Source organism: Camarhynchus parvulus, chromosome 1A (assembly GCF_901933205.1).
Source record: "Camarhynchus parvulus chromosome 1A, STF_HiC, whole genome shotgun sequence".
In the NCBI taxonomy this organism is placed as follows: domain Eukaryota; kingdom Metazoa; phylum Chordata; class Aves; order Passeriformes; family Thraupidae; genus Camarhynchus; species Camarhynchus parvulus.
Window position 1 is genome coordinate 58,108,746 of NC_044586.1, and position 273,906 is coordinate 58,382,651.

A 273,906-nucleotide genomic window follows, 5' to 3' on the forward strand; every position below is an offset into this window, starting at 1 on the left:
CAGATAGTCTTAGATTTCATATCACACCTAGATAATATGGGGTGTTTTTCACATCACACCTGCATAGCTTTGCTCTTTGCTGTCCACTGTCCTTAAGGAAGTAAGGAAATATTTTAAATGAGAACCCAATTCCTCTGGGTTGGGTGCCTCAAAATACCTCAGTTCTCAGCCCATAGCCTGGAAACTTCTGTCAGACGTGAGCAGGGAGTGAGGGGATAGTTGTAACGCAGCATGTGAATTGACTTGGCCACGAGTTTTACCTTCCCAGGGCCGAAGGGATACAGATGCATATAGGCGCCTGGAGGAAGGGCTGTTCTGCCCGGACAACGCAGCCCCCGCGAGTGCCGGCTGCCCGGGGATGGCGGCACTGCCCCGGGCTGCCGAGACAACCCAGCCCAGGAAACTTTTCACCCCCGCACCTGCTGGTGGGAGCATGTTCGTGCTCCCAAGCGGGACTGCAGGCAGCGCTTACCGCCCATCGGAGCCGGCCAGGAGCAAAGCTGAGTTCTTCCCTTGTGCCGGCGCCGAGGAGCAGCCCGGCCTCCAGGGGCAGAACGTGCCGGCAGCTCTGACACTGTCCCGCCATGGCTCTGGGACCCCCTGTCCCAAAGACACGGCGCCCCGCCGCCATCTTGCTAACGGCGCCGCTCCGCGGTGCGGGGCCGGGCTGTGTGGTGCCCTCTGCCCGCCACGGTGAGGGGCCGGGCTGTGTGGTGCCCTCTGCCCGCCACGGTGAGGGGCCGGGCTGTGTGGTGCCCTCTGCCCGCCACGGTGAGGGGCCGGGCGTCGCGGAGCCCCGGCTCGCCATGGCGGGGCGCCGGACGCTGTGGAGCTGGTCCGTGCAGCTCGTGGCGCTGCCCTCAGCGGCTGGCTGGTCAGGTGGAACGCTGCAGCCGTTCAACAGCCCCTACAGGAGACCTACAGAGCCGCCGCCGTGGAAGGGGTGGAGCGGCACCATGGAGGAGGAGGAGAAGGAGGAGAAGGGGACGAGACTCTTCACGGGCGGCAGCAGCAGCCTGGGAGGTGAGCGGCGCTCCAGCGGCAGCAGCGCTCTGGGGCCGGGGGGTCTCTGCCCCCGCGCCTTCCTGTGAGCAGGGGGGAACGGGACCGAGCCGGGCGACGGCTCCCGCCCCATACCCGTCCGGAGGGCAGGCACTGCCCGGGCTGCCGCCGTCAGAGCCCGGCTGGCGGCCGGAGGAGCGGAGCACCTGCTCCGAGCGCGGCAGCGGGGCTCTCCAGACACACGCACGGTACCGGGGCCCCGCCGGTGAGTGTGGGGGGACCGAGCCGAGCCGCTGCGGGAGCGGTGGGAGCGGGGTAGAGCAGGCGCGGGCATCCGCTCGGAAAAGTTCGCGGGTGGGCGGGCGAGGTGTGTGGGGCCGGCTCCCGGCCGGGGAGAGCGGCACAGCCCGGCTGCCCACAGAGCTCGGCAGCTCCCGGCCGGGGAGAGCGGCACAGCCCGGCTGCCCACAGAGCTCGGCGTGGGCCCCTGCCCCGCTCCCTGCCTGCCGCCCCGGCTGGGCACAGACCCCGGCGGGCGCCAGCTCCAAAACCAGCTGCGACCGGGGGATCCTTTCGCACCGGCGAAAGAAACCCTGCAAGGAATAAAGTCCTGCTTTCGCTCCCAGCGCAAGGCTTCCGTTCCCGTCAATTCACAGTAAAACACGCTGCAGCAGCGCTGGGAAAGAAACAAGTTATATAATCGCAAAAAAAAAAAAAAAAAAGAATCCGCTTCATAGTGTCGGCAGCTTGGAGAATGTTTCCTTTTGAAGAGGAGGCACGAACAGATGTTTCTGTTCCAATTGTATAGTGCGAAGTGGAGGATATTAAGGAGGTCATTTAATGTAATTAGTGCAGTCAAATAATCTCAATGATCGTCAATTATCTCTAGCTAGCAAGGGTTTGGGGAAAGTGTTTGTTGACTGCATGCAGTAAAATTCATGAACTTATGCAGAAATGTTTTTTCTGGTGACGATTATGATTTCTTCCATTTGCTAAATGGCGATTATGAAGCAAGTTTTTAGTTTTAAAGGCAAGTACTATTTGTACTTAAGTATTTTTTTCTTTAATTCTCAAACTGCCCCGACTAAAGTGGCATCAAAATTAAAGATAATAACAGGAAAACCACTTCCGTTTTCATGCAAAAAAACCTTTGAAAAGAGTATTTTTTATTCATAGTAGAGGCTGTATCAGTTAAGAAAGTAGGAAGCTTATCTTACTTTGTAGATAACGTTTTGAGGAAGACAAGAATATTATTCTTTTTACTTATTAATTCAATAATTATTGCAACAGTGGCTTTCAAAATACCTCTAGTTATGTCAAACTGAAATGCCTATTATAAAAAACAGTGGGAATTTTTAGTACCTGGAGGTTGGAAAGCCCTGTTTGATTTAGTTATGGATGATGGAGAGTTGTTATTGGGAGAGGAGGGAAGTAAGGGATGACAGTGAAACTGTTCAAATATAAATAACAGTTATTCAGCTTCTGCTTGGCCTCAAATCAAAAGAGATGTGAAGCCTTTTTAAGAGGAAGCAATCCACTATTATAATTTTATTCACTTGCATTATCTAAGTAGATTTGAGGAATAACCAGGAGAAAAATGCTATTTCCTCAGCCTTTATAAGCTCAAGATTGAACCAAAACTGTTAATTCTTCATTCAGAAATAGCTTTTAGATTCTTTCCAGCAAAAAAGAAAGCAATTATTTTGTCTACGATGAGAAAAACAGAAATATTGCTATATTAATTAGTGTCTTTATATGGAACACCTGCAGTGAAATGAGTTTTGCTTTTTGTCACATCTATGAATCCTTTCCTGATCTCCCTTTAATTTTTTTCAGTCTATTGCTTGAACTTTATAGGTTGCAGTGTGAGCCCTACTTCGAATACATTCAGAGCCAGGACCATGGAAAATCACTTGATTGCCTTGTACCTAAAGATTTGAGCAAAAAGGATTTTTCTGTAAACTAAATGTTGCACTTAGTTTAAATATTCTTAGAAAATCTAGGAAAGAAGTTATGTGTTATATACACTTGGCATGTAACTTCTTGGTGTTTAGCAGCTGTGCAAGGAATGGATGGTTTGGGTTTTAATAGCCTACAACTGTGCCCAAGCAGATAAACCTGGCAAAGCTGTTCAGGAAAGAGAGCTGGGCATTGCCAGCTGACACTGTGAAAACACTGCTGCCATCATACTCCTGCTGTGAAAAACAAAGTTTCATAAGATGTGTGAGTGAAAAATTGGGTGTTAAAGAATTTCTGCCAGGAGTTTCTTCTTCTGTAAGACCTGTTCACTGTGGTTGGAGCTGGAAGTCCTACTGCCTGGTGAGTAAGGCTTATGATATGACAACAGGTTTTATTGCTCAAAATATTTGGAAATGTTTTTGTCGTGCTTTGGACTGGTCTTTGTAGGAAGGTGTCAGTGATATTCAGCTGTTTCTGATAAGAATGTGGCAGTAGCAAGGTGTTTGTGTGTCTGCTTGGATGTGTTTACATGAAACACTTTGTCTCCTTAAAACACCTAGGTATTTAGGATGGTGCCTTGAAAATTAGTAGATGGCTCATGTTTGTGTTGGAATTATGCCTTGGCTCTTTCATAAGAAGAAAAACCCAAACCACACAACTTCTAGTATTAACACTTCTGTTGTTGACTAACAATCAAAGCACTTTGCATTTCGTTTAGAGTAGTGAAGACATTGTAATCTAGAGTTGTGGGGATGGAATCAAAGGCCCTTTATATATGGGGAAAAAGGGTGTAATGAAAAACACTTATGTATCATGATGTTTCCATTTTCCTTCTGGATTGATGTTTTGCTGTGTCTCTGCACTGTTTCTTGGAATTTCTCCTTAAAATGGGTGTGTTCCAGTTAAAGAACTATAAGGATGCTGTATTGGATGTGTTTTCTAACTTTCTGGTATCAAGTTTGGATGTTCAAAACTTTTGTTATTTGGAAAGGCTGGTGACCTTTTGGCTTAATTTGTTTTAAAGTTGGCCTTTGAACAGATGCATTGAAGAAAAGCATCTATTTCAATTTTAAAAAATCACTTCCTTATCTTACCCAACCTGGTAATTATTCAATTGGATTTCAATAAATTTGAATTCAAATGTTATAAATAGTTCTGTAAAATCCATATATGTATGGGGTGTATGTAAATACATAGAGGGAGAGGAAGAATGTTGTTAGGACAAGCAAAAGTTGATTTTATATTGAAAATCAAGAATAGAAATAATTTAGGGAAGTATTTTCATGTTGCAGAGAAATTACACTGGCCCAAATGTACCTGGACCTTGAACTGAAAAGAGGGAATCAAAATAGACAAGCCTTTAACAATGAATATAAACAAAATTTTATGACTGTCTATTAACTTAAAAATAAAATGGAGTTCTTGGGTGTTGCTGCACTTCCTGGACAACAGAGGTTTTATGGAGTTGTAAAGGATTATTCTTGGTGTGAGTCTAGAGGAAGTTTGCATAGGTGTTTGTTCCTTTCTGGCATGGGGAGACAAGGAAAAAGAAAATTAATAGGCTTAGTAAATGAGGCGGAGATAGCAATTGCACACATAAAAGTTCTGGAGTGGATGATAAATGAACTTTAGATCCTACTTTGCCGTGTGGATCCTATGCATCAAAGCTTTAACGTGATTTCTGTTCGTTTTTATAGAAACACTTCTTACATTGCCTCTCTAACCACATGCTACAAAGGACATCAGTTTTCTCCCACAGCATGTTGAAGTGGAGCCTTAATTTCATTACATGTAATAGCATTTGGGTTTAGTCATATCTAATTGACATTAAGATGGTAGATAGAAAACCTTTACCCTTAGGAGGGAGTGTGAGCTTGTAATACTTTAAAACTTTTTTTTAGTTAAGAAAAACATATACTAACAGCTTCAATGGCATCTTAACTTAAAATGCAAACTCCATGATGTAGAGGCTGTTAACACACAGGGGTGGCTAAAGTGTGTTTTTAAATGCTCAACTTCAAAGTTTGACAATCTTTTCTAACAGTAAACCCCATCCTGGCAAGGTGTGCCTCTGTCATTAACTGGGGTCACATCAGTAACCAGCTGAAACTCATGAACTGCTCGTTTGCATAAATAGTTACACCAGTGCAGCTGGTGCCAGAACGTTAAAGTTGAGCTCTGGATCCTATAGCTGGCTTGGTACAAGTTTTATGTTTGCTCTTTTGGAAAAGCTTGATGGAGATCTAAGTATGAAGGGCCATCCGTGGACATTGTAGTTGCTGTTGGAATTCATGACCTACCTGTACAGCTGTGTGCATATGCCATCTACATTTATTTTTCTGTTGATTTAAAAATTGTCTGTATCTGATTTGTGACCTGGGTATTGTCTTGTGTAGCATAACACAGCTGTAATGCACAAACCTTGCTGCTGTGTGTCAGCCTCAGTCCTGCAGAGCAGGTAAGAAAACTTTGATTCCAGCTCTTGTTCTTTCAACATTCTTGCCTATAAATTAACTAGTCTTATGAAACTAGTTGTTTAGGGAGAGCAAAGGAAAGCAATTTCCTTTCTGGTGTAGGGAGATTTGACTCCAGCTTCCCTTTGGTGACTGCTTCAGCAATAGCACAGAATTACACTGCTCTTGTGCTTAATCATAATGATAGTCTAGGCTGCTCTTTCAGATGTGATGGCCACAAGCCAACTCTTGGGTTCTTTTATTCAAGACTGCAGTAAAAGATGAGGGTAGAGAGGAAAAGAATTTCTTTTAACGGCCTATATCGCTAAAGAAATGAGCTCTTGAGTCTGTCATCTCTGTTCTGCTGCATGTCCCCTGTGGACAGCTACTGTCATATCAGGGATCACAACCTAAACAGGATAGACATGTAACAAAAATCTTCTCTCATATTATCTACAGATCATAGACATGTTTGGGGACTACAGAATGCTCATATTGGACGGGGACAGTCAGCTGGGGCACCTGGAAACAAAGGGGAAATATTTATGTATTGTCCCAGATCCAGGATCTTTATTCAGTTGACACAGTGCCCGCAGCTGGTCAGATTGAACCCAGCCTTTAGAAATGGTTGGCTCCAGGGACTGCTGATGGGCCTGACTCTAAAGCCCATTTGCATTTGTATCCAGAGGCATGTAAAGGTGTAGCTGATAGGCATGAATAACTTTCTGTTGGTTTAGTTCCCCTAATGAATACCAGCAAAATAGAGGTGGGATGTGTAGTAATGGGAGTGGGCTGCCTTGTGGGTGGTAGGTTGCTATTGAATGTGCTTGGTTATAATATGAAACATTACTGTCTAAGCAGGTAAATGGAGAGTTGCAGCATCATCAGTACTAAGTGTAAATGAAACCTTGGAAGAGAATAGATTGAAAATGAAAGGGTAGGAGGAATTGTTCAACCTAACTTGGTGGTATGTGTAACTGAGCCACACAGTGAATTCTAAATGGAGGGTATTTAATTAATTATTTTTTCTAGGCCAGTGCTGACATAAGTAGTTTTTGTTTACAATATATTCCTGTTCTCACCCTTCCCTGTCCTAACCAGTTTGTTGGTATAAACACTTGCATGGTTGCTCCATGATGCAGGTGAAAATTAAGTGCTTCTCTAGGGATGGTAAGGTAAGAAGTGACTATCAGCTAGATTAGTTTCTTAAACAAGTTCACCATGTGGACAAAACTATTTGTTTTGGCAAGTGAGTAGTGGGAACAGAAATGGATTGGCTCATGGTAGTAGCTGCTTAAGTAATACAGCTGCTAAAGAATAAGCCTAACAACAGATGACCGTGGGTGGATGTCTCACCTTTTTTTTATTTGTAATCTTATTTTTCTCCATGATGTCTAAATAAAACTTTGCTTTGTTTTACTGCTGATCCTCAAAGGTAGATAAGAATGATAAAGGACTTATTCTAATTCCATGAGGCTGTTTATGGAGAGAGCTATTCCTTTTTCTGTTATCAACTCCTTTATTCATCTTTCTTGAATAGTACACAAGGACAGTGTAGAGATTTGTTGAATGAAAATTTTGGCAACACTTTTTGTTGCTAAGGATTTTTAATGTGATTCAAACAATATAAGTATTCACAGATCAGCTGATGCAAGCTTGAGGGATCTTTGTGTGAAATCCTAATAACAAGAGCATCTGGAATAATTGCTGGTGCAACTGCTGTGCAGTGATAAAATAGGTATAGTGAAAGAAAACTTCAAGATGTGTAGGAGTATACAGTTCACAGAAAGCTCAGGTTCTTGTTCTGGTGAGTCTACAATTGTAAGATGGAACAACTTGAAGTACTGCACAATAAAAGTTTAAATGCATTCAGAATTTTCCAGTCTCAAACTGTTCGTTAATTAAAGCAGCCAATTTCAGAGCTGAAGGGAAAATAAAAGCAGAGCCAAAACTTAGCTGGCAGTCATTTGATAGTAAAGCTTGTGGGAGCCAATTACTTACATGGTCCCTAGCGTTTGCAAATACCTTTCCCTCTAACTGAAACAATTTTTTGGTTTTTTTTGTTTCAAGCCAAAATGCCTGGATTTTTGCAGTCATTTCATGTATAATGAAAGAAAACTTCAGAGTTGTGTAGCTGTATATGGAGAAAGCTCAGAGTCTTGTTTTGGTAAGGCTGCAGTGGTGTGAGTTTGCTGGGAATTATGTGCTATCTCTCCTAGGTGATCATTAGTGCAGCCTAGTTCTGGATGTAGTTTACACAGAGAGACAGTGATTAAAAATGAACCAAACCCTTTACTTCAAAAAAGCAGAGAAATTCAAGGTATTTAGGAGGCTATGGAATGTTTACCAGGCAATTGTAAAGTTTTGGGGAAGTTGTTGTGTTCTGGTAAACCATAGCCTCATAGTAATTCTTAAACTGTCAGGCCTGTGGATTTGTTACATAAGGACCACATTTCTGTGTAGCAAAGAAGGGTAAGTCTGTTTGGCTTTGTAGCATGTTGTGCTTGGCTCTGTGATTAGTAGGGGAACTACATCCATTGCTTTATGGAGCAGCAGATCTTAGCAGAGACTGAGTGGAAAAGGTGAAGACAAGAAATTTTATGGCCACGTTCAAGTAATTTGTTTAAAAGACCTTTAAAAAGAAAAACTATAATGGCAGAGTTCTTCTTGTAATGTTGTTGTATCCTTTTGCAAACCTTATTTTGAAACAGAGCATTAAAATATTTAGCTAAATTTTTGTTATTTTCCTAAATAAACACAAGGCTCAAAGCCAAAATATTTGTATCCAAGTCTTCAGTTATATAAGCAATGCTAAAATAAACCATTTACCCAAAGCTTGTTCTCCTAAGGGCCATATCCTGTTGTAAGCCAATGTAAGCCAGTTTAGTGGGATGTCAGACATGGATCTTCCATGCCATGTCTTGCCAGATCTACAACTTCACTCTTCCTTTGTGGATTACGAGGAATGCCTTAGTATTTGATGTTGGAAAACCTGATCTGTGAGCTCAGCATTTTGATTCATGTTAAACTTTGTCTTATTCATCAGCCTGCTCTGTGTTCTTTCCCTCTGTCTAGAACACCTTCTGGCCTTGTGGATTTGGATGACTAATGGTCTTCTTTAGGAGTTTGTATGTTCCTGGTTCATTTCCTCTTCTGAATTCAGTTGAAAGAGCAAAGCACGTCTGAGGACAGAGAGAGGGGGGTGATTGCCTTGTGTCTCTCCTGAGCCCCTCTTACAAATATTGTCGATGCACTTGCCCTCTCTTGGGGTAAGTTGCCTCATCCTGAAGGAAGGGTTCCATTTGCCAGGAAGGCTGTTTAATGGTTTTAAGTGGAATAGTAGTTTTTCTTTATGCTTAAAAGTATAAAAAGATTTTGTGTAGAACTTTACATAACAATAAACATTCACCAGGGATGTGATCCCTTCCCTCTGTCCCTCCTAAGTGACCAGAACTCTGTTCCAGTTTGATTTTTGCATCTCTACGAGCTATGAGCTATGGCAGCTCATAATTTTTGCTGCGATTAAAGTAGTTTTTCAAGTGCCAAACTATTATTTTTGGGTAGAAAGAATTTAAGGAAGCTGGCAGAAAAACCAACTGATTTCTGATTGGGTATTTGCTAGTATTTAAAGTATACCTGCTAAATCTCCTTATCTGTAGAGACTTTCTTTTGCAAAAGCATAAGAATCTCCTTGGGCTTATAATTGGTTGCGTTTTATTTTAAGCTAATGATTTCTGGCTTTCAAGAAATTATCATCTTGCTCTTCTGTATAACAAAACTACGTCATGAATATTGTAGGATATATTTAATAAATTTAAGTGGAACAGAAACTATCTGGCAAGACTGATACTTCAAAGGAACCTACAGTTCATCAAGAATACTTTAACTGATTGTAAATCTGTCCCCTTCTTATGCATGTAAAAGGTTTAAAGTATTCTCTGAGCACTGAGGTCTTTTATCCCTTCAGTTGCTTATGGAATACTAATGAAAGTAATGTATGTGCATCATGTGGAAAATATGTTGGCAGACAGACAGATACCTGCAGTGCCTTAAATGCTTTGGCATTGTCTTTGTTTAATCAGCATAGTTGATCCCTGCTTCCCTTAGGGGTTTATACTTTCAGAAAAAGATCAAAGGTTTATATGAAGGTTTAAGCAAAAGTAAAATTCACCTATTTTAGAGATGAATGAATAGATAAAGAGAAGCTTAAAAATAAAACTTTAGGCACCCTAGTCTCTAATATAAAATGTCTTGTAGGAACAATAATTATGGTAGTTATATGTATTTTAAAAATCAGATGTCTGAGATGTTAAGAGAATCATTTCCTGGAATTAAGTACCTATCTGATTAAACTTTGGTGATCTGTTTTCATGATTCTTTCTAAAAGAGTAGCTGTCTTATGCTGTGTCTGTGTGCTTTGCTAAATTAATAAACTGACTTGGCATTGAAAATGCTCTTTGAGGAATGTAAAAGACAACCCAAACCCAACTCTTAAGTTAAAGTAACAGTTAAAATATTCAGTGCCATCTTTTGGGTATTCTGTCTGCCTTTTTGTGGCACTGATTCCTTGTGTTACCATTTACGTCTGCTTAAAATGCTATAGAGCAAGTTGAGTGTTTCATTGAAGGCTGATTCTGGGAAATGTGTAGTGGAATAGAGGAAAAAAAGCCTAGAAATAGCAACAGTTAAATTAAAATTATAATGGTAATGCTAAACAGGAAATATGTTAGAGGAGTGGTTTCAGTAAAACTGCAGGGAAATGGGAGTACAAAGCAATTACATAAAATAAGATTGTAACCGGGGTAAAAAAAATTCTATCAGCCATGTTTTCTGCCTGCTGTTCATGCTTTTTTATTAGAAATGAATTTTGATGTGTTAGTATTTTATCTCTACTATATAGCACAATAATGGTTATTTTGTTAAGAAAATGTCACAATATTTATCAATTGTCATATTATTTGCAGCTGATACCATACTTAGTATTTAGTTGTCAGCTGCTATTGAAATAGCAGAAATGGACTCTGCATTTGAAGTTGGAGCATCATCAGCAGATGCATTTGGGTTCAGTTTGCTGACACGTGTGTAATATCTTCACTGAAATGTTGCAGTGAACAATATATTTAATTTTCCCTGTAACTGAGCTTATGGGGGCAGAGTGAGTTATGTGATTTCTAGGAAAACTGAGCTTTAATTCTGTTCTCTCACAATGTTGTTTGCATGGACTGCCTTGCCTACATCAGCCCAGGGCTTCTGAGTGTACAGCTGGAGTCTGAGTATTTGAGTTAGTGAAACAGTGGATAGGACAAAACTCTGTCTATCTACTAGATGTGGTGGAGAATTTTCCACAGGATGAACTTTACAATTTGTTATTAAAAATTATTCCTGCAGCTAAGCTGTAAATAGTGCTGTGTGTTCATTACTAGTTGTCTTCCAGTTTTAATTAGGTAGAATTTGTAAATGCCAGAAAGTTGCGCACTCATTAAAACAGTCACCATTTTTTTGAAGCTAACAGAGCAGTGTATTTACTTTCAACATTTCAGTTGAAAGTAAACATAGAAATTGAAGCATTTAGATTCAATTTAATTGCTTTGGCAACTCTGAAATAAAATAGGGCTATTTGGTTTTTCTGCCTTGGGTGTAATTCGATTATATTTGTAAAGTCTGCAACACCAAAGTGCAGTTTGGAATAAGAGACTCTGACTACTGAGTTGGTAGTTTTATAAGAATTGTACCAGAATCATGACTTCATAGAAATAAGTTTTTCTCAGTTATTTTCTCACTTTTCTAAATTTCACGATGGAATTAAGAGTGAATGTTGCAGCTGTGATTTAAAATATTTCAATTTCCTGTGGCCTTTCACCAGTCAGTTCAGTTCAATGTGTATCAAAATTGTATTTGAAAGAGTTATTTACCTTTATAGTAATAAACTTCTTGTTTGTTTTAGACAAAATAGGAACAGTGCCAAATATCTTTTGTGTTCTGAGTTTCCTGCATGTGTGTTGGTATAAGTGTTAGTAATTCTACACAAGACTGCAGTTTTTACCACAAAACCAAGTCACTATATAGGCAAATCCTAAGGTATGGTATAGTTCCAGTGCCTCTTGCACAGACTTGCAGGATTGTGTTACATCAGGCACCAAATGTCATAAGTTTCAGGAGGAATGACTATTCTTCCAAAATGTAAATTAAGGAACCCTTCCCCCTCACTTTTGCAGCTGGTAGATAATAGTGTTAGTATCTGAAGCTGTGCATTCCAGGGAGTAAAATTCAGCCTGAACTACAAAGAGCCCTCATGTCTGCTTGTCACAGCATGTTTTGGAAGTCTTTTGTGTAACAGTGACTGTTTTAAAAGCATATTTTGTTGATTAAAAAAAATACAGTAGATCATTAAACAGGAAAGGCGGGCTTGTTCCTAATGTGTGTGAGAACGTTCAGTCTTATGAATGTTGATGCTAGACCAAGAAAATACTGATTAATATCAAATTTGGTTTAGCTCTCCTGAAAAAGGTATGGATAAGAACACAGATGAAGAGCAGCCTTCAACTGCCTGTAACCAGTACCCTAAGGAAGCAGTGAAGAAACGTCAGAATTCGGGTCGAGGCTCCGGGGGCAATGATTCTTCCAGAACCTTCAGAAAAAGCTTCAGGCTGGACTACAGATTAGAAGAGGATGTAACTAAATCAAAGAGGGGCAAAGATGGGAGATTTGTCAACCCATGGCCAACATGGAAATCACCAACCTTACCCAACATTTTGAAATGGTCCTTCATGGAAAAAAATAACAGCAATGTGCCACGTTCAAAGCAGGTGAATACTTCCATGTTTTACTTTTGTGATTACGACTGCTTTTACCTCTGCTCTAATCAATAAAATAGGACAGTTTCTAACTAATTCTCATTAGGCATCTTCTGGAGACTTTTTTAAGTCTTACTTTTCGGATTTTGTTGACATTTTATTCTTTTCAGTTGGTAGGTTAGTACTTTCTACCTCTTGAATTTTTGTCTCCTTGTTAGTTCCACATGCTTTAATTTATACAGCTCTGTTTATATTTATAAAAACAAAAAAAATTGCCCCCCTAGCTCAGTCATAAACCACTTACAGCCATTCCTTTTTAATAGGTGTTGCCTTATGAAGCATACTATTAACTTAATTTGTGTTGCATGAAATAGCTTATTTCATGACATATCCAGTTTTTAAAATTTTGCTTTTTTACCTGATGGCAATTTAATGCATATGTTGCATCTCTTGCATGAAAATGTAATAGTTTCTGTCACCTACTTATGAAAATACTTACAAATTTGTTTTTTTCATGTTTCAGTACACCAGGAGAAAAAATTGCATATGTTAAAACTAACCTGAGCAAGTATTTGTATTGAAACACTTAAAGTGCAGTGCCAGTTTACTGGGTAGCACTGTTGTCTCTTGTTGGTGAAATGCTTTTGTCAGGTATTGTATGTAAAGAAGGAGACAGGAGAAGCTTCTTTCCCATGAAGAGTAATGGGCACTAGAAAGCCATGGGTTATCTTTATGGTCACAGTAGGTATGAAGATGAGTAGTTTTTGGCAGAATTACTTCTCAGTGCATTTCTGATGTTGACTGTACTTCAGAAAAGCTGTGCTGAAGGGTGCACAACCAAGGACAGTATTTGTGAACAAGCAGGTGTTAATAATGCTTTTAAGCATGCAGGAAGGTATGCACAAGCTATAAATCTCACAGCCAGTATTTAGCAAAGAGCTTTCCATTTTGTCTTACCTGATCTACCTGTGAAGGAAGGAATTCTATCAGTTTTATGGACAGGAAAGCCATGTTAGGCATTAATGCATGATGGTTTGGGGATGTTTAAGGAACAAATAATTATTGGCTGTAATTTAATAATAAATAATTTGACTTTAAAAGAACAACAGCAAACTTGTGTCAGTCTTGAGATCCTGTCCAGCAAATTTGGGGTCTTCCTTGTGATGACAATGGTTGCATTAGTGTGTACAGCTTTCTGGACAGTGTGCTGGCCACATTTCCATGAAATGCACACCTGTAAGTTTTCAGTTGCCTTTGACAGCTGCCCTCCTTGGTTTGTGTAGAACATGCTTCGTGTCTTCCCAGTGCCAGTGAGAAACCTGGGTAGTGACTGAGGTCCCTTGAAGGCAATGCTGAGGTGCACTGTGGAGTGCAGAGCATGCAGCACTCTGATGGGGTGCAGAACTGCAGCACTCCCCTTTAATTTACACTTTGTCCCTACAATAAAGGATGATCACAAAGAAATCTACAAGGCACCAGTTGAAAAGCCAAAAAGCCATCTCTCTGACCCAGCTGGGATTAATCATGGGCTAATTTTATTTTTTGCATAGGAGATCTTTTAATTAGGTGCTTGCAATTATTCACAAGTTTGGTGAAGTAAATCAGAAACATAAAAACCTAGATAAGGATCAATTAAATGCTCTTCTGGAGTCCTCAGCCATTTTGATGCTTGTTTCAACCAGTTTTCTTCCACCTCTACATCAGCCTGTGAAGTGCATCTGAGCTTGTTTAAAATTCAAACTAAGGACTCCATACTTTATTTATTGCTGCTAGATGTCACATCCTCTGAGCCAGATTCCTGCTTCAGTTTCCACACTGAGTGAGCCTAGTGATGCCCTGCTATGCTGGGCAGGTTCAGTTTATCTGTACCAAGTGCTTTGGGTATGTAAAAATGAGCATATTATCCAGGATATGTGCTTGTGCTTCACTGTGGAAAAGCTGTATGTATTATAATCATGCCTACACAATGAGCCTATATCATCATCCAGAATGCATGGATTTCTTGTATTTTCATTACCGGCTTTATTAATAACTTTGTTCGGTGCTGTTGGAGGATCTTTCATTATTAGTTGTTGGATCAGCAGTTTAGATTGTTCTCATTTCTGTAAATCCTGTGGTATTCCAGTATGCACTAAGCACCAAAAATCCCAAGCTAATCAGTTAGTCTTACCAAAGCCTGTCATGTGTTTTTTCTTGCTTTGCATTAGGAGGGCAAGAGGAACGGGGAGGGGGAGGGGACACAGCAGGAGGAATTTTTTGTATTATTTGAGTAATGAAGACAAGACAGTATTAAGCACATTTTACTTCTGTTGGTAGCTGATTTGACATAATTGCTGTATTTAAAAAAATCTGTTATAATTCTTCTAGTTTCAATATTTTTCTGGTTAATCTGACAGAACAAAATGTATTATAGCAGGATAAAAGTTCCATAAGATACATATTTCTTTCATTATGTTGCTTTATCCTGTTGTGTGAGTTTTAAGTATTTCATGTGAAGTATACTACTTATAGAACTTGTGTTTTAGTTTGAAATCTTATGAGTTGAGTATTTCTTATTGCTTTAAGGGGATTTTAGTGTGCTTTTGTAAAATACTAAAAAAAAACCCAACTAAACAGCCCCAAACACAAATCATATGCACTGAGAAATAATGTTTTGGTGTGATTTACCATGATAGCTCAACAACATGCCTGGTTTCTGATCTCATCCTCTGAGGAATCATTGCTTGGATCAGAAGCCTGTGTATCACAAACCTGGAGAGCACAAGGTCTGTACAGATTACACTGCCTTTGTGCTCTTGGTTTGTCTTGAACTTTTGTTCATGGAATTTCATTTAAAGAGGTCAGGACAGCAGTTGTTTGGACTGTGCTCTTCTCTATCCATTTTCCTGTCTGTGTGACTTTTACAAATGCCTTTTATAGTGATTAGTTGTACCTTTAAATCAACTATTCTAAGTACTTGATGGCATCAATCCCACTGACATCCCTGTAAAGCCTTTATTAATAGTGCAGATGTGTTGCGGCTTTAGGCAGCCAAGTTCCAGTCAGCTGCTTGCTTCCACCCTCCACTGCTTGCACCCCAGGGGATTGAAAGGGGAAAAATCAGGTAACTTGTGGGTTGAGATAAGGACAGTTCAATAGGTAAAGCAAAAACTGCATGCACAAGCCAACAAAAAAATTTATTTGCATGGGCAGGCAGGTGTTCAGCCATCCCCAGGAAAGCAGGGCTGCCTCCCATATGACAGTTACCTGGGAAGATGAACACCATCCACTCTGAATGTCCCCACCTCCTCCTCTTACCCCAGATATTACTGCTGGGTGCAATGTCATATGATATGGGATATCTCTCTGATGGATTGGGGTCAGCTGTCCCAAATGTGTCCCTCCCAGCTTCTTGTGTGTCCCAGCAGCAGGCTGAGATGCTGTGGAAGCACTGCTCAGCAGTAGCTAAAACATCAGTCTGCCATCAGCACTGTTTTCAGCACAAATCCAAAACATAGCGCTGTAGGTCCTGCTGGGAAGAAAATTAACTGTACCCCACATAAAACTTCATAGAATATGTCCGAGTCCCACTTAAGGACTGATTTTTCACATCTGCCAATTGGTCAGTTCCTCATCTATTTAATATTGTTTATTAATATTGCATAATGCTAATTTAAAAAACTAATTTGTGCCAAATGTCAGCAAAAATAAGTGAATTAATTTAGTTCTGAGAAAATTCGGAGTCTGTCTCTAAAACCAGCTACTTAAAAAGAACATTTTCCATAAAAAATGTACTAATTGACCTAAATTGCATTGTGACAATTCATTAAGTTCTATATCTGAGTTTTATTTCTTTGATATAATCTGATTTGTTGACTTAACCATATGAAATTTGTTGGTTTGTCCTAATTTCCATTTTTTAGTACTATGTTAGTTTTGTGTATTTTTTTAAGTTGAAATATCACAGTATAACACTTATGTGGTTCAGATTTCTGTGGCCAATGTTGTTCCCATGCACTTAGAATGAAATAGAGGTTAGAAAAGGATGGCTTCTTTCTTGGTGAAGCAGCCATTTATCTCAGTCTAAGATTCCTACTTTTCTTGAATGAACTAAGGGGACAAATTGTACTAACCTTATATTCAGCTTTATAGAAGGTTATCTATTTCTCATTCCTGGAGACAGTAATGAAACTTCTTCAGTAAACATGTCTTGTCCATTAGCTCTCAGAAAAAGCAATTTCATGAATATTTTATTATTTACAGCAGAATTGCAGGGGGATGGAGATGTGCATGCTTTGTTTTTCCCAACATATGCCTTCCAAATCAATAAAATATTGTGGAGAAAGTAACTTCCCTGAAGCTGTCAGGACTGGTTTAGCAAGGCAACTCCTGGAGTCCTGAACTGTCACAGCATCAGCTGGACTTCTAAAGGAGCACAAGGTCAGCTCTTTATAAACTCACTAATAGTGCTAATCTGTGCTAGGCTGAGAGAATGAGAGCAGCAACCATGGCAGGCAGAGCTTGACTTGGAACCCAAAGTGCTGGGACATTTGTGATTACGAGAGAGAGGAATGTCAGGAGTCTAGAAGCTGCCCTAGCACATGAAAATTCTTCTAAAGCAAAGTGAGGAGTTCAGACCATAAATGTTTGGGAGGAGAGCCTTAGCCACATTGTGGAGATGGTCAGGAATTCTAAGACTCTTTGGTTGTTTGGTTTTCTTTAATAGTAAAACTCTTATTTATTACATATAACACTTCTGCATTAGCACTTCAACCAAACTGCAGTGAAGACCATAACTCTGGTTCAAAATGAAAGAATGAGTGGTGGTTGGGCAGTGAGTTTCAGTAGGTAATGTACAGCCATGACCTCCTCCGTGCCAGCTTGAGGATACTCACAGAGTCAAATTGGAGCCAATCAAAATGAGAGCTGGGTATTTTTTACCTCTGCATAAAGTTCAGCCAGATCAGTTTTCTGACCTGTCGTACTCAAATAGGGACTGCAAAACTTGTCAAGCTGGAATAAGAGAGGAGGTGGTGGAACCTTTTCATAACCAAGCATATCTATGTACCTTAAGGTTTATCTTAAAAGTTATTTTGTTTTTTATGAATGCTCATTAAATTCTTGGCAGGATGGGAAGGCAGAATTGTAATAGCTAACATTAGCCAAGTGAAGTTAACCTTTGTGTGCTACTTCTAGATGTAATGAGGATGGACAGAGAGAGGGCCTGATAAAAGCTAGCAGAGCTTTTGTGGAGTCTGGCTGGGGGACATGGCATTTTCTTTCATCTGTGACTTACTTGTGCTAGGACTTAAGAGGATGCATCATTGAGTTGCATAAGCTAAACTTGAGTATTTGTTAAATAACACTCTGTGTGTGTGTATGTATACATATTCTTTTTCAGGTGGAGGAATCCCTTTCTGGGATGCTGTTAGTGCCTTGCAGTGCTTTCATTGCAATGCCCTCAGACTCTATCAGGTCTCCTGGCCTGAAGGGATACTCTCTTCTCTTTCTTGACAGAGAAGTGTAAATGTTGCAAAAACCTAAAATTAAATTAGGAGGAAGTAGCTGATAAAATGGACATTAAAAAGGCATCTGGTGTGTGCTGCAGTTTTCTGCATAAAAGCATAAACAAAGTACAAGTCTTGACTGTATAGATTTGTGCCTTGTATGCAGTTTTTGTTCCGTGGCCAAGTACATTCTGAAATCTCTCATGCATATTGTGTTCTTTTTTGCCAGGAACTCGACAAAGAACTCCCAGTGTTACAACCTTACTTTGTTCAAACTCCGGAAGATGCTGGGAAGACAGGAGCTGGTATGCGAGTCACGTGGCTGGGACACGCCACCGTTCTGGTGGAAATGGATGAACTTGTATTTCTCACTGACCCAATCTTCAGCCAGAGAGCTTCCCCCACTCAGCTCTTGGGTCCCAAGCGCTTCCGAGGGCCTCCGTGCACGGTGGCGCAGCTGCCCAGGATAGACGCGGTGCTGATCAGCCACACCCACTACGATCACCTGGACTACAACAGCGTGGCCAGCCTGAACGAGCGCTTCGGGAGCGAGCTGCGCTGGTTCGTGCCCCTGGGGCTCCTGCCCTGGATGCAGAGGTGTGGCTGTGAGAATGTCATCGAACTGGATTGGTGGGAGGAGAACTGTGTCCCTGGTCACGATGCGGTAACTTTTGTCTTCACTCCTTCCCAGCATTGGTGCAAAAGGACTGTGACAGATGATAACAAGGTTCTCTGGGGCAGCTGGTCTGTCTTGGGACCTTGGAATAGGTTTTTCTTTGCAGGAGATACTGGATATTGTTTTGCTTTTGAACAAATAGGTAAAAGATTTGGACCTTTTGATCTTGCAGCCATCCCCATTGGAGCTTATGAGCCAAGGTAAGAAAATCAGAGTTTGAGCAATATATGTAAATGAAATTATGTACTGATGACAAAAAATACACCCAGAAGTTAGAACTATAGCTGTACTTTTAATAAAGTTTTTGGAGAGTTTTTTCTTCAGACTTATGGACAGCAAGGATGAATCAGCAGTCTTTCTTCCCTTAAAAGTGTAGAGTAAAAATCTGGAATTACTCTGTGCCTTTTTTTCTGAAACAGCACCATTTAATCCAGCCCATTCCAGTGTATGTCATTTGCTGCATTTTTCTCTTGCTTCAGTATTTACCCTGGTTTTGTAACTTATCTGGAGACAAGGATGACTTGCTTATAAAGTATGAAAAATCTGTTTGCTCAGGAGAGATAACTTTTCTCCTTTTGGAGAAAACATTTAGAGGATAGTACTCATATGATGCTGGAAGGAAAGAATGTATGGACAGAGAAAAAAGGATGGGAATCCAAATAGCATGGTAAAAAATTTGGTATCTCTCAAGAATTGCTAAGTTCTCTCTTCTGTTTTGCCAGTTCCTGTGGGCTATCTCTGAAGCACACACTTTTTGGTGTGTACTGCTAGCACCAAATTTTTTCAGGGATGGATTTAAAGTTTTGGCCCTAATGCCTCAGGCCACCAGTAATATGTCCTTAACCTATTGAAAATAGTGATAAGAAAATATCCTTCAAAAAGAGAGTGCAATAAATGAACTCCTGTTTCATGGGTATGTTAGTATGTGTTAGTTTCCTGATCTTGAGTGTTCTGTATGTTGTCCAGGTGTACATGCTTATGATTTTTTTGATTAGGTGAGCACATATTTCTTTTTGTACTTTGCAATGGCAGTGAAGGAGAAATCTTGCACTGGATTAGGTGACACAAAAAAGTGCTTCTTTTTCTTGGTAGGTGGTTTATGAAATACCAGCATGTGGATCCTGAAGAAGCAGTAAGAATCCATATTGATGTTCAAGCGAAGAAGTCTGTAGCAATTCATTGGGGGACCTTTGCTTTAGCAAATGAGGTAAATTGCAACACTAAGCATGAGTTCAGATTTTCAAGGACTAGACAGTCATTAGTGAAGCTTTGCTTGTGCAGTTTAGCCTGCATATCTGTAAATGTAAACTTAAAATGTGAACTTTGTAAGAGTGAAAATTGTTACTCTATATACTGCTGTTCAAAACAATGCTTAACTTTTCATAACCAATTACATAAAATATTTCTATGGTTAAGAAAGTACAGAGTTGTTGAAGGAAATGTGGAGGATTTCTGATATTCAAATGCTGAGGAACATAACAGATGAGGACACATGCAGTATTATGCAGTGTTGTGCATTACATTATGCAGTAATACAAACAAACTGAGTGATACTACCTGCATCACTTGCAGGTAGTAAGAACTGCATGCCTGTAGGTCAAACAGTATTTATTAATTATGTCTGTCTAGCAAATATATAAACAGTATTTTTAATAGTTAATTCAAAGTTAAAACCAGAAAGGATATGAAAAAAATTGAGTTATTCTGAATTTTTGATTTTTAAAAAAATGTTTTATTCCCCTCTTCACCCCCCAAGTCCACAGATCTAGTAAGAAGGTTACCCAGATACTTCACAGCAACTGAAAGCGCAGTGAATAGGAAGTTTCTACATTTGTTTTGATATTGTCTGGTAGCTGTTTTTCAACTTTGTTTTTGCATCAGTTGCACCACTTTATCTCATCATTCATTCCCGATAGTGTGATCACCTTATCTGTCAAATGTTGTGTCCCCTCTCTGCTCCCTCCCGGCTGCTCGTGCACCTCCGTGGCAGAGCATGGAGGGAACACAGGATAGAACATTTCCTGTCCGCAGCGTTTCCAATACATTGTGTTACCATGCTCGCGGTACAAAAGTTACTGCGTATTTCGGAGCACAAAAACAGATGATTGCTCCTTGGCGGTGCCTTTGGGCAATGTAACAAAGACACCGCGGTAACTTGATGGGGAAAGCGTTCGGACGGGACGGCTGCCAGCGCGGGTTGCAGAGCAGGGAAAGCGCCGGCTGCTGGCGGCAGCGCTTCCAACGGAGGGATCTATTGCTGCCTTAAGGCACCGAGTTGGGGCTCACAAGTTGAGCCTTGCTACTTACTCTGCAGCTTAAATCAGCGTTCTTATCGTTCAAAAACTTCATTTGAAAAATATCCTCCTCCTCCCCCCGTTTTTCAGAGATTTTTTTTTCCCTTCAAAAAATGTTGTAGTGGTATATTTTCCCTCATATTATTCTCATTTCTTTCAGTATTACTTGGATCCTCCAGTTAAATTGAATGAAGCTCTTGAAAGATATGGCTTGAAAAAAGATGACTTCTTTATCTTACGCCATGGAGAATCACGGAATTTGAATACAAATGACCGGTTTGAAAACTGAAAGAGTGTCAGTTCCTTGGAAGCCCTGTTTGATCTGAACTAATGTAACAATACTAACATAATGTACACAATAGATTTTTGAGATTGGATTTCTAAATGCCAGGTTTGTCAGTTTCAGAACTAAAGCTTGCATACCGATTTCATGACAAATTTTACTAGTTACATTGTTTATGGGAAAACTTGCTCTGACGTACACCACTGATAAAAAAAAATATTTTTAAACTCTTCATCTCACCTGCTGCAGCAATAATAACTTCAGCACAGAACATATTCTTAGGATTAATGGCTGACTTGAATGATTCCATGTTAGACTATCATCTCTCACTTGTTAGTCTTCAGATTATGCCCTGTACCTTTATGTACAAGCTTCATACAGCTTCACTGTATGTTTTGTGGGGTGAAGTCTTCCAATACAGCTGTGTTGTTTAAGCACAAGCATGGTAAAATTGTTTCACTCTTCATTTTCATGTATTAATGAACCACAAAAGCTGAATTTTACATCAAAGAAATGTGCCTTTTAAAGAAAGAGATAATAGTGCATCATGGATGTGTAAAACTAACTGCTGGCCAGAATACCTGCACACTTTTATTGTTTTGTCTATGTTTTAATTTAGGTCTGAATGTGTCATTTGCAGCACATGAAGTGGAAAAACCTCTTAATGTCGCCTGTCCTTGCATTAACTCAGCCTTTTTCTAAGTACCTTTTTTTTCCCCAGTAGAAAATCTTAAGCAAGGGCTGTGGTATTTTTTCTAATAGCTTCCCTATAATTTTAAAGTTGAATGAGATTACAACATTGTTCAGTGTTATAAAATTCAGCCAAATGTGTCTGTATCAAATTGTCTTGCTCATTTACAGAATTAAAGCCTATTGTTGCCAATAAAAAGGGTTGTTATTCTCCTTCATAATTTCATTGGAAAATCATGTTTTGTTTATGATTTCTTTTGGTCTGTGGGATATTTGGTTGGGTTGGTTTGGTTTTTTTGGTTTTTTTGCTATTGCTGTACATTTTATTTTCATATCCCACAAAGATAAATATATATAAAAAGGACATATTATTTAAAGGCATGAACTTCTGGCAACTAATTACAACCAGTTACTGAGACTTCATGGTAGGAACAACTGAGGTAATCTTTTAACTATAGACAGTTATCAAAACTGGTTTAAAACTACCCTGTTATTCAGTGTTGGGGGTGTTTCAGATGAAGTCTCTTGTATTTACACAACAGCTTCAATCACAACTTGGGTGATACAATGTATATTACCTGTTTGTAATTTTGTGGAGGACACCAAGCTGCAAGAAGTTTTGAGTGCTTTGAACGACAAGTTTAGGATTAAGGTTGTTAAGAAAACAATGTGGGTTGTTTTCGTTTCCTGTTTTTATAATCATCAATAGGTTATTCTGTAAAATTATGTACTTCAGAAAGAGTGGAACTAAAATATGGAACACCTAGCTAAGCAGCCATAGAGCAGAGATACACTGAGTTACATGCATCAGAAACTAAATGTCAGTAATGACATGTTTTGTTGTGCATCTGTTAATTCACAACATTTATACCTAGAATGGTGACTGTTATGTTCTGCTTGGTGCTGATAAGATTCCACCAAGGGCGTGAGGTAGGTGATAAAAAAATGAGACATCTTTGCATAAAGGCACATTGGAAAGTCTTGCATGATTTCAAACATCTCATCAGCATTGTTCTATGAAGAAAGCATTTAAAAATAGTTCTTTCTAGACCAGAAAAAGAAAACTGAGACAACACTGTAGCAAGTTCTTGTATTTTTAGAAAAGGTCACTTGTTTATGTCACCTGTTAAAGCAACGGCTAAGAGATCAATTCTATCAAAAAGATGATACTGGAAAAACTTATTTTTAGGTTAGAGAACATGGAAAGGGACATCCAGACATCTCTGTTGTTGAGCTTAAGAAACCATATATCAGCTATACCTAGAACAGACTGGTCCTAATGTCTTGTCAGGAGAGGAGAGTGCATAAATTCTTAGTGTCTGGCCTAGTCTTTACTTAGTCAAATTCAGTAGCAGAAAACACTAAATCTACAAAAAGTTGCAAAGCATTAAGTGATAATAATGTAACTTGCTTATTACAAACTGTACAGTGTTTTAGGAGCAGTGGGAAGGAGAAAAGGAAGCTCACTGTCAATGCAGCAATTGTCAAGTTTCTGACTGGGAATCGTGCCAACTTCTATTTCTGCCTTAACTCTATTCCTGGTGAGTTAAAACTACCTACATGGATGAATTAGATATATGTAGCTTTACCCCTGTATTGATCAGAGCATGGGTGTGTCACAGTTTCAAGGTCATCTTTTTCTTGCAGTTATAGCTATTTGCAAAGTGAGCTTCTGAAAACAAGTATCTATTGCATTACAGACAGAGAAGATAGTAATGTTTTCTAAGAGCAGTGAGTGTGCTAAATTAGAAAGATGAAGCACTTGGTAACAGTTTAGGTGATACAGTTCTCTTAAAAATGAAACAAAGTGGAAAACTTTCCTAGCCTTTACATCTGACACCTTTTTTTGTTTCTCTGTAGTGGAAGTTTTTTAATAGTTTGGTTTTAGAAGTATTTTCCAGTATGTTTTCTGTTCATCAATGAAATTCTGTGTTAGGTTCTTTTACAGTTATGTTTGTATGGATTCTACTTCATTTTGAAGTAGTGCTGGTTGATGACTAAAAGTTTATGGGGGAGAATTCTACAGAAGCACTCATTCCAGTGATGCTCCAGATGCAGAAAAAAAAAAGGAGTAAAGATATCCAAGGAAAGGAAGTCCAAGGGCTGCTACAGAATTGGAAGCTTTTGTAAAAATGTGTATGATACTGCTCCTGTAGACTTTTTTTTAATAAGAATGAGAATGCTGAATTACAGTTACAGATAATCCTTGGCTCCTAATAAAATACTTTTTAAAAATATGTCTGCTTTCCCTAAAGTGACAATTTTAAAGCAATATAAAATCCTTTCAATTTTTGTTCAAGTGTAGAAACCTTTCACAGTTGTGGTTAATTGCACTGCAGTTTGGCTAAACAGATTGGATATACTAAGCATACAAAAATGGGAGTTTAAGAGTAAATTCCATACAGGTATGACGAAAAAACCTAGGTTTGGCAATTTTAGTATGCAGCTTTCATTGAAGATACTAATTCTGTAGGAAGCCAGTGATAGTTTGGTATTGTTTTTATTTAATATTATTTTGTAAGATTCAGCAGTACCATTTTCATAGTTAGACTAATAAAATATAATGCCTAATCTCCAATTACTAAATCTTTAATGCACAATTCTAATGAGGTATTTATTCAACAGCTGTAAGTACTTAAAGTAAAAAAAAAAGGTCTTTGACATTGCAAAGGATACTTTCATTCACTTCACTCATCCATTTAAAATGTTTATTTTACATACAAATGTTTTCATGTTTTAAACTGTTTGCCTCCATTGCATAAATGTAGCAACTGTGCAGTAGTTTATCAGCAATAATTCAGCTATTGCTTTTCTCTTGCTTGTAAAAAATATCTGATAGTATTTACGACTTTTTTTTCTCCATCATTGTTGTATTGTTTACTTGTTGCAGGCTTTCTTAGCCCAGCATTGCCAAGATTAAATATTTTCATCAGGTCAGTCTGTATAAGAAAACAACACTATTGTGTTAATATTCTCACAACTTGTTCTTTCACTTCTGTGTCAGGGTGATGCAGCAAAGATGCCAGTCTCTGAGTGAATGGGGCAGAGTCCCTGCCGAGTGTGAAGAAAATTGAGTCTTCACTGTATTCCTCAATCTTGGTGCGTTCTTCATCCTTCACGTTCTTTTTCAAGTTTGCTGCAAACGCCAGGGCTCGAACCAGAATATCTCTGTTTACACAGTCGTCAAAAACTAATACCAGTGATGGCACCTAGGATGTTGAAGAAATAGTCCATACTTAATCACCAGCAGTAAGTACATGTAACCAAATCAAACTTAAGAAAATGGAAAAAAAAGTGCACCTAAACCATCTAAAGCAGAAATTGTATGAAATCCCAGTATGCAGTGAGCTCCTGACAGAAACTTGCACAGTGTGCATATTCTCTCTCTAGAAAAGACTGGCCTGTGCATCAATGAGCTAATAAATGCTTTGTATTTTCAATCTCCAAAATGGGCTGTCTGGAAAATTCCCATTTGGAAGAGAGGGTCTCCTTTCCTTCTCAGCCACGTTGATTTTGCCCTGTATGTTTTTGTTAGCATATCTGATAAATGAAAAATTATACACTTAACAAAGAATAGAATATTTAGCTACTCTAACCTTGTTTGAATAATGAAAAGACAGCTTTATCTAGACTAGCTTTGCTCATGGCAGATAGTTCACAAATAAAAGCCACTGCATGTTTTAAGAAAGTTATTTTGGGGATGGGGATGAGGATGCAGCACTATTCCAGCCCCTGACTTTGTTTGTGAAGAATTGAAACTGAAAGAAACCTGCGTGCCAAGGCCAACACAGCAAATGTCACACAAATTTCTCCATGAAGAAATAAGTAAATGCACAGGGAAAGAGCACTTAGAGGCAACAGTTTTATGGCTGCATTTGAACAAAGGGTGGGGATTCCAGTGGAATTTGTTGGGTTTGGCCCAGTACATTGGCTATAGAAACAGCAGTTGAAAAGGATCACTTACTGTACCGGTTCTATTTGATGTTGATAGTTTTCAATCTGTATACTGACCATGTGTCTGGAAAGGAAGTTTTGGGTTCCTTTTACATAATACAAACTGAAGCTGATGGTATTACCCCTTTGGTGGAAAGGGAAGGTTAGATCAGGCTTCTGCAAGTTATTGATTATTTGGAATGGTACACAGGAAGTAAAACCAACTGTCTCCAAGGCCCTGTGCCTCACCCTCTCCTAAGTACAGTAATCTGTATTACACTACCCTTTGGAATAAAGCCTGACCATGAAAGAATGTGCACTTAGCTCCTGATCTTAACCAAGCAGTATCTAGAATTGATTCTGGAATTGCATATATATTTCTAATACATTAAAATTCTTCTAGTGCATGCAATATTTTAACTGGTACACATGTATATATGCCAAAAATAAAATGAAGCAGCAAGAATCTTACTTGAGCTCTGAGAAGATGTCTTGTCGTGGCTGGGTTTGCAGATAAGTTCACAAGTACTTTCAAAACTTGAATCTGAAGTGAGGAATGTTCAAGTTCATTAAAAGCTCCAAAACAGTAAGTAAAGCTGTAATGGGTATCAATTATGTCAAAGTTGACTTGGGGAGGAAAAGGTAAAATGGGTTAACCAATACCTCGAGTATTTTGGTATAGGGAAAACCAAGGTATAGACATGTTAGAAGCAAATTCAGATTGACTTAAATATCAAAATAAGGCAAGACCCATAAACGAATCCTAGGCCAAATGCAGAATATGTTTTAAATACAAAGAAGATGGTTAAGTACTGCATTTAAAATGATCCAAAGCATAAACAAATACACCTTTGTGCTTTCTTGGACCTTGTGATGCTAGTCTTTAAACACTAGGAAAAGGCCATATTACTTTCTATACTTAAGTACAATAGATGTGTTTAGTGGAAATGTGTTTTTTGGAAAACTGGTTTTGATCTGATAAAGCAACCACATACACTGATGGTACCACAACATGTTGAATAAAAGCTGAGTTTGGTCCCTGACTGAAGCTCATTTCAGTATTACAAGTCACAAATAGGCATGATTTGCACTTGCAGTCACTAAAGTTGCCAGAGGTGTCATAAGCATAACAGAATTAAAGTCCGTAACTTAGGATCACTGTTTGGCATGTTTCCCTGCAGAGATTCATGCACCAGTGAAGCCTTTCCCATGCAGATTCTCCTTGGTCTGGGATGCAGTAGCAATGCTTAGAGCAGAAGAGAATTCTGGAGCTGCAACGGCGAAGGCACAGGGCAATCACAGTGCACCCTGCACTGCTTTGGTAGAGCTGTAGCCTGATGGTTCCACTACCAAGATTGCCTTCCCTCCCATTTTTCAATTTATATTGTGAAACTAATACAGATCCATATTTTAGTGCATAAAATCTGTTATCATTAAGGAATATTTGGTTTTTTCTTAGCACAGTCTAAACCATTTTACCAAAATGTTAAGAACAAGGCAAAACAGCTTCACAAATGGCTTGTAAAAATAACTGCACCCAGTACCTGTGTCCTTTCAGTCCCTTCTGAAAGCAAATGGAGAAAGCATGGAATGGAGTTTATCATCTTTTGGTGGTAGTCATTGGTAACAGACATATTTGTCAACAGCCTGAGTCCAGCTAGCTGCACATCAGAGTTCAGGGGAGCTGACTCAACAGTCCTACAAACTTGTGTAATAAATACCTGGGGAAAGGGGGGAAGAAATAAAGAGAGAATAGTTTTTAATAAAAGCGTATTTTCTGTCACAAATAGTATCAATGGCCTAGCTACAGTAACATAAATGCTTCCTGAACATTGCTGGCTGAATGGCGAAGGTTCTTGGAAATAAGTACATTTTTTTTGAATATTTCAAACATTCTAGTGGCATGACAGAAGCAGACCATACAGCATTATGCTCACTAATCTTCCTTTCAGAGCATAACTTGCTCTGAAAACTTAAATTGCTTTGCCTCCATCTCAGAAGTGACACAGCTGCTTTAAGGAGTTGTTTAAAAAATCACCTCTAAGTAACTAACACCCTAAATACTGAGAACAAGCTAAGGACAAGCTTTGAAATGAAATCCTTTCTCCCAGCCATGTGGCACATTTACTGGAGCACACTGTAGGAACAGCAATGTGACAACTGACATTAACTACTATTTTTACCAATTTTTCTTCTGGATGACAGTATGCAATGAATCTTGGAGTCCTAACTGAAGAAAAAAAAATACCCTTACCAAAGGAGTTATTTTCTACTTATACACCTAGGCAAATATGGACAAGCACTACTTAATAAAAATTGCCTATTGCTAAAGATGCTGCAAACTACCACATGCAGTCACACTACCTTTTTATCAAGCTACTGAAAAAAAACTAGTAAAAGTCTTCAAATCTGCCTCAGCTCACCACTTGGACACTTCTTGATCTATTGATTAATCAGATAGATTTCTTTCTTCTTCATGTTTAGTCCTTACATATCCATAGCATGTACTGTATTTACCTGTGGAACTTGTTATAATTTATACACACTTTTCTTTTAAGATGGAAATATCACCTGAAAAATTGGTCTAGTACAATCCCAGGGGCTCAATTACTCTTTTCTTCTCCCTCACTGAAGGAGTTCTGGCAAGTTCAACCTGCAATCCATTCTGTTAAACAGCCACTGGTGATGTTCTAGGCATGTTTGGAAATCATCTTACCTCACATAATTTTGCTACAATTTTGGCAGCACAATCTCTGTTTAATAGTATTTTGTGAAAGCTGAACACAAACTGCATAGGTTCCTGTCTTTTATTTTAAAAGTAAATTCCAGTGAAGCAATGCATTTCTAAGTTATCCTTTCAGTCATCCACATCTGCTGACTTGTATGTCTATCATCAAAGCATTTTGGCATCCTGGCATGTATTTAACAAATATGCTGAAGAACCTATACTATGTCTTTGCCTTGGTTATTTTGTTTTTCCCATTAGAAAAGAATCTTACCTGTATCTCTTCCTGATTTTTAATATTCATACTCAAATTATTAAGTGCATTCAGTGCTTTTTCTTTAACTTTGGGAACACAGTTGGAGAGCATCCCTCCAATAACAGACAGACCATCCAAATTTCGGATTATATCCTGAAATATAGAAGATATTTAATAGGATTTTTAAAAATTCAATTTAAATGCTGAAGCATTCCCTCAATGTCTCCATATTGACAAAAATGAATGTATGTGAATGAAGAATTCAGAATTGACTGCTCTGTTTAAACAGAATGTTAGCAGATACTGCTTTATTGCTTTACTGAAACTAAGAAGGGTTCTGCTTAGGAACAAAAGTATTAGTTGCTATTATTTGACAACAGTACATCACCTTTGCTTTTAAAATCTGGTCTGCAAAGCATGCTTAAAGCATTTTACATTATAAAGAATAAAAGGAAATTACTTGATAATGAGTTAATAGAACAACTGAGCCAGATTGCAGTACCTAAAAGTCCTGCTTGAACAGGACAGAATTTCAAGATGTAGCTTCATATTATTAGAAGTTCTGAAACTTTTTCCATTACACTTGTTTTTATTACTGTTTTTAATCTTTCTCACTGAGACTGTAACTGTCTTTAAAAAAAATACTGCTCTTAAAAAAAATTAAATGGACCAATAAGCTTTATGCTCCAGTTGCATTCTAATAGATTTATATTAAGAAAGCCATGTTGAGAAGCCAGAATAGATGGCAATCATAAGTAGCAAAAAGGGTGAGACCTTGGAGGTTAAACTGTTAAAAAGGCATCAAAATTGGCATCCAGCTCAAAGTTTTTCTGCATTCCATGTCCAAATGATTTGGAGATGCCTCGATAGTTGTAAAACTGCTAATTTTCAAACAGCACACAACTTTGTGAGGGACCAAAAAATATGGTTTATCTCATTAAAGTTTAGATCTGAACCAGAAAGTATTTAACCTAGTATTCAACACTTTCATTAACATTACATAATTGTAAGTAACAAAAGATACATTTACAACACTTCTGAACTACAGGACTCTGTATGGACTTCAGGTGGTCCAAACATTATAGTTCAATAAATTCTGTGAAGCTGATGAATTACATTATTTGAGCCAGCAGAAATTCAGGCAAGACATTAAATGGATTTTAGAGCACAAGCTGTCCTAGCTTTCAGTCCTGTGTCACTCTTTAGCAAAACAGCAGCTCTCCTCTGCCAGACTGGCTGGCATTGGACACTGTTGTTTTCTACAGAACAATACTCACTTGATTTACAGAGAAGGCAGCACTGTTACTGAGAGTGATTAAAGCTTGCTCTTGAATTAATGGATCATCTGTGGCCTGGAGCAAATGAATAAGTTTCTGTAGAGCATCCACATCCATGCTATGGGTTGACACTGGAGGACTGCTGTCTGTCAACATTTAAAAATTAAATACTTGATACTAAGTTTGAGACATTTCACTTAGTTGCTACTTAATGTTTTTTACAAAGCTGAAATTTAGCTCTCAGTTGTAGGACATATTGTTCTAATGTTGTGCCCAATCATCATGTCATGGTAAAAAGACTGTTTTATGACACTAAGATTTCCATCCTTTTCCTGAGTCCTCTAATTACCTCTTTTGAAGGTGGAGAATAAAAGGAACACACAATTAGAGGTTGAGGTGCATTACTTCCTGGTTAACCAATAGCAAATTTCCTCTGCAAAATTATTAGGAATATTCACTAAACATGGTTTGGGGGTTTTCTTTGTTTCCCCAAAATGAAATGTGAAAATTTGTCTGGGCACTGTAGGAAACAAAACTTCCAGTTTACAGAGTACTGCGTCCAGAAATTACAATAATGACACTTTGTTAGTATGCTGAGGTCCTTTGACAAAGTAACAGCCACGATGTTAGGAACTCTGCTGATCATGGCATCACTCAAAACAAGGAGGAAGGCTGCTTCTGAGTCAGGATGATGTAATGGAGTACCGGACCTTTATAAAACGGCAACAAATGTTATCAAAGGACATTTCAGCCAGGCTGGAAGCAGAACTATTTAGCCAGCTGAAGAGCCATGAAACCTGATCTGTGACTGCTGGACTAGTCATAGCCTACTTGGCTAACAGTGCTTTAAATTCCACAGCTTTACATCAGCATTTGACCAGGCAAACACCATAGTATTCTTTCAGGGTTAAAAAAAAAAAGAGGTCAAAGTTAATTATGATGATTCAAGAGCTCACTTCAAACATAAAATCGTTTTTCATCCTAGTCTAAACACCTTCCACTTAGCTTTGAATTATAGGGGGAACACAAATAACTGCAATAACATAAGTAAACATATTGATCATATGTACGCTTTGGGGAACTAATAAAAAGAAAAACAATAGGCTTTTCTAAAAATAAACCACACTCGAGAGCGCCCCAAATTGCCCAATGGCTATGAGGGCCGGGACTCAGGGCTGTGGCACCGCCTCTGTCAGGGCGCAGAGCCACCTCCGGGCCCCGAGCCGCGCTGCAGGGCCGCGGGCTGGGAACCCCCGGGCCCCGCGGAGCCTCCCCCGGCCCCGCCGCACACCGCAGGGGCGAAGCCCGCCCTGCCCTGCCCTGCCTTGCCCCGGCCCTCACCTGCCGGCGGGCCCCGCTCGGCCGCTGCTCGCCGCCCCCGCCGCCCGCCCGCCGCCAGCCGCCACAGGCAGTAGCAGGCGCCGGCCCCGAGCAGCAGGGCGGCCGCCGCCGCCCTCACCGCCGCGCCCCGCGGCTCCCACATCGGCCCGGCCGCGGCAGCGTGGCCCGCGGAAGCCACCGCCCCATCCGGCGCGGCTCGGCCTCGGCTTTGCCCTTCCCTCGGGGCACGGGCGCCGGGGCTGCGCCCGAGGTGCCGCAGGGATGCTGAGCCCACAGCTCCGTGTGCGGGCGCGGGAGAGGCTCCGCCGCTGCGTGACAGCGACGCGCTGCGGTTTCTGTTCCACAGGAAGGAATCACCCGCGCTCCGGGCCGGCCTGGTCCCGCAGCGCGTTCCCAAACACGCGGCCCGCCAGCTAGGGGAGGCGGCCCGCCGGCGGGAAGGGCGCTCCTGCGCCATGGCCGCCCTGGCGGGGGCGCATCATCCCCAAAGTGCGGGACCGCCGTCTCCGCTGCCCCTGGCCCTCCGCCACCCCTGGGTATCCAGGCGGTCGGCAGCCTGGTCCCACTGGAGCCGGTGGGACCACAAACTCCCCGGGAACATCCGTGGCAGGGAGCCACCGCCACCCTCCTCACCAAGCGTCCCCCTCGGCCCTCAGCAGAGCCCGGGGCGCGGCTCGTTGCGCCCCTCAGCGCTGGCCGGGGCATCTCGCATCCCCCCCGCTGCTCTCTGCTGCCTGGAGCGTGATTCTGTTCTGCTCCTTTTGTCACTAGCACGCTTCAAACGATTTATGAAAACTTTTGGAGCCGTAACAAGATGGAACAAAGCAATTCTGCTTTATAATCTATGTTAAAACGAGGATTTAAATGAAGACGAACCCGGCGAACTGCACTGGCACTTTCCCTGTTACGTTTAACTTCTTCTATGTTAATTAAAGAACCTCTAGATTCCAGCCAGGTAATTCCTTCCTCATGAGTGCAGTGGCTGCAATCCATGTTTTCTAATAGTCTGTCAGTCATAAAGATGACACTGGATGCTTCAGATATGCTGGTGGATTAGGTATTCTTGTTGGCGTAGCAGAAATAGACTTAAAAATATCAGAGAGTAAAACTGGCGCAGCGTGAAGGACTGTGGGGGAAGCAGGGTTGGTAGGTTTGCCCTTAGAATTTGCAAGAATTTTGTGATTCTCTGTGTTTCTATATTTTCCTCCCTGTTTGTCATGTTCACCTCTGCTTGTTACCAAATCTGCAGCGGCTGTTTTTCAGTTTCCTTCAAAAAAAAAAAAAAGGCACAATGCACAAATGTAACTTTAAGAGATAGCCTGATATATTTAAGCTGCCAAAATAGACCTCATTTGCAATCAGCTATTACAGCCAGGATTTCCATGGAAATACTAATAAAGAAAACTTAAGCCAATCACAATAATTACAGAGCAATGCTGCCATGTAGAGTACTTATCCTGGGAGTCTGTCTCTAGGTCATTCTTTGCTTTCTAAGCACAAAAACCCAAAATATAAGATGTACCACCATGAGGTGTCTTTCTTGATTCATCACTTTAAAAAACAGCTCATATCTACATTTCCAAGCAAAAATTATAGCATTATAGCTATAACAGCATTATAGCAGCAGTGAAATTAAGTTAATGGACTAAAAATGAAAGAATTAAAGATAAGATTAAAGAAAGACTGTTTTAAAAAGAACCAGTGAAAAATTACCCTGTGTGAGATATTTTTATCCTTGTTTTTCTTGTTTCTTAGATGTTGCTTGCTGATATCTAGCCATATTTCTTATTTAATTTTCTTATATTTTAATTTCTTTATGAAGTTACAGGATGCTTGGTGTGACGATAAATGAGATGATACTGGTCCTTTTATTAAGGAACATCAAAGCTGAGACCTTTGAACATTTATACTCATAGTCTCAAAGTTAACTATTTAGAGTTCTAAAATGGACATTTACTTAAGTCTTTTAATGATGAGGTTGTGGTTTGAACATGATCCAAACAAGCTGAAATCCAAGTAATCTTGTCCAGATAATTTAGGATTCCCTGCTGGATCTGAGAATTTCCTTCCTGTCTGATTTCTGTCTGTTCTCATCCAGATTTACTTTTAAACAGTACTCATTAAAAGTCAGGCAAAAACTGTAATCCTGCAAACTCTTATGTGTGACAACTTCACTGTAGTTAGTAGCTGTATTCTTACAATGTTAGAATTAAATATGGATGAAGAGCTGGCCCAAGATTTTTCTGCCCTTGGACTCAATTTTGCCATGAAGGGTAAATGGCTAAAGAGGTATTAAGAAGAAAGGGTGAAGATATGGGTGATTGACTCGTGACTGCTTGGCATAATTGACACAATTTTTTCCTGTTTTACACCTACTCCAAGCATTTTTGAAGAGTACTTGAATGAGGATTGCAAGACAAGGTGTTACAATTCCTTCCTTATTTAATTAATATTCTCAAATGTTAAACAGAGGCATTGCATTCCAGTATATCACTGGGTAGACTGGATTTCTTTTATTGGAGAACTTTCAAAACACCCAAAGGAGAAGTTGTCTGTTTCTTTGAAAAAGGGGTGGAGGGAAAGGCAAACAATCTACGAAAGAAACTTGAAGTAAAATATGGCAGTCACATACTGGCTTATCCAGCAGAGGGAGTAGCTTACCAATGTTGGGAATCGCTTTGGGAATCTGCCCATAGGAAAATTTGTGATAAAAAACCATTTAGGTGTTTATTATTTAAAACATTGCATGCCATGAATTACAATGATAAGTGATGCATTTCTATTTTTTTAACATAGTCAAAAATCAACCACACCTTGCAAGTTACATTTCTGTTAAGAGGATTGAAAAGATGCAAAGGTTGGAATTGGTGTGTTGACTAGTGTTGTAAATATTCAGATGTCTAAACTGAAGACAATGGCCTTTAATTTTGTCTTCACCTTTTCATATTGGTCTTGACTTAGATTCATGGAAACACAGAAGAGTTTGGGTTGGAAGGAACCTTCAAAGAACATTTAGTGCAACCACCCTGCCATGAGCAGGGACACCTTTCTTTCACTTGATCAGCTTGCTCAAAGTACCGTCCACCTGACTCTGAACACTTCCAATAGTGGGGCATCCCAACAGTTTCTGTTCAACTACCTTCAGAGATCCCTTCCAATTTACATTATTGTCTGATTAAGTCGCTACACATGGGCTGATTAGAGCATGGATGGCCTGTCAGGCTGTTCCCTCTACCTGCCTGCCCTGCTCTCTGCCTCTGCAGGGCATGGGGCAGCTTGACAGGCAACTTGTCTTTTTTGCCTCTGTGCCATGCGTGGCTTTTCCTCTGTCCACAGCATGGGTTTGATTTAGAGCCTTCCTCTTTTTCTTTGTCCTCCCACCATGCTTCCTGAAAAGAATTCAAGCACAGGCTCTCCATTAATTTAATGACAGCAAGAGGCTATATCTTGAAAGGAAAGTAATATTGCATGCCATGTTTTGACACTTTTACCAAGCACAAGAACTTTTTGTTTATGATTTCCAATAAATATTCACTTAATTAACTGCAATTTGCCCATATACATTAATATACTTTGAATGTTCTTGCTGTATGTGAGCTGAAAGTCCAAAAGTAAATGATCCATGTCCTTTAGCTGATAGCTAAAGATAGCTAAAGGACAAATGAGAAAAAATGGTTCATTGGTTATTGTGCATTGTTACTAAAAGATAATGTAAAATTGTCCAATAAAACAATCCTGAAAAGCAAATATTTTTAGCTGCATTTTGTTTTCAGTGTTAGTTACAGAATCAATTTTTGCCCATTCAATATATTCTTTACCTCATAGTATTAAACTTGCTTTAGATTCCATTTCTTATTAAGTAAATAAAATTATCCAATCTTATATACATTCTTTTTTTTAAATGCATATTAAAAGCAAGGAAATTCTTTGTAGGAATTGCTACTGAAATGCCACTTATTTTACTATCCTAAACTCAGTACTTAGAAGTCTACCAATGGAATTATGCTGATACATGCAATATTACCTTTAAAAATGGAAAGAAAGGGAAATGATAAAAAGAAATGCCTCTATTTTGCATTACTTTAAAAGATTCTGGTAAACTGTTGTTTATTTTAACAGCTTCGTAACTAGATGGTACTTTGCTGTAAATACAAGGAATTAATTTGCAGTTTCTTTTTGCAGGTGCTGCTCTGTGGTGTATTTATTGTTCATCCAGAAGACCCACTTATATTTTTAGAAGAAAAGCTCAGAGAAATAAAGGCAAAGGGATTAGATACTTTCTTATGATACATAAGATACTTTCTTATGATACATACTGAATTATTCTCTGTGTGTGTGTGTGTGTGTGTGTGTGTGTGTGTGTGTGTGTGTGTGCGCGCTATGTGATTTATAATATTGCACTTGGACTTCTAAAATATGCTAATGGTACAGCATCTATGCAGACTTAAATGATAATACTGCTTTTTGCAAATATTGATACCATATGATATTGCAAAAACAGTAAGACAATATCTCCAAAAATATAGAATATATTTTATTTTTATATCCATGGGTTTGGGGGTGTTTGGGGTTTTTATTTGTTTGTGGTTTTTTTTGTCTATAAAATATTTATTGAATATAGCCTTCACTTTAAGCTCCTCTTTGATTAGTTGATATATTAAACCCTTACTTTTGTGGTAATCAAAACTGAGGTGATAAGTGTTTTACCTTCATTGCTGTCCACAGCACATTTACTTGTATGAACCCGGGATGTGTCTTTCAAGCACTGCAACATTAAGTGAGGTATTTCCATTTTTTCTGTTCTCTGTGTGTTCTTTCACCCTGTGAAATGAAGACAGCACAGCATGAGATTAAAAAAAAAAAGAATTTGGTTTTGTTTATATTGGAATCTTAGAAAATAATGTGATATTTCTTGCTTTAATATTCTCTGCAATTTTCTGATTGAAGTTTTCAATGAGATGTGAGTAATAAATCCTTAATCTCTGGATCCACTCACTAAACAATTGAGTCAGTAAGTTGGCATGCAGTGTGACTGGATTTTTCTCTTGATTATCTCTGTGTAACTGTACTCAGTTTTGTCTTCTGTCAGTACATCTGTCCTGAGTTCACAGCAACTACAGTTCAGCTGTTTCCTCTTTTGCTGACTGTTCAGTTAGAATTCAGATCAGTCCAAAAGTGGAATGCTTGATTTTTACAGTACACATATACAAATACAAACTTGTTGCAGTCAAATCCTCTCATAGATTTTCTTAGGAGTAAGAGCAATACATGAGATAAACCCCAGTATTTTCTGAGGCCCATTGCTTTTTGTACTTTCAAACGATCATATCTTCTTTTACAGTGGTATTTTTAGCCCATAGACTTACACAGTTTTGGTTTTGTAGAAATTCAGACAGGTTTATTAAAATACCAGTTAGAATCGTGTGGTAAATGGCTGACATAACAATGGGTCATGAAACAATTTTAGCAGAGTAACTCAAATATTTAGTATGCTAAATAGCTGAATACAACTGATTAATAAAAGAGTGGACATGAGGGATGAAAGCCTGAATTTCAGTTATTGAGCTTTCCTACAAGGACAGAAATGAGTTCTGGTTTGTATGCTAATTTAACTTTTTCTTTAACTTCTCAGTAGTGGCATTTGGTAGTGAAGTACTTCTAACTATACACAGAAAATTATACTTGAATGTTCATCACCTCAAATTAGATCCTTTAATTTGCAAAAATCAACATAGAAAAGACAAGATTTAATTTTTTTGTGTGACTCAAAACATTTATAAAACAGCACTACTTTGTGTACTGCCATAAATTATTTTTTAGATGACTAAAGAATTGTGTGACTTTTACAGCAGAAACTTAATGAAGCTTTATTTTGGGTAATTATATGTATTTTTCACATACTTCAGTAATATTGTAGCAAAAATTTTTTGCCAAAGTATTTATGTTGCTCCTTTGTATGAAGAAAGAATTTTCATTTTAACACAACAACATAAAGTGAAATTACAAACTTAAATTTGGCATTAATTTCCTCTGATGTTATTCTGTGTTAAAACTCCTCAGTTCTGACTTTACTCCTGTTCCAAAGCTGACACTTCTGTACTTTAATCAGCTCTATTTGTGAGAAATATGGTGGTACACCCAGAAATAAAGGACAATTTCCATTTAGGTCTGAAAGTAAACAATCTGTGTTCTCTTATGCTCTTTCTTTGGTTTTTGTGCTTGGGATTAGGAAGATCACACTTTATGTAATCCAAATTTTCCTTTGAAAAATGGGGATAATACCTAGATATGTTTTAAAATACTATAATCACAATAAATAAACACATCTACTGATTTCTTTGTTATGTGCACAAAATGTGATGATCCTCTATTTAGAATTAGGCAAGGTGGGTTATTTTGTTTTGAAAAGCATACAGTGCTTATTATATAGGAGGTACAACTCTGCTAGGAACACTGGTGTAAATCCTTACTAAGAACCACAGAATTGGCAGGGAGGTGAATGTTTTCAAGCTGTGCTGTGGTTAACCTTGGTGCAGATTTGTCCAGGGTGTTTTTAGTCATTTTAAATATCACAGGTGTTGGAGACACACCAATTTCAGCAGGCAGTATATTCCAGTACTTTATAATCCTTTCTACTTCAAATATTTTCCTAATACAGTAGCCCTTCTTGCAAAAAAACCCAAAAAACCAAAACCCTAAACCCACCACCTGTTTTTTTTTTAATCTCTTTGTCTTTTACAATAGGGACATGGAAGATTATTCATTTTTCCTTTAATGAAGCCTTTCTAAGATTGTCTCAGCCTAGGGTTTTGTTAATTATCACATACATTGGACTGGAACAGAACATGTTCCATTTATAATCTCTCCCAGGAATATGTTGAGGTTTTTTCTAATATGATACGAGGGAGGTTTTGGCAAATGAATGTAGCCATGGAAAGTCTTATTCATTCAGCAAGTCAGACACAGAGAGATACTGCATTTTAATATATCAGTGATATATGACTCATTTGAAATACATTTTTGTTCTGAATCTAATTATTTCTTATTGCTTAGCCTGGAAGGAAAATGGGACTTCTACCAAAGGTCAAAATTGGTAAGATATAAATTGAATTTGCATTCTGTTACACTGGGGTTTTTTGTATTGCCAAGGAAATATGAATAGCATCTAAGTAAATGCATGTATCTAGCACTTTTAAATTATTTTCTATTAACACTCAAATATCCTCCCATAAATACAGATCTGTACTTTAGTGAAGTACAGGTGACAGTAACAGGACTTTATGGCAGTGGAAGCAAGCAAATTTTTATTGCTCAATACTTCAGAAAATTACAAACAAGTAGAAATTTTATTAAAATGAGTGGATGAATTGCTACTGAAAAATATCATCAATGTGTATTTTATTTTAATTATAAATAATAAACATCCGTTCTATTCAGAAGTTTATATTGTTGAGCTTGACTGCTTTGAATTTTACAGCACATTGCGGAGTGTTGTGGGTTTTACTTCAGTTCAGAAACTGTAATAAGTTACTCATTCTGTTTTACAGTTCAGAAGATGGATAAAATATAATTTGCTGGAAAGGAATGAGAAAAAAGCCAATGGAAGATGGCTCTACAATAGGTCCATTATAATATCTAAATATTAAAAGTTATTATACATAAATGGAACATAAGGGTGCAGACCGACAAGGAAAAAAAGACATGTAAGTCTAGGTAGCTGGTCTGCATAGGACAAAAAATAAATAATATACAATCTAAAGTTATACTGTGTAAATTAAATGTCCTTGGTCCAACAATTTATCTTGCTGTCTTTTTGCAGGATGCTATCCACAGGTTGGGCTGTGACAACTTGATTCTGTGAGTGCCTGGAGAGGCAGATCCTCGTGTTCTGTGCTAGGACAGATGGTGCTGGTACTTTTCTCCCAAGACTGAGCAGTGATACTGGTTGGGAGGTGTTAGGGAAGTGTTGGGGGTGTATGGCAGAAGTACGGGGTGGAAAGAGTTGGGATGCTTTTCTGGGAGGTGAAGAGTGCAGTGATAAGGTTAAAACAGGAGGGATCACAGACTTGGAGCCTTAGCTTTGATTAGATGGAATGCATGATGAGAGGTGAGGATGGAATGAAAATCAAATTAAGTCAGAAGACAAATTGGTATCTTAAAATACTTAAAATTTTAGTCTGACTAGATTGGGCTGGCTAAAGACGTCCTGTTTCTGGAATGTATCAGGGCATTCTCAGGAAATAATAGTTTCAAATTCTGTCCATTCTTAATAACAGTTGCACTGATTGGTTTGACTTCCATGATTAGGTTAGAATGCATATGAGTGAGTCATTTTTAAATTGTGTACATTTATATTGTGTACACTTTTGTAGACAATGGATCAACTAAGTCACCTAAACACACATTTCTGATACAATTCATCATGTCCTGGGATGGGTGCTGAGAGCTAGGGCTGTGGAACTTTGGGACAAGCTACAAAATAATGGCTTTATTTATGTGTAAAGTGTAGAGGGAACAAAAATTATTACAGAAAAACAAGAAGCCTGCCGAAATGCTTCCATTTTTTTATTTAAAAGATTGCATCTCCCTTGATCCAGAGAGAATTGCAAATCTGTGTGGTTGTTACTTGTGTGGTTTCTTTTTCTTGAGCTGTCATTATTTTATTCAGTATGGGAAATGCGGAAAGAGGTCCTTTCTTTAGAAGACAGAGCAGAGGTTTGCTCTGGCTGAGTCCCTGACCACTTGCTGCAGAAAGGCAAAGGTCTTTTCCTTTGTCCCTCTGTGAATCCTCATGTTCTCTTTTTTGTGGACCCAGAATGTTGATACAGTCTCCTTCAACAGGAGATCATTATTGGGTGTTGTCTCCTCCAGGCCAAATATGTCTTTGCTCTGAGCATTCACAGACTGTGGAAAATAAAACATGCCTGGACTTTTCAAAGTTCTGAAACTTATGATTAGTGGCTTTTTTGTCTCTGGCACTGTAGATGATGTTTGGTGATGGATCATTTCAAAATTACAGGCTATTTAGTAAATATAATTATTAGCACACTGTCATTTATTGCAGCTTTCTGTTCTGCTCCTGTGCCAAAATAATTTGTGAATTTTTACTTATGACTGGACAAGTTCTGTCCTCAGGGTCAGCTGGAAACCATTTGCTTTGTAAATTACAGTTTGCTAAAAAAGGTCAGTGGTACCACAGTACCCTGATGTTGAGTTATTGACAGAAAATGATTGCTGTGTTTTAAAGGTGGCTGCTGTGGTCTTGATACTGAGTTTTAAATTAGACGGAGTTTTGAAGTTAAGGAAGTCATCCACATGTCCAAATTAAACAGACTATTGGTTACAGAAGCCCATGGTGGATCCAATTATATTTATCATGGATGCAGGTCTTTGAAAAGATGCACAAGAAGAATTTGCTATCAAAAAGGCCTACACATTTCTATACATTAAAAATCTTTGTAAACCCCAACTGCATTCTGAATCAGCTAAAAATGTTTAAAATGAGTGTGGCTATAGCAAATTCCAAAAATTCTATTATAAGAGCACAAAGCCAGAAAACCTGGAAGAAGCAGAGAGACAGCTTATTGAACATACTTTGAGGAGCAGGCAAATTACCTGAATTGTATTACCAAAGCAATTAAATGCTGGTGGGAAAAGACACATTATCAGCAATTTTCCTGCTGATTTTTCCATTTCTATCTAATGAATTTATAGTCTATGGAAACTTGTGTAGCTAGTATGGAAATACCCTTCTATAAACCACAGTGGCACCTTTGCTGTGTTTTCATGCTGATATCTTATTATTAATTTACATATCTTAAATGCAAACTTTGGAAATGTTTAAGAAAAAATTATCTTCAGTGACAGGATATGGGATACAATTAGAAAATTAGGTTTTTTTATTTTTGTTATCAGCCAATTAAACTGCTGCCATTAGTGTATTACTGTGCAGTTATAAAAGTAATTACATTACAAGCATGAAGTTTTGCTCATATAAAAGCTGATGATGAAGGATGCTATTAACTGTGTTCCTTTCTGGTTTCTTCTGCATTATACAGAGCAATACTTAGAATTGCAGATTTTAAGTGTTGCACATCAGATATTTCAGCATGTGATAGTGTAATTCAGTACTGCAAATGGTTGTGGATATGTGACATTTTAGCATGTAAACATATAGAAAATATTATGCAGAAGTGACATCCATGTGTGTTATGTTTGAATCTTTGAGGTTGCTGTTCTTTTCATTGGCATAACTTCAAGGTATCAGTAAACGCTCCCTTGCTAGGAGCCCCCTGGGCCTTCTCCAAATGAACAGTCACAGGTCTCAGCCTTACTAACAGGGAATATGCTCCAATTCCTTAGCCATCTTTTTGCCCATTGTTGGACTCTCTCCAGTGTGTCCATGTCTCAGTACAGGGAAGCCCAGAACTGGACACAGTACTCCAGGTAGAGCCTCACTTGTGCTGAAGGGAAAAATTACCTCTCAGGATCTCTTGGCAGCACTCCTAATGCAGCCCAGGATACCATCCATCTTCTTTTGGCAAGGGCACATCATGGGTTTGACCTGGTGTTTAGCAGGACATCCAGGTCCTGCTCTGACAGCCTGATTTCAAGCTGGGCTGCCCCCAAAGTATTCTGGTGCCTTGAGTTATCCCTTCCCAGATGCCAGATTTTGCATTTCCTGAACTTCATGGGGTTCCTGTCAGCCCCTTTCTCCATCCTGTCAAGGTGTCTCAATGGCAGCATGACCCTCTGGTCTATCAGACACTGCTCCCATTTTGGTGTCATCTGCAGCATTGCTGAGAGTACACTCTGTCTCCTTGTCCAGGTCATTAATGAAGATATTTAATAGGACTCGCCCCAGTACTGACCCCTGGGCTATGCTCTTAGTTACTGACCTCCAACAAGAGGCTTACTGACAAAAAGAACCCAAACCAAAAAACAACAACAACAGCAAACAAGCTAAAAAAACCAACCAAACAAAAACTAACCATGATCCTAGATCAATGTGGTGTTCACAAATAATCAGTACTTGATTCTATTGCCAAATCGAAGTTCTTCTAGATGTAAAAAAGCATCTTAGTTCTTCCTGATTCTGTGCATGTGAGTACATGTGACCGAGGGTTTGGAGGTTAATTCCCTTTGTGACAGCATTTTGCAATAGTTTCAGGTCAGTAATATTTTTCTCAATATGGTTGTATGCTCCACTTAGCAGAGAAGTGAGCAGGAAAACTAAAAGCCTTTGTGATCAGTGTGAGAGGTTTAGTCCTAGTGTGAAAGTAGGAACATGGAATACCTGCATCCCAGCTGTTACTCATCTATCTTATCACGAAGAGTCGGAAAACATCTTGGAAGTGTTTTCATGAGAAGAAAAACTAGGCAACAGCCCAAACATTTTTGATTCCTGGCACAGTATTTCTGAAACAGGAGAATGTTACTGATTGACTCTTTTCTAGCCTACACTTTAACTGAATTCAAATGCAAAAAAAAAAAGGAAAATGTTTTTATTTTCAAAATAAAAAAGGGGTTTTTATGTTTTGAGACTAGAATGCATTTATTATTTAAATTATTGAAATTGTTGCTGCAGCCTATAGCAAGTTGAGTGATTTCTTTTGCTTTAGAAAATGACTGTAGTTATGGGTGAGAACGATTTTGTCTCTAGATCGGTGATGAAAAAGAAAAACTGGCTAAGACTAAAAAGTATTTTGGTCATAGTTTTGGCTTTTATGTCACAGGATAAAATTATACCAGCATGCAAATTGTGTGCAATTGTTAGTGACAGAATTTAATCCAGTATAATGAATTTTGGGAGCTAATAAAGAAAGCAAGGCAAAATAAACCATGCACAGCCACATCACCTCCTTTATAGGTGTTGTACTTAAAAACATTAAATCCTTCTATGATTGTTTTCCTTATGTATTTGGGTAGAAAACTAAAATCATTGGAAGTTTCTTGCATCTAGAGCTAAGAAAAAAGCAAAGAACAGTTGTGATAGAATTACATTTTGTATACAAATGGCCTTCACTGGCCCATTATTTAACTGATTCATATCTAGTGTTGATTATATCTGTTGGAGTGTCAGTATGTTGATTGCCATCCATTTTCATTTATCTTGCTAAATTCAATTCTTGTCTCTACAAAGCTTGCATTTTCCATTTTTGTAGATAATTAATGTTTTCTGTAGGCTCAAAATCAAACATTTTGTCTATTTACATCTACTGAGTGCTATTTTGAACTGTGTGATGAATCATATATAACAATCTACAGGGGCTTTTAGAAAACTTTGATTTTAAAGCTGTTTCTTCTCTCTTTGAAGATACACAATAGCTTTTTTTAAGCATGAAATGCATTTTAATCAGTATGCTATTGATATTTAGATTAACTACATATGTTTTTATGTTGAAACTCACTGGCTAGCTATATTTATTGCATTGCCTACTTGTGCCATTTTTTAAGTTCTTGTGGATGGTTTAATGTTGCTGCAAAACTATCTATTTTCTTTTAAAGATTAAAAATCATATTGAGATTCTTTTCCTTTGACATTTTTTCACCTAACAAACTGAGTTGAGCTGTCTGTTCAATTATGGGGTACCTTTCCATTCGAAATTATCCCAGCTACAGCTCTGACCTCATCTTTCCAAATAAATCCAAGATTACACAGATTTTGGCAACATGACTTTATTGTTAATGTTAAAAAAGCAATTATTTTTACTGTGGGTTAGGTCTGTTTGTCTGACTAAACATGTTTGTGGCAATTTCTTGATAAATTAATTATCTGCAATTTTAAAAAATTGGCTTTGTGTACTCTTTACTTTGGCCTGCGGTGCATTCATAAAATAGAAGTCTTTGTCTAATATCTGCATGTGAATGTCAATATGATTCCAGCTCAGACTGTCTTTGGCAAATCAGTGTGTTACTGTGCCAGAGAATATGAGTGCATGAGATGCATGGGTTATGGCTCAGCTGTTTGTGGTATTCCTCCACCTACTCAGAGATCGTGGAGAATCATTTGTCTTCCATGTGTGACTGGGAACTGCCTTTAAATGGTGCCATTAGTATTCATAGTGCAGGAGCTAAAATTTCCTCAGAAGCTTTTGAAGAGTTTTATTTCCAGTTTTGACAGACATATCTATTTTTCCTGTATTCTGTCATGGAAAACATGGCACAAAATGATCTTTTCTGTGTTTTATGTTGCTGTGTAGAGAAAGGGGCACTGCCTCAGTAGAGCACTGTAGTTCATACCTTAAGGCAGCACTCCTAGGACATGCACTGCATGTCAGGAAGACAAGGCAATTGTCTTCATGCAATTGTATCATGCGATTATTTCCTGGCTATGAACTGAGAAAGAAGGGAAATCAAGAGAGAAGTTATTGAAAGAAGAGCCCTAAAGAGCTTATAAAGGAAGAGGCCCATGATTTTCTTTTAGACATGGAAGCTCTTCTGGGACCTTTTTGATTAAACAGTACAGAAACATAGAGATGTCAAGATTAAATTGTGCTTTGTGGCTGTGGTGTTTGATGGAGGTTGTACTTTATAGTGCATTTTTGAGAAGCTCAGAGAAATAGCAATTAAACCTGTAATGCTGAAGTTTTTATCAATGGTTAGTCATTTCCCCCATATGTATGTTTTTCAGATATATTATTATCTTTTTTCTTGTGCTGCCTCCTTCTGCACTACCTTTATAACTCCTGTATGCTTTTTCTGTTCTTAGAGTCTTTTCTCAAAGAATTTGAGTCACTGTCAGGAGATCATGCTAGCCTATATTATCCTTGCCTCAACCTCCTGTTTCTATTGTTGTGTTCTTACATTATTTGTAGTTGCAATTACTGCAATAATTGTTGTCTATTGTGCCACATCCTCAGTGAGGGTGTCTCTTTGGGAATCCCCAGGGCCTTTGAACAAGAGCAATTAGGCCACTGCATGTGGTCCTCAGTCTTATCCCACTGCTCTTTCAACTGGTACTTTTTGCTGACCTGAGAGATCAGAGACTGCTCACACAGATTTTGTCTTATATTTTTCTTTTTTCTTAAATTATTCTCCAGGATTGTCTTTTCTACCCAGACATAGCCTGCCTTAAGCTAGTGTTTTTTCCCAGCACTGACTCTTTGCAGAAATTAACATAACATGGTCTATAAATGCATATTTTCCTACTCACATTTTCACCATTGGCTATGCTGCCAATAACAGATGTTCTGCTGCGGTTTTATTGCCTGTCCTTTTCAATCATACCCAGTGGTTCTGTATTGAGATAATTCTCCAGAGTTTGAGAGGGGGAGGAGAACATTACTTAATATTTGCTACTATTTGTGGCAACTTTTTTCTTTTTACTTTCAGCACTTTTAAGTTTCCAGAATATGCCCTATTTAGTGAATGTTACTGGCAAATAGGATTTTCCTCTCTGTTCTGTCTTATCAGGATTAACCTTTAACGGTGAAGATAATGCTTAAGATATTTCCAGGAACAGGGATGAGTCAGATACTGTTGTATTTTTGCTATGAAGTTTTTTAAGGATATTGTGGAAGAAATGGCTACACTACCCAGTTTGTCAGCAAAGCACCATTACATATATTCATATCTGTATAATGGAGGACATAATGGAATGCAAATAATAATGGAATGTGTTTGCTTTCAGATTTTTTGGCATTCCGACCACCCTTAACATCTCCTGATTTTTTTTCTTTGATGTTGTTCGTTTCTTTCATGTTAGCACTAAAGCACTGAATGCTTTGTCTTGTAGAACAAAATGAGCCACCTTTGGGACTCGTGGTTAAAGCACCAGAGGAATGCAAAAACACCATAATTGTCTCCAGATCTTTAAAGGAGGAAAGTTTCTATATGGAGACTCCCAGAACTTCTTCCATGGTAGTCAAGAGAAATTTAAAGTTTTGGCCCTGAATTTCTACTCTGCCCGTACGCATTTCTTAGTGTCTAAGTATATTATGCAGCAAAGATTTCTCTCTTTAGAGATCTCATCTATTTAGCTGAGGCATTTGTACTGCCCTGTTACTGTAGTGTTAGAATGATCACAGGTTTTAATCAATGCGTATTCACATAGATAGTTGTTTGACAAGGAGGTGCTGTACATTTTACAAATTAGCTGAGAAAAGAGTGAACTCAGAGAATGTCCCACACTTCTGAGCTTTCAAAAGCATACTTACCTTCAGTTTGGGTGGGCACTGATGTGCTGGATGCAGACCACAGCATCCTTCACATGATCTTCATCACCTAGAAGTGATGGCATGTAATCTGTGTCAAACTGATACAACAACAACCTACAATTCTTCCTAGAAAGATTTCAGCTCTGCTTGCCCCAAAAACCAAACAAGGCAATTACGAGCAATGTGGAGTTGGATCTTGGGAACCAACCATGTCTTGGCTACTTATTGTTTCAGGGCACCTCAGGTATGGAAGAGGCAGAGGCTCAGTTATTCATTCAAGACTGAGGAGGAACACTGGTAAATCAGCAAGCGAAACCCACCTTCTGTGTTTGAAACCTAATTAGTATAACAACTGCTGTTCCTCTTTTTCTAGAATTGTATTTAAGGTTAGTCTTAAGTCTGGTTTTTTGGTCTACAATAAAACAACCGGAAGTCGACATAAAAATCTTAGAAACGTTTTCTGGGAATATTTCAGGAAACTGATAGATACAAAGAACTGTCAATACATTCAAGGAAAATGGGTCTTGGTCACAATCCTGCAGTTATTTCTGTGTGAACACATAAACTGTGTTTATACATAAGACAGCTTCTCCCCACCATATTATGTACACTTGTGTCTATCGATTTTTACTGTATACTTCCAAATATTTGCCAAAGTATTTCACAAGAGTGTCCAGAACAAATTGTCAAAAACAATTACTAGGTGAAAGATGCTGTCAAACTAATGTCATTCTGTAGTTATTAGTGGCAATATACAGACATCTTTGTAGGCAGAGAGTCCTACAAACCAACAGAATAATTAGAACAAATGTAAACAGCATGTTTTTCTTTCTCAAAGTATCAGATATTTAAACCTACTAAGGGAAAGGGTTCCCTTCTTAGCCTATCACGGTGACAATTACACCATGCTTCTTTACTGTCTGAACTGTTTGCTCTTTGTGTCGTTCCCATTCCTCGTCATCTTTGTCCAGATCAAAAGTTTCTGGATAAACAGGAAGCTTGTCTTTTGGGCATTCCTCATAATAACTTCGAACATATTTTCCAACAGACCATCCTTTGTATTCCTCAGGCATTTTGCATTCTAGGCCATTGTAGTGAACATTGTAATGATGCTTCAGCCAGTAGAAAAGATAATGTATGTTGTAATCACATCTCCAAGGATTCTCTCTCAGCCACAGTATTTTCAGAAAGTAAAGATCTTCCAGTACTCCATATTCAAAATTCTGCAAGCTGTTGTTTGATAGATCCAGCTCTTCTAAGTTATTGAGGCCTGAAAAAGCAGCTAATCAATAGAAAAATAGTTATTGGTACCTTATAAAGTTAACTTAGGAAAAAACATTCATATCTGTGACAGGAAAAACATTCATATCTAGAAGAGAAAAAACATTTTTATAATCTTTCAGCTACTGGGTTTTTTGGTTTTATTTTGGCTAGAGGCTATAAAAGGATTTCTCAAACATTGAATTTTAAATTATGGCACATGCCTTCAGAAGTGAAATATTAGGGGAGTTGCACTGCTGCCAAAGCTATAAAACACTTCATGAGTGTAGAATGGAGACAGTGGAGGTGGATGAATGCCTGATTTGCTCATTGATTCCTACTGTTATTGTCATGATACAGAAGTAGGAATATGGAAACTTATTATCAGACAATGTGCAGGGCCAGAGGTTTTTTTGTGTATATAGGTATTTGTGTAAATGAATAGGACATTCAAATTAACATTTTAAGATTTGGAATGGAGTAAACATGGAGTTTCATAATTATGCTTGTGAGTTACATTTCAGAGAGCAGTTCATACTTTTTGCAAGGACATTGTTTCATTTAATAGCAGAAGTCTTAATTTAAATAAATCAACTGTATAATGTTAAACCTCCCAAGTACTATTTTACTGATAGTAACATTTTCTGATGTTGTTTAATTGCCAGGATAGTACTAGATAAGGGCTTTTTTGCATGATGCATTTTCTCTCTCTTTCTTTCACCCAGTTTATCTCTGCTTGTGTAATTAAATCCAAATGAACATAGGCTATAAGCAAATTGCCAATAACGACACTTGAGTCCTAATAAAGTATAACTTAAAAGCAATTCTATGTAGTGATTTTTAACCAAAAAAGTGTTTAAATCCTTCAGGTTTGTCAGGTTTCAATATAATTTAAAAGTAGCCTCCTTATATGTAATGTTTTCTGAAATGTGGCTAAGATATTTTAAAAATCATTGAACTACTTAGCATTTTGGAAAACTGTTAGCCTTCAGGTTGCAGAATTACCTCTTGCACTTGGTTAGTTTAGTATTAAGAAAGGGCAATTGAAATGTGTCTTTCTCTATTGATTTTCTTGATGAATATATTTCAGTGCAAACCTTTACTCTATAAATTGAAATGTACAAAAGGTAAAATTTGCACCAACTTCTAGATTTTTAAATCCTTCCCCCTCCCACCCAGTTTATATCTGAGACAGTATTCAATAAAAGAGAAATAATTTTTAATGAGTATTTAAAATTATTCTTACCAGGATCAATGTATGCTATTCCATTACTGTTTAGATTTAATATCTTCAGTTCACTGACATCTTCAAACTCCTTGGCTCGTAGCTGTCTAATTTTGTTGTTGGACAAATCAAGTTTAGCTATATCTGGAGGTATGTTGCCTGGAACTTTCTTTAAATCTTAAAAAATAGAAAAGACACAACGTGTATCAGCTTTAGATTATTCTTACTGCTTAGGTATTACAGTTGCATGCCAGACAGAGTATTGTCAGTCTAACATTTTTCTTGCTTTCTTTCCCTTTTATCCCCTCTACTAGTGCCACCATGTTTTTTCAACTTCTGAATTTCATTCTTTCTTTACTTGTACCTTTACATTTCATGTGAAAATTGTTCTCTTCATTAGTGCATATAGTAAAACCTCTGTGGTTTATATTTTTATTTTAGTAGAACTAGACCATTCACATAGGAATAGGGTAAGTAGTACCCTATTTTATACTAATATATTACTATACATTTATATTTTATACTAATATAAAAAAATATGTGTGAAGGGCTTGATTGCTTAAAATAAAGAAACCAGAGTAAGTATATAAAAAACCACCCAGGCAGCAGAGTGGCATTTTGTCTGCTTCTCTCTCCTACTTCTATCACTGGCAGTTCCAAAGTAGCCAAGGACCTCTCAGTCACTGGTGTCTGTATCCTTACAGTGTTCCTTGCAAAAGAACTCCAGGAAGAGCAGTAGTAGTAAGGGCCATGCTCCAGTAGTAAGGGCCCATGCTTGAGAAGGGCAGACTGTGGTTTGAACCCTCTCAGGGTAATGTTAACAAACCTAATCTCCAGGATTATTATATTTGCTGTGTTCTAATCCTGCGCTGTCATAACAAGACAATGAGCAGTGTCTCTTGTTTGACCATCTTTGAATGAAAGCAAGTAGTTTCTGGATCTGTGCTGGGCTCTTTGTGGTCACTGTACTTCTGAAGTTCTGAAGATATCTAATGAATCAGGTATTTTTGAGACTACAGCAACATACCAGAGTCTTCCTGCCTTATATCTGATTATGAGCAGAGCTTTGGTATTATAAATACTGAAATATTATAACTATTCCAGCCTGCTGTGGTTGGATTGCTTCCTGCTTCTGCAGATGTCAAAGTTTCAGGGCCTATTTATCACCAAATGAAAACAAATGATGCTTAAATTTAGAGACTTGAAGAGTTTGGAAGTACTAGAAAGCAGACTCTTTTTTCAACTGTCCTTGAAAATACGAGTTCTTTGTAGAAATGCAAACAAACTGCTTTTGCTTCCTTACTTTTTTGCCTTTTTTAGGGTGGGTTTTTTTGTTTGTTTTTTTTTTGTAAAACAGAATCAAGGACATAGAGTATTTCATTCTGGAGTCCCACAAGGTCTGGCATATCACTGGTCTGATGAGATATAAGCAAATTATTTTTTAAAAAATGGAACATACACATGGATAAATATATTTTTAAGATGTTTCTTTCATGAGGTTTCTGGCATTAATTGAAAGCTCCTGACCTGTTGTCCTGCCTCTTTAGACATACTTAGTAGTGGTAGAGCAAGTGCTTGTCATTCCATTCCTTCCATTGTAAAGGAATAATGGATTGCAGCTTTTCATGTCATCTTACTGGTTTGTTAAACTGATGCACTTTTTTTTCTATTCTGAATTCTTGTGCACACAGAGATGTTTTTGTGTTTTCCCTGGATTTCATGTGCATTACACTCCTATTTCTGATGAAAATTCCAGTGAAATTGTGCATCTGCTGTACAATATTAATATACGAAGACGGTAAGTACAATGCTTTCATCAAAGACTGCCATATGTTCAGAAATACCAAATATCCATGGGATATCTGCATCCAGCTGTCAAACATATGCACAGTAGATCTAGTACTTCCAAAAAAGCATTGAAACATACTCAGTGTGTCCATGAAAGGCATGCAGGAAGTTCTGGATTGACATAATTAGTTCTTGACCTGAAGGAGGGAGTCCCTGTACCCCCTAGTATTCTCATGTAGAGGTTGAAATAACTTTATTACTCCATTATTAATATTAAAGACAATAAACCATGCTTTCAAATACCATAAACCTCTTTGAAACTCCCATGAAGATCAAATCACACTGAATGTTTCTATGAACTTAGAGAAAAAAGTAAAATTTTTTTCCCCAGATGTTTTTAGGTATATTTGTGTATTCAGCTCATCTCTTTGATACCACTAAGAGGGGAGAGTGTAAAGTCAGTCTTTGCTTATAATAGGATTATAATTTATGCCTGGGCTTTGTTCAATAACAGTTTACTGAATAGTAAGAGTGATATAACTAAGATTCTATGAAGGATAATTAAGATACTAATCTATAATCTAATAATTAAGATCTTATCTACAAGGAAAGATAAGATAGGTGAATATTAAAAAATAATAAAAGCAGCATAAATCATTAATTAAAAGATGTAGTAGCTTCATGGTAAAAGAAAGGGAAAATTGAGCCAGACACACAAGAAAATAATTTACAGGGTGAAGAAAAAGTAAAGAACACAGACCATTTTTATGACATACATAGTAGATAAACCATGTAATCAAACACCGAAATCATTAATCCTTGATAGATATTATCTCCTTATACGGAATTCTGAGCTTTTCTCCGGCATAAAGGTGCAAGAGTAGGGGCATACTGAGGTTTTTACATAAAATCATTCTTAAAGCAAATAGAAGTTCAGCTGAATAAAATTACTCTTAAAGCAGATAGAAGTTCAGCTGAATAAAACATGCAGGCTGAGCTCTGCTAAAATTGGGGAAAAGGTCTCACAATGTTGGCTGCTTCAAGCAATGCTTCTTCTTTCAGAATTGTTATGTTAAAGAATTATTCTCCTCTGAATTTTTATTTTTTGTTTGTTTGCTTTGTTTTGTCATGGGATAAAATATGGGAAATATAAAGGACAAATAAATGTGCATTTTCATGTTGATATATACCCCATCTGGTTTACCCTTAGGGCTTAACCGTGGCTCTTAGGGGCCTGAGAAAGATTTAGAGATGGAATGGATCCAAGTGTCTGAAAAACATTTCTTGAAGTCCCTTCAACTTTGAATTGTTTGCTGGGTGCTGGGAGGAAGAACACAGAGGAGGTATTTATGAACAAAAACATACAGTTTTTTCCCTTAGTAGAAGAAATCTTGTGCAGCAAATGTAAGGATGCAAAGCCTTTCCTTTGCAATCAGGTTCCTCTGGGCATTGAAAACACAGCTGGCTGCTCCAGTCCTGCTTCTCAGCTCACTTCTCTCAAAGTTATTGCTATCTTTGTGTTTGTACAATGGAAGGAAGAAAAGACACTCTGTGCTTGTCTGTATCAGTTCAAGAGTTTCAGCAGAGCTGTAATCTGACTGATTAGTATGTTTATAGTTGTACAATCAGACTTTTAACTTAATAATATGCTTAGTTTTATTCCTGTTGATTTCTGTTAGATACATTACAGCACTAAGGAATATCTGTGGAATTTGGGATGCAGAGCAGAGTTAAAATGCAGGAAGAATTCTTACTTATTGCTGATAGTTACAAGAGAAAAGCAATTAACAATTTCAGTTTAAGCCAAGCGAGTACTATACTAAGTTCATTTGCAATAAATAATGTGCAAATAAATGTAGGAAGGATAAAATAAATAGAATATTAAAATCATTCATTCAGTTATAATGACAGATACAAACCTTTTCTTCTGCAGTTCAGAGTTGTCACAGGAAACACATACATGTGACACAAAGAGGAATCCAATTCTGGTTTGGCAGGTTCAGGCTTCTCCCGTTTTATGTTTTTGGGATCCTGCCTGTCCTCTTCACTACATAGCTGATCAGCTTTTACCTGCTTTAACTTCTGATTTTTCAGTTCTACTGGGTGCACACATTTGGCATAATTTCCCAAATTCCTGTTTGTTGGAACCTGTAGCATTGTAACAAGAGTTTCTAGTTCACAGCTGCAATGCCAGGGATTGTCATAGAGACGAAGGTAGTTTAGACTGGGTGTATAAATAAAAATCTCCTCAGATAAAGTCTTAATTTGGTTATGCTGAAGCAAGAGCGTGGTAAGTTTATCCAAACCATAAAAAGCCTCACTCTCAATTTTTGATATGTCATTCTGTTGTAAATCCAGACTTTTCAGTACTTTATACTTAGAAAACATATTATTCTTTAATTTACGAATTCTGTTTCTTGCTAGCAGCATGTGTTTTATATCCTCTGGCCAATCAGGTGCCACAAAAACCAATTTTCTTTCCTGACAGTCTAAGTATTTCTCATGAAGATAAGTGTAAATATCACATGTTAGGCCTTGGGCATTGCGCTTGACAGTGCTAGATGCTCTCCTGAAGATGTTTTCCCTTTCATTGTTTCTCAAACTCCTATTCCTTGTCCTCCTACAGTCAGATGCATTACAAAGAAGAAGTAGTAATATAATAGTAACTACTTGCATCCTGACATTCAGCTGGTCCCAGTTTCTTTCTATGACAGCTGGAGCACTTGAAATTTTTGGATAGTCTGAATCAGTGTTGTACAGATCTGAGGAGGCACAGCTGGGATGTGTGGGATACCTGTGTTGGAAGAAAAGTAAAACATTAGGACAGATGGAATGGGCATTTCCATGGAGGATTGTATATAATAGGCAGATATAATATGCAGTCAAGTACTCAATAATCACACTACTTGGAACCTCACAAATACTTTGAAGATTTAATGTCCTATCTCTTTTTGTTTGTTAGTTTTTACTGACTCTGGTCTACTGTTTTTCATTATGATTAAACATGGGAAACTATATGGACCAATTTCTCACTGATCTTTGTTAGAAGATTCTCATGTGTTCAGGAAAACAGCATCAGGGTGGACCTTTTTGCATTTAAGTTAATCTTGGAAGATGAGCTCAAACGAGGAGCTTGTAGCTGGTAATTTCCAACTTCCTGAGTTCTGAACAACTGGAACATGTACAGAGCCAGACCAGGGAAAGCCACTCAGTGCCCATCAGACTCCCAGTTTTTCTTTGTGCTCAAGGGTGGGCTTGTTTTCAAGTAATTTTCTCAGGATTGTTTACCCCAATTTTGGGGGTTTTGTGCTTTCATCTCAGTAATCTCCTGTGACCATGGTTCATGATATTGGCCCAGATAGATTGAACCAGTAGGAGGAATTCTTACATTTATGTCATACACTGAGAATTTGAACTGTTCACCTTTAATATGAGAGTTTTTTGGCTTGGCTGGGTTTGCGGTTTTTTTGGTTGTTGGGTTTCTTTGGTTTTTTGTCTTGTTTTGTTTTGAATTTTGTTTTGGGTTTGGAGTTTGTTGGGTTTTTTGGGTGTTTTAAGTGAATTAAAAAATTTGCAAGACTTAAATATCTGTGAATGCCAGGGATTAAATAGAAGAACTACAAATTCTTTCTACAAACTCTGGTTTATACCAAGAAGAAAGATTTTTTTTCAATTGCTGTGGCTATTTGGGTTATAAATCTTCCTGATAAAAAGTAGAGACTTGTGTTCTTAAGTACTTTGAAAATGGAGTTTAGTAGGATTCAGAGATAATCTATGGAGTTCTCGTTGGTTTTCTACACTATCAGGGCAAAATGATATATTCAATCTCAATTACTTTTAGAAAACAGGCTTCAAAACTTCACCAGTCTGGGAGGAGGGTTTTGTTGTTATTATAAGCTTGGAGTTGTCAATAATACATTTTAATCCTGTATTGTTTCCTTACTTCCTTCGGTAGTCACTTGGGCTGTAAAAATGTCTCGCTAAATTCTAGATATTTTTAAGAGGCTTAATTTGAAATGTGTCTAAGAATGCAATCACCATTGTGTATTTGTCCATTTTTTTTCTCAGCTTAACATTTTAAAGTTTATCTTACTTCCATTATTTTTTAAAATGTTTTTTCATTGCTCTTCCTTGATGGAAAAACAATGTTTGACTTTGCTTTAATTAATCATTTCTTAGAAAAGACAGTGTTATAGGCAAATTTTTCTTATAATAAATTAATCTAAGAATGACATTAATATTTTGTTCAGACATTGTTTCTTAATATATTGATGCATTTATAGGCTATTTCTAGTGTTAAGTATATTAAAAAATATTTTGTATAATTTGTAGTCAATTTTTACTGAAGTGTATATCCAGTATTCTAGCCCAGAAACACCAATGTTTTCACACAAGCTTTTGAAAATTACCATAGGTAAAATACAGCTTAAGAACTTCAAACAAAAATGGTTTAGGATAGTCAAGTTAGTGATACAAGGGCTGCTTTTCACCCCTTATCAATAGCTCTAGTAATTTCATCCTAGAAAACTCTCAAATTAGTGAGGAATGCTTTGCCCTTGATAGACTCATGCTGCATGTTTGCTCTCACTTTTTCATCCTTCGTGTGCTTGGACAGGGCTTCACGGAGGATTTGCTACATAACCTCCCAGGGACTCAAGTGGAGCTGACTGGCCTGTAGTTTCTTGGACTTTTTTCCATTTCCTGAAAATGGAAGTGACATTTCCTTTCTTCCAGTCATTAGGAATCTCCTCTGACTGTCATGACCTTTCAAAAATGAGCGAGGCCTCTCAATGACAAGAGACAGCTTTCTTCCTCTTGGATGCACCCTGTCTCATCCCATTTCCTCAGGTGCTCCCTGACATTAACTTCTTCTACAAAGGGTATTGCTTCACTCTCACAGACTCTGCTCATAGGCTCCAGCCAGGCCCCTGGGAAGCCTTCAGACAGGCCTTGGCTGTAAAAACTGAGGCTAAAAAGTAATGGAGTAGCTTGTCCTTGAAGACTAACCAGTATTCCTGGACTCCTTTGCCCTCCAGGGCTGTCTACTGTGAGATCCTGTTAAGCAGATCCCTAAACTAGCTAAAATCTGCTAACAAGTTCAGGGTTTTTTCTTCTATCTGGATTTTTCTTCTGTCTGGATTTTTAACTTCTCATTTTCCCATTTCCATGGCTGCAGTAACAAAAGCCATTCAAGTTCATTCAAGCTGACATTCACTCAAGCTCACATTCCTTCACCTGTTGAAAAACACATTCCCTAGACCACTTGTCGACCAACTGGATCAAGAAATTGTCTCCAACATAGTCTAGAAGTCTTCGGGATTGTTCATGCCCAGCCATATTTTCTGGCAGCATATAGGAGTGGCTAAAGTCTCTCATGACTAACCAGGGTAGGCAAGAGTAAAACTTCCTTCAGCTGCCCAAAGGTTTCATCCACCATCTCATCTTGATCAACCAGATCAAGCAGTCTGCAGCAGATCCCTACCATAATGCAATGCTCATAGGTTTGGCTTCTAATCATTACAAATAAGCTCTTGGTTGACTTGTCACCCATTTCAATGCAAAGCCCAGGCATGATTTTGCATAGAGTGCAGCCCATCCTCAGCTTTCTGGGCTTTCATTCCTAAATCTTCTGGAACCTTTCATTGCACCCCTTCAGTTGGATGTGCTACCTCTGTTAATCTCTGGAGTCCCAGTGAAATCATAGCTCTGTACCTGTGCATGGACTTCGGTCCCTGCTGGTTGATTCCCAAGCTACAAGAGTTTGTGTTCAGACACTTAAGACAGACTCCTTTGTGCTGCTTTTGCATGGAAGGTTTCAGAGATTTTCCTCATCACTATTCCCCCCAGCTTTCTCACCACTCCCTGTGCCTTCACTCCTTTCCAGGTTGTGGTTATCTTCCATCTACATACCTGATATATTATTGATATATCTCCTCTCTCAAATACTTTGTTGCATGAATAGATTTCAAAAGCACAAACTTTCCTCTTTAGGATTGGCTGGTATTGAATTTCCAGTTATCTGGATGGTCCTTTTGCCTGATAACTGAAATAGGGAAAAGGTGATCACAACATGGAAAAAGACAAAGGTTCAACTATTACATTTTCATGTACAAGTACTGACTTTTTGCCTTTGCATTATATTGACATTTATTGTGAAACATTTATCATACTAGGAGATTTGTTCCCATTATATAAGAATGGAACAATATGAGTAGTACCTGTTCTGTAGGTCAATAAAATATGGAAGCCTTATAATTACTCAAGTTTAATGTTCCACCTAGAAGGTAGAACTAAACAGGAAGCATTGTGTAAATTATATTCTATTAAATTATATGACTGGTTAGAGAAATATACCAGAGTTCATGGAGAAAATTCACCAATGGTTTTAGATATCAGGATTGGCTAACAGTAATCTTGGTTTAGCAAAATGTGTTGACATGAGCTAACCTTCAATTAAGTGATGTCCCTTGTGCTCTGTAGGATTGTATAGTGTAGATATCCTTTAAAATTATAAAATTACCATACTTCAAGTTAGCAACAGTAGCATCACATCTCTCAGTATTCTACTTTGAGGTTTCCAAAGAAAATGGCTGAGATGTACAGAAATTATTATGGTGATTTAAAGATACTTACTCAGATTTTTTCCCTTATAGATATACATATACATACAAATATAATTTTAATATACTTCTGGGTATTTTTATTATTCAGCCAGTTTAAGTCTGGCTGATTCTGTTGTATAGAGATAGTACTATTTAAATAAAATCTCTTGTATAGAGATAGTACTAAAGGAACTCTGCATCTATTGACAAGGTAAATTACAAAGAAATATGAAACTGTTTGCTTTAATTTTGCAGAAAATTTAGAGGCATGTGTAATAGAAATACTCTTTTTTGAATTATTTGTAGGATTCTGTCTGCTATACAAAATGAAATAAATGCTCCATCAATTTTATTTATATAACAATTCTTTTAATTTTTTAGTATATCTAAAAATATACGCTAGATTCTCTTGTGTATTGCACAGTTTCACAAAACTTTTAAAAGAAAATGCTATCCAAAAATTTCATGTGCCTGTCCAGTTCCTCATGATGATGCAAGAAGTTTGGAAGTTAGATATGTTAATAAAAAATTGTTTTCGAAAGAGAGGATTGTGGATAGGTGCATTGTGTGAGCCAAAGGTCTTGTGTGACAACTGCAAAAGAAAGAGTTATTCCAAACTGATATTTGGAAGCTCAGTGAGCTGAAGGCAGAGAATTTAACAGGCTTTAAAAAGTCTACCATTCCTGTTTCAGATGTACCCCTAGAGACTCAATGTCTGCCTGGCAGGTAGAATTGCTGGATTAAAATCTGCCATGGAAGAAATGAGGTGAGCTGTTCACAACATTAGCCATCACAAAGATGCATAGGGATTTGAAAAATAGCTATACATTGTTTCTTTTTCCTGTGAGGAAAACAAATGTATGTCTATCAATAACATCCCCATGAAGTTCAGAAAAGTATTTTTCTTTGGCATTTGCATAATACATTTAGACTTTTGTTTTTCTTTGTCTGAAATGCCATATACTCACATAACTAACATTTGTTTTGGCAAAGTTTTGCATTAGTGTCTCCAACTCTACCACTCATCTCATCAGTATTACTTTTATTATAATCTGTGTTTTTTCCATGTTGGCTGATATTTTGTCTTCTTAGATTTCCATATATTTATGCTGGAGTTTGGAACATAATTTTTTTGAAGTGTAAATAGCAAAGAAAAATTCTCCACTGACAAAAGACCTTTTGCAGTTATCTTGTACCTTGTTACTATGAAATTTTCCATTCACACATTATGTTTCTGATTTAAAATCATGAGATTACACTCTTTGTATTGACAATTTTTAGACAAAAAGCAAAGCTCATTGTTTCTGAGATTATGGGGATGTACAAAAAGCTGCTGTTCTGTGAAGAATTTGATAGTGGACAGATTTTATGAACATTTCACATGGCAATCCTAAAAGCATTAGCTCAGCACAGGTTCTGTATACTGTGGTAACTAACACAAAGTGCTTAGAGGTGGCAGTATTGCATTTCATAATGCAGCATGTGAAGTTTGCTGTGGTGTATCAGACATCCTTTATTGGAACAAGGAGCTAGGGAAGTGTAGGGGTCAATTGTCTCATACTATTCCATACAAACATTTTAGCCTCCACATTGCACAACAGAGATAGTCAGTTAAAATTTCCCTGTGAAAACTTCTGTTACAAATGGTAGACATGAACACTGTCCATGAGGAATAAATGTCAGATGGTGAGTTTGTCAGATTGCTTTAAAACAATGATCCTGAGACTGCAAATGTCAAAATTAATTGAAAAACTGGTATGACAGAATTCCTGCAGAATTTAGCTGTAACACAAAACAAGGATTTTTGGTAGTCTGTGTGCTCCTTGAGTTTAAGGAGGATGTCACTTTAAAAATGGAAAAAGAAGGCATGTGTTAAAATTCTCAGATCTTTAAAAATTGGTCATATGACCAGTAAAGGAAATCAGTATTTCTTCAAAGTTATTGCGAGGTTTTGACCACAGTCTTCAAAATACAACAAGAAATGCTTACCTGTATCTTAAATTGTGCAGCCTTGCAGCAACATATGCATTAAAAAGACTCAGAGCTACCAGAGTGTTTACCCCAGTCTCTCAATTTATTATCTATTTTATCAGATATATTTGGAAGTATACTTCCCCAAGTTTTATTTTTCCCCACTCATTTCTGTGGGATATCACACTAAAATGCAAAATAGCTCTGCCTTCTACAAAGAAGGATACTTTTACTTTTGTACTTTATATGAATTAAATATTTCCATTTTAAAAAAAGGCACCACAAATAACACATGCCTTTATATTCTAATATGGGGGTATAATGCACATTGTTGGGGTTTATTTTCATGAAATGTAATCTTTCTTAATATTTTTTGGTTTTTTTTACAAGGGCATTCTTTTTACACTTCCTTGTTGCATTTGTGTTCAGCATGTATTGAAAGCATAAAGCCAATTCCAAAAGTCAGTATGCCACTCCTTAAGCAGTCAGCTCCTCAGTGGGAGTTCCCATCTTCTTCAAAATGCCTAATTTTGCTGACTTGCAGAACTGCATGACTACGACTAAATGTCTACCAGAGCAGAAGGTCCTAATTCTAGGTTTTGATTTTCTGTATGCTTTCATTTGTGGTGCTTGTGGTAATTGTTATTTTTTCCAGTTGGGAATGTCATTCAGTCAAATGAATAGTTTTCAGTATGATATAAACCTGCAGCTGGAAATTTAAGTAATTTCAGAGTATAGATTCTTGATTTTGCAGAGTGCTGTTGATTAACATTTTCCACTTAGACTATTTGCTTTCTCTTAACTAATGTTTAGTATAAAGAAATGTTTTCAAAAGAACTGCTGAAAACCTAAAATTACACGACTCGCTTTTGTAACACTTTCAATTTTTCAGATTCTTTTAGTAGTACTCTTCTAAATAATTATATTACTTGAGAAGTTTAAACTACACATTTCTGCTTTTAGTATCTTTTGATAGAGATCTGGTTTTCATTTCCAGCAGGCACTGCTTGTAAAATCAATTGCAAAAGCAGTCCAACAAACTTACACTGAAAAGTCATACTTGCAAAGTATGCACAAAGTTCCAACTGCTTTTGCAGCTGCTTAAGATAATTTTATAATGTTACTGGATTCATATGGTTAAATATCTTGCATGATATTGCTATTCCCCACTAATTTGCAATACAAGAGCAGAGAAAAACTGCAGCAGAAGAAATGGGCTTTCAAACTTCAGCAAGTAGATAATTCTGTTTCATATTGAACCTCTTTTCTTTACAGTAATTTTCAGAAAACTTTAACTATGACATTTTATGTTCTTTTGATTCTGTATCATGCACTTGTAACAAATTACTCTTTTGTTTTTTGTGGGGTTTTTTGCAAAGCTTCTCCCGTTTACAGTAAATGAGTTTGGCTCTCTGCAGAAAATTCACAGACAAAGGTTTACCATACCTGCACTCTTGCAAAGGCTGTCACAAGATCATCTGTTTGGAAATTCCAGGTTGCATTCAGGTTTGTACTTCACGTCTTTCTTTCATAATGTGAAGCAGAGGATCCTTTATATGACTGGCAGCATCCTGCATTCATGGTATACTGAGGTTGAGCAAGCACTGCAGCAGCCTTCCAGGGTTTTGAATTACATGACTGCAGCTGTTTAAGTTTTACTAAGGAATAATAGCACTATAGGTTTGGATCACTTCCAGCAAACTGTCAGATCTATAAACAGCTAGTACTTACTGCATAATGAGAACAAGGCTTGCCTTTTGTAGCCATAAATAGACTAATTTTTTGTCATGATTAGTTGGGGTTTATATCTGGAGCCTTAAAAATGCAGTTTTTACTAAGATATCAAAAAAAAAAAATAAAAGCCACCCTATGCTGGAAAAAAAAATAAATTTACAGTTGATTTTCTGAGAAGAAAGTTAATTAAAAGTGAACTTTTGTTGCAGTTTTACATTGGTTAAATATATAAATTGAAGTAATATTTATAACTGCAATCTAAAAATTGTTTTGTTTTGGATTACTTTAGTATCCTATAAACTTGTAAAAAAAACCCAAAGGTTTTAGAATGCAGTACTATTTTAGAAACTTTCAAATGTATACTGTATCTTGAAATATATTCCAAAAGCAACATGAAATGTCAAACTGTAAGACAATGAAAGTCTCCTAATGTTTAAGTAAAGACTCACACACGAATTTCTTTATAAATTGAGATGATTCTCCATATAACAAAATACATGTGAAAGGGTAGAGATAGAGTCTGAGGAATATGACAGTTTAACTTTCCATCTAACAAAACCTTTTCAGAACAAAGGATGAGGCAGATGGGGCAACAGTCTTGTTCTGATTACTCTTTACCAAGCGTCTGTTTCTTGTTCATGGGAATCATGCTGAGATTGTTGTGCAGTGACAGGGTGAAATTTGAAATGAGGGCTGAGGTTAGAGGAAAGTTAAGAACTACCTACCTCTGAGTAACCTTTTCAAAATGCCAGTAATTTGCTCTGTTTTCTGAAAGCGTCATTCCTGCTTGCTTAGAGGTGTCATCATGAGCTGTAGGGATGTGCCTCTAGAAAGCATGATCTAATAGTGCTAAGGGAGAAGTGATCAGCATCAAACAGGGAAAACCACAATCCTCCCTACCAGAGAACAGTGGGTTTTCTTGCCAGTGTATTTGAGAGCCCTGAAAGGAATTCCACAGCTTTCTCCATTTTTGGATTCTGGAACAGTGCTTAATGGTTATGACCAAGTACTTAAGTGAACAGTTAAAACCAAAAAAACCATCACATTGCATCACAGTTGGATAAAGGATTTTAAAAATCTTTTTTCCACCTCACTGGATGAATGAAACCAAAGGGAAATTTTGTAAGGCTAACATTTCAGAATTAGTTGGAAAACTGTAGAGGAGTTATACTATTGACATTGAAATTATGCTTAAAATATTCTACAGATTGTGTATTTTTAATGTTTTTTTAATTTTTCTTGGTTTTTTTCTTTCATTTTAACATAACAGTTCTCTTTATATGAATTGTTTTATTTCCACTACTTCTGTAGGATTCGAATGGTTAATTAGAAAGCCCATCTGTAAAATGTATGATTATGTTAAGGATTGTGTGAGTAGCAACTTAAAGACCAAGGCATTTATTTAGCTCACTAAAACAGGGGAAGAAAAGTGAGAATTAGGCAGGCATTTTCTAGTCCATTGCTACAAAACAAAGCAATCTTTTCTTTGACTATTATGTTCATACATGGCAATAATACTAGATAAATTGTAGGCATGGGGGGTTTTACATAAAGTCATGGTAATTAAAGTTTTATCCATATGGCACAGGCAGTAAATATTTTTGTTAATGAGCTTCAACATATTTTCCTGAAAATATAGAGATTCTCTTGTGTCTTGTTCAAAAGGTACCCTATAATACTGTTGACTTTCTCAGAGCCCCACCTAGAAAGCATAAGATCTGTTTGTTCTCCTTCTGAAGCTGAACAGTGTTGGTGGAAAATTTTCTGCTATTAGACACAAAACTGGAAAGACCTGAGGGTATAAAGCAATTGCATGTCATGCCCAAAATGTGTTACAGCAGTCTGTCACTTGCTGTAGGTTACCACAGCTGGATAAGAGAGCACAAGCCACCAGAAAAAATTAATTTGTCCCTTTCATTTCTTGACATCTGCTTTGCAGGGGTGTTGGAGAAGCCTACATGTAGACTTCACCAGTTTTCAACATCTGTTTTTCCCCCTGCTCCAGCTTCATTGGGAGAATTCTAATTTTGGCAAATTCTGGCTTCTTCAGACGTATCAAGGAAAAAAAGGGGCCATCACTTGGGGAGCACATCTGAGCTATGTTCTTTATTTATTGAAGGAGAGAATGATTGTTTACATTTCCTGAATACAAACTGAAGAATACTATAAGTTACAAATGCTCTGTTATTTATTTTAGGAAAATGCTAATTCAGGAATATGTTAATATAAGTGCTTTTTTTTTGGACAGTGGAAAACTAAAAGAGAAATAACATGTGGAGTCGAGCCATCAATGTAATGTGCCAAACATCTGAAAGGATGTCACAATTCATTTTATGATTCTTGACAAACACAGGATAAAAAAAAGATAGTCCCATGTGCCCCAGAGAGTACTTCCTTAATTCTAAATGCTGATTTTCAAATTTCTATCCTCAGTGTATTGCCAATATTGGAATCACAAGAGTGTTTCTTCAAAATCCTTTCTGTGCTGCAGAGAGAGTTCTGCCTTGAAAGCTGGATTCCACAAATCCAATCAGTTCTGGGAGAAAGACAGAATTGTAAAGTAAGTGTATGTGTAGCAAAAAAGCCAAACGTGAATAATAAACCTGTGTATCCCTATTCTTCAGAATAAGAAACTATAGAAAGGTTAAATTAAATGAACTTTGATATTCTTATAAGCATTTCATCATTTCACTGCAATTATTTTCTAAATCCATGGGGACAGATCTTTAGCTGTGGTTTGCTCCATGTTTCTTTTTTGTTGTACTTTCATTTCAGATCATAGTATACTATTATGCAATCAAGAAAAAAACCCAAGACGGTAATTTACATATTAGACTGAAAACTCCTACAGACAAGGAATTGTATTTTACTTGTTTACCTAATTTTATTTACATTTATATTTTAGTTTTGCATTCACTTCTGATCTGTATATGCAAGAACAATAAGACATTTATAGAATGATTTTACTGAGTCATGCAGAAAAAGTCTATTTTGCAGAATTTTGTGGGACCTAAGATTCAATAACCTCAATATTCTTCCTCACAATTGATTTGATAGATGAGGTTTAAGTGGGATTTTACTCATCTGGGGTGAGGAATACAGTATTAAACTCCATATGTATCCTAACATTGATTCTCAGGCCAAGCTGTTCACTATTGAGGCAATCTATTAAACACAGAAATTCCAAGTGAGCTGAGAAAGCAATTATTTTACTAAAATGTGCAAGAAATCTCACATTTCAGTACCTTATCTTTGAGAGTGCCTGAAGTTTCATAGAGAATCCACAGGGGACATACAAAAGAAATTTAAGATTTTATTGTTCTAGAAATAAAGGAAAGAGACATACATATGATTGCAGTAAGATTTAAATGTTAATTAATTTTATTTAATCTTATCTGAACGCATATTTCACACTGGAACTTTCTCAACATCATGCCTGAGATCCATTATCCATTTTTAAGTAAAAAACCAGTTAAAGTGAAAAAGAAATTAGAAACAAAACAATCTGTGCAGTGGTATTATTATTAACTGCTTCCCTATAATCTGGTTTGGCTTTCATGGAGGAAAGCACTAGATTTCTGCTATTTCTGGTATCAAATGTCTATGTTAAGCAAACAGTGGTTTTCCAGATAGAGATTAAAAGTCCTTTAGACTGTATTTAACACTATGCAATCCTTACTGAATTCCAGAAAAAGTCATGCTATTTCTGTCAGGATTGCTGAGTTTGATCTGATTACCTGCTACCTACCATCTCTCCTTTTGAGAATGGGAATTTCACTTTATTTTAGGCATCTAAATAAGGTACTGACTAGAAAATTAACTTCATATATTTATATGGAAATTAGAGAGTGGGAGAGGTCTCCAGAGGTGATTCAGACCTGTCTTGGGATCTTTGTTGCTCTTTGCTATACAGAGATCCCAGGATTCATATTTTTCTGTTGTTGTGCTGCTTAAGAGCCAACAAGCAAGAGGCCTGCTGCAGAGTTAGGTAAACTCTTGCTTGAATGACTTGGTCATGCCATCTTAAAGCAATTAGTGCTTCTTGATCAGCAGAAAGTACAGATTTCCCAATACATCCCTCAGATATTCACCATTAAGCTACTCCCTTTCATACATACTGAATATTTTGGGGTTAGGAAACGAGACAGGATTATGTCACATTGCATATACCAATAGTGAGTACAAAATTAGAATCTGGACAACCGAGTTTCAGAGTTTCATATTCTGTCCTGACAATTAGCATACATCTTTCCCTTCTGACATTTATCTTCTGATTATCACTACCAGTAGAAAAGAGGACTGATTGCCTTTGCCACAGTAGCCCTACACTGCACCTGGTTATTTTGCAGTCATTTGGGATGGGCAAATCCAATCCATCCATGCTGATGGTGAGGTCTGCAGTACTATCCTCACTGATGTGTTGCCCACATCAACCACATTCCCAAAGCCACAGTGTCCTTTTGTCCAACAGACACATCTCAGTTGGATGTGGTGTGAGAGAGCCTGGAGTGCACCAAAAGGCTGTACATGCTCTGACCAACTTGTGGTTATGAGATGGTTCTTCCTTTATAATCCCTCTCTGCCACCTCCCCTGCAGCCTCAGAACAAAATTCTGCTCTTTTTCCTTCTTCATCTGCTTCTTAGAGTACAGCTGTTCCTGGAGAAGCCTGATCCAGGGTAACACAGCTGCACCACATCAGACCCCACCTTGAACACAGCCATCTGTCAGAAGGATGGGACTTGATGGGATTTATATCACCATGCATGACCAGTAAAATGTTAACTCAATTTATTTTGATGGTAGGGTTTTCGTTCTGTCATTTTGCAGGCTATATGCTACACTTGTCCTGAACTCAAAACACAACAGATTATTTGCATCCACAGCGCTAAAAGTGCCAGTGTGTGTTATGAGGCACACCATATTGTCTGTCTCTCTCTCTGTCTGTCTGTCTGTGAGATCTGCACAAACACTTTAAGTCTAAGAATACATTTGACAGACATGAAACCAGTTTCCCTCTGGGCTGGCATCCCTCTGCACAAGGGAAAATGTGCAAAGAGTGCCCCAGTCCTCTAAGAAAAGAGATTTAACATCAAAGCATTTGAAACAATTGACAAAGAATCTGTTTTAAAGGCCACTTCAGCCTGAAAATAAAGAGCAAGCCAACCTGGGCATAAGTTAAAAGATGGGGCATTATGCCAGAAAAGAAAAGACAGTCTGCCTTGATTATAACTTAAAGTCATTTACTCCTTTAAAACACATCTTACGTGCAAAAGGAACCCAAATTCTAAATTTTCAGAAAGAGGAGCCAGAAACCCGAGGTGTGAATCTCCTCAGTCAATGTAAGATAGAAGTAAAGCAGACTTGACTCTACTTTCCACTGATAAGTAGTGGTGGGGACCAGTCATGTGCTACAAATGCTGGAGACTAGAAGTGCAAGAACTGCATGTCCTGGTGGATTGTTACCATACTGAGGTGTGATGGGTGATCAGCTGCTGCTCAGTTTCTGGCTTGCTTTTCTGTGACCATCTCCTGTCTGCTGGTGGTGTCAGACAACATTTATACCCCAAGCAAAGCCTGTCCCTTACCCTGCTGCTTCCCTCAGGCAAGGTAGCCAAGCACCTCAGGCTTCTGCAGCAGCTGGAGAGGTGGGGCACAGCAAAAATCTCTCCCAATCTATTTATATTACAAGATTCCTTCTTTAGATTCTTCTCTCCACAGGCCTTATTTGGTACCCAGGAGGACTTGCCAGACTCCTTTTTTTTCTGTGGATGTTTTGCAAATGAATTCCTGAGGCTGTAGTCTGAGCTGCACAGGGTTACTATAGAATCATGTAATCATTAAGATTGGAAAAGATCTCTAAGATCCCCAAGTTCAACCATCAACTGTTAAATCACACACCTTCAAAAGCCTGGAAAACAGTGAGATCTCTACATGCAAATATCAGGGGGACTTCATGGGGAGGAATTGTTCACATCTATGCTTTGTGTAGAAGCTGAAAAGAAACTGTCATTTGCACAGCATTTATATGTGAAAAGAAACACTTCGTATGCCCAAGAGTGAATGGACATCTATTGAATTTAAGCAGTTAAAGAATTGTCTCCCTGGAGGGATAAAAGGAATAAACTGAATTGACAGATGCATCAGCCCATTTGTGAATTTCATTGAATATTGCACTGTTGGAGTAGGCAGAGCTGTTGTTGTGGTCCTGCATGAAGGATTCTGTAGAAGAGCTCAATATTATTGTGACTACCGAGGACCTTTTCTTGTACCCACTCTGAATCTAACACACATTTTACTGTGGATCTGGAAAGAAATAATGAAGATATTTTATTACGTTCAGAACTTGCTTCAAACTGAATTTCAACATCTACCATAGGTACATAAATCGTAAGGTTGGGAAAACAAAGGTAGAATAATGAGACAGCAACATTCATTGCCACTTCCATAAATGGTGTCAGCTGTAGAAAATGTTGAACGTGACTCTTGCTTGGTTAGAGGACACATTTTTTTAACAGATCCCTTATATTATGTTTGAATTTCAGAGCAATATATATCTGTTTTTCTTTTAGTGAGATTAATGCATTTCTTGTTTTAGTGAGCATCTATGTGCCTAGGTAAGATGTTAAAGCATTGAGAAGATCTCAAGCTTTTCGTGTACTGTTTTTGTTAGGCTTGCTAAGACATAAACATTTAATTTCTTGTGTAAATTTGAGCTGATGTCTTCAAAAATATTGCCAATGGCTGCAATTGGATTCAAGATTTGCTAATCAGCCAACTGTTAACTCTTAAAGACTGTATTTAAGTTAGAAACTGAAAATGAACTGTACTTTTTGAGAAACTTTATGATGTTTATATTGAGCTATCCTCTCAAATGACTTCAAAGAAGTAAGAATCAATTCAAGAGGAGAAGTTCTAAGCGAAAGAAATTTTTACAACTATTGTCTAATTATGAAATCTTGTTCACTTGCATTCGCTGTCAGGAAACTTCAATTGTCTTGTCTTGTTTTTTCATTGGTATGTTTGAATTATGGTCTTCCAGTTTATAAATGAGAGCATTTCATTTCTTTCAGTGGTAAAGCAACTGTAATATGTGGAAACAGCATTCTGCTACTGATTTTGCCCATCAAAAAAGAACTTCCAGGCTTCTGCAAAAGTGATTGTTCACTAAGTCACTGTCTCTGGTGTCTGCCATACTTCATGTCTCCAGGTACTTGCTTCTTTTCCTTGTGTTCCCAAACATAATAACTATGTGGAGAATTTCAGTGGTTTATGTGCCACTCACTCTCTGGAAGCTACTGTTACATGGATTATAACTATTTGTTTAAAATTGTAACTTTTTGGTATTATATGGAGAATATTTGCTGATCTTTTTTTTCTACATGACAGCATGAGGAGCATATGAATGTTTAATTTCACCTTTTTTCTTCAAAGCCTCTGGTTGAAAAATATTGACAGGTAATGTCTGTTGTCTTTCTTGACTCTCCAAAACTTTCTGACACAACTTTTAGAGCCCTTGCAGAATGTAAACTTTTGAAGGTCAGCATTGAAGGTTAGTATAATGATCAAAAATTATTAGGATTATGTATTTTTACAATTCATTCAGATAATGTGAAGTTTTCAGCTGATTTCAGTGGGTATTTGGATCATGCTCTTAATGTATGTCAGATGTGTAACTTGCATCTTAAATATTTCAACAGGGAATAACCAAAATGCTGATTTAAGTTTCAAGCTGATGAGTAAATGCTGCCCATACATGAGGCACACATTCATGTGGTCGATTGCCAGTGGATTACAGAGGTTGGTATTAAGATGATTTCACCATTGAAGCATATTCTCGTACTGAATATGGCAGGCTGCACAAGGTACTAGATCACATCAGATTTCTTTAACCATTGCAAAGGGGTTGTGCTGAAGTTAATTTTACTTTTAATACGTCCTGTTAACACATCTTACAGTTTTAAAAATAAATTCTTAGAATCTAAGTATAGATATCATAATATTTTGAAAAATATTTTTTACATGTAGTTTTGTTCCTGTATGTTTTCAAAATTCCATTCATTGTTACTCCGGTTCAAGCAAAAAAAAATTAATTGTTGATGAAATGTCACTTAATAACCATGACAAATTATAGTGCTGGAATGTGGCTATGAAGGAGAATATGATAACCAAAGACAATTTTCACAATTCCATTGTCACAATTCTCTTGAAACTTGGATATTATTTAATTTTGTGAATATTGAAGTAATGCTTTATTACTGTCTAATACTAAGAAATAAATAAAATTGACAATTTTTTACAATTATCAAGAAAACATGGTAATGTATCTAGAGAAAGAATATATTTTGTAGAAACAAAGACAAATGGAAGGAGTTCCAAAGCTGCACATTTGATCCCTCTTTTGTGGTACAATGATAGAATCAAGGGTGAGAGAGAATGGGGAAGGCAAAGTTTATAAACGTTTCAAATTTAAAAGACCTATAAAATAATACAAAGAAGTTGAAATTGCTGTTGTACCTAAAGTTTCTGACACCCTGAGAAGTTTCAGGGATTCTGCTCTAAAGTGTAATGAAAGCTTTTTTTGTGCCTGTTGGTGTATAAAAATCTGATAATATTGCCTGTAGGAGCCCTGAAAAGTGCTGGAGCAATACCACATTACCCTGTTGGTAGTTTAGCTGGGCAGGTGGGACAGCTGCCTGCATTTTCTGGTTTAACCTTTAGCAGGCTGGGTTTTCCAGTCTGTCAGCCAAATCATGGGCTGTGAATGTGTTTGCACGTGTCTACTGCTTCTACTGCTAAAGAATGGCTGGATTATCCTAACAAAAATTGTTAAGCACTAGTAAGGGTATTGTAGAAATCCAGTCTTATTTTATTGCTTTTCCAGACACTTTCTAGTGTTTCAGCATTAACAAAGTTACAGATTTTAACATATTTAAACTCATTGGTGTGTTGACCCTGGGCTCCAGGTGCCCAGGGATGGGGAATGGGGATTTCAAATCTACCAAATCAGAGTCCCTAAATTATAGGAAATGACTACATGTGAAAACTGAAGAAAGAAAATAAATAGATAATGATTTTTAGAATGATTTTAAAAGATGGGAGTGAAAACATCTGTTTTTTCTGTGTCTAAAAATGGACACAGGTAATGTAGTGGCTCATTTCCCTGGCACATTATTCCAGTTTAGGAATGATGGCACTCTTGTCCTCATGTATGATAAAGCAGTGTATGGCCTGCGTTGTCACATAGTTGATCAGCTGTGTGTTCATGCCTTGATTATTTAAAAAGTTATAATGTGGCCATTTCAGCTCTCAAGCTGTGTGGTTACAGAATATTAACCTTTTAAATTCAGTTGACTTTGTTGCCAGGCTCGGCATTCCTTATGGACTTTATGAAAGTTGGTTATTTTGAAGTTGCATTTCTTGAATTTATCTGTTCTCTTGAATGACAATCAACTGCACTGTGAAATAACACCCAAACTGTCACAGTGGTTGAATTATTGCAGGGTGACTTTATGAATTCTAGCTTCTACTGTAGCTTGCAGTCACACAATGAGGCCCTCTTCAGGTTATCAGTTCATTAGTAGCACTGGGACTTTGGGATTTGCAGTGATTCTTTGTGCTGCAACAAACTGTACAAGCCAAAATATGATTCTATCCTACAGAATTCTGGGATTAATTTTTTATTCATCAGGGAACACAAAAAAAATTCTGGGAATGCATTGAAAAGCTAATTGTACAGTAATGTTAAACATACCAGAGATCTGAACTGTATTGAAACATCTGTAGTTTTGAAAGACCTGTAGTCAGGTCTACAAATCTCTCAATTTGGCTGAAAGCTTTTCTATCTACTTCATTTTTATAACCTCTGTGTGTGTTATAAGTTAGCTATGTGCAAGATATGCAATTGATTGAGTGAAACACTCTGAGGAAGAACTCAGGTTAACTCCTCATGCAGGGTACAGAACTACTATTGCACACAAATGCTGCTGGTGACTTTTGCTGCTGCTGTGCTTGAAGATCATTTTTCCTTAAAGTTATTTCAGTTCCTTAAATTAAAAAAATATATTAGTACAAATGAAATGTTTAAACAAGTTCTAATTTTTTCTAGATTTGATTCCCAAGCTCTGTCATTTGGAGTGGTGATCATTTCTGAGTGCTGGAACTAATGGAAATTCTCATTATCGCCAACAGACTTTTTTTCAGAAAGCTCAGTTTTTCAGGCATTCCAAAGAGCAGCATCTTTCTAATTATGCAATTAGTTATTCTGACTCTTTTGGGGGTTTAAAGGTCTAGTTTAAAAATGCCATCATTAATTTTTTCTTACCTTCAATGTTGGCTCCTGAATGCAAATTGCATATTGACTTGTACAGATTAGGAAAACTAGTGATTATAAATATTGCTTACATTTATCTTTTGGGGTCAGTGATGGAGTGTAAGTGTAAGGCCATTTATTTGTACAAGGTGCTTCAGGAGTTAAGCTAAGAGAGCTGAGTGTTAGCTCCAACAGAGGCACTGCTCTCCATTGTGGTCTAGAAAACAATTGCCAATGAAAGAATTACTAACAAGGTATCTTCAATATGTCAAGCTGCTAAAGCTGGAAAGCAAAAAACAAAAGCACTGAGGGGAGTCAGGTTAAACATTGGCAGGTCCTGCCTTGTGAAAGCTGTTACTTTTACTTTTGGGACAAACTCTTTGCACTGAACACAGAAAAAACTAAGAAAGTCCTTGTCAAGAAAACTTTCCATAGAGACTACTCACTCAGTCACTGTCCAGACACAATTCTGACTGAGAACTTCATTATTTGGCTGTAACACAAAGTTTGTGGAAAAAAAAAAATTAGAACATGAAAAAAATTATAATGCCTGTATCTTTTATGGAGGCCAGAAAGTGAAAAAAACTTACACTAAATAAAGAGGGTTAGGGAATCCAAGAAGACTTCACTTAATGTGCTCATTTAAAATATCACAAAATTATATCTGAATGAAATTTATGCTGCCTTGAATTTAGTCCCACAATGTTACAACAAAAATGTTTTCTTTCTCTTTTCTTGCCACAGCTAGCCTTTTAAAATGCTGTGTTTCTTCTTACTCTAGTTTTCACATAGCACAACCCATGACCTTGGCAACAAACCAAGCTTTTTTGCTTACTCTGTCTTGCTAGGGCTTGCAGTTTTCTCTCTCCCACAAGACAGGTAAATTGAGCATTTTAATTTTTGTAATTTCTGAGAGCTATGGTAGGAAAAAAACTGGTTTTAGCTGTTTGCTGTATTTAAGCATGTAAAATCTATGCACATACAAAATAAATACATTAAATATTAAATACATTCCTAGTCTTAAAACTTTACTTGATAAAAGGAAACGTATCAGTCTGCTCTGTAATAAGCTACTATTTGTATGCTTTGGGTTTATATTATACATTTTATTAGCATATAGAGGAAGTCATACTATGATCTCTATCAACTTAGGCTAAGTATTGGTTTGAAAATGCAACAGAGGGCACAGTTTTTCATGTACAGTAATCAACACTGTGTTGATTGTATTGAATAAAGAAAAATTGTAAAGCTCATGTGCTTTCCAGCAGTCTGTGCTGTGGATCTCTCTTGCTTTTCCTGTCTTGCTGTTTAGTGTTTAAAACTTAGAAGGTGCAACTTAGATTTGCACTACAAAAGAGAATTTTCCTTTTTGTTTTTTCAAATGACAGCAGAATCCTGCCCTTCAAAGCAGAGCAAACTTTCTTGCAGTAAGGATTGACATATACTTAAGGGACACATAGTGGAGAAAAGATACACTAGAGCCATATTTTCTGATATATTTGTGTCTCAGGTATGACTGACTTAATCAAAATGGAAATTTTTCCCTCAGTGTTAGTGCCTTTCTCTTCTGTTGCTTCTTCAAACATAAACATTAAAAGTCTAATGTTTGGAGGAGTTTATTATACTTATCCTGAGCCTACTTCTCAACTGAAAATTGGAAATGGAATGAAAGTAATCACTGCATATGTTCAGAGTTTGATATTGCATAGAAAGTTGTACATCTTGCATGAAAAAAATATGCCTAGGGAAACGTGTGAACACTAGCTAGAAAAAGGGAATTAATTCATATAATGTTTAAGTTGCATGTTGCTTAAGTGCCTTGCTAAATAAGACCATTAACAAAACCAAATATGCAATGAAAAGGAAGTGAACTTCAAGCATATGAGGAACTGGTGGCATAATGAAGTTTCTGTACTTTTCTCATTAGGGCTTTGACTATATTGCTCTTACTCTCAGAAAATACATAACATTAAATTAAAACCCCACACAATTACATTTTAAATAATATTTTTTTCACTCTGATTTTAGCATTCATCCTTTTACATTTCAGAAAATATTTCCTTTATTCAAAAATTTTTTTAAACAACACACACTTTTAGAGTGTCAGTAATTTTTTATAGTAGAAGGACATCTGGTTTTGTCATTCTTGAAGTACTCAAGATTAGTTTCTTAAAATTCTAGAAAACTTAAAAGAATCTTAGAAATGAAAATATTTGAGACATTTCTTTAAAAAAATAAAGCAAGAATGCAATGACAGAGCAAAGATTTTGAGTTCTTTGAAAGAAAAATAGTTTAAAATCCTTGTGAAGATTCTCTTGTTTCTACCTATCCTTCCGTCCTTCATTGTTTTGCCTCACATTCTGCTCCTCTTAACTCCTTGCAATAAGGACTATAGTGTTTTAAATTGTGAGTATGGTGAATGTGTGCATGAATGCGGAGGTAACATTACAAAAATTTTAGATAACACTCTAAAATTATTTACAATACATGCAAGAGATCTGAGCTTCTATTACAGAGATGGTAAAGTCAGCACTTAGGACCAAAATCTGTCTGTCTTAGGAAAGCAGAGTCGCTGGAACTGCTTCCATGAATTAGAGAAGCAGTTCTAGTCACAAATTTTATTCTTACACTCTCCATATGTTTGTTAAAATGTCTTATTTCTCCCCAGTGTCTACATGACAAGGTTCTGGCAGCTTTGCTCCAAGGGTGATTTTGAGAGCCTGCAGCTGCCCCGCTTCCCTCCTTCCAACACAAGCTGCTGATGCATATGGCCTGGACCACCCATATTCGTGGGACATTAGGAAAGTAATTTGGTACAAAAGTATTAGGACATTTGAAGAAAATGTCTTTAATCAAGCAGGATCTAGACAGAAAAACATAGCAAAGAATAATAAAATAAGCTTAGTTGACTCCTGAGTTACATAAAGCATCTAGGAACTAAAACAGCCCTGACACAGGCTCAGGCAAGCTTAATGGAGAAGCTTAACATCAGGGGTGAGTTATATGCAGTGTAATAATGAGAAAGAAAAAAATAGCCTGAAACATAAAAAGTAGGTACGATACTTCAAAAATAGGAACAATCCTGAATCACTTCTGAAATCAAGGATAAAAGGATGTACAAAGTACACAGAAAATATTCTCTGCTTCACCACTTTCTTCTGCAGTGACTGCAGTCATGGAAGTACAGTTTGTGGTAATTGGGATGGGGCTGTGGCTGAGCCTCATCCCCAGTGGGCACAGCTGTGAGAAGCAGGTGAGCGGCATTGACTGCAATGAGCTATGGAGTGCCCAGGGGCACTGACCAACCACCAAAGGGAACAGAGGGCACACAGGTGTAAAGCATGTAAGATGAAGAATAGAAAAAGGTTGAGCTAAAGAATGAGAAAAGCAGATGCTTGAAGCCTTCTGGAATGGTGTTACTCTGTATGGGCTGATGCTTGAAGCTTTCTGATATTGTATGGTGATGCTTTGTGTGTTGTGGCTGTCTCAACTGCAGTGTGTCCTGTGACACTGTCATGCATGAAATTTTCTGCTATAATTATTTAAGGCCCCATTCCCTCTTTGGGATGAGTTGCTGGTGTGTGCGTGTAGCTGCTGTTTGAAGTTGGGAATGCTTTGCAATCACTGGGTACTCCAGAGTAGAGGTTATATGAATGAGTAAGCACTTAGCTCCATTTTCACTTCTTATGTGTTAATGATCTTCAAATCCTGACTGGTCCTGAAGGCCAGGCTGCAACATAAATATTTACTAATATTTTAACAATGAGTTTCTAAACAGGGGAAGAAAACCCTGCCCAAACAAAAATGGCATTTTGACTTTCTACAATAATATAGAGGAATTTTTTAGCACTCTTAGTGGGATTCTGAATCTGCAGTGACTTGAACCCATAGTCTGGCTTTGCTTTTTAGTCTGTTAGAAAATTAGGCCATTAGGACTGAGGAATAGCCTTGTAACAGTTAAGAAAAAGATATCATTGGGTCTAATAGATACAACCAGCTACAGACAGCAAATTAATTATTTGCACTTGATTTCCAAAGGAAAGGATGTGACAAATTCCACACATTCCTAAGGCAAGGAAAAGAAAAAGTATATTAAAGTGGGCTCCAAATTCCAACTTGTTTAGAAGACTGGAGAAAGAGAGCATTTAATCTGGAGACTTAAAAACTTAATGCTACAAAAAATAGGAAATACTAAGAGTCATTATGATCAATGCCAGATGTGCCAGCACCTGGAGCCCCAATGCAAATCAGCTGCAATTAAAAGTACTCAGCAATGTGGAAAATCAGGCTTGATGTTGTTACAGGATATTTTGTCACAATGGAATCCCTGTCAGCTGGACTGTTTCAAGAAACATTGGCAATCATAGTTCGTAAACTATGACCTGGTCTAACCACAAATGGTGTTAGGTATGGAAATTGAATTTTATGGCATGCATTATACAGTGGAATTTCTACGCTGCAAGAGAAAAATGTCCCTACAGTGCCTGAAAACAGGTCTGGCCCGCCATCATATTAGCTCAGGTATTAGAAACAATACAGCTACGTTTGCTTACCCATTTCCCAGAGGTTTTTTACTATGTGAATCTGAACTTTGTCCTGACACATATGTATTTTTAATAGCAAAATGAATCTGCATGGTAGGAATTGCTTTTTTCTCTTCTAGTGTTCAATTCATGACACTGGTGCCTGACTGTGGCTAATCTGCGCAGAAATCTGGGCATTTTAGATGATAAATTAAGTAATTTAATAGTAAATGGCTCAGGCATAGATGGTGGGAGACACCTCTTAAGAGCTGTCCAAGGACTGGAGTGTGACAGTTGTCACAAGGGCTCTTGGGTGAAGGAAGAGATGAGATCTTTGACTCTATTATCAGAAGGCTTGATTTATTATTTTAAGATATATGCGTCTATTAAAACTATACTAAAAAGAAAAAGCAGGAGAGCTTTTCAGAAGCTTGCTAAAGTAAGAATAGAAAAGTAAAGAATGATAACAAGGCAACTCTCTCCGACTCTGTCTGAGAGAGTTCCCTCCCCGGATTGGCTATCAACCATAAACATCCAAGCTGGGCCAACCCAGATGGACCTGTTGCATTCCACAGCAGCAGATAACTTATTGTTTACATCTTGTTGCTGAACTTCTCAGCTTCAGCAGGAAAAATCCTAAAAGAAGATTTTTCACAAAAGATGTCCCTGACACTGGAGTAATTTTGGAGTAAATCTGTTTGGTTTGGAGTATGAACAGGAAGCAACATCTGTATATCTCTGGAACAAAGATACATTACAGATGCTGACCTTGAAGGTTGCAAAGAGATATGCGGACAGAAATCTCAGAAGAAGTTGGAAATACCCTAGCACACAGTTATTGTTAGAGAGAGACAATACATTCATTGTAGTCTGCAGTAGAAAGGCAGAGACTTTCAGCATGAGAATATAAATAATGAAGAGTTATTCCTTGGTATGTCATAGCCTCAGGTGGCTTTTGTCCTCACCTGGTACAGGCAATAGTCATTTTCTTACCCACAGAAACCATGGTGAAATAATAATAAATGTTGTTCTGCACATATCTATAGACCTTATGAAATAAAGTAGCTGAAAAAGAACAAAAATGTAAAAATTACTTGAAAAAAATAGGTGTTACAGAGGATCAAGAAGTTTCCTTTTAAATTGTTTTCAAAATGGAAATGACAATATGCTATAGAAGAGATGCTGGACAAAGTCTTCCCTTTCTCCATAGCAATAGAATATGCATCTAAGATACAAGAGTAATTTATTGGCATTAAAGGAGAAATAGGTTTTTGGAGAGTGGGTGATCCTAGTCTGTGTGTTGCACAGTATTTTTTTTGCCAGAATCTGTTTCCAGGTGTTCCAGTATGATAGCTCCAACCACGCCTTCCATAAATGTCAGGAGATTTAGTATAGAAAAAGAAATTTTCCAGAAATATGTCAATATCCTGGATGGTGATCCCTGACATTAATCAGGGAATAAATCACGAAGTCTAATAAAACTAGTGCTAATTGATGCCTTTGTATGTATGTTAGATACAAAAATAATAGTTAAAAATTTCATATAGATTAAGCTTTCTACATAGAAATTGTTTGAAGAGGTTTCTTTTTGGAAAAATGAAAGTTTCATAGTTTTTTATGTAATGTTCTAATGACATTCCTTGTCTTTCAAGTCTTCACTCTTTTTCTTAAATCTCCAATTGTTAATAAAATGCCTCAATATATTGATTTTCATTTATAAAAATAGTTTTTCTGTGATTTAATGTCACTTTAGTAGTATAAAATGATTATAAATTAACTTTTAAGTGATAGCAGAATTAATTGTCATGTAGCAAAAAAATCTTTATTATATTCTTTAGTATTTCATTAGCAAGTGCATTAAAGTGGTGCCACTTTTGATAAAGAAAAATGCAAGAAGAAATTATGTTCTTGAGATCACACCTATCAGACCATCAATCTTTGCTGTAGGAAATTCAAGTTCTGGCAAAAACCCATTTTAGGTTTAAGCACATAACTATTTTATCGTCTTGAATAGGAGTACTCTGGTCAACAAAAATTTGAAATCTGTGGATTTGCACAAAGCTGTTGAAAGTAGCTTTCACCAGACAACTGCGTCTGCTGAGAAAAATGCAAAGTTTTGTGTTTGCATAAAGAGCCAGGATTGGAAACTTCTTTCATTGTTCCATTTTTTGTATCTATCCAGCTTGTGAGATTTGAGGAATCTGCAAAATTTGAACTCCAGCCGCACTCTTCCAGCACTATCATTACAGTGTCCACATCTGGGTTCCAGACACTATCTGCATGTGCTTGTTTTTTCAGGATGATACTTCCTCTCTGCCTACAATTAGGCAGCGCTGTTCACTGTCTAATTGTAGATAACTTATTAACCATATGGAATAAAGGGATAACTTTTTTTTTCCAGTAAAGTTTACTTTATTGATATGAAGTACAGAGCTATTCTGCTGTGATTATAAAAATGAGTTTTACAAAATCAACACTTAATTTTCCTTTAAATTAGAGCATTTAGGATCAGAACATTGCCCAGTTTCCTGGTGTAGAAGCAGTAAAAATCACAAAGCATCTTTAGATCCTTTTGCAGTCCTAATGAAAGTCCTTATTGTCTTGAATAAGGGGCTGTTCAAGTCACTTTTGAGAGTGACAGCACCATTTCAAATGTTGTCTTGTGCTATAGCTGTAGCCATAATGTTCTTAATTGTAAGGCGGTAATTTTAAGACATTTGGTCTTAGTAATTGTTAAGTAGTATTTTGTTCTTCCAACAAAAAAACCCAAATAAACCAAACCAAACAAACACACCCTCCCCCAAACAAAAAAAAAAATTGCGAAAAGTTCTTCCACCCCAAATTTTGGAGATCTGTAAATGTGTTTTGCTGGTGGAAGTATTTCACATCACACTACCTTTCTTCAGTTTCTTTGTTTCTCAAGAGGTGGGAAAACAGATTTTTTTCCCTTTCTCTATTAATTTTTCTGGATTTTTTTAGGGCTCGAGAGTCCTTGGCTGCCATGGAAAAATATTGGAACTTTCTATATCACAATGCAAAAACTTCAGCGACAATGGGATTCAAGTAAAACTTTGCCTTTTTCTTGGTGTTCCCTGGAAGCCCCCCTAGTTCATTAAATTAACCATATCCAAAACGGATCTTCTTTTGTTCTGCATGTCATCCTTCATTCTTCATAACACCATTCTACATCAAAAATCCCCCCCCTTTCATTCCTACAGCTCCATATGCCTGAGATCTGTTCAATTTTGCCTTACAAAGGGTGAAGAGGTGGGCAGTTTTTTGCTATTTATTTCCATGCAGAACCCAGTGGGCACGAAATCAACTTAGTTTGAATATTCAGAATGACGAAGAAATTACTGTTTTCAAAATGTATGGTTAAACTATGAAATTTCTCATTCTTATCACAGGTTTCTTGAAGTTTACCAAAATCCTTTTGGAGATTTGACAAACTCAATATGATTGCATAGATTTACTTTGTTTTTCATTTTATTTTGTATTTCAAAACAGTATGAGAAATAAACACTAGGAGGTAACTTTACAGTAGCAGAAAGAACATCTATATTGTTAGGAATTGACATCCAAATAATAGCACTTGTTTTTGTAACTGAGAATTGTCCCTAACTATATATAACAGAAATGCTTAAATAATAGATTTTTAATGGTATCAACTTCATGCCCATAAACAGTTGCAGATCAGCTGCAGGGACAGCCAATGCCATCACATAATCCCAGTCCTCAGCTTCTACAGTTTTTCCATTACGAATCTTCAACATCCACCATTTTATAGCCATATATTGTAAAAATGAGTCAGTTGCTGTACCACAAGAGCTACATCTGGATTGAATCATGTTGCTCAATGTACACGTCAGGCCATTTGCTTGTCTAGGAATAATTCTGACTTGTCTTTCCTGAATGTTCTGTGCAAAGTTCCATGTTTTTACTAATGACCAAGTATGTACCTCTTGTGCACCTCATGGAAAGTCCTGAGGTGCCAGTGCTGCTGCTCTCAGAGGAGAATATTCACTTCTGTGCTGTGCCATGCTCATGGCCAAGAAGCTATTTCAGGTGTCTCATTACACAGGGGAAATAAAAAAAAAGACTGTTAAAAAGAAGTGTTTCTGCTTTCCCTGTGTGCCAAACGAATTTGAACTTTTTGGAGGAAAAAAGCAGCAGCAGGGAGCACATGTGAGAGTTGCAGAAGCCCTGTTTTCATGGATCTAGGGAAGGCAGGAGAAAGGAGATACAGAGTTACTCAAAACAAAATGACAAGTCATTTTTGGAAATTGAATCAAAGGATATGATTTTATGGAAAATTTGCAGAGGGTAATCCCATTATAATCCCACTGCCTGTTCCTAGGTACTATAACAGTATGTAAGCACTTATGAGATCCCATATTTTGAAAACAGGATCCTTGTTCATTCATTACTCAGATGATGTTCACTTAATGAACAGTAATTTAGTATTTGACATTTTCATTGATGTTTGTGTGTCCTCAGTCCTTATTTATGCAGAACTAAAATTGTGCATTTAAGTTAGAAAATTATGTTTTCTTCATATGACATTTGACTTTTTATAGTGACTAAATGTCTTGCAAACATAATTTATCCTCACAACCTCATCTGTTATTTTCTCTATAGATATATAACCAGGGATACAAAGATGAAGCAAGCAAACAAAGCTCCATCTCTTTTGATTGCAAATATAATTGGAATGCTATTTGCAAAAGCATGTAGGGGTAGACTTAAAGTTAAGAGCAAATTCAGAACCTAACTTTGAAGGATATTTTAAATAAGTATGTAGACAAGCTATGCTAGTAAAAACAAGATAAACATATCTAACAGGCATTGAAATCTTGGCTTCAGCTTGTGTTACATACCCTAGCTGAGAATGTAGTGATTAAGTCATCACATCTAAGGCCTAATTCTGAAAGGAGTGCAGTTTCTCTTGCACATGGAGGAAAAATATTTAGTTGCTGGGTGTAGAATGTTTCTGTATTACAGGTGAAAAACAGCCCATAAATCCAAGATTGAAATAGGAAGGGTAGAGAAGCCAATTAATATAAATTCTGAATTTTCCACTTTAACCAATCCTAGATTCAAACATTGACACTTCCAATATTTTGTAAATTAAAACAAGGATCCAAAGCCCAAGAAAAACTGCCTTGATATAGCTGTACCAATAGACAAAAAGAAAACCAAACCAGAGGGAAGATACAGACAAAAATCTTACAAGGACAGAAATGAAACAAATTTCAGATCTGATAAGTTTCTTTGCATCTATTTAGGTAAGACTTATGAAAATCACACAGAAATACATAATCCTTTGTCATAATAAAAATATTTTCTAGTGATCAACCCAGTGTTATTGTGTGAGTTCCTATGTAACATAAGGAAAAATTAGCTGTGTGTTAGTGGCTGATTACTGCAGAGGTAATTTTCTCAGAATGATACATATATAACATTTGTGCATAGTAAATACATGCATTTTTGTGTGTGTGCGTACATTTTATTTATCCATGTGGTGCTTAATCTTTTTACCTCAGGACTAATTCTTGAAAGCTTTGAAAAGACTCATGCAACCAGTGGTTTTTTATTCAATCCACTATGTGTACTTCCTTGTTCTCCCTGTAGAGGTAGAATTGCTATTCCAGTAAATGACAAATTACTCTGGCCTCAGGCCAAGATTAGCAGGCTGGAACCTAGCTCAGTGACACATTTAAGGCATCTCACCAGGGTTTGAGGCTGGACATGATGGGAGAGGAGGGATTCTGACTGAAGCTAAACCTCTGGTAGAGCTGCAGGCTGTCCTGTGATCCTCATGTCATGGAAGTGAAGAAATGTGATTTTAGGCATCTCTTTTCAAGAGGTTTCCAGAGAAGATTTCAGCAGAAGATCTAACTTCTCTTTGTAAGCCTAGAAATGATGGTTTTCAGGCTTGGAAAAGATTCAGGCTCAAAGGTAAAAAATGTTTCAGAGTGCAGAGGAGAAAAGTGTATTTTAAGAATCTAAGTGACCTTTCACAGGAGTTCCATTATTATTTTCCAAGACTATCTGCTTTACAGAATACATGAAAAAGCTAGTATTTGAGTTATAAAGGTGCTGGAATTGGAGTCAGTAGTGCCTGCAAATGTTTATTCACTCTAAAAACAAGGATAGAAATTGTAGTCAACCAGTATCACAGTTAACTGGCCTGAGCTCCACAGAGCAAATCAGAGCCCAGAACTCTTGAGTGATAGTCCTGAAATTCTCACCCATTCCCTTCCAAAAAAAAAAAAAAAAAAAGATTTATTCAGATACAGCTTTCTATTCATTTAAAAGAGAAGAAGTTGTTATGCACAAAAATGGGCATTTGCAGAGAGCAGTGGAATGAATTTATCTAGGCTGGTTCTCTAAGCTCAACATTTTACCTTCTGGGTTGTGCTCGATTTAAAGAACCCAAATTTAACATGGTTTACTACATACAGAGGAACTTACATAAATGTTAGTCTAATGAACCCACAGTACAACATATAAACAATTGAAAATAGCCCCTTAATGCATTTCTTCTTTTTCTAGTGACATTCCCAGTCAATGGCAGAATGACTTCACTACTAATGAAGGGTAGCTAGAGAACTGAAGTGTCTGAAGTGGATCAAAGGATTGATGTACAAGCACTGTAATCGAGTTCTGCAAGCACACAGAATACCTGGAACACTGCCATGTCTCTTACTGCCCTCAGCTGACAGATGAAGCTGTGAAAACAATGGCATTTCACTGCCACAGACTGACATCTCTCAACATAGGAGGTTGCCCAAAGGTATGGACAAGAAATAGGGTGACAGTTCTGGGATTGCTATTGCAAAGAATTACTTACTATTTCATCCAGAAATTTGACTTCCTGGCATCATTCAGCTGCTTTTCTGTGACTTTAGGATTTGGGACTTGGCTCTTGGGAATATTTGGCATTTTTCTAATGGTTGCAGGTACCATAAAAAGGCGTCCACACTGTATCAGGTAAAAGTTTCTCTCTCCAGGGGTTGATGTCTAAACAAGGCTGAAGAGAGAAGACCTTTCACATTATATATCACTTCCTGCAAATGCTCTCCCAGGTTCTGGTGTTTTGGGTGCTTTGAAAGGATTGTGGCTTTGTTTTAATTAGTCTTGATATTTTCATGGAGGTTTTTTTCCAGTTCTTTTTCTGAACCCAGGTAAAGCATAAACTGGGGCATTAGAACTTAATACCTGTCTTTACATGGCAAGGCAGTAGCTACTTTGAAATAAAAGAGGTGCCTAAAAGCTGAAGCATTCAGGGTTGAAATTAAATTATTTAGATTAAGATTCATCTGTAATGAAACTTAGTTTCTCTTTACCATGAACTTCTATTAAAGGATTTTTGATTCTTGTATTTTCTGTATAATTTCTTTTTTACTAAAGCCTGGCATCCCAATTATCTTTTTGCTGCATCTGAATGTGTGTTCCCTTTTGAAATTATGCTGTTATGAAAGCCTATATCCCTTCCTTGTACTTTCTGACTTAATAGCTCTGGCTTTTGTGCATTTAATTACTTATGTGGTTTTAATTTTTATAACAGCAAGACACAATACTTGCTTCATTTTGAAAATAAGCATACAAACACAATTTTTAAAATGCTGATTTCATTTTTTGTTTAAATTTCATGGGAAAAGTTATAATGTTGCTTCTGTCACTATCACATGGCAATGAACAAGTTTATGACTACTGTTGGAAATGTTCATCTTGAGCTATCCTTTAAAATATTGCCACTCAATGAACCAGTTTTCCTCATTTTTTCCCCATTGAAATGCCCATGTCCTGTTTCCTTCCACAATGTCTGCAGCCATCACTGGTCCCTGCTTCCTCCTCACCAATACCCATCTCCATAACCCCTGACTATTCTTCCAGTCCTCTACACATCCCCTCATTCCCTGCAGTGGCTGAACACAGCCCCTGCACAACTAATTTGAGATTATTTGGCTAACTAATTAGTCAGCCCTAAATTTAGATATTCTCTGATCAAGTTGTTTGCCTTCCAAGTGTACAGAAGTTTCTCAGCCTCTAGGCCAAAGCTCACTGTGTTTCAGGTCTGGGAGGCCAGTATCTCTATCTTACACTAGCCCTTGGTTTATATCTTACAGATATAACTGTACACCATTAATTATTATTTACATGGGTCCTAATCTCCTGTGTCCTTTGGTTTAGATAGATATTCAGCTGTTTTTCCACAATGACAGTGGTAATAGAAGTTGTGTGCAGAGGTCTTCCCAAAGCAGTTGAAGTATGTAGTGCTGCCATCAATCCTGTCTCCCCAGCACATGACATACCAACACAGGAAAACAAGACAAAACAAACACCCTAAAATGTCAGTAAATACATTTAGGCTGGCAACTGGGAGATTTTTGGTTATCACAGCAGTGAATTATGAAAGAGCTTTCTGGGAAGGGAGATGGGGCAAACTGTTAAGCAATGTTAGTATGGCTCTTGGTAAGGGAATGGACTGGCCACATTTTGCAGTTCCTGCAAATGGGAAAAATGAGTCAACTCAGTGACCCAATAATCGCCTTCCAACACTTTGTTCCTAGATGATATCTTTTCTTTAAACACTTATAAAGCCAGTCTGTTAAATGCTAATGCCCTACTATTTTCAGAAAAGAACATTGAGACTCTTCTGCATAAACCTACCCATAAGTCTACAAGTCTTTGTTTGACTTGACTCCAGCTTGCAGCTCCATAAAATGAGATGGGTACACCTGTGCATGTTAAAGTTAATGGGTCTTACAAATCCGTTGGCAAACTGTAGTGTAAATTGAGGGTATCCAGCTGCTAAATAAAGAAATATTTTCCACTCAGAAACTGTTTTAAAATGGTCAGGAGATGAAAGTCAGAATGAACCTGTTCCAAAGGATATATGTTAATGTGTCCTGCAACATCTTATTTTTAAGAAAAATATTTTTAAATTAATACAGAAATATTAATATATAATAGAAAAATATTAAATTAACATAAACATATATGTACATTAAGAATATTTTGAATATGCTATGCATGTTACTCTAAAATTAGAAGTTTATAACTTTAATCCTATATTCTGATGTAGATCAATTCTTTCAACAAACTCCAGTGACTTCAGTGGAGGCGCTGTGGGTCTCCATGCCATGGTTCTGTATGCCTAGGGCAGGTACAAGTCATTTTTCAAGTGCTGATTGTATAAAATATTCAGCTGTTCTGTTCGTTCTGAGCATTATTCAGGGAATGGAGCCTGATTCAAGGGTAATCCTTATTTCATAGGAAAAAAATAAAGTTCCTGTGGGAAATATTCTACACATTAAAAAATACAGCAAGAACAGAAAATAAATCTCTGATTAAATGAATTGGCCTTTTAAATAGCTAAATTCTGAAGATACAATAGAATGAACAATGAATTCTGTCATTCAGTCCTCTAAAGTAAATAGGAGCCAGTGTATGACAAATGTAGATTTTTCTAAATGCATTTGATACCAGTTACTGACTTCAGAGTCAGCAAATTTTAAAAAATAAGAATATGAATCTACTTAAAAATATTTTTATCAATTTGTTAATCTATTGCAGATCTTAATATTAAGCATATAAATAGATCTGGAATAAGCAAAGCACATGTACATAGCTCCATATACCAGGAGGACTGTCACAGTGTGCTAACTTTCTGTTCCACAACCCCAGGCCCCAGCTTTATCTTGCTGCCTTGTCCCTTATAGATTCTCATGAGACTGGCTGTTTAGTACAAGTGAAATTCTCATCCCTCTTTCTACCACCCCGCTCCAGTGATTTTAATCAAATGTCTTCAACAGGTTTTACTATGTTCCGTCTTGATTTTTGATCCTGAATGAACAAGGTAATTAAAGTATGTACATAATGTATTCTTGACTGTTCCCAGTGAGGTCAGTGGAGCAATTATTAGCTTGCATGGCTGCTTATGTACCTTGAAGACTGTGTATCATGTTTTTCTCAAATGCAACTTCCAGCATTAATGCAATGAGTATCAGTTCCTGAAAAATGGACTTGTGAGGTGAAACTAAGGACCTGTGCTTCAAAGCTAAAAAAAACCACACATTCAAAAATCTTGGTGTGAGACACTCATTTGTAACAGAGAACTGAGTTTAAAAAGTCATACAAGTGCATCCTCATAATTTAGAGAGAGCAATGCAATAGCACAAATACTAAAGGCTTCCATGTGCTGCATGCACATATATGGGTGGGAAAGTTAAACCATTCTCAGTAGGTGAAAAAACCCCACAATATTTAAAACTGGACTGCAATCATAGTTAACTAATATCTAATATTAGAAAGTGACAGTTTCTGTGGAGCCTCTTGCAGACATTCAGAATTCTGCTGTGCCAGAAAGCTTACTTCAATTTTAAACATACTTTTCCTACCAATCAGACACTAAAGTTGTGCTCTGGGCTTTTTTCTTTTTATCTATTCAATAATCTTCTAAATTCTGCATGTCTTGTTGCTTCATTTACAGATTATTGACACATGTATCCAACACTTGGCTGCAGCCCGCCATTATCTCCCCTTCTTGGACATCTCAGGTTGCATTCATCTTACTGACAGTACCTGGAATATCTTTAGAAAGGCTGTGAGCAACTCCAGATTCTCACAACACTGTACTGTAGAAAAATTACCAAGAAAATATTTCCTAACCTTACTTCAGAGTAGGTTGTAAACCCCAAAACAAGAGGCTCTTTTCTTCACTGGCATCCTGGTGCCATGCTGGGTATCTGGCTTAACCCATCTAGTTTCTCTGTCTACGGGGTGTCCCTATTGGTGCCTTAGGACTCCCGTGGTGTGGCAGGGTTATCTGCATGTTCCAGTGTCAGCCAGAAGTGAGCAGAGATACAGATTCCATCTTTTTATGGCAGATAATGTCCTCTTAGGGACATTTCTGCTGACAAAGGACACATGGGAACATGAATGAGAAAACTAAGCTGGGCTTAATGCTCTCAGCCATCTCACTGTGTACATGAGCTCACTCCAAGGGTTTGTGGGAGCCTGTTTCCCAATGACTGAATGTCAATATATGGCAGTACATGAGTGCCTGTGCTCAAAACAAAGCACAGTTATAGCGAGTGAGTCAAGCTATGGTGTGCTGTGACCACCTTCCCAGGCTGGTTTTTACTGACCAGCCTCTAAGAACTTTCTCTTAAAGTTCAGTCTGAACTTCCCCTGACACAGCTTGTGCCTTATCACTGGTCAGCCCTTCCCCCTCAGCCTTCCCTTCTCGAAGCTGAACAAGCCAAGTGACATAAACTGCTCCTTGTAATTCTTGTGCTCAAGATATTTCACCATCTTGGTCACCTTTCTCTGGATGGTCTCTAATAGTTTAATGTCTTTCTTACATTGTGGTGCCCAAAACTGCCCCCAGCACGGGAGGTGAGGCTGCCCCAGTGCAAAGCAGAGCAGGACAATCCCCTCCACTACCCAGCTGCTGATGCTGTGCCTGATGTCACCAGGACATGGGTGGCTCTCCTGGCTGCCAGGGCATGGCTGGCTCATGTTCAACTTTCCATAGACCCAGACTCCCTGATCCCTTTCTGCAGGGCTTTTTCTCCAGCCTTTCATGCCCCAGTGTGTATGTATAACCAGGTTTACCCTATCCCAGGGGAAGAATTGAGTATTTGCTCTTGTTCAGTTTCATGCAGCTGGCAATTGCCCATCTCTTCAGTCTGTCCTGATCTCTCTGTAGCTCCTTTCTACCCTGCAGGGAGTCTTGTTTAGTATCATTGGCACACTTTATATTTAATTCCTGCATCCAGATCATTTATAAAAACATTACAAATGGAGCACTGGTGTCTGGCCACTAACCTGATCTAACCTCATTTACTGTAACCCCTTGAGCCCAACTTGTGAGCCAGTTGCTCACCCAGTGTATTATGGATTTGCCCAGCTGAGTGCTGGACAGTTTATCCAGGATACTTTTGGAAACAGTATAAAAAACTCTGCTAAAATCCAAACCCACTATATCTCCTGGCCTCCTTTGGTCAGCTAGGTGGATGACCTTGTCATAAAAGAAAATAAAGTTGGTTAAGCAGGACAACTTATGCTGGCTGTGCCCAGTGGCTGCATTGTCTCTCAAATATTTCTCTTCTCTATAATTTTACCAGGCACTAAAGTGAGATTGGAAGGCCTGTAATTGCTGAAGCCTTCCTTCTTTACCCTTCTTAAAAACTGGCAGAACTGAGTTGAGTCCTGTGAGTCTCAAAAGATGTGGATTCAATGTCCACCACTCTTCCATGGGGGTTAAGAGCATTACAGACCAGGCCCTGTCCACCCAGAACAGCACAGTGGCCAGACATGCCACAGGGCCTGAAACTGGAAAGGAACTGAAGTTTAGACATGGTTGATATATCTGAGTATGTGACTTAATAAAACTTTATGAGAGTGAGAAATATAAAATACCATCCTATATAGACAGCCTGTACTAGGAGAGCCCTAACTGTACTCTACAGGTCCTCTGTAAGTACTGGACTTCCTGCTGAGCCATTCCAGGGTTTAATCGCTGCTTTAGAGACCACAAGACCAATACACATACTTAATAACTCCAAAGGTATTTCCAGTGTGCTTCACACTTTCCAAATCCTCCTCTACTGTCTTACCACAAACAATTCTGCTGTCACTGGTCTTATTTTCTTCACTTCTCTCAGATGTAGTTTTCTCAATGTCATCTCAGAACTTTCTCCTTAAAATCTCTGCTTCTAATTAAACACTTGTTAGATATAGAAAGTACTTTGAAGGATTGGTAGGAAACAGTAGTAATTGAAAAAGAAATTAAATTAATTCAGATTCATTTAATCTCTTCATAATTTTCTGATTTACAGTTTTTCTTATCTTAAGCCTCAAGGGTTTTTCTTTTATCCTCAGATTACTGTTGTTGACTTGTTAATTCTGTGACTTCATATCTCTGTTTAGAGCAGCAACAGTGTGTCAGCCCTTTCTGATTCTGCTTGCTGAGCCATCTTCCTGTAGAAGTGAGATGATATGGGAACAGAAACTTGTGCAAATTCCAATTTGGGTTGGGTGAGCCATCACCAAGGAGCTGACATGACTTCTCAGAAACTCATTTGCATTATTCTGGCCTAGGATGACCCAGGATTTTGCCTGAGAGTCCCATGTGCAATAGGTTCTCCAAAGGTCTTGATTAAACTCTTCTAACCCAGCCAAGGAATTTCACAACCAGTTATTTTTACTCTAAAGATAACCCTGGAGAGTTATACATCTTTGCAAAACAAAAAGGCAAACATGAGACACACATCTCCACCCAGTGTTATCTTTGCCCTTTTTGTGATGTTTAGAACTAGGTAAACTTTGCCAACTTTATTTTCTTGAGTCTCATTTTCTGGACAGTGGATGGTTTTTTTTCCTTGCCAGCCTCAGTCTCTAACCCTTCACACCACTTATTCAGTGGTAGGAAACTCCTATCCTGCACCATCTGAGTCTGGGACAACACCTACTAGGTGGATTGATATGCAGAATAATGCAGTCCCAAACATTTTTTCCTTGTTCTTTCCAACAAGTCCAAAGAAATCCCACCCTAGACATTGCCAGGCCACAGAATATAGTGGTTGTATTCAGATGAAATGATATTCAGAAGATAAAAGGGAGTTCACAGCGAGATTCTGATATGTTCCACATCCTGCATGTTTCTCACTTTAGGAAATCTTTTTTGTTTTTAAATTGCAATTCAAGGTCAATTTGGCAACGATGATAAAAACTTTATCTTCTGCCAATAACTATATCAAAAGCACAGTAAAATATGGCATGATACTAGAGTTAGTTATCTTGCAGTAGCTTTTCAACAACATCAAAAGCAATGACAGTATTGTCGCTGTCACGTATTTCTGTAAAACTATGTGTTTCTTTCACAACTTGTATGTTTTTAGTAATGAATGACAAGCAAAAGACTGTCAGAAAAACTAAATCAGGCCCCAATTCTGTTTTCAGACTAACTCTTAAAACCGTATTCAGATTCTTAGATTTTCACAGAAGATAAAGGCTGGTTTCAGGTGTAATTTATGTTCTGAGGGTGTGAAACCTACACTGTAGAGAAATTTCATTCCCTGTTTAAGGAGATGGAAGAAGTCATCTATGTAAAAATCACATTCATCTGGAGAATTAAACAAGCTAGTGGCTTAGGTTCTAAATAAGCAATAGAAAAAATATGTTTTTAGTTTAAAGTTGCCTTAAAATATCTGTGGCATAAAATACTACTTCATTGTTCCAAAGGAATTCCCCATTATTTATTGTTAAACACTAACCAGTTCTAGCAGACATTTCTTAATAGACTAAACCTTGCAAGTATTGAGTCATATCTCTTGTATTGTGCACATTATTTTTCTTTTTTTATTTTTATTGTTTTGATAGATTAAAATAGAAAACATGTGGAGCCACAAAGTTCTTTAAGTTTCAGTCCAATGCAGCTTCATAGGAAACAGTTATGGGCTTTTCAATGGTTCATTCTTTCCAGTATAAGGTAGATTTTGAGATTATATTTGCCAAAATACTGCCCTGCTTCCAGGTTTAATAAATGTTTGAAGGAAAAAAGGTCTGTGGCCTGGTATCCCTCTGCATATTTCTGTATCCAGAGGCTAATGACCTTTCAGTTAATCCAGTTTCTAAATGGCAGAAAGAATCATGGATAATCTAATGTGGAAGTACATAGTGCTGGTACAATTGATTTCTTCTGCTAGAGGAAAAACAACCTAACTCACTGCTTTCTAAAATGTAGGAAAAGGTGTCAGTTTGATTTGCTTAAGACTACTCCTACAGGAAATAACATACTGGCATCTTTAGAGAAACACTTCTGTTCCCTGTAAAACATTCTGTGCTAACATTTCTACATGCAAAATGAGAAAGGAAACACGCAATTGACAGAGAAGCCAGCTAAGCTTGTAATATCCCCAAACTACATCTCATCTGTAACAGTTTGGTTCCCTGAAAAGATCTCCTTACATTATTAAACATGAGGTGCTTCTTTCTTGTCTGCACTAACATAAAACTGGTTACATTTCTCCTAAACTCATGACTACGCTATTAACAAGAAACTCATCAACAACTCCTCTTACAATTTTTGCCTTTTAAACAAAAATCACATTAGATCTTAATAGTTACAATACATTTGACATTTAGAGAAGACTTTAATTTTTGTTTGGTTTTGTTGTTTCCTAATGGCTGCTGTTGGTTAGAAAGGAGATTGCAAGAACTCATAGAATTTCTTAGGTGTTATCCAAATATTCAAACAAACAGGGAACTGGAAATGAAGACCTCCTACACACAATTTGGTAAAAGATCAACAACAATTACTCCTAAGTCTTCTGTTAAACAAGAAACAGAAATACAGTACTGTCTTCTCACTGACTGCAATTCTCTTTTTGGAAGTAACATAGAGGTTCCTGGAGTGCCATGTTTCAGCCACTGAGTGCATATGAACTGGATGCCATAAAATGATAAAAGTACTGCAGTTAACATGGACCTCAGAATACGTCAGGTCCTATGTACTCTCACCACATTTTGTAACCTGGAGCATGCCTGCAGAATGCTTCCTGCTTTCCCCATTAGCTCCCTGCTTCCACTTGCTTAATTTCTCCTGTATTTGCACTATAAACATTTCTCCCAGGTTTGAGTTTTTATTTTCCATTACTTTTTACTGATGATTGGTTTCCGTAACCTCAGCTCAAGAATTTTTTTTTCCAAATCTCTGCTTTTTATTATGATGGACCCAGTCAAACAGGAACAGGCTCCCCAGGGCAGTGGTCACAGCACCAGCCTGACAGAGTTCAAGTGTTTGGACAGTGCTCTCAGGCACATGGAGTGACTCTTGGGAATGGTGCTCTCAAGGGCTCGGAGTTGGACTTTATAATCCTGGTGGGTTCCTTCCAATTCAGCACATTCTGTGATTCTGAAAAATTGTTGAATTTTGGAATGGCTCAGGATTCAAACCATGTTGCAGAACTATATTTCCCAGTTACCCCCTCTCAGTAAAATGGATTCAAACGTTGGGTAGGGATTCAATTAGGTATTCCAGTGCTGCTCAAGTCCTGTGTTTGGGCCAGTTCTTTTGTCTGACTTATACCAAGAGATAGCTGTTTTGCAAAAGATAACTGTAATTATTGGCTGAAATACTTTTGTTCATCAATTGGTGCATTTAAGACAGTAAATAAATAAATAAATAAAAATAATCAGGCTCTGTCATAGTACAGTATATCTTAAATAAACAATCTTTTTACCATGTGTTGATGATTAATGAATGGCTGTTTCTGGCAAACCATTCAACTGTAGCTCCAGGCATGGGACATCATAACTTTCCAAAAAAGTAGTAACAGCTCCCCTTATACATGCTTCAGACAGCCACTATACATTGCAGTTTCCATGAAAAACAGGAATTTGGACTTGGATGAGTTGATTTTTTATAGGTCAGAGCTTATAGCTCATATAAATTGTGCACACATTCCTCAATGGCACAGGCCTCCCTAATATAAAAACAGATGCAGCCTTGTGTTCATGTGGCTCATAGAGTGTGTCAGTGTTGGACATTTTATAAAAAAATATCCTGCAGTGGTTGAAAACAAGCCCTTCTTGCTCCACTAATTCTGTCCCTTTTCCACTCCTGCCCACTTCCCTTTCCTGCTGTAGTGGTGCAAGCATCACAGCTGGGCACATCTGCCCCTTGTAACCATCTCCAGCATTTCCACTTTGGGAAACAAACACAAAAAACGCTGTAGCAGCATTACTGACAGATCACAGAGCACTTCAATTTGGATTTTTTTCCAGTATTGTCTGGATGCTGTATATTATATTTTTCCAGAGCTTAGGAATTGGCCAGCAGGGAGAAAGACTGCGTTGCTGTGGCTGTGACACACCAGATCAGGCTGAATCTCCTGGAGAGGATGGGAGCTGCAGAGTTGGCTCTTCCCCAGGAGCCCTGGAGTACACCCTGGAGCACTGGGGGAGGCTGGGCAGGAGGGTGCTCTGCTCAGCAGGACCAGGCCAGCAGCCAGCTCACACAAGGCATGGAAAGAAAGAGACATTCATGAGACTGAAAGTGATGGGTTCTGTTTCTTCAGCTTGGGAAGGTAATGAAAATTGCTGGATTGACACTGCCAAGAAAGAAGGGAGAGTTGCTCTTCTTCTTTTTTGTGTCTCACTCAGGAGGCCTGATTTTCTCAAATTTTGATCCAGTTTATTATTTTGTGTTCTAATTCAGCAAAAGGGCAGTGGCCACAAAATGTTGAGGGGGATTCTTAGGGGTCATGGGTAGGTCTGGGCATCACAGAAAACTCTCTTCTGGTTCAGCTCTCACAGAAGCTGCAAAACAAAACATAGACTTGGGGCAGGTCCAGAGCCAGAGCCAGTAAATGCAGGTAAGCACAAGGCTCCTGTAGCACTGCCCATTGTGCACTCAATTCCATTTCTGAAACAATACATGCTAAAATTGATGGGTGACAGAAGATACCTACAGTAGAGAGGCTGGCCAAAAGCAAGCAGAAGGTGAAGGAGGAAAGGGTAAAATACTTGGAGGTGCCACAGACACTGGTTCAAATAGAAAAGCAGAAAGACCTGCACAGTTACTACAGCCTTCCTACAGAGCCATGAGAAAAGACCCTGGAGATGCTGTAATTCCTTTGGATGTAGCTGGTTTATTTATCTTGGTTGGTTTTATATTTTCTTCCAAAGACAAAGTTATTATTCCAGTGGCATCACCCTCTCAGATCTGTGTTCAGGCAGATGCGGACACACTAGAGCAAGTATGGATGAAGACCATTAAAGTGCTGGAGCGTGTGACCTGTGAAGAACCTTCAGAGAATTGCTTCACTAAGTCCCAGGGGAAGATCTTATTGCTGTCTCTAACTCTCATCAGAGCATAGAGGAGAGAAGACAGAGCCAGACCAGTGTCAAAGGTGCACTGATAGGACAAATGGCATATGGAAAATTCTGATCACATTCTGATTACAAAGAAACTTTAATTTTTTAACCAGGAAGCTGGCCAAACTCTTGAAGAGGATCCCAGAGACTGTGAAACCTTCATCCCTAAAGATACTCAGAACTCATCTGGCAAAGCCATGACTCACCTGGAATAGTTGGATACATTTAAAGCAGTATCAGGTTAAAACACTCTCCAGAGACCTCTTCCAACATAATTCACTCTGTGACTCTAAGACCTAACCAATTATCTTCTGGTTTATTTTCCACAACACCCTTATAGTATTGATAGGTTTAGTTAATACAAGGAACCTTTTCATCATTAAGCTGTTTTTAGTGTTCTTCGTAAAAACAACCTCTGAAAAATTTTGTCATTATTATTTTTAAATTCTTGTTGCAGCCAAGCTGTTTGGAAATACGCAGCTGAACTGGAGAAACAGGAACATAATGATGCTGACCACCCTTCCTGGATTGGATATGACAGGGACGGTAACATAACCACCTTCACCAAAAAACACAGATCAGAGCCTGAAAAAACAAATTCTTCAAAATGAAAAATGAAGAAATGTGCAGCATCTCTACAGTTCAAGGGTTTTTCTCTAGAGCATGAAAAGACCACTGTGTTATTTTTTCTTAAAACTAATCACACTTTAATAAAAGGCCATTTGTTGAATTAATAAGGAAGCATAGCAAATCTTTCTCACAGGATTATGAATGCCTTCAAGCAAGACAGCTGCACACAGACAGCACTGCTAACTCTCAGATGTTGATTCAAGCTGTCTTCATCTTTCAATAATGAAAGTTTTTGTAGTCCCGTGCAGAGTAAGCACGGAATAAATCTGCATGTGTTGGAGGATTTGTTTGCCATGAAGGTCCTCTCCAGGACATAAACACTCTGACTCCCCAGAGAACTTCGCACTTGATGTGGCTGGTACCCATCAAGTACAGCCTTGGAGAGGAGTGGAGAGCAGTGAGTAGGCAGTAACTGCAGATTCTTTAATGCACAACTGCACCCCTGCATTTAGGCACAGTTCTCCACTTCTCAACAGTCACTTGTGCCCCCAGAGCCCTCATTCTCACAAAAGCCTCTTGGGCTGAGTCCAGCCCTCTGAACAACCTCATGTTTGTGTCTGCAGGTCTGAACTGTGGGCTGGCTGGCAGCTGAGAGAGCAGGAGAACCAAATTAAAGGGAGCCCGGATGAAAAAAGTGTTTGAGTATAAATTTGCTCCAGTTACAAGAATGTCTTCTCATCAAATGGACACAAAAAGATATATGGGCACACAAGGGATTCGCCATTCAAATTCTAATTGCTGATAACCTACTAATCTTCCCTTGTCTAGAGATAAATACAGTTTCACCTCATTAGAGCAGAACAAGACATTGTTCAATGCCTTTGAGGAAACTCATCAGGCAGGGTTTGTCCTCCTTCAACTCATTCTTGACCTTTATATTAACATTCTAGCTGGTCTCAACATGTTTTAGCTTGGAATGAATATAATCAGTAGCTTTAGTGGTAGCACAATTTTTCTGCTGGCTGATTTAAACTTCTTTAAGCAAGTAACTAACAAGTCTGATGTTTCATTCCTGCTAGATTTAGAAAATTAATGAATTCAAAGTCTGAGTTTGCTTTCTTTTGAATATGGAACAAGTAACATATTTTCTTACTATGTTCTCCCTTAAACTGCTGATGCAGCAGTCTCAAAACCACAATGTTAATCTCAGAGGCTGACAGGCTTTGTATTTCAGGTGAATTATGGGACCATTAAATGGATTCAATCTTGTGAAGTACCTATTAGACTGTTTTCATGTGGTGTGAATTTTGAGGTGATTTTTTCACTTTGGCTGCAGCAGGGCATAGAAAACATCAGTTTCAAATACTTTTCTGGGTATCCAAAACCATTATAATTTATTAATATTCTAACTTTTAAAAGTATAATAATAACTCAAATCTAGTAATATTGTAATGCCTTTAGTAATACTATTAGAAATGTTTTATATATTACTGTTTATATTAAAAATACATGTAATTTGTCATATGCATCTGTGCCCACCTCATCCCAACAAGCAGTAGACACAACAATAAACAGGAAGGGGAGTTTTTAACCTCACTGAATTACAGTAGATATGCTGCCCTTGACTCTTGAAGTCCATTAGCCAGGGGCAATTATATCTCCTGGGGAATCCTGTGGCAAAAGAATTTCATAATGTGCCATTATGCCTTAAAGAGCATACACATATATACAAAACTTAAAGCCTGAGCTGGCAGTCTGAATTCTTTCCTGCTCCTCACCATCCCCTGAGCTGGCAGGGATTCTGACATTTCAGCTCAAAACACAAATTTTATTACTGCTTTTATAAGGTGCCATAGAGATGCATGGAAAGGCTTTTAAAAGCCCCAGTTACTTTGCTGTGTGCTTGTTCTACAGTAACACAGAACCCTCCACAAAAATCAGACCTGCCCTTGTGCAGGTTCACCTGCTCCCCTCACCTCCCTCTCTGCCTCCCAGGAGCTCTGCAGGACGGGGCTCTCAGACACTGCAGAGAGAGCAAATAAAGAAATTCCAGCTCTCAGTCACAAGGGCAACACTTCCCTCCTAGGGCAGCTTCTCCTTCAGGGGAATGCTCAGGTGGACTCTCCCCTAAGTGCAGTTGGAGGAGTGCTCCTCCTTGGAATCGGCCAGATCCATGGTACTTTTATTTATTTTAAAAGCTTTTCTTTGCAGATGAGCAGTGGTAGACAGAGCTGGAGTTCTTCTTTCTATCCACAAACCAGAGGTTCAGGATGACACAGAGCAAGTTCTGCCATCTCACATAAGTATTTTACACAGAAAGTACTCATCACCCAGGCTGAAACTGCTCAGGGTTCAAACACCAAATGAAAAGAGCACATAAGAACAACACTGAAAGTGATTTTTTTCCTATCCATGATACAATTTGGTTGAAGATAATTCTCTGCATTTTGCATAAACCAGCAGAATTCCCACAGTATTGAGGCATTTACTTTAAAAGTATAACAGAGCTTGTCATGAGCAAAGCATGCCATCTTGGAAGTGTTGAAAATGCTTTTTTAAATTTTTAAATGATGACTCCAAACTTTTGTTTGAAAGCTACCAGCTTTTAAACTGATATGGTAAGTGGGTCAAGTTATATGAATTCTGAATATGTAAGATCATCTCTTTCCTAAAAGGCACTAAAAGTAAACCAGACTGTTTAGCACCAGCACTGTCACAAGCAAGTCTTGGGTTAAAATTCTCTAATTTTTAATAGTTTCTCTTTTATATTAAGAATATTCATCCAAAACTTTTCATAATTTTACAGAAATGTTCCTTTGTAGTTTCTTGATTTAATCTCTTTGGCCTATTTCACCTTTAAGAACTCTTCAGTTTGACAGACTGGATCCAGCTTTGGCTTTTAAGACACACTTTGCCATTTTGTGTGTCAGCCTTAATCCATTTGTCTGTTTCATCCCTTTGATTCATGTGACCTGGAAAAGAGAGTTGTCTTAGTTTAATTTGACACACAGTAAACATATCATCTTCACATTGTCATTTTTTTACAAGCTCCCTGGAAGCACTTATAGCACTTTCATTTGGTAGAATTTGTGTACTTTTAGCAGAGACATTTCCTCCTTGATACAGTTTTTTTTTACATTAATCTACTTTCCCATAATACATCTTTACAACAGAACAGTGGTTTTTATTATTTTTATTCTTTTTATTCTAAGCTATGAAATGTGTTATGGTGGGTTGACCCTGGTTGGAGGTCAGATACCTACCAAAGCCACTCTACCACTCTCCTCCTCAGATGAACAGGCCAGAGAAAATAGAACAAGAAGCTCATGGATCAAGATAAGGACAGAAAGAGTTCAGTCAGCAGTTACCGTCACAGGGAAAACAGACTTGACTTGGGGAAAAATTAATTTTATTTATTCCCAATCAGCTCAGAGAAGGGTAATAAAAAATAAAGCCAAATCTTAAAAACATATCCCACTCACCACTCCCTTTGCTCCAGGCTTAATTTCACTGCTGATTTCTCTACTTCCTCCCCACCAGAGGCACAGGGGATGGAGAATGGGAGTTTTGGTCAGTTCACACATTATCTCTGCCACTCCTTCCTCTGCAGAAGGAGAGCTCCTGATGCTCTTCCCCTGCTCTGCCATGGAGCACTCCACAAGCTGCAGGTGGATCTCTGCACTCCTGCAGACTCCAGGGGCTGCAGCAGGGGAATCTCTGCTCTGGCATCTGGAGCACCTCCTGCCCCTGTTTCTGCACTGGCCTCCACATCAGCAGGGATGTTTCTCTCACATATTTTCACTCCTTTCTCCAGCTGCTGTAGGGTTTTTCCTCTTTAACTGTGTTATTTGTCATCACTGATGGGTTAACCCCTGGCCAGTGGTGGGTCCATTCTGGAGCAGGCTCTGTAGGGCACAGGGGAAGCTTCTGGCAGCTTCTCACAGAAGCCACCCCTAGAGCCCCTCCCAGCACCTTTGCCACACAAACCCTACATGTACTGGTTTTCTCTGGGATAGGGTTATTTTTTTTAATAGCAGCTAGGATGAACCATGTTTTAGATTTCTGCTGAAAACAGTGTTGACGATTGACAATATATAATTTTTTTTATTTCTGAGTGGCCCTTTCACAGCATCAAGGCCTTTTCTGCTTTTAATACTGCCCTGCCAGTGAGGAGGCTGGGGGTGCACAATAAGCTGGGAGGGGACAGAGCCAGGACAGCTGACCCCAAAAGACCAAAGGGACATTCTGAGCTGTATGGTGGCATGCTCTGTATCAGAGCTGGCAGAAGGAGGAGTAGGGGACACTCAGAGTGATGGCATTTGTCTGACCCAGTACATGAGATACAGTCCTGCTTTCCTGGGGATGGCTGAACACCTGCCTGCCCTGGGATGTAGTGGAAGAATCCCTCATTTTGCTTGGCTTGTGTGCACAGCTTTTGCTTTATCCATCAAACTGTCTTAATCTCAAAATCTCTTCATCCCAACCATTACTCTTCCCACTTTTACTTTTCTGCTTGCCTCCCCCATCCCAGTGTGGGGAGCGAGTGGCTGCCTGCTGCTCAATATCCAGCTCTGGTTAAACCATGACTCTACATGAGATACTGATCTGGCTAAGTAATTTCAAAGATTTTAAGAGCCATGGTAAGACCTGATTGCCCAGATGCCCAGACATTTTGCAAGTATTACTGTTTTCTTATGATAATGGCCTAAAAAACCCCCCAAGCCTGAGGTATCTGTCTTACAGGTTTCACATAAACTTTGTATTCACAGCCATACTCTGAAAAGCTCACTAACAAAGAAGAGAGTTCAACTCAGTCTCATTTTTTAATCAAAAACCTGAGACACAGTGAGAAAAGATTTCTGTCCATATTGGGAATTAAACTGTGGTCTTTAAAGTGCCAAATCAGTGCCTTTATCACAAGATCAACCTTCACTTTGGTTTATCTTTAAAAAATATCGTTTATTATTACTTTAGTGTTCATTTAATTGTGTGAATTCTAAGTTTAGAATAATTTGAGCCTGGAATAGCAAGAGGGATGGCAGGGAAGCAGATTCTGAGCCAATTTTGCAAACATGCTCTGCTCTGACCTGTAACACAGCTGAAATTAAATTCTGGCCACAGCAAAAACAGTGGCAAAACTCCAACTGACATCACTGCTCTGGTTTCTACAACTCAGGCCTGTGTGCCAGAAGTTTTCAATAGCATTTCAGTGCTTTAGCAGCTCTAAGTGGGATTCATTTGAGTTTATGGGCCAAACCCACAGCAGTCACAACAGGCTGAGGTATGGTTTGGAAGAACAGAGTTCTCAGAGGAGTGCAACAATGCCAGAGTCCCTTTGGTGTCCCTTGTTATCAGACTACAACATGCCTTCAGGTGTCTCCATGGGGATGCTTTAATACAATTTCTGCACTCCTCATTGCTCCAGACAGCAGCAGTCTCAACCACACTCAGTGTTCAGCATCATGCCTACAGTAAAACAGAATCCACAGACCTCTGCTCATCATCTAATTGCAGACTTAAATCTGTGATGAATCACCAAGTTGGACAAATGTGTTGTATATGGAACCCATTAAAATTTGAAAGTCCAGTTCCTCAAAGCTTTCCTGAATCACTGATTTTCAATAGTATTGTATCAGAGAGTCTAGAACAAAAATGAAAACAGAATCTTTTAAGCACAGATAGCACTTAAAGCATTTCATCAGTCTGATTTTTAAGGAAACAGCCTCCAAGTGACAAGAAATTGAACAAACAAAGAAGTATAAATGAAAATTTTAGCTGATCCTTTAACAGAGCTGTAGAACACTAAAAAATACAACTTTTTCTCCTAGGGAGAGAAGACACAATAAATGCAGGGCAGAGATATATTTCCAGAATATTGGAGTGCTTGGTCCCAGTTCCTCTCTCTCATGTTTTTGTGACTATGGCTTGTACTTCTGTACAAGAAACAAACGCTGAAGCACAGAATCAGTGCTGTAAATGGTTTCATGCACTGCTTACACCTTGCCAAAAAAGTTAAAGCAGAGTTTAGGGAACACAGGAACAAATTTACAAGAGCCATTTTAAAGCTGAGTTTCTGTCTGAGCTCTGTTTCTCATTTTGGTTTTGCTATGTGAATGTAGAAAAAAGTTTTGTTCCTTGTACTTCTGGAAATTTGCCTATAAGGCAAATATTAAGGTTATTAAGCCCATCACTACTAGGAGGTTCAGTTATTTCCTATATTTGAATTATTTTGTGTATGAGGCACTAATCAAGCAACAAGGTTTAGTTGGAGACCTTCTGATGACTGCTTGGGTCTTAACTGTACTCACTGCTTGTACTCTCAATACCATGAGAACATGAGTGGATTTTGAGGAAGACTTTACTAGCTTGATTAAATCACAAAAGCAAACAGCCTCCTGAACTGAGCATGGGGCGGGGGAATTAATTTCAAAACCTACCAGTCAAGACAGCAGCATGAGTTCAGGAGAAGACAAACTATTAGGCTGTGTATACATTTCAATTTAAAGCCCAGCAAAAAGCTTGTGGTGTTTAAAGGAAGGTAACACCTTGGCAAAACTTTACAGTCAAGTACTGACTGTTTATTTACTTGCCTTCCTGGAGACTGGAGAAGTTGAGAGCTATATTTTCACATCACAAAACACAAGAAGAGGATCATATTTTAAGTGTTGTTCGTTGGTAGTGTTAGGACTGCGGTATATATCAAAAGGTTGTAAACAGCTTGAGTTGAACGCAAGCTGAAACCAATAAAAATCTGTAGGATAGCATCTCATCTAATGTGTTTAATAAAAGTTGGATGAACTTTCTACTTGACTCAAAGGAATGCAATCTTTTCCAGATACAACCTTGGTCTTTGTTTATTTTTTTTTAAGATATTGCTTAAGGATCAAGGCTTCACAGAGGGCAGTGTGTAGAGGGACATTATAAAACAAAGCACTTCCCACTCAATTCTAGTGGCCAAGAGTCAATAAAAACTGCTTCTAAGAAAGAAGGAAAGTTCTGAAGTGCCTTGAGAACAGACTAAACAGGGGGGGACATGACAGCAGATAGTGTTACTCTTGGGATCAGAACTGCAATGCTGACTGCAACAAACGCAAGACAGCTGCACAGTGGGAGCACTTGTGCAGCTGGGAAGCTTCAGATAAAACCTGAAGTTTCAGCAGACTGACATAATACAAGCTCTTTCACTTATTTCCCTTTTAAAGGCAAATTGCTTGTCTCATGTTATTCACTGCCCCTTCAGCTGTGTTTTTATTCAACCCTTGAACTCCAGACAGCTAAAAACACAGACATTACCTTGGAGTAAGCAATACAGAATTTCTCATAATGAACACTCTTAACCACATCCATCCATAAAGCTTTGTGCATGGTACAACAGACTGATGCAGTCAGCCCCCTCTGGCACCCTGGCCTTAAAGCAACCCTAAAGGGAAGGCCACAGCATTCCACAGGCTGATCTCCCTGCACTACTGTGTGAGGGACCACTCAGTGATCAGCAAGAAGTAATTATTCCTGATGGCAGGAAACATCTGGTTAGATCCCCTTTGCTCCAGCAGGGAACATCAGGCAGATGTGAAAGTTGTAATATTTCAGCGCATGCCTGAGTGAATGATTGTTGTAAGGACAAAGGTGCTTCTCACCACAATCTATGGGGAGAACCAGGCAGGATGAGAAGACCTGAAGCATGTTAGTAAGAGAAACCTGAAAAGTCAGAGATAGGACAGAAGTGCCAATGTCCATCTTTTCAAAGGAATCTGGTCATTACAGACAGGCTGACTCTCCAGAGGCACAGGAAGAGAAAGGCCAGCTAAGAAGTTCTGCAGTATCAAAGAATAATTGGATACTCAATCAACCCATTAGGTAGGGGCAATGTGAAAATTTTCACAGGAGAGAAGGAGTTAGAGAAGTCAATGGGGGATTTCCTCTGCATGTCCTGTATACACATCTGAGGGAAGGCATACATTAACATGGGAGATTTCTATTACCTGCATGGCCACCAGAGGCATGGCTCAGAGGAACACTGCTTCAGGGGGCTTAGCAAAGCTCTTGTGCTGTAGCCTGGATGGGATTAGTACCAAAACCTAAAAGTCCTGTTAACTGCTGCAATTGTTGTCATGCTGACAACAACTGGGAGCAAGTACGTCTCCACCTGGGAGAAAACCAAAACTCCCAAAGCATAAGCTCTTTGTATAAGGACAAAAAACCACAGAGGTTTGCCAGTTGAGAAGGTAAAAACAGGGAGACACAGTAACAACAAACATCCACAGCCTCTGAGGAGACCTGGGACATGGTGGGATTGTGACAGTGTTCACAGGGGTCCCAGGAAGAGGGAAGAGACGAGAATGTTGACTCAATGTTTCAGAAGGCTTGATTTATTATTTTACAATATATCTTATATTAAAACTATACTAAAAGAATAGAAGAAAGGATTTCATCAGAAGGCTAGCTAAGAATAGAAAAGGAATGATAACAAAGGCTGGTGTATCGGACAGAGAGCAAGTCAGCTGACTGTGATTGGCCATTAATTAGAAACAACCACATGAGACCAATCACAGATCCACCTGTTGCATTCCACAGCAGCAGATAATCAATGTTTACATTTTGTTCCTGAGGCCTCTCAGCTTCTCAGGAGAAAAAATCCTAAGGAAAGGACTTTTCAGAAAATGTGTCTGTGACAGTGGGACATTTACCATGGAAACTCACACAGCTGCTGCAAACCAGATGAATTGCCTGCAAAGTTAAAAGATTCCTCAGCACCAAGCAGATGGCATCAGGTGAAAGGTTGCCACTGGATATGAACTTGGCACTAGGACTGGGGCAGGGATGGAGAAACATCCAAAATCAGGTGAGTCCCCGCATCACTCACAGATGAGATTTACACGGTTTATTTTCCAGACAATTAGGTTTGGAAATTGACACCATTTGCTACAAGGATCCAAATAAAGTCTCTGAATGACTGCAAGACTTTTTCCAGCAAATTCACAGTGGTCAACACACAAGTTGGCAACCAAAGTGGCTGAATTGTGCCCAGTGGCTGCATTTCATTTAGTCCCCATCCACCCACATGCCAGATAACCTTCCTTTGTTACTGTGGAGTGGGTGGGAGCAGATGGTCACATCGACCTGAGACAAGAGAAATCAGGGCTGAAAGCCTCTCCTGAGGAAGCACTGAATTTGGTCTGAGATGCTCACATCACCTGGTCTTCACAACCTGCAGTGACAGGCCTGCCCCCCAGACAAATGCTACAAGCAAGTTTACCTTGCTATTTAGCAAATTTTCCTTTACCATAAGGTCAAGTTATAATTTTTAGTCCTATTGCTAGTCAACAGAACAATTTATTTCCTTATTTCTCTGTAGCAACTTCTTATGTACTAGAAAAATGCATCTTCTCTTCCCTTTATCTTCTGAGACAAAACCAGAACTTTTCAGTCTTCTCTTGTTAATAACGATTTTAGGACTCTGATCACATGTTCTCCTTGAGAGACTCTACAGTTTCAAAGCACAGTACTCAGAACTGGACACATTCCAGCAAAGTATTACTAATGCCATGTAAAGCCAAAGGATTATTTTGAGTTTTACAGAACAATCATGTTAACCTGCTGTTTGTTTTCAATGGTGTAACGCTATTGTTTCCTAATATTATTTAAATCTTGCTCCTCTCGGGACTACACAGGTAATTGTTCCTACCTTTGTACTTTGAATTTAACTTATTGGAAAATGGCCGAAAAAGCATGTAAATCAAAATTATATGAACTTCAACCTTGACCTTCAACATGTTTGACATAACAGTCTTCTGAGTTCATTTTCTGCTCAAATATTTGATACTTTTTAGCCTCCTATTCTTTCTCTTACCACATGTAGTACCTATAGCTAATTACCTCCACAGGCATAAGATTTAAGAACACAGGCACACCTGGAGACAGGGAGAAGGCAGACATTGAGCAGGAAGGGCTTCTCTTCTTGCCAAGGAAAAGAAAGAACACCTTGACATGATAACAATCAGAAATTACTGGAATTACTCAAGCACTCTAAAGGTAGCCAAACACTTCCACTGATGGAAGCTGGACCAGTGCTGAGCATGAACAGTGTTTATGTAACATTTCATTATAGCATACATACTGCTTTCAAGACTGCCAATGGAAACAGAGGTAATTTGTCCTTGCAAATTACTTCAAAGAATAAAAACTCCCTGTCACTGCTCTCCAGGTACCCTCCCTTTCTCAGCAAGTGTCTCCATTTTGCAGGAAAGTCCCTTCTTTTCCTAAAAGAGCAAACCTATTTTCCCACTCTCATCCCTCTGTCTCTGGAGCACTCACTGCAGACTTCCATCATCCTGCTTTCACTAAATCCCACTGTATTCCCTGGCTGGCTGGCAAAGCCTGGATGGGAGTGCTTGTGGGGCTGTTGTGTGCAATGGGGGTGATGGTGCACATGAAAACTGCTCTAAAGCAGCAGGGAAGGCTTTCCTACAGCAGCAAAGTGCAGGAAGAAGTGCATGTTTACCCAAGTCACAGAACTCTGCCCTGTCTTCCCACAGGACAGCCTTCTCTCTAACACATTCACATATTCCCAGAGGCAAGTAAAGCTTCCTCCAAGGTCACAGTGCCTGTGTTATTCACATGAGAACTGAATTTTCTGAAAAATCATCTGGTTTTAAACTAATCTTTGAACCCAAAAGCATAAAACTCCTCAAATGCCATGCTCTTGTGATACAGTTTTTAACCACTTGGCAAAGCTCCTCTGCACTCTCTATTTTACATTTCTTCAGTCACCACAGCAGGACAGCTATGGACCTTATACCTGAAACTTCAACAGTGAATAATGCTCCCAAGATACAGAAATTGTATTAAATGATTTTCAATTATTTGAAAATCTACTTGTACAGGAAATATCACCTTTAGGAAGAAGCAATTGTTGATAGTGAGGGGACAAGTGCAGAAAGGTAAGGTAAAGAGAAATGGAAGTAGGAAGTATTTCCCTTTTTATGTAATGCTGTAACTTCTTTAAACAATTGATAATCATTGGCCTAATGCTGTTGCCTTTGCATAATTCTTGATGATTTCTGTGCCTTTGGGACGTGTATATTTGAGAATTAACTAATCAGAGTTTCTGCTTTTGGCCTCAAGTGCCAAGATCATTTCCATACAGAACAATGGGCTGAAAAATTGCATCTGCTTCAATGATGACTGTCCCACACAAACACTGACTGGGTTGTGAAACCAGAGAAGTCATTCAGCTGGGGATATTTGAAACACCATTCTTATCTTTAATGTTGCCAAAGTAGCAAGATGATTGATTGGCTGGTGGTCCTCATTCACTGAGAAGTCTTGTTTCACTGCTGAGGTGATTCATTTCACCAAGTCATGCTAGAACCTGGGGCCCTTCCACAGATTTCTACTCTGACAACCTCTAATTATGGTTTTTAAAGAAACTGTATTTAATAACCACTACTAAATTTAAGTGCTAGTTACTGTTCCTAGGCAGGAAGAGATATATAAGCAGGCTACATCCTAAAATTATATAATTACAGTTCCAGTGTTTTCCTGACTCTGAGATCCCCATCTTACATGGGACAGGAAAAGAGGTTTTGTGCATATTTTCTTAGGTTTAAAACTCCAAGCTTTATTCCATCTGCTGTCACAGCAGGTCACACTGACATAACACATTCAAACAGAGCTGGAGCCCTCAGGCACACTCAGTTAATGTTTTCTCTAGAGCAAACTGTGGAATTGGTAAAAGCAACAGCCTTAACTTCTAGATAGCAACATCTGGAGTGGGGGAGAGAAATACACACCCTGACAGTGAATTGTGCAACTGTTTTCTAAAGCAGGAAACAACAAGATCTGGGATTCTAAGTTCAGTTTTAAATGCCTTACAAGAATACTTCCAGTAATTGCAGGTACCTCTCCATGTACTCTCTCTCTATTCCTCCAGTTCAGCTTCTTCTGCTCTTCTCATCTCCCACCCACCATTTCTCAGCCTATCCTGCACTACATACTATTTATAAATATGCCACTACCCCTTTTATTTCCCCCTTTGACTCAGACAGATTTTTTAAATTATTATATTTTGAATATAATAGATTGCCCAGGAAAGTCAATGTGAGTTTCTAAGCCAACAAAGCAATGGGTCCAATTCAGCCCTGAATTGTCCCCCACAAATTCACTGGACTAACACTAAGGAGGAATTTGGCTCTAAGGCTTTTTTTAGAAGTTGATTGCATTCACAAGTCATTTACCAAATAAAATTTTAAAGTCATCCAGTAACATGGGGAGTGTAAGAGCACATGCAAACATCTGAAAGTGAAGCAGATTAAACAAGCAGCTGCCAAGGGCAATAAACTAATAAAGAAATGTAGATGCCTTTGACTTAGGCCAGACAGACATTTATTGGGAGCCAAGATTAGTAAGCCTTACCACTTAGAGTTACATGATCATCTTTGGAGGCACTCTGTGTTTCTTTTAACTGGATCTCTGAGCTCACATCCACTTTTCTTCCAGACAGCTCTAAATAGGCTTTGAGAGATGCAGGTACCTTGACTGTAATTGAACCTGGTATAAATTTAAGTGAAAGCTAGTTAGTTTAACCCTGAGATCAAAGCATGAAATAGTCCATTATTTCACTAACTTGAATCAAATCATCATTTGGTTGTGTTTGGTTGGGTTTTTTTAAAAGTCTTCAGAAACAGTAACCTCTTTTTTGTGGTCACTGAAAGGATAAATGAAGGTATCTTCATTTAAGAGAGTATGTCACATACAGAAAATGGTATCACAGAATTTCCTACACAGCCATTAAAATAAATAGTGACATACACTTCAAGCAATGTCTTTTGGTAGAGGATCTTATTACAGGAATGATCAAGGGAAGCAAATATAATAGATCTCACAGTATTATGACTTTAAGTTCATCTTCTAGCTGCATATTGACATTCCAGAGCAAGGACAGGGCATCAGACTTGACAAATAACCCAGTCACTGCATGGCACATGATGAAAGAATTGCTCCTCTGGAAGGATGAGGTGCTGCTCACTTGCTCTAAACACTGGCAATTGTCTTTGCTTTACTGCTCAGGGCCAGCTGTTCACATCCCCCAACAGATGCAGTCTCAAAACTGACTTACCAGTTTAGACTATGCATCACCAAAATGTAAACTAGTAGCAAAATTGCAGCTTTGGTGGCCTGAATAATTCTACTTTGAGATTAAAACCAGAAATTCTGACTTCTGCTTCCCCTAAATATGTGCATCTATGCATCAGACCAAAGGCAGACACTGGGCCCCCAACCTGCCCACATTAGTCATCTTTGGAATAGCTCAGTCACAAAGTCTGAAAGCTCTCTCCTACACATTAGATCAAAAACATGAGAAATTCAGAATATACTTCCTTTTTATGTGTTCTTTCATTTTTGCTTAATTTCAACATTTACATTAGAAAAACATAAAACAGTTTCTTGACATCCATCCCAGAAGCTTCAGCAGAACATAGAATAACAGCTAAGATGCACCAGAAAGCAACCCTAGCTGAGCAATTTACACATAGCAGAATCACTTGCCTGTGACAGCTCTGATGAACAAATAACTTCCAGTATAATTTAGGGCTGCATTTTGCTGGACACACAAAAGCCTTAGAATAAGAAAGGGAAAAGGTCTTCATCTTTGGGTCCTCTTTGGAGAGTGGCTCAGTGATGACTCACAAAAACCAGCACACATGCAGCTCATTTAGCACAAGTGGGACATTTTCTACACTGCAGCTGTCAGCAGTTATTCTGAATTTACAGGGTAAACAGAACCAGAGCTTCAACTTTGCCTTTACTAAACTGTGCTGCCAGAAGAGATGTTAGAAAATATTTTGAAAATAACATTAATTAGCTTTTATTGAATACATTCCTCTTTTCTTCTAGCTCAAAGAGACATTAACTTAACAAAATAAGTGATACTAAAGGCAATCAAGAAATAATATAAAAATAAACTTCTTTGCACTAATGAAGCCAAACTAGATGTACAGAAAGGTGCACAAATTATTTCAATTCATTGACATCATGAGTCCCATTCTGAGTATCTGTTAGGTTTTAACAGGGCACAGGCTTGGTTTCACAGGAGACAGAAGTGGACCAAACCACATGAAGTGTCTGACATGACATTAAAGTCAAGTTTAGAAATGCTGTGGTGTGTTTTGGCTTGTTTTGGATTTTTTTGTTTGTTTGCATTTTGGGTTTTTTGGTGTTTTTTTATTTTTCCAAACTAGGATTAACAAGACGTAGTCAGGGCTCTGTAATTTACAAAATCATATCTTCAGAATGGCAAAACTGAATGAAGTCAGCAAAACAGATAAGAATTCAACTTTATGTATGAGCTTTTAACTATGAAGAGGAATTTAAGTGAGTAAGCGGGAGAGAAAATGAAGGGAAATGGTAACGTAAGGCTCTCCCATCTTTGCTTTTCTGCCTTCAAATTTTCATAGTAGGACATTTCATTCAGAAGGCAAGAAAAATAAATGTATGTGTGTCAGTGATCACTGCACATACAGCATCATGGAGAAAACTGTGCTCAGGGCAAAGGAACACTGCAACCCTCGTCAACTCTGCAGAATTCTGCTGGGCATATTGCCAGGGAAAAAAAAAAAGAAAAACATGGAAAAACACAAGCACATTTAATCCATCTTAAGTATTCTTGTCCCTGATAGAGCTTATTGTATTTTAAGTATTTATAGACATCTTCCAATAATGATGCAAAAAGAAAAAGTAAATAACCAACAATCACAAACAATTTTTTACAGACACATAAAAAAGCCCAAAACAAACCCTAACCTCCTTTTGTTTTACATCAAAATCTGCTAGAATAAAATATTTGATTTAGTTTGCTAACCTTTCTGGGATTTCAGATCCACTTTTCTTAATTGACTGACATAAACATCTATTGTCCCATGACATGTAGAAGCTTTTAGACTTCCATCTGACGAATCTGAAAAACAAAAGAAAAGAACTTGTGTATCATTCACTCTTTTTAAGTAAACATTTGCCAGAATCTTTCTTTATACCTCAAACTGATTTTCATCAATTCTTTTTTGTTTGGCAATAATAATTGTATTTATTAATATTTATAATAATTTACAGATTATACATAATATACATATACATAGTAATTTACATAATATACATCTACAAAATAATGTACAGACTGTTAGCCTTCACTTAGGATTTTTCAGAAACCTGTTATTCAATCTCCCCACTCCAGAACTGGGGCACACTCTGCTCCTCAGGCTGTAGCTCTGCAGTTGTTCTACGCCGACAAGGGCCCAACTGCAGTGCCCATCTTTCTACAGGAATGTCTTTATCTCTGTGTGAAAATTAAGCATGAAACTTGAATACCAAGATCTCTTTTAGCTTCCAAAAGAGTTCATTTGCTCAGCCCCTGTGCAGGGAGAACTTTACCCAGGAAAGCTACCCCATGCACAAACCAAGCAGCTGCGCACTGCAATATCTTGTTACACAGAAAAACTGAACACAGCCTTTGTGAAGTCTGATTCACTACATCTGAACTATCAACAATTGTTTAATATGTCCAGGAAAACAACATTATTTGTTCTGTGCCTTGGAATAGAGAGGCCTAAGTTTTCTTTTATACCTTATTAGCAGAAATTTATGATCATACAACTTTGCAAAGAAGCATTTTTACAAACAGAAAGCCTTTAAGAAGCTTTAAGTGCACACTTGAGTAGTCTTTATTTGCAATGTATTCCAATTTTAAACACATAGACTTCCACAATATTAAGTGAAATCCCGAAGAGTTCAACTACTTTCAAACTACTGAGTTCAAACTATTGAACAAGTTTATACATAGTAAGAATTGTAAAGAAATTATAAAAAAAAATCTAGAGGAGCATAAAAAAATTACCTTGGTACATGAGCAAAAGGCAGTTACTGAGAGGTATTTTTAGAGACAATGCTAGAAATTAAAGTACTGGCAAGAAATCTTGAGATACTGATAGAGTGGTTTCTCAATATGCATAGAAAAAACCCAACAGTCAAACTGTTAGAAGTAGCTAAAAAAATAAAACTCTAATAAAACTTCCCATTTTAAAAAGTAAAAGCGCTAATGAGAGAATGAACTTGATTAATTAACAAGGATGTCTCATATTAACATTTTATGCTTGCCATACAGTTTTAGCTCTAAGTAAACTCATCTGGAGCTTTTCTGATCCCAGGTTTCAAGCACAGATGCCAAAGATCAGTGCATTGCTTACAACAGCAAAAACACAGAAAAGAATCTTTATCCCACAGCTAAAGCTGATTTCTTTGGAGGGGAAAGTAATCAAAGAAAACCAGCTAATCCATACTTAGCTGAGAAACTGAGAAGGGTTTTGGCTAAAAAGAAAACATTAATAACCAGAACTGGATGTGAATGCTTCTGCCATTGCAAGACTGTACTAAAGAAGGTCTGTTCAAAATCTGAAAAAAGAAAATTAACTCTTCATTAATAATGAAGAGTTTTGCTTGTCTAAGTGAAAAAGAAATATTGATTTTAACTGCTGATTTTTTAAAAGGTTATTCATAATGGTTGAAAAGTTAAAGTAATTAGAACCGGAAAATTCGACATGCATCAACGTTTTTAATGCACATTTGAAGCAGTGATCACTAGAAGTTTTCATGCAAAGGCTGTTTTTGCAGATATTCCCCATCAAATTTAGTAACAGCCAATTACCAACTCCACATAACCTTGACAGAGATTTTGCTGGCAACAGATACAGGAAACATCCAGCCTTTGACTCTTCTGCTTTAAACAGAACTTATTCTAAGTTCCTTTATCTTTTCTAGGAAGGAAGAAGAGTCTCCTGTGACAGAAGAGCAGCTCTCTCCAGGGAGAACAACTACAAACAGTCCACATTCCACCAGCTGATGGTGCTTCAGAGGGACAACATTTATCCACTGAAGCCTTTCTCTTCCCACTTCTCAAATACAAAAGCAGCTCCTGTGAGATTCTTCCCAGTGGGAAGATCATTTTTGGGAATCTGCAAGACTGAACAAATTGTTCTTTCCAAGATCTTCAATTAATAAATATTAAAATAAAAAGAATTCTTGTTTTGTGAGAGACTGGATGGTGTTGGCAGAAGGCATCAACCTGAATAAAGGATGCAGGAGGAGGGCAGGAGGGACAGGCTCACCAAGTCACAGATTTACCAGGAAAGCCAAAAACAACCTGGAGGGAAGTGGAACACTTTTCCATTGAGGAACACTGTTTTGGGAGGATCACTTGCCAGATTTTGACTCTCAGAGTACGTCACTAATACAAAGTTTCCTATGGCTGAAGAAACTTCAGCAGAGTTTCAAAACCACCAAAAGCTTGGCAGCACTATTCAAACGCTAAACCTGACACTACAATACTGTACAGTAAACAACTGTTAAGCTTTGACCTATGGAAGTAACATGAAATATATTTTATGGAAACAACTGAATATGATTCCTGTAATGAATGCTACAGATATGATATTAAATACAAGTGTGTAGATACAATGAAGAACACCAAGAAACACAGAACTGTTCATCACTTCTGCAAAGTCTATAAAGATGCTGTTTTAAGTTTGTGTCTCTAACTCTTAACAAATAAAGAGGAATAAAAGGAAAATTGATTTTAAAAAACCCCAAAAAGTAAGGCACAACAGAGTGCACAAATATAAATAAATAAATATTTCAACAATGAAAAATTACCCTATACTAAGAAGCATAGGCTGATAGCATAAAATACATAACAAATAGCAATGGAGACAATACATATTTTATGGCTATGACAGATCAAACCTAAGGCAATTTATTTTCAAATATATACCCAGTGCTAGCTGATATGAATGTGAATAACTGAAGGTAAAAATAAGGAAGAAATTTATAGTTTGAATTCAGAATTTGCTAAGGACCAACAGGGAAAAGGTTTTCTTCAGGTTTTTCAAGGGGGAGAACAAGGACAAAGTTTTTTACTGGAAATGGAACAGATGGTCAGTCTTGTGCAGCTTTTGCTATTTAAGAATTTACTGGTACTAGAGAAAAAAAGATTAAATAAAAGGGCAGAGTGAAGCAAGATGTCCTTGGAAGGACAAAAGTCTCTGTTAAGTTTTATGGAAATAAATAGAGCTTGAAGAATAAAACCTAAGTCACATAACTTGACTGCACAAAAAGATCAGTGAAAGGCCTACAAAGGTAACATTTAGCATCACTTCTCCACTTTATCAGCCTAGCACTAAAGAAAGGATTAAACACAAGTGATCTTCACTTAAATCTAAGCAAAACCATGCTTTTCCTAATAGCACCTAAAGACTGACCTTGTTTATGGCAAAATCAGTGACAAAAATCAATCTCTATAGGAACACAAAATATTTTTTATGATTTTATTACAGACTGGAGGAAGCATAAAAATCCAAGACTGAATGTGTGCTTGAATTCCTGCTTAGCTAGCTATCTAGTATTTCTTATTGATACAAAACTGGCCAAAATTCTTGGTTTAGTTCATTGTTCTAAAACTGCCATATGAGAAGTACTATAAGAAACTGAAATGTATTCACTAAATAGACTTTATTATTATTATTAAGAATTCACTAAATTGTACACACAACCGAAAAATCCTTAGCAATCCTGACCATACTCACCATGGGGACCTGGCAGAACAAATGATGCAACACACAAAGCAAAGAAATCTCTCAAGAAAACAATTCCTTTCCTAACTAATTTATCCTTTTACCTATTCATGATCTATTTTCTCACCCCAATTTTAAATGACATCCATTAGCTGTAAAGGCCATAGTCTCTTTTTGATAAATTACTCTGCTCCAAAAAAGCCCAAACAACCAAACCGCCTGGCTTGCCTGGTTTGGAGAAAGGAAGCTGGGGGTGAGCTCATCGCCCTCTGCAGCTCCCTGGGGAGGGGAAGGCACAAGGAGGTTCTTTTTAGGAAGGATTTTTGTACAGAGAGAGTGCTCAAACACTAGAGCAGGGTTCCCAGAGAGGCTGGTGCCCCAAGCCTGTCAGAGTTTAAGAGCTCCTAAGCAAGACACTCCAACTCTTGGCCAGGCTGTTGGAGTGGATGGTCACTGTAGGTCCTTTCCAACAGAAATAAGGGATAAGGCCTTCAGCAAACTGGTTGAGTAGGAGGTACTCTCACATTTTTACAGTTGAAAGTCTGGATCTTCAAAGTCTTTTAACTTTAGAAAAATCCATAAAAATACCAGGGATGTTTAGTGCTCTTTAGGAAAAGATGAAGTCTATCTAGTGCTGTGAGAATTGAAATCTGAAAAAGAAAGTTTCTTCAACAGTAAGATGTGTCTCAATGCTTAAGCTGAACCTTGTTAGTTAAGGAAAATCATCATCATCTGTTGATGGAAAAAGCTACCTCCTATATTAAGAAACCTTTATTTAAACACTCTTCATACCTTATGAGTTTATTTAAGAGAAGGAAAAACAGCCTAGCAAGTTGAATTTAATTCTGTGGTTTAATGACTAACTCATAAGAATGTGTCTTGCATTCATTTTCCACGAATGTTAATACAGAGCTCTTAGAAACACAAGAATTGTTAACAGTCCCTGAACACATCTTAGAGATGGTCCCTGAAACATGCTTAGTGAGTGACTACAGTTAAAACCTTCAAGATCAGGGCCTGAGGAGGTCTTTCTACATTCAAAAGATACACTGAGCCTTGTCTAAGATTCTGTCACTTCAATTTCCTGCCATATCAATAATTAGAATTTGAGTTTCTCACTTTGTGTGCTATAAAATGCACTGATATAAGGTACATCATAACTGATAGCTCTGAGTTATCCTGTCATATAAATGCCCAGGTTCCCAAGAAAAGGTTTATCAGCTGTTTTCATTTCTGAAGGGAAAATTACTGGCATAATAGTTTCAAAACACTGGAATTATCACAAGCCTTCCCATCACCTCCCCAAATAATACATCAGTGATTAGCTTCCTGATATAAAAATTAAACATAGCTAATCATTGATAGCAATAAATGTAAGAGAGAACTACAGTAAAGGCACAAATGCATTCTATGGAGACTTAAGAATTTTCTCAGTCCTTTTATCCCATCTATAGCTAAAAGACGACAGCCAGACTCAGTCTCACTTGTGCAAAGCCCAGTGAATCATGTGCCTTGCCCAACCACAAAAGGCTGAGTTTGGAAAGGGTCTTATTCAGCCACACTTATCAGTGCTATTCCTGAAAAGGAGGCAAAAACATCTGTGTGAAATCACCTCCTCTTCACTTCCCCTGTGAATATTTAGCCTTTAGAAAGGAAAAGGGAAGAGCAAGACAGCGAGAAGGCAGAACCTACCAACTGTGATACTCCCTCTTTTGGTCTGAAGGTTGGTATTACCTATAATGAAAAGGAGAAAAATGTTAAAAACATATTATCAAAACATATAATTTATTCATTTTTTAGCTTGTTGCTCTACAAACAAAAGTCTCAACACATGTGGGTAACAATTAAGTGAGTCCAGACAAGAAAAACATTGAGTGAATGCAAAGACACCACCTGGATTTGAGGGAGAAAAAAATGTAGAGAGGCATGTGCAAGGCTAATGCACAATAATGCCTTAGTTTACTTTGGGCAATTTTTTGTTAATTTCTCTGATGCCTGCAACAGCACTACAGATGATTCAAGTTCAATTGCATGAATAAGTTTCTATTTTCCTCTTTTATATACCTATATCCCATCTCTGCTGGAGGGAATCTTGTGTGTTATCTGCAAAGGCAACTTCCTGGAGCCACTGAACATTTTCTACTCCCTCCCAACTTATTCTTTTGTAAGAGTTTTGTGTATGACAACTCCATGTCAACACTTCTATTGACTTCAATCAGAGTACGTTGAGCAAAGTGGAGAACCTCAAACCAAGTGTGTAAGGCACAAAATGGAGAATGGTCTTCTTCTGAACTTGCATCACTTTAAACAGGCACAGGCGCTCCAGCCTTAAAATTTCAAAATGAAATTTTTAAAATTTCAAAATACTTATTCTGCCCTTTCACCTACAACATCAAGAGCATCTGCAAGGACAACAGATGTACCTCCTAACAGAAGAGACATCTGTCCTACTAACAGTCGAACTAAATTGTACAAACTTCTCCATTTCCATGCATAAATGTGTCACAGAAAATGCTCTAAATTAAAAACTAAACCACGCCATGTCATCCCTGCCATTCTCTCATCCTCCCAAGAGAAAGGCAGAATGAAGACTAAAGCTGATCACAGAAACTGAGTGCAGTTTAGCAATACACAGTAACCATAATTTGCAGATCTTTCAGAAGAGGTTTTAAAAATTGCAGATGGATTAAGCTCTACCCTATCTTGTGTAATTACACAGTAGTAAACAACCATTAGGGCAGAGTGCATTCCACTAGATATGACCTGTATTTTTCTTAGTGGTTCATGGGCTGGAAGCTAGAAAAGCAGCCTATCATCAACAGTCTTAAATTCATCTTTTCAAGCACATACTGTACAAAATACTTTGGAGTTCTAAAAATCAGAGCAGAAACAAAAGCATTTTTCAATGACATTGAAAGATGCTTGGCTTCACTGTTTGCTGTTTTTAAAAGCCATGCTATAATTATCCCATCCTTTCCCTCGTTTTAGCATGACTGGCACTTACTTTGGTACAACCTACAAAAAGATCTGGGGTTTTGTCAGCCAGCAGCTCCCATAGGGCACCTGAAGGTAGATCATATTCTGTCAGCATATAGCCCCTGGGTCTGTTCTTCATTTTTCTGGGGGTTTTCCTACCTGTTTTCATAAGTAGACCCTTGAAAAATATTCAACATGTAGAAATCAAATTCCATTTAGATACATACTCATATGGCAGAACCACCAATGCTGCACAATGTCAACACATTCTGTGAGGCTGCACTTAGAATGTTGTGTCCAGTTTTGTGCTTTGAAGTCAAGAATGACACTGGTGTCCTTAATTAAGGCCAGAGAAGGCTATTGAGATCAGGGACCCAGACCAAGCTAGAAATGCCCTAAGAGCATGTTTGTTTTGCTTTAAAAGGAGAAGGCTGAGAAGGACTCTTCTTGTGGCCTTCAACTACCTAATGGGAGGGTATAGAGAAAAAAGACATTTTTCTCATGGTGATGCAGCAAGAAGAAGGGAGAAGTAGCAATAATGGATACAAATTGTAATGGAAATTATGATTAGAAAAGGTTTTTTCCCTGCCAGAAAAATAATTCAGGAGTGGACCAAGATGTCCAGAAAGGTCATACAAACTCTGGACTTGAAAATACTCAAAGCTCAACTAGACAAGGCTTGGGCAAGCTTGGTCTAACTGAGCCTACTTTAAACATTAGTTGGGAAGGAATTTGATATCTAATGCAAATTTAAACTAGATTTATAAAACAAATGAATAGTTAATGCAACTCAACCCAAGACTTTGGGACTGCTGCAAAGAGGGGTTTCCTGTTCCTCCCATGTGCCCCTTGGTAGAGAAGGCTCACTGTAATGGTATTGGCTCTCAGATAAAGAAGAAATTCCTCAGGATCAAATTTCTTCTTCAGGCGTCAACTCAAAAGTTTAATAGCACCTGACATCTCTAATGCCTGTTACAGAAGCTGATGAAAATTACCCAAAACAAACTCCTTTCAAAACAATGCATTGCCCATTTGCCAGAGGAGCATGAAGCATGCAAACGAGCAGCTGTGAAAGTTTGAGCTCTACCAGTGTCCTGATATTACAGCCTGAGTTTCAACCACAAAATGTGCCTCAGACAGGTTTGTAAAGTCTGTGCTGCACTAACTTCAATTTTCCCAGTGCAAAAGCAATGAAATCCAGCTTAGTTTTGTGCAGGATGCGCTGATTTGATGCCACCTATGGTGTCAGCTGTAGGGAAATGGTGACTTCAATTGCCCAAGAAATAAACAAACAATCTGTCCAGGTGTTTACAGACAAAACTATTGCAATTGAGCTACCTCATGAGCAAAAATCAGAAGTGAAAGTCACCATTTTTTTCTAGCAGAAATTTATAGTAGGAGTTATCTTGTCTATTAATACATGTTTGTATGTGTACTTTAAAAGCCTTGGCTATTAAAACGTGATTGGGGAACATGATATTGTACAGAAATTTTTTTTTATCAAAAAACAGGGTAAAATTACCAAGCAAATGGTAATGTGCAATTTTTTAAAAAACATACAGCTAAAATAACATTAGGTGTTCCAGGCCCATTTAGTAGAGAGGCCATAAAAGTAATCCTGAAGTAACATAAGAAATGTCTGCACAATTTGGATACAATTCTATTTGTTTTCACATTGTTCTTCAGCTTAATGGCAACAGGCCTTACTGAAGAAAGTAAGTTATTAACTACAGCAGTTATGATTTAATTTTTGTAACAAGAAAATAAAAATTAACTCTTGAATGTGCACAAAGACTGAACCTGCTCACAAATTGATCACACCACAATGTCATTATAAAGTTAGAAAAAGCCAAACCAGCACAGCTTATCAGACAGAAGTTCCAGAAATAACACAAGCCTCCATGTTAGAAAAATACAATAACAGGAGGAAAAGCAGCTTATTTCTGTCAGTGCATGCTAAAATTAACTTTAGCTAACAGGTTTAGAAACCATTCTCACATTTAATATAAAGGGACAGAGGAGTTGCTCCTTCAAGGAAGAAAGAAGTAATTTTTCAAGCAAGATGACAACATAATTTCTTAGCAATTGTAGTAAATTCTTTTTAAGGGATATAGCTGAAAATCTGGAACTCTGACAGAGCTGAGTAATTTTTTTTGTGCATCTTCCAGTTTGTTTTACTCAATGTTAAATCACCACAAATGCATTATAGCACAGACTGAATTCAGTGGGAGTTTTGTTAAATTAGAAAACCACACCAGATTTTAACCTCAGCTGCTGCTTAAATAAAATACTCTGTAGTTTATTAGTTTTAGATCTAGGGGAAGGACACCAAAGGGTGGATGGTTTAGAGACTGCTAAGAAGTCCTAAGAACTTCTTCTAAAAACAGAAACTGTCACCACTCTTAACATAAGATACCAGCAAACACACAGGCTATTTCTAATAAAAACTTCTAATTATGACTCTTTCCTACAATAGTTCTTAGTAGATGATCTGTCTAAGAGTTGCTTCTCCTATGAAGAAAATAAAGGATGGGGAGAGGGAGAAGCCTGCTGACAACTTTTACCTATCATTTTCATTGCTGAATTTTAGAATATTTTGATGTTCTTAGTATGTGTTATTATATGAAAGACATTTCTTTCATATAATATATGCTTTTTGCTATTAACAACTGTGCTTATGAAACTGTTTTGAAAAATACAGTCTGCTAGGTGGCACAAAATCAATTGTCTCTAAGAGAAATAGAATTGTCTTGCTTGCATGCTGTGCACAGCTGATTTAGTGACAGTCCACTGCACTAGTCTGTTTGTTACTGTGAACATTACTGAACACCTTCAAAGCAGCTTCATTTGTGACAGACTTCCTTCTTACCATGAACACTTCCCAGCATAATATCACCAGATTCTGAAGAGAGAGATGCTGATTCTGCATAGAGATATTTAGTTTTCAGCAGCCCATCTTCAGTAGATATATTGATGGTTGTCCCCTGCAGCTTCTCTATATTTACACTCTAGGAGAAATAAACACAATCAATAATTTGTCATCACAGTTTGAAAAAGCAGTGGGAAGTAACACTGTTAAGACACAAAACAAATGGAAAGCAGTTGTTGGTGCAGGAAAAATGGAATCAGGTTCTTAGCTAAAAGCTACACAAGACAAAACAAAAAACCTTTCCATCCAAGAGCTCTGACTTAAGAATTAATGATTCTTCACAACATTCCTATGAGCAATTGCATCCATAGTTCAGGTGAAGAACCCAAGTAGTCACAAACAGATGAAAGAAAAGTTGAATTTCATTTTCAAAATTAAACACTTCATTTTGAAAAGCAAAATGAATTATTAACTTTAATTATGAAGACTGAATCTTCGTACAGCATTACGACACTTGGAGCATTGATGATCAATTTTCTGCCACCAGAAATTGAAACATCCTCTGTCTTTGTTACATACTGCTACTTATGAAGATTTTTAACTGGTTTGCTTTGTAGATATATCTTTGGTGAAGGTTTGCAAAAAAGCCCCACCAGCTGCCCTTTTTCTCAGCATAATTTTCCTATCCCCTTGGTTACTCAGGCTTCTATTCTTGGACTTAAGCCTCAAGACATACAAAGTCTTGAAAAACCAGGGATAAGATCTCCATTTCTACTTCTTTTCAATAGAAACAGAAAGGATAGAATACCAAAAGTTGCACTAAGGATTTGGGAAATAAAAGGTGACAGATGAGATTATCTATGTAAAAGTGGTGAGCCACATGATAAAACATCAATGTATTGGAACAAAACAGAACAATTCACATGCTTGTGCAGCAGCCACATGAAACCAAATTCTGTTCAGTTAAATTTGATTTATGATGGAAGAATGCAATAGCTCATACCTGAACCCCCACTCAATTTGTTTTTATTTTGCTTATGCAGACTTTCAGTGAATTGCACAAAATCCTTATTCATTACATGAAACAATACATGGCTTTCTAGATCAAACTGTGCCTCACTCAAGTAATTTTTAAATCCTTGTCATTTTAGCATTGCCATCTTGTGCAAAAAAAGTTGATATAAAAAAATAAGTCTGTTAACCCTTCCAGTCTAATACTATATAAAGAATAAGCTATGGGTGAAATAAGAGATATTCTGACAAATAACTACTAGTGTTGCACAAACTCAGTGCTGCATTGTATCCCAAAAACTGAGCTGAAGAGGCTGGTTTAGTATGGGCTATATGACAGCCAAATTATACTGTGGCCTTAGCCATCCATTCACACTGAACTACTAAATTATAAGATTACAGAATGGACTACTGGCTTGAGACTTTTCCCATGATGCTACAATACTGACTAGATCTCCAATTATTTAGCAAGATACATTAAATTTTAAGAAAATCAAAATGCTATGCATAGCCTATGGTAGAACTAGAAATATGTGCCAGTCAATGCCTAAAATCACTGCAGGTGCTGCTGCTTGGACCTCTGCTACAGACAGAAACAAAATCCAGTAACAAAGGCACAACTTGTCACTACTGAAACAGACAATTCAGCTTTTCATCTAATACTGCTTGCAACAAACCCTAATAACCAGAGATCTTAAACATTAATTTACATTGCATCTGTCCTAGGGATGCTTCCCACTCCCCACCCTGCAAGGCAAAGTGCAAACCTGCTCTGACACGTGGGCACACAGCAAGGAAAGGGAAAGGCACTCTCATCTCAGGCTCTATGATCTCACCTGTTCTAAGAGTTAAAGGACTTGCAAAGAACATTTCCCATTTGAGGGCCACCACTGATACCAGCACAATGAAAATAGTGCAAAGCACACTTGAAAGGGGAGGAATAAAATAGAAGTATCTGCATAGTTTGGATACAAACTGGCTGCCTTGGGGCATTCCTGACCAGGCAAAGGGAAGGTCAAAAGGCTACCTCTCTTCCTATAGAATGCAAGTTTTCACCCTATTTAGATATATTACTTTGTTTACAATAAAGCACTTAATTTTTTAAATAATCTCACATACCAACTCATTTACCAGCCTCAACTGCCTTTCTTAAAATTGCACAGTAATAAAAAGAGTTGTCTCAGCTCCAGATCAAAAGAAGTTACTATAAACAATAAAACAAAAACTACCAATACAAAGAATGTTTGTTTCAGAATAACCCAAATCGGGGTAGGGGCAGGGAGGAAGGAGAAGTCAGACCACTCAAGTATAAGAATAAAAAAGTATTTTAGATGGGGAAAGCATGGAAAAATAGGATTGCTTTTCAATGAAAATAAATATGCTTTCAATCCCAAATTCTTTAACTCTTGTGGAGTTTTGGCAGAACATAGATGTCTGGCTCAACAAAGCAAGTGTTATAGAAAAGTCTCCATGGCACAGATTAGCTAGTAACTCCCCAGGCAAACAAAGTTCTTTATTTGTGTCCATTGAACCATCAGATTTTCGGGAAAAAATTCCTTCCCTTGGGCACAGAGCCTTGGGGCTTGCAGTTCCTGAAACTGACCACATGCTCAAGTTCCATTGGTCTCATCTGCACAAGTCAGATTGAGAAGATTTTACACCTGAACACATTTGCAAGATAAAAACTGGCATCTTGCTATGTTTAAATAAGACATATACAGCTCCTTCTCCACATATTCCTGCTCTTGGCCTTCCTTTTTTCGCTATCATTGCTCAAATGCTTTACTAGTGTCTTCTCCCACTTCCCCCCTTAAAAAATATTAATTTTCCAAGTGCTTAGTGCCTTTTACCACATCCTCTCCCTCCCCACCTCCAAGAGGGGGCTGGAAATGCTGACAGAGCCATAATTACATAATGATGACTGCAACTGATGGAAGAAACATCTCATACAAACACACAGAGGAGACATAAGGCTGACTGATTAGTAACAGAAGTGGCCAGCTGAGAAACGAAATCTGTCCTTCCTAACCACACTACAAAATTTGTTAGTGAGCAGTTCAATAACATAAGCCAAAATATTGTTCTGTAGCTGTGAATTCGTGCTGAAATGACTCACTTCACTCAAGTTACTACAGCTTTACAACTCTAAGATTGACTTCTTGTAATATTACATACTACATACAAATATTTATGATCACAAAGAAGGACTTCAACTTAATCTGTAAGTTTTATTGTTTCAGAAGGATGATGTTTCTGAAAAGAGCTAATTTTTAAAAAAGCATTTAAAGGCTCAAAGTAAAACAATTCTCTGAACTATATTTTCCCATACAGATACAATTATTACATTTATTACATAAAAGGCAGTCTAACACTCGCTTCCAAAGAAACACAGATAAATTAATGCTGACAGTTTTTGGAGAATCCAATGGCAAGTTAACTTAGTTTACAGCAGGACATGAGAACAGCTCACAGCTGGCTCCAGGTAAGTGAACTCACCTGGGAACCCACAAGGTGCACAGCAGTGCCAAAGAGCACTTCACAGAGGTGACTTTGGATGCCTGGAACTCACTAGTTTGGGCTCAAATCTATCCTGGCAAGGGAGGGTTACCCCCACTCTGATTCTTCCCAGTGCTGCTGGTTAAAGGGTGCCCATGGATTCTGTCAGAGCACACAGCCAAAGGCACTCCCAGCCTTGGCTTGGCTCCACATGTTCACACAGCAACATTCACATCCAGTGAGTCCTAATGCAACCCATTGTAAGTATTGTAAGTACTGTAAGTACAACCCATTGTGAAGTATTGTAATGGGCAACAAGACTGGGTGTGAAAACTGCAGGGAGTTTAGCTCTACATTATTTTAAATAAAGGAGAATTGCCTACTTCTGTCAAGAAACAAAACCAGGGTACAGTAGTTTGTGGTTAGTCTCATACTGCCATCTACTGAAAAAAACCAAGCTAGTTCTCTACAAAACTTCTGTTTGTGATTCTTCTCACTGCATCTCACAGCAAGATTCTCTGTGACTATATTTCCTCAGCTGCAAAGAAGTCTGCAAAACCTTCTACTCTTCCATTCTTACATAACACTGGAAGTGCACAGCATTTACAAATATCAGGCCACTACCCACTAAAACTCCTGAGCCTTCTGCAGAGTCCAAATGCCTACATATTAGCCAAGGAGAAAGTTTAAGAATGTCCTGAGGGGTCTATATAATTAAAGCTGATGGGTTGTATCAGTAGAACAATCTCTGTACTGATGGAATGATCACTGATTCCTGCTTTTTGTGGAGCCAAATCAAGCGCAGGATAATATAATTTAACAGACAAACCTAAGAAACAGTGCAGTTACAATGAGAGTTATTTACATGTTCTTATGAGAGTTATTTACATATTCTTTAGTACATTTTTTTAATTTAGTCCTTTTACAACAAATGAGGAGAATAAGCCATTGAAGAGAAAGTTTTGCTTCCTACTTACCCCCTTTTCTGTTGCACAAATATCTGTGTTGCCATAAAGTGTCCCAAGACCAATTACTTTGCCACCATTTGTCCTTATATCAATTTTATGGCTCTGAAAAAAGGTTAAAAATCATACAGTTAGGATAACTGGTTCTCTAGTTATGGTTATCTTGTTTTTCAAGTTGTACCACATTAACCACTGGAAGCCTTAGTCCTGCAAGCAGAACCAGATTCTACAGTGCTTCACTGCACATAAATTCTAATTAAAATTGTTTTGCATAAGGCAAACCTCCAGTTTTTAACAAATTAGCCAGGTTTCAAGTAACAACTGTTCTATAGCCCTTACACCTTCCAGCTGTTGCTGCATACACTCAACAAGGAAAAAAAAGTACAGAAATACACATAAACCAATCCCAAAAAGCCAAAAAACCCCACCAGGTCTTGAGAATAAAATACAGCCATCTGTAAAAGAGAAAAAAATCTTTAAAAATTAGATTTAAATAAATAGATTGTTCTGTCCTTATACAGTAACATGATGAATTAAATGTTTCAATCTGCCATCACAGTTCCTTTGAGGCAGGTACACAATGCTTGTTATCAGAATAATGGTTAAACAGCACATCCTCCAAATATGTAACTTGAGGAGAATATGGGAACTTGCAAGATTGGAAAAACTGGTGTATAGCAAGGGCTCCCCAGTGTGGTCACTAACAGTTCACTAAAAATAAAAAAAATTAAAATAAAATCCCAACATAGACACTAATTCCCCCATCCCAAATTATTAGAATATCTTTCTGAAAAAAAACCAACCAGGCTTTCAGAGGTAGGTATCTCTAGAGACCCCTAACAGACAGAAGGATTTGCTGAGAGAAGAAACCAGTTACAGTGCTGAAGCAGCCTTTTCACTAAGAGGAAATATTCCACCAGCTGAAAGAAAAAAGCACTGATTTTTCATAGGGTTTCTCTAAGCAAGGGAGAAAGCTTTGAATAAGGAAGAGGCAAAAGGCTGTCAAGACCTTAACAGATGTCAGAGGAAAACCAGAAAAATTTGTTCAGAAGAAGAGAAGGACACTGATGCAGGATGAATGAGGCTCAGACAAGGTGTGTGCTGAGGAAGCACAGCAGGTCTTCTGCCAGTGTGAGATGCCTGGAAATTCTTGTTCTCACCAGCACAGTCAAGGAGTAATTGAGGAACATGGAAGCACAATTAAGGGTCTCCCTGGTGGCATTGTCATCATAAGCACAACAACAACAACAAAAAGAAGTACTGCTTTCTCAATCAAAAATTTGTGAATAATTCATACTCTGGAGAAGACCAAAATGCCATAACTGTGTTTTGGAATTATTATTGCTATTAGTTGACCTAGAGACTTGGAAGGGACAGGGTGAACTGGAATTCAGCCCATTAAAAAACAACCACCACCCAAACAAAACAAAACAAAACAATTTAATAAAATCACCCTCAACAAATCTCACTGGCTGGGTAATGTCTACCACAGCAAAACTGCCAGACAAAATCCATTAATAAGCCTCACAGAGACTCCTCCTTTCTGTTCAATTACTAGTATGCATGATTAAGCAAAGTAGAGGTCAAATCTTTAAGTCTTTTGTAAAGACACTCTAGATGGTATAAAAAAACCCGAGCATGTTTTTTTTTAATTACAATTTATACTAACAACTTCTTGCAAGTGTAAGAAAATTAGCAGTTGTGAAGCTGTTTGCTGGTGCTCTTGAATAATCCCTACATGACCAGATTTTTTCTTTTAAAGTAATTTATCAACAATCTTTTCTCTCTCCTGTAAAGAAAGGCTCTCCTGCTTTGTCAGTTAATGGGGTTTGTTAATAACAGCAAACCAACATGAACAGAGCTTTAATCCATCCAGGGGAGGGCACTATCACTTCAGTTTGCTCAGTAAAGCAAATTCCCAGAAAGGGAATCAGCTCTTATGCTTCACTACAGCATCTGGTCTGTAACATTTTTAGTAGTTTTGGAAAAACCCTGAAGGCTAATACTTCTGTTTCTACCAAATAATTCTGCTTCTCTGGTAATACAGAATATAATTCCTGAAGCTTTATCAGAAAAAAATAGTTCAGTCACCTTACTAGAACTATAGTACTTAAAAACAAGATTAGACTAAAATCCAGCTCTTAATTTTTTAAATTCAAGATACTTCACATCTTGGATTGTATTTCAGACAAATTCCTAGAAGTTAGTGGTCTTTCCTCAACACCATCTTTTTCCATGACACCACAAAAAATTCTTGATGTGATGGCATGCCATGATTCCTGTCATTATTACTGGCTAAAATCACCTTGTTTTCTCATATGATGCAGTTTCTCATGCACTGTTGTTGTCATTAATAATGACATAATATTTTTTAATGAAAAGTTTAGGTGGGCATCACATAGTGCTATTAACTTCTGTTAGACTTTAGGTTTCTTTGGAAGAGAAAAATTACAATTACACAGAATCTGGAAGGTTCAAGTTGTCTGTGGTTCCCCAGCTGTAGAGCAGACCTAGCTCTATTGTATAATACACCCTTCCCTAAGCTCAGTTTTCCCTACATCTGTTATAAAATCATCTCTTACCACAATAGAGAAAAATGTTAAAAAATTTTTCATATGTCAAAAAAAATTGACCCTTCTTTTGAATTTATACCAATTCCTGCAGGTTCAATCCCAAACAATCAAGTGAATTTGATTCCAAATAGTACCTAAGTCAGATAAGCTGTGATTAATTTTACAACAGCTTATGTCAGCTAACTTGAAGGCTTAAGACTGAAAAAAACAACCTCATGCCTATGATACATACAGTATATATCAGATATCTTTCAGTCAGGTATTTTGGACATGTAATGTGTAACTTCTGATTGAAAATTAACTTAAAGGGATTGTCAATAGCTCTGATATACCAATTATTAAAAAACAAACAAAAAAACACACACAAAAAAATCAGCAGCAAGTTGCCAAGTCATGATTGTTGATTGAGCAGGCACAACTATTAACCTACTAGACAGGAAATCCCAGTCTGTTTCTTCCTTTGAGGGGTAGGGAAGACAGGGATCAGGCTCACTGCTGTCACTGTTCCTGCTGCCTTTGGCTATCATAGATACCTGGACTTCTGACTCCTCCTTATTTACTGGTTTTGACTTTGTGCTGCAATTGTATGCAATAATTCCAGGTGAGGTGCTGTACACAGAGAAATATGAGTGCTGCAATGAGAAATACCAGAGTACTTCTCGTCTCCAGAGCTGGTATTTAAGTTTTTACACTGTATCCCACCACACAATCCCTTCTCAAACAGTGGGGGAGGGTTCTTTGTACCTTTATTGACTGCAGGACACTCGTCCCCTTCTCTGTTTCTATTGTGCAGTTATCACATTCTATTTTCTGAATCTTCACGCAGCCAGTCCCTGACGTTTTGATATCCAAATCTAGAATTAAAAGACAGTTTTATTAGCAACAGAAAGAAAAAGTCAGACATCTTTAACAAAGTTAAAGATCATGTTACACAGTAACCAAACACAGCAAGGAAAAAGACAGCTTCTTTGTTACTAAAAACCTGCTTGCTGTGTCTGGCCACACGCTTCGGAACAGTGTGAGTAGTCACCATCAGCTATGGACACTGAAAAGTTTACTAAGCCAGAGTGTGAGATATCCAACTCCAAGAGAGAACATTCAGAAGAAGAAGAATGACTTTAACCTGTGGGAAGGAACCAGCAGGGTGTGAACCTTTAGTGAAGTCTCATCTTTTTTCTTTTTTAACTCCACCTCCATCTCCCATCTACCCTAGCCACCAATTCCATCAGAAATTCTACTCAGACACTTGGGCAGCCTGACACACACTTTGGGGGAGAAGGTTGGCAGGTGCCTGAGGCCACATGTAGAATAATAAGGTTCAACAGCACAAATACACAGGCCTTGCTGCTCCACTAGCCAAAACCAGGCAGAGAGTGTTGCTGTGCCCCATTCTCCCCAGCCTCTGCAAAGCCTGACATGGCTTCCCTGGCATGAAGAAGCACACTTGCCTCTAGCCTGAGTCACCTCACCTCGCTACTGTTCATAGACTCCCACAAAGAATAATCACCAGGTCTAGTGCATAGGATGCAGGGGCAGGAAAAGCACTTTTCTGCTGCTTGTCTCACCCTTGGATTTAAGGAACAGGAAGAAGTTTGAGAATGTACAGTCTGGGGATTCTATCTGTATTAATAATAATTTCTATTAATCATTTGTATAAATAACCACCATAGTGGCTGGCAAAAGGTAAAGGCAGGAGAGGAAAAAAGTGATTTTGTTCTTCTAAGGATAAAAGGTAAAAAGAAGAAAAAGAAAAATTGAACAGCAATCAGAAGTGTTTGCTGCAAGACGCAAGTGAAGAACTAAGATCTGACAGGATCAGATAGTGAGCCCCATTACTCCCTAAAGGAAAGGAGATTATTTGGTAAAGAAAATTTCATTTAAGCAAATGTCAAAGTCTTTCCTTCACTGCCACTGCCTGCTAAGGTTATCAGAAAGATGAAAAGAATAATCAGACTGTGCAAAACAAGCTCTGCCCTGAGGATATTCCCAAGTCAGACCTGCGACCCAGCAGAGCCTGAAGATCAATACTGTCACACTGCTGCCCAGGACAGCAGTGTCCTCCTGTCCTGCCTCCTGGAACCATGACATCAGTGAGCTTGCAGACCATGAAGATGAGAGACTGAGAGCTCCAATTAACAACAAGTGGAAGTCTTGTCACCTGACAAAATCTGACTAGGAGAATCCAAGAGACAGAGCTGAAACACAACATCTTTGCAGCAAGCATGCTCCTTATGGCTGCAGTAAGCCAAGAGGTTAAATTTGGTGAAGGATGTAGACCACGTTCAAAGGTTAACAATTCCTTAAGAAAAAAGGCTACAAGAGGTAAACTGGAAAGCAATGTTGGTTTTGAACAAGCTGTCTTGCCCAGACTCTCAATTCATCCACTGGACAACTGCATGGTGCTTGGAAGGTCTACAACCAAGACTTCTGCTATTTTGTTTCTGAGAACAGAGTTCCAAAAGCCAGTTGGCTTGTGCAAATGTTTGAATTCAATCAGCTTGAAACCCTCCTGCTCTGACAAGGGACAAGGCAAAGGCTTGAGAGCACTCGGTTTAGTCATGGTACAAACTCACTGAGATTTTTACAAGAATGAGGTTAATAAAAAACCTCTGATCCTGTAGAGCATATTATTGCCATCATTTGAAAAGGTGGGTTAGTAGTGTAATCCTAGCTGCCAAAGATGGGTGCTAAAAGAGGACCTGGAATTCTGGAAATTCATAAACACATCATTAAGAAACACCAGGGACTTCTAGAATACACTTTGTGCCTTGATCCTCTGCAGTCACACCACCTTGGTAGCCTTTATATGACAAAAATTAGTGGACAAGGAATTGAGCCCCTGTCTCTTTCCTTCTGAGTTCCCAAACCAAGGATAAACAACTCCATAAAGACACAGACTGAAAGCTGGATAATATTGCCAATGAAATTTTAACAAGGAGGAACAAGATACAATCTGTTTCAGTGCCAAAACTCCAAAAATAGCCAGTTTGATTCCTCCCTAGCAAAGACAAGGGCTGAAGCCAACTTTAGCCACATAAACCACAAAGAATGCATGAAGATCTTTGTGGCGTAAAAGACTTGTATCAGAAATTAAGGTATTTAGGAAAACAGAAACACTTTGGTATCAGAATGTAAGCAGGGGTACCCCAGGGTATTTAAGCACCCCAGTTATTAAGCTGCCTTAAGCTATGACACTTGAAATAGACTGGATAATTATTTCTTTTCAGATGACTCAGCAGCCCTAGACTACTAGAATTATCTCAAATTATGGTTATGCAAGCCCTCAGTACAGTTTACTTCTGCGTACTCATGCAGTCAGTGCACAGTAACCAGAAATCGAAGGGCTGGTTTCAGGTCTAATTAACACATGCCAAAATAAATAAGCTTGATTAAACAGAAATTCCTTGACATCTGCCATCAATGAAGGTTAGATGTATCACAGAAGATTATCAGATCATGTATGATATTGAAATCCTAGACAGAGCTCAAAAAACAGACACTAAGGCAAACAGAGGATCTTTTGGTACTTGTCCTACTAAGCTGCTTAGAGGTTGCCTTTGGTTTAAAATGCATATTTAAGCTCAGCATCTTCCACACATGCTCTTCATTCAGGCTCTAAGGAGCTTTAGATAACTTGCAGCTTCCTGGATAAGCTCCAAGCCAAATTGTGAAAGCTGTTATGAAATGTCTTAACTTCCAAAGTGAAGAAAACAAGAAAACACTGAAAAGAGATTCACATCAACCCCTCAACTTCCTGCAGCTGACAGAGCTCAGGCAGAACCACCTGAGCAAAACAGAGCTAACATCTTCCTCATGCATCCAAGGAAAGGCAGAGAAAAGCCCAAGTGTTTGCACAGCAACAGTTCCTTTCTGGTTTGAGATGTGTTTTTACAAGGGATAAGATCTTTTGTTTATGCAATGATATTTAATGGATCATTCTTTTCTAAATAAATAAATGGAGCTACTCAAGCACAAACTGATACTCAGAAGATTAAAAAAACCCCAAACTAGAGCTGAAAGGACACTTAAAAGTAGAATCTCAGCGCAAGCAAAAATTCTACTTCACTGAGTAGAAACTTAAAACACCCCTACATTTTTTAAATATATCTCTAGATGCACCTGGATGACAGCACAAACAATAGTAACATCCTGCTAATTATGGGCTGACAAAGAGCCACTTGTGGAAGGACATTACAATCCACAGATTGTCCAAGGAACCTGAATTGCATGAGCTTACCACAAACCCAAGTGGAAGAGCTTAGAAACCTACAAAAAAAGAAAACCTGTTTCAAGAAGAAAGCCCCTAAGAGTGTCTGCAGTGCTGGCTGACGCTCAGAATTATGGCAAGAATCTCAAAGACAGGACAAAAGCAAAATTGCTGTTTTCCATCAATCAGGATTCACTATCAAGATTGTCAGGAAGATTCCTCACATTGAAACCCTTTATGAAGGCTGAAATTCTTCACATCTTAACACAATGAATTCTGCACCTTGAGAATAACCAGCTCTGGAGTGACTTGTAACAGTCCCTCAGAGATCCTGGAGAAACCAAAATAGTGAAGGACTACAGTGCCCAGACACACCTGAGAACTGAAGGGTAATAAATGAGACATTGGGCTTGTTTGAGTCTCAGTAATTATGGGATGGACTCTGGGAATGTGCTACAGACAAGCCAAGGTAATCTTTGTGCTTGCCAAGCAAGGGAAGGAAAAAAGATAAAAAGAAGAGCTGTAAGACTGAAAATTCTCAGGTAAGAGTCAAGGCTACAAGACTCTTGGAGAAGACAGTCCAGCTAGAGTTCAATGAACAAAGAGGTAACAGCTGATCTGTCTAAGAGAACCAACTTGGATTTTCAAATGTCTTTAACAATTCCTTAGTTCCCTATTGTCTTTCAGCTACAAGCTGTGCACCACCTTCAACAGTACAAGAAGCTGGAAATCAGCACAAATAGCAAGACTGAAAACTTATATGAATGACACCCAATTATTCAGACTAGTTAAAAACCCACTGACAAATTGCAGGAGGACCTTGGAATACCACACACTCAAATGATAAAGTAGCAGGAAATTAAACTGTGGGACTCTGACAAGAGTTTACCAGGAAGCTCTCACCCTGAAACTGTTTCCATGTGTAAAGGGATACTCAGCAGAGAGATGCACTGAGGGGCTGAGTTGTATCAGACTCTGAAAACCCTGTGATGAAAACACAGGATTTAACATCTGCTGACAGCTGTTTGACAGCTTGGTTGACAGCTAAGAGAATGCTTAGATGAAATATAATTTACATTTCTTCTGCTCTTACTATTCAGATGCTTCTGAGCATCTGTTTATGACCAGAGACAGGGCAGTGGCTGCTGGAGTCATGGCAGGAATCAGCACAGCCATTCTGACAGAGCAAAGCACATTGAGGGCAGCAAGGGTTATATGCAGATTATATGCACAAATATGCTGTATTTAGTCACAGAATATTTGTGCACTTGTTAGTTGCTACGAAACAAAACAGACTGTAAGATGTGATAAACATATTTAAGAAATCCCTTCAGTTATAAGCAGTGTTTAAAAAAAATTAAATTATAGGGATGACTAAGACTGGAAAATGTGAGAATGATGTTATGTCAAACCCATAGAACTCCTCCATTTTGAATTATATACAGTTCAGTTTTTTCTAAAAGAAAACAAGAAAAAAAAACACGTTGCAGAATTTTCCCTAAGACACAGGGTGGGAAAAAAGTAAAGCAAGATAAAAGGTGCAGAATGTCTTTGCTGTATGTAACATCATATTCTACAAAAGTCATATATATGACTTCATACATATATATATATGTATGAAGAATAAGCAAGGTGGGATTATTCATCATTTCTCGTATCACAACTGCAGCAGGGCATTAACTGAAATAATGCAGCAGTCTTCAATAACATTATGCAAAACAAGAGACCAGGTGCATTGTACATAAGAAGTTTTTCCAGCACGATGAAACATTCTGCACAGTATAGGAAATTGCCCAAATGCATAGGAAAAAACCAAAACCACATTAGTGACTGAATGCAGATCTCTGAGTTTGTACTCCCTAAACTCAGGGCCAATGTCAGAACTTCACTGTCAGTTCAGCAGAGATGTTTATTGGCTTCAGCCACTATAGCTGCTCTCCCATACAAGAAACCCTGCACAGATTATAGCCCTGTGCCCAAAAAGATAATGCAACGTTTGTGCTAGACAAGGGAGCCCTTCCTGGTATTTCATCTGCACCGTTACCTCCCAGGCTCTTTCGATCCTGCGGAGAGCCCTCCACACACAAACCCTGCTGGAGGTGCTGGATGCCGCAGCCCTGCTCCATGGAGCAGCCCAGGAGGGCAGGGATGCCCAGGCTGCTGTCCCGGGGCCGAGTCTCTCTGGAGCAGCCCAGGAGGGCAGGGATGCCCAGGATGCTGTCCCGGGGCCGAGTCTCTCTGGAGCAGCCCCGGAGGGCAGGGATGCCCAGGCTGCTGTCCCGGGGCCGAGTCTCTCTGGAGCAGCCCAGGAGGGCAGGGATGCAGGCTGCTGTCCCGGGGTCGAGTCTCTCTGGAGCAGCCCCGGAGGGCAGGGATGCCCAAGCTGCTGTCCCGGGGCCGAGTCTCTCTGGAGCAGCCCCAGGGGGCAGGGATGCCCAGGATGCTGTCCCGGGGCCGAGTCTCTCTGGAGCAGCCGCTGCCAAGCACAAATGACAGCGAGCGCTCCGAGCGCCCCTGACCAGCTCAGGTTCCAGCACAAACCGCTGTTAGCAAAAGGATCACCGACAAATCGCGTATCCCAACACCCAGGAAATGCAGGAGCTCAGGAAACACAGCGGGGCGTTCTGAACCACCGAGGGCGCGATGCCGATTCCCAACGCCGCCTTCCAGCCCAGCCCAGCTCCCGGTGGGACCCCCGCGATCCGTGCGCTCCCCGCCCTCACCGAACTTCACCGGCGTCCGCACGTCCACGGCGGTCTTGCTGTCCACGCTGTCCGCCAGGATCGCCACCTGCCCCAGCGCCTCGTCGTGCTCCACCCGCACCGGGTCCCGATCCCGCTCCCGCCCGGGGCTGCCGCCGCTCACGGCCACCAGGACCCGGTCGGCGCCCGGGCAGCGCTGCGGGTCCAGCGGGCGGACGCTCACCTGGCACGGCAGCCGCACCCGCAGCCGCCCCCGCGGGCTCACCGACAGCGCCCACTCCCGCGGCGGGGGCGGGCCGGGGCCGCTGCGACCGCGGCGGGGCACGGGCGGCGCCCACTGCCCGCCCGCCGCTCGCACAGCCAGGGCCGCCCAGCGCGGGGGCAGCGCCCTCATTGCCGCCGGCAGGGCGAGAGCGCCCGGGAGCCGCGTCAGGAGCGCCCGGGACCGGACCGGACGGGGCCGCTCCCGGCGGGCGGCCGTGACCCCCGGGCGGTCACGTGGCGGGGCTGCACGCGGGGAGCGGCACCGGCACGGCCGGTAAACAGGCGGTGGCTCCGCCGCGGAGTCTCATGGGAGTCGTAGTTCCACAGCTCGCGGAAGGAACTACAGCCATGTCCACGGGCCTATCGGAGAGCGGGGAGGGCGGGGCATTGCCGAGAGCTTGCTGCTATTGGGCGGCGGGGCGGACACTGCAGCCAATCAGAAGCGGGAGCGGCTGAGGCGGGCGGGAGGCGGTGCGCGGGTCGCCATAGTGACGGGGACGCCGCTCGGCCGGGCCGGGCCGGGAGGGAGCCGAGGGAACCGGGGAAACCGCGGGAACCGGGACCGGGGCGGGGACCGGGGCCGAGAGGGGAAAAGCGGCGGCTCCGACATCGAGGCGGGAAGTAAGTCAAGCGGCGCTGTCACAGCCTTGTTTGAGGAGTCCCTGAGGGTCAGGAGTGCGACCCCCGGGCGGGGCCGTGTCGTGAGGAGACGGGGTCCCGCTGGCGGCCCGCCCCTCAGTGCCCCTCAGCTACAGCCTGCCTGCCTGTGCTGAAATGTCCCCGGCCAGCCGGTGTAGATGCAGTTTGGCAGATGTGTTGGAAAAACACAGTTATTTGTTGTTGTTTTTTTTTGAAGTGATAGCACAAAGCACTAGAATCGCTGTCTGTCAGTAAGTTTTGGTCGATATGTTAGATGTTATAGTGCTTTTTAGCAGTTTGGAAGCCAAACAAATAAATATTTTCCTGACCTCTCCACAAATACGCCATGAGACAATTGTCCTTACATGGTTTTCAAAACAAGCAGAGAAGCACTTAATTGAGTTTAAAAGACTCTTCTGGACTTCATACCCCACATTATCATCGTATAACAATTTTAAAAAATGAGGTGGGGCATGTGGGCAATAGATGATGTATAGTCAGGGGCTGAGTTCTAGTAATAGTTGTTGTTTACTGCCAATAATGAGGGAGAAAAACACACAGAAAGCTGCATTGTGTTAGCAAGATTGCAACACAAGTAATAATGAAATCTGGGCCTGTTACTTAATTCCTGTCTCCCTTTTGCATTCCATGTGTTTCTTTTTCATAAATAACCATGCAAGCATGATACTTAGTCATCAAATACTTTTCATCTCATTAGCCCTATTTCTATTTCTGTCACTATCTGGCTTTGATTATTTTTGAATCTGAAATGACATCTCAGTGTCCAGGAGACAAGAAAGTCAAGAAAATTGCCCTATTTTTTGGTCCATTGGTAATTTTCACTGTGGAAAGTTTAATGAAGATTCACATTCATCAGTTAAATTATTGCATTGGTTTATATTACTCAGTCTCAAAAAATCATTACGCTAAACACAAAAAGGGCTAGCCTGTTTTATAATAGTCTAGTATACAAAAATTGAATTCTAGAAAGTCAAAAATGTATCAAAAATATCTTGGGACATGATGGAGGCTGGAAGGTTTGGTTTTGGTTTTTTTTTCCAAGTATCCATAAATAGTGGATTTGGGCAAAAGAAATCTACAAAATTCTCGCCCTTGAGACCAATACCAAATTTGGATGTCAGATTGTTTGGATGTCAGGGGGAAAGTTGTTACAGATGAGTAACGAGTGTGTTGCAATGTGCTATAACTCCACTAGATGACAGCCAGTTCAGCAAATAACTCAAATAACTCTGTGCTCCGACTGTTCCGAGGGAATCTGACCCCGGGTAACGTGGGGCTCACTGCTGATCCCCTTTCTCCCTGGGTCAGTGCTGCTGCTCCTGATCCTTCACTCCCACCTCCTCTGGAACCATAGTGCTGCTTTCCCACAGCCCCCTTTTCCTCCAGGAGCTTGGTATTTGGTGCTCCTCACACAGGCAGAGCTTTATCAGTACCCACAATCTGCACTAAACTGGGCTCTGCATCACCTTTAATGTTGTCAGGCTTTGCATAGTTGAGAAGTTAGCTCAAGAAACCATTCCAAGATGTTTAAGCCTCAGTTATGTTTATATTTCATTGCTGCTGCTGGGTTTTCTCATTAGGTACAGTCTAAGCATGCATGGTTAAAATACTAAACAAAACAGATTAAAAGTAATTGCCAGGAAGAAGTTCTTTCTCCATACATATGAAACCTCATGTGTTTAATGTTTTACTTATGTAATCTATAATTTTTTCCTATATTGATTCTGTTTCATTTTCATGCTTTTGTTTGGATCAGCTGTATAGCATGTAGCAGACTCCAACAGTGAAATATTTCTTTAATATTTATTCATTCATTTATTTACTTACTTTTTTCCCTCTTTCATTTTTTGACTTGTCATTTGCAGGAAAATAAAGCTATATCAAATTTATAAGTGAAGATATAATTAGAACTTCACTTTTGATAGCTACATGATTTCTTAGTGAATTACATTCCTTATTTGCCATTTTATTGGTGTTGTATGCCAAAGAATATTCAGTATTTCATGCAAAAGATCAAAAAACCCTAGAACTCATAGAAGTTCTATAAGTGATTTAAAATAGATTTTAAGCCAAAGTATTATTAGATGCCCTTTTAGGCTAAGGTGAAAGAGAGATTTCAAGGAAAGAGGAATTATTTACAGGGGAGGCTGTAGAAGGAATAAATTTTTCTAACTTTTGTGTTTATCACAGAATAATCACAAACTGCTGCAGGTACCCAGAGGGTATAAACTTAGTCTGCCTGGGCAGGATTAATTTTACCCATTTGCTATAATTGTAATGAAGAAATAATGTGAGTTCACTTCTTAGGAAAATAGGGCCACCTGTATTTGTATTTTGGGGTTTTTTTAGTGGTGCATTTCTGAACTGCTTCCTTGAATCTTCTTAGTTCTTAATGTCTAGAGTTCAGTAGGTAGCCAAATTATGTTTTGTTTGTTTCCTCCTCTGTACTTTAGCATGGCAAAGCACACAATGGTTTGGATTTCAGGGATTTTCTTGTTTGTCACACTACCAGAAGTATTCTGAGGAAAGTTAGTTCCTCATGGAAACCATGTGAAATGGGAAGTGACAAATCTTACCATTCAAATTCTCCTTATCTTAGCCATATCTAATTAGAACTCCAACAGATAAAGTCTGTGTGTGGCTCAGGGTGGTTCTATCCCAAATAGCAGAGATTTAAAAACAAATGAAAACAGCAGAACTTGTGACAGAAATTGTTGAGCAGTTAAGGTAGAAATTGTTATCAGTTTGTGTGTGCTCTCATTTCCCCAAAGTGGTGAGGTTGTACAGTCTAATCAAACAATCCATTCTGATTCACATGCCTATGATAATGTCCTATTGTACATGATGTAGTTTTAGATTCAAGCATTGTTTAATGTTGGCATGGTTTTGTTCTTTAAAGACACACCTATTAATGCTGAAGCACAGACTCTGCCCAGTTAAAACAAAAGATCTTCTACTTTAACATTAGGGAAAAAGCATTAAAAAATAATTTTAGGGGGTGGAAAGAGGATCACTGTGTGATGGAATAAATCTGTGGTGCACCTCTTATTAGTATTACCTGTAGGTCTCATCCCTTCTCTTTGAAGAGGATATGGTAGAACTGAAAAAGTTTTGGAGAAGGATAAGGACAGTGGAAGGCAGAGAAAGGCTTTGATGCCAGTGACAGCAGGTGGATTGTCTGCCTCAGCCTAGAAAAAGGATTGTCAAATGATGATTCATAAACCTAGTGGCATAGAAAAGTTGTGATTTTTCAGTGACTCATTCAGTAAAAGAACTAGGTGACATCAAGGAGCCAGATGCAACAAGAAGCACTGGTTACTCATATCATGCCAAAGTAAAATGAAAATCTCCATTCCCCTGGATTTTACCAATACTGAAAGTTTTGAGTGAGTTCAAAGAGAAAGGGGATGGGTTCATAGAAGCATCACCACACCGTGACTGGTGGGTACTTCTCTACCTCCCCAGGCATCCAGGTGTAGGAGTTGTGCAGAGATGTAAGGGGATAGAATATAAGAAAATTAAGATAGTGTAGAAAGTAATCTTAGTCCTAAGGAGTTGCAGCTGAGCCAATTATCAAAGATTAGGAACAGGCCTGACTTTACCAGGCCACAGCTGTAAGCAATGAGACGAAGATGCTATGAAAGAGTGGGGTGGCTGGGTGAGAAGGGTATTGGAGTCAGTTAGCTGCTTTGTGAAGAAGAGAGAGAGTCAGTGCCCTGAGGAGCTGCCCATGAGAAAGCACCAGGAAGGTATGAAACTTTTGTGGTAGGAGACAGCAGTATAGAACCCCTGTAATAGGATGACAACACAGAGATAAGTGATTCACCTTCATATGTGGACCTGCATCTCTTTATGCTCAGAATAAAATTTTACTGCTTTTTGCATCTGTCACTCTGGAAATAACAAATGCAGCTAAGTGTCACCCACCTAAATTCTGCACTGGTTTATGTATGAACATTGCTGTTTGCTAGAGAGAGACAGAAGTAAAGAAGCTGAAATTAGTTTGGGGAATCTGAGTTCAGACTTCTATTATTGTTGTTGCTGCCCTGAAGCTGTTTCACAAGACAGTTCTCAGCCTGATTTGACCCAGGTTCCAAAACAGCCTTGTAATTCCTATCCTCTGCAATTCTGTGTCTTGGATCAAGGCTGTGATATTGTTTACAGTTCTCCAGTTTGAAAACATCCTTACTTGTTGGACTATTCCATGAAGTTAGAAATCATGACAACTTTCAGTCCTATTTCAGTTAGACAGCTTATTTACCAGATACTGAAAAGACGCAAATTTTCCGCTTTGCTTTTTGAAGTTTATAGATCTAATTTTATATAAGCTGAATTATACATTTAGTAATGTAGTAGATAATGGAGGAATGCTAAATTAATGTCTCATAAAACCACCTATGTTTTGTTTATGTCTGCCCCCTCTTAAAATCACGTGGAGACAAGGGCTTGTCACACTAGCTGAGGCTGTCTAATGGTTTTTCTCTGTCTCAGATTTCTATAGCTGTGTCTTAACATAAAACTATAAACTCTTCCGATTCAGAAGATTTTTTTTGTTCTCTCCCTGCCCATCAAACTGGAGTCTTGGTGAGGACTCTTTTATACTGGGAGGAGGTATATTTTTGACTGATGTCAACTGTATTGATACAGTTCCACATACAAGTATTGATAAATATGCCTACACCTATGAAATTCTCACATTTTGGCATCGTTCCACTAAGAGTTTCCCTCTGTCTAAATTAAGTTGAGAGGAACAAATAAAGCAACAGTAGCCGTAAACATAAAATGCATATGCTAAAATATTCAGCAGCTCTTTACAGATGAAAAATTACTTGCTATTTATAAATGTGTGGACATGTTTATGTACAGTAAATCAGAGTTTATTTCTTGGCCTCTATGATGTTTACAGTTATTTCACAATGTTTTGACTCCTCCAAGAGGGATCGTGAAATTGCTTTTTTTTTTCCATAAGCAAATACAGACACTGAAAGCTCTCTAAAAGTCAAAATGTTCCTGAAGGAATTCCAAACAGTACTGAAGAAAGTAATAAACTTGCCAGTTTAACTTTCACTACCTTTATAGACAAGTGACTTTTCAAAAGGTGAATACAAATGACCCAACATTTTGTATCCATTTTCCCACCACAATTATAAGAAGAAATTATATTTTTCTTAACTGTCAGCTTTCTGGCTGTGCAATGCCAAATTGCACTGCCTGTTTCATTGAAAAGATTGGTATATGTTATAGAAATAGTCTCAAAATTTCTTCTTAATTTTATTACAGTTGGTTGTCCTTGATTTCTAGTGAGATTAAAAGAAAGCACTCTTTTTAAAAACGGAAAGGTCTCCCACATGTCACACCCACATATTATGTGAAAGGCTAAAAAATGTCAAGATTGCCTAATTTGAAGAGGATTCTGCATCTTTGGCAGCTGATATGGGTTTTATTGTGATGTGGTTCCATAGCAGAATACAATGTGCTCTGCATAATAGCTCATGTAAAAAGACCTTCTGGTGTCAGGTGAACATTTGCAGAAGTCAATGATCTTTCTCCCAAGATTTCGCACTAAAATACTGTGATACTAATCTGTCCCTTCCTGTCATCTAAAACATCTTCAGTGAACTTGTGAAGGAATTCTTGCATTCTTCCATCTCCACTCCATCTCCACTTTGAACTGTGCTTTGCTCTACAAGTGCTCCACACCTCCCCTATCTCACTAGGTCATGGCAAGATTTCTGTGTGCCTCACAAGTCCCTCTTCCCCTCTCTTCCCTCTGGAAGATGCTTATTGCCTCTGGTGGATCATCCCACGTCTCTTTTACCTTTCTCCTGAGATGTTTTTGTCACCTTTCATGCTGCTTCTTGTAAAAGGTTGATATTTTAAAACTCTTTGGATATACAAAACATGCTGTTATGCCAGAAGATGGGTTTTTCAGATATTAATTTGTGTTTGATGGAATGATGAAGACCTAATTGATGGATATTGCTGATTTATCAGGGTACCAGGAGCATTGTATCCCCTTGTATTCCACCTCCAATTTCACTCACCCACCTTGGCATGTTCACACATCCCAAAGAGTTCTGATAATTGAAGCTTGGGAATATAATTCTCAAGTGCTGGACCAAGATAGTAAACACAAAGTGAATTATAGAAACTTTATGGCATTAAGTCCAATCTTGCTGAGAAGTAAGTACTGAATGTCCTTATCTAACTGTTTCTAATGGAAGTATCTTAGAGATTTCTATTCCTATATGACAGATATTAATATGGAATTTTCTACAATATAAATATAGCAGAATTATGTTTTCCAACAACCCTGCTCATTCCAACCTTCTTTAATTTCTCTGTCTGTGCATTTATTAAAAGACTGGAATAAGAGCTAACTGGAATATACCTAACTGGAATAAGAGCTTTCTTCAGGATGTTTTAAAGATATTCAAGAGTATGATAGAATGATAGTGCAGCCTCTTACATGAAGTCTTTCATGAAGTTGTAAGCGTTGAGTTATTTAATGCGCTCTCATTGTGACTTCTATGCTTTGAATGTGGGTCTGGCATGTTTATGTAGTGGTTTTTACACTACACATTTATCTTTCACAATCAGATATATCCCTGGATCTAATGAACTGCATTGGTGTTTTTTTACTTTCTAGACCTTTAAACAATGAGTCAGGCTGATGAAGGAAGTGCCACTGACCCAGAGGTGGCAACTGAGAATGAGTCACCTGCCTGTGAGCCCACTGCAGCAGATCCTGGCGAGGAGGAGGAGGGACCCACTGGCCTAACAACAGCAGTGGAGGAGGAGGAGGGACCCACTGGCCTAACAACAGAGGAGGAGGAGGGACCCCCTGGCCTAACAGCAGCAGAGGAGGAGGAGGGGACCCACTGGCCTAACAACAGCAGAGGAGGAGGAGAGACCCACTGACCTAACAGCAGAGGAGGAGGAGGGACCCACTGACCTAACAGCAAGTCCTGCATTTCAGTGTTTAGATGAGGTACCACGTGCCCCAGATTTCTCTGTCTGTAGTAGTACAAAGTAAATTATTCTGAGGTGTATCTTTTGCTGTAAATAATTGAAGGTTGTTACCACAGACTATCTATACCATCCCCATTTCTTTGATTTTTTTTTTTCTAAGCGCTAAGAAAATTTTGTGAAGCAGTGTCATATTCTTGCTGGGGATGTTATGCTTGATAGAGAATCATGTTATTTTTTACAGTGATCATGGCCTTAAGGGGAATGAGAATACAGAGATCTTGGTTTTGGTCTTGTAGTGTTCTATCTGTAGAGGTAATTGCATTGTGATTTTTTTAAAAGGTTCCATAGCTGCAGGAAAAATCCCAGGTAAGTGGCTCCTAAGGCACTATTAATTGATGATGGTGATAGAAGAAACCTTTTGGAGCTCAATTACTTTTGCAATTTTTTTGTGTTGAGTCTTTCAAACTACTATAAGTATTGTAAAATTTTAAATATCAAATATACACCACATGCAATCCTTAAGAATGTAAGGCCAGAAAAGTCATTAAGAGATAATCTAATCCAAATTGTGCACTGAAGTAGATTCTCTGCAGATATTGATCTAATTTGTTGTTACATCTTTAATTGGTGGAGATAGCTCTTTGGATATCCTTTTCCAGCATGTCATTGTTGCCATGGTTTTATAAAAGTTTTCCCTATATCCCAGTTTAAGTTTCCTTTGTAGTGAATAATGAAGCTTTCTTCTTGTCTTTCCCACATTAAAAAGGGAGACCTGACAATTTCTGCCCTCTTTATAAGAAAAAGGTATATCTCTGTCTTGGATCTTTGTTCATGCTTCATGGTTTTCTTGAAGTTTTTTCCTAAACTTGCTTTACCTTGGACTCTTTCCATCTTGGATCTGTCAGATTGGTTTGCTACCCTGGCTTTTACTGTCTGCCTACAATCTAAGGTCAGGAGAAAGGACATGGCAAGGATTTTAGTGAAGGGTAAAATAGGACTGGACCTTTCCTATCCTGCTATTAGATCATGCTGAATGAAGTTTGAAGCTGCTGCTTTCAGTCCAGTGCCAGTGTGTGGGGAGCCCACAGCTTCCAGTATTGTTGCAGCACAAACCCCCTTTATTGTCAGTCCAAGGCAGCAGCAAAGTGCCCCCATGCCCCTTCTAAACTGTATTCTGCATTTTTGCTTTGTATTTCATATTTTTAATCAAGGTGAAAAGTAATTTTTCTAGATTCAATCTAGAAAATTATTAGATTATTTGCCTGATTTTTTTTCTCAAGAAATCTTTCCAAAGAGGTTATTCTGCATACCAAATTTAAAGCTAACTTGTTTAACACTGATAACATTGTAAACCATTAATGGAAAATACAGGGAAAACTTAGTATTTAGAGTTGTTTCCAACTCAGGAAAAAACATGCTGTGGAAAAACAAAGTAAGAAATTTGCATAATATTTCATAAATGAGGTCTTCTGGTCATTTTGTCAATTTCTAGAAGAGAACTATGACTCATTTATTTTACCACAATTTTTAACAGTTTGCACTTGTACTTTACTGGCGAGTTTGGCTTTTCATCACTTATTCACATTTCTTCTCTTCCACTGACGTATTTGTTTTCTTTTGTTGAATTTTATAAATAATTCAGGGATAAATGTATGGCTTTGGTCACCATAGAGGTTTCTTGCATTGATACTGACTTCAGCTACTTGGAATAGCTTTCAGGATTTTTCCACAGAAGCAGAATTGTATCATAGTATCTCAGTTTCACTGACTGGTTATTTATGCCTGCACAGCATGTACTTATCAGAAGGGAAGCCTTTTGTTACTATAAGATTTCTTTAAAAACAGATATATGCCCTCTTCCCATCAAGCCAGTCTTGTTTTTCTCATGTAAGCAGCAGATACTCAAACATACGAAGAGCAAGAATTAAAACGTGTACACTATCTCTCCTTTATTTTTAAAAAAACCTAAATAGTAACATTCTTTAGCTTTGTGGGTTAGGTAGAAATATTAAGAACTTGACAGAGTTCAAACAAAAGCCACCCAATTAATCATGATTTCTTTTCACCAAGTGTTTTTATTTATTACCAAGCTGCTACCTGTTCTGCAGAATAGTGCAGTTGTGAATGAAAAGTGCTTTGCTGTTCTCCAGATCCAGTGAGTGGGTACCTTGTTTGAAAGGTACCACAATAATCCCTTCCTGCTAACAGATATCATCCATTTATTTGCTAAATCTAAACATGCAGAAGAATAAACTCCTTTGGCAGATTTTCCTGACTGGTCTATTGTAAACTGTTTCACTCTATATCCTATAAAATGATCAGTGTCCCCTATCTGATACCAGCAACAAATCTTACATTTATGCTGCTTTTTTTGGTGGAAATTGTCACTATTACGCTACATTTCTTCATCTCTGTCCAAGTGTCCTATTGCCACCAAGAAGCAGAAAGAACCTTTCATGAATATTTTTCACTACTATTTTGAAGCTCAGAGTCTTTCTGAGATTAGTGACTTTATACTCCTGACTGCCAAAAGCAGTTGAACTGCTAATAAAGATGCTAGCCAAAATCTCAGTTCTAGTGGAAACGCAGAGCAAAATCTCAATCAAAATCTCAAGAAATTAACTGTATGACAAAGAATTCTCAAGCAAATTTTGTTTCTAATTATCTGATGCTGGTTCATGTCTATCTGCTATCTGTAAGAGCTTTAATGTCGAAGAATGATGCATGTGTTTGAATGTTGTTTGAGGGGAGAAAGGTACTTATTTTTCCCCTTTTTCTCATCTGTGCTGCAGGAAAGAAGAGTAAGTCACATCACATAAAGGTTGGCTACAACTTTCAAATATAAATACCAAGAATCAATATTTCATATAATTCTTCAGTGACATAGACACATCTAAGAACGCCCTTCTAGAAATTAGTTGTTTTCAATTTCTTTTGGTAAAAATCTGGTTTTTAGTTCTTTCATAACTTAGGTTAAATGGTGAGTATAAAAAAGTTTCCTTTAAAAAGAAGTCTCTTTATTTTTAAATGAAAAGTTTCCTAGAAAAGCTACCTTGGTAGATTAAGATAGACCTTTTTTTTTTTTAACATAATCACCATTTTAATTTCTGTCCCCATACACATTCTGCAATGTGCTTTCTGCTATTATAAAGTATGATCATCACTATATTTTTGCATGGTAACTATATCAGTGCAGAATTTGTTTTAGTACTCACCACATATGTATGTGCTCTATCAAAGATATAAAAATCTTGACACAGCTTAGTATGTTGAAAGCAAACAACATTTTTAAACTTAAGCTGATCCTGGCACACTCCACATGACAAGCTTCAAAGGCTCCTGGCCCAACAAAAAAGCATATAAATATGTTGGCACAGACAGCTGAGACAGATGTTGTCTCCACCTCCATGCACAGGAATCTGACTGCTAATTAAATAAAACTTTTGGGAAGTCAGCTAGGGCTGATAATGTTTCTTTAAGCTAGAGTACGGTTTTTTTGCAACAGCTTCCAGCAAGTAGGAAATAGTTTGTATTGTGAATGTTAAAGCAAATTGCTGTTGCGACAGGAAAGTTGATTGTTCCTAAAAAAGCTGTAGAAGAATTGGGTGAATTTACAGGTGCCTTCAAACAGCAGGAATGGGAACAAAGCTGGTATAACTTGCTCATTCTGTGGAGAGGTTCTTTTTACCAATAGCAGGTGACATTGTGAGGAAACAAGGCCAGGAAGTGGTTGGGTGTGTTTGAACTATCACAGAGCAGATGGTACTTCTGTTCATTTCTGAAAAGCCTGTTTGAAAGTATTTATGATGTCTTGTTTTTTTTATGCAGTTATAAAGTCAAGTGTGCAGATTTCATACCATACAGAGGAACTAGAGCTCTCTAGTGTGAGACTAGGGGAAGGAATAACCTTTAACTGTAACATCTTCTTGCATTTTGGCCTTTTCTCAGCTGTTTCTGATACTCATGAGACTTGACAAGTACATTGCTATATTGTTTTCCAAAGATATCTCTTCCTCTTTTCTCATTTAAAATGTGTATTTGAGACAAGGCAAATTTGCACTAAAAACTGTGTCTACCTGGGATTGTATTCTCATCACAACCATGTGATGAGAAAGCCAGAGCAATGTGAACTAATCAAACATTCAATAGCATCAGTGGTGGAGAATCATCTGTTACACACATGAGGTTACTTTAAAGGTTAAAAAGGGGGTTCCTGGTTTACTTACTCAAAGCACCTGTGTCCAAATACTCCTGAATGAACAGAGCCTTAAATATCTTCATGAGAAAGAATACTTGTATTTGGATTTGGCATATGGAGGTTAAACTGCAGAGTGAAGTGGAGAGGCTTTACTCTGTCTGAAGAAAGGCATGAGAATTTCTCAAAGTGCATCCTGCTTTTCCGTAAAAATCATTCACTCCATGTAATTGCTTAAAAGTGTGTAAAGCCAACTATTATTTTGTACAGTGTAATTTTAAATGATGGCATACTATTCCTGCTGAAGTAGTCTTAATTAAACTTCCAGTTTGTCTTGATTATATGAACATAATCAGGTAATTTGAGGGGGTTTTCCAATTATTTTCCAAATTGATTACTCTTTTACTGAGATAAGAAAAAGCTGATGAATGAGGACTTAAAAAATAACATTGCTTTCATAATTTCCATGTTCTCATGACTTGTGTGAAGGTTGCACTTGACATACTATCTTAAAATTTTGTTCTCTGTTTCTGGTTACCATTGAGTATGACAGCCAAATTAACTTCTGGCAGAAGAGCTATAACTCCATGAAAGTTTAATTAAAGCAGTGAATGAAAGAGATAAATTTATTATGGGAAATGTTTGTATCTAGCAGGGCCTGTAGATGGTATTGCTCAGGCATTTTTCTTTAAAACTTCTGTAAATGTCTTCAAGCCTACCTGTACCCTTTTATCTTTTTTTTTTTCCTGAAAGAAAACACAAAAAAATCCTTCCTGCTTCGGTTTTTCCATCACATGTAAATCAAAGAAGCTAGGTAAATTTGGCACTTTAGTTTGATTTTGATTTAATTTTTCAGTAGGGGTCTGGGTAGGTATTGGCAACCATCTTAACTTCTTTTCCAAATAAACACATAAAAGTAGTTTTTTTCCCCCACCAATTTGTCAAGCTACATTTTGTTCTCGACTCACTCCAAGTTTGACTGCAGTCTTTCCCAATAAACACAGTTAAGGAAACAGGTATTTGCATTTAAAAGGGAAGGAAAAAGCACCAGTGCTTTCAAACCTTCTTTGAAGTTCTTCTCTGGTTTGTTTGGGTGGGTTTTTTTTGGGTTTTTTTTTTTTTTTTTTTAGTTTTGGTTTGGTTTTGTTTAAGCAATGTGTAGAAAGCCAAGACATTACAGTCTGCTTGGCTGATCACACTGAACGGATGGGCTTGTGCCTTTATATTTTGGAAACAAGCCATAGGAATTTTGCTAGCAAACCCACTGTTAGTAATTTTTTCCACTAAAATTCACTGTTTAAATATCAGGATTAAAACCACAAGTGTCTTCATATGCTAATCAGTGTTATATAGATGTTTTCGATAGACTGAAAGACATGTTTTGAATTATTAAGCCTTAGGCAGAGATCAAGGGCTTTTTCTTTATACAAAAAATTGCATTATTTAATTTGGGGTATGTATTTGTATTCACATGCTTTGAGGATTCTTGTATATGATCTGAAAGGTCAAAACCTTGGCTTGCTTCTCCTGTTTCATGTTAAAGATAGAGGTTGTGTAAACTCTTGATTGGTCAATTAATTTTTCCTCTTCCAAAATATGAATAGTTACAAAAAATATCTGAGTTTTGAGCCCTTAGTATTGTCTGGCAGCTGAAGGGTCATAAAACAGATCTCTACAGAATTGTCATTACTAGCAAGTACTCTCTTGGCATGTCACATAGTCGTCTGTGTTGGTTATTGGTGTTTTCTTACTGCTTCAATTTTTACAGAAAATCAATAAAATTGTTTATGAGAATTTTTTAATAGTCCTTATGTACATCTATGACAGTAGTACAGCTTTAACAGTGGGACATTCTTATTTTATTACACCAAGCAAAAACAAATAATGTTTGCAACAAGTAGATGGAGTTACACTTTGTAAAACTAGTGCACGTGGACAGAGATTCAGCTACAACAGTTCCAGGCAGGTAATAATCAGATTTCTGTAACAGCATTACACTTTCATTTTCTTTTTTTTTTTCTTTTTGTTTTTAAAGACATGAGGCAAAGCTTTTGCAGGTGATTTTAGTCACATTTGCTTATTCTGTTGACATTCTGTTTTACAAAGTTTCCTTTAAACAAGATTTTAAAAGGACAGTTACCTCTTCTTACAACTTAGTAGTAAAAAGACATTTTCAAGTGGAATCTTGTAGATACCATGTCACACTTAGCTAGTTATCATATAATGAATAGGAACAAATTGTGCATTTCATGCAAAATGATTTAATGTAATCATATGCAATTAGATATTTACTCTTCTAACCAACACTTCATCAGTTGCTTTTTTTGTTTTGTTAAGACAACTGGTTTTTATCCCAAAATAAATATTCTATAGCTTCAAAACATATTCTCAAGCAAAGATGATACATCTTGCAGTTAAAACTTTTCATTGCTCTTTAAAATTGAAATATAATAAACCAAATTACATTTGAACTATCCTTCAAAGTATTTACTTCTTTAAAATATATATTAATATTTTACAATTTAGCTATTGCCAGTGTTCTTCATTTGCATTACTTATAGCCATAAAACTTTTGTAATCTTAAAAAAAACTAGAGATAATATTTATAAAGTATTAGGTCAGATGTATGCTTGTATTCTTTGTTTTCATGTCTCTTTTAATCAAAAAAGCTATGCCAACAATAACCACACTCAGTTGATAAAGAAAGAGTCTTAGTGTAGTTTTTCTGCATCTCGGGATTGGTGTAAGCAAGATGGTAGAATAGCCTCTTGCTAAGTGGCATCTCCACACAATGTTGGTCATTATCTTTATAGAAACGTGGTCTAAATATGTGCAGTCAAATTTGTGCTCACTATCTACAATGCAGGATTTAATAACAGTATCTCTAATTTGAAATTCCTGCACTATTTGACAATTTCATTTTTTTATTTTTTATATTTTAGAAAAAAAATCTTTGATCATATATTCTCTTTTTTGCTTAGAACTTACAGTATGTTTTTATGTTTCTGTGGCTACAAAACATGTAGTCTAAAAATGGGGAGAACAGTCTTTTCTTATGTTACAGAACATTTATAATTTCTTTTTTAGTTTTAGAGTCTAATGATATCTAGATTGAGAAGTATTTGAATGAGAGTTTGAGTCTCTACAAGAGCATCTTGCAACATTTGGCTTACCTAAAGGATTCAGGAGAAAGAAAAATGGCACTGGAAGCTCGTTGTATGTATTTAGAGGCATTAATGCAAAGAATATGGATTCTTATTGATGTGTCTTCCTCATACCTGTCTACCTGCTTGCATAAATGTGCAATAAGCTACATGATGGCTCCTTTCTCCTGCAAATGACAAATAGGACCTTGAGCTTGAATAGAGGAACCAAAAAGAGCAAGAATGTTGTTGTTCAGTACATGCGCTCTCCATGTGTAGATGTGACACCTAGGGACATGGCTTAGTGCAGACTTGGCAGTTCTGTGTTAACAGTTGGACTCGGTGATCTTAAAGGTCTTTTCCAAACTAAATGATTCTATAAGTTTATAATTATTTCCTCTGCTTTTATTCAATTCTTCTACCAACTTTGAAAAACCTTTGATAGAGGGATGAAATTTGAGGAATCATCTTCGTTTTCCGTTTTCTTCAAAGCCTTTTTTTGTGCCTTTGGGCAAGCCATGTGACCCTCTGTTTTCTAGTTCTTTAAAAATAATAATTTTTAGTACTTTTCCTAATTTATATTGATGTTGCTGTGGTATACTTTTGAAGTTATGAAGGATAGATGATGGAAAAAGACTGTTTTAGAGAAACTAGGTTTTTTTCAAAGTGTTGACAATTTTATATTAGTTACACCTCTGAATTATTTTCAGGTTAAAATGTAGGTATTCATTCAGACACAACTTGTGGAAGACAATATAAAAGTTTTAAATCATAAAATGTGGTATATCACAGTCAGTAAAGCACCAAAAGCAATGTTTAGAATATTTACATAACAAAACCAAGACCTAACTGGTGTTAAGTTTTAGCAATAACTATTCAGATATTTTAATGCTGATTTTAATACATTATATAGGTCAAACCATCTCTAAAAATATTATGTGGAAGCATGTTGTTTTGTCTAGAACAATCTTTTGCCAAACATAACTGAATACTTGATTTCTGAGTATAATACTGAGTAAGTACCATTTTGAGTGCAATCCAATGCAAACTAGTTAAGAGAAACATGTAGAATTACTGCACAAAACTTTTGGGTCTGATCATGATCTTTACTGATTTAAAGGGTTGTCTATATCCAGTGGGAGTATCATCAGAAATACCATGCCACGTACCCCAGAAAATGCCATTGCGAACACCTTTGTACTTCTTGTGGTAGTACTTGCCGTTGAGATTGGCTGACAAGCAGGCATCAAACCACCAGCCAGAGCTGTAGTAGGCACCACAGTTTCCTGAGGGATACCTGTCATTGTCCCTGTCTGGGGTTGTAAAGAACTTTTGGTCGTGGTTGTAGTGCCTGCTGTAGTGGAGGGCATCTCCGGCGGTGCCGCTGTAGCCGTGGACACTCAGGCGGTACTTGAGGTACTCGTTGGCCACGTAGAAGTGCTCGTATTTGGCATATTCTCTGATCCCATTGAAATCTTCCAGATCAATTCTCAGTTGCATTTCCTGGCTCCTTGTCAGGAGGTGAATTTTGTCATTGCCTAGCCAGAACTCCCTGCTGAGGTTTCCAAAGCCATGTTTGTAGTCATTCCAGGTTCTGTTGAAGTTAGTGCTGCCATCCTGACGCCGCTGCAGCACTGTCCAGCCACCTCCCTGTGTTTGCATGTCACAGTAAACTTCAAAGCTCTCATTTCTGGGATCAGGGCTAATCCTGTAGATTCCATTACTCCTTCTCCCTGCTGTGTAATGGTCAGCACAGTCTCTCTGCATTATTTGTATAACTGGTGAAAGAACAAGTAGCGTTAGAATAAACATAATTTCAATTAAGAAATGTAACAAATTTTTACCCAGAGTGATACGGCATGCAGAACTTGCATTGGAGAGGTTTTACATCTCAAATAGTGTTGCAACAATTTCAGTTCTAGGGAAAAACACCTTTTCCATCAGATTTACTTTATAACAGATGTCACCTATGATCTCTGCATCAGATAGCTGACTAAAAAAACCCAATTAAACTACATTTTTTAAGCAAAATGCCTAATAGTAAGGGTATTTTGATTATTCGCTTTCCTTTTTGTCCCTTTCTCTACTTTATCCTTTTATTATCTCATGTAAATTCAACCTGATTTCTTCAGTCCATATTTCTAAAGCTTTGTATTTACACACTTGCTGCTTTGTGTATTTAAATGTATAGCTTCACAATCTGCCTAAAATCTACAGCTCCATCTGGCAGTATGTCAGGGAAAGAGCTTTGTCCATGTGGGAATGATGTTAACCTTGGCTATTGTTAAGTAAACATCATTTGATAGAGAACATAACTTCATCAGGAATGCTTTGTGTGTTAATGTTGACTGTACTTTAGGAAGCAGGAAAAAAGTAATAAAATTGTTACATTTGTTGTAATTGTGTGAGACCTACAAAGATGAAGGTGATGGTTCCTTCCTGTGTATGTGGCATTGCTGGCTTTATAGAAAAGAAGAATGTTAGCATCTACTGCTAACAGTACCTTTTTCCCACTGATGGGTGATGTGTTTTATTCAGAAGAAAAATACCCCCAGGCTTTTTCCCCACAGTGAAAATCCATTTTTGATCCACAATGTCATCCATTAATTTCATTCTGTCCAACAGCATGGTATTAGAATTCCATGTTCTTAAGAGATATGGAGTTCAGAAGTTCTCAGTTAAGAGCCAAAACCATAATGTTCATTCCTCTTGCAGATTTGAATGTATGGGCGTTTTCATGTTCAGATTCCGTTGTAATTTTTTTCCTAGAAAATGTAAACAAACTGCTTCTTGAAAGGGAAGAGTGATCTCAGGCTGCAGCAGGGAGCAAGACTCAGGACTTCTTGTTTGCCAGAAAACTGGACATTTATGAAACCACAAAGTATAGGAGTCAAAGGCTTTAAAGCCAAATCTAAATCCACAATAAATTCGCATTTATTTCACTGAATTTTGTGTAAAATCTTTGGTGGATTAAAGTTCAGAGCAGTTATTAACAGAGAATATACATTTCAGATAAAATGCTTCTATGATCCAATTCAACTCCTATTTAAATAAAGGTTTACTATTACTTTCAGTGGATGCAGGAATGGCTCCTGAATAGGAAAATGTTGTAGCTGTTTTCCTTGCTAGCTTTCATAATGAATATATTGGTGCTATAAATGCTTTTAGCATGTTGTTGAAAAATATAAGGAATCTCTACATGATCATGTGCCCTGAACACTATCCAGCAATTCAGTAAATGTGAGGAATATCAAAAACTAATTTAGTCTGTTATTTAGTCTGTTTTGAAGTGCTGTACTTGAATGTGATTTATTACTAATTATTAATATAACAAAAATTACTCATTTGTATCTGAATGAATGTAATTTTTTGTAGTGATTTTTATCTGATTTGATTACTAATATAGTAAGAGCATTACCTTTAGTATTACTTATTTCCTCTTTTCAAAGAAGAACACTTTCAAGAATTTCAGCTGTACATGCACTGTACACTTGCAGATCCATTTCCAATATGTGTAGATAGAAGGACAATTATTTTTTAAGCTTGGATGCTAAGCAAGAGACTTAAAGATTGTAATGCAGCCTCCTCTTTCTCTGTTTTGTCTTTCAAGAGCTTTATCTTCTCATGTTTGATGTCTAAGTGATAGAATACACTGAAAATCTAGGGAACGTTTCTTGTTTTCGCGGATTCCTATATGTAAGATAAAAACTTTGTAACTTTAAGAAAACCCCTCAATCTTGACTTAATAACAACAAGTATTAGAAAGAGAGCATTGGTTCTGTTCCTTTATTAGGAGAATTAAGTGGTAAAAGAAAAAAAGGTTTTTTTCAGTGATAACACCTGTTTTCTCTTTTATACTGCTTATATATTAAATTAATGCACAGGGTTTATTGTTAAAACGATGATACATATGTTACCCAGTTGAGAAGCGCTGTTAGTAAGGTTTTTTTAGCTGAACCTTTCAGGTGTTTGCTGTGATGATAAGAAAATTATTATCCATTAAAAATTAAGCATTTTGCTAGATTCACTTGATGATTGATGATGCCTGGCACCCCTTTTCAGAGTACCTGCAGTTTTGCAGTGAGAAAACATAAAAAGGCAGTTTTCTAAGGCACACCTAGAGAAAATTTAACCCTTTGCATCCAAGGAGAAAATATGTGTGGGTCACTGATGTTTCATGTCTCTAATGAAGGGTAATATGGTGTAAAATAAAGTTAATTTTTCATGTTTATTAAATTGCAAAATATTGTCCTGTAAAAATTAATGTTTCAAATCCCTAAATTAAGTCCAACCCTAGGAGGGACTGAGCACCTGCAGCTCTCAGTAACCCTCTAGTGGCTGCTGAAATGTTTTACAGGAGAATAAATAAACACTTAAAGAGCAGATACTTGTGAACTTAATAACACAGCTATTTGGGTAAAATATATTTTAAATTGTTTACCTAATACTAGTGAAATGCAGTGAAAGCTTATACAGCAGTAAGAATTAACAGATTACATACCAGGTCTTGCTTGCGTTGCTGGGCACTTAGAAGAACATTTGTTATCCAGGTTGTTCACAGCAAATGTCAAATTTGCAACTTTGCTGTCAACATAATGTTCCACATTGTTCATGTTTATGAGGCTCAGCTTCTCTAAATGACCCTGCAGTGTCTGAATCTGGCTCTTTGCATTTTTTAAGCTGGTTGCCATTCTGTTAACTTTGCTTTGCAGTTCCTGTACTCTGTTATCTTGGCTTTCACTGTTTTCTGCCGTGTTGGGTAGCAGAAATTCATTACTTCTGTCTCTTTCCTGGTTGTCATCTGCTTGCAGCTTGCAATCTTGGCAGCATTTTTTCAGCTTGTTTACTGATTCTTTAAGGGTCTGTACTTCTTTGAGAGTCTTCTCAAGCAGTTTGAATTCTTTGGGTATCTGGATGGTCATCGGAGGCAAATTTATCTGATAAGGACAATCCTCTCCTTCATCACATTTCCGATTAGCTTTGAGCTTTATGGGACAAGTCTCAGTAAGTTTTGCTTCTTTAGCATTCTCTTCTTCTTCTAAAATAACTGCAAAAACATTTGTCAAAGCAAGGAGAGTTGACTTCAGCAAGACTATGTAAATGAGGAGCTTCATCTTCACGGAGAAACTAGCAGTATGAGGAAGTGTGCAGAAGTGGAACAACTTTATAAGGGCAGCTCGAAGCCTGTGAGTTATCAGACAGCCTACACTGTTCTCAGAAATGGGTGGGAGTGCTTGCATCACGAGTGATTAATAGCAGAGCAAAGTTAGGTAGTGCTTGCAAGAGTAGCACATTTCAGTGAGTATTTCTGACTCAGAGCTAGTGTATGTAAGCCAGATGATGAAATGCATGTGTGCTGGTAAATTATGCAGTTTAATTTAATTCCTTGTTGTACACAGATTTTCTCCTTTTTTTGGAAAAAAAAGCAGGTAGAGAAAGTGAAAACCAGCCTTTTCCCAGTTTGAGGTTTATCACAGCAATAGCTTTACTGACAGTCAGTCCCCTTTTCCCTATTTTTTAACTTAATGGATATATTCATATAAATTATTTAAAACCCCAAACATGTTGAAACACAGGTATAGTTTTGATTCCAAACATTTTTCAGTATAGAGTCGCAATTTCAGGAGGATGAGCAACACTTTCTTCTTACTATTTCACCTAGCCCACCTTAAAATAGGTATCTGGAAAGTTCATAATCTCTATGGTACATCACAGTTAAAATTCACTGTTATCTGATTTGGGGTACTTCTTATTGAGCCTTTTTAAATGAAGGGACATGAACTGAAGATAGTTTCCCCTTTGATGCATCAGATCCGCCTTGTTAGACTAATTGTACAGGAAACCCAAGGAAAATCCCGATGTTCTGATTAATGTCCCAAATTCTAAATCTACAGGGAGGCAGAGACCTAGGGAGGAGCTCTGTTCTGTTTGAGGTATTGCTCTTCTTTTTATTGTGCCTCATATCAACTTTCAGAGTTAATCATATACTTTACATGACTGATTGCTCCAAATGAAATATTTCTCTAGATGAGAATTGCCATTTGCATTCTACAGCCACCTTTGCCATTCTCATGTGATACCTGTACAGTTTTAATGATCTATGTAATTTTCCTTGTACCTCAAAACAAGGCTACATGGATATGTCTTTATGCATTCACAGCTCAATCAAGGGTCAAATAACTTGCATAATTAAAGGGTATTTACACTAGTTCTTGTTTAATTAGTCCAACCTGAACCATTTCTTTCCCTAAACCCTATTTGAAATTACTCATAACACAGATTAAACATTAAGCAGACATTAGTCACACATATAATCCTCAAGTTCATGATCTCTGTCATGTTACTAGCTACAATTCACACCACAGGCTTATATTGATAGTACAGGAAGGAGGTTTGGTCAAAAAACCCTACTTGTCTAACCCCTGCAACAATTCCTTCAGATTCCTGCATAGCAGAAAAGTTGAGTAACTTTCCTATGAGATGGGTTTTTAATGTATCTTTCTTATGTTCTAAATGAGCATCCCAGAACCCGCCTTGATGCTTTTAGTTATGTGACAAAACTGTATCTCCTCCTGTCAGATCATGATAGTTCCCCAGCAATGAGGTAAAAGCCACTCCCGGCCATTCAGGTGTAAAATACTGGCATCACTTTGGTTTTATCAAAATTGAAATGTTTGTAAAAGATAAAATGTGTGATTTTAATTTGCAAGTAAAATTTTTAAATTTTTGATTTGATGCTAATTTTTCATTATATCAGTCAAAAATCAGGTGTTTCTGAAGCCTTGTTCTTGTGTATGGCTGCTACTGTCAAATGGAGAAAAGCTATACCAGCCTCTTTGGAGGGGCTTTAGAAATAGAATAGAATTCTTAAATCCTTGTTATTGGGAGGCCACATTCCCCCCACGCTCTTGTTTTTTCAGTTTACAATTGTCTCTGCTATCTGCTTTGTGACTTTGAACTGGAAAAACTGTTCTGTATCTGCAAAATGAATAATAATTATCCTTGATAGACCACATTCTATGATTTGCCTTGAAATATTTAAATGTATAACAAATATTGTTGTAATTTATGCATACTGTGCTACATTGAAAGCCTAAACTATCTTTAGAATTTTGTAACATCTAGAAATTTTTGTTCATACTAAATGTAAAAAGAAAGTTGAGACAGTAAGGTGAAGAATCTGAGCTTTTCAGACATCTCTGTCCTGAGACATCCATTCCTTAGTCCCATATATATCTTCCTTTTGGGATATTCACTTCCTCCTTTGGATGATACTTCAGTAATCTTGAGTTTCTCTATTATCCTCCTGATTTCATTCTTGGTCTGATGTTCTGCTCCTAAGCTGTCACCAGTCTGCCTGGAGTCCAGAAGATCCATTTCTCCTCCAGTCTGTATGCTTCTCCTACCTGGAGCACTCTTGTAATTGAGTTCTGGCCTTTCTTCCTCTTCTGTCAGGGAGTGTCCATTCCCAAAAATCTGTCACATCTCTTTTCTTTCTTCAGGAACCCAAAATAGTATGACATAGCCTTTTTCATGTTTCATGTCTCCTATCCTTCCTGGAATAAATGAAGCAAAGTTTCAAATCTGAGTTTTTCAGCAAAGAGGAAGGACACTGAGTAGTCTTAAGCTGTAAGATGCTGATGCAGTTTAAGTAATGGCAGAAATATTGGACCAGATTTAAACTAAGACTTGCTGTTTGTTTATAAACAAAGGTTCTTCCCAGATGGGTCTCTCTAGATCTAGAGTGTTCTGCATAATACTAAAAACTTTAAATTAGTTAAGCAATCACAAACCCCAAAAGTCAATCTTTTTCAACTGTGAAAGGATCTAACTGAATAACAGCTGATGACTGCTAAGGTCTTTGCTTTTTACTTAAAGCTAATTTTCTTCTAGCTTTTAATCTCTTTTAGTCTACTTTTTAGGAATCTATTTTTTTTTCCCTGTGGACAGAAGAGATCTCTTTATCATACAGACATCTTCCTAAAGATAAAGAAAATAACTTACAGCTCAAGGTACTCTGAAATTCTACTGAAGTTTTTAATTCTGTTCACAGAACTTCCCAGTGATTGCAAGGTTAAAGAAGTGATATATTTCATTTCATTAGACTTGTCTGAGATTGTTTATCCAAAGTTTATCAAAACCAGCATGAACCATTTCCCATGAATTTTTAGACTAAGGTTTTTTTTCTTTTTCTGGCAGATAATGGAATGTAGGTCAAGCAGAAAACAACAAAGCTATGACTGTAGGCAGATGTTAATTTAACTAGTGACTATGGCAATTTAAAACACAACAGCTTGGTTTCTGTTTGATTTCTGGCTTTGTTCTGGGAGTCAACATCTCCTGCAGAAGAATTGCTGCAAAATATCCAGGTTTGTCTAAGCAATTCAAATGATTGGTATATACAAACCTGAAGTATATTGGGACTCATTCATACAAACCATTTTGGTGGCAGAGATGGAATGTGTAGAGATTCAACTGCTGCAGTAGTATTTGTGATGTTTATTGTAGACTTCAGCATTTCTGTGTTACATTTTGACTGAGAAAGAGAATGACAAGTAATTAGATTAATTTTCGGGTTTTTCCACAATTTGGAATGTATACCAAAATTCCATACTAGAAACAAATTCTGATTTAGAATTCTTTCTGATTAGCTAAATTGTTTTCTTTTTTAACTCAGTAGTCATTCTTCATGCAAGCAGTCCTTATGTTGTCCACTGGATTGTGGGACTACCTATTCAACTTCCTCATGTGTCTATGAGAACACATCAGAACACGAAAGGAAAGGCAGTCCTATTCCATTTGGTATTATAAATATTCTTATTCAGATATAGATGACATAGAGCTAGTGGTTGCATGGCTTTACTACCTGCTTAAATTGTTCTTTGCTTTATTTATAAATTCTGGCAGCAGGCAGGCACCGCTGACAGAGCAGGTAAGCAGTGGATATTTAGATCTGTAACTGTAAATATAATACATGTTAAAAAATTCATATGGTCAAAGAAAATCACTCCTTCTGTTAAGGTGAGCACCATATTTGTAAAGAAGAAGGTCCACAAAACTATGTTCTTACTAATTCTATTTCTCCCATGACATCTGATCTGCCTGCTCAAAATCTACAGTTGACATCTATTTCCTTTATCTGTAGCCATGGAAGATGCTGTAGTTAGTTCAATATACAAAGAGAATAAACCCAAATACACTTTCAGAGTGATGATATACCAAAAACAAAAGCTTCTCCCTCCTTTGTGTTTGCAGAAAAAATCCTTTCTGATTCCTGCAAACCTGCTCCAATAAAAGCACCAAGTGTAAGACTGTGCTAGTTACTTCCTATCCTGATTTCAAGCTTCATAGCCAAATGAAATTTGATGACAGCAGGAAAGCTATGTCCTCTCCTGAAATACCTGTCTTATCAGTCTTCTATGCCCACTTTTCTGAGCCATGCAAGCCTCAGTTGGCCAGCAGCATAGTCTCACCCACTGTACCATCTTGATTGTGGCTGATGTTTATATTTGCCATGTAGGGATTGCTTTTTCCCGTGAACTGGGCAACAAAACTAGGGTTATGAACTATGCCTTGGGAAAGAATTTGGGATATTATTTTTCACAGTCATTATTTGTTAGTTTTAGGAGGCTCTTTAGCAGTTTATTTTTCATTACATGATGCCTGGTTCATCCATCTGTAATTAAAAAAGCAAAATTGCAGAAGTTCAGTGTAAGGCAGCACAGTGTATCTACTGTACATAAGTGTATTTATGATTTCTGTGTATGCCATTACTCCCACCTGAGTACATTTGTGCAACCAATAACCTGTGCATGGCTTCAAGTGTTGTTGTTTGTCACCTAAATTAAATGTTTAGGAAACTCAGTGGCAAATATTTTTCTACTTGAAAAGCTACTAAATAGGCTTTTTCTATGGACTTCCCATCCTTATTCTAAAGTCTACTTCCTGTAATAAATGTATGAAGTTCCAGGTGAGAGGGATGGCATCTTATTTTTAAACTCCACTTACACTATCTATTTAAAACTGTCAGTGCATTTTTCTTTACTTTCTATCATTGTAACCTTTCTCTTGAGTAATGGCTTAAGCAAGGCATATCATTCTCTAAATATCTGCAGTATAGCTATTTCTGTGTGTGCTTTCAGTGTTTCCCAATCTCCAAAATGGAATGCAGAATTGCATACCAATAACTACAATTTATTGCAAACTGTTTACAGTCTTAAATTAGTGACTTTTATCTTCTTGTTTTAAAATACTTTGAAATATGTGCTGAAGCCGGAAATGTTGTTGAGTAGAGAAATTTTAATTTTGTGGTAGTCTTCCATATGTGTATGAATATTAGAGATGAATTGAAAAATACACAATGACTGAATGAAAAGTGTAGAGATTATATTTCCTTGTGTTGTGTTTGGCTTTTTTTGAAGATTGCTAGAGAGGTTCCAAACACAACCTTTTAATTGGTTTTCCTTCATTTTTGGATGTTTCATCTTGAAGTAGCCAGGACCTGATCTTCAGAATTAGTGAGAAGTTTTGAACTTGCTCTGAGCAGTGGGCTGAACTTAAGGAGGAATCTTCAGTTCCCTTAGTGTGTTATCATGGGTCCGAGATTTTGCCCAGATAATTTGGATATACCTGGCATGGGCAAGCCAAACACCTGCAGATATCCCTAGCCCTGGTGTCCAGCCATATGGACAGAAATGCAAGAGTCATAGCATGGGTTCAGTGTGCTTGTACCTGTTGCCCTGCTACGATGTTGAAACAGCCCCTGAGAAGGTGGCGTTGCCTTCTCCCCCAAAAAGGCACACCTGAGCTGTGTGCTGTGTCCAAACTGTGTGGCTTCATGAGGATTCTGGCAGAGTAGGCAGAGCTCTCTGTTTAAAGAGGAGAACTTACCATTTCTCTTTGCTTCATGTTTAACCTTTAAATATTATATGAAAGAGGTAAGAAAAGCTCTTCAAATAAACAGCACAGAAGGGAAATTCCAAACCTGACAGAACAGACTGGGCAGAAGACCCATATGCCAAGGGGCTAATACTATACTGAAATCCTGGGTGTATACAAACTATAAAATATATTAATCCCTTGATATTTTTCTCTAGTCTTCTATTAGGAGGCAAAACAGTTGTTTGATGAAACATTTCAGATATTTGAAATAGCAAATGAATATAAAAGGTTGGAAATTCTGTGTTAAAATTACACTAAGTGTAGTCACAATGTCTTCTTACAGTTACAAAACCTACAACTTAGCATGAAGGAAGGGAAAGTGTTATTATTCCATTTGAACTTAGAATACATTTTAGTTGTTTTGCAGTAACTGCAAAAATAATTAGAAACACGTGTTAGCTACATCCTTTCTCCAAAATGCAGAGATCCTAGGCACTGCTGAAATTGAGTATTTCCTAAGAAGCCTCAAGTGCTTCACTTTAATAATGATTGTAGTAGGTAGTTGATGTTAAGTGGTAATTTCTTGGTGGTGACTTTATTTATCTTCTGTGCTTGTTTTGTGTGCTTTTTTATCAAAGAACTCTGCAAAGTTAGACCAATATTCAGATTCCATCATTTACTTATGTTTAATATTTGGCTGAATTTTATTCATTTCTGGAGAGTCCCAAAAGAACTTTAGGAGCCTTGAAATTTGAAATGGGATATGTGCCTAGAGTTCTTATTTATATCACATTTCAGTTAGAGAAAACTTGTTTTGGAATTTCAGATGAGTTCCTTGCTGCCCTGTTTTGAGCTGACTGTCAGAAAGAATTGAATATAATCTGATAAAATGGAGAATGCCCACTGCAGTTAATGCAGAGTGAGGAAGTGTTGATCAAGTTAGGGCCAGATTTCACTAGTTTTGCTCACATGGATGAGTACCTCATTTATCAGGTGGGTCCTCTCCCTTCTGTGGTTTTAATTCCCATTGCTATTCTGGCATATTCTCTTTCTTACAAACATCTCTATCCACCTTCTAAGCTTGGAGAAACTACTGTGGTCTTAAATCCAGGGGCTCATGTGCCTGAAGTCAAGCTGGAATGATATAAAAGAGGTACCTCATATAGTGTATCATCTCACATAGTGCTCACTTTTTCTTGGAATTTTCATCAGGAGATTTTGAAGACAGGTCTGGTGGGGAACTGTTGGTAGCGAGTGAATATGAACTTTAGAGAGAAAAGTTTTTCAGGTGTACAGAACAGCTATTTGAGCATAAGTATGTTCTGTTTTTCTCCTGGACTCCTATATTTAAATGAGTCCTGCTCAGAGACCTTTTCTTGCTAGAAAAATATTAAGGATATGTCCTTCCCTTGCACCTTTTCTGCGATATTTTCCTCCACATTTTTTGTAATAGGATGAATTGCCCAGCACTTTGGGACTTTTCACTGATTGAAGGGAAAAAAAAATTGCTTTGGAACTTGGGTTTGGGTTTGGTTTTGATTTGTTAGATTTTGTTTTGTTTTGTTTTTCTGGTAGAAAAGCCAGACTTCAAATCACATAGCAATATAAAAAATTGTAACAGTTAGAAAATCACAAGGGCAATGTAAGGGTAACTTAATATGGTAAAATAAACATAACAGAAATTTTGCATGAAAAAGATTCAAGTAGATCCAGTAATAAGACACATAATTCCATGTAACTGCATTTATGGGAGTACGGGGAAATGGCAAGCAGAAAGTTGCCAGGCAACCATTTGTTAAAAGACAAATCTTCATCCAACTTTCCAGTAATTCTGCATTTAGATAAGGAAAATTTATTCTGGTTTATCCAGATGATTTATCAGTGTTGAGCGTGTTTGAAAATGTATGGTGTCTCAGTATATTATAAAATGAGAAAGAAAATCTGAGAAAAGCAATATACAGTTAAGTACAACTGACTTGGAATGGGACTGGAAGACTCAACAAGTCAAGAATATTTATCCAACTATATTCCAGACTCCAGATCTGAGATCACCAGTATAATAAAATTACCTCAGTTCTTACGAGGGCATTATGGTTAACACAGGACTGGAAAAAGTCATCCTCAATTGCCATTTAGAAGCCCTTTTTTTTCTCACTTCTCCATCTTCTCACTCGTTCTTTTACTTTTCAGTGTAGCAATGTAAATAGTTACACTGAGGAGACCTACATTTCACCTACCCCAGCAATGTGAGAGCTTCTGAGCAATAAAATGGACTGTGAGTGTGCAAATACTGTTGGTTATTTTAGCATTAATGTGGGACAGGCCACCTGGAAGGAATTATGTATCTTTATATCAGGGGCATCATCTCTTGTCCAGTTTTATCATCACAATTAATTCAATTTTTCTAGAGCAGGATCACGTTTGCTCCCTTCTTCCACAAACTATTTCTTCCCCTCAAACAGTTGCCTCTTTCCCTTCTGCCCTCCCAAAAATCTTGGAGAAAACTGTATACCAGACTTTAATAACAAATCCTGGGACCAGAGTAGCCCAGTGCTGTCTCTTTGATGGCTCTCCCAAAAACGCTGTGATAATGGGAACTACCTGGTGATGAAACTTTCCAGGAAAGTGAGACCACTGCCTTTGACATGCTGGTATGCCATCCATGCAGCCTGTCCTGTGTAGTCCTCAATGCTACAAGTCTTCACACTGCATAGGACCAACCTTCTTGAAATAGAGCTCTTAGCTCTGAACTGAACTGAGAAATTAGGTGTGAAATCTGTAAGAAGTTTATGGACATAAAGAAGAAGACACAGCCTTCAGGACAAGCAATGTTATTTCTGTGGAAGCATTGTCAAACATGGCGTAGATCTGCAGTGAGAACCTAAGCAGTAAAACAACCTGTAGTTCACAGGTACAGATCAGAGGGGTATGGAGAAAGCACATTAGTGAGGTACCACACAAACAGGACAACTGTATCTCTGTGTGAGGCTAGGAAATAAATGGGTTGAGAAAGGGAATATTTTCTTTCTCACAGAAGACCTAGATAATATTTTGAACTTAAGTGAACAGTATCCTTGATCATACAGAATGCCAAAATAAATATTTGAGAGCTGCTTATCTTTAATCTCATGCAAACAAATGAAAGGCAGACCTTCTATTCTTGGGGTCTCAGGGAGCAAAGATTGTCTTTGCTACGACACAATATTTTGAAACAGATCTTGAAAAAACTTGAACAGTTATCAAGAAAATATATACTTCCTTTGACATATTGATGTGTATTCTGCTTCTTGGCCATAGGATTAGTTCTAAATGGTTTCCTCTGAATATTCTGAAGGTTCAATTATAACTGCTGGTATTTTCTTGGAGCTGTAGTAATTTCACTTCTTATTTCAGGAGATCTCTGCATAATCACATTTCTTGACAGGGTCCCATAGGCGTTGCAGGTTTGACCTGCTGACCCACAAGGCTAGCCGTGGACTTTTATAGAGGTGGATCATCTTACATTTTTTAATTGGATTTAAACTGGTTCTCCTTACTTGTGACCAAAGGAGGGGAGGAAAGGTTTTCTAAAGCAGTATCACCCAGGAATAGTGTGGCCAGCAGGACCAGGAAAATGATTGTCCTGCTGCACTCAGCCCTGGTGAGGCCACAGCTCAAATCCCGTGCCCAGTTTTGAGCCCCTCACTACAAGAAGGGCATTGAGGGACTGGAGAGAGTCCAGAGCTGGGGAAGGGTCTGGGGCACAAGTCTGATGAGGTGTGGCTAAGGGAGCTGAGGGTGTTCAGCCTGGAGAAAAGGGGTTTAGAGCAGAACTTACTGTTCTCTACACTACCTGAAAGGAGGTGTAGCCATGAGATCAGTGTCTTCTCCCAGGTAACAAATGATAGAGCAGAAGGAAATGGCCTCAAGTTGCACCAGGGGGGTTTAAATTGGATATTAGGAAACATTTCTTCGCTGAAAGTGTGGTCAAGTGTTGGAGCAGACTGCTTAAGGAAGAGTTTGAGTCACTGTCTCTGGAGGTGTTTAAGAGACCTGTTTGATCTTGGTGTTTGCTGGAGATCTGCACAGGCATGTAAGGTAATGTGTTCTGTTGCCTGGGGGTAATCCAGCTTTAGCCTAGCTCCTATGTTTTTTTACATCCCTATTGCCTGCAGAGACACTTTAAACCTCAGTTTTGCCTGTGTGGGCCAGTGGGTTTATACCAAAGCTGAACCAGTTAAGCAATGAAAAGAAGTTACTTAGAGCCTGAGTTCAAAGTCAAGACAGAATTACCATGAAATATTAATACAGACAAAAAGTCAAAGAAGAAATGGTACAGTGCAGGTAGCCCTGCAGTTGTGATAGAAACATTCTTTATGTTCTTATATTTATGTCCTGAATTTTTATGAAAGTAAGCATTTTTTCTCTGTTTATTTGATTTGGTGGTGTATTTAATTTGTTATGTTATCAAAGTCTGTATAAACTGAAAGGCTGCCAATTACAGTTATAAAAAGTTGCAGCAAAATGAAAGTATTAGTGCTTAGGAGATTTCATAACTGTCTGTTTGCCTTCCATAGCTATTTTCTGCTGGAAAAATCACAGACACCAGAGTAGCTGAGCTGAAGGAACAGTACACCCTGCTGCATGAGGCTGTGATAAGGTATAATATTCCTTTTTAGACTTTCAGTAGCCAAAGCATTATGTTTTTAAAGTACTTTCTGCTCATGCTGAAGCCTTATTATCATTTAAGGCTTTCTTAGAGTTATAGTTCATAGAAAGGAAGCCAAAACACAAGGTTGAAAACCACTATTATTTAATAGGAACTTTCAAGTTAATTTGCGATACTTAAATACTTGTTTGAAACACATCTTTCTTTCTAATACAAACATAATAATACTGGGAATGGATGTACAGACTGTAACAGACAGCATACCTGTAATTATCAGTAAAATCAGCATCATGATATTCTTGTTACATTCTTGTAATGCATACCATAATATCCACTGTATTAACAATATTTTATCCCACTTTCACTGAGAGTCCAAATTAAAAACTTTATGGCAATTCTGTCATTAAAGCTAAAGCCTAATTTAAGTATCCTAAAACTAATTCAGGTTATACCTGCTTATTTGGATGATGCTGGGATTTCGGTGCCTCCTGGCAGTCTGAATAGCAGCAACTGCAAAGTAATGTAAAGTAATTTGAAAAAGGGTTCTCAAAATACTTAGATAACAGTTATTCTTGAGGATAGCTGAGTCTTCTGGTTTTGTCTTAATAAAATGGGGAGTTGGGAGATGATTCTGACTCTGTGAAACATCATCTGACTTTATTTCAGGTTACTGAGATAGATAGCAAATCTTTCTGAGAAGCAGAGTTAAAAACAGCACTTCAGTGTTGTTCAGGTTCCTAGAAAATACAAGAAGACTTTTCTAACTGCTCAGATCTGAACATATTTTGTGGTGTTTGGATTAATTGATAGAGAGAGTTTCTACCACATTGGTGTTCACTGAGCTGAAGCAGAAACCAGTAGCTGCCAATTAGTTGATTTTCACCCAGTGTTAGTTTGAAAACAGTCTTTCATTGGAAAAATACAAACAAATTCCTATGTGTTTTATGTATTTATAGAGTATTCTTTTTTATGGGACATTATGTAAAGGCAATCTCTTTGTGTGTCTAACAAGTGGAATAGTGCCTGAGTGTAAACAGCACTCAGCTGTCCTTTCTGTCACACTTAAAACTACCCTTAACAGAATGCACCAAAAGCATGAAAATGTTAGATGGTAGATTACATCTCTCATTCTTTCCATCATTCTCACAGGAGTATGAAATGGCCATGCTTCTGTAAGAAATTGGATCAGAGATCATGATGTCCCATTCTGTATTAGATGTAGTTGTGTGTCACAGCAGAGCACCAATGTGTGAGCAAGCACTAATTCTCACAGACAAACTTCTCCTACTGCTAAAAGTCAGCAAGGGAAATCAATTACAAAAAACTCATCATGATTTCCAGTATATTTTAAGGACATCAAAAGTGGGATTCAGGCATCAAAATTAGGATTCAATTGTCCATATGTTAAGCAGGTAGACATACTTATCTGAACAAGGTACCAAGGGTCTCTTAACACTCTATAGAAAGAAATAGGGACTTCCTCCTTATCCAGACATCTGCAAGGGTCTGCTTTTCCATCAGCTGTAAGGATTGTCCTGGTTGTAAGTGCAGTATGTGTGTATATTCTCTTCCTGAAAAGAGCCCTTCACAGGATCAATACTGCTTTTTAATTGTTAGTTCTTCATTCTAACATGTGCTGTACAGTTCTCTGGATCAACAACTTATTTTTTCACATATTACAGTTGAATTCAATCCCTTTCCTAATTAATGCCCACCTGTCCTAGTGTTGTTGCAATGCCATGTTAAGACAAATGACACAGGATGAGGTTTTCAAGCTCTGTGTGGTTTTTTCTTTCCTTTTTTAGCATATAAAAATCTCAAAGAGAAAGCCTTATATATCTTAAGCAGCACAGTTCCCTGTGACAGCTGTTCCCAACTATTACAACTGGTCTCTCTGATATACAATACAAATTTGTCTAACATCATGAGTGCAATTACTCTGTGTGCAGGTCATTTCCAAGGCTGTTGCCAATGTACACAGAGCTATAAGTGCAGTCCTCTGTTTAGTGGCAAATTTATTTCTTGCTTTCAGTTTGGCAAAATTTGGCAGTTCTAACAGCTGAAAGATGTCACCTGGCAGATAACATCTTAGATAGTTTTCTGTAAAGTCTTAAGTGGTTTGAATTTATGTTTGCTGAGAACAGGCTGTCATCCCATTGTGGTGCTGTCTCACCCATCCACTTTGTAGTAAGGCTGCATCTAAAGTTGAAGTATCTGATCTTGTATTTGGCCCCTGAAAACCTTTTTAGTCACTCAATTATGTGGCCTAATTGTAGAATTTATTTATATTATCTCAATTTAGGAACGTAGTATGAATATTCTGTTAACCCAAACTGGAAAATACTCAGATAATAACAAAGATTCATTAGCAGATTGGGATTCTTATTTTCTTAAGCCTCTGCTAAATTACTAATTATTCCACAAATTCAAAAGCTGCCACATCAGACTGCACAAACTTACTTTTGCAGTCATGGGATTCTGTATGTGTACATTGTGTAGATGTGCAGCTATTTCTTCATTGTCTTCAATTAAATTCAAATCAACACATGAAAAAATACTGTTGGTAGCTGTAGGGAGCAAAATCTAGATTCAACACTCAATTCTTGTTTCTGCTTTTCTTTTTTTTATTATCTTGAAAGAATAAATACTCAGAATTTTGTTTTTATGAATTCACTTACATGTTTATGTAACTCTATGTAAAGTGTATGTTATGAGAGAATTGTGTTTGAAATTCTGTATTACTACAACCAATTATATTTTCTCACACAACTGCATGCATTCTGTTAGATTTAAAGATTTAAATAATCATATCGAATCCAGTGTCAATAAGTCTGGGTTTTTTTGCTTAACATATATGTGTAAACACATGAAATTATTTGTTCATGATGAAGGCACACTGTTTTCTCTTGAATTCTGTGGTTTTCTTATTTTCTAGTTTAGAAACAGGAAGTTGTTATCTAGGGAGAAATCTTGCATGAATCAAAGTTTTTCTGCAATATTATTTCAGCTATGTTTGTGCAATATCATCAGTTTTATATTTTGTATTTTTATCATCCTTTTACCATCTCTATTCTTTGGTATGATATGTAATTTCTCTTTCTGTTTAAGCCATAAATGTCAAATTTGAGCCAAAATTTATGTCTAGAGTTTCTCAATATGGGAAATTCTAAGTTCCTTTGTTTAAAAAAAAATATTGCACTATATTTTTAATTAGTAAAACACAAGTGATAGAGTTCATTCTTCTACATAACTTGTGACTAATTTTACTAGACCATTATATAAAACTCATAATATAGTAATATTGAGGAGGCATACACAATATTTCTGTAGCATAAATCAGAGGTTTATGTGTAGTGCATTGTATATGAATTTTCATACTGTTGTTCCTTTAAGAGTTTTCCATAATAATCAATGTATTTTACTAATAGCCTTTAGGATGTTTTTCAACTATCACCACACAAGTTTTTAAGTATATTATGAATACCAGTCTCCAGACACTGACAGGTGTTAGTTTGTTCTTTCTGTGGAGCTAGTCTGGTGATACAAAGCAGATCATTGATCTACAGGCCTTCTAATAAGCTTCCACAGATGTGCACAAATGTATTTCCAGCTTTTGTTTCATTACATGAGTTATTTCAGGTCTTAGTGGCACTAAAGCAGTAGCAAGATGTAATTCATCACTGGGTAGATGTCCTGGTGTTTATTAAGAACTTAAAGATGTCATATAGTCCAGACTGGGCCTTGTCCTGGTGGATACTTCACTATTATAGGTCTCCACTCTTAATCAGATCAAGCCTTTGGCACTTCTTAGGATAAAATGGATTCCCTCTCTCTTCATTTTTGTTCAGGAAGTGTTAGACAAATAAATTGGACTAAGTAACAGTCTGCCATCTGGTTGAAATTAGATGAGATGAATCTCACTCCAACTGTAGGTATGCAGAAAAACCCCTCTGAGACCAGATTCCACTGCTCTCATGGCATCATAGGATGATTTGGGTTTGAACAGGATTCAGGAGATCCAACCTCCTGCCCAAGGCAGGGTCAGCTAGGAGGTCAGGTGGGATTATACAGATCTTAATTCCATCTCATTTTACAAACCTTCAATTAAATATTATAGATATGTAAAGAAATATAAATACAAAGCTTGTGCTTCACATTGACTAGGTCTAAACTAGTCTATTGAATGCAGTTTACAGGAATCTGAGAGCCAGCTGTTGCAGGAAGCTGAACGCCTGAGTGCAGAGCTGGAACAACAAAGTGAACTGGAAAAAGCAGAACAGTTTCCTGAAGAAGCTCCCAGTGAAGCTTCCCAAATAAGGAGACAACTTTTCAGCTGCCGAAGTGAATACAATGCTATTAAAGGAAGAGTGCATGAAAATCGGTTGAAGATAGAATGGTAGGTGAAAGTGGTCAAATGCTGCGAATTTTATCATAGATAATGTGAAAAGATGATCAATAGAATAAAAATCAATCTCCTTTACATTTTACATGGACACATTTCTTGATGGCTGTTAAGTGGATTGCCACAAACTTTCCCCAGTCACAGGAACATGTCAATGATGAATAAATTTGCCATGGTCAGATTTGTAGATAGTTTTAAATTTAGAACATGGATGGGGTTCTTTAAAATGCTGTTTAAAATTTGCTGCAATGGATGAACAATATTTAGGTAGGGAGAATTCCCATGAGCAATTCTAGTCTAGAACACCTTCAATACAGATGTTTAAAGTGTCTCAGAGACCTGTTGGCTTGGATTTTATGGAACAATGTCATAAATAGACCCAATTCTATTTTTAACATCAGTAGCGTGGTGCGTTCAAGTTTTTCTATTCAGGTGTTCCAAGGGAAGTACTTGTATATTCTAATGGCAGAAAAATGATAAATTTCCTGGGAAAGGAGTGAAATCTTAACATTTCTATATAAGGACAACAGTCCAGAATTATTTTGGTATTGTATACATTTCAATTATCTGCATACTTTATACTAAAATCACAAGCAGAAATACTGCATTTGTAAGAATATATACAGAGGCAGATGAAATCAGATTTTTATTTTGTGGGGGACTTGCTATTTTTACCCATCTTCAATCCAGCTGTAGTGTCATTGGTGTGTATATAACTGCAAGCACACAATGTCAGCCTCTCAGAAGTTAAGATTATTATTCTGCAAGGAAATCAGGAACACTGATTTCACTGTACACACTGCATGGAGCAGGTTTTGCTGGCAATTCTTTCTTCATTTCTTTTGCTTTTTTAGAGCCAAGTATTTGCTCTTAAGAGAAAAAGAAACTTGAGAAGAAACAAACTGGGAGTGGGAAAGAAACATGGAAAGCATCTGGAAAAAATTATTTGCTATGAGATAACTAAGAAACATGAAATTTCCTGAAATAATTATTAAATACAGAATTTATTGCAATTTCCAAGCAGTCCAGAAATTAGTTCTTCAGAAGTATCATGTTTTTTAACCATTTGTCCTCATATCTTTTGAACATTTTTCTCTGATTTTGCATCAATTTCCAAAAAAATTATGAGGACTTATATGTTTAGGTACTATTTTCCCATTCTCTATTTTCTACCTCCAGTGAAAATGAGAACTCTATTCTATACAAAATGCAGTGTAGGCATTATTTCAATTATCCTTGCACATTTACTGGATTAATTTTTATATATGAACTGAACATCTTGCAGATTAAAAATCCGCTTTTTGGGTTAGTCGTGCTGTAAAAAATGTTCCTTCACTGTAGTAGGAAACTTATGTCTTATGTATTGCCCAGGATCAAATCCAGCTGTACAGTCTGACCAGAGGTCTGTGAGGTGCATTATCTAATAGAAACCAAAAGTGCAGCTCCAGCCTCTCATGATGTGGGGATTTCATGAGCCAAATACAGTCCTCTGTGTTTGGGAATCCTCAGCTGACCCCTAGTCCTTTGAACTTCTCCTGTCTCCTCCAGAACAAACTTCTGACATTGCAACACGCTGGGCAAAGCGTTCCACAGATTTACTACGTAAGAACTGCCACCTCCTTACTTTTTTAACCTGACCCCTACAGCTTCATTGAGTGCCCTGCAGTTCTTGTAATGGATGAGACAATGAGCATCTGATTCACTGCTGCAGAATGGTTTGATAGATCTCTTTTGTACAACACCTTGCCCTTTTAATTTGTCAATTTTTCAAACTCTGGAGCTACAGATTATTTAATTGTTCCCTGTTTGGAATCTGTTTCATGCCTGATGGTAGCATTGGGTCTTATGTGTGTTGTGGATGTGCCTTGGTTATATGTGGATTTGCTTACTGGGAGAGAATTTCCAGAAATATTCAAGAAATTATACTGATTTTGAGTTGGACTAGTCTAGAACAAACAGGACTCGCACAACATGTGTGAAGAATGGGTGAGTGAATGTAGTGAAGAAATGAGAAGTGGACTATGAAGAAAACCAGATTATTTGTGTGAATACATGTTTGTAATGAAGGGATGAGTTTGGTGCCTGTGACAGACAGTGAAAGTGAATGTCCAGAATAGAGTTGTGAGTAGCAGGTGATCTAATGGTAAAGCTGATGCAAAATGAAGATCCATATGCTTGCTGGTTTAATCCAAAGAGTAAAGCAATGTTTTCTGAAATATCTGGTGCATGGACAATGTCACAGAGGGGAGGGAAGCTGCATCAAAAATATTAGAAGTTTGCTGTTAGCTTGCTGTTTGGTTTTCTTAATTTCTCAGGATAAAAAGTCATGGCCCAACCTCTCTTGGCCCTTGATCTCTCTGGAACACAGTTTCCCTTGTTGTCCAACTGTGTTAATACAGTCCCAGCTGTGCTTGGCACTTACCAGTAAATTTCTCTTTGGGAATTATGACTAATGGCTGTTCAGTCTGAAAACAAACATGTTGTTTATTTACTTTTGCATGTATAGCAGGCAGGGAGCATGGAGGGAGAAAGGTTTTGAAGGGTTTATCTGTGTCTCTTATCTATTGCTTTATGGTTTTTTTAGAATGTCTACTCCGACCTAGTGCTGAGCTGAAAGTGAGAAATCTGATCTTGTTTCCCTGGTTCTGCAGATCTCTGTTCCCCTGTTTCTGAAAACCTTTATTTCTCTGAAGCATCCCTCTTATCTCTGATGACTTTATTCCCTGCCTTAATTCACTTTCTCTGGTATCTGAGTGTACTTAGCCCCTTTTTTGAACTCGGATTTAAATCTGACAATGACAATGTTTCATACTCAAGGAGTCATACAGATATGCCATAACATTAACAAAAGTCTCAAGGTCTCTTAATATTCCATACTCTTCTATCCCTATTTAATTTCCTATTTGCTTGCCTCTGTAAACAATTTTTTCCAGACCTTTCTGAACAGCTGAAGATGATATTTCACTTTCTGTCTTAATTCTTTGTAGTTCAAATGAATAGTCAGCATTCCCAGAATAAATTCAATTTCTGCATTGAAGTATCATCAGGTTTTCGGGAATTTTGTGACTTTTTTCATCATTTCAATACATACATGAGGTGTTCAGTGTATTTCTTGACACACTTCAGCTGTCAGGGAAGTCACCCTGAGGGTGACTGCATGTTTGGGGTGTGTTCCCACTGTAGGTATGTGCCTCCTCTCCCAGTCTGTGGCCTGTTCTGCCGTGTGGATGTACTGGGGTCATTGCTGGTGTGTCTGCCTGAGAGCTCAGGGGATGAACAAGGGTTGGAAAGATTTTACTGAGCTTATAAGGCTTGGGCCACCATCCCAAAGTCAGAGCTGACTCTGGGAGTATTCTTCCGCTCAAAAAGTACTTGGCAAGGGTAATGAAGTAGAGGGAAGAAGGGTCATCTCCACTCAGTTCTGCTAAAATTGCTCTCAGAGCCATGAAATGTCTTCATATAATTGATAAGAAGCCTCAGAAAGTAGGAATATAGATCAAAAAAATCAAATTAGTGGAACAAGAAGGAAAGAATCAGTGTGATCAGCGAGGATTTGTTCTGGCTTAAGGAGACATTTCACTTTAATGTTCATGTGAGTCTTGGAGTTCTGATTTGAGACAAAATAAAGAAGAACTGGTTTTCTTTATTACACAATGGTATCAACAATTGTTTATTGCTGAGAAATGATAAATACTAAATCTAAATCTATCATCTAAACACTTCATTTAAACTTAAGCAATTAATTTGTACTAAATTTATCTATAACGAGAGTTTGTGAGATTAAAGGTGCCTGAAACTTGAAAACAATTTTATTTGAAAACCTAGGTCCAATCTCCAGCTCTTACAGTGATTTGTTCAGGTAACAAAACAGCTCCTCACTGAAGAACTCTGCAACTGCATGCAAGTCAGGGTTGCAAAACTGATTTTGTCCTTGTAGAAGCATTGCAAAAAGGAAAACTATTTCAACACTTGTAATTATTTCTGTATTAGTCACTCAATAATTAGAAAGAGAAAAGTTAAGCTGTTATCCATAGCTTCTCTAGTAAAGAATTACAGGCCATAAGTAAAATAAATAGCACCACAGCTGAAGATATCAGCTGGTCTTGTGACTGCATTTTCTGGTACCTACAAATTAATTACAGCTCATAGCCTTACAGGAAGCTCATGCTGGCAGCTTGTCAGCTGTGACAACTTCTACCTGTGGTCACTGGATTATAGTTGAGAGGTGCCAAACACTTTCTATGGATTTCCAGGCAATCCCAGCTCTGAGAGACAGCAGCTGAAGGAGTTCACTTTCTTCCATGATGGGACTTCTAATGCTAACAGTGTTGTGGTTATTCTGTGAGCTGAGGAAGTGAAATGGACTTCTGTTGACAACTACCCCTACATTTCTTAATCTCTCCTTCTTAATTTTTTATTTCTGTGTCAGCTTGCAGCTGTAAATGTCTCTCAGGGAAAAATCTGGAATGTATTTTTATTAATGACCCAATTTTCCAACTGCCTTTTTTTAACTCATTACAACTGCACCTCTGACAGCTTTTCATGTACAGTACTGTTATCAGGCTCCATGAAAATAAGAAATTAGAAACATTTGCACACATTAATGCCCAAACTTAAGTGTTTTATCTTCTTTCCATTGTGTGTATTGTTAGAGGTATAACAATGGTAATAATAAAATCCACATGATGTTGAAAAATACATCCATCAAGGAAGGGCTATAAAATAATGGGAAATTTAAATGCCTAATGCCAATTGCAGCTGTTTTGTTTGTTGCAATTGATGTCTAAGTAAAACAGTCATGAGGTTGATATCCATATAACAAAGATTATAAAGTTCAATTGCTAAATGGAAAAACCAGAATTTCTATGCTTTTCGTAAATTAAGCATCTATGTTTATTTGTTAAATCAGAGACTAAACTCCAATTATTGGAAGAATCTTATTTGATTCCTAAATGTGTGTTAATCATCCTGCCTCCCCTTTAGAGTCCACAGAGAGATATATATATTATCTTCAACTGGTAATTTTTGTCATCCTAAAACAGTCACCTGGAAAGTGAGATGGCCTGCCCTTTGGAGGTCCCAGTTTTTATCCCTTACAGTAAGGAAGCCCTGAAGTAAGGATGCTAGCATAGGGCTGCCTGGCTTCTGGCTATGGGCAGCTAGATCAAACTTATTGCTCAAAAGGGAGAGAGTTAACTTATTTCTTTTTACCCATTTTTTCTTTTCACACTTCCACAGGTTTTTGTGTGGAAGTAATTGGTCTGCCAGCTATTTAGGGAACTTGGCCCTTGTCATTCACCATTGCCTTTGTTTATGTCACAGAAAATCAAGTGTTCAAATCACTTTACTTTTGCTGGATGGAAAAGTCTTTGTTATGAAACTGGAATGCTTCCACACGAATCTGTCCTCATGAGTGAGGAATGTGACAAAAGAAAACAGTGTCAGCTTTGCTCTCCCTCCTGATCTTTGGTATTGCTCTTTTGATCGTCCAGCATGATATGAAAGAGGGCACAGCACGGACTAACCACAAGCCCTGCAGTACCTCTTTAATCATTTTGCACAGGACTTATTTAATAATATTTTGTGACAGTCAAACAGTTATGGATATTTGTGCAAAGTGGGCATTCATTATCCTTAGTGTGATTATGCCAGTCCCAAGGAGTTCAATTAGAAGTACTGCCAAAATGGGTTTGGAATATGATTTTGGAATTTTGGAATTTTTTAAAATTAAATGTATCAGTTTTGGAGGAAGGTTGATTTAAATTCAACCTTTTTCTTTAACAGATTTTGTTTTGCAAACTAGTTCACTCTGTGGCTGTTCAAATGCTGGCTTTCAAATTAGTTTTTAGTCTTTACCAGTCCCTGTAGAGGCATACTTGTTGTCTGCCCATACAAATATCATACATGCTGTATATCAACAACATCTACCCTGTGTCTATTTTCTCTTTGCTCTTCATCTGAGCCAGAGCTTCTTATTCGTGGGAGAAATGTTGGTTTTTTGTTCTGTTTATATTGCAACACCACCAACCCAGTTCTCTTTTTTTCACTATTTCCTTTCCTTAACTAGAAATATGCTTCCTGAGGCTTCCAGGTATAAGCTTCACTGCTTTTGATGGAGGACTCAAATTTAAGAAAGAGTTTATTGAGAGAGTGGGAGTGGTGGCATGGAGGAGGGAATCTTAAATCAGTCCTGCTAAAGGATTGAGCATAAGGTCCTAGGGATGGTCCTCCATGAGGTTGGCTGCTGGGAGATTGATCTCTGTTCCTGTGACCACACACTTTCTAAAACCTGAGCCACCACCACCACCATGCAAAGTCTTGCACTGCTGCTGGAAGGTTTCAGAAGGAAAAAAGAAATAGCAATCAGCTGCCTCTTTTCTGTATCAGCCACATTATGAGGTAACTGTAATAGCTGCTTTTGGTGGGTGGGCATGCTCAGGAGTCCCTTGCCATTGTTATAACTCCAAGTGACACAACTGTTTTATGGAAGTTTGTCTCTTTCTCTTAATTCTTCCCTAATTTAAATAGTTATTTATTCTACCAGACTGCCATGTGTCTCAACAAAATTGACCAGCACATCCTCTTACTGGAGTTATAAATTGAAGCACTGAAGTTGATTCTCTGCTATACCGGGAACAGTGGACTCAGTGAAGTTGTTTGGTTGTGATGGCACACAGACTGCTGCAGCCCATTTACCTACTGTAGATGCACAACTGTGGGGATGCACCTTCAGAAGGGATCAGTTTTTGTATTTGGCAGTATTTACCTACCTGCTACCAAGAAGCTCCCTATGGTAAATCCAACAAACTTGTTGGCTGAGCTCCCTTTTTATAACCATTCCTTCATCTTTCTCAGGGCAGTGTTCCTAAACACCCATAAGATTTGAGAGCTTCCCCGTTTTTTCCTTTCTTCCTTCTTCACTTTAGCATCTGTCCCGATTGTTGCCTGAAATTAAATTGCAATTTAGTTTTGGATATAGGTTAAGATGACTGTGGCTATTCAATTTACTTTTCTACCATACTCATTTGGCTTAGCCTATAACCCCTGCCACTTTTCAGGACTTTTTTTTCCACAGGATCCAGTCCAGATTTGAGGAGCTTCAGTTACAGTTGTCTGAAGAGTAAATTTGTATGTGAAAACATTTATAGGAAGAAGAAGATGTCTCACTAGCAGCTGCACTTTCTTTGATACTTGATGTCTTTGTGGCTATTTATTACCCATGTCCTCTTTCCTTTTGTCACATTTCTCTGTTAACATTTTGTTTTCTGAGGTTGGGAGGAACTGTGGATGCAGGGTGCCACTAGTAAAAGGCAAGGGTGAGTGAGGCGTGAATGCACCCCTGCAGGAGGTCGTCACTCTAAGAAAAATTAGGTTGAAATTTTTAGATGTGTGCACTGTAGAAAAAGATGTGTGCACCTCCATATGCACATACCCAGTCCTTCAGGACCCCCAGTCATCAGTCAGCAAACTTGCTTTAAATCTGAGCACCTTTCATGCTAATTCACTATGTGTTTTAGTCTAACACAGGATAGGCTTTCATACTTTCTCACCATTTACTATATTACAGCAATGATTATTCTATTACTAATATATTTAGTTCTGCTTTGATTTTTACTGTAGTTTGAGAGAAGAAAAAAAGCTTCTGGAAGATGAATATGAAAGAATGTCAAAAGAAAAGGCAAGTATGAAACATGAGAAAAGCAACGTTTTATGTTCTGACAACTAACATATAAAAATCACTGAAAATATTTTCTCAGTGTGCATTTCTAGAGTTTATTTTAAATAGAATATATAGAAAATATATTTTAAAAGAACTAGATTCTGTAGGCTATATTAGATCATTCAATTTCGATAACTATTAAATAACTGATTCAGAAAAGATTTGGAATTTTTTTTACCCAAGGAAATGTTTACTGTATTCAGCAAATAGATACTGCATGTAAAAGTAGCTGGAGGTTTTTGGTTCTAGGATGTGAACATGAAAAATACATTTGTAGTCATAAGTCCTGAGGAATATTTGTGGCTTTGTTGGAAATAAATTCTGTTAGTATTGATGGAAGAAACACTCATCTGGTAAAAAAAATACATTTCATATCTTGTCAATAAAAATGTTATCATCATTCAATGTTAGTGAGTCTGTGTTATCAGAAACCTGCAAAATGTAAAAGGGAAAATACAATTAATCTGGTCTTTTACTTCATTTTTAAAGAGAAATGATAAAGTTCAACAGTTGAAAGAAAGTTGTGATGAGCTCAGCAAAGAAGTAATCCAGAGGAAAGCAGAAATTGATTCAATAAAAGAAGCTGTTTCATCCAAAGAAAAGATGATATTAACAGATGAGGAAGAAAGGAAAAAGCTTCAGGAGATGCATACTTATTTAAAAGTAACACAAAATTAATTGTGCCTATGTATCTGTGAGTACGTGTGCATGTGTGTGTGTACGAGTCCATGTTTTGCCCAAAGGAGCAGTGAATCTTCTGGGTGTTGTCATTCCAAATTCATTGTGCCATTACATTAAATATTGGACCATTTTCCAATAGTCATGAAACATGCTGCTGTGCCATATCCTTATTGCTCCTGTAGGACATACTAAGAGTCATGATTTTGATTAAAAGGTGGTTTCTATAAAGACATCTTAGTTATGTTGTGTTATTTTTGGTTGCTCAGATTACAGTTAATACAGATTTACACTGAGAATTAAAAACACATCGGGGTCTACTTCCTTCCATGGTATAAATAGCATAATAAGATGTATTAATAATATTCAAGCATAATTTTTGTCTTGAAGATACACTTAAATTGTAAACGTCAATGTTTAGTTTTAAAAGTAGGGGCTACAATTCTCTGGGAAAAACTCAAACAATTAAAAAATGTTTCCTACTGATTTTCACGGCAGTTTTAAATTCATATTACTGCTGTGAAAACTCATCAGCTTTTGAAGCTATTAATCAAACCTTTCTGTTTTGTTATTAGGCTGAGCTAGTTAGGATCCTTGGTGTTCCAAAGCAACTTGCAAAAGAAACTGAGAAGTTGAAACAGAAAAAAATGTATGTCTTTAACAAATAATTCTATATACATGAATATATATATATATCTATGACTTCTTCTCATCCCTTGGTTATAGAAATGATTGAGGATGGTTGTTGATTAAAATTAGAATCAACATTTAAACTAACAATTCCACAGCTCACAGTGTGGCCTGAGCTACAAACCCATTCTCCCTGAGTCCTTCTGTACCAGCTGTGGAGTCACAGCTGCTTTGCTGTAAGGTCCTAATACTTCATCAGAGGAAATGCAAGTCAGCAGCCAGCCTTTTCTCCCTCTCTCTCATGAAGCTGGGGTTCTTTTCCTCTGAAGCATGGGATGTGCTGTTTTCTCTAAGTGTAAAATCCAATTAACTCTGTGCAGTTTCAGCCAGGTCACGCACAGATCCCAGCAGTCCCATTGCCATCCAGATGAATGAAGGTTTTTATCCTGTCTATGCACAGGGTTACACTGAAGTTTGTCTCCTGCTTCCAGTCCCTATCTGTAATAACACATCAACTGTTTGACTGTTAAATTTCTCAGGTTTAAAACTTGTATGATGGTTTTCTTCTACATTTTCCTCACTACTCTGCTTAATGCAACTCTGCCATCATAAATTTAAGAAGTTTGCCCTATAGTGTTACATCAATTCTAAAGCAGTTTCTAAAACCTACATTGTGCAGATTGCTATTAATGAAATATTTAAATGAGTCTGTATATTTGTGTCACATCACAGAATAAACTAATCAGAGTTTCCAGTTCTTAGGAAGAATGTTTAGAAATGTCACACCCATGTACAATGTTGACAGAGATCAATTTCCTTGAACTCTTTTTAATACTGTCATGGTGCTAAGCTGTCCCATAGCCCCATGGCTATCTGCAGTTTTGTTGTTGGACTATATTGGGATTTGAAGGTTCTCACTGTCTGATTTCAAACATTTGACATATATTATTGTGAAATTCTTTTGTATGTCCACAAACCCGGCAACTTGCATTTTGTCTTTTGAATATGCACGTGGAAAATTTAACCCTAACTGCTTTGTTAAAATATATCCACAGTGATGCAGAGAAGCAGAATGAAGCCCTTAATGACCAAATAGAAGAATTGAATGGCACCCTGAAAGCCACTGAAAAAAGGACTGAAGAGATTTTGCAAGAAAAAAAAGATGTAATGAAGGAAATGGATGAGAGACAAACTTTAATACAAAAGAATGAACGACAATGCAATAATTTGACAAAATTACTAGAAATTAATGCAGAGAAGGAATTTGCCATCCTATCAGACAGGTTAGAGTAAGAGACATGAGCCATATGGAAAGAGTGAATGATTCTCTATTCTCAAAAGTTTATTTCTTTTTTTCTGCCGTTACTTCTATTTTCAAGTTTTATGCTGCAACCCGTGCAAATTATAAATGATCAGGCTTGGTTTTCACTTCCGAAATATTTATATAAAAATTTGGAATACAGAATTTAGGATCTGGCTTGAAGAAGAACATCAAAAAGCATCAGCATTTGATAAAATCCTATGAGATTTTACTCTTAAAAGTGAAATATTTTGGAGAGATCCTCTCTTTAGTGCCCACATTTTCTTTCCTGTGTAACCCACTGAAAGTATTTTGAAGAAGAATAAAGTATTTCAGTATTTTCATTTTCAAATGAGGCTCATAGATGTTTTCTCTCGTGTAGTCCTGAATTTCAGTGGGGATTGGTCAATGGTCTTCCCTTCAATTATAATTTTATATTTACTTGGTAAAGTAAAATAAACTGTTAGGTTGAAGGCAAGCTTCCAATGATTCCTCCTTTGCAGAGGGAGATGTGTAGTTGCAATTCTGGCCTTATACTCAGCAACAATGTTTTTGCTTTTCAAGCTTTGTATTGAAGGCCCATGGCATCTTACTTTGAAATGTTCTCTTATACTAAAAAATGTTTTCTTCTTCCTATATGTATTAGATTCAGTGACATTTTTAGCATATTTAGAACAGACTGTGGGACCTCACTGACATAATTGATCATAGTTATAAAAATGCTACCTTTTAAGGTAATTTTTGTATGTAGTTTACAAGTTTGTCTTGCTGAGCCATAGTAATGAAGTACTCAAAACCATTAAAATAGTTGTGCCTGTTTACACAAATGTCTTGATTAAGTTACCTGTTTCTAAAATTCTGTGTCTATCTATATAGACAAATTCTGGAAAATAATTTAGATAAATGTGTCTCGGAGAACAAAAATCAACAAGATATTCTCAGTCACCATCAAACAAAGAAAGATAAAGAACTGAAAAGTTTAAAAAAGATAGAGTTACAACTGAAAAGCATTTGGGATTCCTTGGAAGCAGATAAGGCAACACATAAAAGACTCAAATCGGAGGTTTGTATGAATGTGTTGATCATAAAGATTGTAAATTTTCTCGTAAGAAATATTTCTATGAAACCTCTTGACAGTCCTACAAGGGAAAAGGGGGGAAGACCATTATTTCATCTTCCTCATTTCCTCCTTGCTTTAGTATTTCACCCATTCCTCTTTCAATAATGCATTACTCTTTTCTGTTTTATTCAGTCTTTTGACTATCATAAAGGGAAGTGCTATTCTGCTTGTGTATTCAAAGCATTTTCTTTCTTTTCTGCTTCCAATTATTTCTTAAAAATTTACTTTTTTTATATTTTCTTTCTCTCATCACTGGTTCTTCCATTCTCTCTTTCCTATATATATTTTCTCCTATACTTGCTCCTTGCTCAGTCTAAATTCTGAGTCATAAAATATTAATCTTGTTTAGTCAGGTGAATGTTTTTTCACAGCACTTGATGTTTCCTACCTTGACACTGTCCTTCAAATTTTTCTTGGTCCTTCTAAGCAATTCAGGGCAGAAAAGAGTCTTACATAACTGTAAAGTCTTAAAAAATAGCTATACATATCAAATCTCATATATACTTAGCTTTGCTATTTAAACAACTCCAATTATTACTTGATAAAATTTAACATTATTGAACAATATTTTTTTGTCTCCCTTGAAATTCCTCCTGAATTCACTTGTGTATTACCTAGTAATATAAGCTCACCTGGGAGAAGGGAGAAAAGCTCTAGAACTACACAACAAAGTTTTGAATTGAATTTCCTTGAATAATGATTTAAGGGCTGACTCATATTCCAGACTTTGATCTTAATGCTTAAAGAGTTTCTGTTCAGTATCAGCTAAGAGAATCTGGGAGTTGGTATTTTTGCATGTGTTCCCATTGAGGAAATGTTCCTGGATGGAGAACCACAATTGTTTAAAAACATGTAATGCTAAAATCAAATGCCATAACTCACCAGCAGCTGTGGTTAGAGTTCACAGTCTGGGGTGAGATCCAAACCATCCTAGCCCAATTCCTTCGCCCTGTGGAAGGACAAGACCTGGTAGGTGTGTTACAAAAAGCATCATTATGGGGAGTAAGGGAAAAGGAATGCCATGAGAGACAGGAATGGAATTCTGATCAGTATTTTACACCAGCAGCTGCAGGATACTACTCTAATGCAAGTAGCCACAGCAATAGAGTTGTTTGAGCCCATTCTCCCATGCTCCATGTTTTCTCTGATTCCTTTCCTGGCTCTGTTAGAAGAGCAAATGTGAAATCATTGCTCCTCTGCATTGAAATACAGTACTATAGTAAGGAAGAGTCAAGTGGCCAACTTGATTCTGCTTGGCTTTTGCTATATTGGGACAATTTTAATTTGTAAGACTTGGGAGCACATCTAGCAAAAATTAAAAACCAGTATTTTAAGTAGAGAAAATTTCTTTAACTACTTAAACCCCCAGATTGACATTTATTCATTGTGATTCAAAGTGAAAAAAATCACAAGAATTAATTGTTTTATAAATATATGTTTGCAGAAGCAGCAGTACATCAGTGTGGTTCCCCAAATTTCTTCTTTTGAATCATATGCTAAATGCAGAATGACTGGTTTGTAGAATAAGGAAATTACAGGAACACTTCCTTCAAATGTGTTTTTCTCGTTAGTACATTGTGAAAGGTCAGCTATTGCTAAACACCAAAATTATGTGTGAAAGAGAACTGCTGGTCCTGCTGCCTCCAGCCTGGGGCAGAGCTGCTGCTCCTCTCCATGTGGGCCTTCTCTTTGCTCAGGCCACCTCAGAGACAGCCAAAGGTGTCTTAAGTTTAGCCCTGTCCTATGTGAACAGAGGACCTTAATAGATTAAAGATGTTTATATGAGCTTTTTATTTTTACACAGCAGAAGTGGTAACTAATATATGCTCCACAGAAAAGTTATTTTTGATCCCAGCACAAGACTGAAAGTCACTTTCTTAGGACAGGCTTTACTGACATTCTAGTAAACTTAAATCAAATCTCAGAGCTGGCAGCTGAATCTTAAGTAACCCCACACTTTGACCTGTACTTTGACCTGTACTGTGTCTCTTGTTTCCCTTTGCCATAATGGAAGTGAACAGAATTTAATTTTACAATACTATCACAGAAATGAAAATAACAAGTGCAAAACATCTACCTCTCAGTATTGATTTATAGTGAACTCTAACATCTGGTTGAGATCTGAGCAAGATATCACAGGGTTGTGTGTATTATCTTTGAATATCTTCCAGGTATGTTGTTAAATGCAATTTTTTCCCATCCATGTGAATTACAGATTTGAAATTAAAATCATTTGGATTGGAATGGACATTTAAAGGTTATTTGATCCAGACCCCTGGAGTAGGCAGGGACACCTTCATCTAGATCAGATTAGTCAGACTTCAGTCCAACCTGGCTTTGAATGTTTCCAGAGAAAGGGCCACCTCTCTGGGAAACCCGGGCCAGTGTTTCACCACCCTTGTTGAACAAAATTCATCCTTATATCTAATCCTCCCTCTTTTATTTTAAAATTAATATCCCTTTTCCAATCAGAGCAGTTCCTGCTAAATTGTTTGTCCCCATCAATTACACAGAGGCAATATATTCCATCATAGTTAACCTGATGCATTTTTTTCTTGCTTTCTTATAACCATAAAGAATTTTTTAAGTGAAGTTAATTACAGTGAGGCTAGTACAGCTTTTTGTCTTACAAGTTATATCATGTAAGTAGTTGTAGTGAGATTGATCAGATATATTTTAATCAAAGGTAGTGTTTTTAATGCATTCCTTCACATACTTAGTGTTAAAATCTGATTGAATGCATTAGAATGGTGTTAAAAACTGATTGAATAGATTAGAATAGAATTTTACCATAATGTACATGAAAAAATAATACATCAATGTTTGTGTTATTAGATTTGACTTTCTAGGGTCTAATGAAAATCCTACTGTAGTGATAAAAAGAAAAAAAATGTGATATCCATTTTATGTAGATGTGAACTCTTTGTTCCCTTTAGTAAGCTCAGAATTTCACTCTGAAAATCCTCTGGTAATTTAGATTATATTTTTATATATTGTCTCTGTGTTTATTTATTTTTAATGACAATTTAGTAGCTGAAAACCATAAACCTTCTAAATTTCCATGAAGTTTAGTGTTCATAGTTCTTGAAAGAAAAATTTGAGAAACTTCAGTAAGTTGCTGAGGAACTCTACTCAATTAAGTATTCTTGTACTAGCAATTATAAGAGAGAAATTTAATTTCTTAATTTGTGTAGCTACTTCTAACACAGTATCAGCAGTTTAAATTTTCATCATTTTTTCTTTGCATCACTATGTCCTTGGTTCATTTTGTAGGCAGAAATTAACGCAAAGAACAATGCAGCATTATCAGAAAGACGGCAAGAACTGCAGGAGGAGATTGAAACGATCAAGAGAGATTTAGCTGAACAGGTGCTGAATTCTGCTTTCTCATATTTTTTCATTTTGACAGTTGGTTTTCTATCATGAGAATAAAGGGGCTGTTTGAAGAAAAAATATAATGGAGTTTCTAGCTGCAGCTTTCTGGTGAGAAAATGCAATAGTATTTCTTCAGTTTTAAAGACCACTTGTCTTTCATTTTTAAAAACATTTTTTGTGTTACTGACCATATAATAGAAGGCAGAAAGCAAATCTTCTTTCTATTTTAAGTCTTTCTAAATGTTGTTGATGACACTGCAGTTAGAAATATATTGTTGTACATTTCCTTTGGATATGAAACCGTGTCTTGTTGCAACAATAAAAATGCAGCATTTGTACATTAAGATTTTTAATCTTCACAGTTCTGTCATTTGTGGATGCCTGCCTGTATGCAGCACAGCCATACTGAGTGTGGCAATGCAGATCCTGTGTTACAAGAGCACCAGTACTTGCCACTACATAAATGACCTTATAAGAAGCAATCTATTTCAGACATACTTCCTTGCTACCTCCAAGGTCAAACCTCCTTGTCTTCTCTCTCTTATATCCATTTTCTTTCTGTGCTTTGTTTGAATTCATTAACATTATCAAGTGGGGATCTGCTTGTATTTGGATGCATGTGCCTTCCAGTACCTACCTGGCGTGTTTTGGGATATGTACCTTGTGTGCCACAGACAGGCACGCAGTCAGTGGAGCCTGGGGAGCTTCCATCACCTCCTCCTGAAACATGGCACTGAACTTCCCTAAAGATTATACAGCTATAAATATCCATTCTGTCCAATGGACAATAGCTGAGAGATGTCACACTGAGGAACAGAAATGCTCGTAGGTGATAATATATTCTGAAATGTTATTATAGGGATTGTGCATGGTGTTTTAAAGCAATAATTAATTATGGTTTTAAATCTATGTAGTCTGTATATTTGTTTACATTGCAGATAAACCCAAAGTATTTCCAGCTTTGGGTTTGCCAACACTGATACATTGTTGCATTGGGATTTAAATTTAATCTTCTCTAGGAAATGATATCAGAAAGAGATGCCCACGTGTTAGAAGAATGCATTGCTGCAGAACGCTTGCTTTTCAAAGAGCAGGAAAAATGCAGAAATGAGTTATCCACACTTACACGTCTGACTTTGCTCCGAGCTGATGAGAAGCAACTGAAATGCAGGGATATTCAGAAAGCCAAGGTAAAAAATGATATATTTGGAAGATTGTTCAAAATACCAGCTGATATAGGGAGAAGTTAAATTACTAGTGAGGGGAGTTCCACCAGAACACTGGAAACTCTCAATACTCTCATTAAAAAACTCTTAAAAAAACCTCTCAATACCAGTGGGAGGTGAGAAAAGGCCTCTCCATTTAAGATTGATGGTCCAGGCTATTGAGGACTGAACACAACTGGAATCAAAAGATCCAGAAACTTAACAGAATGCAATTCTGCCCAAACATCAGTAACTGCTTAAAAGTCAGAATTGAGTAAGAAAGAAATTTTATTTGTAAAGATACAATTTCAGTGTTTCATATGCTATATAATTATATAATGATGGACTTGACAGGCTGATCAGTAGAAAGAGTGGAACTCCAGATAGAGTGAATCAAGCATTTAAGATGCAGCATCAAATTATCTACATTACTAATAGTAATTGTAAGCTTAATATAAATGGAAAAACTGTGCTTTTTTATGTTGTTGTAATAAAAACCTTCCATTATAATAAGAAAAAGTTCTTACAATAATGTCCTCTCACTGTCTTTTTCTCATCTAAGAGTTGTTCTGGGTAATTTCACTGAAGACATTTCTTTAGTATATCTAAAGTGCTTACTAAATTTTATTTAAATTTCAGATTCAACTCCAAAGTCTTGTTAAAGAACTAAAAAGAATGGATAGTGAACTAATCATCTGCAAAAAGATGAAAAAAGAAAACGAAAAAGAGTAAGAAAATAATAACAATACATTATTTCAAAAAAGTCTTCTAAAGCAAATTTTATCCAAGTAATGCAGACATAAAATGCTAATAATTATTTCTTTCACATATCTCATTTCTTCAGACTCCAAGGAGTTACTAAGATGTGTGATCTTATGCAAATTGAAAAGGACAAATCTATAGATTTGATGCGTATTGCTCAGTGGAAAGCAAAAGAAGGTGAAAACCGGGTAAAATTGCTAGAAAATAATATAGAAAATTTAAGACATGCTGTTATGACCAGAGAAAGGTGAGTTTAAAGTACACTGTAGTTCACAATTATAGAAATTTAAGACTGGAAAAAATCTTAGGAGGGAATCTATTCCATCTTCAATTATGTCCATTTCATCCTTGATAGGTATTATCCTGACTTTTTAAATCTGATTAAAACAAAGGCATTTAGAAACACTCCTCCATAATCGGTTCCAATTTCTTATCCCACTAACACTCCACAACTAGCTTGGGCATCAATGCTTGTCAGAAAGTTGTTTTGAAGTTTGTCTGGCTACTCTCTCATTTCTCATCCTTTATATCAGAGTTCTTGGATCTCAGCTTTTGCATTATCGTGCTGTTTCGTTCAGTGTGAGCATCACCATTGCACTCAGATCTGCTGTCCTTAGAGAAAAAGAGGTCTGACACAGATGATTCCCTAATGAAGTGGTGCATGGGACTATTAAATGAGTCACTAGCTAGGAATATGGCTGTCTAATTATAAAATTAGATCAAATTGGGGATTTTGGTTCAAACTCACACTGAAGTTTATTACATAACATTTATTTCAGATAAAGTGTGGTTTCAATTTCGAAAAAACTTAGAATGAAAGGTTACATTCACAGCAAAGATAATGAGGCAGAATAGCTGATACTTGTGACTCTCTTTTTTCCTAGACCATTATTTAGAGAGGATATCTTTTTGCCATATTTTTGTCATCCTAGTGATGAAATTCTGCAATATAGACAGAATTACAATGTCTTGGAATTCTGTCCTTGGGCAAAGAGGGAGAAAGTGAATAGCCAACTGTGTAAGCAAAACAGGAAAACCAAAATTGAGTAGTTAAAAATAACATGATTTTCCAAAAACTTCATTATTTGGTGCCAAAAAATTGTTAAATCAGAAAAACAACACACTAGATATTTTTTGTGAATCTCCTAGTAGTTTGGTTTCAAAGTCATGCTAGAGATAGCTAAAAAAGAGGTAGAACTTCAGTGATTGAAGCAATTTTGTCAAGATGTACAAGCTGACATTTTTTGGTAAGAATTTTGAGGCCTTCCCAGTTGATGAAAGAAGGGGGAAAAGAGGCTAATAAGACATAAATTTTGTACAGATATCAGAAGTATATAAATATTATAATTTATGTCCCTACTCAGTACAGATCCAACAGATATTTTGGGCTCTGCAAAACTAGATTTAAAACTGGTCAGAGGTATTGAATTTTCAGTAACTCTCTTGCCTATGAAAAATATTTTAAATCCCAGTAATAGACTTTAGTATCAGTACCACTGACTTCACTGCAACCTATGCAATTTGGAGGACAGAGTATCAGTCCAAGTAAGGCAAGAAATTTTCAGAAAATATTTAAAACACATTGCATTTCCACAATTCTGTTATACTTTCAGTCTGAAACTTGACTTACACATATTTAATTGAATTCAGTAATACCCTGTGGTACTCAAAGTGTTATACATGTGGGGGAAATGAAAGAAAGCAGCTCCCTGCTCTGTATACAGCACATCAACAATTTAATGATGGAGCCCATGAGGGAAGGATATTTCATCTGCAGGTCTGTGTTTTAGCAGGAGACTTTGCTTCTCCTTTCACTACCTCTTTTGCATGTTGACATGAATATCTTCATAGTGTAGATAAAAGTCGTGTCTTGATCCAGAAGTGGTACCACAGATCAAATGCAATAACTCTGAATTCTGTGCTGTGAGATAATAAATACTCAATTTAGTGACAAGAATCTGTCTTTTAAATGAGGGGCCACCATCCAGTGATCAAAAAGGATGCTGGAAATAATATCTGTTCTTTATTTTTATGTGATCTGGTCACTAACCTCCCACTATGTTTTGGTTTCTTTTTCCATCTGTCAAGTGGGCAGATGAAATAATAATGGGCAATCTAATAATTTTCTTTCTTGTGTTAATGTTGTGACACACTGTTTTATAAACAATAGCTTTGAAGAACTTTGAGTTGCAACCACAAAATAATTTAAATATTGTTTTTTAAATAGAATGGCAGGATTTCGACACAATAAGACTTTTCATCACAGTTTATGTATATGCTCTTAAACTTTATTTTTTATGGCTACTTGGGCTACCTAGTACAGAATAAAAAAGCTGTAGTGCAATGCTCCCTGCATAGCATTTTTCTTGTGCCAGAATCCAGTTCTTTTTAAGCTGGAAAGAACTTGCAAAAAAACATGCTCTCAGATTGTCTTTCTTCCTCGTGTAAAGCTTCTGTGAATCAGAGACATAGAGGAGCCCTTGTGGGCTTCAGAAATACATTTAAGCTCTGCTTTTAATTGCTGAAATTGGTTTCAAATTGAAAGAACTAAAAATATTCCCACATTTCTGTTACATTAAAGAAAATTGCAGGAGAACTATCTGAAGATTAAAAAGAATGAGAGAATGAAAGATTTCATCCAAAAAGATTATGTCAAAGTTGAACAAGAGATGCTAGAGAATAAAGAAAAGGAAAAATATTTGCATGTTGACAGACTTACTGCTGCAGCCACACACATGGAAAAGGAAATTTCACAGCTACGCAAAAATTATGAAAGGGTTATTGAGCAACGAGATGAGAGGTACATTTGTAAATTTGATCTAAGGTAGTGCTTAATTTTGACATTCATGAAGCAACAATACTTTTTAGCTTATGAGCACTCCTCATTAGGATTGCTAAAGGTCTGTGGCACTGCAATGTTTTGCTGAGCAGTCCCCCTCCCTGCACTGCTAGTGCTGCTTTGCATTATGTAGATGTTTCTCCACTGGTGATCATGGTCATGCTTCAGAACTTTTATTCAAAAAATATGTTATCTTGGCTACTGAATGCCTTGAGGCTTGTGGCCACCTGCTCTGTTTGTGCATTGTGCACAGTTATGGCATCTTCAAAATGCAGATTATCTATATCTCTCTAATCTTAAACCAGTTTTAAATGCTGTAGAAGGCCAGAAGACGTTAAAAATTATGTGAGAGACAAGAGTCACCTTTCCAAGGGTTTGATTTCTGATTTTCACATTGCAATTATTATGTTACTTATTTAAAATGCTGTCATTAGATTAAAATGATAACTGAGAAAGCTTCATACATTGTCACAGATTATTACTATCTTTTAAGATAACTTTTTAATGTTCTTGAATGGAATATGACTCATTTTTCTAAAAAATTATCTTTAAATTTTGGTTTTATTTCAGTGGTCTTTTGCTCAAAGAACGAGAAGAAGAACTGGGCATTTTGTATGAAAAAATAAACAGGCAAGAGGTGTTGCGTAGGAATGGAGAAACTAAGATGCAGGTTATGGATGAAAAGATCAGTTTGCTGAAGCTGAAGTTAGTTGAGAAAAAAAGAGAGGTTAAATTGTGTTTTAAAGAACTCTCAGTGAAGAATGCCCTGGATGCACAACTGGTGAAACTTCAGATACAGGTTGGTGTTAAAGGAAACCTTCTTTACTATTGTTCTGTATTTTAAAATTTAAGGTGATTTCATAGGAAAAAAATATCTGGATGTACAAGGTTAATTAAAACAGCAAGTTTAGTAATGCACCTGTCTAGCAAAGCACTGATACACGTTTTTAACTTTACATATGTGAGTTTTTACGCTTATGTGTAACAGGCTCATGGTCTTTGTTTCACACATGCCAAATGTTTCCTGGGTATGGAATTCCAGCTAGCCCACCCCACAGCCTGAAATGTCAGTATGACTAAGCTGGAGAATAGGAGTCATGGGGGAAAAATGAGACTGTAGATAAAATTTGTTAAAACTGTATTGATGGAGTAGGTGGAGGGGTGGGAGATACACTTAGACATCAAATTTCTAAAATAATAACTCAATTCACACTTGACCCTGGGCCTACTCTGGAAACTCTGCTGCCTACAATGATATAATCCACATGTATTTTCTTTTGCACAAAAACAGTGTAAGTTTTAGTCCTAGTTACAAAATAGCATTAAACAGCTAACAAACTGCAGTGCTTGGGACATTCTTTCCTGGCTTTCTGAAATGGCTCATTTACTTTTGACCTTATCTCCAGATGGTAATTTTTCCCATACATACTCTGTTAATGCCTGCACAAAATCATAAATTGGGCTGTTCCGTTGCCTTTCAAACTCACATCAGTGGCAGCTGTGGCTCACTGTTTAATAGTGCTTGCACTATTCTCTTATTTCTGGCCTTTCGAAGAAATTGTATGCTCTGCTACAAGAACAAAACATAGTACATGTTTTAATACCTCATGCAAACCATGCCCCAAAGACCTTTGCAGGGCCATCACAGATTTAAATGATGAACTGAGGCAGCATTAAAAAAAAAAAAAAAAGAAGACTAAATGAAAAAAACTAAAAAGACCTCAAAGTTTTCAGGTAAGATTTAAAATGAGACTGAGAGTCACTGAGTCAAATACAGTAGTAGCAAAATACAGATTATTTTTGTGATCTGACAGAATCAATCATGAAACTTTGCTTTTTCTGTTCTGCATTCCTGCAACTTTCTCCTTTATGATGATAGTTCATGTGAAACCTAAAATCACTGTTAAAGGGAGGCTAATGTTGGAGGTGCTTTAAATCTTTTTGCAATGTTGACAGAAAATTAAAAAGTAGGAAAATCCAGAGTGGTGTGATATTATGCATGCAATAGTCTTAATAAATGTTCCCAAGCGAGGAGTTTTCCAGTGAAGAATGGCAAATAATCAGTTATCAACCTTTACAATTTACCTAGATACTGTGATTACTGAATATTACATGGCTCAGACTGGCTGTTAACTCTTTCATCTCCCAATGCTCCACCATTCATCATTAATGCTCTTACTCCCACTGCCAATAGGAATTAAGTCCAATGAGAAGCAGTTTCAAATTGTTTGGCTTTATCTCCATGATGTAAACAAAATCCACGAGCCCAAATGTGAATTTTGGTGTTGATTGCCAAATTCACACTGCTGGTTCTTGTACTGATTTCAGATTTGACCCCATGTTGAAATCTGACTCAGCTGCTGTTCGGTTACCACGGTCACAGACTGTCCGGGTTGGGCAGGCTGAATGCTGTACCTGTGCCTCTTCTGTCCTCCCCTTTTCCTACCCTTCCTGCCTCCTTCTGTCTTCAGCAATACCAGACCTCTTTGAAGCAAGTGCTAGTAACATGGACTAGGTATTTTCATTATTATCAAAGAAAAAAATTTAAATCAGAAATATTTACAGACTGCAAAAACTGACTCATAATCTCAGCAGCTGTAGTGCCCATTTGGAAGGGGAAAAGCCCAGATCAGGGCTCTGTGCCAATTCAGCAAGAACAAACACTTCACCTGGGTCTCCTACATTCCACATGAGCTGCTTAATCATCAAAGTGATGCATGTTCCACTTGTATGCTTTTCATCAGAAGCTTCCTATTTCCACAAAACATTAGTGAATAGTTAAGCTAAAAAAATACCATCATCTGAAGCAAGACCAGACCTCTTCTAAGCAAGTGCAAGTAACATGGACTAGATAGGCTTGTTAACATCAAGGTAAAGATTTAAAAATAGAAATATTTACAGGCACTTCTTTACACAAAAATTACCTGGTGAGACTGTAAGGTGGTTTTCTCTGGGCATACAACTATGTAACTTTTAATTGGGACTGCACATCAAGGGACTGTTCCTGCTGACTGAAGTGACCCATAAAAACTAATCTACCTTCATGCATCAATGAGAAAGACTTAGCATCAATCATTAATTAGTCCAACACGTAGACCTGCTGAGCTGTCATGGTGCTGTAGATGGGACTTTCATGCCTTGGAGCTCAGGCAATATACAAGCATTATCAGTTTATTTGAGGCATTTGGCAACAGCATTTGTCCAGGTTTTAATACACGAAAATCTTCAGACTATATCACCATATCGTAGAATAATGAGACTAGTAGAGAGATAAAGAATTTATCTAGGCAATCTGCTCCCACAGCAGCATTGGATTGCCTGAGAGGGCTAAGCTGTGGTTTCAAGCCACCACTGAGAAACAGGTTTCCCCAAGCAAGCTATCCCAGTCTTTCCTTAACAGTGGAAAAATTTTCTTGAGCTTTAGCCTGGATCTTTCTTGCTGTGGTGTAAGAATATTGGTTTATATTCTGTCCTCCAGGGACATTACAAATGGACAATTCTTTTCCTTTCTGTAACACTTCATGTTACTGGAAGGATGTTAATCATGTTCCTCTCCCATCCTTTTGCTAGGCTACTCAACCTCGTTTCTTTCAATCAGCTCTTAGAGATTTTTCTTAGATCATTCTTCTGCATTTCTTTTATTTTTGACAATATAGTCTTTATTTGTCTTGAAGGGCAGTGCTTGGTACCTGTAGCTGATAGTGAAAGGATTCATTCAGGCATCTTGCAGGTTACCTTCCTGCTTATGCATCCAGCTATGGTGGCCCCTTTCCTGACACTTGACATGGTGATTCATCTTCATGTTAATGTGTGTAACAACCAGACCCTTTTTTAAAGAAAGGGCATCCAACCAGTGGATTTGATTCTGTGCTTGTACAGGCAATTTTTCCTGCCTACATGCAACTACTTACATTTTTTAATTTACTATTATCTTTTTGATTCAGACCTTTTTTTCAAAGAAAGGTAATTTTGCATTTGAATCTTTTCCAAAATATACTTGCGGTTTCTCTGAGCTTAACCTCATTCTACTGATGAGGTATTTACTGTATATTTTAATCAAGAACCCATTTATGTTGCTTGTTTATGAGAACATCATATGAAATGTTGAAGCTATATAAAGATCAAAATGTATTACACCTACTATTTGTCATCCATAGACCTGTGGAATTATCATAGTAGACGTTGATCTGGCATGACTCAACACACCTGTGGTGGCTGTTATCCCTGTCATTTTTATCTTCTTGATGCCTACAGAGAAAACTTAATTATGTGTTCCAGATTTATTCTTCAGAAAGAGAAGTTATGGTTCCAAAGCTCCATCTGCACCCCTCCATTTTTTAAAATAGGTCTTGTATTTGCCCTTTTTTAGTGCTGTACATACCTCACCTACCTTCTCTGAGATTTCAAAATAAAAACCTGATGTCCACTTTTTCAGACCAGTTGCTTTATCTGGATGTGTTCCCTCCTTCAGCAATTCCTTCTGACTGATTACAGTCCAATGCAGAAAAACCTCTCTTATAGTCTTTTCCTGTCCTCTGTATCAAACCCACTCTAAGAAAGAGAGAAAGAATTTTTTAAAATTTTAAGACTTAGAATCTCCTATGACTCAGATAGTCTTTTCCAAGAAAAACACTACAAATTAGTAAAAAAATAAAGAAAGATGCCTGTAGTCATGTTACTTAAGCAGACACAGAATAGCATGGTTATCTCTAAATGCACTTTGATGCTTTTGGATTGGCTTGCATCTGATCACTTCCAATTCATATTTAAATTAAAAGTAAGGCTAGTATTTACACTTAACATGAAACTTTTAATGGCTTTTGGACTGTAGTTTTGCTGCAATAGTCCTTCTCTAAATTAACTATTCAGTCCTGCAAAAATTTCTTTGGTGAGCTGCCCCTAATCTCATTAAGATACCACTGCCTCCAACAAGGCATTTTCCCCCGAGTTAGTGGTTAAGAAATTTGGCCCCAGATAGAAAAGGTCACTGGAAGCATAGCTGCATCCTGCTGTTTGTGCTGGCCCTGCTTTTACATTCTTCCATTCTATGTATTTTTGGGCTTTAGCTATTTGTTAGCAAAATGTAACTTTCAGTACCTAGCTATGTTCAGAATCATGGTTTGCTGAGGAAATTGTTCATTACACTCATCTAAGGTTTTTACTTTAGCTGCTTTTAGACAAAGTGTACAGGAGTGAGTTGTGTGGTGCTTTGTTTACTAGGAAAATAAGTATTTAAGTGTTTTAGTAATGTTCCACTGCCACCTGAGAATATCTGTCACTTTTCTCTTTTCTAGTTAAATATGACTTGTTAACTTCCAGTGACAAACCTCATCCTGGCAACATCTAAACATTTACTTAATATTTTGGAGACTGTTCATAACTCTGAGAGCCTGAGACCATTTATTTCCTTAGTCAGTCATCACCTGCAGTGGATGGTTGCCATTTACACTTGGGTAGCTGTGTCAGTGCTAACAGCTCACTGACAGCCAGCCAGGTGCACATCAGAGCACACAGCCCCACCACTGTCAGTCTTGCAAGTCCAAACATGAAAAAACAGCCCCAGTCACTCAGTATTTAGGCTGAGCCTGGATGTCCCTGTAGCATATTCTGGGAAGCATTATTCCATGGGAAGGTCTCACATGGCAAAGGTCAGGGAACACCTGCCTCTGTGAGTCCCAAGGGTACCTCATTGCTCAGTGTCACTACTGGATCACTTCAGGACACATGCCTGGGAATGTTAGTGTAGAAAACATGGATGTCTGTAGGGATGAGACCCTCAGTACTGGTCAGCAGGGAAGCAGGGCTTTCTATTGTATTCCTGAGGATAAAAACCAAAAAGTAGCCTGAGCACCAAGAAACAGGTAGAACTCAATTTCTGTTAAACAGCAGGGTTTCCTCTGTCCTGCAACTGTCACACTGTAGTTCTCTTTTAAAAGAAAAAATTTTAAATGGCTCATAATTTTATGTTACCCACCCTCCTTCCCAGTATAAGCAATCCTTCTCTTTTGAAGTCTAAAGACCTAGGTCTGGGAATGAGTTTGGTGGGAATAAATAACTGTTGAGGCTCTTTGTTTGCTAGTATTCCCAGTGTAGGGACAAGATTAAAAAGCTGGAGGAAAACTATGGTGATGCCACAAATGAGAACAGAAAGCAAGAAATGGGAGGGAAGGACCCATCTCCACCTGAGCTGCTAAAAAGGATTGACAAGGTAATGTCACTTCTCATATCATAAGCTATCCTGCTGTGCTTGACCTCTTTTAGACATTGTAAATAGTGTATTTTATTTTTAAAATAAACTTTCTGTAAGAGGAATCAAAATAATTATGATTGGCCATTGTGAACTCCAGCCTAGCATCTGCTTTCCAGGTCAACTGAACATGGGACATTTGAATTCTTCCAGGAGAGGCTGGGGAGGGGAAGCTCTGTGAGGTTCCCCTGGCTCTGCAGCATCCTCTGCTGACTCCCTTCACATCACTGGCACCTCAGTGCAGACCCACCTCACTAGGGGAAGGCACAGAAAAGGGAGCAGAGGGAGATAAATGCAGAATAATAAACTGCTAACAAACAGGGTTATCAGTCTTTGCTAAGTGGCCATGAGCTGTTCACCACTATCCATGGGCTGTGAGCAGGAGGCAGAGCTGCCAGCCTCGTCACAAAGCCTGCATGTGTGACCCAGAAGCAAACACTGCCCCTTGGCAGGGCTGGGCCCTACTGCTTTGCTTCCCTGCTGAAAAAGGAGCTACCAAAGAGAGCTTGGTAGAAGCAGCAGCCAGGCCAGCCCAGCAGCTACACCTGACTGCAGCACTGCTGGTGACTGCCCCAGGAGACTCCAGAGGGAAGCATTTAGGTCCAATGGAAAGCCACTTTCAGAGCCCTTTGTGTGGGGGGAGGAAGGTAAAGAAACAGCATTTTCTTATACAGTTTTGTCTGTCCCAGTTATAGAAACACAGAACTCTTCCCACTGTGTTCAGTGTTTGGAGGAGATTCACAAAGGGCTCTGAAGGTGTGAGGGCAGTAGCAGCAAGCTCTGAGCACACCCCAGAGTCCTTCTTTTGAAATCCAGTTTGTAAAGACAGACCCTGAACACAGCTGCTTGTATTACCTGAGCTCTTTGCTTTTAGTATCCCATATTCCTTGACAGGAGGGAGCTCTGCATAGCTGAGAAGGCCACAACAGAGCCTGCTACCACCAGCCTACACATTAAGAAGGTTTTCTCGGAGTTGTGATAAGTTTAAATGTCTACTTCAATCTCCATGGGGTTTAAAGTCATTGTAGTTATAATTTGTTTATGGAGCCCATACTTTTTTTAGCATGAGGAGGGGAAAAGTATTTAAAGCAAGAGCTGAAACCTTCCATTATGATGTGACTCAAGGAACCAGAAGATTAAAAAAAAATTATGACTAGAAAAAAGCCCTATTGCTTTCAAGAAAAGCACAGCAAGGCAGTAACAATGGTGTAACCCCTGCCCCCAAAAGGGCCTGGCCTGATATGGAAGAATTGTACGACTGACAGCAACCAACTGAAGCAATCTGGGCCTGATCCTTGGCAGAGAAGGTGTAAATTTTGAGAAATCTGATAGTGAAGGTATTCATTTATGACTGTTCACTGGTATTATTTCAGCAGCTCGAGGCAATCACAGAGCACTTCATGCTGCACTTTCCCCTGTCCTTTCCTTCCACTGTGTTCTCCTCCTTGCTGCAGATAGAGGCAGAGCTGCTGCAGAAGGAGCAGAGGCTGCTGAAGATAGATTTCCTCTGTGAGAACATTTCTGACCTGACGGACAGAATGCGCACGGTGGTGGAGAGCGGCAAGCAGGACATGCTGCTGTTCGCTAGGAGGGTAAGAAGGGCACTGCACGCTCTGCCTGCCAGCCTGGACAAAATGAAACAGTATCTGGGCAAGAGGTGATTCAATTACAAAAGTGGCTGGAAATGTTGAGAGGCAAGTCATACGTTAGTCTTCAGAAATTACAGACAGGAATAGCAGCAGTAATACAGATAAACTGAAACTATTAAGCAAATGTCCTCTCTTTTAAAAATGAAGTTGCACCATAAATGATACCTTTCACTAAAATATAGAATTAGTTCTTTCTGAAGTAGAAACTTTGCAGGATCCTCCTTTGGCAATGTACTTAACAGCCTTTCCACAACAAACAGGTCAAAGGCTAAGAAGAACTAAGGGGAAAAAAGAAATAAATGAAGGCCAGGTAAATTCTACTCCAGCATACAAAAAGATGAACTTGGTATCTGGCTTCAAGTTCTTTTATTGTTTGGGTAGGGAGAATCACACAGGAAACATTATTTCCAATACAGTTTTTAAAATATAATTTTAGCAATTTGCTTTTAACTGCAAGTAATATTGTTTGGAAAGACCAAAAATGCTCCTAGCCCACATATTCCTAATGAAAAAGCTGCAAATCGAGCAGAACTGAGGGAAAGATCAAAAAAAAAACCTAAGTAATTAATGTAAAACAAGACCAGGGTAGAAATTTTTCTTAGATGTTAGGTTTGGCACACAGGAAAGCTTAAAACAGTTTTTTATAATTTATTTTAAACACACACAGAAATATCATGGTTGTTAACTGTGTTTGTGAAATGATGGCCATGGGCTAATAAACTACTGTAAGAATGGCAGTGTGCCAAAAGTTGCATTTGCAAGTGCTCTGGCTGTCCCAGCTCCAATTAGTCACTTAAAGAGTATTAAAGCTTTTTGTTTTGTTTTTTTTTAATCATCTGCAGTGAGACTCAAGGATTTCTGTCACATTCCTTTTCTGTTCGTCCCCTTTCCAAGGATAATGTCACAACCACAGCCCCTGCATCAGCATTGTCACTCAATTATCTCATAGGAATTGGGCTTATTCCAGCTTTATTATGAAGCTAATTGTGTATAAACTCAAAAAGAATTGGGATCCCAGGCCTTTGAGGGCTGGGGGAGTTTTGCTGTCCAGCTGAAAAGGCCAAGAAGCAAAGACAAATGTGCTTTTCTTTTCTTGTGCTGGAGTAAATGTGACTCCTTGAGCAGCCATTTTATTTTGTTCTAAGTGTTCACAAAAATTAAGTAATTTTCAAGAATTTAACTACTATTTAAAACCTTGTCAAGGTGGACTTATTTTCAGTGCCTAATGCTGACCCAAGTGTTATGCCCAGTGAGTGCCTAAAGGGAAGCCCTAACTGCAATGCACCCGTTTTGCATTCCAGAGCAACGAACTGCAGAGGGAGATAAATCGAAAAACCCAGGAGATAAGGGCTCTTTTTGCAGAGTTATCCATGAAGCAAGCACTTGCCCTTAAACTCCAGCAGGAAATCAGAGACAAGGAACAATCTGTGATGACTGCTTCATTGCTGATAAGTCAAGACCTTTCCCCTCCTAAAGCAGAAAAGGTCGGGTGGGAGATCCTAGACAGTGAGAAGATACAAAAAGCAGAAGCTGAAGCCAGAGCTGAAGTAAGTTTTTGTCATACATTGCAAGAGCTCCAGGAGCCAGTGCAGATGATGGTACAGAAAGAGACAACTGACAACCCACTACAGTGGGTTTGTGGAGTTGTAACTCTAGTCTGGCAACACCACTTGGAGCTGGTCATTGAATCTTAAGGAAATCATATACTAAAAACCTCACCTTTGGTTATTAAAGTAGTTTGTGTGACCATGCTGTGGCAGGGCAGCCATCAGTGGAATACTGCTTTTCACTGGATTTCAAGGTAAAGCTGCAAAAGGTGGAGTGTGGGGTTCAGGAGAAGTAAGTTTAATGTCTCCTGCATACAAGTTACAATGAGCATCAGGTCAGAAGCAGCAAGAAATCAGATTGCTGAGCAAGACACTGAGGGTAGGCAGGGCAGCATGGCAGACAGCACTTGAAACCTTACCCTGCTGGACACTGCCTCTGTCCTTGAGATGGTCAGTGATCCCAGAGCAGAGAGCTCCTACATAACAATAGTTTAGAATGAGAAACTTCTGTCATGGAACTTCTCATGCTGTGGCTCAAGTTTCCTTTCAGTGCTGTGGCAAAAGGCCCACTCTAGTAACTGTATTCAGGAACAGAATTACTCCACAGATGTTCAGTGCATAGTTACTACATCTTTTAAAAGTTAATCTAATCTGTTTTCTTGACAAACAACAAAAGCATGGCAGGATCAAACTGTCTACTATTTAAAAGGACAAACTCATATCTACATGGTCAAACCTCATGCTTTCCTTTTAATAGCCCTCCAGCTTTCCTGGCTTGCCAGGGATTAGACTAAGGGTGTTACCTTTGTCACAGATTCTGTGCACTGGCTCGGGGCAGCACTGGATTTTAAAGCACACAACCCCTGTGTGACCAAGCTGTGTTTCTCTGACAGGAGCCTGCAGAGGAGAAAGAAGGTGCACTACCCAGCCACCACCCCACTACCCCCGAGGAGGAGGAGGAGGAGGAGGAGGAGGAGGAGGAGAAGGAGGAGGAGGAGGAGGAGGAGAAGGAGGAGGAGGATGAGGAGGATGGACTCCCTTCAGATCAAGTGAGCCCTGGTCAAGACATTTAAAAAAGCCTCCTGCTGAGCCATCTGAAATCTGAACAGACAGCACCTGAAGCAGGAGAGACCATTACCAGCTGCTGGATCACAAGAGTCAGCAGCACTTACACTGCACTGAACAAAGAGCTGTTGGTGTTCAGCCAAATTCCATGCTGAAAATGAAGTATTTGTTCATGCCAAAAGCACAGCTAACTGGTCAGTGATCCAAAATCCTTTCTCCTGGTATCCCAAATGCAAAGCAGTATTATTTCCAAGTGTCAAGAAAAGTGAGTGATCATCATGCTATATTTATATTTTTTTTCCAGGTGAAGTTTTATTGCATCAGAAGGTATGTTAAAATACATTCATTAAAAAGAAAAGGCTAGGAAATCTTCTTCTGTTATTAATATAATACAAAGTGGTCATCATTATAGCCATACACCAACATGGCTTTCTGCAGTCTGAGACTGGAGTTCACACTTGCCAGAGAAATTCTGATTATAGTAAGAAAAATATTCCTTCTCACTATGCAGTCACTAAGAAAGCTAAAGCTTCACTGGTGGCAATGACAAGGGAGTGACCATGAACTTGCCAAGTCACACCTAGGAACTGGATCTTTTTATTTCACTGGTAAGGAACAGGGAGCATCAATGGAGATCACTCAGAAAGAATATCAGAGGTTGTTTTGAAAACCTCCCAAATATATAAAATATTAATGAGTTTCTCTAGTTTACTAGTGTGGAATTTTGTAGTTGTTTTTTTTTTAATCCAATAAAGGCTGCAGAAATCCTGCATGGCACAACTTGGCAGTTTTCTCTGTGTAGCACATTGCTATTCTTATTTGAAATTAATGTCACAGTTCAGAACTTAAAACAAAAGAGCAAACAATATTGGCTCAGTTACATACAAACAGAAGTTGAAAACAAAGGCAAAACAGCCTGCTTAATTTCTTTCTGAAATTTGAAGTTTGAACTGTAACACTAAAAGTTGTAAGAAAGGATTATGTAAAACTCTCTGCAAGCCAATGTTAAGATCAATTTCTAAAGCTTTTTTCTTATCCTGTTCACTTACAATATGTTATACATATCTTTAAAAAACAATAAAAAACCCCTCAAACAAACAAACAAACCCTCAACAAAATCTGTCACATGCACTTTAAGGAGATTATATTTTGTGCTAATTACAAAACTGAAAAGAGAATGCAGCCCCAGAAGCAGAAGTACCATAAGAAATTGATACCACCACAAGGAATGACTGTCTCTTTACTCATGCCTGACATAAAAAGTCATCTGTTATTCTTACCTGCTTTACACAATCACACCAAGAAATCCTTTTATTAATCCAAGTAAACAGTTACTAGTTCTTGTAACCCTGCAACTGGACTGCCTTTTCCAGCATTGTCTTGTTAAAAGAAGTGACATTTACACCAATTTTCACAGCATGTTTTGACACTGTTGTTCCACTTCCTTGACCACTTCAAAATGAACCCACAGATATATTTCAAACCTAGGGTTATGTCAAATACATTTCTCTAGGATTTATCTAGAAGTCAGTTTGTTGGACCAAACACTGTTTTAGTAGCTCATGTCAGTACTGGTGACTACCCAAAACTGCAGGTTATTTGGGAAACAACATTGCATTTAAATAAATACTTTTACAGAGGCACCACTCATTGACAGTCTTCTTCAACAGCATGTTATTTCAGGAGTATTTGAGGCCCAGAAGTGTCATAGTGTGCTTGAGTGCTGTTTCCTCTACAAATCTTGCATTTACATGGTCTTGTTTTTCATATGGATGCACACCTAGAAAAACATGGTGAGGAAGTATTTACAAAATTGTACATGCTCCTGTACACTTCTAGTCCTGCTGTCTATTAAACATCTTCATCTACAATACCAAAAGATAAGGGTTAATAGAAATGTGTTTTCATGCACCCCAAATACTTACAGCTTTCAGTGGTGCCCTTTGGATGCTCATCCATGGCATAAACTATCTTATTAGTGGGATGTAAGTAAATTATAACCCACACAGAGGGAAGCCTCTCTGGAGGCTGGACTTCCAACTGGAGACCCAAACCCAGCTTGAAGTAGAGTGGCTCTGTTGGTCTAGTCCATGAACTGGCTCAGGGCACGTGCTCACATACTGCTGCTACATGGTTTAACTCTTTTTCCTCCCCAAACAGGATGATACCCATACATGGAGGCTCTTGGCCCCTGACACTTTCCATCAGCAGATGACCAAACCTATGTGTTCAGACATCACTGAAGTTGTAATAACTCAATAATGGGAATATAGGCAGGATACATCTGAGTGAGCATCAAAGGGTAACAATCACTGGTCTTCCAAAGTACAGAATTAACACTACCTTGATTCTCTATCTCTGCCAGCATATTAGTCAGGTAGTTCAGTGGCAAAAACTCCACAGGGAAGGAGAGTGTCTCAGGGACAGGCCTGCTGCACTGTAAGGGAGAACATTCTGTGTTACTTCACAAAGTCCCACAGTCACACCAAGGTTTCAATGTTTCTTTAGTGTGTTACAGTCCACAGAAAGCTCAGAAATCTCAACAGTGTCCAAGCATAGGATTTTAAAACAGCCTCTGTACTCTTACCTGCCTGTTTCCCAGCTTCTCAAGCAAAAGTTTCACATATTTCCGTGCTATTAAATTTGCATTTATTGGATGATTCCAGTACTGGCGGACCTTTTGACCAAGAGCCTAGTGAGCAAAAAACAAACCCCAAAACCTGAGAACATGGAATGGGACAGTGGAAACTTTGAAAGAGGAGAAGGGAGGAAAAGCTGACACAAAACCCAGGCTGTAATGTAGATATGCTTTGCTTTCAGACCCCAATGACAGAGGCTAAGAGGTCATCATGTTTAGCCATGGAACCTGCCTTTCATAGTCAGTAACTAAGAGATCACAATGTGCTCTCAAAATGTGGGAAATCAAAACCTCCTCACTCAGTGCTCACCTCAGCTGGTCTGTCTCAGTGCCACTGACCCACTTGACATGTGTACTTAAGTACTAATTGAACCTTTATCCTTTACTGTGATTGATTTCAATCTATTCTTCTGCCAAAGGATAAAGTAGATGCCCCATTCCTCAAAGATCTTTTAGGACAGGGCTTCTCAGGCTCAGTCTTAAGGAGCCTTAGACAAGCAGAACACTGGCAAGGAAAGATACTGGGAATGTAAGTTTGGATCCCATTATTCAGGTCATCATGTGGAAACTGATAACATTGATTCACATTCCCAGAGCCAAAAGCGATTCAAAACCAGGTTTCCCAAAGCTTCCAATCCCAACCAATAAGCAAAAGAATAGGAACACACTGTTAAATTAGCTCCACCTTCTGCTGTTTTCCCTGTGTAGATCTTCCCTTGCCCCTCCCCTTCAGCTGTACTGCAATGCAGACATCTGTTCATTTTAGTAAATGCTGTACAGTTTAATGGTGCTTAAATCCTTGCTTCTGATTAAACTGAAGTCATCCACTGCATGTAACCTGCTCAAAATAGTCTTAGTCACCGCAAAATGACCTTTCTGGCAAACAGGCTATTCCCAGCATTTTTTCCCAAAGCTGTAAATAGATACAATGAAGCACTGAGTCTACTGTGCAGAGCTAGCAGTAGTTGTTCCCTAACTCTCTCCCAGCTCAGCCCTTCATGTCAGAGCGTGGTTGGAATGGAGTTCCCCACGCACCAGGCCCAGGGCTGGCAACTCAGGGGCCCCATGCTGACCCCAGCTCACCAGCCCTGGCCCAAAACAAGAGACAGAGGACAAAGAACATCCTGTGGAGTTCTCCTCCTCTACCCCTTCTCAAAACTGCTGCCAAATAAAGAAGCCTTTGTTGGAGGAAAACCCAAGCAGCACTTCTGGCCATTTGAACTATAAGTGACAGCACATAAAGAGCAAACAATGGGCAACTCATGTGGAAAAAAGCCTGTTCTGCAGTGAGGCATTCCCCAAGGGGGATCCCTGGTGCTCCTCTGCCTCTTGACTTCTTGTGCTTCCCCTGCAGTCCTGTGCTGTGCCCATAGAGCACAAGGGGAGAAGGAGAAATGCATCTCCCATCCTGCTGGAACGATTTATGGAGGACCAGTAACCAGCTCTTGTGGCTACACAAGTCACCTCATCAGTGGGTGAGACTGTGAGGTTTGACTGAGGGGAGATCTTGTAATCCATCCCTACCACAAAGCTGTGGTACAACACAACTTCACAGCTTTTACTGTACCAGCTTTTGAACATATTTTTTCAAGTGTATAGAACCAAACAGAGAAAGACTCCATGGATGCTAAAAAGCACACACAAAACTCCCATAAACCCCCTTTAAATAACCCTCATTGCCTTATGCAAATGAGTACTCAGCAGAACAGTGTCAGTCTTGTTAAATTCTGTAGGATACTAGAGACTCTGTAAAACACTATGGACAAATCTGTAATTTAAGTTATCAGGGTAACCTACAGTCCAGGAGCAGCAGATGGAGAAACTGTGGCTGTTCTGGTTATATATGAATCAGGCTCTAGTTGAATCACAGCCAAGTCTCTCATTGGTTTGACCCTATGCACAAGGAGGAATTTCCTATCAATTCCAAAATCCAAGAAATTTCATCTAAAGCCATTAGTTACCTCTGGAAGCCTCATGACAATACTAAACTTCAGCTTTTCATTCTGTTCAGTGTCATCCAGATCTATAAGCAACAGGGAAAAAAGCAAATCAAACAAACAGTAATCACATAACAAACTTTCAACTTGCACTGAAGACATTCTGAATAAACATCACCTCCTTAGTGAAATGAAAATTTCAGTTTAAAGACTATTATTTACATGTTTATCATGTGTACAAATATATTTCTGTATATTTGTCTGTAACTTCACTGTTTTATGTAACAATTTATACTGTAATTCAAATGCACTTTGACTAAGTGCAACTCTCCAAGTTTATAATATTTAATTTATCAAGATCAAGCACAGATTGATGCAGATACAGCATATTTTGCTGTCCCTTTTCTTGTACACTGGAGAAATAGCACATCACTGGGCACAGCTGGCTCTTGTTCAGCCACCACTGAGCAGCACCCCCTGGGCAGCTTTGCAGCCACTCTGCCCCAGCCTGTGATGCTGTCTGGGGTTGTTGTGACCAAAGAGCAGGACCCAACACTTGGCCTTGTTGAACCTCACACAATTGACCTCAGCCCATCAATCCAGCCTGTCCATATTTGTCTGCAGAGTCCTCCTACCCAACCTGGTGTCATCTGCAAAATGGCTGAGGAAGCACTTGATCCCCTTGTCCAGATCACTGATAAAGACATTAAACAGGATGGGCCCAATACTGAGTTCTGGAACCCCACTGGGGACCAGCCACCAGCTGGATGTAACTCCATTCTCCTCCACTCTCTGGGCCCAGCTGTCCAGCCAGTTTTATCCCAGTGAACAGTGCTCCCATCCAGGCCATGGTCAGCTGGTTTCTCCAGGAGAATGCTGTGGGAAGTGGTGTCAAAGGCTTTGCTAAAGTCCAGGCAGACAACACCCAGAGCCTTTCCCTCACCCTCTGTGTGGGTCACCCAGTCACACAAGGAGCTGAGGCTGGTCAGGCAGGACCTGCCTTTCACAAACCCATGCTGGCTGGGTCTGACCCCCTGGTAGTCCTGCACACACCATGTGATGGCACTCAAGATGTTCTGCTCCATAAGCTTTCCCAGCCATGAGGTCAGCTTGGCAGGCCTGTTCTTCTCTTTCCAAACATAAGGCAAGAGCTGAGGGCTGGATAGCAGACCAACTTCCTCACACGCAGGTGTGCACTTTCACAGAATCACAGAAATTCCCCAACAAATCCTATGATGATATTTAGTATTTGTTTTTCTAAGTCTGAAGTGTAAAAACTACAAACTCAGATTCTCTCCACACAGATATTTCTTTGTGTGCTGTGGTAAGGCCAATCACATAGCCTGAGCCCCAACTTTCTCCTCTCAGGTAGGCAACACCCTCAGCTACAGCCCTCACTGAAACAACACTCTAAGGAGAGCTGAGTGTCCTGGGCAATAAAACCTGTGTCCAAGGGAAGTGGCTCAAAGGACAACACTGCCAGTTTGCTGGCTGGTAACAAATGAAACACCATGTTCACTGTACCTTTCAACAATTTCCTGACACACGTTTCTGTCAATTGCAAGATACCATTGTCAATATAGTGCAGGAGGGTGTGCAGAGGGAGGCATCGAACACCAAGACCCAGGTGCAGAGTGTGAAAACCTATGAAAGAGACAAACTTGTTTGGTACAATATGTAGTACTTTCTAATTCTCTATTCAAGGCTGGAATTACTCTAGCTAAAACCATCACTTCTCTTGACTTCTGATTGTTTATACTTGGTGAGGAAATCAATTTATCAAGTCAGATCGTCTTATTTAGATGTCCTTTAAGTTCTCTCAAGTACATTCTTGTCAGAAAGAAGAAAGCTAAGGGGATTGAAAACAGTCATAAAGTCATACACTGTCTCTAAATGTCTCCAAGCTGTTGCCTTGTATCTGAATTGCTCTATTAATTTGTCTTTTATCTCCCTCTCTCCTCCTAATTAATCAAAATCTGAGGCCTCACCATCCTCAGGATGTTGGTGCCACGAAGACACTCCCAGGGGCAGCATTAACACTTCAGCTTTCCTTTGACATCAGCCTGATGATGGTCTTGTTATCATGCAACACTACTGTGTGGCAGCATTTGTGCCCACACAGACTGAGGGACAAACTCATACCAAAAGCAGTTGCAATGACTGAAGACAGATCAGGAAATGAAACCCAGAAAGATTCAAACAGAATTGGAAAGCATTAAGATATTAAGATGTCAAGATGTCTTTCCCCAATGAAAATAAGCAAGTGCTTTGAAAATGCTGTAAAGAATTATGAGGAGCTCTAGGAAATGAAAATCTACTATCAAGACCAGCTCTTCCATCAAGGCTGGTAGTAATCCCTTCAGGAAAAAAACTTAAAATTATTAGCAGGGCAAGAGCATGAGAAAAAATACTCTATCTGCTACAGGATAGGATTTTCCCTTGTGCCTCTTGACACTGAAGTCCAGTTGTCTAAATATATATATATACATATATATATATGTGAATGGAATCTAAATCTTAGTTCTAAGATAAGACTGCACCCACACATTCCATTGGAAACCTCTGTTTAGTTTACTCTGTTTCTAGTAACAATTTAGTTTTGCTTCATTTCACTTGTACAGGTTTATCAAGAGCCTTCCCCTCTCTGACTGACTTGAATAGCTGTCAGTACTGCCAAAGCTAACTTGATATGTGTGCTGCAACCAGGGCTGTGCTGGGAGGAATTTATAGCACTGCTCTCCTCACTCAAGATGAAAACAGCAAAACACAGAACTTACCAGGAGGTAAAGGCATGCACATGCCATTTGCTGCTTCCAGAATCCGACTCATGATGTGGAACACCGCAAACTCTGCTGCACTTCCTCTCTCATCACTGAGATAACAAAGTAGCAACACATTAATTGCCATACTGGGAGTGCACTGCATGCCTGCCTTTGGGATGCAGGGCCATGGGATGCTGCCTTGTTTACTGAGGTGGCTCAGCCAGCACCAGCTGCCCAGTGCTGCAGACACACAAAGTCTCTGTGTATCCCCATGTCCTCCCCACACTGATGCACATTTACAAGGCTCTCAGCAGTGCCTGGAATCAGCAGCAACAGGTAAAATGGTGCTGGTATGAGTGACCTGGCTTTTATAGGTGTTTAACACCCACCACCCAGCTTAGGACCACTCCAAACTCAGCAAGTTTGAGCTCCAGACATAACACTGCCTGTGTGGTTAATATTCACTGGCCTAGAGAGGGCCAGCAGGATCCTTAGGAAGAGTAAGTGACTGTAACATTGACACTGACAGCAGCACAAGCACTGACTGTTCAGAGGAGTACTGCTGATGAAGACCAAAATCATTATGCCCATATTTTAAAAGGCAGGCTGAAAACTTTAACAAATCACTTGCTCACAAGCAGAAGATACAGGAATGAAGCTGGTATCTCCTCCAAACTTCTTTCATTATTCGATGCACCAGATTCAGCTAAAACAAAAAAGAGAAGACTGGATGTTTCCAGGAGCCTGTATACAGCAGGCTCTTGGCCTCCATTCATTCCACACACCAGTTTATGTTAAAAACTTCTCATGAGACTCCTACTAAGTCTTTATTCTTTTTCTCTATGGCCTTAAAATGTAAAGTTATTAAAATTTGAATTTAACAGAATTGCCCTATTCCAGCTGTTTAAAGTGCTTCCAGCTTATCAAAGCATCATGCAAGACATACAGCAACTTAACACACTGTGCTTCTTGGAGATAACTGATCTCAGGCTCTTGCAGCAAATTCTCAAAGATGTGTTTGCCATGGAAGCAAAAACAGCAAGTCCAAGTGGCTGAGCATTTGGCAAGGAACAGTCCCAAGAGCTCAGCAAAAGCGGATAACGTTGAAGACAGCGGAATGTTCAGTTTGCCAAGAAAAGTATGCAGGAGCAATGACAGATCTAGTCCTGGAAAGGAGGAAAAATGAGACAAACAAATGCCTCTCCTCAACTCTTGAGTTTCCTTTTTGTCCCCAGTGAAGTGAAGCAATCCCTTGGCCCATCTTGTTGTTCTTTGTGCTCCCACACTGACGTCCACCACACACAGTCAGCATATACCAAAGCCACAAGCCCTGCTCTCACTTGGGCCTTCTCAGCTTCTGCAGCTGAAAGAGAAACCACACACGGAAGAGCTGAAACAACTTCCTCGTGGTTGTCATGTGCAACCAGTTCCACATCTCAGTAACACAACTGAGACACTTCCTCTGTGCCTTTTATCTCTGGTCCTCAAAGCACAGCAATCAATCAATCCCAGGAAACTCAGGAAACTAGTCTGAGCCCTGTTCTGCAAAGAGATGTCACAAGAAGTTAGGAACACTTTTCCTCCCTCCAGATGGTCAGGATCCAGGAATGCATTTTCCCTACTCTATTTTCTCCTCATAGGCCTTGCCTTCTCCATTGTCTGAGTCATCACAGGCTCTGAGCAAGAGAGAAACAGGACACACCGGAGATCTGCATGCAAAGGCCAGAATTGGAATATTAATCTTCAGCAATGTTACTGAGTGTTCCTCTGTGCCTTGGCCAGAAAGCTCTACAAGGTAGGACCTTTCCCATGCACCACAACTTGAGCCAGGCTTGCACAGCTGCCTGATGCAAAATAACTACCTAATACTTGCCATCTCCACACCTTCTAGATGCAATGGAAAGATCCAATTTGATCTTTCTGGAGTATAGCAAGTTTTCTAGGAAATGAGTGATTTCCAGTTTCCACAGAAGGGTCACAAGAACCACACCTGCTGCTGGAATGAATTTCATCTCTGGCCAGCACAGAGAGAGCAGCTAAGGCCTCTGCATCAGGAGCTGCAGCTGGATCTGAAGGATCAGTGTTGAAGTGAAGGCTCTTACAAGCTCCAAAATCACCAATAATTATTTGTGCAACACAGATTGTTTTCAAGAGTATGCTACTCCAGAATAAGCATTTTTTGCTTAACAACACAGCAAACTGTACAGTTTTCACAGGGCACAGAAAACTTAACAACTTCTTAAGTTACAATCATCCAAGCTATCACAACATACTTGCATCTTAAACACATGAATGTTTGTGATGTGACACCCACACTAACAGCACAACTCTCTTTGGAGATCAACATCTACCCTTGGCATCGTAGGAAATACATACAGAAAGATAATCTCCATCTCAATCTTTTTTTTTCAGAACATAACACACCAGATAATGTGCATGTGAGAGAGACAGCATTATCTGCCTGATGGAAGGAGCACAGGCAGCTTCCTGTCCGAGGTTAGCAGTGGGTGTCTGGGGCAGCCAAGTTAAGAGCTACACTCACAGCAGGGGAGGACATTTTCCCTGAATAACAGACACACAATAAGAAGTTTTTTGGGGCACATACATGAAGGCATTTCCCTTGGAGTGCTCTAAACTAACAAGAGAAAACACAACCATCAGCAAGGCAGCACATGCAGAAGGGCCTTGGCTGACAGTGCTGTCACCTTGTCTTGAAACATCTACAGTTCCAGGCAATGGTGCCAAGGAAACTGAAGTTCCCCTAAAGTAATTGGGAACTACAAGTGCTCAGATCCCTTGGCTGTTTCTACAGGAAAGACTTCAAAGCCAAAGAAAGTCAAAGAAAAGAACCAGGAGCAAAGGAGAAAAGGAAGTGAGACAAGGTCTTGCTGTCTTTCAGATCCCCTCCTGTGCAGTAGTATGACACAGTCTTCCTCCTCCCAAGGAAACTCAAATCCAAATGGTGTCTGTGTGTCTTCTGTTCCTCTGCAGCTGTCTTCTGTTCCCCCTACAGACATCAGGGGAAATGTGCAGCTACTGCAGGGACTTGCAGAGAAATTTCAGAGTTTATTCAGGTCTGCCTGTTTCCTGTGCCACAGGCTGCCTGCTCACCCTGCCTCCCCTTCCACTTGTTGTCAGGGCAGCAGATGTCACACTGCTTCTGTAAGTTATTTCTCTCCTTTCCTGCCTCACTGAAATGAAAAGAGTGAGGAAAACAGATATGGAGCAAAGCTAAGGTAAAGTGATTGCAGAGGAGAGAGAGCCTATGGACATAAAACAGCCACTGCAGGAAGGGTGGCACATGGACTGGGACCAGGCACAATCCAGCTCTGCAGAGCTGCTCAGCAAACAAGGAATTCCCACTGAGGTGTGTCATTGACACTTCCCCACTTTACTTCTCTGTATACAAGAACACACAGTTCTCTGACAGCAACCAGCCTTTGCCTGTTGTTTTATAAGAAACTCTCAGTGCTCCCAAGTTTTGGCTTCTCTGACTTCTTCTGCAATCGATTTACACAGCGACTACACACCATGGAGCCTCATCTCAGCCACTCCTGGGCTCCTGAATGTAATGCAAAATATCTTATGAAAGCAAACAGACAAACTTCAAGTCTCTTCCTGTTTCATTAGTTTCAATAGCTCTGTTACTCACTGCTGATGCTACAGCAGAACTGCTGGAAGACTCAAACCAGTTCATTCCCCTAAAGAACTCTGAAACATTTAGGATATGGAAAGGTATGAGATGTAAGAGTTTTTAATTAGGATGAGGGGAAATGTAAGGTTGAAAAGGAAATAATTTTTAAAGATTTCCAAACAATGCCTAAGATGCACCAGCAGAAAGCAGAAGCAACTTTTAGAGGCATGTTATCTTCATTTATAGTAGCTTTTCTAAGAATAAGCCTGTCAATTGAGTTGAGAGAATTAATCCTGAGAGTTTGCTTGTGGGGAGGGCTGAGATTTGTTTTGCAAGATTTCGTATATAATAATTTAGCCTTGCAGATCAAGGTTGAATAGATGTTTTTGCTTTTTTTATCTTAGTTTTTACTAAAAGTGAACAAATTGTTATTAGAAATTGCATAAAAGGAGAATAAATGTCCCACTTCAGCTTTTTTCAGCGCCATTTTCAGGTGCAGAGCTTTGGTTCATGTTGTACTGTTCCTATTTTAATCGACCACTAGTTTCAGTTTCTTTCCTACACAGATACATAAAAGTCTTCCAATTACCAGTGAACCAACTTGTGAAGTTGTCAAAGTGAGGCCTGAAAAGTCAGGAAGGGCAGTGGGGCTGCAGGGGTTCAGAGAACACTGTGACATTGACAGAGTAACTGACTCACACAGACTTTGGAGGAGATGCAGGCATCAGTAGCCTCAAGGAAGTTTCCCAAGGTTTTCATCCCTAGAACACAGCACTGTGGGGAGTTCCTACTGAACACTGGCACAAAGAACAGGATTTACAGTTGCCATGCAAGCTTTTGAGAACTCTGAGTTCTGCACTTAAAGGACATGATCTTGAGACAGACAAAGCCAAGCAGATAACTTCTGTGCACAAGTTATGGTTTTTGTGGCTTTTTTTTTAAGGTCTCGTAAGAGGATGAAAGACAGAAAAATAAGAATTTGGAAAGCAAATTTTCACAGTAGTTTACAAAGATTTCTTCATGCAAAACTGTCTCCTGTCACACACAGCCCACTGAAGGCACTGTGTAGGAGTGGTGGTGATTTACCCACATGTCACATTGTAGTGACATTTTTTTGTTCATTTTATATTTCACCTGGTGGCACTTTCATTATTCAAGGCTTGCAGCAATGTGTTCTACAGGAAACCAAATGGATCTAACAGCTTTAAACTTTCAGGGTGAGTTCTCATTTTATTTCTGGGAGTAGACTATATTTGCACAAGCTGCAAATGGAACCATTTCTTCTGTATTCTAAGTGACTGGTACTACTTTTAAAATAATATTTAAATAATATTAATTTTCTTTATCCATTTATACAATTTAGGCTGAAAAATATATTTAAATATCTTAAAAGCAATTTCTTCCCACCAAACATATGCTATATACAACTGGTACACACCCAAGGACCTACAATCCAACAAATACACACTTGCTCACAATAGTGACTATAAAATCAAACTAACCAGGTTTGCAACATAATCCAAAACTATTTGGTCAATCTTCTTTTTTCCAACATATTGTAGATGTCTCATAAGGTGATCCTTCAGCTGAGCAACCATCTAGGAAAAAAGCCAACAATTTGTTATTGTTGGGCATCTTCAAAGAAACACAAAAGCTGCAGCAGGTGCAGAGCCTGATCAATAGGCACTGGTGCAATAAAACCTTTCCCCTTACAAAACTCCAGTGCAGAGTGAGATCCCAAGCTGCTGTACAATCTTGGTAAACTCATCAGCAGATGTGAATATTCAAAATGGTTACTTGGTGCAAATTCAGCAAAACGAATACTAAGTTGAACTTTCCATGATGCTGAAAAAGCTTACAGTTCTTACACCTCTCTGTGCAAAGCCAAGGGAACAGGATGAAAGGATTTAAATATAACACTGAATTCTAAGAATATAAGTACTTATTACAAACAAATAAACCTGAGAGATTTTATGATAGAGAAAAGTAGCACAAGTACAATTTGTGGTAGTTGCCAAGAACCTGAGAACCATAGTGATTAATAGCAATTTCAGGTTAAACATTAATTGTGAAGTCATTAAAGTTGAATGTTTGTTAAGACACAGTCCATGCCACTCCCTCCTTTCTGAAACATTCCCTGACCTCATGTAGCTTCAGATTGCAACTCAAGTCCATCCATGCTGGCTCTTTTTTGAGAGTTACTAAGAAGCTCAGAGTGAAACTGGAGCAAATAAAAATCTCTGTCTGAAGGAACTTATATGCAGACTAATTTCACTGTGTCAATACAGCAATACAGGTATGAGGAAGGCACAGACAAACTGACCTGCTTTTTGGATCTGTCTGAATAAACAGAGGGGAAGGAATGTAAAGAAGCTGAAGAGAATGAGAGGAAAGACTTGGGAACAGGGAGACCACTGCAAAGAAGGAAAATTTGCCTCAGATGTGAACAGACAGGACAGTGTTGATCTGCTCTTCATTGCTGAGACCTTCCAGTGCATGCTGAAGAGTTAGTTGATTTTAAAAGTAGAAGAACAAGGGATAAGCCAAGATATGTATCGGAACAGAGGGAGGACAGGTAGGGATTTGAGACAGGATTTATTTCCCAGAAGCATGTAGATGGTAGATCCTTTAGGGAGATCACTGGCAAAAACAGTGGAAAAGAAGGGACCTCAGAATGAACATAGCAATCTCAGAAGTGGGGGAGAAGGAAAAAGAAATAGTAAAAGAGCTGTTAAATTGAGGAGCAAGAAGATCTCTACTCAACAAATTGAGAGAATAGAGGGAGAGGAATTCACTTATATATGTTTTAAAGACATAAAGAAGTAAAAAAATAGCTGACAGACTAAATGACCTCCCAGTTTCCACCCAAAGTTACATTGGGAAAAAGCATTTTGACAATTTTGACAAATCAACTTTCTATTGCTGTTTTTCCCCTATGCCTTACAATGACCTGCTAAGATAATATCATGATGATGAACTCTAAAACTTAGGAAATGCCATGTTTGCCCCTTAGCTACCCTGAGTGAGCTTCCACTCAGCACTGGGACTTGGAAGGTCACTCCTGACACATCTGTGGAGCCTGTGCGTCCTCTAGTGCACGCTGACAGAAGCACAACATACCAGTCCCATGAGCAACTGCTGCTGATAATCCTCCTCTTCAAAGAGAGGTACCAGCCTCGCCTCTGGAACAAACAGAGCAACAATCATTCAAGGACATGGCACTACAGAAATATCACCAGCATTCAACCAGCTTCAAAAGGACTTAGGAGGAGACAAGCAAACAGAAGCTGTGGTTTGACCTACTCAGCTACAGAACTAAGACACTGAAGAACCATGAACTGAATAAAAGAACTGAAAAATGGAAAATAACCCTTTGTCTGCCATCCACTTCTTCTCTTTGATATTTAAGTAAGAGTTATCACAGTGTGGTGACTCAAGAGAGCAAAGAGGCAGAGAGAACCTTCTGGTAACACCAGAGCTGATGTGCTACTTAGATCTTGTCATTTACAAACAAACAAACAAACAAACCCTAGCAGATGTATGGGTTTTCCAAGAAAATGGCTAGACAGAAAGTAAATAGTTCAGGGAATCACCTCCCACTGATTCTCTCCCATGGTCTGGCTGCTTCTGTAACTCAGATTTGTGGACCACTATGAAAAGAACACAACTTCTCTAACTGAATGGAAGGAGATTACCGTGTCTGCTGAAATTAATAACCTAAATTTCCTAATCAGTGCTTCCTGTCTACTAAAACAAAAAACCAGCTCAAGATTGTATGGAACTAAGTGGTGAACTCTTTCAAAATTTTCCTATTTTTGCTCACCTTCAAATATATTTACACCACCACTTAGCAGCACAAAGACCTGTGCTGCTTGATTTTAAAGGACTCAAGGACAAATCTACAGGGAAACACTACAAAGATGCTTGTTACTGGATGGAAGCTATTTAGAAATTATCTAGTCACAGTTAAACATCTGACTTCTTTATCAATAAGCACCTTTGAAAACACAAAGCTGAGGTTCACAAAGTTGATACAAAGTCTCAAAGTCAGAGCCCATTGCAATACAAGTAGCAGTGACATAGATGACTGCTGTCAGGGGCTGGGAATGAGTACACTGAGAATTCTTGGTAATAAAAGGACCAAGCAGCACTCACATGAGCATCATGTCACAGCACACAGTGGCAGGACACATAGAAGGCACTGATGTGTGAACAGCAGGAACATAATACACCACTAAATTCAGTTTTACTTATTTGTGACAGAGGAACTGAGCACCAAAAACTCTCAAGTGTTTCTGGCCTAAAGAAATTCATTACACCTGCTCTCTCTACACCATGTTTTTTCACCAGCCCTAATCTCCTGCACAAGTCCTGATGTTGCAAAGGCAGCTACAAGTGGACAAGACTCAACAGTAACATGGTGTCATTAATACTCTGCTCCACAAGCAAAATCCTGAAGAAGATATCCTTTAGCTGACCACATTTTATTGCTTATGTTGTTAGATCCAACATGAACTAGGGACTTTATTTTCAAGCATTTCCTAGTCAGTACAAGAAAGTGTTCTTCTCATCATAAATCCTCAAACCCTTCTGGGCTGAAAACACACATAGCAACTGATTTTTAGCAAACAACAGCTGGATGGAAATATTCTAATAAACCTAAGGCTTGCATCAAGAAAGATTTCACTTACCAGAGTCCCAAGTGTCCAGATGAGAAAGCACCCTGAGGTTTGAAACCAAAATCAGTGTGTTTCATATGCAATACTCTAAAGGCTTTCATAACATCACTAAAAACTCAAATGAGCCTTTGATCTTTCAAAGGTAGCTAAAGACATCTGAGAACAGTACATGTGACTAAATATAGTAAAAATACTAGATAGCTTTAAAAAATTCTATCTGTCTAGGTTGCAAGAGAATGACTTCAAATCTACCATAAATTCCCTAGCTCTAGAGGCCTGTATTTCAGATCATGCTGTAGTGATTACAAGGATTTCAATAACTGATTTTCATCAGGATAATCTTCTTTAAAGATAAGAAGGTATCTTTTAATCAGATACCTAAACAACTAATTAAATGGCACATTAATTCCTCCAACATATTTGTGCAAAATAAGAAGGGGTAAATATAATATAAACCAGTACGTACTTTTTGGCATTTTCAAAAATATTCCTCAAATATGCTGTGGTTCTTCTCTCCTCTCTCTAGTTTGTGAACAAACAAAATGAACAAAATGAACAAAACCAAATAAAATACTCCCTGATGGAATGAAGATCAGAAATTAATTTGGTTTTCTCTTTGAATGGAAATAAAACACAGTGGGGCCTCACACCATCTTCCAAGTGCCTGTGCTCTCACACACTCACACACATGTAAACCTCATGACAATGCAGAGCAAGCTCTGCTTTTCTTTAATTTCTTGCATTATTTTAAGAGAACAAAACTTAGAGGCCATCACCTTAGATGAAATGACTGCAAGTCTTTGCACTTCTGATAATCAGATTCCCATTTATTTATCTTCAAAATAAAAAAGCCAACTCATCCATGATTTACTTTAAAACCCCATTTCAGAGGCAGCTCTGGGGAGTTCCAGTGCCTCAGCTCCAGGGCCTCTCACTCACCTCTTCTGAAAGGTTACGCCATTCCCTCCTGAGCACCTTACTGTGGTAGTGCAAGCGTGGCTCTGCATACTTCACACTCTCCAGGTTTGAGTTGAGTTTCTCCCAGAAGCCTTTGGAGTTTTGAAACTGCAAAGTGTTGCAGAGGAAGCATAAATATAGGCTGTCCTCTTAGAGAAATACCTCATCACCCTCCAACTAAGTGACTGCAAAGATGTAATTAGTGTAAAAACAATGTAAGTTAAACCAAAGCACCAAAACTAATTTCTCTTGATGCAATGGCAGTGGTAGCACTCACTTGACTTGAGGTCAAGATTTGGTGCCTGGGAAGGAACAACTATTTCTGGGTCACAATTCATCTGACCTATTTACATGTTTGAGATGGGAAGAACTGCACCACAGACTACACTGGCCATATTGTCTAGACTTCCTCTGACTGTAAAAAGAGCCTTAGGCTACTAACCTAGATGTAAATGTTTACATTTGGTCAAATAAATCCCATTTGAGGTTTCTCGTAGTTGCAAATAGAGGAATACCACCATGGCCACAACAGCTGCAGGATGCCACTAGTTCCAAGCTGCATTAATACTTAGATTGCAAACATCCATTTACCAACCTCAAGTAACAGTGCTTCATCCCAGAAAAGAAACAAAATCCAAAATTTTCCATTGCAATTCTAAAACATTTTACTCTAATGCTAAAATTAATCTAAACTTAGCTGTGAACAGACAGAAGGATTCAAAATCTAAACAAAACTACACCAGCTTCCTGAGCTAGTTCTTGGACTGGGTATAAAAATTTGAAGCTGCTGTTTATAAGGGGGCAAGATGCAATGGGGGGCATTGCTGAGGAAGAGATGAGACTAAGGCAGTTCTTTTTGACAATTAAAAACAAGAGATGGTACGAGCTGTTCTTGCCCCTCTTAATATACATTATCTCCCAACACAGACACTACAGTAACAACATTTGAATAAAGAGAACTTTGAATTCACAATATTCCTACACTTGCACTAACATACTGGATTTTGCTCTCTCCCCTCAACTATCCTACAATAACAGTAACCTTAAAAGAAAACCTCAAAAGGAAGAAACCACTTCCTACTATAAACTATAATTTGTCAAGGAAAATAAATTTCAAAGACTCGATCCTGCCAGCCATTTTCCTCTTGCTGCCAGTGCCTATTGTCACTTTATTATTGTAGCTGCAGCAGAGACAATAAATCTTGGGGTTTGCTTCATATTAGTTATACTTAGCAGCTGCAAACTAGGATCACATATGGCACCATATGTTCACTCTGTTGGACCTAACTCATGAGATCTACAACCTACTACTGCAGAATGTTGCCTAAATGTTACCAATATGAAATGAGAGAAATATTAAATACAGCATAAGGGTATCATCTAGTGACCACTCCATGCAACAGCACCACCACTGCAAAACTGTGTTCAGGCCACACTGGACTTGAATATGTGGCAGGGGAAAGCAAGACAGCAATTTTCTTTAATATAAGAAATCTCTAACAGGAAGTGGTAGGCTTGACTGTTGTCTGCTTTTAATCCCAAAAAATTTGCATTGTATCAGACCTCATTAAAAAGTCAAAAGTTTAAAGAAAAGGATTTTTTCAAATAAATCTATTATTTCTTGAGGATCACCAGGGTAAGGACTAAAAAGAGAAGGCTTCTTCATCTTAGGTGTTTATTTGGGAGACATTTCTAGAGAGTCAAGAATTAACACCTAAGCATGACACCTAAAAGACATTGTATTACCAGAAGTCAAAGCAAGGCCTCACCAGTTTGCAATACACAAAAAGCTCCCATGAAGCCTTTCATAAGCAGTGGGTTTTTAACTGAAGATAGAGAGCTCTCTGCTACACCCCTTGGAAAAGATGTGGGGTGACAATTGCCTTAAAGAGGCCCATGTCTCTCTAGACTGTAGTGCAGTGTCTCCCCAGCAGTGATGGCATTCAGTGTTGTAAAGCATCACTCTGCACCCCAGGGGCTCAGCACAGCACAGGGGAGAAGCTCTTTCCTGCTGCTCTGACAATTTCTTGCACTATGTATTTTCACTCTTCCCCTGGACCTTCTCCTATTTTCTTTATTTCCCTTCTTCCTCCTGCCTTCTCCCTTTCCAGCTGAACTTATTTGCACCCTGCAAGTTTGGTTTGTGCTTAAAAAGAGGGGGAAAATTAGAATTATTACTTGCAATCCTTATGTAGAGCTTTAGGACAATTGGACTAACTGTTCCCCCTTTCTGAGTATATCTTAATGAACAAGAATTTAGTCATAAAAACACCTGATACCCAAACAGAACAATTTTTTAATGTGAATATGGACACAGCCCTCCCAAAAGCTCTCAACAGTTCATGGGCTTGAGAACTCCAAAAAGTTTTCAAAGTAACAATTAACCATTTTTTCTCTGAAATGCCATAAAATCTCTGCAACAGAAATACTACTTGTAGAACCAGATCTGTAACCAGGGTCTGACTCCTGATGCCAACAACATGCACCAACTGAAACACCAAGTGACCACTTAAGCTGTGGTGGGTTTGTGGTACTGGTGTGGTACAAAACAGCCAGAGTATTAAACTTTACCCTGTGCATTAGCATCTTTGTCCTCATGCAAGAGTCACAGCAATTTGCCATCAAAAGTAGCAGGAAATATTTGTCTTTAGCTCAACTCTGACCTTTTCAAACTGTTTAGGTTTCAGACAGAAATAGGAAATGAGTTCCACAATCAGGAAGTATAGCTGCTAAAGGCATGTGCCCCCAGGGGCTTGAGGTTCAATCTCAGACAAATTAAAGTCCTGCTAACTTTGACCTCAGTGAATTACAGGGATTATCTGCACACAAATTTTCTCAAGATCTGATTTCCCCAGGCGTCCCAGTTCTCAGGGCAGCCCTTCCAAGCAAAGCCATGCAAAGCCCTATTCCCTGACAGCAACCCTATGAATGTGTGCAGCACAGCTGTGATGCACTGCTGCGGAGTGAGAGAGCAGTGGCAATTTCACTGATTTTTAAAAGGTTTTGTGAACACTGATGCTTTATGACTAATTATAAGCACATCTTTAAAGAGCTACATGGAACAACATTGTCAGGCATCCAGAGTCTAATCCTATGTGTTGCTGGTGTGTCTAAACTCCTCATTCTTCCCCTTAGCTCTCCACAAAAAACTGTCTATTAAAATTCTCTTTCAGGTTTTGTAGGGGAGTGCTTAGGAAAATCTCAAGAATTTCTCTAAACTGGAGCTGAGGGAGTGGAATGGGAAGACAGGAAGAATCATTCATGTTGTTTTCAATGGAAAGTATAATTTCCTACCCAAACAACCTACCCTGCTCTCCCCACACAGCCCACTGCCCTTTCCAGGCTGTGCAGGAATTTGTCTAGATTGAGTAGCCAAAGCCCTGACATCAGTGCAATCACAGGATGCTCTGGACAAAACAAAGTGAGAGGGTCACAAGCCATCCACACCAGTGGCAGCACAATGAAATAGCCCTCAAAGTGGGCATATGTAGGCATGTGTAGAAATCCTACTTGTCTGTTATGCCACATCTGCCTTCAGCTACCAAAGTCATAAAGTGAAGCAGTATCAATCTGATTAACAAGAATTAATTTGTGGATAATCCTCCCTGCTGAATAGAGGTGTCTTCAGAAAGGGAAAAAAACCCATCATCTTTGAGTCTGATTAACTGATATTTTAGTAAATGCATAAATCATTTCCAACAGGGCAATTTTCTGTTCACATCTATTTTTGGATAGGGCTGTGGGGATACTGCTGCATTTATATTTAGCACACCCCCAACCCACAAAAAAAGCAGCTACTAATCTGCAAGTACAAATGTGGTTTTATACTGGAACTTACTTCTAACACAGGTAGAGAAATAATGTCTGTGGCACATATTACTCCAGGGACAGCCTATAAATACAGAAAAATTATTTATAGTCTTACAATTTAGCATAGAACATGGGGCATCTAATCTCCATCACCCATTTCCTCCAGGAAACTAGCTAGCTAGCCAAAACCGTGCCCTTATTTTTTAAAAAAAACAACATATTAGAACAGTGTTACAGCAGAGAAATTAAGACACTATTTACTCTAACTGTAAAGTCTTGCTTGAAGTTATTTTACTTCTTCAAGCTTACCTGAAAATCATAACTTTACTGATTCTGTTTGTCCTGGAAATAAGTGCATGATTTTGCTGGTTAAATGTATTCTGTATTCATTATAAATCTCATGTGATGAGGACTAAATTAATACTTCATTATGAAAACCAAGATATTTAAGCATCCATTCAATTATAATAACTGTTCTTGGTTTTACAAATGCTTTTATTTGTTGACAAAAAATTTGCCTCATGGAAAACACCACAAAGGGTAAGACTTGGCAAACTAAAGCAGGCATAAAGCTCAGGCATAAAGGTATCAATTTGTAGCATATCTATGAAAAGGTAAGACACACAAGCTATAGGCTGTACTAAGGGATAAAAAACCAGACCCTCTAGCTATTAATTAAAGTACCAGCTGTTATCTTACCCCAATCCAGTCATGCAGTGATGTGTAAGGCAGGAGTTTATCCAGGTTCTGAGTTTCCAGGCACATTCTGCAGTACAGGGAGGCTGAATATAATGTGAAAATATTTATAAGGACAAGATTGTATAAACTATCAGTTAACAAGAGTAGGCTTCACTGTTCCTTATCTGACACTTTTTTAGGGACAAATCCTGCTGCTGTCTCTGAAACAGCTTCCTCCATTGTGGAACTGGTCCCATTCTGTGCACAAAAGGAGGAAGAGAAGTCCAGGTGGCTGCAGGGCTGGGTCAGCTGCTTGGCTACAGCTCAGCACTGCAGGGGTCCTCTGTACAAAGACTCTGCACTGGCTAGACTGTGAAACTACCTATTAGAAGAGAGTATCATGATAAGCCAAATCCTTTTGAAAAAAATGGTTTGGGCTAGAGCTAAAGGAGAATGGAGCTGAGGAGACAATCTCCAGAGACCTAAAATAATGATAAATCCATTTGTTCCATTAGACAGAAGAATGCATTTGAAAATTTTTACTGCAAATCTGATTTTGAGATGTCTATGTATCTTCTAAACTACTGATACTGTCTCTTAATGCCACAAAATGCAGGTTAGTTAACACAAATCAGAACCAAAAAGTTCAGAAATAAGAGTCAGTTTGTACTGCCATGGCCTCTCCTTAGTGTCAATTGGAGCATGCAGGAAAACACAGAATGCAAGAAAAGAAGTACCTACCAATGATAAATTCTTGAATGGGGTCAAAAGAATGACATGTTGACAGGTTCTCAGAAATCCACCGAATAATCTGTCAGAATGAGAACAGGGAGCTTGTCACATCTGTCTGTTTAATCAAGTGTTGTAAGAGAGTATAGAAAATTTCGTTCTCGTAGTTAACACTTTGCATGGAGCAGTGATAGTGACACAAATGTTTTCAGGCCAGCCTGGACTGATAATGGAGTTTAGGGCAGCCCAGCTGATGAGCCTCTTGGCACTGCCAGGTGAATCAGGACCTCTCTTTGGCTGATGCCATTCATGCCCTGCTCCTGCTTTGTATAAGATGTCAGTCACTGGAAAAAAATTTAGAGGAAGTTCTTTTCCCACCTGCATTTCCAAGTCTTCTGTGTGTTCAAAGTAGAGCAGGGCACAATGCAGAGCTGCCAATCTCTCACAGTCTCGTTTGCTCTTCTGTAGGAGCTGCAGCAAGGCACTGTCACTGATGCTCACATGGTACAGACTTCCTGCATTGCAATCCAGAACTGCTGACACCCATGGGGACCGGATGGAACAGTTTTGTAACATGTCAATTCTTGCATCCTCACCTGAAGAACATTGGTTTGATAACAAAAAGGAGTAAGAACATAAAATTTGCCTGCTAACAGTGTTTCTCTTAAGATTTGTAGGCCCCCAGCAGTAAGAAAGAGTCTGCCTCTTGCACTACCTGCCTGGTAGTATATACTGAAGAGGAGGAGGAATGGTGCTGGCTCCATAAAGAAAGCAGATAAGGAGCACAGTCCATACTCAGTTCTCTCCTTCCCTATTGCTGACACAGAGAAGTGTAGAGATTTCAGGCTCACAATGCTGCTCCAAGGCAAATCAGAGTACATGTGATGGAACAGAGCAGAGCACAAGGACAGTAGCACAAGTTCAACACTAGAATTAGCACCTATTGGTACAGCTTGTGCAGGTCAGAACTGCTCACATGCAGAAGCATAATACAAACTTCTACTGGTGGATCTCTTGCCATCAATCCAAATGGCCAGAACAGGCAGGTTCTGCTCTACAATTATTCACTGAAGCCTCAGACCAAAATAATTTTATTTATGTACCAGTGTTCACCACCATGGTACCACATACAGATACTGTATTTCAGAGCCCTTGTATCAGAGAAATCAGGCCCACCATCCAGCAGTAATGCTTTCCACTCATTTTTAGCAGGACAATATTTCATTACACATACAAAACAGGTATTCGCCTCCTATGATGCTGCCCCTGCACCAGTTTCCACAATTTATGTCCCCTTCACCCAATCAGAACAACAGATTTCTGCTGTTGTTCACCCCACTTCCAAAAATAAACCACTTCCCACAAAGACGTGTTTGTTGGAAATGCGTTGGAAATGAAGTAACACACATCTCAGATGAGACTCTAAATTAAATTGCATCAGCCTGATCAGGTGAAGGAAACACAGATTTCCTTTCCCCACACCCTCCAAACACACACATTTAGAGCAACTCAATTGGAGGAAGGAAATGTAAAATCAAATTTACATCTCATGTGAAATTTGAAAACAGTGGAGGACCAAGAACATGGGCAAAGTTGGGGGAAGGGAAACTATGAAACCACAGCAGAGAATTTCAAATTCAGTGAAAGGTCTTCTTCCATTTCATAACAAGCAAGAAGTATGAAATACATAAAGTATGAAATGCCAGTTCAGCTTCTCTTTCTAAAATGGAAAGTAGCAAAAATGTCATTTTTTGAGTATCCTTCCTTTGTCAGAACACTGCGCAATAAGGAAACATTGAGAAACACAACTTTCATGTAAAGAGATACAAACAGGTTTCCACAACAACAATTAAATTACTTAAAGCAGTTTTACTATACCTGTCAGAAACAAACTATAGCACAGCATGTCAGGATGTTGAATGTTCAGGAGGTGCAGGAACTGGCCAGGCAAATAAGCAGCCACATAATAGTCTATTTAAAGAAAGAACAGTGGTCAATTTAGCACTTGATCACTTATTTGCTTTAAGAGGCTCTTTCACATGATTCTCAACTTGGCCCACTTCTCTGTGAGGAATTGATTATATCTAGGAAATACAAAAGGAGTTAATTAAGAGCTGCTGTTGTATTAACACAGGAAACACTAGCAGTACAGTTGGGTTTCCAGGGTAGGATTCAAGAAACTTGAGATACTCAAGAACTCAGCAGTTGGTGTCCAGCACAGATTTTGAGGCAATTTCAGAGGAAGTTGCTTACTAATAGTGAGGCATTGCAATATCAAATGCCAAATACAAAAGGCAAACAGAAGAAAAGCAGCAAAATAACACTGCTCCCTAAAGCCAAGGAAAAAAAATCCTTTCCTTCCAGAGAAGAGTTAGCCATTTGTCTCCGTACTACACAGAGAATGGCAATCACACAGGAAAGTAACACAGTAACCTACCAAGATTCATAAAAGCCACTTCCTTCAATTGATGAGATTCTGCTCTTTCTAGAGAAACTGTAAAAGTTTTGTTGTAACCTGAGGGAAAAAAAAACAACTTTAAAAACCTCAAACAATAAACACCATTTGTTACAATCCACCTACGACTTTATAGCTAGAAACTTCTGCAGTTCCCATCGAGGCAAACAGGGGTCTTTTAGACTGCTTTATGGGGTTGTCTGCACAGACAGATTTAATCCATCCTGAACAGAGTTCCTGCACACTTAGTAGACTGGCACCTACACAATGCAGTTCTTTAGTGTGTGAAAACCAGCCATGCACTGCCCAGCCTACATTTGTGTTTAGAGAAGCACTCCATCCCAGAGCAAGCTTGTGCTCTGGGATAATAAATACCTTTCTCCCAGAAAAACCCAAGCACAAATCCTTTATATAGCTGTGTTTCACGTTTTGGTGATCTTTCAATAGCTTTAAAGAATTTCCACTTTGTTTATCTGCATGCCCTATTGCTCCAATTTAGTTCAGCTCAGTTTATACAAAGGCCAATTTCAGACCTGCTGTGTTTGCATCAGCAGGCTTTGCATCAGCACAGCTGTTGTTTTAATCTAGACTTTTACCACACTTCTGGCACCCAGTAAGAATGACACAATACCCTCAAATTTTCTCTGAGAAAAGCTGAGGATTCTAGTAACTAATGGTGTCATGATCAGGATGCTACTCAATAATGCATGGAAATTCAATATAAGATCCACAGTTTACAGGACCACCAAGAGAAAAATCACCACCAGCAACACTACAGAGGCAGAGGTGTCAAAAGATATAGTTTTTCATACAAAATACTGGCTGAAGTTAGCTTGCAATGAGTCAGTATACTCCCCATCACCACTTTGTCACTTGCCAGCATGAGCACATGCAAGCTAAAACCAGCACCACAGAATTCAACTGCAACATCGTGACTTCTCTGTTTATGCTGCAGTGACTGTTTTAACAGGGGTGGGAAGATTCCAGCCAAGATTACAGAGGCTGCAGAATAAACTGAGCTTCTTAAATGTCTTCAAAATATGGCTTATGGACTCCAAAATGTGAGTAATGGACCCAATATACCACTGCTTCTGTGGGTCACTGCAGGACCATTATTAAAATTCTCTTGTACAACTAACGAATCTTACATGAACACACAAACAGTTCTGCACCAGACAACTCCATTCCACAGAGGTCATTTCAGACTTAGCTAGTCAATGTCACCATAGTTATCCTCAGTTTCTTCCTAGTACAGATCAGGATGTACAAGGGCCATGGCTGGCTCCAAGCAATCCAACAACTCTTTGGCTACACGTCAGGTGCATCTGGGGAAATCAGCCCTTCGCAGCAGTGCAATGCACAGTGTGTCACACCCAAAAATTACTTTTTCCAATTTGTTAACACCTTCAAGAACACAAAAAGGTAGTTCACTCAATCCCACAACATTCCAGCAGCAAAGCAACTTGTATGAGCAGCTCTGACCTATGAGAAGCATCCTGACACAAGAAAGAAAACAGTTAAGGTAGAACAGAGACACAGTGTGCACTTGAACACAGTTACTCCGTACTATGCAGCTTCTCAGTTGAGAAATAATTTGCCTCTCTGTCCATGTATCAAATAAGAAAATCTTGATAACGAGAACTTTTATTCTTATTGGAATAAAACAATGTTCTTTATTATTTTAAAACAAAGGTCTTAACTTTAAGAGCTTGAGCACCACTTACACAGCAACTATTCTTAGAGGCAGTGGGTGTTGCACCTCTTGCTGTGAAAATGACACATTGAACTGGAATTCTAAACAGACATTCAAGCTAAGAGCTGTTGGCTCTATTTCCCATACAAATGCCTTATGGCATAAGTACAACACACCTGCAAGCTCCCACAGATTTCACTGATGTCTGTGCTCAGCATGCCGGAAAGTCTGGCTAGAAAAAGGGACCAAATTAATAACCATTTACAAGGCCACTGGTTTGAAGCTACTCACTCAGCATCAGGCAGGAAGCCTACAGCAGGAAAGCCAAAGCTAAAGGCAGCTAAAGGCAGCTGCTTTCTCGAAACACCAGCCACAGTAGCTTATTGTCTGCAGACTTTGGTAGTTATTTGTTTTGAAAGGCATTCTCTGGCTCTTTCAGCACACTGACATTCTCCAAAATAAAGTACAGTAAGTTAACAAGTTAGTCTTACCTTTATGTAAAAAATATATGGAGTATATGATCTCATGAGGAATATCAGAGACTAAACTACAACACATACACAAGCCTCCTAAAAAGACAAAATAGGGAAAAAAAGTTCACTTGTCCAGCTGAATATCAAGACATCTTTATACTGCACAAAACCAAATCAAGACTGCTTCAAATTAGAAACTAAAAATAGTATTTCAAAAAAAGGTAAAGATTACAGGAGTATCTATTATGGACTCTAATAATCATTTACCTAATGAAACAAAATCAAGAAAGAACAGAGGAGGCAATGTGGCACAATGGAAACCTGGGTCCTGTCATGGCCAGTTCTTTCTTTTAGGGGAAGTACATTTTAGCCCTTTCCAGGAGAAATCATGCTTGCAGCCAGAAAACTGATCAAGCCTTTCTCTCCACAGACTGCCTCAATCCAGATATTTTGTGTTCAGGAGCTGTCAGATATGCTCAACAACATAATAAAACACCATTTCTTTGCTTTTCAAGTAATCTCATATTGGCAGCAGCATGAATACACTACCAAAGCTTTCTCACACTAGAAGTGATAGCCACTTCTTCCCTTTCCAGCCCAAAAACTGCTATTACCTTTTTTAGGAGAGAAGTCAGTCCTTGGGGCAAGTTTATTTCAGCCAGGGTACTGCATACAGGAAGGTTTCTCACTCCCAGAATAATTCTAGATCAGACTGATCCTGTTATGACCCACTGGATGGTAACCCTGCTTTCATCTCTTACAAAAACTTTAATCCCTTTACTCTGATGCTTCGGCATTCATGTTAAAGACAGCTTCCAAACCACATTATCCCAGTACAGCTGGGGAAGCTCGTCCACAAATATGACCATTCACCTTTTACCTTTACTGGAAATTTATCATTTAAAAGAAGCAAAGAAAGTAATAATAATACAGGTACTGTTCTGTAAAAAATAAAAGTTTGTGTATACAAGTTATGCAGAAAAGGGCACAGTATGGAAAAAGCACAAGTACAAAAAAGCACAGGTGCCCAGTTACTTTATTTGATGAAATGCCAGAGTATTTCACACCACAAGGCTGTACCATAGCTGTGATACAGATATGGCTGAGACAGTTCATGCTTCTGCCTTCTGGGGAAGGTAACTGCTTTCTTAAGGTGCAATTCTTTTTCTGCTTATTCTTAGCTGACTGAATATGGTTTGATACTGTTTTGCTTGGATATTTGAGTCATGCAGACAACAGACAGGGCATTTTGCCAGAGCACTTGGCTTCTTTCAGAACATGCATAATTTTTAAAGTAGCAGGATCAGGACTCATGAGGAAGACTGGAGAAGTTCCAGCAACCCACTGGATTGCTGTTTTATTATCAACACCTCCCTTCCAGAACTGCAAATTTCCTTCTTGTACACTGGCGTCTTCTGTGTACATTGCTCTGTAAATTGCACAACAGGCAAGTGAGTGTGCTCAGACTGAAGTGTCACTGTGCAATGTGCAAGCTGACCACAGAAACTGCAGCTATGGCAGTCTATAAATAGGATGTGCATCTTTCAACTCAATAATATTGCTCCATGTGTCAACAAACTGAGCTACAAACAACCGGAAATAACAAATGGTGCTTTGTTAACGCAGACAGAAACATGGCAGCCTCAGACCAACAGGTGTCCAAGCAAAGTTACATCTGACACAGTCCTGGCAATCCCAGCAGAGCACCCAGACACTAAGAATACATCACAGACTCCTTTCCTACCCTTAGCAGTGCTCTCTGCAAATTAGAGCTGGGTTTGCTGCTGCAGGGAAAGTTTATTAGCCAATTGCAACTGTATGCAGAGCCAGGTGTTCCACACCACTCATTTAAATATAATTTGCAAACAGTAAAAGCTGTAGCTGAATGCTGCAAGGTGAGAAGACTCATGAGGATATACTAGGATGCACACTTATCTTTCCAGAAATAAAAGGGAAAAAAGGTTAAAAAAAAAAAGAGAAAAGCAAGAATTTAAAAATTAATTCTACTCCTATTCAGGAAACAGCAGTTACAACTCTGGCACTCGACAAAGTCAGCCCACTGAGACTGTAAGAGTCACCTATGATATGCAAAAATTAAGTTTTCTCTAGGAAACTTTAACTAAATTCCTCATTTCTGTTCAAGCAAGAACTCAAGATATGAGGCTGTAACAGCATCCCAACAAAACATCCAAATGTCACAACTCAAATACAACATTGCACCAGGGCATTTTGTCTAGTTGTGCTGACTTAGGAGGGACTTGCCTCACTTAACTTCAGCCATCCAAACATTTCTCATTCAGACCCCTATTCAGCAAACAAAGAAATATGGATTGACTCATCCTCTGGAGATGCCTATTTCTGTCTAGAAACACAGTCCAGATGCCTAAATTTCAGGTGATAGTTATCTGATGGGAATCCAGTGTCTATGACCTCTTACTGCCTGCATTTTTAAAAATATTGAGCAAATTTAATGGAAAAATATTTATAAAGCACTAAGAGAACACATAACAGTACAGTGTTTATCTAATAACTACTGAATTCTGGACATGCCAAGTTAATTTTGAGACTGGAACTGCTTGATCTCAGCTATTCAAGAATTACATGGGGGTTTTTATCTGGAGAGATTTTGCCTGTGCTGAGTGTAAGGAACAGAGCTACTTTTTCTGCTGCAGAAGTTTGAGAAAGAAGTGATTTCATTCAGAGCTCAGACTGGCAGGAGCCAATAAGAGTTTTATTCAATGGGAAATTGTATGGAATATTCCAGTTTGAAGTTTTGCCAATTACACTTTGCCAGGGATGTCTGAATGGTACAAGCAGGGATATGGCATTAATATCAGAGCTGTGCTAGCAGGCCCACAGCAGGCTCAGTCTGCTCCACAAAGAACTTGCAGTCCAGTTTTGCAAATCACATCTGAGACACAAAAAGGAACCTTTAGTGTGATTACCCACAGTGTTCTTCAACAACTAAATATGGTTTTAGCACTAAAATAACTTATTCCAACCTGTTAGTTACCAGAAATGGGTTGAGCAAGATAATCCTCAGTTTTAAACAATATTCAAGGAAAAGCCACATACAGTAATCTCATTTAAGTGCAATTGTCAAATTATCTGTTTTACAGAAAGTGCAATGAAAAGCACTTACTTTTGCTTTTGCTTTAGAGAGGTTCCATATAGACTTTAAATATTGTGTCACCAGACAGAAAAAAACATTTTATTTCACAGTAACTAAACAAGAGTCTTGTTGAAGGATGACTGAATTTCATCCTAAACTCAAGGAGGTACTTCAATCTGAATACACTCCTCCCCAGAGGAGTACAGGTTTTAAAAGGAAACATATATATAAATAAATAATATTTTCTATTATTGGACTGGCTGTTTATACAAGAAATTGTCTTACTAACAGAGAAAAACCCCAATCTACATTTGAAAGATAGATTGGGTTTCTCTTACTTCTAATTCCTTCCCTCTAATCCTTTTAGGCATGCAGTTTGCCTTGGTAAGAAAAGAAATCCATGTAAGGAAGCTGTATTTCACTTGATTTGCACTAATGGTGATTTCAGTGCAAGTGGCAGACAGCTCAGCAGTTCACTGTGAGCACAGCAGGCCTTGGGGAGGGACATGTACAGCCTCCCCTGCAACACTTCCCTGTACAACTCTGCTGACCAGTCAAAGGTTAAACAGACACCATCTCTGCCTGCCTGGATGGTCTCATTCAGAAGCTGAAAACAGCTGTGATGAACAGATACCTCTTGAGATCAGTTTTTAATCCAAAAAAGTTCATGGCATTCATTAGGGTGGAGGGAGACTCCAAAATCCTAAAGGTTTAAGAAACATTTTAGGTTTAAGTTTAAGGAATCATATATATACTAAATCCCTGAGTAGCACATGCCATGTTTAGTATCACATACTTGGACCTTCTAAACACCACATACTAACAGCGATATGGAGCTCTTAAAGCCTGCATTGCACATGCTCTGTGTACATATGTCCCCTCTGTAACACAAATATATACTAGATCAGAAACCCAGACAAAACCTTCCTTGAGTTTACTTTCTAACATAATTGTGGTCAGCTTTAACATTAGATTGCTTTAATGTAACACACAGCCATGCTTTGGCACCGGCTGGGTTCTGAAACTGCCAGGAAAATGCTAAGGTGTTCTTAGACTGAGAGATTTCACTGGTACCAATTCTTTGCAGTTAGGCAAAAGGTTTCTGGGTGACTGTTTTCTTGCTGGTAGGTTGATATATAAAATCCTGGGTACTTCAGCTCAACTTCACTGCAGCTTTCAGAAGGTAAGAAATTTATTAATACTGATAAAGCACAGTTGCCTTCTCCCTCTTCTTCCAGTTACCTGCCAAGGGTGCTCTAAAGGAATACAAATCTCACACTCACATTATAAATTTTTGTGGTTTTGTGTGTTTTCCAATATTTTATGAATAAATTCAGTAATGAATTAGGAATACACTGCATGATAATTACTAGTGGAGGTAATTTTGACCATACTTGTATTTATTCATTACCTGCTTTACTTGTGAAAACCTGAAGGTTCAAAGATTTAGATGCAACATCTTGATCTTGACAGGAATCATATCCAAAATTCACAAGTCTATGAGCAAATAAAGATCACTAAGTAAATCGCTTCATCCACAGAGATTTATCACAACAAAAAGATCACCAGAACAGTTACTATGTAACCAAAAGATACTAATTAAATTATAATCAAATGTTCTGTTAAATTGGGCTTTAACCAATTTGCTCAATGTTGTTAGAAACAAGAATCCCAAGACTGCATACTGTTAACCACCAATTTTGAACATACCTGACAACTTCATATTCTTACTGCACTGTCCAACCATTCCTATACTTTGAAGTGAAAGCAAGTTGTCATGACATACTGGAAATCTAAATACTTGTGACATCTAATAACTCAAAGGTTTTGCAGACTAACTGTACAGCCCATGGCTGTAAAGCTACATTTTAATCTGCAATAAGGACACTACCTTCAGTGGAAATACTTGAAAAGAAAAACTCAAAATCACACTCACATGGAACTTGTTATACCATGATACTTTCAGTCTCATGCTGCCTGTGTTTCAATGGTTTTACATATTTTAAATCTACAAGGCCTATTTTCACCCTGCAAAACATGCAGCAGAAGATTGTAGTCAGTCTGCTTTGGTTTTTTGGGTTTTTTTTTTTTCTGGATTTTTTTTTTGTTGGTTGTATTTTTTTTTTTCCAGGAAGTATTTTGATCCTGTAGGGATTTTCCCCTTGGTCTTCTGCAGTAATTTTGAAAACCAATAAAACAAAGTAAAATACAGCATTGAAGCTCTTACAAGAGCTGTGTTCTTTCAACACCAACTGTAAGAGGACACAACCTGCACATGCAGGAGCACCACACTGAGCCTTGCGCACAGCACTGAGACATTCTGAGACCACAGCTGGGGCAGGGCAGAACTAAACCACCTTCAGCTACTGATACCTGGCCTAACAGCTCTGGCCTCCCTTTTTAGTCACAAAAATAAATGGGCCCTTTTGGAATGTAAAGACAGATGAGGATTATGACAGAGTTAAACCATCCTGACTAGTTTTTTCATTCAGTTAAAAGGGAGCCCTCAGGAGACAAGCTCAGATGCAGTCATGTGCATGGCAGATACAGAATCAGACAAATCTTCATCTTTGGAAGTGCAGGCTGCTGGATAGAGCATGCTGGAGGAGAACAGAGTACAGGCAGTGTCTTCACAGGCCATAAAAAGGTGCTACTGGTTTGCTTAACTGCCCAATAAAACTTGCAACAGCAATTAAAAATGCAGAGCTTCCCTTAACAGATATTTTAACATCACCATTAAAACCTGCCCTAGGTTAAAGCAAATTAATTTAAATAGGTTCAGCATACTCAGAAGGTTTAAGCCCTAGCTAGCTCTTCAGACAAATAATTTTTTTAAGTGGTACTAAGAAACAGCCAAGGATTAAATTACTTTTTACAGTTGACCCTGATGAGAATAAGAACTGGAGGTCTGGACACAGTTTTCCTATTATTCTCATGTTCCAGTGCCATGTAGGCAACTGCAAACAAAGATATTGTGGTTTGGACAAATTTTACTCAGGTTTGTAAAATGTCACCATGTATATTGAAAGGAAAGCAAACCAAAACATTAAAGAAACAAACAACTTACTTTAATTGTGTGTCATTTACAGCAATATCCAGATGTGATTCCAGCTGTTAAACAAAAAGGAAAACAAACCTGTTCTTTACAGAGGTCAATATACTATGTTTAGTATTTCAGACCAGTAAAATGTGTCATAGTTACATTTCACCAAGTTCAATATTTTAACAGGTTTATTTATCCTCCTCTAACCCTTATAGTCATGTCAAAATCCTCCATAAAACAGATTTTTTTTTAAGAGAAAATAAAAGCCACTGGAACAAAGGTCTAGTAACAATCACGTTGTAATTTTTATGTTCTGGTTTTTGTATTTTGGCTGCAACGAATGTTCCTGTCTCACTTAAAACCGACAGAAAATAACATGGTTTCTTTGACGAGTGCACTTGCTAAGCCTGCTTTTTCAATAAGTGAGTATAAGTTCAGCACAGTGTCATGAATGTCACTTAATGCCTTCCAGGTCAAAAAAAGTGTAATTCCAATAAAGTTACCTTACTGTGGGGAAAAATCTGAGTCTCACTGAATATATTCTTGACAAGAAAATAATGCAAAAAAAAACCCCAAAAAACTCCAGTTTTCCTCTGAAAAAGTTTCAACAACGAAAAAGACCTCTGTACCAGTACCTGGAAAACATAATTACATCCCACTGTAAACCATTTATATTAAAATACTCAGAACTTACTATTGAACTAAAATTTTCCTCAGGATAAAACTGGACACACCTTAAAGTACTCTTTGATTCCTGGAATTAAAAAGAATGTGTTTTGTAAGTAAGAAAGGATATTATACAGACTGAGAAGTGACTGGATACTCAGCACCATTCTTCACACTCAACCTGCTTTGCTAACAGCTCTGCAGAAGTTAGGGGACAAAAGAATTTAAAAACCACATATAACCCCTCACAATAGCACTGTGACATGCTTCCTTCCTGTCCCAGATCATTATCTGCCAATCATATATAATTGCGTGGGCTCTATTTAAGCACAGCAATACATGTCTCACACATTTTAGAAAGTTAAAAAATGTTTTCCATATCTACCTATATGGCAAAAAGAATTGCATCTGGCTTTAGTCAGTTCAAAATGGGTATCTCAGAAACAAAAATATAAATACATTTCTCCATCACAGTTCACTTCCTGTTATTTCCTAACATTCACTCTTCTCCTGACTAAGAAGAGTAAAGAATTTTTTTTTTTTATTTACAGAGAATGCATCAAGTCCAATCAGTCCCTCAGACAAAATAAAAAACCCAAACCCTGGTTTTTTTGAGAGTTTCAAAGCTTCTTGCCAAGAACCTGTCCTCATTTGGTCTCTCAGTAAGTCTGCACACAAAATACTTTCTAGATGTGAATTCTCTAGAAGAGAGGCATTATACTCACAGCACTTTTGGATAGATTTAGATACTTTTGAATAAAAGACCTTTCTAAAGCAAGAAAAAAAAGAAATTACCAAGCCTACCTTTTTTATAAAAAGCACCAAGACCACCAGTCTTCTTGCAATGTACCAAGCACAACAGCAGCTACAGCAAGTTTGGCTTTTGCTTTGGCTTATTTGAGGCAAGAACAAGAAAGTCCACCCGGATGAAAACAAACCCCTACCTGCTACTCCACACACTTAAAACTTCAGTGTCACTAGGCACACAGGAACAAAACTGCAAGAACGACTTTCAGCTCACCTTTGGAACAATGTAGAAGAGTCTTTGCTCCATCATATCCCACTGTGCCCAAACGAGGTCATCTACAACTTTGGCTCTTGGAAGCTGACCTGACTTTTGAATCAGCTACAGGGAAAGAATAAAAACATTAGGAGTCATCAAATAAAGTTTTGGAACAATTATACACAGTCTGTGCTTTAAAGAGAAAAGCAGTGAGAGAACACACACAAATAGTAAGGAACTTGGAAGAAATGGGCTGCTTGTCAGCAGCATGAAGTCCACCTTTGTTGTGTGCAAGGTGCTCAGTTTAAAGAGATCAGAAGCACAGTTTTCAGAGTACACCTACTAACAAATCTTTTCTTTCAGTCTTCCCTGCTTGCAAGAAATTCACCACTTAAACTGCTCGAAGTGAACAAAGAATAGCAGAGGCATCCTTCCTCACAGAGGAGAGAAATACCACAGTCAGCTCAGAATCAGCTACATTAACTACTGAAGGGAATGTGTCAGCTCCAAATGAGATTTCCAAAGTCTCAGCCATGTGAGAGAGAGGGCTGGAGGAGAGAAAAGGCTAGAACTGTGGAAAACTGTTGGGATTGTATACATGCACACTTGCATGATATAGGGAGATTTCATGTCAACCAAAACAAAACTGTTTGTCAGAAGGACATCAGATCAACCTGTTTTCTGATTATACTTAAGTCTTTACTCCACTACTGTAGTCTAGCTTATAAAATGCATCTGCTTGAAGGGTCATGACAAAGTGAGAAAGCCACCAAAGATTGCAAAGGGACAAAAATCAGGTCCTTAACTTTTCCTTCAAAGCCTACATTCACCTCCATAACACAAACCACTGGCTTTCATGACACAATCATTTACAATATTAGACAAGTGCTCATTAACAATAAGTCTTTCAAGAAGAACATCCACAATTTGTTGACAAACTCATGTTAGAAAAAGAGATGAGGGGAAACGGAGATTGGAACATTCACTGTACTCGGACTGTATCTAAGTTTTACATCTTCTGTTTTGTTTTTTTAAGTGAATCCTGTACTGGGTTCATACAGACTCACAATAGACAAGGTTAGGAAGGCAACTCTGAAAATATTTTAAATGGTTGCAAATATTTAAAATAGTTTTAAAATGAATAAACACTATGTTTACTCCTAACTTTTAACACACAGAAGCATTCAGCAACACATAACAAACCCAGTAAAATAAAAAAATTTCCTCATAGATTACAAGGTGTAAAGTTTTTCAATCAGTTTTGTGGTCATCTGCATAAGTTGCCATAGTAATCAATGCTTTCTTTAATAAACTTTGTGTTGCCCAAGTATAAAACTAAACAAGAGTTCAAAACTCTCAGCTAAATTAATTAAAGTAAAAAAAACCTCAAACCCAAAGATTTTTAAATCTTACCACTTTGTGTTCCTCTTCTGCAACAACATGAATGTCAAATTGTTCAATATCTTTAAAATAAAATTTAAAAAATCGTTACAAACAAACATTTTTAAATGCTTTTATACAGTTTATTGAACAAGCTCACCTCTTAAAATTCTGTAAGAACACTTTCGGGCCAGGAAAGTTCAATTCAGTGCAAGAGGAAATCTGTGACACATGAACACTGGTGCCTACACAGAGACCTGGAGTCTCTTCCTTTCCTGAGCTGAGAGTGGCCTTAGCCATAATATGTCATGGAAAGAGTTCCCTGCCCACATCAGCACAGCCCAGGCTTGAAGAGCAGTGACTGGAATGTGCTCAACCAAGCCAAGGAGCACCCATGGAGAGAAAAAGTCTGCAGAGCTGCATGCCCATGCACAAGAGCATCCCAGACCTGTTTCACCTCCTGCCATGAACACCCCTCCCAGTCTTTTCCCACACAAAACTCCTGGAATTTATCCACAGCTGGCCTGAATGAGAAGTGTAACACCCACCCAGCAGATGCTGTGTTTCTGATTTAGCTCTGTCCACCTAAGGCCACCTTCCCAAGGCTGGTGTCTAGCTCAGGGAAGATGGGTCTCTCCAAGGGGATGGAATAAGAGATCCAACTCTATAATGAGAAGGAAAACCCCAGTCTTTTCCAAGTGTCCATCTTTACCCATTCTCTGCCATTACATGAGGCTGAACATGCAATGTTATCTGAATCCAAGGAACTATTGCTCTATTCTTGTCCCACTTCCCAAGTTAAATGACATCTTTCAGTCAATTGATTTGCTCTGGATTTATGTAGGCAGCTATAAGGAGCCTATTTTAGCTATTTTAGAAATAAAGATACCTGATGAATGCAAGAACTAAGCAACTAACTGTAGACAAAGATGGCCATTCTGTTAACATTGAAAAAAAAATCTGGTAAATGATACAGTTTTTGAAAGATCTTTGGAATACCTAGAATAACTCACACCATTCTTTTTCCTGTCTTTTTTCCCCAATAAAAGTCTACCAAAAATACAATCTATAACAATCAGTAGTAAAGAATGTAAAGAAGTAAAAGAATGACAATGTACTTTGAAAATATTAACTCACATTTATCTTCTGAAACTAGCAAGAGACGACTTTCTCTAGAAGTATTTCTGCCTTCAACTGGATAAAGAAACTACAGAAAATTTCACAAAAGAAAGTAAAAAACCAAAGTAGTTTAGAACATTTATCTAAATTTTTTGGTTTTTTTTAAGCTGGGTATTTATGTATTTTTAAATTTAATCAGACACACTAATGATATGTAATGAATAAAAATAACTATTATTACATACTAATAGTCACCAGCCACTATAACTGCAAACTTTGGAAGACTGAAGAGAGATAAAAAAGTAGCCTTCATGTTGGAGAAATATTCTATACCAAACATTTTACGAAGTTTCATTTCTTTATTTCTCTGAAGAAACAGGGGACATTATCTCTGTAACAGTTGCAAGATAACATGAGATATTTCTGCACTAAACCATGCCTTCTCTCTAGCACAGCAGATTAAAAAGGCTTATCTTCAGATTAGTTGGATACTTTACCTGTACTCGAACACAGCTATCCACAGCCTTTAGCACTCTCACATTATTAATGGGATGAATTTCGATTAGCAAGGTTAAATACTTGGACACTGCAAAAAGAACATGTTTTAGATAATATTCTTTTATGTAAGCAAGTTTGTTTTCTAAACAGAAATACAGAAAGCAAAAAGGTACAATATTTCAAATAGTATTAAAAAATCCACTTGCAGTACCTGACTGTAAGAGCTGAGTTGCTCTTTCTTCCTCTGTATATTGACAGAAGCTGACTGCTGTGGGAAGAGAAAACACCAACACAACTACAGTGAGTGTGCATACTGGACATTAATCTTATCAAACATCCTTGAAGACTGAGCATCACAATTCTTTTACCAAAAAATATATGTTAAAGGAACATCAGAAGCTCTTCTAGATGTAGCAGGTATGCAAAAATGCAGGAGGAGAAAGTGAACAAAGGGGCAGTGTGTCCTAGATGTTTTAATAAAACAGCAATATTGTCACAGCTGTGTCTTTATGTTGTTACCTACATTATCTGATGATGGATCCACAGAAATTCATAAACTGCTGTGGGCAACACATAGGTTTAATTAACATTTAATTACACTTAAGTAATTCTAAACCCAAATGTATCATCCTACTAAACAAAATCTTTACCAAAAAATCTAATGATAAAGCACATATTTACCCAATAAGGTCCTTTCATTGTTGATTGAACAGCTGATTATGTGCAGATTCTTCTCAAACATATAGAGGTGCTACAGAGAAACACAGTAATGTTAAAAACTGTGCTTTTTCAAACTCCATAAAGGAAACCATCTAATTGCTTCTTAGCAAAACACTGCTGTCCCACAGTTTTTATTTTTAAGCCATATCTTTTCATGCCCAGAAAAACCACATTTCAAGTTTCCATTGTAATAGTTCTCCTTTTTCTCATCTTTGTTTTTTACTGGTTCTTTTGAGCTCTATGTTGCCACTAGAGCAGCATAGCAGACCTTTATATAAATAAAAAATTCCATTCATTTCATACTATTATGGGGACACCTTCAAAAATTTGTTGTCATGATTTTAGTTACTGAATTGCAGTGTGTTCAGTTTTAGAATAAAATGATCTCTTAAAATGGTATCACCAAACAGACCAAGAATAAACACATATACAGAAAACCCCAAACATTTACTTCTTGGCACATGTGTGCAACATGAAGAGGAGTTGTTTAAAAGGTTGTTTAGAAATGAAGATTGCAGACATGATGCTTTACTACTCTCAACCTTTCATAGGTTATGCAATGTGGTGCATTTGAACGCTACTGAGAATCATTCCAGTATCTTCTCCGGTACCTTTTCTGTTTTCAACAAGGATACCCTCCTTAAGGACATAACATACTGTGTTGCAAAGCATCAAAATCTGAAACACTACAGCACAGTTGTCACCAGAGAGAAACCTGGTATTGCTCGCACCTCATTTTGTTTCGTCTGAAGATCATACAATCCAATGTGAGTGTTTCCCTGATTTCCCTATGGATGGAAACAAATTAGCAATATAAATACACACAAAGTCAAACACTGGTCTTTTTTTTTCCTACCTCCCTGTTCTCCCTGCCCCTTGACACAGCCTCACACACTTCCCTGTCCTATATATAAAAAGGCAGTTAATTATCTAATTCTAAGAAAGCAAATTCTAATTCCAAGAGAACAAAGATTTATTTTTTCCTTTTAGAACTAACACATGGGATAAAGCTGAAATGTGGCCAATCCACAGCCCACAAGCCATTGCATAAACCTAATGCCTTTCTCTCACTTTGCTTCTAAGCTGGTTTTAGTTACAGGCAATAGGGCCAGGAAGAGAGATGTCTGTACAAGAATCAAGAGGGATGTTCTGGCCCCTGGAGGTTTAAGGCTGGAATTCTGAACCTCACCAACCTGGTGCGTCAAAAGGGAGCACAGAACCATCCAACATCACCAAAAATCAGCTCCAGTGATCTGGCTGTAGCCTGGAAAAAGGATTTCACTGCCTTAGGAAGTGATTGTTTGAAGGCTAAGTATTTTATAAGCTCACCATTAGCCTTCTGCCTTTGAAGAGTAACATAATATATATCCTTTCTAGCTTACTGATAAATAATATATGATGATTTTGTTTGAGGCACTTACAAATGTTTGGGACTACAAATCAAAACTTTTCTACTTCTTATTTTTTACCATACATTAAATTTTCCAAATATATTGAAAAAGAAAATTCTGCTTTTCAGCCTATACTGGATAGCAAATCAAACTGATGTGTATTAATGTACTCTGGGTACAGGCACTAATTGCTAAACTACTGACATTAAATCCAGCCACACAGGCTTCTACTTCCACAGTGAATTTCATTGTTTTTAACAATTGCTTAGGAGGAGAGGGCAGAGATCTGTGGTTATTTACAAATTTATGGCATCGTGCTTTGTGAAGTTGAAACAAAAGCCTGAGTATTTGCTTCCTAAGGGGTCTGTTTCTGAGTGTGTCATTATTGTTGTGGCAATGACAAAAGTCTTTGACTTCTGATTTAAACAGGGAAAACAAATTGTCTTTATATTAAGACACAGGCTCCAGGCCTCCTAATTTAAGATTAAGCAAGTGCTTTCACAAATAACTTTTTTTTCCAAATGTGTTTGAAATACTAACACCATCTTAGATACTGAAAAATATACTTCACAAGACTGGTAACAGAACTACATCAATGCCCATGACTAGGCATAAACTAGGACACTTGTTTTCATGTGCACTCTGAAGATTCTTGCATTACCTTGCAAATAGAATTAACTTCTGTTAAAAACATCTTCCTTTACATTAACTACTAATGTCACAAAATATAGACACTGTCAAAACCACAGTACAACACAATACTCCAAAATAAGCTTGAAAATAAAACTCAGCGTCCACTTTCTCCTGGTTTCACACAGAATACACTTGACTGTCTCTCACTTAAAAGACAAAGATTGTTTTCTATTTGTATCCATGAGGAAACAAGCCAGGCCAGCTCAGTCTAGTTTACATCCTCCACACCATGCACCTCCTCCCAAAGAACAGGCTACAGTGGCCAGTTCCCTAAGCTCCACCAACTGCCTGGCCAGATCCCTACAGATTACAGTGGGAGCTTAAACACCCAGCATGCAGGCACACATTTACATTTAGACATGTGAACCTTGAGCTACAGCTCATCCCTTGTGCCAGCAAGAGCCTGAAGAGCACACAAGGCACTTAGACTGACAGAGGCCCAAAAATGCTTCGTGTGAGATTCCACAGGTGCTAGAAAGCAGCAACACCACACACACAGAGTACCAGATCTCCTGCTGAGCTACATGGTTATTTATATTAAGTCTTCTAGGGTCTTAAGAAATGAAAAAAACCCAAATTTGACACACTGTTTAGAACTGTTTTTATGGTTATTGTTGTCTTGTACAGACTCCCCTCCCTATGGCTTGTACTAAAGGAAACATCCACCCACAGTGAAAGCATATTAAAGTTAAAGCCTTGATGAAGGCCTCACCTCTTCCCTTAACCCTAAGGAAGCTGGAGAGTTTTAGCATTGTTGAGCCAGAGAGGAATGAAAGGCACCCCTACTCTACTGGAGTTCATCTCATTTCTGCACTCCTCAAGAACCAAGATCCTCCAGGATCCAGCTGGATCTACAGACTTCTCTGAGCTGCACAGTAAAGAAGCACAGTTTGTCTCATCAAAGGAACAATGAGAAGAAAACAAAGTCTCACTTTCTAAAACCATTAGAAAACCCACTTGGAAGTAAAAATAAAACATATACCACAGAGAGCAGAATCCTATGTTAAGAAGCCAGCTCTAGATACTTCAAGACATCAAATAAACAGGGGTTACTTCAGGCTACTTGCAATAAAGTGTTATAGATGAATCTTAAAGACAGGTATATGCAGAAACAGTGCTAGATAAATGGTATCTTAAGACATTTTAGTAGGAGAAAACATTTAACTAAAGCACTTTACATGAATTTAATAGCTAGGCTTCACTAAGAAATTGAGTGTGAAATTATGTGTTTATGAAGTGTTTTAAAGAAATTGCATTTCATTCATGGGGAGATTCTGGGCCAGCAAAAAATCAAGGGCAAAAACCCTATGGACTTAATCAGGTGAGTACTTTACTCTCCATTTCATCATTCTTAACCTTTGACTGAAGTGGAGACGGGTGTTTTCCCACTGCCCAACTCCCCCAGGTTGTAATCAGTTGCTGCAGGTTGTAAACACTTACTGCAAAAAAAATTTAACTACAAGAACTCAAATAGATTCACACAGAGTATTATTCTCATCTATATTTTTATTAAATTCCAAGGTGGACTTACCTTCCAGGTATAAATAATTTTTCCATTTCTTTCAACATTTACAACGTAGAGTGCTGATGAATTCTCAGAAGTGTCTGAAATAAGAAGTACAAAAAGGCACAGGATTTTCATTTCAGCTGGTTCATCCTATAATTTATGCACACTTTAAGCAAATATGCTAAATACATTTTTACTTGTAAATACTTATTTGCATATACCAAAATTACTCCTTTCTGGAAAAAGAGGGAGTACGTCTTACACCATGATTTAAATCTGATAAACTTCAACACAGAGAGTTAAGGGACTTCAACACATGCAAGAAAAAAAATATTTTTGTAAACACCTACCTGTTCATTATAATTATGATTCTAATTACCACTACCTTTTGCTATGAAAATGGAATGTGCTTTTTCAAAGAACAAAAAAACCAAACTAAACCAAAATTACCCTCTTGCATTCATTCACTATACACAATATAGGGTTCAGACAGTTAAGCCATACTGCAGTCCTCTGGCTACTAGAGGAAGAGAGAACCAGACTGAGGAAAATATCATTTGCTCACACCTGCCCCTTCATCATCTCAAAGGAAAGCCTGAAAATAAACTACATCTTTAAACATTAGTTCTACAACACCAACAGCACTTCTCCTGTGTCATTCCTAGCTCCTCCTCCTCCAAAAAGAAATAAATAAAGAAAAAAACCCACCAAAATCCAAAGAACCACAAGGTCAAATACCATATAGAGAGATATACAACTTACCTACAAGTACAGGGACATAAACAATGCAGGACACAAAATTATTTGGGATGTGAATTGAGGAGTACTATTAAAATAGAAACAAATAAGCAGGAAGCTAAGATGGACACAGAAAGAGAAGAGCATAGCTGGACAAATTAAAAAGAAAACCACCAGAAAAAAAGATAAAATATTGTACTCAAGGTGAGAAAAATGCATGCTTTCCTGATGCTGCTTTTATGTTTTCTCATCACCGCAGCCATCAAAAATGTGTTTATCTCAGATGGAATTTTGACTAGAAGTGAAAGTTTTGCCCTTAGTAAGGTTAAAGCTGTATGATTGGTCTCAATTTTATATAAAGGTGGCCTGCAGTTCAGTAAGCATCAATGTAAAGAACCCTCCTCAACACTCTGCAAGCATTTAGTCAAGTCTGAGACTATTTACTTGGCAGTTATCACGAAGTGTTGATAGAAGGAAGACACTTAGTGAAACTTAGTTTAACAAGCCTGATACTATAAACTGGCTCGTACAGCTTGCCGTGATAAGGAAAAAAAAACTGTTTTCAAGTGTTATCGGAAGAAAGTAAATTTTCCATTTTGTTGTGGGAGGACAATGAAAACCCTTCCTGTACATTGAGCAACACATCACTTTCTATTGGTTTCTGATCACTTGAAGCACACTATAATAGCACTATATTAGGGCTAGATGGTGACAGCTGGGAGAGTCTCAGGTAATATGCTCTCTTTCTTTTTTTATCTGAAGCTTCCTGGAACTTAACAACCACCTCAAACTTTCAAGATGAGTACTACGGTCTCCACATTTTCTCATGCAATATTTCCTCAGCACAGAATTTTGGTAGAGAAGAAGGTCCGTGTCAATGAATTTCCCTATCACCAGACACAGACATCTTAAAGGTGCTGAAAAAGTTCTGTGTCAGAAAAGAGTTTCTCTTCTCCAGAGAACAGTCAGTGGGAATATGGAAGCAAAGAAATGGCAATGGTCTCTGCCCCTGGAAACTCCTGCAGTAAAATCCTGCACATAGAACTACAACTTCTTCCTCATGCCCACAGCTGAGACCGGCAGATGAAGAGCTGCAAATGAGCCAACCCAGCCTGCCTGCCCAGCACACAGCTTTTAGCAACATAATCAGGAGAATACAGAGTTTGATTTCCTGAAGACCATTATATGCAGCTCATACCAAATCAAATAGAATAAAGAGAACAAGGCTGGTTCACTTTGCCTGCCACTCCCTTCCTCTCATCACAACTACTCCCAGCTCCCACACAATTAGCAGTTCTCACATGCTATCAAGTGCTTTCAAGTCCTTAGGAAAGAAAATAATAAATATGAATAAGTAACATCTGAAAATACTGACAGAAAGTACCATGACTCCTAAAAATTACTTGGTTTCTGTGATTGGATATTTCTTTGATGTGTAAATTAATCTTTTCAAATCCCTACCTCCCACCTTCACATTCCTAATACGACAGCACTGCATGAGGAGGAAGTCACTACACACAGATAAGTTAAAATGCAATACAGCAGTGCTGGTATTTGATCAGATGCACCCTCCAAACTAGATTCTTATGCTTCTGTATTACCAGAATGAATGAAGACTCCATTACATTTTAAAAGGCCCAATACAATTTCCTGCTTCCCAAACACAAGTCAGTGCCATTTTGAGACCCTTATTTCATTAACATATAGACTGATTTATCTTTGAATTCATCACTGATGAATTGATAAATTCATAGATTAACCAACTATGCATAGAGAATTTCAGAATTTTACCTCAGATCCCTTCAGTATACCTTTGAATAATTGTTCAGTAAATGTAGAAAATGCGAAGCATTTTTTAACAGATTTTTTAAATGATAGCTTGCTAAATAATTCCCTTATTCTCCAAGCCGATACTTTGTGGTTTGTCACCAAACAGCCCCACAATGTGGGAAGCAAGTTAAGTATTTTAAGTAAAGTAAAAGCAACTGAAGGCGTTTCAAGTTCATCACACTTGCATATCGATGGTCTTGCTACTGAAGCAATAACTTTTACTGTATTATTATTTTATTAGATTAAGTTTTTCATCAGTTTCTGAAAAGCAGAACTGAGCCAGCTGCTCTGCAGACGAATAAGCAAAAAGCCACAGTGCCAAGAATACGGGAGGTCACTTTTTTCCAACCACTGCCCCGAGCGCTCGCTATGCCGGCGATCGCACGGTGCTGTGACAGCTGACGCTGCATCTAATTTTAAACCAGCACTCGTTTACCAGGCACACCAAAGCGTTCAGGCTGTGGGGCTTTTCCCCCCAGAAAGGGCAGCAGCGTGGGAGAGGGAGTAATGCTAACACTTTTTTTTTTGCTTTTTTTTTTTGGCGGTGGGGGGAGGCAGGGAGGAGGGTAGAAGAAAAAGAGAAAGCCCCAAACGTATTAAGAAGCAGGAAGAAGAAACAAGTGGAGTGTAGCAGATGTGTGGAAGTGTTTTCGGCATGTCAGAAATTTCTTGAGGACAGCGAACTTGCCCACCTCAAGTCTCCCCGGCACCCGAGGGTCGCTCCCCTCGAGCCCCGGCACCTGAGGGGAGCCAAGGGGCCGAGGGGGGCCCAGGGGCCGAGGGGGGCCCAGGGGCCGCTCCCCCGCCGCCCTCCCCGGCCCCCGCGGCCGGAGCTCCCGCTGCGGGCCTGCCCGGGGGTCTCCCGTGGACCCGCACCCGGGGGCCTCCCCGCACCCCGGCTCCTCCGCGGGCGGGAGGGCACGGAGGCGGCCGGAGAGAGGGAGGGACGGCCGGCCGGAGGGATGGGGCTCTCCTCGGCCTCCCGGAGCGTTACCTAGAGCCGCGGCGCAGCCCCGCTCCGCCAGCCAGGGCAGCACGTCCCTCCGCAGCTCGAACTCGGGCACCAGGCGCAGCAGCATAGCCCCGGCCGTGCCCGGCACCGCTCCGGCTCCGCTGCCCTCAGCCCGCCCCCTGCGTGGGGGGCGGCCCTCGGGGGTTCCGGCGGTTCCCGGCCCGCTCCCGGCGCCGCCGGCCCTTCCGCTTCCTAGCGCGGCGGCACAGCGCCTCCGAGCCTCCCCGGCCGGCCGCCTCCGTGCTGCTGGCCCGCCCGACTCGAAGGCTCTCGTTTTCCCCATGGAGCGGGCGCACAGGCTCCTCCTCAGGCCGGCTGGAAGAATCACAGAATATTCTGAGTTGGAAGGGACTCACAAACATCATAAAAGTCCCGCTCCTGGCCCTGAGCAGGTCAGCCTCAAGAGTCACATGTGCCTGAGAGCGTTGTCCAAACGCTTCTTGGTGCTGTGGCCGCTTCCCTGGAGAGCCTGTTCCAGTGTCCCTCCATCCTCTGGGTGAAAAACTTTTTCCTAAAATCCAACCTACACTTCCCCTGGCACAGCTCCAGGCCATTCCATCCTGTCACTGGTCACCAGAGAGAAGAAGGGGCAATCCTTTAGGAAGCTTCACCACGGAGTGACTCCAGGTGCCTCAGACAGCAGCCTGTCAGTGAGGCCTGGAGTTCAGCTTCAGTCACTTGATGTTCACAAACCTGGAGGCCCCGTGATGGGTTGCCCTGCTCGTGATCCCCCAGGAAGCATTAGGTGTTTTCCAGAACTTCAAGCAGCATCCCTGTTTTCTAAGACTGTTCACTCTTAAGTTGCTTGTTGAATAGATGGAGTCTCTGTCTGTAAACTGCTGGCAAAGCTTGGGGTATCCTCTCAGACTAGGCCTGGCCTGTTTGTGCTTTTCGTCTGCTAAGGAGGTGAAACTTCATGTAATCTTAGGGGGGTTTCTGGTTTGTTTGCTTGGGGTTATTTTAGCTGTTGAAAATTTTTGTAGCACTGATAAGGTGCTACTCCATGGCTATCTATAGCCTGCCTAATTACCATTTCCCTTCTGAAATGTGCTGGCTGATATCCCCCAGTTAAAGGTGGCGTAAAACTGGGGAGGGGCTGTGAAGACACACACCAAGCTCAACATGCCCAAATACAGAACAGCTTGAGCCTAAGAGCTTGTTCTAAGAGCTAATCCCTGTTCTAAGTTTTCCCCCATCACTGGTGAGATCTGGAGCTATAAAAAGGTCAGATCAGAATCAGGTATGTCTGCAAAGTGTGGATGAAGGGCAGGTTGATAATCAAAATACAAAGCAAACATGCTCTTCTTCTCAATCTCTATATTGCCAACTTTTACAATTTTACCATAAGTATTTTATTCAGCATTTTGCTTGAAGCTCCTTAGATCAAGTGGTTGTGCAAGAATTTCAGCTTGTATTTTCACTGTTGTGAAATAAAGCTTGAAAATGTGACTGGAGTATTTATTTCAGACACAAAAGTAGAAAACAGACAAGAGGTCCCGAATGGATGCATTTTTTAAGATAAAAGATGGGGCTACTTCATGAGTATGAGAATGACACAACTGGAGAGGCAAGCAAAGGAGGGAAACAAAGCCAATGAAATGACTGATTCTGTAAGTATGTGCAAAAGGGGAGATTTTCACATGGAGAAAGTCTCCTGTACCCAGATCTAGATCTCATGTTTATTATGTAAAACTCTGTATTCCTTGAGCCATCAGTCTGGCTGTGCACATCAGAGGCCATATCTACAGGCCCAGGGCTCCAAGTTGACTTCCTAGAAGCACCACACATCCCTCAGAAACCGCAAAGCTGACTCATTCAGAGTTCAAGTAATAACTCAGTATAGAGTATCAGGCCACCTTAAACCTGATACATAAAATTAAACAGTTGATGAAAAAGGCCTAAGCATCTAAAAAAACCCTTCAGCAGTCTTTGAATTAAGACAGAGCCTGATATATTTTTGATAACATCTTCCAACTTTGCTAGATGGAGAAAGAAGCTCTTGGTTTAAAGAAACAACTCATTTTCTTATCTCTGTCAGATGAAATTAATGTTATAACCCCTTTGTCACTTTTGCTTGCATCATGAAACTAGATTGTGAATTTTGCTTTCAGTTTATACTCAGTTTCCTTTTCTGATTATCTGACTCACTTAATTTTGGTTTTTACTTCTAGTTTGAAGCTGTGCAGGCACAGGAGCTGATCCCAATGGAGCAACTTCCAGGAGTGGGATGTGAAACTAAAGCTCCCATAAGAAAAAGAGACAAATTAAATTTCTCTATTTTCTTTTTAATTCAGAAATCTGTTCCTGCCTTAGTAACAGGAGGATCTCCTTTGAATTTTTATCTGGATTGAGTCTTGACCACAGGGAAATCATTAGAGAGCAGTAATAGCCCTACTGATTGTATTGTAACCATCATAAGCATTATTTTACTGCTAATAACAATTTTTGTGCTAACTTCCTGTGTCCCTATAATCCCTTTTCACACAGTTCATATGGCAAGAATTACAAAATTATGCCATGACACAAGTGAGGGTCTGATTAAGCATTGCCCCCTGACATGACAGGGATGGGTGTAAGGCACCTTTCAGCTCTCAACAGAACAAAGCTTTGTTCATGGACAAAAACACAGATCCATAAACCATCGATGTGTTCCAGTTTGGGAAATTATACATAAGACTTCTTATGAAGAATGAATATCTGAAATAATTATTTGAGCACATGACAGCCTGGCAAACAGTTCATGACTTTTTTGGGAAGTACTGCTTACTGAGGGCAACCTCTTCTCCCGCCGTCCCAGTAATAGAGGGTTTATTGTCATCATGTCTAGACAGTTGTTTCCTTGAATGTTTTCATCCAGTCAAACACAAAAAATATACATAAATTTTCTTCCTGAAGTTGGTGCTTAATATGTTTACTAAATCCTCTTGGCAACACAAGATGCAAATTGAAATTAATATTTTAGTAGTAAAGTGTGCAATTCAGAGTTAGTAGAATAAAATACCTTTATTTCAGTGTGCGAGATTACCTTTTTTGAGTCACTTTAATCACTGAATATCAACACATATCTGAGTTGTTTCACTGAAATCAGTCAGCATCTGTTATGGAAGCCAGTGCTTCATGGAGGTGCTTTTGTACGCTTTGTTTAATAATTCATCATAGGAAATAGTCTTTCAACTGCTAATGAAAAAAATAATCTGGCTATTCATGCTCATGTTGAACAGCACCTTCTTTTAAATGGCTTCACTGAAGTCAGTAACACGCTCAAGCCAGGAACATGAGTGAATGAGGCTCCTGAAACAGTTAAAGGTATTCCTCAAAGTGAGGGAGAGGAAGAGAATGGGACTTAGGGAAGTCTCTGACTGTCATCCAAGTGGCATTTTTGTTTCCGCTGCTTCTTCCTCCATGGCCCAGGCTCTGAGGCTCCTTTGTTCTTTCCAGAGACTAACCCCTGCTAGTGCTGATGAAAGCCCTGTGAGCACACACTGTCTCAACAGCTGTTGGAGGAGCTCTTGGCTCTATGTTTATTCTTCAGCTCCAGCCTGGTTGGGATTCATCAGTAGGGTGTAGAAACTTGGTGGTTTTTTCCTTTGTGATGCTTCAGTTTTGATTTCATTTTGAATTGCAAGAGGACAGTGTCAATACTTTGCAACAGAGTTGCAATTTTCTTGGGAATTAGTATAATAATGCATATATCAGCAAATCAGTTCCTATTTCTTACACTTTTTAGATGTCTTTCCATTATAATTTTTATTGTAAAATGAAAGAAATATTTAGCACAAATGCATTCCTTCAAAACGTAAGGTTGCAGTGCTGTAGGATGGAGACTATAGACAGGGACAGCACAGGATGAACACATCAGTCTGACTTTTGTCTCACTGAGCTTCAGGCACTTTGAAAATAGGGTTCTAGTGTGAGGTTTTTCTGTCTAGGGTCCTTCTAGTTAATGTGGAAATATAAGAACTCCAGAGAGTAACTGATACCACCTGGTTTTAGCAGTTAATTTAAGGTGCATTTTACCTGATTGTGGATGCTAGTTCTCCTGTCCCCTGACTTCTGCTCTCCTGCCTATTGGGAATGTGCAGCTGAAGGCCTGGAGGAAAGTGGCACTGTCCCTTCCCTTGTCTGCCTCCAATTAGATCATATCCAGTGTAATATGGAAGGGGACCCTGAGGGTGCAGTTTGATGGGTAGCTGATCTAACAGCTCATGACTGTTGAAAGGATGGACCCAGACTTCATTCCCTTCTTGTTTTCTTCTCCCTTCCTCATCCCCAGGTCACTCAGACTCTTTCTTCGTTTGCCAGCTCTCCTGTCCATCTAACACCTCTGTGATCCAGCTGTACTGGCTAACACACTAAAATCTATTTACTTTTTTTAAATGGTTTAATTTTCTACCAGTTCATGAAGGTGTCTCCAGTGACAGAAGGCCTTTACAAGTCCACAGGCATTGCAAAGGGAAGCAGTGGTTGTGTGGCCCTGGCAGCAGGGAGGAGAATGGCATAGAAGATCTCCCTGTACTGGTGGCAGTGAAGTGTTAGACTCACATAGCTCATTCAGACCCTTTGCAAAATGCTTTCCTCTGACATTCAGCTTGAAAGAAGTAGTCGTTTTTGCCCAGCATTGCTCTGGTCCATTGCCCAGCCACTGCTGGCATAGTTTCCAGACCAGAGAACTGATCCAGCTGAAAAGTAACCTCGAGGGAAGAAAGAAGGAGGTGGAAGAGGATGGTTTCAGTAATGTCAGCTATCTATCAAGGTTACTGAACTCTTATGTCAACAAAAATGAAATTGCTCTACAGAACTGGAATAAACCACTCATTCTGGGCAAAAGACCTTGGGGATACTGCTTTTTCCTGATGCTGGTGCTCACTTAGGTCAGTGTCAGTTTCTGCCAAACTGCAGCCATAGGATGTGGTTAATGGTAGTAGAGGAACCTGCTTCCCTTGACTTACTGTAAAAGGAGGCTAGGTATGAGCTTTTAGCTGGTTGAAGTCAGGTGAGTAAAACATACTTTTAGCCTGCTTGGCCTGCTTTTTTGTTTCCATCAGGATCAATAGAAACCACTGCTTTTTAATACCTTATTTGTGTACTCTAACAACCATTTCTTTGATACTGTGCAGCACTTTTAATATACTCAAATTATTCTCTAAAAATCTGAATACATTTCCCTGGCACATCCTAAAAATATCTTTTATTTATTATATGTTGGTTCCAAACAAATGTCACATTAATAAGCAGAGAGGCTTGGGTAGGTGTACGTCATCAGTCACGCAGTGGTTTCTTCTTCCAAAATACTTCCAGAATTAGGTCTGACCTCTTCTAACAATGAGCTATTTATAGGATTCATAAGGGCCTTATCCTCCAACCCTGACTCAGCCAAAACTCACCACTGACCTTGACCTCCTGTAATCTATTCTTGTAGCCTTACTCATGTGAGGAGCTTTTATTCACTGACCTGACTTGGGGAGAATATTCTCATGAGTATGATTTTGCAGGCTTGGTTCCCAGCTCAGCGGGACATGGTAAAATGCCCCAGAATCAATTCCTGATATGCATGTGTTATTTTACAATTTTATAAGTACAAAAATAAGGGGGAAATATGCAGCTAAATTCTGCATTCAGTACTGCAACAATAAACTGAGTGTTATTACATTAGGTGTGTACAGCTACAAATGAAAGCATTAAATTCTCATTTTGGAACACAGTACATGTATTTTTAGAAGAAAGCAGTCACTAGATTTCTCAATCATAAGAATTATTACTGAAAGTCCTTGATTTTTTTCTTAGGAAGATCCAACTCTTTTTAAGTAGAATATTATTGCAGTGTTAGGTGATTACACTAGCACAGTATGACAATGTCAATCTATTTTCTGTATTTTGTGTGTCTTTTTCTAAAAACCCTTCTAACTAGTGTTGATTTTTTTTTTTTGCCCAGTCTGCCCTGGGTTCTAACCAAAAGGCACCTTTACTTTCCTCTTCCTCTTTCTCCCATTTTGGGCCATTGACTCCTCATTCCACTATAAGTGGCAGTCCAAAACTGAGGAATGCTGTAACTGGGCTTGATTCCACCACATCCCACAGCACTATTAATTGTTCTTATCACAGCAGGAGTATAGGAATCAGAATTTTACTTAAAATTCCATATGGATGCGTTGTTGTACCTAAAAATGATCAGTTCCAAATGCTTCTGAGAAAGGTGCAAGTAGCCTTGTGGTTGTCAAATAATGATACTGTGCACCTGTCTTCAATGTTAGATTTCATTCTGATCTCTGATAGTCAGAGACTGATTTATCCTCAAAGTGTAACATTCAATATTCCAGGGTATTCAGATTAACTAGAACTATACATATTCTCAAAATCCATAGAAATGTTTAATTCCTTTTTAAGTTTTAGGCTCAATGACCTTTTTTATCACAGTCTAATTACAGGGTATGAGAAGTAAGAGAAAAGTAAGAGAATTGTTTAAGAAACTTCCATCATTTAATTGCTTTGAATTAATTTCAAACTCCTGCTCCATCTTTCCTATAGCACATTTAGTTTTCTGTGCTCTTTCCTAAGTCAATCATAATTAATCTTTTAATTTTTTCTTCAGAGAAGCTGCTTTCCATGCTCTAGATCATGCTTGTAGCTTTTTCTGAACATCCTCTGAGGAGGGCCTTTGAAAAACCTTCTTTAAAACCCAGAAGTAATGTATATGCACTGTTTTTTCCATTTTGTCAGGACACTCAGGAATGTGGTTTTCCTTTGCATGGGCAGAGGTGTTTGGCCTATCATGATCATGGTTAGGCCTTTCAAAAGTCTGTCATTAGAGACTGTGTCAACCACTTGGCCTAGTGATAAAAATCCTTATTTTATAATTCCTAGAAATCTTTTTTAGCCATATTTTTGTGGATATATATGCATGTTATACGATTTTAATGAGAAGGTTTGTATATTAGTCCTTGAACTTTCTCATTCTTACAGTGTTGGATGTACCCTGCCTGTGTTTTATTTTAAATTTATCAGTTTATAACATCTATGTTATTTCCTCTGTAATCCTTCTGCTGGTTTTGTATTTTTATTACAAGAAAAATATTATTGTAATCAATGTTCTCTGCTAGGGAAAAAAAAGCTAAACAGGGGTGATTATTTGTTTTGTGTAAAACTTCAGACTAACCAAGCCAGTGGGGTCAAAGGTCCATCCAAATAACATCTTGCCTCTGACAGTAGCCAGTAATAGATGCTGAGAGAAAGCATATATAAAAACATAACTGGTTTTTTGCCTTCTCTTGTAAATCTTCCAGATTATAAAATTAAGGAATCAAGACAATCTGGAATATACTAATTGATTTTTTTGGCATCCAAAAAATCCTATGATAATTACTTTCATGATTTAATAAATCAGAAGAAGTACATCAATCTATTTAATTCTCCTGCCTTATAATTTTATGTGGTGTACTGTAGTTTTTAAGTTAAGAAAAAAGTGCATTATCATTCTCCACTCAGGATTTTATATACATTTATCACATTTTCCTTGTTCCAAGGTGAGAAGTGTATTTAATATCCTTTCATGTAAAATATATGCCCTACTTCTTACAATCCTTATTACACTTCTTTGTGTTTTTCTGAGACTTGTGTTTGAATACACATACAGAGACTTTATTCTTTGTAATTGTTGTTTTTATTTTCTTGGGAGTGCCATTGATCCATAATTTGCATCTTTAATATTGTAACAAAGTTCCCTTTAATTTTTCTTATGTCAATGACTATTTGCTTGTCAAATTCTCACCTAGACTTTCTAATTTCCATTTTATACTTTATTTTCCATAAGTATCTTTTTGAAGGCATGTAAATGACTGGTTTGCTTTTCACAGGCACAAAAGCCAGCTAATGTTAATTATCAGTTGTAGCTCACACATTGCTTTTAACTTTGGCCCTAGGGCAGGAAGGAGCTGCAGACAGGTGGGGACAGTTCAATTGCTGCAGAAACAGTGTGTACTTGGCAATGTCCTTCAGAAGACTTAGGAGATCAAGATGGGCCCATGGGGTTCAACAAGGCCAAGAGCAAGGTCCTCCACTGGGACTGGGACAATCCCCATTATCAGTACAGGCTGGTGGATGAAGGGATTAAGAACGGCCCTGATGAGAAGGACTTGGGTGTCACTATAGGACACGAAAGAACACAAGCACACGCCACCGTTCTCAAGGTGAAGGAAAAAAGGGAAGTTTATTTTCTGACTCCAACATTTATAGTTTTCCAAAGGTGACAGCGGATTGGAGGGTGACAGTGACACCTCTCCGATGACACTGGTCAAACCAGCAGTCCATCAACTCTCTCCTCCTCCATAAAGGAATGCAAAACAATGACTTATTTACAGAAAGTGTGTGATAAAGTTCACTACAAGAATGTCAACATCAGAAGGCTTAGGAAATCTTAAAAAACGAGGGTGACACTTGGGGATGCTGGTGGATGAGAGCTGGACATGACCTGGCAGTGTGCACTCTCTGCCCAGAAAGCCATTTGTGTCCTGGGCTGCATCCAAAGCAATATTGCAGCAGGGAGAGGGAGGGGATTCTGCTCCTCTTTCTTTGTTCCCATGAGACCCTACCTGGAGTTCTCCATCCAGGTCTGGCATCTTCTGCACAGAAAGAAACAGACCTGTCGGAGCAGTGTCAGAAGAGGGTCACAAAAATGATCAGAAGGCTGGAGCACCTCTCTTGTTGAGGACAGGCTGAGAGAGTTGGAGGTGCCCAGCCTGGAGAAGACTGAACTACAAGGAAGATATTATTGTGGCCTTTCTTCACCTAAAAGATAAGGCTTATAAGGCTTATATGAAAGTTGGAGAATGACTTTTTACTGAGGCCTGTGGTGATAGGAGAAAGGTCAGTGGTTTTAAACTGTGAGGGAGATTGCTTCTAAGGAAGGAATGTTTTGTGATGAGGGGTGGGTGAGGAACAGGTTGTCCGGGTGAAGCTGTGGATACCTCATCCCTGGAAAAGTTCAGGTTTGGATGGGACTTTGTGCAACCTCCCTGCCCGTGGCAGGAAAAGATGACCCTGACCATGGCAGAGGGTTGGATCTTTAAGGTCCCTCCTGATGCAGATTGATTCTGTGTTCACCACTTGCCAAACCCATTTTCTTACCTGCTCCTTGCCCAGTAGGAAGACAGTGGCCACAGAAAACAGCAGAGCCTTGCGGTTGCAGTAGGTTTTACATGTTCACACATTCCTAGTGGGGACTGTGGGTAGGGAAATGTGCAGGGTGGTGCTGGGCACACAAACAGTGGGACTGTGGCTCTTGGTTATGGGAACAAGAAGCTTGCTCAGTTTTCATGCTCTAAATTGCTTAAGGACCTCAGATTAGATGCTCTATACTGCTTTGTGGACTGGGAGCTTAATGAGGTTAGCTAATGAGTTGTATGTCCCTTATTGTGCAGAATGAATGTTTCTACAAAGTTTTGTTTTAAGAACTTCATGAATAATAGCCTTGAGTGGTATTCTCAGGCTGGGAAAAAAATTACATAAAAATGTAAATACATCTTTAAAAACCAGTTTTAATTACTTAAAAGCTAAGTGAAACAAATACCTTAATTCTAATTTTCTGATTGTTGTGTGACTTCTCTCTGAAGTGAGGTTACAATTATTTAAGTACCTTAAGAACACCTCGATATTTTACTGTAAACACTCTCACTTTTTTATCCTACATTTTAATTACTTGTAAATATCTCTTTTTCTCAAAACCCTGAAATAATATTTTTGGTTCTGAATGTAAAGATCAGCTTCATAGGTCACTTTAAATACCAGGACAACTCAGATTACCTGAACTAAAGGCAGTGAAGTCAGTTGAAAGTAATACAGCCTGCTGCTGCTCTGCTTTTTGTCATTTCTGGAAAGGTTTGAAGTTGGTGAATATATGGAAAGTTAGAAAAAAACCAATCTTGCTTAAAATCTAGGTGTAGGTAGAAAATTTGCTCCATTAAACAACCTAATGAAGTAATCATCAGAGTCACTGACAAGGGCAGGCAGCATCCTGCAGAGCTGCATTTCCAGCTCGCTGATCAGGCTCTGTTCTTTCCACTGAGAAACTCACTGAGGCCACAGGATGAATGCACAACATGCAAATCTAACCAGTTGTATGTGCTTTTTGTAGTTCTCCCATGACTAAGAAGCTAATGATCATGAGTAATTTATTTCAGCCTTTTATCCTATGTCTTTTTATCTAAAGATGGGATCCCCAAGACGTCACTTCCCCTAAACTGTGGAAAGCACAGAGCAGTAATTTGTAATTTGTAACCTCCTCTCAGGGCTTCATTTTCAGCTGTGCCACTCTATAAAGCCACCACTTCTCCAGCACATCTGATGGGATCACCAGGCATGCACAGCACAATTTTCACTTTCAAATAGTCAGTGCAAGAACATTTGTTTCAGGAGACTGCAAACACCCTAAGACCAGCTTTCAATTTGCTCAGGCCTGCAATCCTACTGTAATGACTGCCCTCTCACCACCCTTTCCATAGGAGCTGTTACTACCAGGAGAAGCTGAGTGTTTTGAAATGTGCTGCTGTTCCTGGAAGAGCAGTTTGATCAGGGCAGACTGGTCCTTTCAGGTGAAAGGCCATGAATTCACTTAGGAATTCACTTTTGGATACACAAAATTTGAAGAAAGTATGTGATCCCTTCAAACAGTGAAGTAAAAGTCATCCCTGTGACTGAAGAGGATGACTGTGAGATGGAAGGCTTGGTCCTCTCCAGTGGGGTATATAGAGTTTCAAAACAAGACTAATAATAAAAAAATCCAGGTCTTTTAGAGTGTTATCTAAGAATCCAAACTTGTGCAACTGTTTAGTGAGTGGAGGAGGATGGGCAAGAGTGGTCTGTGTGCCCCCCACCCCACCACCCCAAGGTGCTTTGTAACTACAAATACAAAGTAGTACAAAGCAAGGAATGTGTAAAAATAATTAACTCAAAGAGCAAAATTATTAGAGCCACAAGCTGGGCCTCCTAGTGAACTAGATCAGGCTTTAATAGTCTGTGAGGGTGAATTGTGCTCATAAAGTGGGGAAATGTGTGGTTTTTTTCTTACAGATTTGTTGGGATTGGCCTACATGGATGTATAAAGGTTACAGAAGCAGGAAAATACAGCAATTACTGCTGGACCTGAAAGATAAAGCTGCAGATTTTAGGACAACTGTGTTCACGTAAGTCGTGTATCATTTTTGCTTAAAATGGGTTATCTTTGAACAGTAAGAAGTAGGTATGTTAGGGTGTGTGAGGACCACAGTAAGTTTTTGTTGGTAGGTTGGTTGGTTGGTTTTATACATACATATGTACATACATACATACATACACACGCACACATATATATATAAACAGAAAAGAGAATCTTGTTGTAAATTAACTGGCTTATTAGTGTCAGACTGTCCCAGATTTATGTCAGCTGCTGTTAGCCCATGAAGATATAGCTGGTGCTACTAAGAATTACATTTTATAGCATACTTTCTGAACACTGTAATGCAGCCTTTCCCACCTGGACTACACCTCCCAAAACCCATCTAGAATACAAAATAAATTTAAAAAAGAATTAGAGGCAGGTATTAAAATCTTGGAAATATAACTAATAAATATAAAAGCTGGGAAAAATTCTGTGTAGCAAAATCAAATTAACATAAGTAGCATAGCATCTTTAAACTTTCTTTTTTTTTAATTGAAACAATTCCAGAATTAAAGTCACTTAAAGCTTGTCTTTAGGCCAGACTGACTGGAAAATGTTTCAATTTCAATGAACCACTGTTTGGTTTAGTCTGAAACTGGTAAGACCTGAAAAGCTTCCACAAAATCTCATTTAAATATAGCAATGCCCAATTTTGGTAATGTAACATGTACAAACAAGATGTCCATCAGTTTAGTTGGCAATTTTGAAAGATTTCCACTAAATACTCTGCAATCTTCTGAAGCATTTGAGAACTACAAATACTATGGACTTCTTTCCCCTGCTATTTAGAGAATAAATGTAGCTTACTTTCTACTGTTTTTTTATGCTAGTATTTTTTATTCCTGCTTCAGTGTGGTTGATACAGTAAAGCTTTTTCTCAGTGCTCAGCTTTTATTCTGTTGGGTGCTGATTGTGCCTTTTGACCTGTGCTGGGGATTTACTGGTACAAAATAGGAACATAATTTGGTTTGGACCAGAATTTGATGTAGTATTTTTAACATCTGTATTCCACATGCATCTTTACAGATTATATTTGTGGGCAAAGTATTGGTGCACATTTGAAAATTAGCTTTCTAGACACTAGCTAGACTTACTAGCTAGTAATCTTACTGTGGGAATAAGAGTGGTATTTAAAGGAAAAAATTAGTGAATTCTATCTCATGATTTTTTCGTTTTAGTTTCCTCTAATATGAATTAGAATTACTATATATTCTTGAATGTGTCATTTCAGCTTTCAGTTTCTAATTTTACAGTATTAGGTGACCAAGACTGCATTCAGATCAGGGTTTGTATTTTTACAGACAAATGTAATTTCTACCATAAAAAAATACATGTGAAAACTCAAGCTGCAATTTGAAAAACTAAAATAGCAAAAGTCAGGTTTACACAGATCAAAGGAGTTACAGCAGTGAAGAGTTTGGTTCCAAGGCAAATCAAAATGTTTTGCCCTCTCTAATGGGGTGATGCAGTCACCATGACTGCAGTAGGGCATCAGTTTACAGTTTGGTTCATTTAAACTATTTCTTTACCAGAAGTGCAGGCAGTCAGCCATAAAAATGGCCAAACCAGGAATGTATTGTTCTAATGTTTATGAAGTCAAAAAAAACCCAAGCAGAAACCCTTCAGCCATTCTGTCCCACTTTGTCAGCTCTTTTAAAGTTTTGCAAAAACAGGGTGATACGGAATATGTTTAATTTTCAATAAAACCTTGCCAGAGAAAATTCTGAGGGCATAAGCCACATTTCTGGAAATTGCAATGACTCAAGTGACCTCTTGTTCTGACAACTACAATTTTAAGCCTGGACTACTCTGATCTGTAATCAAGATAGGGAAAAAGAAACAGTGATGTGGGCAAAACAGACAGGACTGCATTGCATCAGAATATGATGTTTGTTTTCTTGTCTGACCCAATTTAATACATAACTTTGAGATAAAGAGTAGTAAGAAAATTGTGAGGGCATTTCCTTTCTCTTTAATTTAGTCAGTTGTACAATTGTTTCAGGTTGGTCATTTGCTTTCAGGGTTGTTTGTATTGTGCCAGGCTAAGGGCAGCTGTACCCTGTGGGAACTCAGCACATCCCTCTGGATGTCCAGAGCTGCCGAGAAGCCCGTCAGGGGGCTCAGAGACCCTGGCGTGCTGCCCGGAACACCTGGTGGCTTGATTTTGATCCTTCCAACGAATTGCCAGCTTGGTATGGGGATGTGAAAGCCACACAGGTTTGAATGGTGTAATAATAAAGTATTCACAGGGTAGAAATGTAGATTTTAGGATTTTGGTATAGGGGTTGTGGGGACAAGATTGAGGAATCAGGGCATGTCTAGTCCTTCTTCTTTCTTCTTCTTCTCCATTTTCTGCTGTGATGTTGGCACTTTGGGCTTGGTTTAGAATAGAAGTGCACTGTCTAACATAGGTGATAGGCATTGGGAATTAAAAGTAAATATGATATACGTAGTTTATAGTATAAAAAGACGACACCGCCTCGGGGGCGGTGCGAGTGCTTGTGGCTGCCTTGCTGAGCGGACCTCGGCTGGGCAGAAAAAAAATTTTGTAGATAAGAATTAATAAACAACCTGAAGACTGAAAAGTGAAGAGTCCAGACTCATTCTTCGAAATGAATGGGCTGCCGCAGAACCATCCCACGCATCTCGGGGCAGAGAACAAAACAGCCGACCTGAGAGTACCCCTATGGAATCATGGTACTGGGAATGCAGGAGATTGGTGCTTCATCCCCCACTGAGCTGATCAGCTCAGTATCCTAGGCCATCCTCAATGCAAGTATGCTTAAGTGCTCTTAAAACTTCCCATTTCCTAAAGCCTTTCTAGTCCATGGCCTTCCAAGCTAACCTATTTTGGTATTTAACAATCCTTTAGGTTGGAAAGCATATTCCTAATGTGTATGCTAAATCTCCCAAGCTATAAAATAACCTAGTTATTTCTTGGTTTTCCTCTTGTGGCCATGAGTAGGAATTAATAATCTGCTCTTTGATTAAGGAGAGACTGTTTCATTTTTTCCAACTTACAGTTATTTAAATATATATCCAATATGCTAAAGTGCATTAATACTGGAAGGGTGAGGATTTTCTGTACTGGACCTAGTTAGTGGTGTGTGCTCACTGTCCTTTTTGTGTGCCAGCCTGCCACTCTTCCTCAGCAGTAAGAGAAACCCTCCCTTTTCCCTGTGTTTGCCCTGGTGCAGCCAGGTGGAGATTCAGTAACCTCTTGCCCTGCTCTGAATTTTTGCACTTGTAGTGCAGATGTGGCAAGGGCCTGTGGTGTTGGCAAAAACCTCTGTTCAGTGAATTTGTCTCAGGCATAAATTTTATCCCTTACACAAACATAACCTCAAAATGAGCAGATCCTGCCATTGCATAAAACTGTGGAATTCTGTAGACCACAGCAATAGCTTTGCAGATCAGGACAACATTTCATTCAATGTTTTAACCTCTTTAAAATATTTGTAATTACTAAAAGCCAAATTATATTATCATGTAATGCTGAAGAAGCTGAATTCTGCTGAGTTAATCCTGATTAATACTGCTGCCCATAAAAGCGAATTTGACCTCAATGTGCATGACAGACAGGATTAATCAATTTAAAATATTTTCAGTATTTCAGATATGTGGAATGCTGTATCAGTGAAAAATATTTGTTTCCCTAGCTGAAAATGAAAAAAAGCTTTTGTCCCAGTAACCAACATTTGATCACAGTTTAAGATATTGACTGTGGTTCTACAAAGTAGCTGTGGTCATCCTGCTCTTACTCATGGCTGTGTAGAGGGATCTTAGTGCCAATATGGGAAATGGGGGTAGTAAAAAGTCTGGGATAGTAAAAGGTCAAGAGCAGCTCAGTAAATCAAAATTAACCCCAAGAAGTAACAAGTACATTTCAGCAGGTCCCTTTCTTCTGTCCCCACCTCATGCTTTGAAACAGGATTATCACATAAACAGACTGTACAGTGGATCTGTGGCATTTTAAGAAGCATTTATGGGGCCTACCAACAAATTCAGAATCTGGGCTACCAACTGTCCAAAATTTCAGGAATCATTAACAAAAAGGGATTTTTCTTAGCTCATGGTTACAGAAAAATCTCTAATGTGACATCTGGGCTGCAGAACTGATGCTGCACTATCTTATCTAAATTGCAGAGATATCAGAGGCCTCCAAAGTGTGAATATTTTTACTTTTCCTTAGGTCATTTTTAGATGACAATAACACCTTTATAGCACTTCCTATTCATCTGGCTAGTTAAACGCTGGCCAGATTCTACCCTTGATCGTTGTACAAATCATCCTCTGGTATTAAATGAGAAGTGACTGGGCCAGTGTGAAGTACAGGCTTGGAAATTCTGCTTTCCTTTAGCCTTTCTGTCACTCCAAACATCCCTGGTGAGACCCACCACCATATTCCTGAGTGTGAACTAATGATTGCTTCCCTAAAAGCATGCAGCCAACACAGTCTTATTTATTGGTTTCATGCAACCCTAAGTCTTCTGTTGAAATTCATTTGGAAATTTACAGAAAATTCAAAGTAAATGTGTATTTCCATGTGGCTTAGAAGAACAGAAGCCACACAAAAATGGAAGCAACTCTACATCTTGCACTCAGTACTCCAATGGAAAATATAAGCACTTGGTTTCACAGTAAACTTCTCAGAGCTAATTTTAATGTAAACAAACTACTGCTTAGAGTGCTAATGGGTTTTTGCTGTGACTTGTGACATGTGTTTCGCTGTTTTATTATATTCTTTTGTAGGTGCAATAGGAATCTATTGCCTACCTAAGATTATATTTTCAAAATGCAGTATTTTTTAATGTATGTGCCATTGGTCTGGAAATCTGAATTGCATATAAAAAATTAACATGAAATTTTGCATTGTAAATTGGCTTTCAATGTGCAAATTTTAGTGCATGCATGGAAGTTTTGCATCAAAACATTGGGAAAATAGACATAAAGTGCATTTTATCAAAAATTAGCTGATAAGGAGTCATTTGGAAAATGTAAAATATGTAAGAAAAGGAGGAAAGGTAGATAAAATGTCCATACTGACATTTTTGTCACTGCTCATTTACATATTTTACAAATGAAAAAAAGTTCAATAAAATGCCAGACAAGCTTTTTCTTTCCTTACCTTGATGCATCATTTTAAATAATTAGTCACTTACTATCTAGTGCAGAATTGCTTTAAGCTGTTACTTCAGATGAAAGTTTTCCAGAGGAAAGACTTTGAGATTTTGTTCTCCCAAAACATGGCATAGGATTCTTCTCCATGGAAGAATTTCTTCTGCTTGAAATGGGCTTTGCTTCCCAAAGCAGCAGTGGGATGGTGATGCTTTATTCTGTGCTCACTGAAGTCAGTAGAAAGTCTTGGAAGTCTACAGAACAGCATCAGCCTCATGGGGAGCTTTATAACCAGTCAGAAGCCTTTTCTACAGCAGATTTTTCTTTGCATCAAACACACAGTGACGAAGTCATCTAAATGCATTGGAAATCTTTGGAGCTGCAAAAAGATTCAGTGGGCTTTGAACTACTTCCAGAAGGCCTTCAAGCCTCTCTCTACAGTTAAACTTGCCCTTGAAGCTCTGCAAATGTCTTGTGTTGATTTTTTAATAAAGTTCCTTTTGCTTGTTGTGCATAGAGTATAAAAAATTAAAAGATATTTTCCTTATAGATGCTGTTCTAAAACAGAAAGGGCATATGAGAAGAAAGTACATGTGAATATATTGGTGGAAACTATACAAAAGAATACAAAAAACTAAACACTGCATTCAGATTGATATGCTGGAGAAAAATCAACAAAACCTCTATACCTGATGTGGTGTTTCACAAAGCTACTGGAGATGCTAGAGGTCAATGATCAAGGGTCACTTACTGTTTACAGTAAGTGTACTGATGTTTTCAGATTGTTTTAAAGCTTAATTCCCTCACCAAAGTATTTTAAATAAATGGAGGTATCATCTAATGAAAGAAAAAGTTCAGAGTTCTTGTCTTCACAATGAAGGATGTTAAAAAAGAGACTCTGAAAGTATCTCTACTGAGATGGACACTACTCAATTAGCTGGCCATAAACAATCTTGGCTATGTAGAGATTAGTTTGGGAAGGGTAATGAATTATTCAGGATAGTCCAGTTTAAAGATGACAGCTGAAAATTTCAAACATTTAGCAAATGTAATCGCTTCTGTATGAAGAAACTCAAAGTAGTTTTGGTCTGACTGGCTTGCAGAAGAAAATTTAAGGAGGGATTTGAGAGAGAACTCTGAACTTTTAATAGTGTGTTAGCCATCATTTTCTGGTGATACACCATTTAATAGGGTGTTAGCCATAATTTTCTGGTGATACAAGGATTTAGGAGGAGTCAAATGAAATCCTGTTGGGCAACAGATTTAAAACAAGCAAAGGGATGTACTTTTCCAGGTAACATTATAATTATGCTACAGAACTAGATACCATAGAATGTTTTGGACTTGAAATGTGTCATGTCAAGGAGCTGCAACACTTGCAGGTACTGTTTATAATTGTAGCACAGGATGTCAATGTATAAATTTCAGGATTTATTCCAGGATTCTTCAGCTGCAAAGTGCCAGTGCCTGTGGATGACCTGGCTGTGCATCTGTCTCATCTCTTGCATTCATTCACTCAACATCCGCTATTGGCCACTTTAGAGATAGGTTAAAGTGGGGCATGGGGCATGGACCCAGCTGGACTGTGACCTGACCTGCTGTGATCAAAAATGTTGTAATACTTTTTTCGTTGAAATTTTGGAAAGAAAAAAAGTCCATTGAAATTCACTCTTTGACCTCTGTGAACACAAATTACCAGCACAAAAAAAAAACCCAAACAAACAAACAAAAACCCAAACAAACAAACAAACAAACACCCAGTCATATTTTTAATGTTAAGCCTTTTAGTGACTTTTACTGAGCAATCTTTAACTTACCATTATGGTGAGAGACTGTTACCTTTAAACTGCTCACATTGCATTTGAGGGGAAAAGGAAATGGGAAAGGGTTTTAATGTATGTTGCTTGCAGTTGAATGCACATTAATATCTCAGATTCATTCATCAGACCTATACTTTTTACATTCAATTTCTAACCCTTATGATTTTATCCTATTTCGACTGGTATTGTTGGAAAAATTCCAGTTTTGTTGAACTCTTTGTCCTGATAGCAAAATTAATTTTTAAATGTTCTCTTCATCTCTCTAATAAACAGTTGTTTTAAAATGTAGAAAGATTTTTTTAAAACATCTGGCTTTTTAAGGCTTGAGTCAAGAAATTTTTAAATTCAATTTTAGTAGACATTAAAGCCTTAGTGAGTAAAAATATTCATTTAGCAATCACCAACCATAACCCATTGTGAATGATAAAATCAAAAGGTGACAACAAAATAATAGTTGAAAATATTTTGTTATAAACATTGCTGAAAGGTAGGCTCTTCTGAGAAAAACAGTTGAGATCACTGTTAGGTCAAAAGGAAGAAGATTGCATTAGAGCAGTGTACGATGAGTAACATCCACAATAATATCAACAGAATGAGTAAGAAGATCAAGTATTTGATATTCATAGGCCATAATCTGCATCCAACTAAATTATGAGGTAATAATGTGTAAAAAATTACCTAACCTCCAGAAAACTATTTAAAAACCCTTTTCTTTTTTTTTTTTTTGAAACAGATGCTTCACAGATTTTCTTGTGGAAGCTGGAAGTATTTTAAAATGTTAATGCCTTTGTGTGCATTTTCTGCCAAGATGGATTATGTTATTTATGAGATTGATTTTGTTCCTGCCTTTGCAAATGATTGGTAATGACAGAATAAAAGTGCATATCAGAATCCCCTAACATTAATGTTCTTAAGCTTAAGTCCTAAGCCTACACTTCTTGTAGCTGTGCCACAAAGAGGAGATTCCAAATTCAGTAGCTCTCAGTATGCTCTAAATAAACAACACCCAAAGCAAGGGCCAGCTACACTCCAGCAGCACCATCAGTAATTCCCTTTTCTGGTGGTCATGCTGGCTACCCCCATTCCTCCTCACAGGGCTGGTGGGACAACAAGGGCTGATCTCCTGTACAGAACACAGAGCCACAAACACCTGCTCCCACACTGTCCCCTGTCCTGCTGTTGGCAGCAGAGGAATCTCCCACAGAAGCTGGATTGCAGCTGCTACTGGGGGTCTCTGCAATCAACACATGCTGTCATTCAGGCTTTTTTCAGCTTAAAACGTGACTGTAAAATATAAAGGAGGCTATTTGTTATTGATTAATTGCTTAAGCTTTTAGGAGATAGAGTGAGAGGAATCAATAATAAATATCTATATCCATGTATATTTCCTTCTAGAAAAGCCAAGCAGCTGAAATCAATGAAGGCTCCAGCTCTTTGGTGATTGACTGCTTCTGCTGAGCTGGCTACTGAAAGCAGAGTGTGAGCTGGAAAGTCTGATAATTCATTAACATGTGTGAAATAGGTTTCTGAGCTCCTTCACCAGCAGCCCTTGGAGCAGCCTTGTGGCAGGAATGGAGCAAATAGAGAACACTTAACTGGGGGAGCTCAAATTTTCTGCTCAAGCAGAGAAGGAATTATTTCACATTGTCATTAGATGTCAGAAAGTTTATCTGTGTTCTTTCAGAAACAGCCAAAAGCACCAGCCCCCCTATCCCCAGGTGAAAGTCACATTAGCAACACTAAGAAAACTTTCCATATTTATTTGTGAGACGCATGAAAATCATAATGTGTCTACAAGAGCTTTAAAGTGAGACACAATGATAGGACAGCAAGGAAAACTATCTGGACAAGCTCTGGAGAGGTCAATTGTATAAACAATTCCTGGAAAATATTCTTAAGGAAGGTTTGGCATCCCTGCTGCAAAATTTTCTGTGAGAAAACCTTTCTCTGTGGGAAAATATGGGAAAATATAGCTTGTAGTTGAATGTAAAACTGGAGTCTTAGATTACTTTTTGTCAAACAGGTCTCACTTTGTTTCAGAGTATGAGATGTAGGACCAGGGCACAGCACAATACACTTACCATAATCTACAAATAATCCCTCAGATACAAAGGGAAGTAATATTGGATAGCTGGTAGAAAACTTAATCAATTTTTACAGACATCTAAAATAAAAACAGAATCATCTGTAGGAAGTGAACTAGTCCTACAAGAAAAGGAAAAGTTCTTTTGAGGGAAATTTGGAGATTTGAGAAAAATCCCACAGAACTCATGCTGGTATTGTGCTGACCAAAAAACATGCAAGAATAATTGAAAAAAAAATAAAATTCAACACAAGGCAGAAACAGAAGAAAAAATATTTTTATTGTACAGAGAATATTAAGGATAAACTTACAATAACCTTTTAAGGATAAACTTACAATGACCTTGTGCTAATTTCTGAGGCAGAGCCTGAAAGCATTTGGCAATGGAATTATTCAAACATAGAGGTGACCAGGACATGCTTGCAGAAACTATTGCACCAGTTTTATTAATGAAATTCAGCTAAATAATTAGTCAGCAAGGCAATCAACAACAACAGGATAGCACTAAACAGCAACATTTATGATAAAGTTGTTTCATATAGCAGAACACATGAAATATCCCAGGAATTTCAGATATTTGAAAGATATGGAGGTCTCATAGATGCACTTGCAGCCTCTATTATTTGGAGGTCAATGGCCTTAGAAAGTGATGTTGAAACAGCAAAGCAAACACTAAAGCAAAAGGACATGATTAAGACCCTATCTTGGTTTACTTCACTATAAAACCACACCTGTGCACCCAAGAGCCTCAGTCACATGTGCAGATGGACCAGGAACATCACTTTGGCAAAAAGAAATTTGAGGGTGTTCTCATGAACTCAACCACCTCTCATTATAGGACTGTGAACTGTGACAACAAATATGGTGAGGGTTCAGAAATGTAACTGTCTAGCAAACCTTTAGGTGCCACCACCAAGCAGAGACAAAGAGGCCTCATTTGCAGACAATGAAAACAAGGACCACCAAACGATATAAAAACTGTGGTTCAAGTCAGAGAAGCCACATTCACTCCAGATAAAATAAGATATTCCTAGTAGGATTACCATCCTTCTGTTTTCTCATGAACACAAATTATCTCTCACTTAGCAATTGTCTGGCACAATATAGAGAACCTGTGCATTTGTCTAAGAGTTGGAGGTATTCAGCAACCCCTTTCCTGGGAAATCTGACAATTGTGCAATGACAGCGAGCATACACAGTTGTGAGCAGAGGCGTGGCATGCATTAGAAACCCTGAACATTCACAGCACATTGGAGATTGTGTCTCCATGTGTAGAGCAGGCTTGGTGTTTCTCCAAGAAGCACAGCTGTATGTGCACAGTTTGATGGCACAGCCCAGAAATTCCAGTTTCATTCTGCAGGTGAAGCACAGATTACTTCTGTGCACAGTGACTCAACACTGACAGTGCATAACCCCATTTCCAACTTGAATAATTGCATAGGGGTAAGAGCAGTTTCCTTTAGCTCTGTGCCTTGTTTCCATTAGTTACTACCAAGTAAATTTCCTGAGAAGGTCATAAGGGCCCTCTAGAAGCCCTTCCCAAAATAGGTTTTGAGTGTCTGCTGATCAGTAATTCTGTGACTTCCTAAACTATTTGATGTGGGTTTGTATTGAGTAGTCCTAGGTGTCTTTTTGATCCATGAATTTGTCAAAATCTTATTTTGAATTCAGGTACATTTTTAGCATCCACAATGTCCTGGCACAAGTTCTATTGGTTAATAATGTGATGAGTGAAGACGCAGGTACTTTTGTTTGCCTGGAGACTGGCATCTTCTGGCTTCATTTGATAGCTTCCAGATTTTGGGCTGAAAGAAGCGGTTATTTCCTACTCACCTTATTCAGGCCACTCCTGATTTTACTGTTCTCTAGTATATGATTTCTTTCTGCAAAAACAATTCCTTAATCTATTTTATTGTTCTTCATCCTATAATCACTCCATATCTTTATTCATACTTGTTGCACTTATCTGTATCTTTTACAGGATTTCTAGATCTGTCTTCAGATGGACACATAACTATAAACACTGCTGAAGATGTGGATATGTAATGTATTTATACAACAGAAAAATAATAGAATAATGGGATAATATTTTATATTCTTGATTCCTTTTGTAGTGATTTTCTAGCAATGTTTGTCCTCGTTTAACATTTCTCTACAGTGAATTTTTGTTGCCTAGTCATTACCTGGTAAGAAGTTCTTATGTGAGTCTGCAATCAGACTCTCACTGACTAATTCAGTGCCATCAGTAAATATTTTCATCCCTTTTTGACACTGTTTTCTGATCCCTTGTGATCTGTGTTGAGCAATGCAAACTTCAACACAAAGCCATGTGGGACTCCATGTGTGATCTCTTTCTACTCTGAGAGGCAGCTAATACTTAACCTCCTTCCCATCTTCTGAACATTTCTTCATGTCTGATTAGCTTCCTCGAGTGCCTCAAGGGAGGCAACTTTTTAAGTGCCTTCTGGAAATCCAGACAGATGGTATCAAACAGATCTGTGCTGCCAATGTTTTATTGACATGTCAGAGGATTTTGGTAGAGAGGTGAAGCACAACTTCTCTTTAGAAAAACTGCACTGACTCTACCTCATTGTACCATATTTATCCTGGTGTCTACCAATTCTGTTGCTTATTATTGTTTCCTCTGTTTGAATCAGAGTATTAGTTCAGAATATTGAAGGTCTGCCCTGCAGTCCTGCTTGAAAATGGGTATCGGGGCAGTGAGCAATAAGTTTAGCAATGACTTCTCTGGGCTGTCTCTAAGATGAATTAAATGGATACACAATCAGGCAGCTGGATCCCTGTCTTTGAAGTACATTTAGGGGACAACCCCAAGATGCTGTGCCCATGCTCTGGCATGGGCTGAGCAGTGCTGCCAGGATCACTGCATTTGAGAATCTTCTAAATAAAAATGGTGCTGAGTGTTTGCTCTCCTGTGAATCTCCATTTCTGTGAGCAGTATAGAAGACAACTATTCCTGCTTCATTTAAAATGAAACAAGGCAAAACCAAAAAAACAACTCAGGCAACATGTAGATTTGCACTTAACCAGAGATCAGGCTTTTCAGGAATAGTGAATTTTGCTGAGCATATTAAAAGGCTGTTTATTTGGTTATACCTGTTTTACAGAATGTGACTGTCGACTTGACTGGATTTGTGTAATGCAAGTAAAGGCTGAAATTAAAAGCAGATTTAAACCATGAGTACAGATAACTTTGTGAACATTCCACTTTAGCAGTTGTGTGTGGACCTGAGAATATTTTTGCTTTCACTTTTTTTGTATTTACTATTCAAAGCATTCAGACATGCTATTACTGACTCATTGACTGCCAGTTAGATTATGGGGAAGATGGTGTGCTTTACTGTGTCAAAGGCTGCTTGGTTCTTGGTTGTTTGGGAGAAAAAGAATGTAATCCAAAGAGTTGCTAATGGATTCTGCAGGTATTTCCAATTATATAGCAGATTTTATCTATTAAATATTTGTCAATTATGTGTCTTGTTCTGGGAGACTTCCTGGCTGCTTAGCAGATATATCCTTCCAACACACTGGAACTATACTGATTTGTAAAAAATACTAATGGTCCAGGCAGTGTGTCTTTCACAGGACTGCACCTCCAAAAAACATTAGTGGAAGAAATTTGCCTCTTATTATTTTTGTACATTGCCTATGATTATTGCTGTCATAAATTAGAAGTACTCAGGTGTGTTCTCCATCATGCATACCTTCAATCTGCTTGATGCTCTCTGTAATGAAAGGCACAACTTTGATCTTTGTTGCTCTGCCCACATTGGCTTATGCCATTGTTTCATTGATATTAATAATTTACATCCTGTTAAATTCTTTGACACAAATGCTTTGAAAATGCTTAGTATATGCTATAATACCTCATGGTGATTCTTATCTTGCTAGTTCTGTTTCTGAAGTTACATCAGTAAAGGAGGGAAAGCCATTCTCCATTTGTAAACACAAAGTTTCTGGACAATACTGTCCAGGGATTTTGTGTTTACAACCATCCAGATGGCAATGAGTGTGAATTTTGCATTTTGATTGAGATGGTTCATATTGATGTGAAAACAACAAACCCCCCCATGTTTGCAGAAGATTGCCTACTGACTATGCATCTGGCAATGTAGCAGGTATATAATTTATTCCATGTACAGAGAACATGTTGCACTTAGAAAATAAAACCAAATAGAATGGTTGCTTATTCTAATCAAGTAGAGTTTCTTCTGTGATGAGTAGAAATTGATGCTTGCCAAAAGTATAAATTGGTAGAACAACCACGAACGATAAAACAGTTTCACAGTTAAATACTTAACCAGCAAATATACATGTAATCCATACTGCAAGCAAGTTCTGTTAATGCTGAGTTCTTACCACTTTCAAGAGTGTATTTATTCAAGCAATTACTGCATTTTTGTACATGCATGCTAAAAAAAGGAAGAAAAAAGATAATTTTAAAAGAGCTTGATAATAATTTTTTTCAATAAGTGATGCTGAAATGTAACAGCTGCATTGTGCTTTACCCTCGTTCTTTGTGCAGATTTCCTTTTATCACAACTGAATCCTTCTTGTCTTCCTCTTTCTATTTTAGTTAATATTTACAGATTTTATAATCCGCTTTAGTTTGCTGTGAACTTAAGAAGCCTGAAGTCTGTACTATGAAAATGGAACAGTTTTAACTACTGGAAGTCGCATGCTAGTATTTTTGGTTTTCTGGATTTGTTTGTTTTGCAAGTGGAATTTCTCAGAATTCAGTCATGAGCACAGGATCATTCAATGGTACTATTCATCACCTTCATTAATGATCAAAATAAGAATATGCTAATGAACTTTTTGGTGGCAGAAGACTAAAGAAGGAAGAAAAGCAATCCTGGGGGACCTGAGGACTAGGAACAGGGTGGAAGTTAGAGTAAAATCTATTGCACTGGAGGGCAGTTCCATTACAAGCCTTGTCACGGAGTTTGTAAATACACCTTCTCATCAACTTATAGATGGTGTAAAAATCCTTTCCCCTCAGGGCTTGCACATGAATGAGAATATGCACCACCTCTACTCTATGCGATTCCTTTCTAATGGCCATCACTTAAATTCTACCTCTGCCATCCAGGATATCCTTTGTGTGTCTCCAGGTCAGAACTATGACTCCTGAACCAAGATGTTTGTCTCATGGCCAAGTTTCTCTGGGCTCTTCTCCTTCCACAGCCTCCAATTTTCTAGGGAAGTTCTACATTCAGGGGGAGAAAAAACTGAGCATGTTATTTATTTACTTATCCAATATTTCCAGTGGGCCTGAGGTGACAAGATTGGATCTTGTGGACTGTTTTTTAGAGAAAGAGCCCTCCTTGAAGGCTAGGTCAGTTGGCTTACTGGGTCAGTTTGCTTTCTGGGTCCTATTCCAGTGTCACATAGTCTGTGGCAATGCCAAGGCCTTGATTAGCTGTTAATGGAATGTGCTATGAATGGTCTGGGCTGGAAGGGAACTTAAAGGTCATCCTGTTCCAGCACCCCTGCCATGGACAGGGAGACTTCATTAGATGAGGTTGCTCAGAGCTCCATCCATCTTGGTCTGCCCCAGGGATGCTTCTCTGGGCAACATGGTACAGTGTCTCACCATCCTTCTAATATCTGATCTAAACATACTGTCTTTCAGTTTGAATCCATTCCCCCATATCCCATCACAACCTGGACTTATAAAAAGTCTTTCTCCATCTTTCTTGCAGGCTCCCTTCAGGTACTGAAAGACCACAATTAGATCACCCCAAAACCTTCTCTTCTCCAGGTTGAATAAACCCAGTTCTCTCGCTCTTTTCTTGTACGAAGTCCTCCATCCCTCTAGCCATCTTGGTGACTCTCTTCTGGACTCACTCCAACAGGTCCATGTCTTTGTTGTGCTGAGGACCCCTGAGCTGGATGCAGTACTCCAGGTGGGAATAATGACAGCCAGGCATTAGAGAACCTTTGGCCATTCCTTGCTGTTCTCAGGCAGCAAGCAACACTCTGGGAAATTACATACTGCCCTTGCTTAGCAGCAGTGAAACTCTAACCAAAAAGCTTCCTCCTATGTTTCCTCATCTTCCTTCAGAATTACATCTACTCCTTGTGTCTTTTAGCCTTCATCCTCAGCAAGCAGATGCAGAGGTTAGGGAAGTTTTTCAGTAATCTGGAATTTGGCACATACCTAATCTTCCCCATCCAAGAAAGACTGATTCATCCTAAAGAATTAATTTGACTCTCCAGCTATGAAGAAGACCCTGTTAGAAATGATGAGCAGTTTATGGCATAAGACTAGAGCAAAAGAATAACTTTTCTAATATAGTAAAAAGAAGATGACTGTGATGAAGACATATTTTGTGCTGGAAAGAATATACTTGAAAAACTGAGTTTGAAAATAAGAAAAACCTCCCAGAGTTATAGCACTGAGGTTTTGGAATACCCTTCTTGTGTGGCCAATGGAGGGAAATAATGTGATTTATTTGGAGATGAAGCTTGACAGTGTTATTAATTGGATTATATTCAGATTTACATGTAATGGCAGGAGCTTGGACTTGGTGACTTTTGCTGTTCTTTTCCAGTTCTTACCTTATATTCACCTGTTCCTAAAATAGGAGAACGGTTTGGCCTAATTTCCACAGTCAGAGAATTCATAAGAAACTTCAGGACTGCAGAGGAGCTCTCAGGTGAACTCCACATGATGGTTTTGAAGAGGCAGTAACATTAGATAATACTCTTCCAAAAAAAACCCCAGCTTCTCCTCACTCTGTGTGAGCTGCCTTCTCAGAATGTTCTAGATTTCACAGTCTGTGTTTATTTATTCTTATGATTACATTATCTTTCAGCTGAAATAGAAATTGATTCTTTTAATCTGTTGATACACTTATAGATCAGTTGTATCCCTTTTCAATCTTCATCTCCAAGTCCTTATTATTCTCTGGAAAGAGACTTTCCATTGCCCTTTTCACACTAATAGCCCCTCTGAAAGCTACTGCAATCTCATTACAAACATATTGATAGAGCAACCCTGACACTCATTTTATTTGCATTTTTCTACTAGGTCTTGAAAAATTCAAGTTGAAAAATGAGTTTACAGAGAGAATTGGCTTTCCTACCTCTATTTAAACTGTTTATTTTTAGCTAAATATTACTGAATATGGAAGCAGTCCAGTTTACATCCTGGTTTGATTTCCTGTTTACATGAGCCAGTCTGGTGTCACCATCATATTTCTGGACCACTCTGGAAGCTTGTGTGCAGCCTTCCTTCCACCTCCAAGGAGAGCTGCCCTACACAATGGAACTATTGTTGTGCTCTCTGATAATGAAATATGAATATTGTTGGACACAGTATATGCTGGCCTTATGTCACTTTGCTATAGTGCACAGATATAACAGCAAACCTTACGCTGAAATGTGGGGAGAAAACTCACATTAGAGAATAAAGTCATAACTGTATCCATATTTTTTGATGCTAATATATAAACAGATCTGGTCATATATAGGGTGGCTCCCTAGAGTATAATTTTTGTGGACTTGAGAGGGAGGAGTATCTTTAGTTTTAATTTTTTTCCCCTTCCCATCTGGTTTTGTTTCCCAAACTATAAAGCTTACTATTTCCCTTAAGAGACTATTAATTTTGGTTTTTTTAACTATACAAAATAGTTGAGAATCTGAACTGGCCATTATGACTACTAATGGTCATAACAGCAGGCATTTCACAGGAGGGACCCAGGGAGCTCAGTTTCACCAGTCCATCTAATGCATTAGTAGTCTCTGTCCTTATTTTTATTTTAATAGGATTTTCAGAATAAAATGGAATAGTATGTGCATCCAGAGAATGCTCATGCCAGGTAAAAGAGCAGTGTTTCATAATTTTTTCTTAGATTCTGTCTAGCAATTTTTTGTTTTATTTTCAGTAAAGATGCATTTTAGAGAAGTGGAAATAATTTAATGTGTACTGATGAGTGTAAAACTAGAGACAAATAAGTCTAAGATTTGTTTAAGGATGATACAAATACTGCTATGCTAATGGATAAGAATCCTGAAATAGAACTGGTTAATTCTTTTGTTCTCAAGACTGATTCACAAGAACTGAACAAGATGAATTAAGCAAAGCTCATTCAGTTTATAGTAACCTTTTGTATTCATCAATGCAAAATTTCATACCACAATTATTATTTTACAAGGGATAGCAAAAACTTCATTTTATTCAATTACCCATTTTAAAATCACATTTTGAATTAATTTCCTCCCATTAGAACATCCAGATTCTTCCCTGGTGTCTTTCAAACACACCAGTTTGTTAACGACGCTCTTTCTGATACTTGCAGGCGAAGGCTGGAGAGCACAGCTACCTAGCATGGCCTGTGCACAGGCTTACCTTCTGCTGCTGCTATTTCCATTTCAGATGTGCTGTGGCTGTGCCTGGGGAATACCCTCGAGGAAAGCTTTGTCACAGGGAGGCAAATGAGGCTCCCCGGGGCAGCCCACCGCAGTGCTGCAGCTGGCCCGCAGCAGCCCACGCCCGGCACCCTGGCCCAGGGGCACTGCCGAGGCACAAGACAGGGCTCAGAAATTCTCTGTCCAGTTCTAATAAGGTCAGAAGATGCAGATGGAAAATGGCTCCTGATTGTCCTGATCCAATAGCACAGAGCAGGTCTCCTAATCCATTAATAGTGACATGTATAAATAATAGCCATCGGGTCTCTCAGGGGTGGGTTTACAGTGAGGCTGTCAAACAGCAACTATCAAAAGGAGACACAGCAGTTCATTTGAAACCCATATGCTATTTATTTTAATACTGTTAAAATCTTGCAGAAAATCTTGATTGTGTTCTGAAACATTTGTTTTTCCACTCACACAAAAAAATCAAAGAAGTACTTCAGTCAACAATCTTTAATTAAATGAAATTTTAAAAAAGAAAAAAAAAAGCAGAAACATTTTAAGTCTGGACAATATTTCACAGCTATTTTCTTTTTAAAGGTTGTCATGGTAGAATATTATGCTGATGATCATAATGCACACTCTTATTTTTGTTTCAGTTGCATACTAGCAATGCCTAAAAACCACTTTAAACCTCAATGCTGCTTCAGTAAGTGCTGCAGCAAGAACAAAGTTTCTTCTGTGTACTGAAACTGTGTTTGTATGGGGTGGGGAGGTGTATGTTACTCTTAGATAGGATTCCAAAATATGCCCTGATCATGAAAGTCAGTAATTCTGGTCTAAAATATTTATTACCTGCATGAGAAATGTCACATATAAAGGGTTTTAGCAATATCACACAATGACTCCCAGAAGATGGTAAATAAAGAAATAAAAACTAAGCAAGCCAGGTGAAATTAAACTGTAGTAGGAGTATTTTCAGTGGTAATTACAGGAGTCTGTCATTGCTGAACTTAGAGTAATAGAGGCAAATGTCAAGAAATTCAGCAGTCACATGGCACTTAATGAATATGAATGGAACATATGATACAGACACTGATCAGGTCTTTATGACTCATTTAAAATAAGATTTGTTTCAGGTTTAAATCAGAAAGTCAATTAATTTGTAGTATACAAAGGATACTATGTATCCTACTTAGATCTATTTGTCATGCTGCCTTTTGTTTCCAAAATTAGAATTTTGAGACTCCGTGGGGGTTGCTGTCTTTTAGTTTGTTACTTATAATCTAAGTGGTTAAATTGTAGCTGAAGATCAGCCAGAAAACTCGATACAGTATTTTTATCCTCTTCAGAAACAAAAGTGACTAAATACTGAGATGTTTTGAGGATAAGAGTACACAAAAAGTATGTGATCCTGATATTCCTGAATGTTTCATTAAACTATTTTCAACCAGCATGAAACATTTTGACATTTGTGGAAAGACACATTGCATTTCAGTTTGTCAGATCAAAGACAAATGTTTCGCTTGGACTTAGTTTTTATGTGTACCCTTGAGCTGTTCAACAGCTTCCTGGCATTTATACTCCATGCTCCAGTCCTTTCATGTGCTGAGTCCCTAACCCAAGTTGTGCTGACTTCAATGGTAAAGACATTTCTGCATCTGTAAGTATAACAGTGCATTGTTTTTGTCGGAAAGCAGAAAAACATTGGCAAAATTGTTTCCTGTGGAAAATGTAACTTTTACAGAAACAGCATTTTCCATTGAAACACCACAGTTTTAGAAAACTTCCAACTAACTGCATTTAAAGTATATTTCAGGAGTGTTATTATGAAATCTATAAATGCTAACATTTATTTTTTATGCTAAATAATTTTGATTACCAAAGCTTTTCAGACACCCAGGACAGATACAATTAATTGGGCTTTCATGTATGGGATATATTTATCCTAGTTTAATTATAATTTCAGCATTACATTATTAATTATACAACAACATAAAGTGTTATGGTGCATTATGGTTCTTTTGCATTACTCCAAATAGTGAAAGTCCATGAGTCTGCAGATTATTGCAATGGGGAGAAGAAACTGGTGACAAAGTGAGCAATCATTGTAATGTAGTCACACGAAATTACAAGGAATACACAAGGTCTTGTTTTGCTGGACAAAGGAGGTATTAAAACTGTCAGAGGTGATGCCCTTACTCAGAGCTGTAGGGTTCTTTCACCCTTCCCTCCCACCCCAGT

The 273,906-nt window shown here is 38.4% G+C and overlaps 8 protein-coding genes across 12 annotated transcripts; 3 read left to right on the forward strand and 5 right to left on the reverse strand.

The window, feature by feature from the left end:
• Positions 1-527: 527 nt before the first annotated feature.
• Positions 528-21,836, forward strand: NAPEPLD (N-acyl phosphatidylethanolamine phospholipase D). Its single transcript, XM_030961023.1, is given in 6 exon segments — positions 528-978; positions 981-1,023; positions 11,908-12,220; positions 17,924-18,570; positions 19,463-19,577; positions 20,825-21,836. Coding segments are annotated over 6 exon segments (1,641 nt in total). The 5' UTR covers positions 528-584; the 3' UTR covers positions 20,954-21,836.
• Positions 21,837-23,879: 2,043 nt separating this feature from the next.
• On the reverse strand, positions 23,880-31,281 carry ARMC10 (armadillo repeat containing 10). Of its 2 annotated transcripts, XM_030960067.1 has the most exons (6): positions 31,170-31,281; positions 29,829-29,974; positions 28,570-28,704; positions 27,115-27,291; positions 26,043-26,114; positions 23,880-24,846 (listed from the first exon to the last, which is right to left on the reverse strand). In XM_030960067.1, the coding sequence occupies exons 2-6, from the start codon at positions 29,943-29,945 to the stop codon at positions 24,595-24,597; spliced, it is 753 nt and encodes a 250-aa protein (XP_030815927.1). In that variant the 5' UTR covers positions 29,946-29,974; positions 31,170-31,281; the 3' UTR covers positions 23,880-24,594. The 2 variants fall into 2 exon arrangements, with proteins under 2 accessions (XP_030815927.1, XP_030815926.1); XM_030960066.1 differs by lacking the exon at positions 31,170-31,281 and having other exon boundaries at positions 29,829-30,939.
• Positions 31,282-31,624: 343 nt separating this feature from the next.
• Positions 31,625-94,243, forward strand: FBXL13 (F-box and leucine rich repeat protein 13). Its single transcript, XM_030960841.1, is given in 17 exon segments — positions 31,625-31,975; positions 35,352-35,447; positions 36,990-37,045; positions 38,722-38,762; positions 38,765-38,859; positions 60,569-60,683; positions 67,622-67,710; positions 68,340-68,457; positions 68,606-68,667; positions 68,670-68,770; positions 77,755-77,810; positions 78,351-78,397; positions 78,720-78,803; positions 82,405-82,536; positions 86,239-86,326; positions 86,329-86,428; positions 94,090-94,243. Coding segments are annotated over 17 exon segments (1,785 nt in total).
• On the reverse strand, positions 46,689-60,826 carry LRRC17 (leucine rich repeat containing 17). Its single transcript, XM_030959844.1, has 5 exons — positions 60,620-60,826; positions 56,511-56,643; positions 52,520-53,394; positions 48,834-48,989; positions 46,689-47,609 (listed from the first exon to the last, which is right to left on the reverse strand). The coding sequence occupies exons 3-5, from the start codon at positions 53,274-53,276 to the stop codon at positions 47,206-47,208; spliced, it is 1,317 nt and encodes a 438-aa protein (XP_030815704.1). The 5' UTR covers positions 53,277-53,394; positions 56,511-56,643; positions 60,620-60,826; the 3' UTR covers positions 46,689-47,205.
• A 2,493-nt stretch (positions 94,244-96,736) lies between the features above and the next one.
• FAM185A (family with sequence similarity 185 member A) lies at positions 96,737-133,111 on the reverse strand. The gene is made up of 8 exons (XM_030960188.1): positions 132,640-133,111; positions 126,454-126,563; positions 123,149-123,241; positions 118,665-118,803; positions 114,512-114,553; positions 109,063-109,158; positions 106,617-106,751; positions 96,737-97,174 (listed from the first exon to the last, which is right to left on the reverse strand). The coding sequence occupies exons 1-8, from the start codon at positions 133,010-133,012 to the stop codon at positions 97,059-97,061; spliced, it is 1,104 nt and encodes a 367-aa protein (XP_030816048.1). The 5' UTR covers positions 133,013-133,111; the 3' UTR covers positions 96,737-97,058.
• Positions 133,112-140,202: 7,091 nt separating this feature from the next.
• CCDC146 (coiled-coil domain containing 146) lies at positions 140,203-197,960 on the forward strand. Its single transcript, XM_030960842.1, has 19 exons — positions 140,203-140,293; positions 140,475-140,533; positions 163,290-163,372; positions 167,571-167,777; positions 175,404-175,461; positions 176,757-176,830; positions 177,867-178,094; positions 178,988-179,174; positions 182,505-182,600; positions 183,626-183,796; positions 184,451-184,539; positions 184,656-184,820; positions 187,155-187,373; positions 187,983-188,211; positions 193,492-193,620; positions 195,114-195,251; positions 196,610-196,855; positions 197,749-197,852; positions 197,888-197,960. The coding sequence occupies exons 1-19, from the start codon at positions 140,203-140,205 to the stop codon at positions 197,958-197,960; spliced, it is 2,646 nt and encodes an 881-aa protein (XP_030816702.1).
• On the reverse strand, positions 148,924-152,966 carry FGL2 (fibrinogen like 2). Its single transcript, XM_030960450.1, has 2 exons — positions 152,354-152,966; positions 148,924-149,630 (listed from the first exon to the last, which is right to left on the reverse strand). The coding sequence occupies exons 1-2, from the start codon at positions 152,964-152,966 to the stop codon at positions 148,924-148,926; spliced, it is 1,320 nt and encodes a 439-aa protein (XP_030816310.1).
• A 266-nt stretch (positions 197,961-198,226) lies between the features above and the next one.
• GSAP (gamma-secretase activating protein) lies at positions 198,227-243,312 on the reverse strand. Of its 4 annotated transcripts, none has more exons than XM_030960580.1 (31): positions 243,060-243,312; positions 239,522-239,595; positions 236,638-236,694; positions 235,868-235,937; positions 235,398-235,454; positions 235,186-235,274; positions 234,707-234,776; positions 233,603-233,652; positions 232,208-232,312; positions 231,215-231,274; positions 230,545-230,588; positions 228,889-228,974; positions 224,384-224,461; positions 222,182-222,259; positions 221,623-221,715; positions 220,123-220,340; positions 219,757-219,826; positions 219,037-219,119; positions 218,366-218,419; positions 214,510-214,635; positions 214,037-214,092; positions 213,583-213,614; positions 212,012-212,073; positions 210,394-210,489; positions 205,893-205,963; positions 205,273-205,367; positions 204,020-204,139; positions 202,520-202,581; positions 200,508-200,612; positions 200,264-200,357; positions 198,227-199,700 (listed from the first exon to the last, which is right to left on the reverse strand). In XM_030960580.1, exons 1-31 carry the CDS (start codon positions 243,142-243,144, stop codon positions 199,600-199,602), a joined length of 2,541 nt encoding a protein of 846 aa, XP_030816440.1. In that variant the 5' UTR covers positions 243,145-243,312; the 3' UTR covers positions 198,227-199,599. The 4 variants fall into 4 exon arrangements, with proteins under 4 accessions (XP_030816440.1, XP_030816443.1, XP_030816442.1 ...); XM_030960583.1 differs by lacking the exon at positions 243,060-243,312 and adding an exon at positions 238,703-238,858 and having other exon boundaries at positions 239,522-239,586; XM_030960582.1 differs by lacking the exon at positions 231,215-231,274.
• Positions 243,313-273,906: the final 30,594 nt, after the last annotated feature.

Excerpts from the sequence above, each read along its gene's own strand:
- FGL2 (XM_030960450.1), bottom strand. The coding sequence starts at position 152,966 with ATGAAGCTCCTCATTTACATAGTCTTGCTGAAGTCAACTCTCCTTGCT. Across the intron at positions 149,631-152,353 it reads AGCAACGCAAGCAAGACCTG|TTATACAAATAATGCAGAGA; the intron begins GTATGTAATCTG and ends TTCTTTCACCAG.
- GSAP (XM_030960580.1), bottom strand. The coding sequence starts at position 243,144 with ATGCTGCTGCGCCTGGTGCCCGAGTTCGAGCTGCGGAGGGACGTGCTG. Across the intron at positions 235,455-235,867 it reads CAATGAAAGGACCTTATTGG|CAGTCAGCTTCTGTCAATAT; the intron begins GTAAATATGTGC and ends CTCTTCCCACAG. Across the intron at positions 199,701-200,263 it reads GGCAGAGATAGAGAATCAAG|GTGTGCATCCATATGAAAAA; the intron begins GTAGTGTTAATT and ends ATGTTTTTCTAG.
- CCDC146 (XM_030960842.1), top strand. The coding sequence starts at position 140,203 with ATGAGTCAGGCTGATGAAGGAAGTGCCACTGACCCAGAGGTGGCAACT. Across the intron at positions 179,175-182,504 it reads ATAAAAGACTCAAATCGGAG|GCAGAAATTAACGCAAAGAA; the intron begins GTTTGTATGAAT and ends TTCATTTTGTAG. Across the intron at positions 184,821-187,154 it reads GCTGTTATGACCAGAGAAAG|AAAATTGCAGGAGAACTATC; the intron begins GTGAGTTTAAAG and ends GTTACATTAAAG.
- ARMC10 (XM_030960066.1), bottom strand. The coding sequence starts at position 29,984 with ATGTTGACAGACAGCAGTCCTCCAGTGTCAACCCATAGCATGGATGTG. Across the intron at positions 27,292-28,569 it reads AAAATCAGGAAGAGATACAG|GTATTTATTACACAAGTTTG; the intron begins GTAAGATTCTTT and ends CCCTTTCCCCAG. Across the intron at positions 26,115-27,114 it reads AAGGGACTGAAAGGACACAG|ATTCAAGTTTTGAAAGTACT; the intron begins GTACTGGGTGCA and ends TCCTCACTTCAG.
- FAM185A (XM_030960188.1), bottom strand. The coding sequence starts at position 133,012 with ATGAGGGCGCTGCCCCCGCGCTGGGCGGCCCTGGCTGTGCGAGCGGCG. Across the intron at positions 109,159-114,511 it reads AAGAGGGAGTATCACAGTTG|ATTCGTCAGATGGAAGTCTA; the intron begins GTAGGTTCTGCC and ends TTTGTTTTTCAG. Across the intron at positions 97,175-106,616 it reads TGATCATGTAACTCTAAGTG|GTCACATGAATCAAAGGGAT; the intron begins GTAAGGCTTACT and ends TCTCTTTTCCAG.
- LRRC17 (XM_030959844.1), bottom strand. The coding sequence starts at position 53,276 with ATGCAAGTAGTTACTATTATATTACTACTTCTTCTTTGTAATGCATCT. Across the intron at positions 48,990-52,519 it reads TCTGAACTGCAGAAGAAAAG|ATTTAAAGAAAGTTCCAGGC; the intron begins GTTTGTATCTGT and ends CTATTTTTTAAG. Across the intron at positions 47,610-48,833 it reads AATAGCATACATTGATCCTG|CTGCTTTTTCAGGCCTCAAT; the intron begins GTAAGAATAATT and ends TCTATTGATTAG.